The 288,358-nt window shown below is 42.6% G+C and overlaps 1 protein-coding gene and 1 pseudogene across 1 annotated transcript; both read right to left on the reverse strand.

The window, feature by feature from the left end:
- Positions 1 to 12,753: 12,753 nt before the first annotated feature.
- Positions 12,754 to 169,940, reverse strand: LOC144694896 (zinc finger matrin-type protein 4-like). Its single transcript, XM_078565630.1, has 7 exons — positions 169,765 to 169,940; positions 156,761 to 156,865; positions 134,717 to 134,806; positions 94,212 to 94,365; positions 75,641 to 75,853; positions 52,941 to 53,037; positions 12,754 to 13,666 (listed from the first exon to the last, which is right to left on the reverse strand). Exons 1-7 carry the CDS (start codon positions 169,849 to 169,851, stop codon positions 13,648 to 13,650), a joined length of 765 nt encoding a protein of 254 aa, XP_078421756.1. The 5' UTR covers positions 169,852 to 169,940; the 3' UTR covers positions 12,754 to 13,647.
- Positions 39,466 to 42,416, reverse strand: LOC144694716 (large ribosomal subunit protein uL16-like; annotated as a pseudogene).
- Positions 169,941 to 288,358: the final 118,418 nt, after the last annotated feature.

Below are 288,358 nucleotides of genomic sequence, written 5' to 3' on the forward strand. Positions count from 1 at the left end.
CCCTGGCACCTGGGAGTGTCTGAGGATGTAGGCGTCGTAGGAGCTGCCTGGGTACCTTGCACAAACTTTCAGAATCTGCATCCTGTGATCACACACTATCTGCACGTTCATGGAGTGGAAGCCCTTCCTGTTAACAAAGGCACCAGGCTCACCTACTGGCGCCTTGATGGTCACATGTGTGCAGTCTATAGCATCCTGGACATGGGGGAAGCCAGCAATGGCCGTGAAGCTTCTGGCTCGCTGTGCCTGACTTGCCTGGTTGCAGCGGAAGTGGATGAAGGTCAGTACACGTCTGAACAGAGCGTCTGTAACCTGCTTGACACAAGTGTGGACAGCTGATTGGGAGACACTGCAAAGATCACCCACCGAGCCCTAGAAGGAACCAGATGCAAAGAAGTGGAGGGCAACTGTGACCTTCAGAGCTGCTGGCATGGGGTGTCCACCCACACAATTAAGAAAGATCTCAGGGCGAATCATCTGACAGATGTAGTTGACTGTTTCCCTTGACAGTCGGGGCCTCCTTCAGCACTGCACCTCAGTCATATTGAGGTAGCTGCTTCGCCGCCTGTATATCCTGGCAGCAGGATAGTGGCGTCTTCTGCAGCCCCTTCCACCTTGGACTACCTCTTGGCCCTGCGCCCCTTGTGTCTGCGCCTGTCCTCCCAAAGGTGGCTCCCCTGGAGGCTGATTGTCCAATCCTGGCCTCCTCCTTATTCTATCCCTCCCTTCCTCCTCAGAGGAGCTGCCTCCAATGGAGATGTCAGAACCCATACCCAGGCTAAATGGAGGCCTCCGGAAAGCTGCAGGCCCAATAAAGATTCCTGTCTGCAGAGTGCTGAGCTGAAGTTTCAAAGTACAGAGAAAGCTGCTGGAATTTGTTCAGAACTGCTACAGATCACACAGGCAAGTTTAAAACACTTGCTGCAATAAATATTTCACATAAAACATTGACAACCCCACTGAGCCCACATATCCTGCCTGTGGATGAGTTTTGTTAAAAAGTCACTTACCTGCCTGCACGTTGCTCCCGTGCGCCAAGCTGAAGATCGCACGGGCGCCTCAAAATCAGCATCGATTACCGAGTTAAGGGCCTTAACAAGCCCTTTAATTAATGGCGGGTGTGACAACACCGTGCACCATCGCGATATTTATCTGGGTGGGCGCGCGGTGACGTCGGGATGCTTGCCCAATGTCAGCACGTGCCATTTTAAGCGCTGACGTGCGGGGCCCGCCACCTGCACGTCACCCAGAAAATTCTGCCCCTGGAGTATTTTGAAGGAGTAACATGCGCAGTGGATAAAGGGGAGCCTGTAGGTGTACTTGGATTTCCAGAAGGCATTTGATAAGGTGCCACATCAAAGGTTATTATGGAAAATAAAAGCGCATGGTGTAGGGGGTAACATATTAGCATGGATAGAAGATTTGTTGGCTGGCAGCAAGCAGAGAGTAGGCATAAATGGGTCTTTTTCGGATTGGCAGGATCATAGAATCACAGCATCACTGAATCACAGAGCAGAAGAGGCCCTTCGGCCCATCGAGTCTGCACCAACACGTGAGACCTACCTATCTAATCCCATTTACCAGCACTTGGCCCATAGCCTTGAATGTTATGACGTGCCAAGTGCTCATCCAGGTACTTTCTAAAGGATTTGAGGCAACCCACCTCCACCATCCTCCCAGGCAGCGCATTCCAGACCGTCACCACCCTTTGGGTAAAAAAGTTTTTCCTCACATCCCCCCTAAACCTCCTGCCCCTCATCTTGAACTTATGTCCCCTCGTGACTGACCTTTCAACTAAGGGGAACAGCTGCTCCCTATCCACCCTGTCCATGCCCCTCATAATCTTGTACACCTCGATTAGGTCGCCCCTCAGTCTTCTCTGCTCCAACAAAAACAACCCAAGTCTATCCAACCTCTCTTCATAAGTTAAATGTTTCATCCCAGGTAGCATCCTGGTGAATCTCCTCTGCACCCCCTCCAGTGCAATCACATCCTTCCTATAATGTGGCGACCAGAACTGCACACAGTACTCCAGCTGTGGCCTCACCAAGGTTCTATACAACTCCAACATGACCTCCCTACTTTTGTAATCTATGCCTCGATTGATAAAAGCAAGTGTCCCATATGCCTTTTTCACCACCTCACTAACATGCCCCTCCGCCTTTAGAGATCTATGGACACACACGCCAAGGTCCCTTTGTTCCTCAGAACTTCCTAGTGTCATGCCGTTCATTGAATACTTCCTTGTCAAATTACTCCTTCCAAACTGTATCATCTCACACTTTTCAGGGTTAAATTCCATGTGCCGCTTATCTGCCCATTTGACCATCCCGTCTATATCTCCCTGTAGCCCAAGACACTCAACCTCACTGTTAACCACCTGGCCAATCTTTGTGTCATCCACAAACTTACTAACCCTACCCCCCACATAGTCATCTATATCGTTTATATAAATGACGAATAATAGGGGACCCAGCACAGATCCCTGTGGTACGCCACTGGACACGGGCTTCCAGTCACTAAAGCAGTCTTCTGTTATTACCCTCTATCTCCTACAACTAAGCCAATTTTGAATCCACCTTATCAAATTACCCTGTATCCCATGTGCATTTGCCTTCTTTATAAGTCTCCCATGTGGGACCTTGTCAAAGGCTTTGCTGAAATCCATATAAACTACATCAACTACACTACCCTCATCTACACACCTGGTCACCTCCTCAAAAAATTCAATCAAGTTTGTTAGGCATGACCTCCCTCTGACAAAGCCATGCTGACTATCCCTGATCAAACCTTGCCTCTCTAAGTGGAGATAGATTCTCTCCTTCAGAATTTTCTCCAATAGTTTCCCTATCAATGACTTAGATGAGGGGAGTGAGGACATGGTAGCTAAACATGAAGATAATAGAAAGATAGATAGGAAAGTATGTTGTGAAGAGGACATGAGGAGGTTGCAAATGGATATAGATAGGTTGAGTGAGTGGGCAAAGATCTGGCAAGTGGAGTTTAATATGGGAAAATGTGAAGTTGTTCACTTTGGCAGGAAGAACAAAAAAGCAGAGTATTACTTAAGTGAAGAACAGCTGCATAATTCTGAGGTGTAGAGGGATCTAAGTGTTCTAGTACACGAGTCACAAAAAGTTAGTATGCAGGTACACCAAGTAATTAAGAAGGCTAGTGGAATGCTATCCTTATTACAAGAGGGATTGGACATAAAAGGATGTTTTGCTTCATTTATACAGGGCATTGGTGAGACCGCACCTCGAATACTGTGTAAAGTTTTGGTCTCCTTTTCAAGGATGTAAATGCTTTGGAGACGGTTCACAGAACATTGGAGAGACCAAACGCAGACTGGGTGACCACTTTGCAGAACACCTTTGGTCTGTCTGCAAGCATTACCCAGACCTCCCTGTTGCTTGCCATTTCAACACTCCATCCTGCTCTCATGCCCACATGTCCATCCTTGGCCTGCTGCATTGTTCCAGTGAAGCTCAACGCAAACTGGAGGAACAGCACCTCATCTTCCGACTAGGCACTTTACAGCCTTCCGGTCTGAATATTGAGTTCAACAATTTTAGATCATGAACTCTCTCCTCCATCCCCACCCCCTTTCCGATTCCCCCCAATTTTTTCCCAATAATTTATATAGATTTTTCTTTTCCCACCTATTTCCATTATTTTTAAATGTATTTCCACCCATTGTTTTATCTCTACCTTTTAGCCTATTTCGATCCCTTCCCTTCACCCCACCCCCACTAGGGCTATCTGTACCTTGCTTGTCCTGCTTTCTACCCTTAATTAGCACATTCCTTCAACACCTCTTTATCCTTTTGTCTGTGATATCTTTTGGTTATCTCCACCTATCACTGGCCCTCTATCCAGCTCTACTTGTCCCAAGCCCCTTAAACCAGCTTATATTTCATCTCTCTTCTATTTTTACTTAGTTCTGTTGAAGGGTCATTCGGACACGAAACGTTAACTGTGTTCCTCTCCGCAGATGCTGCCAGACCTGCTGAGTTTTTCCAGGTATTTTTGTTTTTGTTTTGGATTTCCAGCATCCGCAGTTTTTTGCTTTTTACTAGATTGATACCTGGAATGAATGGGTTGTCTTATGAGGAAAGGTTGGACGCACTGGGCTTGTTTCCACTGCAGTTGAGAAGAGTGAGGGGTGATTTGATTGAAGTATACAATATCCTGAATGGCCTTGGCAACGTAGACGTCAAAAGGATGTTTCCCATTGTGGGTGAGTCCAGAACTACGAGACACTGTTTTAAAATTAGGGGCCACCCTTTTAGGACAGAGATGAGGAGAAATTTTTTCTTTCAGAGGGTTGTGCGACTTTGGAACTCTGCCTCAGAAGGTGATGGAAGTGGGATCATTGAATATTTTTAAGGCACAGGTAGATAGATTCTTGTTAGACAAGGGAATCAAAGGCTCTTGGGGTTAGATGGCAATGTGGAAATTGAAACACAAGAAGATCAGCCATGATCATATTGAATGGCGGAGCACACTCGAGGGGCCACATGGTCTCCTCCTGTTCTTATTTATTATGTTCTTATTCACCTCATTCACTCTTGATCACTAACAGATTTATCATCAACAGACCTTTTTCCAGTGAAACAGATGGATCTTTCAGGATGAAAACTTGCTGAAGAATTCTGAGTTCATGAAGTTGAGAGATTTCTATTTTGGGTATTGAATTCTTTTTCCCAGTTTAGTTTCCTAGTACCCTTATCATGCACACCTGTCATACTTAGCTGTGAATTTATCTAAAACTGTTACCTGCCTTAATGCCAGCAATCAAACCCATTTGTACAGGGGTTGCTTCACAAATGGCAGATAGAAATAAAATGATGGCAATATATTTGACCATTCGTGAGGTCATGTCTGGAGTAGTTTTTCTGTTATAAAATGAAGAGAATAGGCATTTACACGTATATCGATGAATATGGCAAGAGTGAGAGGGGAACAACATGTGAGCTAGAGGCTTTTTTAGAGTTCAGTATCCATGTTATGGGCAGAGTTTGCACAAATTGTGTAAAATGTCACAATGACTAAGCAAGATGGTATAGCTTTTAGAAATCTTTAAAGTCAATCCTCCCTGCTGCTACCCTCAGCTACCACCACACTCCCAGCCACCCCTGGCCCCCCCAAAGCCCGGAAAGATCAAAGGCGTGAAAATAGTTCCATTGGGAGAAGAGTTTGGACAGGAAGCAGCTGCAAGTGAGAAGGTGTATGCTGGAATTAATTCATCCTCGATCCTGAGGGACTGCCTAGGAAGGAGAAGAGTATGTTGGAATGTAATCCCTGTTACTGTTCTGCTCTGTTCATTTCATTGTCACACTGAAAGGCACAGCTGTCATGATTGAGTAAATCTCACCAGTTTTAACCAGTAAGGTTGAATCTTTGTGGAATGTCCACTGTGTGTGATGTCTGCTTCAGCCTACTAGTGTACATAGATAATATAATGTGTGCATATATACACACACATGGTGGTTTTGTTTCAAACCAACACTTGAACAATTAATAATTATTCCAAATCCTAATAATTAATCCTAATAATGCAAGGAAAGATTAGGAAGGCTGATGGCCAGCGGCCACTCATAATGATGCTAGAATATTTTCTGTCATAATTAAAATGGGAGGTTAACTGTCAGCATGGCAAAATGTGGTGAACAGGAGATTGAAGATATTTGTGATAACATAATTCAAGCTTTAAGGAAATAACAAGCAGCATATTGACTGGAAATTGGGTACCTAGCGTTTATCTACTATAGATATAGGAAGATTATTTTACCTGGGCTAGAGCACAGAACCAGGGTTTTAACGAGTGATTCGGAAGAATGGACTTTAGATGGATCTTTTCCCACAGATGATTAGTCTTGGAGAATAAACTGCCAATTACATCATTTCAGGCCGCACTGAGTAACGCCTTTTAAAAAGATAATAGTTATTTTGTTAGCAATGAGCTTGAGAATTATGATCATAAGTAGAGAGACAATTTTTAAAATTCATTCATATGATGTGGGCGTTGTGGCAAAGCCTGCATTTATTGCCTATTCCTAACTGCTCTTGAGAAGGTGGAGGGGTGAACTACCTTCTTCAACCACTTCAGTCCATATAGTATACATAGACCCACAGGTTGAGTGTTCCAGTATTTTGATCCAGCAATAGTGAAGGAAAAATAATGTATTTATAAGTCAGGATGGTGTGTGACTTGGAGGGGAACTTGCAGGTTCTGGTGTTCCAATTAGTCTGCTGCCTTGCTTTTCAAGGTGGTAGAGGTTTGGGATTAGAAGGTGCTGTTGAAGGAGCCTTGGTGAATTTCTGCAGTGCATCTTATAGCTCTTGTAGAAAGCTCTGGGGAGAACAGTACATAAGGATATACCAATTCATGACTGCATGGTCACTGATAGCCTTTTATCATCTTTGCTTCTTTAGGTTCAGACGGAAGGACAAGAGTAACAATGTTGGATGAATGACATCATCTCCAAATGCCCTTCAAAAACACCTAACAGGCCCACCACCATCTTCTCAAGATAAGTAGAGAAGGACAACTAATCCAGACATGCCAGCGGTGCCCACACCCCGAGAACTGATAGGTTCTGAATTGCACGGACCACCATCTTCATTGCTGAAGTGTCTCCAGGAAGCTGCTTCCTCTTTCAAGCAAGAACTTCATTTGCCTTCAACAGCTCTTAATTATGTATAAAACCTGACTGCCAAATGTTTGAACATGGTCCCTATTCCAAATATTTAGTAACAGTCACACTTATGGACAGGATGAAGTTTGCTGTCTGTAAGGTTACTGCTGGTTCAACTGCAGCTTCAAACAGTTCTTTCTCCATCACAGGAAGACTTTCTTGGCTTACTCTATGTTATCAGTATTATTGTTTTGGAATAAAAACAGAAAATGCTTAAAATGTTTCACAGGTCAGACGACATCTGTGGGGAGAGAAAGTTAACATTTCGTTCTGTGACTTTTCATCGGTTTTGCTAACTTGTTTCAAAAATTATCTAAATTTCCCGACCTTCTTTCTGCTCACATCTTACTGCATTCTAAACTGATCACAGCATCCACTTTACTCAAAACTCGGGAACCCAACTATGTCTCTCCATCTTCCCTAACTTCTACAATTTTCAGGATCTTCTTTGACAGCACCTTGAAAATTCGCAACCTCTACCAACTAGAAGGACAAAGGCACCAGATGCATGGAAACACTGTCGCCTGCAAGTTATCACCCACAACCCCCTACTCCCCGAGCCTAAGTCATACACCATCTGGACTTAGAAATATATCCTCATTCCTTCATCATCAATATTAGTGTGGAAGTGCCGACACCACACAGACTGCCACAGTTTAAGGTGGCGGCTCACCACCACCTTCTCAAGAGCAATTGGGCATTAGCAATAAATGCTGACCTTGCCCGAAATGCACACATCCCAAAATGAAAAGGCTTTTAAACTTAACTAAAGTGCTGCTTACTGACTTGTCTTCTCCTTGACTTTTCAGTTCTAGTGGTTTCTATAGGCTATGACCCTTCATGTTGGTTTTTCAGGAACAAGAAAACTTCCAACTGTGCTCACTTTAAATATTGGCTCGGCTTTTGTTTACAGCAGATTCTCCGATCCTCAATGCATATATCTGATTCATCCATTCATGCAAATTACTATGTGGATTCTAGTACCTTCTAGTTTATGCAACTTGCTGCCACTTTTTGAAAACACAATAATGGCACACAAAATTTATTTGGTCAATGTTATGTTTTATTGCACACAGGAAATGCAGAGATTATCATGGAAATGAAATGCGCTTTATTTACAGTATTTTGTAGACTTTTGTCACAAACACAAGGGCAGAAACAGTACGGTTTCTCCCACAAGACACAAGGAACTAATCTGTGAGTGTAAAAAAAAAAGCAGCAACAAAGGTTTACATAAAGATGTATATGCCACAGAGGGCCGCCCTAGCACACTGACGATGACGTCATGCCATCACAACCTTAACACAGCCCGATGGACCTCTCATTATGAGTTACTGGCCTGAAGCATAAAAACATTCACTAAAGTAATTCAGAGTATGATAAGCATTCCACGTCTTGCTTCACTCTGACTAAACTAACTAAACAATTTTCACCAGTTTTAATGTTACAGGTTTGAATATTCTGAAGATTGTAATTGGATTACTTGATCTGCTGGCCTTGGGCGAGATGTGATGACTCTTCTAACTACTTTGTAGTGTCACTGTGGGCAGTTTCAGATCTGTTGTGCATTTCCAGCATGTTCTGTTTTCATTCATCTGCTTCTTTTTTTGCTGTCAAAAGTTGTTTCATTCACCGCCATTTCCATACCGTCTTCATTCTGGAAGTGCCAAGTACTTTGCTCAGCAGCCTGAATGGCTGCTACTCAAGTTGACAGAATGCAAGCCTTAAATGGCAGGACTGATTGCCCTCTTATCATTCCCCTTCCCCATTAGGGCACTGGTGCTTCGTCTATTTCGGGCCCCTTATTCCCACCTCCATTTAACCCCCCTCGCCTCATATCCTTTGGGTGTCCAGAATGGGGAACCACAGTCACAGTGGGATCAAACTGTATGCACTCTCTCTCTCACAGACATGCATACAATAATGTCCTTTAGAGAAGGAAATCTGCTGTCTTTACCTGGTCTGGCCGACATGTGACCCCAGACCCACAGCAATGCGGTTGACTCTTAAATGCCCTCTGAACAAGGGCAATTAGGGATGGGCAATAAATGCTGGCCTAGCCAGCGACGCTCACATCCCATGAATGAATAAAAAAAACACACAAACTCTCTCTCTCTCTTACACACTATCACACGCATGCATGCGCACTCTATCACACGCATGCTCTCTTTCTCCCACACACACATGCACGTACTTACTCTCACTCACACACACATGCACGCACTCTCACACATGCACACATACTCACACACACACGTACACACACACACATACTCTCACACACAGGCACTCTCTCTCACACACACGTACTCTCTCACACACACACGTACTCACACACACACGTACTCTCACACACGCACACATACACACTCTCACGCGCATGTACTCTCGCATACACACACATACTCTCTCTTGCACATGCACGCACTCTCACGCACGCACTCACACAGACGCACACACTCTCACACACCCATGCACTTTCTCTCTCTCACATACATGCACTCTCACAAATACACATGCACTCTCTCTCACACGCACATGCACTCTTTCTCTCTCACATGCACATGCACTCTCCCTCACATGCCCATGCACTCTCCCTCTCTCACAAGCCCATGCACTCTCCCTCTCTCACACGCACATGCACTCTCTCTCACTCACACGCACATGCTCTCTCTCTCACACATGCTCACTCACTGACGCTCACACACATTCGCGATCTCACTCACACAGGGGGTGCCAGGGCCAGGGCCACACTATCGTCGATGCACTAAGGAGAGCTGGGGAAATGAAGGGCCAGGGTTATTGATATCATTGATTGAGGGAGGTCTCAGAGGAGAGGTTGGGAAGCCAAGGGCCTTGTGGGGATAAATTAAACACAGAGGCACTAGGCTTACCATGTACTCCAGCAGCTTCCAGCCAGGTCTGATCTTGGAAGAGTGAAGAAAGCAGCACCCCAGAAAGCCCAAACAGAACAGTCCATGAGGTCAACAAGAAAGGGGGGACTGGGGAATCTGGCACCTCCTTCTTGGCCAATGACTACTGCTGTTCAGAACAAGAACAATCATTGACTGACCAGCCTGTCAATCGGGATAGTCTACACACTGGATTGGCTGCTTTGAACACTGACCATCCAGATTGACAATCTACTTGGCCAATGAGCCTGGGGTCCTCTGGAGCATGGGCCCAGTGATTAGCACCAGCGTGCCTCCCTCCCGGGCCCTGCTCCCCATAATGAACGGTCATGGCTGAGAAGGCACGAAGAAAAAATAATCTAAAAGAGATTTGTTTTTCTTCCATATTCTCTTGGTTAAATTCTGTTTTCTCAAAAAAGGACAAATGGCTGGATTGATAAAATGGCTGCAGGCAACCACATGATTGTATTTCTGGAAGTTTCTGAGCAGCTTCAAATGGACAAAGTCTAACTCATCAAGTTCCTGAAATGTAACACTCTTTGTGTAAACATTCCAGCCAAGCCAACACAAAGGGTTAGGAGACAAGGCGTCTGCACCAGCCAGCTCTGTACAAAAGCAGAGCTACTGGGACTCATCCCCAACATTGTGCTAATGGTTCTATAGTTAACTGATCAAAATACAATGGGTTTTAACAAGGAGGCCTCGTTAGCTGAATGTCTCGACCCGAAACCACCCTGTCACATGACTGAGACTTGAGCTGTTTGAATTGCTTTAATTATACAGCTTTTGGATTCCATCTTCAGTTGTGGTTTAACCTCAGAAGAGAAAACCAGACTCCAGGCTAGCAGCCTGCCTCTGACCTCCACCTCTCTCAAAGTTTGATCTCCAGAGAGACCCTATATTTCGCCTACAGAGTGAACCATTTCCCAGGATACAAGACTACTTTGCTGTACCTTCAACAGACTCAACCTGCAACTGAGTTCCTAGGTCCAAGACCAGCAATTTTGCCAGGCCAGGCAAAGCCACCGGAAAGAACCTTCACTGGACATTGATTTACTGAACTCTGGACTCACGTGAAACAATAATTCTTATTTTGTCATAAATAATAACAGAAAATGCTTGAAAACTCAGCAAGTCTGGCAGCATCTGCGGAGACAGAAACAAAGTTAATGCTTCGAGTCCATATGACTTCTTCAGAGTTAAAGAAAAGCAGAAATGTGATGGACTTTATACTGTTTAAGAGGGGATGGAGCAGGTGGAGCAAAACAGAAGGGAGCTCAAGAGAGTTTCGCAAAGATATTATGGACACAAGATAAAGGGAGTGTTAACGGCAGTGCTAAAGACTAAAGAAGGTGCTGATAGTGGCATAAAGATAAGATAGGAGAATGTGTTAATAACAGAACAAGGGTCAGGGCTCTGTAAAAGCACAACATAGAAACAAGTGACAGATGGCGTGTGTTGCAAACTCCCTTCCTGCATTTTGTGTGCGTAAAGTAAACTAACCCTCTAATTTTACCCTATTTCAAGTCTGCTGTGGGGTTATCAATAGAGGATTGGATCACTCCAAAACTGAAGGGTTAGGGTAAATATGCCACCACTTATGAAGGAGAAAATCAAAAATCAAAAACACCTTCCTGTTTATGGACAGGTGGTGAGAGGACAAATCAGGGCTGTTTTAACTTTAAATACTCTCCTGTCCATAACATTGCTCTCTTTGTAACTTTGTCTAATGTTCTAACAGTCCAGGCATTCTGTCAACAGGTGCAGCAATCATTTCAGAGTGTATTTTAATGTTATGTACACCAGAATTTCAATTAAACCTAGCTGAGAAACTTTATGCAGACTTGGTTCCTCATAATGATGTACCCTTCTGAGTTGTCAAAGAGCTTATCAGAGCTTAAAGCTATGCCTAGATAACTGAAACATTTGCTGTTAAAGAAAATTACATTCTGGATATATTTTGCATTAAGATGCTTCCTCATGGTGTTTGTCTCTATAAGTAATCAAAAACAAATCAGCAATAAAAATTAGCATTCTTGGTGTTGGATGACACAAGACTATTTACAATGTTGTCTCTTATCCTTTGAAAGATGAGTACAACCTAGCTTAAATAGTAAAACTTAACAGCATACCTGAAACAGGTTTCAGTATTCTTGTTACATTGCAAATTGACAAAGTCAAGTCATTGGTACGAAGCTGCTCTTTCAAGTCATTTCTAAGTTCTCTGCAAATGAGGGGGTTATTGGTGAGAAGACTTATTGTACTATGCTGGGGCACCAAATATTGAAGATCGCACATCACAACCTATCCAGAAAGGCCCTTCCACCACTCAAAAGGCATTTACCCATCAAGAAGTAGGTATGGAAATCTCTGCAGATAGAAATATGAAAACTTTGAGGTGTGGCATCACCACGCTAGAAAATATAAATTAGAGGCCAGATTTGTCAGCACATGCTCATATATCCAGGCTTCAGTACCTACCTTGATTGCATTGCAGCGAAGCAAGCAGTTTGAATACTGCCCATATTGGTGAGTGCGAACTTTGATCTGTCTCCTAGATGTGGGGTCCCAAATGAAATGGACTTCTACAGCCTCAACTCAGCTAAGAGTGGATGAGGGCCTCAGCATAAAACGATTTACAAATTGGCACCAAATTAAAAATCTTGGTCAGGGAGGGAAATTAGAAAAATTTGCCTAGCTTCAAATCAGGGCATTCTTCGGAGTTTAGAACGAAGGCTTTACCCATAGCAAATCTGATCTTAAATGTTCAGTCCTGACACTGGGTTACACAACTGGGAAAGACAGTCCATTCCTCACCAGCACCATACTTCGGCTCCTTAAGAACTGATTTGACCACCATTTAATGTCACACTTTGCATGTGACAAATGTATTCATTTACCCTCCCAATATCCTGTTCCTAAAAAGGTAGTTATATTCATCTGTATAACAGTAACAAGCTGTTTTGAAACAGATCATGGAAAATATTTGAATATAAAGTGCATTGCTTCCGCCCTCTGAGTGTCAAACAATTGGGAATTTTGAATTATTGGACTTGTGAAAACTGGGACCTGTGCCCACAATGCGCAAGCCAATTTCACTGAGGACTCATGCGTCCATCAGAGAGGGAGATCCTGTCAGATTGAGCTAGATTGCAACCCAGGCTATGGAGAAGAATAGAACAGTGTGCCAATCTCCAGTGAACCAGTTTCTTTGTTGCACTCTCAACTCAGTCAGAAGGTCACGGCCTCAAACCCCTCTCCACTCTCCAGAGACTTGAGCACAGAATCTAGGCTGCCATTTCAATGCAGTACTGAGGCAGTGCTACACTGTCAGAGGTGCATCTTTCAGATGAAACATGAAACCAAGATCCCATCTGCTCTCTCAGGTGGCTGTAAAAGATCTCATGGCAATTGTAAATAGCAGGGAAGGTTTACTGGAGTCGTTAGCAATATTTATCTCACTGCTGTTTGTGGGACCTTGCCGTACCCAATCTGTGTTTCCCCACATTACAAAATGAATACGCTTCAAAAATACTTAATTAATACTGAAGCACTTTGGGACATTCTGTTGTTGTGATATTTGCCATATAAATACAAATTCTTCAATGCAGCTCTTCAGAAATTTCAAAACTGTAAAAAGAATGTTTTGGGTATTTTCTTGCTGGAATACAGCCTCCTTTACCATCAACCTGGGATAATCTGGGCTACAAACTACTGTAGTAACTGTGTTTTAGGATCAGTCTGGGGAAAGTGTCCTTGAAGTGATTTGAGTTTCCCCTGCCACCAAAACAAAGTGCTCACTCTTGTGCCCAGCTGATAACCAGTGGAATTTGCTTTCGACAGGCAGATAAGAGTGACCGACATACCTGCAAATTACTTCTGTTTTGGAAAAAAGAAAAAAAAACTATTTAAAAAGTGTCCAATGCCTTTTGAGAAAGATATCCATCTCTGCATTGAATAGACGCTGATGCCCCGTAAGGAAAATAGAATTTCTTGAAGTTGAATTCAATTCACAATTTTGCTTTTGAAGGATCTCACAATTGGTTTTTCAGGCTGAAAGGCAAAAAAAAAAGTTAAAACAGCTAGAATATGTACTGTACACTATATAGAAAAGATAACCTCCAAACATTGCTACAAAATATAACATAAAACATATTTTTGCAATTCTTTGTACAATGGGATTACTGCCCATCAAGGCTAATTATATTTATACTACTTTCTACCTTTTAAAATTTTCAAGACTTAGTATAGAGATCGACTGAGCAACAACTTGTTCTCAGACCTTCTATTTATGCTGCCTGATAATTGAACAGCACTAGATGCACAGCAGCACCTTGAGATGACCTCTATGACTTTTTCCCAATAACTTTGCTTTTCCCTCATTCCCTATGAACAATTGTACAGAGTTCTGCTCGTCAGCTCATAGTGGGAAGGCAGCCAACAGTCTGGACAGTTTCAAATCTTTTAGAATGATCCATCGTATTACATTATACTAACCTTCACAGGCAGGATGTTTTCCCATATATATGACTGCCAAAATCACCTCTTCTTTACCTTTAAATTGCAGAGAAAGAGAGAGAGAGAGAGATTGTGTGTGTGTGTGTGTGTGTGTGTATGTGCGTGCGTGTGTGTGGATTGTCGAGTGGATTAAGACTGTTTATGTGCTGCCTTACCATTGTGGGGCGGAAGGTGGACAAGTGGTTGACGAGTTTGAAGGTGGAGTTAGTTCATTGCCATTTTTCTCAGTACAATACAGGCAAATCCCAGAGCTGTTACATGGTGCAGGGGATGCTCCTTGGAAACAGCAAGGTTGAGGGGGTATTCTTAGTGTAAAACTACTCCTACTGAAAGAATTGAGGACACGTTTATTATATGTCGTCCATTTGACAGGAAATATTTCAGATGGAGCAATTCTGAAAACAAGCACCGTAAGAAGCAGCTTGTATGAATTCTAGATGATGCATCTGGTGGTCAGCTGGAATGGCGGCTGGGGACACTGTGGACCATCCGCGAGCATCGTGGATAGTACGTTTAGAGAGGTGGTCACAGCGAAGCTGAAGGGACTTGAGGGAGGAAGGGAATGGGTGACCACCAGGCAGTCCAAGAAAAACAGGCAGATAGTTCAGGAGTTCCCTGGAAAATCGGTCTTCCATTTTGGAGGCTGATGAGGGCGCTGGTTCCTCCAGGGAGTGCAGACAGAGCCAAGCTTCTGGCACCACAAGGAGCCTGTTTGTACAGGAAGGGAGGAAGAGAGGAAGAGCAATAGTGATAGTCAATTCTATAGTCAGGGGAACAGATAGGTGCTACTGTGGCTGTCAATGTGACTCCAACATGGTGTGTTGCCTCCCTGGTGCCACTGAACAGCTGCAGGGCATCCTGAAGGGGGAGGGTGATAAGACAGAGGTCATGGTACATGTTGGTACCAATGACACTGGTAGAAAGGGGGATGAGGTCTTGCATCAAGGATTCAGGGAGTTAGGCAGTTAACTAAAAAGCAGGACCTCTCGGGTTGTAATCACTGGATTACTCCCAGTGCCACGTGCTAGCAAGCTCAGAAATAGGAGAATAGCACAGATGAATATGTGGCTTAAGAGTTGGTGCAGGAGGGAGGGTTTTAGATTCCTGGATCACTGGGACCGTTTCTGGGGAAGGTGGGGCCTGTACAAACGGGAGGTCTACATCTGAACCAGAGCAGGACTAACATCTTTGCGGGCGGGTTTGCTCATGCTGTTGGGAGGAGTGTAAACTAATTCAGTAGGGGGAGGGGACACAGAATGTAGCAGAATAGGGACACATCATAATACAGTAAAACATTCAAGTCAGAGGGAGTACAGCTGCATTAAGTTTCAAGGGAGTAAGGCAAGGCTAGATGGCCTCTACTTTAATGCCAGGAGTATGACAGGTAAAATGGTTGAGTTAAGGGTGAGGATTGACACGTGGAATTGTGATATAGTAGCCACCACAGAGATGTGGTTGAGGGAGGGGCAAGATTGGCAGCTCAACATTCCAGGATATAGAATCTTCAGGCGAGACAGGGGAGGGGGTAAAAGAGGAGGAGGCGTTGCATTATTAGTTAAGGAGTCAGTTACTGCAGTAAGGAGAGATGATATCTTGGAGGGGGCATCGAATGAAGCTTTGTGGGTAGAGCTTAGGAATAAAAAAGGGGCAGCCACATTGTTAGGTGTTTATTATAGATCCCCAGATAGTCAGCGGGAAATTGAGGAGCAAATATGTGAACAATTTGCGGAGGTATGTAAAAACAATAACAATAGGGTAATTACATTAGGTGATTTCAACTTTCTCAACATTAATTGGGATAGACATAGTGTTAAGGGCTTGGATGGAGTGGATTTCTTGATATGTGTACAGGACAACTTTTTAGATCAATATGCAGAGGGTCCAACAAGGGACGGTGCAGTGCTGGACCTAATTCTGGGGAATGAAGCTGGACAGGTGGCTGAGGTGGTGGTGGGGGAGCATTTTAGTGATAGCGACCACAACATGGTATAATTTAAGCTTGTTATGGACAAAGAAATAGACAAATTGCAAAAAAATGTTTTGGATTGGGGGAGAGCGGATTTTAGTAAAAATAAGGCAGGATCTGGCCAAGGTAGACTGGCAACAGCTACTTGTGCGGAAATCTACAGAAGAGAAGTGGGGGGCGTTCAAAAAGGAAATGGGGAGCGTACAGGCTCAACACGTTCCTTCTAGGGTGATAGGAAGGAGTAACAAGCCCAGAGAACCATGGATGACCAGAGATATTCAGGTTACGATGAGAAGGAAAAGAGAGGCTTTTAGCAGGTTCAAGGGGAGCAAATCAGCGGAGGCATTAGTGGAGTACAGAAAGTGCAGGGTGGAGCTTAAGAAAGCAATTAGGAGAGCAAAGAGGGGATATGAGAAAGCTCTGGCTGGTAAAAGTAGGAAAAATTCCAAGATATTCTGTAAGTATATCAATGGGAAGAGGATAATCAGGGAAAGAGTAGGGCCCATTAGGTACCAAGGGGGAAATCTATGGATGGAGCCAGAGGACATCGGTACAGTGTTGAACGAATACTTTACATCCGTCTTCACCCAAGAGAATGGGGATGAGGGTATGGAACTCGGGGAGAGAGACTGCGAAGTTCTTGAGCAAATTGATATAGGGAGTGACAAGGTATTGGAGGTGTTGGCAGGCTTAAAAGTGGACAAATCTCTAGGTCTGGATGATTTGTGTCCTAGTCTGCTGAGGAAGGAGATCGCAGGGGCTCTGACCCAAATTTTTAATTCCTCTCTGGCCACGGGGGAGGTGCCAGAGGACTGGAGAACAGGTAACGTGGTTCCGCTATTTAAGAAGGGTCGTAGAGATAAGCCGGGGAACTACAGACCAGTGAGTCTCAGGTCAGTGATAGGGAAACTATTGGAGAAAATTCTGAAGGAGGGAATCTATCTCCGCTTGGAGAGGCAAGGTTTGATCAGGGATAGTCAGCATTGCTTTATCAGAGGGAGGTCATGCCTAACAAATTTGATTGAATTTTTTGAGGAGGTGACCAGGTGTGTTGATGAGGGTAGTGTAGTTGATGTAGTTTATATGGATTTCAGCAAAGCCTTTGACAAGGTCCCACATGGGAGAATTATAAAGAAGGCAAATGCACATGGGATACAGGGTAATTTGATAAGGTGGATCCAAAATTGGCTTAGCTGTAGGAGACAGAGGGTGGTGACGGAAGACTGCTTTAGTGACTGGAAGCCAGTGGCGTACCACAGGGATCTGTGCTGGGTCCCCTATTATTCGTCATTTATATAAACGACATAGATGACTATGTGGGGGGGTAGGATTAGTAAGTTTGCGGATGACACAAAGATTGGACGGGTGGTTAACAGTGAGGTTGAATGTCTTGGGCTGCAGGGAGATATAGACGGGATAGTCAAATAGGCAGATAAGTGGCAGATGGAATTTAACCCTGAAAGGTGATACACTTTGGAAGGAGTAATGTGACAAAGAAGTATTCAACGAACGGCATGACACTAGGAAGTTCTGAGGAACAAAGGGGCCTTGGGATGTGTGTCCATAGATCTCTGAAGGCGGAGGGGCATGTTAGTGGGGTGGTGAAAAAGGCATATAGGACACTTGCCTTTATCAGTCGAGGCATAGATTACAAAAGTAGGGAGTTATAGAACCTTGGTGAGGCCACAGCTGGAGTACTGTGTGCAGTTCTGGTCGCCACATTATAGGAAGAATGTGAATGCACTAGAAGGGGTGCAGAGGAGATTCAACAGGATGTTGCCTGGGATGAAACATTTAAGTTATGAAGAGAGGTTGGATAGACTTGGGTTGTTTTCGTTGGAGCAGAGAAGACTGAGGGGCGACTTGATCGAGGTGTACAAGATTATGAGGGGCATGGACAGGGTGGATAGGGAGCAGCTGTTCCCCTTAGTTGAAGGGTCAGTCCCAAGGGGACAGAAGTTCAAGGTGAGGGGCAGGAGGTTTAGGGGGGATGTGATGAAAAACCTTTTTACCCAGAAGGTGGTGACGGTCTGAAATGCACTGCCTGGGAGGGTGGTGGAGGCGGGTTGCCTCAAATCCTTTAAAAAGTACCTGGATGAGCACTTGGCGCGTCACAACATTCAAGGCTATGGGCCAAGTGCTGGTAAATGGGGTTAGGTAGGTAGGTCAGGTGTTTCTTACGTGTCAATGCAGACTCGATGGGCCGAAGGGCGTCTTCTGCACTGTGTGATTCTGTGAGTTCAATTTTGGATGGGTGGCAGGAGGAATAGGAATAAGGAATCTCAGCCCCCCCATTGAACATACACAAAAAATGCCTGCAGAGATGCTCTGTGTTACTATACTGTCCAACATGAAAGCAGGACACCAAACAATATTTCATATTTAATTGGGTAAAAAATGAGATCTCACAGGCTGCAATAACTTTTAATACATGGCTTGATAAATATTTAATCTTTTTAATCAAATGATACCAGGTGAATTCCAGCAATTTGGAGATTATTATTAGTTCTAATTAAACAGGCAGCTGAGGGTTCAATGAAAACTGAAGTGTCACTTTTCTCTGCTCAAGTGTGTAATTACCATTGACGACCATGCATATGTATGGGATGTGAATGTGACGGAGGTCCCAAAGATAAAATGTAGCAGATTTTCATCGGTTTTAATAACAGCAATGATTTTTTTTAACAAATTTTGCTTTAAAATATAGAATTTCATATTGAAACCTTTTAGAATTTTGATTCTACCTCCAATAATCTGTTGGTTAAAATGCAAGTTACTAACTTCACTCTGAGTGAAGTCTTTCTCTCGCACTGGGCCTCTCATTCTCAATGTGAGAGGTATAAGCACACCATAGATTGACCAACCATCAGAAATCTACCCTGTTTCTGAAGGAACACATGGCATTGTAAATGAATCAAAAGGCCCTGCTCTTCACTCTGAGACCAGGTGGAGGGTGGAGGTAGGGTTCCGATATTGTGTGAGATATCCAGAAGAAAGTACAGAATGTCTGAGATTAGCTTTTTAACGTAGTCAACCCATTAGCAATTTACGACTGGGTTGGCCATCCAGTGCACACCTGTCAGAGTGATGAGGAGCCACGTGACACAACCTTAACTTCACTATTTAAAGGGGCCACTATGAGGATGGAATAATGGAGCTTAAAACAAGACAAGATGTGACAACTGACTTCAGACTGGAAATGGCTACATTGTGATTCACTGATGTCTCCCTTCATGTGCTGCTGGGGTCAATGACGAGCTGGGGAGAGTTACAGATCCTCAACAATGGGAGGTTGAAACCTGCTGCTAACATCCAGCAAGTGAAGCTGGAGGTGACCGAAGAGGTCAGCAGCAGGAGCATTGTACCATGCTCATGGATTCAGTGCAGGAAGCACTTTAATGATCTAACCAGGTCAGGAGAGGCGAGTACAGTTATCCCCTCATAAATGCCCTCTCAAACTACTCTCACATCATTCCTTCCATCTACTTACTTTGCAGTTGCACCTATTCCTCTCTCTCTCTCTATGCACTTGTTCACATTTCCATCCCCCACTATCGTTCACCAAATGAACTCCATTTATTGACTGAACACATGCCATTGCACTCACTCATAGGTCTGTTCTTTCTTTGTTGCAGGAGGGGAAAAGAGGAGGGGAAAAGAGGAGAGAGAGGGGGAAATCCAGAGGTTGGCCTCCACAGATTTTCCAACTCCCAAATGCAGGGGCGGTGACACTGGAGATAAATGATGTTTGGTTATTTACAGGAATGCATTGAGAGAGATGTGTGGAGCTGGAAGAGTGACCGTTGCGTGTGCTTCTAACATGGGTCAACGGGTGCAAACTAAATAAGTTTCGCACTAAATAGGGGGTCCCTTGCAACCCAGAGATCAAAGTGAGCAACATCCTTCTCCTCCATGTGGTCTTCCTCATCTTCCTCCTCCTCGGGTTCATCCGAAGAGGGTCGGCGCTCTTACCTTTGTTCTTCTTGCAGGCCCAAACCTTGCTCCTGTGCAATGTGCAAAGTGCAGCTCATGATAACCATTCTGGACACCTTGGCTGGTGCATATTGAAGGACACCTCCAGATCTGTCTAACACCTAAATCATATCTTAAGTATTCTGATGATGTGTTTGATCAGACATCTAGTGATCCGATGGCATTCACTGCAGCACTATTTGACTTCATTGATAAGCTCTCTGACGGGTGACATCCACCAAGTTTGAAATAGGTATCCCTTGTCACCTAACAGCTCCTCCCCAGGTCTACTTGCAGGTTAAAAGATGATTGGGAGCTTGAACTGCTACAGGAGGAAAGCACTGGGGCAGCTCCCTTGGAATCTTACACACACTGCATAAATAGCTTTTGTGGTTGCACACCAGCCGAGCATTAATAGAGTCGATGCCCTTGCTTTTGACTCATACTCCCTGGTTGACCTGGAGTGCACAGATTGCCAAGTTTGTGTAGCTGATGCTCTGCACCCGTTTGAAACGTAACTCCATGCAGCCGCACATTCAATCTGGCATCATTGCAGTCAAAGTTCACATATTGCTGGCTCTTGTGATCATGTCATCAATCACTTGTCTCATGCATTTGTCACTAATTAGTGGATATGTCTCTGGCAGAGCCCTGAAATGATTCAGAGGCTAAAAAAAGTTGAGGATGATAGTGACTTTGGCAACCATTGGTAACACATGTCCACCAGTCCAACAGGTCTTTTTCTTGGAGTCTGCAGATGCCTGGTACTGCCTGGCACAACAGCCTGAGCTTCCTGAAAGACTCCTGTTTGACTGTGCCAAGGAAACCCAGCCTTTGCCTGTACACTTTGTGCAGTAGGTAGTGCCTCTGGCAATCTGCTCTCTTCTCTGCAGCCCAGCTACCAGACTCATCAATAGCAAGCTAACGTTGCTGGTACTGGTCATATTGGTCCTCATCCAAAGCTCAAGGACAGGCAAAGTTCCCCCCTCCCACCCAGCGTGCTGTGATTCAGGAAACCCCTCAAGTGTAGGAGATAAACTTTCAGTTAAAGTACTGAGAACAAATCTTTTCCCACCAGCAGGTAACAAAGCAGCTGTGAATACTAAGCCATATTTCCATGAGAAGGATTATTCTCCTCAATTACCCCGTGCTTTCACTGGTGAGTTTCAGGAAGCCCGGGAAACCTGTGGATGCAGGGTTAAATTTCAAAGTGAGTTGAAATATTGCTCCAATTGAGCAATTAGCATCTGTTAACAGCCAACCATCTCTCCTGTAAGGGTTGCACACAGGCCACCAAACGTGCTTCAATTAAATACTGAAGTCAGTGAATTGGACTTCCCAACATATTTGGATTTTGTTGGTACTATCATCCTGCTCACACCCAAATCCACTTACTCATCTAGGTTAACAATCCCCCCAACGCCTTCATTATTATATTTAATCATTGAACCTGATTGAGAAAGTAGCTGCTCAGAAGCAAGGCCAGGTGAACAAGAAAATCTATTTCCTAATTCCCGTTCATTCTTCATTTTCTCGATTTTCCTTCCCTTCACCCTATGAGATAGTGAAACATCTTGGGGCAAGTCAGTTGTATTTTGTGCCGAAATTGCATGTCCATACTCTCCCAGTGTATACAGGCGTAATTACTTGAGATTGCTTATTCACTCATTCTTTTACATTTTGCGATACCACTTTCCTTTTCGAAAACCCTCAACGCCATTTAGATCCTGAATAAATTCATATCCCATTGACAGGATGCTCAAGATGCACTGACATTATGAGCAATGTAATTTCAATATTGCTCTGATCATTCTTATACTGACTAACATAATATAGCAGAGTCTTTATCACTAATGGGAGTTACTGATTGTCTAACTAATGTGATTTGATGATTACTGCATTCTTGCATCTCTTTTAATTAAATTATAAATTATGGTATCTCTTGGTTTTTTGAAGCTACTTAACTCGTTTGAGGTTGAAATGCTGATTATGCTATTGCTGCATTAATGACAGCTCTTTTCCAGACAGTAATACATTTTTGTTAACAGGGCTGTTTTATCAAAAGCCTTCATGTCATTACAGGAGCGACAAAACAGAAATCAAATGTGTGAGACTCTGAGGCTGCTGATTTGTGCAATTTTGCTCACGTATAAGGTACATGAAAAGTCAAGCCAATCGAGCTAGGAGTAGGATTATTATGCACACTTGAAATTACTAGCTCATGGATTCCCGAATGTCGATGAGTCAGCAATTTATAATTATTTTACTCACGAGGCAGACCAACAGAGCTCAATCAGAACACTGCTGCTTTGAGTTATGCAGTTGCTTTCAACTGCAGAACACGGATTTTGCTAAATTATTCAAAGTCCAGTTTCTGCTGTTAATGGTTCAGCCCACAGTTGATTTTGCGTTCTGGGCAGCAAGTTATTCATTCACAGTAATATTTATACCAGAGATTTTCCATTATTAACTGCCAAGAATAATCTGGTCTTAAGTTATAAAATTCATGGTTGTGCACGCAAAATAGCCCTCGGGATCTAAAGTCACACGGTTTCTCAATAATATCATGGCCAAAAAAACTATAATCAGTCCTGCCACCAACTACTGAAAGAATAGAAAAGTGTACAAAATTAAACAGTCAGAAAATTTACATTATAAAAGGAAATAAATAAATAAAATTTCAGTAAATTTAAGTTGATGACCATTGTTAGCTGTGGCTCAGTTGGTTGCATCCTCACCTCTGAGTCATAACACTGTGGGTTCAAGTCTACCACAGGGCACAAAAAACTAGACCTGTACTCTAGTGTAGTACTGAGGGAATGCTGCACTGCTGGAGGTGCTGTTTTTTTGCATGAGACGTCCAACCATCAGCTGCTTCATTAATGACCTTCCATCCATTATAAGGTCAGAATTGGGGATGTTCAAGGACAATTGCACAATGTTTAGTACTATTTGCGACTCCTCAGATACTGAAGCATGTCCAAATGCAGACAATATCCAGGCTTGGGCTGACAAGTAATATTCGTGCCACACAGGTGCCAGGCAATGACCATCTCCAACAAGGGAGAATCTAACCATCGCCCCTTGACGTTCAATGGCATTACCATAATTGAATCACCCACTAACAACATCCTGGGGGGTTACCAGGAACTGAACTGAACTGGACCAGCCATATAACTACTGTGGCTAGAAAAGCAGGTCAGGGGCTAGGAATCCTATGATGAGTAAATCACCTCCTGACTCCCCAAAGCCTGTCTACCACCTACAAGGCACAAGTCAGGAATGTGATGGAATACTCTCCACTTGCCTGGATGAGGCAAGCTTGCAGCTCCAACAACACTCAAGAAGCTTGACCCACCCAGGACAAAACAACCCAATTGATTGGCCTCCCATCCGCCACCTTAAACATTCACTCCCTCCATCAACGATGCTCAGTGACAGCAGTGTGTAGCATCACCAAAGCTCCTTCGCCAGCACTTCCAAACCCATGACCTCTACCATCCAGAAGGACAAGGGCAGCAGATAGTACCACCACCACCTGCAATTTCCCCTCCGAGCCACACACCATCCTGATTGGGGGCTATATTGACACAGCTGAATACCGGAGTACGTTGTGGGGGGTGAAGCCTGAATGCACGTAGAGATCCAGGGAAAATGAACATTGGAAAGAGAGGTTGAAAACCTGGAAGTGGATCCTTTTGGAAGACGTCCGAGGAGAAGTGTTGTTTGGGAGATAATTCCAAGGCGAGTTCTTCGAGTATGGAGATTGGAAACCCTTGTAAGAAAGACAGAGTTTCAGTGAGACCGGTTGGCTCACGGTGTAACAAGCGTCTGGTGGGTGGTGGGGGGAGAGTTGATGAGCAATCCATAGAAACTTGGTTTTGACCAAAGTTCACCTATTAGTTTACATGGACTGTATATTTACTGTGTATATTAGAGTATAAAATAGGTTTATAACCTGTGTTAACTTTATGAATTTGAGTATATCTGTAAAGGCATAGTTTAGGTGAAGGAGTAGAGTAATATAGTTCATCGTTTCTTGTTTAATAAATGTTTTATTCTTTTGTTAAAAGTTCATCCGCAGACTCAAGTGACTCTGTGTAGTAGCTGTCCTCCACTTTTCTAAACAAAAATAAAAGTTATAATCTATCAAACCAGGGTCCAATTGTCATATTGCTGTTTGTGGGCACTTGCTGCTTACAAATTGCTGCTGTGTTGCCTATATTACAACAGCAACAACATTTCAACTGTACCTCACTGGCTGCAAAACACTTTGGGATGTGTTGTGATCGTGAAAGGCGATATAGAAATGCAAGTCTTCCTTTTTCTCTGTTCCATAACTGTCTAAGGAAAATACATTAAAAACGCAAACTATGGGATATTGAAACAATGGCTGTCACAGACAGACACACCCAAAACCTCTTGGAGATACACAATGGGTGAAATATTTCAAGGCAAGGCTACCCAGCCACTAGAGAGAGATTGTAAGTGGCATAAATGGTGTCAAGAAAGTCTTCAGCAGATGGAACAGGCTGAAGGTTGATCTCTCCCTCTCTGTCTTTTGGAATAAGACTGTCGCTTGGTTCAAGAAGCCAACTCTACCAGAAACCTGCCAGCAAACCAAGATCTCATAATAATCGCAACATCTTCTACATCTGACCGCATCCAAGAAACCAGCTAACCTAAATCAGCCAGTGTTTAAAATCTACGCCTCAAGGACAATCAAAGGACACTTAACCGTATATTATTTTACTTTTTTTTTTATAGGGCCCTTATGTATGATAGGTGTGTGTGTGTGTGCACGCGTGTGTGTGCACGTGTGTGATGAGTGCAGAATGCTCGATGTCGCATTTTTATTCTTTTTCTCGGGTTTAGTGGTTAATAAGTTTGCTCTTTCTTTGACTCAAGAAAACCTTGTTTGATTGGCTCCTTATTTCTCACAGTATTGCTCACAGTTTAAATAGTTAAATACATTCTGAATTGGAAAAGGAATATTTGTGTGAAAAAGAAACTTCAATCTTTGTTGTGACCAACCGAGGAGGTTGAATAGAGGAGAGCCAGTTCACCCCTTCTCACCTGGTCATAACAGACTTAGCTATTAAATAATACAGGAACATCAGAACATAGGAAAAGGAATAGGCCATTTAGTCCCTTATGCCTGTGCTGCCATTCAACTAAGCTTGACTGTTGCTCTCTGGTTATATGATGCCATATGAAATGCAGAATCAGATTATTGCTTGTAAGGTAAATATCATCCCATATTTAGTTAACATGCGATATTGAAACGCTGGTGGCATTTTTATTATTTTATCACTTGTCATTTAAAAATCACAATGTCTGCCTATTTTCACCTTCATAACATTACCCCTGCCCCAGCTCATCTTTTGCTAAAACCCTCATTAAACACCTGGGTACCTTTCGACTTGCCTGTTCCCAATGCACTCCTGGCTGGCCTCCCACGTTCTATCCCCTAGAAACTTTCAGCCATCCAAAACTCTGCTGCCCTTGTCTTAACTTGTGCAAAGTGCTGTTCACCCATCATCCCTGCCCTCGCTGACTTACATTGGCTCCCAGTTAAGCAATGCATAGAATTTAAAATTCTCTTCCTTGTTTTCAAATCTATTTATGGCCTCACCCCTCACTATCTCAAACCCCTCAGAGGTATCTGTGAGCGTCTAATTCTAGCCTTCTGAGCATCCATAATATTAATCACTCCATTCTTGGGGACTGTGCCTTTAGCTGTCTTGGCCCTACGCTCAGAATCTCCTCCTTAAACCTTTCCAAGTCTGTACACCTCATGTCCTTTAAAATTCTCCTTTGAACCTACTTCTTTGAGCAAGCCCTTGGTCACCTGTCCTAATGTCACCTTATGTGATTCGGTGTCAGATTTTGTTTCCGAATGCTCCTGTGATGCTTTATTATATTAAAGGGGCTACATAAATGCAAATTGTTAAGGTGAGAATTATTGGACCACCTGGCAGTTTAAATGTGATTTTATTTTTAAGAGGTGTAAAGCAAAACAATTAAAACAAAATAGAAAAGGTTGCCAAAGAGGGCATCCAGTACCAGGTAGCATGCGAGTTGTCAGCCATGGACACAAGGCACCAGTCAAGGAGGAATGAAAGTATGCAGAAGAAGATAGTATTGCCTGGTCCAACTCAGATGGTCTGTCTTTTTCTGGTTCAGTGACAGCACATTCAGAGTGACTTTTGGCAACCACAGGGTATCTTTGATGTCAGTGCCGTGCCTGGCCCTGAAATTCATCAACTACACAAGGCCAGTTCGCAGATGTGAAAAGTGTTTCTTGAATGGAGAACCACTGAAATCTTGGGTTCCTATTGCAAGGGAAATACATTTTTGGGAAGTGTTTTCTTAATTTACAGTTCCGTCTCCCTTCCCTTAAGCAGTTTGAGACTTCCACGTCCAAAATTATTGAGGAAATTTTCCTTTCATCCTTTGCAAGTTCAACGGAACCATCAGACTGTCTCCAATGCCGCTGTCACAGTCAGAGGTTTATATCAAGTGGGCACCTTTTCACATTTTCAGGGAGCTTTTACACTCGGATGGGAAATCCAATCTCCATTAGTACATTGCACATTATCTAAATTAGTGTACTGGGCTTCGATTCTCCTCTTCCTGTAGAAACTAACAGCCCAGCAAATGTGCAGAACCAGTACCTTGTGTGTACAAAACTAGAACCAACTGCCCCTATTTCTTGACTTGCTTACATTGTGAAGTGCAGTCAATACAGGAAGACAGCAGGCATACCATCAGTTGTACCTCTGTACTTGACTTTCAAGTTCAGCCTGATCCTTTCCCTCCCTTCCTCAGATCCAGATCCAGTGCAGGCAACTTCTTATTTAAAAAAGCAAAGCATATTCCATTTAAACATATGGCAAACAGTTAAATCTACTCGGCTCACAGAGTATGCCACATAACTCTCTTCAAGTAATTCTCTGTCATTAGGCAACACAAAGCATTGCAGTCATCAGCATTCTCAGACTTGCTTTGGAAAATGCAATGCCATGGTGTCACAGAGAGAGATATCACTTTCTTTAAAGATCCCATCCCATTCTGTAAACATTCAGCATCATAGAAATTTTAGCACGGAGATCATTGTGGTAGATGTGCTAGCTCCAAAGTCTTAAGCATCTTTTAATACTATTCTTCAATTCACCTAATTCTCTTTTAATTATTAGGTTCATTCAATGCTTGATTGAAAGAAAAACTGCCCGCCCATGGCCTATTTCATACCATTGTCAGATAGGCTGTGAAATGGGATCTCACTTGTTGTGGGCAACAATTATATTTTCCTTATCAAAATATTTAAACTTCTTTGTGATTTGGATGAGCCCAATGCCATTTTTGTGTAGTACGGGCACAGTGAATATGAATGCTCCTCCTGGCCCCTCAAAAATCATAAGGCCCACTACCAGTGACTCATTGTCCCTTTCACCCCCTGAATTAACTTCAGGGCCTGACATGCAGCTTGACTCCACAGACCAGCTGCGGGATTCTTCGTTCCCTCTTCCCCCACCACCAAGACGACTTTAAATCCTCTGTCCCAAGCCCTCAAAATTTTGGAACTTTCTTAGCTCTCTCAAGCAGCATTTCCTCCTCCAGCCTTTTAAGGCCCAAGCCTAGTATGGGTTACTGAACTCGTCATTGGGTTTCTTTTCTCTTTCTGTCTTTTCCACGTTGCTGGTGTCCTGCACCCTGAGCTTTGGCACATCATTGGCTGATATGTGATGTTCTATTTACACAAAGTGAATATTATTTACGTTTCACGATTTAACACGCGTTAAAAGTCTGAAATGCGTTTTGATCCTGTAGCACACAATGTAACATACTCCGCCTGTATATATCCTTTGAAGTTTAAAAAATGCCTCAAGGACATAACAGGTCATGTCACTTGAATCTGACTCTGCTGTTTTTTGAAATTCATGAAAGACAAAAGTTGTACTGGAGCGCCAGTCTGCCTGAATAGTGTAGCATAAGTTCCGTCGCTGTGCACTTGGACAACTCCAGGTGGTGTTTGGCATGAATGTCCGCTCTTCAGGATTCTGTGGAAACTGGTAGAGATTTGTGCTTATACATAGTGGTATGAAGTCTCGCAGTGTTTTTTTCCCCCCCAATTGTGTTGGGTTTTGACAAGTTTTCTGGCCCTGCAATCTTTACAGTTAAACTTAATATGCATTGCTCCATTTCAGTCTGACAATGTTTTTCTTCCCAATGAGAACCACATGGAATTTATGAAAGGACTCTGTTCACACATCATTCTCAGAGGCCTGGCAATATTTTCTATGAATATGGTGTAAAGATGGCTGTAACTTTTCATTCGGTAGTTATGTGAAACTTCTCGAACAACTTATCACACACTCACTCTGGAGGTCACAAGGAATCGTGCCTAGTTGATGACCAGCTATTATTGCAATTATTATTTACACCTCCCATTATTCCATGGAAATGGACCATGCTTGCTATGAAATAGAATGTTAAAAGAAGCTAAGAACAAGACAAGGGTTGGCAGCTGTGTCAGCTGCCAGTAATACTGCTGCACTCAGTTTTCCATCCTGTTCAATCTATACAACACTGTTGGTCTGTCTTTAATTCCCAATGTATACTCAAATTATGTAAGGACTTGTTAATGACTTCAAGCTGACAGCTGGGGAAAATAAATATCCCTGTGGTACAATGCACTTCCTTACTAGTATGAGGCTAGACTTTGACAGAATTGATTTGCAACAGAGAACCATCTGATTGAACGAGTGGCAGATTCAAGAGGCTGAGAGGCTCTCATCTGTAGACACATGAACATGAAAAGTTGATGGGTAGGAAATACCAGTTGATCCACCATTCCAGTCCCCCACAGTTATGTTGCAACTAATCATCATGACCTTCAATGTTCCTCACAAACCAACAACTGTGTAACATCCAGGGGTTAAAAAAAAATGAGACTAATTCAGGGAAAAGCGAAGCTTTGGAAATTCCTCCTGGATCCCTGTGGAGGTGATGAAAATAAGTTTTGAAGGTCACAGTGGTCATGAGGATGATCACCTAACATTGAATACCTTTTGTGCACAACAATATCAGACGTATTCAGTAACTCAACCTGCAATCTTTGAACACCTACAATGACTCGGAACTCACTGCACTTATTGTTTACTTGTTTCAAAGGTCGATGACCTTCTGTGAATACAATAACCTCCTGACATCTCACCTAGTTTTATGCTAATGTATCTAGGATTTCCTTTTGTTCTCCCTAACCTATCGAATTTCAATAGTCTAACCATATGAACACAGTCTGATCCCTTCATTATTTTACACAGCTGAAGTCTTGAGCTCAAGTTTGTGGAGTGTAGAACTTGTGTAGCTGGTCAAGAGTGTGTTGGAATAGTCAAGGCTGGAGATCAGTCAGGTAGAGGTGAGGGTTCCAGCAGCAGATGAGCTGAGGCAGGGGAGGAGTTGGATAATGTTACAGAAGTGGAAATAGGTGATGGCATGGATAAGTATTAGGAAACTGACCTTGGGACCAAATATGACACCTTAGACAGTAATTTTTTTAAGATTCCAAGTACAAAAATGTAAACCATTTACTTCTTTCTCACGTGCCTTTTATTCACCCCAGTCCATCCTTCATTCTCTGTTCCTCATTCTCGCTCTTTTACTTTTATCACTTAAACTTTTACTTTCTCCTTAATTATTTTTAGTATATTTTACTTTTTTTTCTGAAAGTGACTTTAACCATTTTCCTTCGCTGTTCGTTCCTCTGGTTTTTGCACCCTGTTGATCATTTTGGAGGTAGAATCAATCTCAAAAATAAACTGACTCCTCATCGAATGCTCATATTTTAACTAACTACAGGCTAGTTCGCTTAACGCCAGAAATATACTGGAACCATTACTCAAGTAGATACATAGCTGAAAATATAATCAAGAATAATCAACATTGGATTTCAAAAGCTTTATCAACCGTATTGAATTCTTTGTAGAAGTAACAGAAAGAGCAGACAATGGTAATGCAGTGGATTTGACATTCATGGACTTTCAAACGGCTTTTGAGATAAGGTACTGAATAGTAAAGTCATGATTAAGCTCAAAGCATGTGAAGTCAGGGAACAAGTAGCAAAATGGATAACAAACTATCTACAAAGCAGGAAACAAAACAGACTGACAGGAGGTAGGAAGTGGTGTTCCACAGAGATTGGTGCTTGCACCACATAAATAATTTGGATTTGTGAATCCTAAGTACCATATCAAAAATTGTGGATGACACCAAATTGAAGGGTATGGTTCACACTGAGGAAGACTGTGACAAAATATAAGACAACGTTAACAAACTGGCAAATTAATTTTAATTTAGGTGTGTGTGAAGTGGTGCATTTCGTAGGAGAAATAAAAATGCCATCCATTCCTTGGAAAATAAGAGTCTCAACGGGGCTGAGGCACAAATAGATCTCTTGATTTAGATACAGAAATCATTAAAAGCAACAACACACATTAACACTTAATAGATACATATAAAGTACTGGGTTCATCTCTAATCAGAAACTCGACTTCTCTTTGACATACTAAGCTATGTTAAACTTGTGTAGGATCTTAGACGCACTTAAAATATTATGGATGTTCTGGTCTTCAAATCACAAAAAGGATATCAAAGTGCTCAAGAAAATGCAACGAAGACAAAATGAAGGATGAAACCAGAACTGAGAGGGTACAACAATCAGAAAAGACTGAGCAAGCTGGGGTTCTTTTCTTTTGAAGAGCAGATTGTAAGGTGATCTCACAGAGATCTTTAAAAATTATGAAAGGGTTCACTAGGCCAGAGATAGCGATGTTTTCACCTATGTGGAGTCCAAAGATACGGACTGTGAATGCAAGGCGGTCAACAATAAATTCAGTCAGGAATTCAGGAGAATCTCCTTTATGTAGAGAGTGGTGAGAATGTGGAACTTGCCACAAAATGAAGCAATTGAGGTAAATAACTTAAGTGCATTTAAGGAGAAGACAAATAAGGAAGAAAGGAATAGAAGGATAGGTCAATTGAGTGAGATGAAGTAAATTAAGTGGGAGGAGGTTCATGTAGAGGATAAACACTGGCATAGTCCTATTGTGGCAAATGGCTGGTTTTTGTGTTGTAAATTCTATGTAATTCTATGCAGCCTAATCTCTGGGTTGATAAATTAATCAAGTTTTGCTCTTATAATCTGGATCCCTCAATTCAGATTACTGCTTTTTCTGCTTGTTCTGCCGAAGGGCCATGAAGGCTCGAAACGTTAACTGATTTCTTCTCCGCCGATGCTGCCAGACCTGCTGAGTTTTTCCAGGTAATTCTGTTTTTGTTACTGCTTTTTTATTGGTCTTGGCTATCCATTATTCAGTATAATTTGTCAAAAAACAGATGGCATTTTGGAAACTGGTACAAAGCATACTGGAGTGCTCTTGTTTATATCACTTCAGTTTGTCCTACTGACAATGTCTTTCTCCTGTGGGAAAGTGCTTCTCTTGCTAACTTCACTGGAGCATATTGATGACAACAACTCAGTTTAATTTTATTAAACTGCACCTTATGAATGGCACAAATTGTGAAGGAAGGGGAATCTGAATTTGAGACCAATGATGATTAAAGTCAATGGCACAACCTCTGGGATCCTGGCATCTTCCCCAGAAAATAAAAGACGCTTATTAATTAAAAAGCCTTGAAGGAATACAGAAAAACAACTTTTAATGGCATACAAATTTAAAACAAAGTAAAGACACAGCTTCACTCAGTGAATTTGGAAGTATGCAGGTTTAGGGTTGCCAGTGCTTTTTCAGAAACTCAGCTTAGTACATCAATTCTGTCTTTTAATGTTAATAGAGTACTTTCCTTCTCACCGAGCCTTTGTATTTTAATTCAGTAAGCTGCTTCTGGCACTATGTGTGCTAGGAATGGCACCGGTTGGAGCCGAGGAGAATCTGACAGCAGAAACGTAGGGTGGAATTTTCCATGCCCATTGGTGTTGGGCTTCACAGCGGGCGTGAGCAGACAGGAAGGTCCAAAAATCGGTTTCACGCTGTCATGAAACCAGTTTGCGACTGTCCGCTCCGCCCACCAATGCCCGCCAGATGTCGGGAACTTCATTTTAATACATCTGCACATTATTATAAGCCCTGCTTGCCAGAATCATCCCTCCCACACTGGATCATCTGGGCACACCGATGTATTTCACAACAGCATTTATAATGCGTGCACCTGGAGAGCTGCACATCAAGGGGAACTTGGAGGAGAGTGCTCATTAACGTTGTGCAGTGCTCACAAGGGTCACCCGTTCGACTTCAAGGTTGAGGCACTGCACATTCCGGCAAGGGCACAGGCAACTGGCTTTTTCCCGACTGGCCAACAGTGCGGTGCTGGAGCAAGGGCTGCACTGTGGCTGGGGTGAGTTGTGGGGGCGAGGCAGCCAGGTCTCATGGTAGTGCACAAGCACAGGAGCAGCCACATTGGCCTGCTTGGAGTCAGGCCTCTAACTTATCTGCCCACTCAAGCAACACAGGGGCATGAAAGTGCCACCAAATGCCCCAGAGCTTTTCACCCCTTGGGCATAGACTGCAAACTAATAAGCTTTTTAGTGGACTGCAGAACAGTTGGATGACTGGGCAAGTTGTACAATCTCCTTGCGAAAGCTGGCCATGGAGCCGTCACTGATGGAGGCGCTCACAGCCCCTTGCAATATCATCATTCAAGTTTGGACCAGTATCCCTCATGGTTCAAGCTAACAGTGCAGCCTTGCAGTGCTTGTTAGGAGGATGTCTACGCCTGACCTGGGAGCACAGCATGCAGTCCAGTGGGTGACGCTGCCACCAATCGGTCAGGTGGGCTGCGGCGGAAGCGGGTGGGGCTGTGGGCAGCCATGCAGCACACTAAACTCTGGACAGCTCTAACGTGTGGCTTTCAAAGGGAGTGAGGACTTTGATGTCTGGCACTCTGCCTCCCCGTCTGGGACCTCATCCTTTTATTGTGCGCGATCTTGTTCTGCATTAAGACAGTCGGAGAGAGTGTGAGCAAGGTGCATGCCCGGCTAAATGAGAAGGATGCCAGGTGTGCATGCGTGTGCGCTGAGTGGAGCCATGGATGGAATGAGGTGGTGATCCCCACAGGGGATGAGGCCAGATGGAGATGTGAGGGCGTGTGAGAGAGAGTGAGTAGTGGTGCCTCTTGAGCTGGCAGTGAGTGAGATGCCACTGAATGTGTGATGGTCTTGTGAGTGTGTGAGTTTACAGTGATGAGATGGTTGACTTATCCTGGCAGCACGGATGAAATTGTTCATCCTCTTTCTGCACAGGGTGGCCAACCTCTCATGGGCAGCGTTGGCACTGACCACCACTGCCACTGCCCCCCAAGCCAGATTGGTGATGTTGCTGCCCCTCCTGTGGCCAGAGCAGGTGTAGAGGACATCATGGGCGGGCCTCCATGGCGTCCAAAAGGCACTCCAGGGACATGTCACTGAATCAGGGAGCTGCAGTCTTCTTGCCTTTCGGTGCTATGTCTTCAGTGCAGCAGCCCTGGGCTGGAAGCACTGGGAGGTGTACAAGCAGCTGCACTTTACATCTAGTGCCTGGCATGAGGAAGCAGCGAGGTGATGGCATGGCAGGTGAATTGGAGGCTGCCCACCAGCGAAATGGCATGCTTCCCAGGAATGCATGATTAATGGGGTGGGATTGGAATGATACGGCGCGAAAATCGCCATTGCCACCAATGGGTAAAACGTCCCGCCCACTACCGCACTTAGTGCAAATCTGGGACGATTCTACCCCTAGTTTACACGTTTATACTTTGACCGGTACAGACCTAGGCACAATTTCCTTCCATGTGACTGTTGGATAGTTATCCTGTAAGCATGTTCGACTGAATGTTACGAATGTTACACTTTGCACTCCAGCAAGCCACATTTCTCACACTGAACACTACACGTCCAGAACTACACTCTTCTAATCTCAAGTATCAGCAGGTGTGCAACACACAATCTGCGATAGATTACAACAAACCCGTGCATTGACTTTAAATTCATCCATGGGTTTAGATATAGATTAGAAAAGAAAAATACTGCAGATGCGGGAAATCTGAAACAAAACAAAAAAGTGCTGGAAATACTAAGCAGGTCAGTCAGTATCTGTACAGAAACAAACAGGTAATGTTTCAGATCAATGACCTTTCATCAGAATTGGACCTGAGGGAATGGAGTCCAGCCAGTTCAGAGGCAGACAAGTTAGAACAAGCGAGGGGAGCAGAGAAATTGAGACGGCTGATGTCACTCTGGCAGTTTACAGTGAAAAGATCAAGAGAGAGCAAAAGGACAGAGGGCGGGGTCCAGCTGGAGGGAGAATACTGGAGATGAGTCAAAGGGTCCACATGGGGTGTACCCCTGGGGTGGACGCAGAAGCGAAGCTGATGGAAGAAGAGCTTAACATCGTGCCGGGCTCCAAACTCATTGAGGTGATGGATGAAGCCGAGGCCTTTGCGAAGGACAGTTTGTTCAGGGTCAGAGAGGAGAAGGCTGGAAGGTATTGTGAATCTATGGCGGGGTGAGATTAGAAGAATGGATGGGGACAGAGGGAAGTGAAGGGGAAGAAAGATTTGGAGGGGCCTTGTACTCATGAGTCATTGCAGCTTGCAATCCTTCACATTGAAAAGAACAACAAATGTTTTCTGTTAAGGCATCAGATGAGATGAAGGATGAAATGATAATGCAGACCAGGACTTTGAGACAGAGTGAGGAGGTGCTGCTGAACAGAGAAGTTGAGTGTGCGCATACACCGGTGCTTGGCATTGAGTGTGTATCTCAGGATGTGGTAAGAACGGTGGTTTTGGAAACACTGAATGTCACTAAAACACTGAAATATTTATAATTGTGGATGGATTCAAAACACAGAGTGGAATTTTAGCAGGAATCCGCGTGGAGTAAGTTGGAGCTGGAGACAGTTGCTATGGAAGGAGATGTGGCTGTAAAATCGAGTTTTGGTGGATACCTGATCAAACATAAGAAGGGAAATAGAAAGCATGAAGGTGAACAAGGTCAGAGGGACAAGTGGAAATCCCATCGGAGAGAAGAGCAGGATTTCTTCAAGGTAGACAATCCTGGAAGAAAAGTTGCAGTGAATTACACACTGACACAAAAGCCAAACGCAGCAAATGGTGCAAATCTGAAACAAAAGCACAAAGTGCTGGAAATATTCAGCAGGTCAGACAGCATCTGTGTAGAGAGAAACAAAGTTCGTGTTTCAGGTCAATAACACGAAAGGGAACCTGCAGTACTCTCAACCTGACTGGCTCAGAATTATCTAGACATTCTTATTAATCGAGTGAGTGTCTCATATAGTTTGTTTGAGCCTCTACCTCATGCAGGCCCAAGCTCTGCCTCACAGAAAAGCACCAGAAATGCCAGGCAGTGTTTAAGGCAAACTATTGATGCAGGATATGTTCCTTTGATCCTGATCCTTGTGTTTGTAAAACGTTTGAGTTCTCAGATGCAAGAGCCAGGAAGATTGATCTATTGTATCTCATGGGTCTTGACTTTCTTTTTTTTGAAGTTTTGCACCAAATTTACTGTTTTATAATACGTAAACTACTTTGCTGCTTAGCAACCATACTAGATAAAGGGCATAGTGCTACAACTCAAATACATTTTAAATGTGTTTGCCTGTGCAGATGCAATAACATGTGGAGCCCACTGTATTATCCTATTAGTTCATGTGAAAATAGTGGTTAGCAAAGTACTTTCAAACAGAACTGTGCATCAACAGTTTTTTTATAACTGTAATTTATCATGCTTTCATTTTGCAAACTTGAATGGGTTTATGGGTATTTAAATGCAAAGGGAGCACCACTTTGTTCATTTTAATGAGGTGTAGACCTCCATTATGTCTTCAAGCTTATTTGCCTTGTGCTGTTTGCAACATAGGAGAGCAAATAATCGCACTAAACCTAAATTAAGAAGTGGGAGTAAATAAATGTGATGATTTATGATCAGTCTTGCTTGTATTGTTGCTCATTGTCCACATACAGGATGTTTGCAATGTCCAAGATACTCACACTCTTCAAGATGTGTAATGAAAATGACTGCAGCATAAACACAGTGCAAGACCAACAGTTAATGACTCCCTGATGTAATGATTCTTTCAACTCCTGTTTTCAACTAAAGATAACAAAATTGAAGTTATTGGGTGTTTGCTCTGTTTGAATGTTAGTGGCTTCACCCTGTTTGAATTTTAGGAACCTGGAGGTTAGGAAAGACTGTATTTGATACAATTTCTACATTGGTCAATAAATGCTAAATCCAAACAATAAGACCTGTTCGTACCAGCAACAGTGGATTTCAACTACTGGCTCCAAAGTACACATCTAGGCTACCTACAAAAGCTAAATCTTGGCCAATCCTACAACAGATGTTCTCCAATGATATTCAACTCAAATTCACGGGCTAACCATATTCACAGCCACTCACTTGACCTTGCCTTCTTTTGTGGCCACACTACTCCCTATTATGTCAATCACTAGGTAAGGCCATTTGTGAGTGTAACCTTGTATCATTCTCCACACACATCTCCCTTCCACCCCCCAACAGCACTTCCTTCTGCATTTGCTCCCGGAAAAACTCTCCTCCAAGTCACTTTTTCAAATTCCCAGCTGTCCAGGCTTTGGCAGTTCTGCGGTTACCAATGTGACCAACCATACAATCACCTTCATCTTCGATACCCTTGCCCCCCATTAAAACCGTTACTTTCTCTCTCTCTCTCTCTTTCCATCACACATTCACCTTGGTTGTTTCCCCTAGTATGACCCTCGTGTCCACTCCCTTAAGCTCCAAAAGGATGCACACTTGAACATTTATGATGGGCAACTGGTGGCTTAGCCATTCCTAATAGATCTTCCATATAATGATTTTCTCTGCTAAAACTGCTCAATGTTCCAGGATCATCCTTAAATGCAATGTTAATCCTAGGCTTCTGTGCTCCACTACAAACCACCTTTTAAAAAAATTCCCAGCTGCCTCCTCCACTGCTGCCTCCAGCAACAAGTGACAGAAGCTCACAGATTTCTTCATCACAAAGATTGAGACCATCCATTCAACTGCCTCTGCCACTTGGCTTCCTTTCCATAGCCCACCAGGCCAAACATCCCCTTAGGTTCCCTCAACTTGAACTTGCATCTTCCTCTATTTTCCCTCCTATTTCTGTGCCCTCTCCATGCTTAACTTGTCTATGAGACCTACCTCCTGCTCTCTTGACTCACTAAACTGTTAACCACCCAACTTTCCTACTGCCCTGATATTAGCTGATAATGTTTATGGTTCCCTTTCATCTGATACTGTCCCCTCCCTTTCAAAATTGTCATCATCACATCTCCTCCTCAAAAAACCCACCCTTGATTTCTCTGTCCTTGGAATTAGCTTCCAATTTTTCTTTTCTTTTCAAAGTCTTTGAATGAGTTTTCCAAATCTGTGCCCATCTTTTTCACAATTTATTGTTTGGGGCCTTCCACTCAGGTTTTTGCCTATGCCATAGCAGTGAAGTGGCCCTGAACCAAGTGACAAATCACATTTGTTGTGACTGTGGCCATCATAAACTATCCTTCCTCATTCTTTTTCAATGTCTGCAGCCTCTGACATGGTTGACCACGCCATCCTCTCTAACACCTCTTCTCCGCTGTCCAGCTGGGTGGGACTGCCCACCCATCTGCTTCCTTCTTAGGTATCCAGTTTCAGTCAAAGTATCACCTGGAAGATTTAAATCGTAGCTCTGCAGTTCCCTAAAGGGTCTATCCATCTCACCACCACCTCACTTGACCTCTCACATTCTCGCTGATTGCCAACATCCAGTATCCAGTACTGGATGAGCAGAAATTTCCTGCAAGTAAATATTAGCAAGACTGAAGCCATTGTTTTCAGTTCCCACCACAAGCTCCATTCCCTAGCCATCTCTCTCCCTGGCCACTGTCTAAGGCTGAACCAGATTATTCACGAACTTGGCATCTTACTCCACATTGAGGTGAGCTTCCGAATACATATCCTCTCCATCACCATGACCACCTCTTTCCATCTCTGTAGCATCGCCTGTCTCTCTCTGCCTTGTCTCATCTGCAAATGAAGCCCTAATCCATGTGTGACCTCTAAATTTTGCTCTTCCACTTCTCTCCTAGCCATCCTCCCATTTTCCACCCTACAAATTTGAGACTATCCAAAATACTGCTACCTGTAGCCTAACTTGCATCAAGTCCTGTTCATTCATCCCCATGCTTATTAAGCTACTCTGGCAACACCTCAATTTTAATGGTCTCATCTTTTTTTTCAAATGTTCCACGACCTCATCCCTCCCTTTCTCTGTAATCTTCTCCAGCCCAATACCTCTACAAGATCTCTGTTCTCCTCCAATTATGATCTCTTGTGCACCTCCAATTTTTATTGCCCCACCACTGGCAGCAGTATCTTCAGCTGCCTCTGCCCTAAATTCAGGAATACTCTCTCACCTCTCCATATCACTCTCCTCTTTTAAGATGCTCCTTAATGTTAAATGGATCCAAGCTAAATGATGAAGTATGAAACAAGACCCAGATGTTTTCCTTGTTGGTAGGTTTATTCACAGGATGCAGCATTATATATCTCTGCCTCCAAACTATCAAACCCAGTGTCCCAGCTGACTCTCTTTGTAAGACCTTTGAGAGCCTTATTTTGTAATGCATATCTCTGGTAGTAGATACCATCCTTAATGTCAACTAAGGTGGTTTACATATGGGACATAACACATGTGATCAAGTACTGGCACTCACCACCTATATCGAAACTGGTTTCCAGAAGTATTACTCCGAAATGTCTGCAGTGGGATTTGAACCATGACCTTCTGGCTCAGAGGCAGGACTGCGACACACTGAGCTGATGCTAACTAAGCCGGCCACACTTGGTATTCCGAGGCAGTCTCCCATCCAAGCACTAACCAGGCCCGAGCCAGCTTAGCTTCCAAGATCAGGCATTTTCAGGCTAGCACGGCCGTAGGCCTGACTCTCTTTGCACTCTTTTGAGTATACCAGTAAAATAAAGTAGACTGATTAACAAATCAACTGATTAAATAAATAGACAGCTCTTTAAAGGGGCATTGTAGTGAAAGACAAAACTTGAAAGGAAACTTATATAATTAAATTAAAATGTTGTTTCCGGGGCTGATGAAGCAGTCCAGCCGCTGAAGTGCCCACCAGTGGCGGAAGGCCCCAAGTATTCCATTGTGGACACCGTGTGCTCCCTCTCCAGCGACACTGGGCCGTGAACATAGCCACGGAAGAAAGGCAGACAGCTGGGCTGGACAACCCACTCACTCACCCGCTGACTGGACCTGTTAATAAACACCTTGGCCAGGCCAGGAGCAGGCTAACAAGGACGTCCTCCGCCCTGCCCACGCCCCTCCGCATTGGGTGCCCAAAGATCAGGAGCGCGGGGCTGAAACGCAACCAAAACTTGAGGAGCAGCCCCCTCAAATAATTGAAAAGGGGCTGCAATCTCTGGCAAACCACATACACCACGTGGAACCCGGGCTCCTTGAGGCCACAGAAAATGACTTTTTTTTATTGTCGCTAACATTCTCCTCTTCATTTTGAACTGCTCCGTGAATGAGTCACATTCACAGTGACGCCACACGCTAAGAGGGCCTCTCTCGGGGATGTGCTTCACCTCACAGCCATCAGGATCCAGGCGCTTCTCAGCCACCATGTCATCAAAATCCTTGGTGCTGAACTTGGTGAAGCTCCACTTCTTGGAGATGTGGAGACACGATGGGCTGAATGGCCGCCTTCTGCGTTGATTCTGTGAACTTGAACTTTGCCTTGTGGAGGGCCTCGGCCACGTCCTCCTTGCTCTGCATCTTGGTGCGCACGGACTATATGACCCTAGGGTTCAGGTGGGCAACAGTGCCTTGAGGCTTGCCAAAGTCTCAGCGCATACCAGTCTGCAGCCTATGAGCACTGGCACAGGACAACACTTTGTTGATCCGGATGACATGGAAAGGATGCAGGCGCATCCGGATGCGGAATCTATCCTTGCCACAGGTCTTGACCATGTACTTGTTGGCATAGATACGAGCAGCCTCCAGAGCTTCGGAGGAGAGCTGTTCGTATTTGTCAGACACCATGTGACCACATAGCGGGAACTCTCTCAGGTCAAAAATCCCAATCTTTGGATCAGGGACACCCCAACAGAAACGGGATTTGGGGTACGATTTATTCTTACAGTATCGGTGACAGTGGGCTGGTCAACCATCTTCCTGCCTTGGGGTTTTTTTTATTTTTAGATCCCAGTCGGGGCCTGAGGCCTAGCCCTGCAGGTTACCATCACTGAGTCCAGAAAGAGCAGGAATTTCCAAAAGTCTAACACTCTCTCAGACCTCCAGCCTGGATTTTGTGCTCAAATCTCTGGAGGAGGGTTTGAGCCCATGACCTGCTGATTCAGAGGCAAACATACTACCATTGAGTCATGGCTGGCTGTGCTCAAAAACAAACACCTGCACTTGTTAATCCTTAACCTCAACTATATAATTGACTTAACATTAACACTTAAAACTTGCTTCTTGGAGCAAATTCTGGTCACCTGTCCTAAAATCTGCTCATGTGGCTTGGTGCCAACTCTGTTTGTTAACACTGCTGTGAAATGGTTTAGGACATTTTACTATGTTTCTGTTGTTATACAAATGCAAGTTGTTAACATTAAACCACATCAACAGGCCAATAACAGGTAAATGGAGATCCAGCCTAATCTTTGCTGTACACGGTCGGAGCTTTGTTGCACGTCAGAATTAGCTTTCTACTCCCCTACACAAATATTAATTGAGAACAACATTTGGCCAACCTTTATTTTAAAGTAATTAATGAAAATACGGAATGAACAACTAAAAATAAAGAAGTGAATTTTCAAGAGTTTAATTTGTAGATAATCCTTACAGCTTTTTAAGGTTGATTTATGATCACCAGATTTAAAAATGCTTGGGGCCCTGGGCTCCACTCCTCTACGCCTTCACAACCTCTACCCCAATCCATTAAAACACAAACATTTACACACATCAGTAACAATACAGCAAATCATATTACAATATATATGGTTAAATGAGACCTAACCCATAGTTATATGCAGCTTTTCTACGGTTTACTGATGGCTCCACTGGGCATGAGCCCTGTTGGCCTTTCTGTTAATCCATTCCTGAAGTCAATGCTTGGAAATGCAGCATGTTTCCATCAAGCACTCCAGGATCAAGGATCACAGACAACCTCAACTTCTTTTATTTAATGTGACGGATTCCTGAATCCTAAATTGAATGGAAAGCATTTAGAGGAGAGGGTCAGGAGGAAATCCAGGTAAAATTAAGAACAGGGGCACAGATCATATAAATCAATCTGAGAACAAGCAGAACTTGCAGAACAAGCCAAGGAAAGGACAGTGCTCAGAGAGAAAGAAAACAAGGAAGTTGCTCACACCAGATTAATGGATTTTATACACTGCAATACACTACTGAGACCTACAACATGTAAAGTGTTGTACTAAACCCTACATCTGTCATATAAGCTGTATTGGCTGAAACTTTTTAAGTAGCTTCAAATGTTTTTTATTAAGGGATATGCAACTATGGACGACTAATAATTCAAAGTTGCACATTGCACAAGGAATTATCCAATCATTTGAGTAAACAGCGGAATGCAGCAAACTGTTAGAATATTTGAACTGTCAGATGATTTGAATTAAGAGGCAGCTTGAGGAGGGTCTTGTGGCACAGTGGGTAGCATCCCTGCCTCTGAGCCAGAAGATGTGGGTTCGAGTCCCATCCCAGCACTCGATGGCCAAGGAAAGTGTGCTCAAAACATGGTCAAACAGATTGACTATCAACCTGCAAATCCTTTCAACACACACCAGTGGCAGACAGTAACAGCAGGAGAGATTCCTGGTCAGCCATGTGATGGAAAGAAAGTTGGAGCCTCTACCATCACTATCCATAACTCCAGCCTATAACGTGCATGAAAAGAGCATGTTGCCACAGCAACTCTGAATCCCTGTGTGAACTGTAACACGCACAGGCTATATTTATCTCAGAAAGTGTAAGCCTTCTACAATAACAAAGGTTCATACTATACTAAATGTAATTTAAAATACTCTTCATAGTTCAGAACAATTGTTCTTGCCTTTACTAAAACAATTTTTGAATTCAAAATTTAGTTGAAGAAAAATTTTCAGAATGTTCAGAGTCCAAAAGCTATACCTGTAGATGAATTAGAGTTTGCATTCCCTCCAGTTACACTGGCACGGGACCACAAAGAAACATAGCGAGCTTTTAGACCCATTTCTTTCACAGCTTTAGCTCATTAAAGTTACCTTGTTCTTTAGTGGGTTAATCTTTAGCATATGAACTAAGCAGTGCAAATTATGAAGAACTCAGGGACATCATTTTTAACTCCAGTATCTATGGAGCTGCCCAGTACTCTCGCAGCCTCATTGCTTGAGCTTTATCAGGTCAGAGATTTGAAGATATAAGTAATATCTGACAGGTCTTCCAGTTACATCCACTGCTTAGACAATCACAACAATAGGGCAAATCGTATGTATCATTTAACAGTCACGGAATTTTCTTGTAATCAATTTCAAAATATTTCTTGAGAACCATGTGGCAGTTTTTTGCAACCAGTTATTAATGGGAGTTAATGGTCCTACAGTAATGATGTGAATAGAGTACACTGGCTATTGTCACTGAGAGAGATAAAGAATGATAACATCACAAAACCCAATAAACTCATGGTTTATTATATCATCTGAGATCTGTAACTGGATCACTGCCTGCAACTCATTTATGAGATGGTTTAATTGCAATAAATAATGGTCTTGAATTCCTCACTATTAGTTGTGCCACTCTTGCACAATAGCTAAGCTGGAGGGTTATACGATTTACCAGCAGGGAATTTACACACACAATTCCTGGTGTGACTTGAGTATATAAACTGTGCAAGTTTTGATCCTGCCCTCCCTGACCCACCACCCAGAAGTGTCTGTGCTACAACTGAGTAACTATGAAAAAGTGCTCCATAGCCAGAGTATTGTCTGACTAAAGATAATCAACGCCAACAAGTGTTTTTACCAACATTTTCCACTAACTTACTAAATGATATCTCTTGTCCACAGAACCAATCCAGTTTGGCACCAGCATGCCCATACCCCTCAATCATAAAGGTCCTCTACATCCACTGTAATACCAGTCTTTACAATCTGCCAAAATCCTCAACCTTACCTTTACCAACCTCCAGATTCAACTATTCCCATGCTCTCCCGGTCCATTTTCTGTCCTATAGAAACTCAGCCAAAACTCTGTTGCATACATCTGATTGTGACAGGGTAGATGTGGATAGGTCCTGGCTAGTGAGTCTGGAACCAGAGGACACAGTCTCAGAATAAGGAGCAGGCCATTTAAGATTGAGATGAAGAGGAATTTCTTCACTCAGAGGGTGGTAAATCTTTAGAATTCTCTGCCCCAGGGGGCTGTGGAAACTCAATCACTGAGCATGTTCAAGACAGAGGTCAATAGATTTCTGGACACTAATGACATCAAGGGAGATGGAGAAAGCGTGGCAAAGTTGCGTGGAGGTAGATAATTAGCTCTGATATAATTGAATGATGAAGCAGATTCGATGGGCCGAATGGCTTAATCCTGCTCCTATGTTTCTATCTTGCATGAAGTCTTGCTCACCCATCATCCCAGTGTTTGCTGACAGACACTGGATCCCAGTGCCCAACAAGGCAAATTTAAAGGTTTCATCCTTGTGTTAAGATATCTTAAGGTCCTTGCCCCTCCCCATCTCAATAGCCCTATCCAGCCCTACAAGAAACCTCTAAATCTGGCCTGTGTGCATCCTGAACTCCCCCACTTTTCAGAACCCAGACGAATTTTGTTCCATTAATCTAGGTGAGGGAAAATCATTGGCTCTGTTAAAGGTTTGTTATCATTTCCTGCTCTGTATTTTCCTCTGGTATCTACCTGGGAAATGTTTCATGTCCAGCAGTAAAGACTAAAATGTAGCTTGGTGGTCACCAGGAGGTGGGACTTGAGGCTCAGCTCTGAATCTGGTCCAATTTGGGTAAGCGTCTGGGGAGGGGGAAAAGAGTCAATAGCAATGGAGCAGAGTTTATCAAGGGCTCCAAAGCATTGGCTTCTTGCTTTTCAGTTGCAGAAAAGAAGCGGTGAAGAAATAGAGTTGGCTACATTCAACACACCTGTGCAAGCTGACCTTACACCAGTGGGTAATGTCACAGAGGGGCAGCATGTACATTGGGAACAACTGAAGGATATATTCTTGGGACTATCAGAATTGGGATTGAGAAAGGGAGCCATGGCTAGAGATCTGCTCGCTGCATTTGCATTGGTAGAAATGGAATTTCACAAAGGAGTTTTTATGAAGGTGGACAGCAAAGGATGTAATAGAGGAAGATGGATTGGCCAGCCATTTCAAATACTTTGCAGTGAGTGAGGTAGGCAAGAAGTGCCAATAATGTAGTCATAGCCATTTAGGATTTAGGCTTTTGGCCAGGGTTTTCCAAAGGTTGGAAACCAGACTTAAGTGATTGGAACTGCAATAATTTTAGGAAATTGGGCCTGAAGCTGAGTGACAACATATTGGAGAACTTGAAAGAGAAAAAGGAGATTAGAGATTCAGTGGTTTTTGGAGAGAATGAATGGGTCAATGGGTCAAGTGTTTTGAGGAAGGACGATGGTGGTTTTGAAGGGGAGTAGAACGTTGCCTGAACAAGGAGACAAAAGCCATGTTACAAAGTTCAGGGGGAAAAGTAGTCATGGAATGAGTAGAGAGAGGCTATGAAGAGAGAAGGTGGGCCCTTACAGAAAAGATAAGCTTGGAGAGGAGAAAGGGAAAAGGACAATAAACTGTAAAAAGAAATTGATTTTGGGACAGGAAGGAACAGAGATAGCTGTGCAGGTAGCCTTGATTCCTGAGATAAAGAAATCCATGAGCTGCTTGAACTTTGTAGAGGAGGTAACAGCAGGGAAGGCAGCTCTTACTGGAGAAAAGGAACATTTTGTTGTAATCATCTTAACATTGAGAGCGGAGGTTGGGAACTTCTTGGCCTGTTGGGAGTTGGAGCTTCTGCACATGCGCAGTCCATGAGTTTGCTGCATGTGCGCATACTGGCATTTTTAGGTTCTTTCAACCCAGTGCACCTGTGCAGGAAGGGAAAAACAGCATGAAAGCCTGGGTCAGGTGAGCATCGAGGAGAAGAGTCCCGGGCAAGGGAGAGGGGGAGGGGATAGGGAGAAGTCTCAAAGGGAGAGGGGACATGGAGGGTTCCAGAGACCGGACAGGGTCAGGAAGAGGTTTACAGTTCAGTTAAAAAGATAGCAGCAGGAAAAAAAAGGATCCAAACAGAAAACTGGTAGCGGACTTTGAGTGAAGAGGGCTCAAAGGAATTGGACCAGATTCACAGCTGAGCCTCAAGTCCCACATCCTGATGACCACCAAGCCATGTTTTAGTCTTTACTGCTGGACATGAAACATTTCCCGGGCAGATACCAGAGAGGAATATAGAGCAGGAAATTATCACAAAGCCCTGGTAATCGAAGAGGGCTCAGAAGAAACCCTGAAGATCCAAGAAGGCAGCTGGAGGTTGCTGACTCCATGCTGCGGGCTGTTGGGGAAAAGGTACCCCTTTGGAGCAGTAGTCTTCTGCTTGGCACAACAGAAGATCTGAAATTGTGATGGTGAGTTGATGTTTGAGTGTATACTTGGGAATCCACGGGAACAGAATCTCAGGAGGTGAGATTAGAACCCTGCAAGGTGGGCTGCTGTTGATGCAGCTTTCAATTAAGTGCTGTCGAGGTATAGTCACTGTTCTAATTTATTAACTGCGTTATTTCAACAAAGGCACGAGCTCGATAATTTTGAAAATGCTAAGCGCCAGTATGAAAATAACAGCAAGTACTTCCCAGCTTAATTTCAATAATGTCTTTGAAGGTTCAGATTTTTCTTAGCAGTCGACGTGTTGCTGCAGCCATGGAAGCTTTGGAGCTGTCAGTATCCTGATGTTTGCCCGTCAGACAGTTGTCTTTTTGTGACTGGTTCTGAAGTTTTTGCATTTACGAGCTGCAAGCTGCTTCTGTCCCACATCCAGATATGCATTTCACCGAAATCATCACAATTTAAAATGTCCTAATTAAGCATTGGCTTTTAACCATCTCCAAAATATACAATGAAATGCTGGGCAATGAGCTAAATAAAAATTCTTTTAATTGTAATAAATTATCCTGTCAGATGCTGGGTTAACCATGGTTCTGAAGTAAATTCTGTGACGGAAAACAGCCTCACAAAAATGGCTAATTTATTTTCCTGTGGGTCAAGTTGTATCCTTTATTTTTCCCCTGATCTGGTCAGATAAACTCTTTTATCTTTATGAGAAGGATAGGATGCAACAATCATGTTTGAAACAGATATCAAATTTGTCAGTGCATGCTACGGTCTGAAATATTGCATGTGTGACATAACCTATTAATATTTCTGCAGATGAGGGATTCTGAATCTCTCAAGCAGCTGAAATCCAGTGATTCGGTAATGCACGTCCCACACCAGGACTGAGAGGGATGAGGTTTTTTTGTTTTCAGTGGGGGCAATTAAAAAAAGAGTGATTGAATGGATTCTTTGGGGAAGGTGAATGGAATTATATTAGGCTCGCATTAATACTGAAGAGAGGGAAGAGGCACAAAACACAGAAGTAATGAGCTGAAGTATTAAACAGGCTGGCAGTTTGATTGACAGTATGATTGGCTTTCATAATGTTACAATCACAGTGGAAGTGACAGTGAATTAAATCGTCAATCACTCATTTGGTTTTTCAACACACCTGTGGAATTGTCATAAAAATGTCAGAACAATATCCTTAAAAAGCTCAACAAAAAATATTTAAAAAGTAACTTGTCTGCTTATCAATGTACAGCACAAGAGATTAGCTCATAGTTTTGCAACTTTCAAGCACTGCACATTATAATTTGTTCTTATTGACAGTTTTTAAAATTCATTTTCTTGTAGTGAATAAGAGCACTGACTCCCGCAAAAAAAAAAGGCGACTTTGCAAGATTAACAAAAGGAGGAGGAAAGACCATTCAGCTTGCATTCTGGTTTTGGCTGCTCTAACAGTCCAATTCCTCCTTCTCTGGATCAAATTTGATTCTGTTGAAACGATAATCTAGCAACGTCTCCTTCAACCGCATTCCCCTTCACTGCACCGGCTGACAGCTTATTGCTGACAAATGTGATGTAAAGTTACTTTGGACATTCTGCTGACAGATTTTTTTCTCACAAACAATGTCTGCAGCTCCACATAGTTTCCATCATGATTAAAGCTCTTGTGATATTGCGTGAGATGCACCAATGTCACTAGTTCCACCAAGCATGGGTCTGACATATGGATTTAAAACTGAGATGAGCATCTTGGAAAACTCACTAAAAACAATCAATTGGCTAGAGCCATCCCCTGCCTTCTATCAGCATGCTATAAATATGGTCATTTCCAATAGAATCACTTGCAATGGACAGTTGCTAATTAGCAACCTTTTCCATTACCTTGAAGACATTGAATCTTGTGGCTTCAAATACCCACATTGCAGAAGATTGTGATAAAATTATCAGATAGGTGGAAAAACTTGTTCTGTATTCACTGGGCCAGATAAAGGATAAAACTGATTCAAAATTGTGAAAAAGGTTGAAAAGATAAACAATGAAATATGACTTTCATTGGCCGATAAATCTGTAACAAACAGGCATGAATATAAGATTAGTTATAGAAGCATAAAGTTTGAAGAACATTTTTTACCTATAGGTGATGAGTCTATGAACTGTATTATCCAGAATGGATATAGAATCTGAGTCACAAGTTTGAGAGAGAATTATATAAATGTTTATTTTTAAATTAAGTGTATGGTGGGGTTAGGGGTCGGGGGGGGGCGGGGGGGGAAGAGAGAGAGAGAGAGAGAGAGCCAGGGAATGGGATGAGTAGAAATCTCCCATATGGAATTACATGTGTGGACAGGAAATTCCCCAGGTATGTATAAGAGGTGTTTTCAGTGCCCAAAGTGAACGATGGGCCAAATGGCCTCCTTCTGAGAGAGTTATACGATTTGCCATCTTCATCCCACCTCTGCCCTCTCAAGCAGATGTCCAGTTCTCAGATGTGGATGCAACAAGCGAGCCCACTGCTTGATCAGAAATGAAGGTGCAGAGTACCTAAGGTTAGTTTTCTTTGAGATATTTGTATTTATAAGTGGCTGTTAGGCACCTTCATCTCCTGTTAGTAAAAAAATTGAAATATATTTCCTTTGTCAAGTGAAAAATGAATGTTTGTGGATTTTCTCCACCACTGAAGATTGCATTTTGGTGTAGGCTTATGAGGTCTTTGCCAGGTTCACCAACGACAGGGTGCTTTACCTTTTTAAGTCTTCACTTACCCCTGCAGCCTTCAGGATTTTTAAACACTAGGCAGCACCCCTTGATTCCTGGTTTGTGATGTATCTATTTTAAAAAAAAATATTTCAGCCGTGGTTGTGCTTTAACACTATGGGTCTGAGCCCATGCTTTCCTAATTTTAAAAGTAAGATGTTGGCGTTCCAAAGTGCTGAGCTATTGAGTGTTAATATGCAGAATTACAGTGCTTGTCATCCACAGTGAATTAAAGCTACTGGAACTAATCATATGATTTGATTTGCTGACTTTCCAAATGCTTTGCACTGCCAGTGAAGGTGCCTGTATTTGAAACAAATAGCAGCCAGTTAGTTTTACCGTGCATCAGTATTTAATAGATGCCAGCTGCTCTCCCCCAGGGAGTATAGTGAACCAAGGGCACTGTTCTTGACTGTTATAATGATCCTTTCCCTTGCGTTCCTTTAGCAAAATAAATTTTGTCCAAAGCTTTGGACAAAAGAGTCGTCCAAGCAGTAGTAGAAAAGTTAGGGGAATTTATCAAGTTCTATTCAGAAAAGAGCTCTTTGCAGGGTTTTAAAGCTGCAGAGAGAGAGAGACAACAAGGCAATGAGATGTAGCAAGTGAGTTTCACAGGGTAGGATCTTGTAGCTAAAATTGTAAAAGTGAGGGGCATGAAGCATGAGACTAACTTAGAAAGTCTGAAGGGTACAGGCTAGAGAACGTTGATGAGGTAGAGATAGGCTTGGGCAAGGTCAGGGAGGGTTGTGTAAACCAGCATAAGGATCTTGGTTTGAGTGTGTTACCTTTGTAGCCAGTGGAATTCAGTTACGACATGGGTGCTCAGTGAGTGGCACCTCATGTGGGCCAGGATACTGAAGGCTAAGTGTTGGATAGCTTAGACTTTACACTGGCCTATGACACCCTTGAAAAAACATGATTTCACTGTTAATACATACACAATTTGAGCCTTTCCATTCGATTCCATGCTGTAACCCACTCCCTAAATCAGGTTTGTCCAACCTTCTCACGTTGGGGGCTACATTCCAATATTTTTCTCACTCAAGGAGCCAAAGAGCAAATTTCAGAAAGATAAGTTTGGCACAACATTAAACATGAATTCCAAAAAAAAAAGCTGACGCATGAAAAGCAACAATTTGCTGAGCAAAAAAATGTCAAAACAATAAATTGATCATTTTTTGAAAACAGTAATAAATAAAGATGACCATTGGAGTGTGAAAGAGTGAGAATGTGTGCTCACTCAATCACCATCGCCACTGTGAGAGTGGGTGAGAATGCGTGATGGTGCGTGGGGTTGAAGGTGAATGAGAATCCTGAGACTGGGAGTGAACCAGACACACGCTCTCCTCTCCCTCTCGCGCATGCGCGCCACCACACATTCGGCCCCTCACACCCACACACTCGGCCCTCTCTCACGCGCACACTTAACCACTCACTCACACTTATAATTAACATTATAAGAATGGTCAGTCCTCTATTTGGGTGGGTAATAACAGTCAACCTTTGGTCAGTCAGATACCTGGTTTGGATAAAAATGATGCCAGTAATCCATAAGGTTGGGTGTTCAATGCTCCAGTTTTGCTAAGCCCAAATTGCATCATGCTATAACACAATCTTAGTTGAAAATTCACCTATTGTATGGTTCTGGGACATTGTCTGTGTGTAAACCACGCACTTGCCCTCCCAGCCACACCCTCACCCAACCATCTACCCTTTCTCACTAAATCAGTGGGAGAGGGGGTGCAATGAAGAGGGTAAGAAGAGCGACTTGGAGTAAGGCCTGAGGCCTTGTGGCGCCCAAACGCGGGGGCATTCCAAGGAACATGGGAAAGCAGTGGGAGCCAGAGGAAATGTGAGCTGCGCTGTCGGGGGGTGGTGGGGGTGGGGGGAGGGGGTGTGCGGCGCAGAGGTAAGTGGGGAGAGCACATGGGGGGGGGAATGGGGGGGGGTGAAGGAAATTGGGGAGTGCCCGGCAGGGGAGGGAGTGAGGCCCTGTGTGCCCCACAGTTTCTCTCTCTCTCTATCTCCACATATTTGCAGCTGCTGTGGTTTGCTGCTCCATTAATCATCGGCTGTTTCTCTCCCATGTTTGCTGCTGATAAGCTCACTGTGCATCACTGGACAGACATTTTCCTGCATCTGGCGACTCAAAAAACTTTTCCCAGAAAATTGCTGGGGATGCGAGCTGGTGATGGCAAATCAAGGGCAACAGGCCATCTGCTACCTTAGTGAGTGAGAGGATCAACAATCTAAAGGGATTGAGGAAGAAAAGAGGAATGATGGAGAAGGATGGTGAATTACAGTAAAATCAGGAACAGGAGAAATTAAGTAAAAGCAAGAATGGTTGGATTAAGATGGGAGACAAAGAGACAGAAATGAAAAGTAAGAGGAAATTAAAAGTGGAAAATGTTTTAAATCTCCAAAAAGTATTTACTTCGTTCAAGAGTGATATTCAACAGTTCAATCTGCTCCCTTCCTGGACCAGAGAGGTTGATTGGCATTGTATGAACACTTGCTGTGCCACTAAAAGGGCATCCACGCTGTTAAGTACCAGCTCAAACATTCTGTGGAGAGTTTAACTCAAGTTTCATGTGCAAATGCAGCAAGTTTTTAAAGACAACATGGAGGTTGAGGGTGAGCTGGCATTTCTATGAGGCAAACGGAGAGCAGTTCAAATCATCTAGCAACTTTTGGAATCTGCAATGCAGGAGGTGGTGGCGTAGTGGTAATCTCACAAGAAATCCAGAGGCCCAGGCTCATGTTCAGGGAACAAGGCTTCAAATCCTGCCATGGCAGCTGGTGGAATTTAAATTTAGTTAATAAAATCTGGAATATAAACCTAATCTTAGTAATGGTGACCGTGACAACTATCTATCATCAATTATTGTAAAAAAGACCATCTGGTTCACTAATGTCCTTTGGGGAAGGAAATCTGCCATCCTTAACCGGTCTGGCCTACATGTAACCCCAGACCCACATCAATGTGGTTGACTCAAGTGTCCTCTGAAATGGTTGAGCAAGCCACTCAGTTCAAGGCCAATTTGAGGTGGGCAACAAATGCTGGCCTTGCCAGAGATGGCCACATCCAATGAAAAAATCATGGGGCAGCTCTTCCTCATGACAAGTCGCTGGCCAACTTATACAATCATCACAACGAGGGCCATTTAAACAGCAAAATCTGGGCCAAGTTTTGTTTCACAATGGTTTTGAAATAGTGAAAAAACACAGTGTAAAATGGAGTCATTTTTACTATGTTAAAAATAATTATGTTTTCAAAAGCCATAAAAATAGCCACATTCGTGTTTGCAAACTGCATTATCAAAACCCTATAATAAGCCCTGATGTTTTTCACTATGTTCAGATAGATGAAAGGGAACTTGAACACCTGGTTATGTGGGCAGGATAAAATAATATCTCTGATGTCAGCTGTATATTAGCTTCACCGAAATGCATAATACATAAACAACAATGATCTTTTACGAAAAAGCACAAACCCTTAATCTGCTACATGGTAAAGATGCAAATCGGATAAGAGACCCCCTTTGCAAAAAGGTTATGCTGAAGGTGAATAATGCTTTGTCAATTTTCATTTGGAATCAAGCAATTGGAAACGCAGAAAGGAGGTTCCCAGGGGAAACAAGAACAGTTCTCTCTGGGTGATCTTGTATTACCAATTATGCCCTATGTAATTGCTTTTTAAATTTTTAATAAAATGCTCGAAGTATGTGGGCTTCCATTAGTGCAGGCAGTACTCCTGCAATGACAAAACCAGCCTTATTTGCTTTCCTTATTTGTTCACAATCTCTATGGGCCTGAGTTAAACCAGAGGCAATGGTCCCACCTTGGCATGCAAAATGGAGCCATTGACGGAAATGAAAATCCTATTTTTTTGATGCAAATATATTCTTAATGTTGTAAGGACATGAGGCTATCATTCACGGCTTTCATTTCATAATTTATGGAGACAGTTCATTTATATTTCTGAAAATGGAGAACTTCATCTTGTTTGCATCAGCCCCAGGGTCAATGGTCAGCAAAGGGATAGCAGTATGGGTGCAGGCATTGGCAAACTGGAAATGTGGCGAGTTCATTACAGCAGAAGCACAACTCTTAGCAAACCTAGGATTCTCACTTGTTCAAATGTTATGTAGCCTGACTTCCACACGCACCAGGTAGGACGCAGAAATGCCAAAGCTGAGTGAGAGATTGAAAGTGACTATGTCAAGTACCTTAACCACATTGTTCCTGGGATTTAGCAAGTTGTACTATTGTCATGCGTGTCTCTTTTTCAATCAGAAGCCAAAGTCGGGTCCTAATTTAGGGCACTGCCAAGTTGCACAAGCCTAAGATAGAAGTGTAAAGTCAATTAAGGCTACTTACTTGGTCTGATGTTTGGATCCCTGTAGATGGGCATGGTACTGTTCTATGGAATTTAGGATCATATGACACAAACTGCAGGTGTAACTGCGCTTCAGTACTGCAAGAGAAGATGGACATTTTAAATTGCTGATAAACTGATGATCCTGGTTTCAGGACAGACCAACTTGCATTGCTTCTGCTGATATTGGACTATTTTTCACAACCTTGTGAAAAATATCTCAGCGTTTTATAAAATATCTCTGTGCACGCATTAAGCAACAGCAATAATTTTCTCCTCTGGCCTTCCTGGCATGGAACTTAGCCAAGTGGGAGCACGTATCAGGGATTTTCACAGCCCTCTCCCCCAAACCCATGGCACATCCATTCAAAATAAATCAATGGAACATCACATCTTGGTGTTGCACAGCTTCCCAATATGTGAACTCGGCTGGTCTCTTTCCACAAAGGGATTACCAGAAGAGGAGAATCTCACTTAATATTTACACATTCCTTTTTTAAAACTCATAAAGCTGAGCTTAAAAATTCATTGTTTGGAGGAAAAATGCACTTATGCTAACTTGGGCCCACATGTTCAATTTGTTTCTCAAAGCTGCAGCTTTCTTGGTATGATACTCCAATTAAAACAACAATAAAAACTTGGGCTTTTCACAGGAGTGCCCCCAAACAAAAATTCACATTAAACCACATAAGGTGGTTCAAAGCATGTAGGGTTTTCTCTTTGGGATGATGCCTCAGGCTACAGCTGGATGCACATGCTTGTATTCTATCTGTAAATGTAGGTTGACTTTGGAAGCTTATAGAAGTATAAGGGGGTTGGCAGCAGCCTGAAGATGCAAGCTGTTGGAGGAACCCGAAATAGGCTCTGGATTGACAAGGTTGGAAAATGTAATGGGAGAAAAGAAGCTGTGAGCTGGTAATGGAAAGATAATGAACAACAGTTAATCAGCACGTACAGTAATGGGGAAGCTGCTATTTAGGACAGTTTCATTTACTCTGAGGAGCACAACATGCATGCTAATTAATTGTTACGTGTGGCTTTTATCTCTTAAGAAATGCTGTTGGTTTTCTGATGGTCCACTGAAGCTGTAATTAATAAATGGGGGGAGGGGGGGGGGGGGGGGATGAAAATGATCCCAAATGTGCCATTGTCTCAAATTTACACTAGTCTACTCCCAAAGCTCCAACCATCCTTAAGTATAGCCTAAGTATTACAAAAAATATTTAACATTCAAAGCAACACAATGCCCTAGGACCCATTGTCTACCTGAGTCTGTAAACTACAGACAGTGCTGTGACTTTGGGAGACCCAAGACCCTATGTGTGCTACCTCTGACGTGGCTGCCTTCCTGGAGCTGGGATGCATTAGCAACAACTTGCATTTATATACCACCTTTAACATGGTAAAATATGACAAGACACTTTACAGGAACGTTATCAAACAGAACTAGATGCTGAGCCACATAGAGATATTAGGACAGGTGACCAAAAGCTTGGTCAAAAGGTAGGCCTTAAAGAGGAAATAAAGTTAGAAAGGTAGGGAAGGTTTAGGGACAGAATTCCAGTTCTTAGGAGCTCAGCAGCTGAAGGCACGACCACCAATGGAGAAGTGATTAAAACCGGGTATCATCAAGAGGCCAGAATTGGAGTTAGCACCACAGACTATAACAATAGCATAATAGCAGCTTCTTTCTTTATTGCAGCCTACACAAAGTAGCTGGCACTGTTAAATGTTTATAGAGCTTTATTTAGATGTGCTGCCTACATCTTTCTAGAAGCAAAAGATAGAGGTGGTCACGAAGTCATGTCATTTTCCTTTTATTCTAAAGAGGAAAGAAAAGTCATATAAAACGGAAAAAATGATTTCCAAACATTGTAAAAAGGGGCTATACAAAGGACCAAACAGTGGCAGTTGTTATACATCTTAATGAAAGGGAGGAAGCAGGAATCTATAAGCCAGTTACTTCAGTGTAAATAGGTGTTGAAAGTAGATCATGTGTGTTGGAATTGATGAACTCTTAGAAACACGTAGGGAAGAACTCTCCCCCCATTCGGGGGAAGTGCAGGAGCGGGCGCACTGCCATTTTATGTGGGTGGGCCAATTAAGGCCCGCCCAGCGTGATGTCCGCCAGGGAGAACTATGCGCTCCCTGTACGGGCGGGGCGGAGGGGGGGGAATTCCCTCAGCCCACAATGCGCTCTTTCGCGGATGCACGCAAAAGAGCGCACTTATCTCCCTGCGGCTAAGTGCTGTCTCAGGGAGCTCGGTGCCAAATTTAAAAACGGCGAAGGGGCAAAAATAAAATTTCCCTGACATGTCCCCTCATGTGACACTGTCACATGAGTTGGGACATGTCCTTCACTTTAAAGCTTACATTTATTAAAATTTTAAAAACCCTCATGAAACCTCATCCCGCCCGTGGATGGGGTTTCAGGCTTTTTCTGAAGCCCACCAGGCCTCCTGGCCTGCCCACCAACATTAGAGTTGGACAGGCAGGTCCATTAAGTATCTCAATTACTTTTTAAGTGGCCTCAATGGGCCATTGACAGGTCGGCGGGCACACAGCTGATGCGGCTGCGCCCCCACCGGCCTGAAAATTGAAACGATGCAGGGTGATCCAGTGTCAGCGATTGCACCCCCCCCGCTCACCGACCTAAAGATCCTGGCCATAGGGTAAATAGGAACAGTTAGCACGGGTTCATAAATAGATTACTTAAATGTTTTGATGAACGTGCTTAATACATAGATTGAGGGATGGGTGGATGTATATATGGCTTATTCAGCAGTTTGAGAAGGTATTGCAGATGAGACCAATTTTAAAAATAGACAGGTAGATAGAAGGCAGTGATTAAGACCAAATGAATGCCTTTGTGATTGCTGAGATGCATGTCGTACTGTGCTCTTGGACCTGTTTTAGTTTCCCATTTACAGAAAGGATTGGGATATAGATACCAACATAATATCAAATTATGCTGATGTTTGAAATAAAGAAGGAACCTGATTTATTTAAACATGTCATGGTTGCAGGGTGTCCCAAAAAGCTTCACAGCCAATGAGTTGCATTTGATAGGCAATGTTAGAAAGTTCCAGGGAAGGACACAGAAACACTTCAAAGATATTCTGAGCTATCCTTGAAGTGCAGTGGTATTGACCGTAATGACTGGGAGGAGCTTGCTATTAATCATTCAGAATGGTGACAAATTGCCCATCAAGCTTCAGTACATGTCGAGTCCCAACATCTTAACGATGTGGCAGAGCAGCAGCAGAGAAGGAAAGGAAAGGTAGAAAATCCTGCACTCTGGATCCCACTATCTCATGGGAAGTCCTCAAAGATACATATGTCTTTAACTCAAGATACCTAAGGAAGGATGTGCTTTCCATAGAGGGAGTGCAACAGAGGTTCACCAGGCTAATTCCTGGCTGGTGGGACTGTCCAAAAGGAGAGATTGAGGATACTGGGCCTGTATTCTCAAGAGTTGAGAAGAATGAGAGGTGATCTCATTGAAACTTAGAAAATTCTTAAGGGGCTAGACAGGGTATATGCAGAAAGAATATTTCCCCAGTGGATAGGGGATGAGGGGGGTGGTGCCCAAAGATCTGCGGGTTGAGAATTGGCCTGTTCAGTCATAAGACAACCCATGGTAGGAACATACAACCGTCAGTAGACATTATCCTTGAATTGAGGGGCAGCCGCCCCAACTGACTCTTACAAGCCAAGGAATCACAGCAGCCAAAATTACACACAGGTTTCTGCAAACAACATGGAGATAAACGATCAGACTATCTGTTTTAGTTTTGTTGGTTGAAGACTGAATGTTGGCCAGGAGATCTTTGCTTTCTTCTTCAAATCATGTCATGGGATCTTTGACATCTGCCGAAGAGGGGCTTGGTTTAACCTCTCATCTGAAAGACATCACCTCCAAGTCTCACTACTACTCTGAAATGTCACTTCTGGCTTTGAGGCAAGAAACCTATCATTGAGTCAAGAAACCTGATAACAGAACTGTGTGAAGGAATTGCAAGTTGGCCAAGTGGACAGTTACTGATTCCTGAAGAAGTCATATTCGATTTGAAACATTAACTCTGTTTCTCTCTCCACAGATGCTGCCAGAATTGCTGAGTATTTCCAGCACTTTCTGTTTTTATTACAGATTTCGATCACTCACGGTATTTTGCTTTTAGTTACTGGTAACTGTTGTTCAATGTTGAGAAATGTGAAGTACAGCATTTTGGAGAAAAAGCACACTGAAATTAAGTGTACGCTAAATGGTTAGATTTTTCAGAGTCGAGTGTGAGGGAGATCTAGGAACATAGACACATAGGAACAGGAGTAGGCCATTCAGCCCCTTGAGCCTGCTCCACCATTCAAATAGATCATGGCTGATCATCTACCTCAATGCCATTTCCCCACACTATCCCCATATCCCTTGATGTCATTAGTATTGAGAAATCTATCAATCTCTGTCTTGAGCATACTCGATGACTGAACTTCAACAGCCCTCCGGGGTAGAGGATTGCAAAGGTTCAATCATGACCCGGTGAGTGAAGAAATTCCTCATCTCAGTCCTAAATGGCTTGCCCCTCATTCTGAGACTGTGTCCCTACCACCTTCCCCATCCACTATCTACATCCTTTCTGCATATACCCTGTCTAGCCCCTTAAGAATTTTCTAAGTTTCAATGAGATCACCTCTCATTCTTCTCAACTCTTGAGAATACAGGCCCAGTATCCTCAATCTCTCCTTTTGGACAGTCCCACCAGCCAGGAATTAGCCTGGTGAACCTCTGTTGCACTCCCTCTACGGCAAGCACATCCTTCCTTAGGTATCTTGAGTTAAAGATCTTTGAAGGCGGAAGGATAGAGCTAACTAGGGACATTGAACGAGAAAGGGAGGTTGCTGAGTCTGTACAAGACATTGGATAGGCTACAGTTTCAGCCTTACTTTGAGTTCTGCGCACCCCATTTGGGCCACGGGAATAATTCAGTGAAGAATTTCACAATTGTGAGAAGTTTTGGGACAGTGATTGGTGAAGGATTGTATCCATCAGTCCCTAGGCTCAAGAGCAGGCAGAAGTTAATACTTTCACACAAATGCAGAGTGATTTACCTTCAGGTGATTTTAAAAGAGTCCAGTTAAGTCTTTTAAAGGGAAGAATATAAAAGGACACACTCCCAAGAATGAATAACAAAAAAAAAAAGACATAGGTTATGTTTCTATGCATTACAAGCAACCCCTTTTCGTTGACAAATTCGTAAACCTGTTTCATCGATTAGTTCTTGGTCTCGACAAGCAAGATGCAGTTAAATAGTTTTCTGTTGTTGTATCCTACGCTTGACGTTGAAAATTCTAAGTAGAGAAGAGCATATTTGTCACTACCCAATAACTACTTGTGAAAAGAGGTTAAAATGCTTCTGATTGAAAATTTCAAGGATTAACCAAAACAACTGATTGCTGTATATTGATTTACCATCTGCCTTTATTTTCTTACTTCTCCTCAACTGGGTTGAAAATGCTCAATTAAAGAGTATAATGGATATCCAGTTAAAAGAGTGTAAACTGCATGTAACCATATAGAAATCCAAATCCAAGAAGGCTAATTAAAAAAAATCTCAGTACAGTGGCTGTTATCAACAAGGCTTACTGTTCAATTTTCGAAGCTCTTTCATCTTTATTTTTAAATAATTTTCCTTTCCAAATGGCCCATGCCTTTTTCTGAAGAGAGAACAATTCTCCAACTTTCAAGAAAGCGTAGAACAGCAGTTATGTTACTGGAATATATGTGGAGGCCTGGATTAATGAACTGGAGAATGACTTCAAATCCCATCACCACAGCTGGGGTATTTAAATTCAGTTAAATAAATTTGGAATGAAAAGCTATTATCAGTAATGGTGACCATGAAGCGATCAGACTGCTGTAAAAACCATCTAATGTCCTTTAGGGAAGGGAATCTGTCGTCCTTGCCCAGTCTGGTCTATATGTGACTCCAGGCCAACAGCAATGGGCTCGACTCTTAACTCTGAAATAGCCTAGCAAGCCATTCAATTAAGGGCAATTAGAGATGGACAATAAATGCCAGTGACTCCTACATCCTGTTAATGAATAAAAAAGATGAAAGCTTTTTATGAATTTTGATGAAAACAATGGCCCAGGTCTTCCTCAAAGCGGCAATCATCGTCAGATTGCTGCTTCACTCGTACTTTTCTGCGCCCTAACTCTGCTCCGTATTTCTGGCCAGGTCTTCTGAGCCCGGCTTCTTCAGAAATATAGTGTTCAGTCCCATGAAGGGCTCCAGCTTAGTGCTGTTGCGTCAGGGGAAAGGCAAGCCATGGCCCCTTTTTACAGCACTAGCAGCCATAAGGTAAGCATAAAGGACCAGTGTGGTTGTCAGTGAACGGGCGAGTGGGTGGACGTCAGCGAGCGGGAGAGTGGGTGGACGTCTGCGAGCGGGAGAGTGGATGGACGTCAGTGAGCGGGCGAGTGGGTGGACGTCAGTGAGCGGGTGAGTTGGTGGACGTCAGTGAGCGGGCGAGTGGGTGGTTGTCAGCGAGCGGGCGAGTGGGTGGACGTCAGCGAGCGGGAGAGTGGGTGGACGTCTGCGAGCGGGAGAGTGGATGGACGTCAGTGAGCGGGCGAGTGGGTGGACGTCAGTGAGCGGGCTAGTGGGTGGACGTCTGTGAGCGGGAGTGTGGGTGGACGTCAGTGAGCGGGAGAGTGGGTGGACGTCAGTGAGCGGGCGAGTGGGTGGACGTCAGTGAGCGGGCGAGTGGGTGGACGTCTGTGAGCGGGCGAGTGGGTGGACGTCAGCGAGCGGGCGAGTGGGTAGATGTCAGCGAGAGGGCAAGTGGGTGGGTGGACGTCAGCGAGCGGGCGGACGTCAGCGAGAGGGCGAGTGGGTGGACGTCAGTGAGCGGGTGAGTGGGTGGACGTCAGTGAGTGGGCGGGTGGACGTCAGCGAGCGGGCGAGTGGGTGGGTGGACATCAGCGAGCGGACGAGTGGGTGGACGTCAGCGAGTGGGCGGACGTCAGCGAGTGGGCTAGTGGGTGGACGTCAGCAAGAGGGCGAGTGGGTGGACGTCAGTGAGCGGGCGAGTGGGTGGACGTCAGTGAGCGGGCGGGTGGACGTCAGCGAGCGGGCGAGTGGGTGGGTGGACATCAGCGAGCGGACGAGTGGGTGGACGTCAGCGAGTGGGCGAGTGGGTGGACGTCAGCGAGCGGGCGAGTGGGTGGACGTCAGCGAGAGGGCGAGTGGGTGGGTGGACGTCAGCGAGCGGGCGAGTGGGTGGACATCAGCGAGCGGGCGAGTGGGTGGACGTCAGCGAGAGGGCGAGTGGGTGGGTGGACGTCAGCGAGCGGGTGAGTGGGTGGACGTCAGCGAGCGGGTGGACGTCAGCGAGCGGGCGAGTGGGTGGACGTCAGCGAGAGGGCGAGTGGGTGGGTGGACGTCAGCGAGCGGGCGAGTGGGTGGACGTCAGCGAGAGGGCGAGTGGGTGGACGTCAGCGAGCGGGCGAGTGGGTGGGTGGACGTCAGCGAGCGGGCGAGTGGGTGGACGTCTGCGAGCAGGCGAGTGGGTGGACGTTAGCGAGCGGGCGAGTGGGTGGACGTCAGCGAGCGGGCGAGTGGGTGGACGTTAGCGAGCGGGCGAGTGGGTGGACGTCAGCGAGCGGGCGAGTGGGTGGGTGTTAGTGAGCGGGCGAATGAATAAATGAGTGAATGGGCAGGGTGGGTGGGTAGGTGAGCGGGATAAGTGGGTAGGGTGGGTGAGGGTAATGGGTTGGGTGGTAGGCAGGTGAGATGGCAGATGGGTGGAAGGTGGGTAGGGTGGCAGGTGAGTAAGATGACAGGTGAGTTAGTGACTTGGGTGACAGGTTGGTGATATGGGTAGATGGGTTGGGGGTAGTCAGGTCGGGAGCTAGTCAGGTCGGGTCGGGACTGGATGGGTAGTCGGGTCTGGTCGGAAGGGATAGTCAGGCAGTCAGTGGTGGTAGTCGGGGGATAGTCGGAGGGTTGGGGGATAGTCGGGGGGAAGGGGGGGTGGTTTAGCAGAGGTTGTTGGGGGGATGGGTCAGTGAGATTGGGGAGGTCAGTTCTATAGTTATCTAGGGGTTAGACTAGGTTTTTTCTGTCTAACATTTCCTTGGTAACTATCCAGATAAGTCAATAGGAACTGTTCAAAGTTTCCAACTCTAACTCGGAGTCAGAGACTTTCACAAAGGTTCCCGGAGTGCAGCGGAATTGTCTGTCAGAATTTCAAACCTCCCAGGCAATTTCCACAGAGATCAGTGCATCGGGACTTGTGTTGGGTACCATTGCAGATCTTGGGTCATAGGTCCAGTCTCCGATGATCCGGAGACTGGAAGATCTGAGCCCTTGACTTTTTCAGTGCTGCTCCAAGGCTCTTTCCTTCACCAGAGATAACAAGACTTTATTTATCTTTCTAAGTTACAGAATGGAATCTAACTTTGGGCACCAGTGGCTTTACACATAGAGCATCAGATTCCCGGGAATGACCACATGGCTGCACTATATATTGTAGAAATACATAGCATTTATTGCTAGATAGAAGTGACTTGATCCAACAGGTCTATACCGATGCTAATGCTCCACACGTTTCCTTCTACCTTAACTCATTGCACTCTACCAACATATCCATCTATTCCTTTCTCCCTCATGTACTGAAAGCTTTCCCTCAAATGGATCCATGATTAAGGGGTTCCTATCTGAACTTCAAACACATTACATCCTTGCAATGCCACTTATCACTTAAGAGCCTCAATGTTCTTTGCAGTTTGAATTTTTCTTCAACTATACAACTTTGGTTTTACCAGCACCCACGTATTTGAAGAATAAACCTAACATATTGACAGCAGGGTTTGAAGAATTCCTTGCCCAGCTAAAGACTATAATACAAACAACATACTGTGGATGCTGGAGATCTGAATTAAAAACAGAATGTGCTGGGGAGACTCAGCAGGTCTGGCAGCATCTGTGGAGAGAGGAACAGAGTTAACATTTCGAGCCCAATATGACTCTTCTCTACCCACAGATGCTGCCAGACCTGCTGGGTTTTTCCAGCAATTTCTGTTTTTATTAAAGGCCATTACACTTCATTCACAACTGTAGCAGGCTTGCACAATGCTGACAAGTCATCATAACCAGAGAGATATTTGGCCGACATGCGTATAGCATTCGCTTCCAGAAACTGAATTTCGCTGGCAATGATGGGTTGTAAAGATAGCCTATTGTTGGTGAACCCTTTTAAAACGCTGCTCTTTCAGAGAGCCAATATTGAAGCACCACCATGGGGGCTCTCTTTACAACATCTGACCTAAAACTGTGCAACAATTACTAACCACTAATTATGAAAGCACAATAGTTTCAATTAAGCAAATGCTTTTGCTCGTTTAAATGATTATATGTGGCTGTCCACATTACATCCTGCAGATTGTAATTTTAAAATATTCAGCAAAATATTATGGTAAAATCATCGGTTCAGTGTTTTCCTTCATGCGATTCATGACACGTGTCTACAGGAAGAGTGGTCAAAGGTTTACTCAAACAGGGGATTCAGAAATTGTGAGCACTGTATTTTTTTCTACAGTGAATAACAAATTCAATGGCCTTGATATTATATGAAAAAAAGTTATCACATTAATTTGCCATCACTACTTTTGATATTGTTTAAAGAAAATAGGTGCATTTCATTCGGGTATATGCATGTAGGAATGTTCTTGAAATTCCTCGCTTTAAATCACATATGAGAGGTTTTATCTGGATTTGTAATTCAAATCAGTGAAAGAACCAAGAGCTTTTCAGGACGATCTTTTCCAATTCTACACTGCAAGGCGTTTGACTGAAGCATAGCTTTACCCATCTTCATATGGGAGAATTATCAGACTTTAAATTTTACAAAGCCATCCGCCTATGTCTAACTGAGAGAAGTTTTTGAACCAGTATCAACAGCAAGTTACTTTGTTTGCAGCCAGTGCGCATCAGGGAATTGCAGCTGCATTATCCAAGGGTCTTGGATATCCATTGGTATTCAATGAAATATTTTGCTACCAGACTAAAATTAGAAAATCATAAAGCTGCTCCTCAGTGGTTTCTGTTTGTTCTGTTTAGTTGTTCAACATTTGTTAGCTAGGATAGAAATACATTGTCAAGAACTCTGTTATGATCTAGAGGTTCTATTCCATTGATATCCTGATGGCAAATGGTGGCTACATGCCCTATCACATCCTATTCACATTGTCATTGGAAAAACCTTCACATTGGCAGAGTTTATTAGAAAATGCTAAGGTGTCTCCCATAAGAATCCTTCCCCCTTCCTCCCCCACCCCCTCCCCTCGCCAAAATGTTTCCCCTTCTATTTTTCTTGTGAAAGCACTAATGATTCTTGGGTTTGGTTTCTCTTTCCACATTGGGGAAGCCGATCTCCTCAGCTTGTCACGGTAAGATGTCGAGGGGAGACACTGCTGTCAAACGTCTGAAGTGGCCATACTGTGAATGACATTCAGGGGCCAAAGCAGTTGAGTCCCAGCCCTTGACTGAAATCAATTAAGTGGATCTGTAGGCTAGCAGCTGCACTAACAAATGGACATACACAGACACACACACACAGACTACTGAAGATAGTTGTGTATTCATCTGCCTTTCAATTGCTGATGGACAGGCATGTCAACTCCAAGAGGAATGTCAAATAAAAATACATTTTCCACTTTGCTAGCATGATCTTGTCATCCCGATACAGACCTCTGTCTCCAGTCCCCTGGCTTACGTATCTCTTCTTCTCACACCACAAAAAATGATCTGCCTCTCTCTCTCCCTGAGAGGTGCTCACCCTCATGGGCCTCTCTTGCATTATAAAGAGGTGAATGCTATGGCCCTAGTCTTTTTTCTCAGGGATGTGCTGTTTCAGCATTATGTAATTCATTTTTGAAATGCATCTGGCGTTCTTTTCTTTTGCAGAAGAATTCTATGCAGGAAGTCCAGTTTAAATGGCTCAAAAGTAGCTCAGATGAATGACGGCTCATTCATCATCTTCTCAAAATGGTTTTGGAGCAGTTTAATTACTTGTAATTTTTTCCATTTTTTAAACAGTTTTGCAGCGTGCAATTTACGTTCATTGTTCTTGTTTGACTTCATATTAATTGTTCTATCTGGACCAGTGAGATTTCATTAAAATAACTTTGGGGAATAATGAACCCATTTGTTTTAGCAATCAATGAATGGGTGCCAACAGAATGTTCAACCACAGAGGTTTTATTACAACCAAACCCAATTATGTCATCCCTGACTCTGACAGTGAGACAGAAGAATTAGTATTGTTGCAACCAGGAATGGAAAGGTTGATTTAATTGTTCATCTCTTCAGTTCAAGAATGCTGACAGCAATTGTAATACTTACATTGCTGTCCTGGTGGAAATCAGCTCAAATCCAGTGACCGAGCTTAGGACTTTCCTAGTTTGTATGGTTCACTGATGCAGACAAGGCATTTATTGATCGAGCCATTGGGGGATTGAGGGTTGGACAGGATACTTGTTCTTGTGTTGTAAATGTAGCATCCTGCTAGAAAACACACACCATTATGACTTATAAACCAAGCAAAAAGGCATCTTAAGGCAAGGAGACCACAATAGTGCCAGCCTCATAAACAAAATGCAAAGAGCTACGTGTAATAGTGCTTTTTATTTTAGAGAGTTATGTGTTATGGTGTTGTCTATTTTAAAGAGTTACATGTTGTGGTGTTGTATATTTTGAAGAGCTGTGTTATGGTGCATTATACTTTCTTTCCATAACTGATACCTTGCAGTGATGATAAGCCAGGAAGCTGAGTGAGAGATTTACATGCCAATGTAAACTCATGCGGTTTACTGTGCCGAGCTGCATGTTAGTGTAAGCCCTGGCTAATATGGTAGCACACTCATCTCTGAGTCACAAGGTTGTGGAGACAAGCCCTACTTCGGGACTTGAAAACAAAGTCTCAAGGCTGGCACTCCATGGCAGCACCAAGACAGTGCTGCACTGTTGGAGATACTGTCTTTTCCATAAACTTAGAGCATTTTTCATGAAGGCTGGGTGTCCTTTCCTCATCGGTTGTTCTCAAATTTATGCTATAGCCAACGTTCTTGGCTTAGAAGCGAAGCAACATTTCCCAGCCCAGTGGAGAAAATCCTGCTTGACTGATGGTTATGGCATAGATGCACCTTGAGCATTGGGCACAAACTGGAAAGGCAATAATATTACAGTTTATAGTACTGCCAGCCTTCATGTGAATAACTACTCACAAAATAACAATGCTCTCATGCATAATTATCATTTGTAAACTAGCCTAATTCAAGGAAAACATATACTTGAAACTTGGTACGTGACCTAATCATGGATTACTGGTAATTGAACATTATGTCAATGGCTTATCACATCATCAAATATTTGTGTTCAGTTTGTTTGTCTGATTTGCTAACTGTGATAAGTTGACTTACCCTGAAGAATCATCTTGGATAATGAAGTTTTAACTATATTTCCTTATTTTGTGCTCAGCGGGAATATCCTAGTAGAAACAGCAGGATTGTTACTGTAGCTAAGCCAATGAAACTGATAACTAACTAGATCCTGCTAGCCGTGGGGAGGAGCAGAGACCAATGTTTTTCCAAATTAGTAGATAAGTGCAAGTAGATATTGAAATAACTATCAGCTGGTAGCACCTTCATCGCCGAGTCAGAAATCTGCGGATTCAAGTTCCACTTCAGCACAAAAATCTCGGCTTGCACCCCAATACAATATTGAGAGTGTGTGGTGCTGTCATTCAGCTTAGATGTTAACTGCAAGAGATCCCATGGCACTAGTTTGAAGAAGAGCAGGGGAGTTCTCCCTGGTGACTTGGAGAATATTCGTTCCTCAATCAGCATCATGAAAACAGATGACCTCGCCATTATCACATTGCTGCTTGTGAGAACTTGCTGCCTGCAGGTTAGCTGCAAATTAGCTGCTGCGTTTCCTCCATTATAATAGTGATTATGCTGTAGTTCATTGGCTCTAAAACAACTGGGGATGTCATGAAAGACGCTATACTTATGCAAGTCTTTATTTCATCTAGAATACAGTTTAAGGGAGACCTGAGAGTAAAGTCACCCTTAACAACCAGGATTTACAGATAAGCTGCTCTTTTTGGCTTCCTAATATTTTCTACCGCTGTCCTGAAGGCAGAAATCACTGCTGTAGTGTGATTCCAAGGAGCCATTCTTCAAACTAAGTCTAGATTGTGTGTGTGAGGAGGTTATAGAACTGTGAAGGCATCGTAAGCCAGCCTGTCCTCAACCAACGCCCAAATTCTTTTCAACAGGAATGCAGGAGCAGCGAGCAAGTCGTTTTGGAAATATACCTAGGAGTATCTACTCTGCACTATTCGGTATCATGCTATGTGTACTCATTGTATCATCAAGAAAGTTGCTCTTGTGGTCACTTGAACCCTGACAAATGGGTCTTTCCTTTAGTTCATGTTGTGTGAGCATCTTGTATATTGGTTCTGATGGCAAACATATTGCCCGATGACTGGCTAAGCCCCAGAACTTTGAAAACTAGCTGCAAACAATGTGCTGACAAACACATTGTGCATAATGTCAATTCTGGAAATTAATCATGAGGCAATTAGGCCGGGATTTCCCGGTCCTGCTCACGGCCAGAATCGGTGCAGGTGGGACCAAGAAATCTGGAGAACAGCCAAAAGTCTGTTGACTTTGGGGGGGAATTTCCAGTCCCGTCAGAAATCCCGCCCATGTAAATTGCAGAAAATATCTGACAAGTTTTATGGGATGTGAAGAATTTACTGAGGTGCAATGTGCATCAAGTTTTCAGATTACAAATGCTGGTTGTATGTAAATTCATTGAAACTTTGGCTTCCCTAATCTAGCCGAGGGAGAAATCTTCATGAATTCATAAGGGAGTGGGTGCAATCAACAAAATGAAGACACACTCCTTCTGATGGGATGGTGCAGTTTTAGAATTGGATTTCTCCACGAAAATGCAGCACAGTTAAAAGCACATCTTTCGTGAGTAAACTCTGTGAATGCACACATTGGCATTTTAAAATAAAGGTAAATGTATTCTTTCGAGGGGAAGGAAAGCCTACAAAAATAATTTTGTTTCATCCAAGTGTTCGTCCAATTTATGCAGTGAAACATATACTTACAAGAAGTTGGTTTGAGGGAGGGAAGAAAAGTTTGCTTCCTAGATACATAGACACCTGCCAGGTTGGATGACTCTCTCTAATAGGTCATTGTATGACATCATGGCAGGGCAGCAGTCCATTCATCTCGAAATGGCTTCATTGAAAGCAATATAGGCTCTTGTTTTGCACAAGCCTGCAAGCTGACCTGAAGACCCACAACCCTCAGATTTGAGGCTGAAGGCTGGATAAGGGACATCCCTAGTCAATACCATGGCCTAGGCAGCTCTAGGCAAGACTTGAAGTTGGTTCCGAATCATGGCTCCCTATATTATTTTTACTGGAATAAATCTCAGGCACATAGCCTGCCCCAGCTGGCCCCATGATGAGCAGCATGGCAGACTTAACAACTGGAGCCAAAATGCCAATCAGAAAGTTGAAGTTTTTTGGAAATATTAAATCCCATCATTGGGAAAGTACTTTGAAAAGCACTCCACATTGACTTTCTTCTTTGTTAAGTAAAGCCGTTAACAACTGCAAATAATGTGACTGATGTTGAGGGGAATAAATGGCTAGATAGAGTGAATCTATTTCCACTGCTTGGGAAGTTTAAGACTAGGGGGCACTATCTACCAATTGGAGCCAGAACCTCTTGGAGTGAAATGAGGAAACACTCATGCAAAGGGTGGTAGAATTTTGGAACTTTCTTCTGCAATTGTCAATTTATGCAAAATCGATTGTTGATTTCTAAATTTGAGATTAATAGATTTTTGTTAACCAAAAGAGATGGAACAAAAGCAGATGTATGGAGTTAGGTCACAGATCAGCCATGTCGGGTCTGGATTAAATGACATACTCCAGCTTCTAGATTTCTACTATAAATATTGTTTTCTTGCTAATTTTAAATCAACTCAATTTATGTGGTCATCTAGGTTGGAGGAGGTTACATGAAGGTAAGCAGCTAGGAAAGTGGGGAAGGATATCAAATAGACTTGACGACCTTTTCTTCTTCTCTACCACAGACATTTTTCTAAGAGGTAGAAAACACTGCATGCAAACACACTTTCAGTAGACCCTCCATTCATAAACCAAAGTGCCTCGAACTCCTTTAATGTATAACAGAAACTGGTAGATTTGTCAATTAGCAGAGAAAGAATCAATGTTAATCCCACTTTAAAAAAAGCCCTTCTGTTTAATTAAGTGAGCAATTTAATTCTTTTTTTCTCAACTGGAATGCAATTACTTTTCTCTGAAGGAGTGCATATTATAATTGTGTTATATTGTCACAACTATTATTCTGCTCTGTGTTTTCCAGTGCCAAACAGTGAGCCTTTTTGCTAAGTGAATCAACCTTGGTTCCCAGGCTCCTGTTGATTCTCAGCCTAAGATCCTGAGTCCGCCTGACCTCCTGATCCGACTGCTGTGATGATTCTGGCATATCTGACTCCAGCAAAAATTCTCTTGGTCAATGCTGGTTTTTTGCTCAGAATGATTTTTTTTTAAACTTATTCATTTACAAATAAATTCTACCATCTCTAACTTTTGGCAGGTTACGAGGAAGATATACGATTGGAGGTCAATGGAGGTTTAACTGTCATCAATGATGGGCTAATGGAGGCAAAAAAAAACCCTTGGGAGTTGTTTAAGGTCTACCAGGGCTTTCATAGATGGCTTGAACTACCCATTTTTATCTATCATATGATCAAAACATTTAGGTTGGGATTTTCCAGTCCTGCCTATGGCGGGAACCATCGCAGGCAGGAATGTAAAGTTTGGAGAGGCAGCCAAAAGTCCATCGACTTTCAGTGGGACCAGAAAATCCTGCCCTCAGATACAGTTAATCGTGTAAGATTCCACTGGTTGGATAATGGTTAACAAAGAAAGACAAACTTAGGACTAAGTGCTACAAATGTACAGAGGAGGTTAGAAAAATTATTCTCAGGTGAGGGTCATTAGAATATGGAATGCATTAACACAAGTGAAGCTGCTCGAATCATGAAATGCCAGAGAGGACTGGACAAAGAGCGGGGCAGTAGGATTCCAGTTAACAGCTCTGATGTGCAGCTCCCACTGCTAAAAATACACAGACCTCTCTTTCTGAGCTCAACGTTCTCAAGCTCTGTGAAATGCACCTTGCTGCTGATCCAAAGCAAGAGAGTTAAATTTGTTGTTAAGATAGGGACAGAAATAGGTCATTCAGCTCCTCGAGCCATTCGATGAAATCTTTTGCTGATCTCTATCCTAACTCCATTCACCTGCCTTAACTCCAAATTCCTTAATACCCTTCACTAGCAAAATTCGATTGATCACAGGTTTTTATTGGGCTCATGTCTGCTCCATTCTGTGGGACAGAGTTCCACATTCCACTACCCTTTGTGAGAAGTGTTTCCTAACCTCTGTCCTGAATAGCCTGTTGCTGATTTAAAGGTTATGATCTCTTGTCCTGGACTCCCCCATCAGCAAAAAAAAAATTTCTCTCTATCAACACTCAAGAAGCTTGACACCATCCAGGACAAAACAGCCCGCTTCATTGGCACCTCATCCACAAACATTCACTCCCTCCACTGCTGACGCACAGTGGCAGCAGTGTGTACCATCTACAAGATTTGCAGCAGAAACTCATCAAGGCTCCTTAGACAGCACCTTCCAAACCCACACCACTACCATCTAGAAGGACAAGGGCAGCAGACACATGGGAACACCACCACCACCTGGAAGTTCCCCTTCAAGCCACTCACTATCTTGACTTGAAAATATATCACCGTTCCTTCACTGTCATTGGGTCAAAATCCTGGAACTCCCTCCCTAATAGAGTGTGTGTGTGTGTGTACCTACAGCACATGCAGTGGTTCAAGAAGGCAGCTCACCATCACCATTTTAAGGGCATTTAGGGGTGGGCAACAAATACTGGCCTAGCCAGCAATGCCCACATCCTGTGAAAGAATTTAAAAAAAATATCCTTTCTAAGGGTTGGTGTTCAGAGCTGTACACAGAAATCCAGATGTGATCTAACCAGGGCTTTGCAATGCTGCCTTTTACATCCTAACCTGTTAGTTATAAAGGTTAACTTTCTATTAAGCTTTTCGATTATGTTTGTTCCTGACCACTAAACATAGACCCCTAAATCTCTTTGGACCTCCACTGTTCCTGGATCTACTTTCCTGGTCCAAAATTGATAACCTTCTGCTTATCTGCTTAAATTCCATCTGGCAGGGTTTTGCTCACACACTTCATTTATCCATGTCTCTTTGTAATTTTATGCTTGGATTAAGGTTCGCTGTCCAAAAAATGCATTCTAAAAATCATGATTTTCCTCAATGATACCACAAATGTTCTCCTATTAGCATTTTTTTTTATTTGTCAACTGCTAATCACTTGACATTCAAATGATTGGTTTCCCAGAGCCAAAATATAACCATGTGAATGACTCTGCATGATTTTTGTGCTTTTATTTATTTGTCACTCAGTAGTTGCTATTTGCAATGACTCTAACTAATAGTAGCTTGTCAGTATATCACGCTATAAATGGCTGTCACAAATACATTGTCAAACATGATTTGTTCCACAAATAAGGAAATAAAATCTCATTCTTGCATTGCTCATTGAATACTGAGCAGCAAGTGTAAATATTAAAAAGGATGGAATGTAAATTACCCAATAGCTTTCATCACCAATGCAAACCCATGGGACCTGGGCAAGCAACAGCAGTTGGGTGCTTGCTGCTAACTGCATTTCATTCTCTCTTGTCAGAGATGAGCAGGAGTAGTGGGCACGTGGTTTTTTTTTAGGATTGCAGGGTTCCTCGTGGTGCAGCATGCCATTGACCATTGCACATCACTATGCACAAGCCCCTTGTCAATTCTGCCCTATACTGGAACTCAGAGAGATTTTCACTCCCTCTACATCCAGCTGGTGTGTGTAAACAGAGGCAGAAAGCTATGCAGGTCTGTGCCTGAAATCCTAAAAGCAGTCTTGATGCCCTCATTCTGCAGCAGTCCACTGTGTCAGCTGCATTTGCTGATGACCTGGTTCAAGGCTTCAATGTGCAACACAAGCACTCGTGCACAACATGCATACAAGGAAAGCCAAACTGCCTCACAAAAGTACACTACAGCAGACCACTGGTGTACTGTAAGGCTTCCACTGTCTGGAACACTTTGGAGGAGCCCTATTGCACTCGGCAAAGTTGCCATCAAAATTCACAGTGACCCACTGTATGCTGTGCACCCTCGCCATTATGAAGGAACAGCCCTTGCCACAGGCTGTACAATGAGTAGCTGAGGAGCACGAGGAGGAGGAAGAAGAGAAGAGGAATGTAGGACACAACACAGTCAGCCCCTTCTGTCCATGAAAAACCTATCGGAGTATAATATCAGTAATTGTATTCACCAACAATCTCGTACTTGACCTTCCTTCTGTTATTGACCATCACAGCGGCTGTTTAGCCACAGTGCAGAGCCACCACAAAAATAAACCAAACTTATAAAACATAACATGCCATATTGTACGCAAATACAAATTGACCACACTTGTGCATTCCCTTAGTACCCGCTTTAGGTGTGCATTAGCCAATCCTGGTGCTCCTGTGCAAAGCTATCCCAGTGACTGCAATCTGCCTTCTGGAAGGCTGCTGACCTTCAGAGGAGACTGCAGATGGCCTTTCAGGATGCCCCGAGCAGCTCGGAACCTGGAAGGCCCACTTGCATCTCAGTATGAGCGACAGAAGCCTGGCTGTGTGACAGGCAAAAGCAAGGGCACTTGTAGAGCGGCGGGGTGGGAGGACAAATTATGCCTTCCCGAGATAGGACAGCAGGTTTGTGCTCCATGCTGGTATTGGAGGACAGGTTGCTGGACTGCCATGACACATTACAAATCAATTTGCATGCTGCAATCCACAACCTTGCATGACAGCAGTCTAAGCTTTTATTGCATTTAGACATTGGATAGCTGCTGCTTGTGTCTGAATGTAAGTTGTAACATTGGCCATCATATGCTGCATCAAGGCTGGGTCTAGAAGTGTGAGAACGGAGTTGGCCACCATTTCCATACTGGAAAGGATGGTCTCCAAGCTCTGTGCAAAACTCTGTGTCACGTTAGTGCTGAACTCCTCCATGCTCCTTGATATTGGCTGCTTTCCAGCAGGCTTCCCATTGTCCCAAGCCCTTCATTGTACATATCCATCACTGTTTTTCTGTAAACTGCTCCATCCATGTTCTCGTCCAAGTGTTCTGCAGAGGGACTTGTGTGTGACCTCACCCTGTGGTGAGCTGGCACCAGCAATATTCTTGCCCCCTGCCCTGGCTGCTGCCCACTTGTGCTCAGTGTCTCACCACTGAGCAGACCCCACCTCTGACCTATCCTCTCAGATATTCGCTGTGTCAGTATCTGAACTGGTGGCTGCCATTGTAAAACAGTTGATGGTGTTGTGCCTTCATCATCACTCACTTCTTGATGTTCCTCCATTGAAAAAGCAGACGAGTGGAGGGGGAAAATAAGAGGTGCATGTTTACACCATCTGTAGTTTGAAAACCAGAAGAGATTGTGTGATGAGAGGAAAGTGAGATGTGAGAAGAGGGATTAGCTCTGAGGGTACCATCATCTTCAATGGTTTCAGTCCTGCTGCTGGTCACAGCCTCAGCAATGGCCATCCTAATAATGGCCAGCAATGTCTCCTTAATGGGGTTAGGACGTGCAGGCATGCCTGTCTCCCTCTGGCTAATTGCTGCCATTTTCTGCAAAGCAGAGGGAAGTCTCTCAGTGAATGTTATGTAATGTGTTTTGCTGATGTAGCTGTCATGTTTGACTAGCGGGAAGTGTGCAAGCTGTCAGATGTGAATTTCAGACTTGCAGCAGTGCCAAGTCAGTTAAGGTTTGGTAAAGCTATGAATGTGAGCTATGGGTCCTGACTGATAAACATTGTTTGTAGATGAGTGTTTGGAATATTGTGAAGCGAACAATGGCTGAGACAAGTGGTACAGTTTGTAGGATGTGGCATTTGAAGGTGCATTTTCTGACCTTGACAACTCCTGTGAAATCATTGAACTTCTTGTAGCACTGCATCCAGGTCATCAACTCTTAACATCTGGCTCTGACCTCTGACCTCCAGAGCTATTTGCACCCACCATTTTTTGAGTGTGTGCCTGTAAGGCTCCCAGCCCCCTAGGTTTTGAAAGACACTATCCTACTTTCCATCTCCTCCACTAAGGCCTCGAATGAAGAATCTAAAATCCTTTGAACCTATTCTCTCCCATATTATGTCATTCTTTATTGTTTTCCTGCTCAGATACAGTTCCCGCATGACTACAACACCTGCTTCAATCCCAAATGCACCTCCCCTTTAAATGAACGTGAACAACATATATACAAATACAACTTATAGGACTTATTACTAAACGGAAACCTAAACCAGACACTGCCAGAAACAACTGGAAATTGTTAACAGCTTTTTCACCATACAATGTAAATGCTATGATGTCAAACAAAAGCAACTGTATTCAGTAAAATGCAGGCTCTGGCTTTAAGCAGTGCAGGTTAGCTTTAAGTGGTGCTAGGAATTTATGATTTTGGATGTTCTGCTGATGTGTGCAACCAATGAATCACATGTTTAACCCTGGCTGCATGTAGCAAACATGAGCAAGTTGCGTGGATTTGGCATGTTGTCTGTATTACATTGAACTGACACTGGTGAATCACGCTTCACGCACCTGTTTTTGGAGATATCCAAGTTAGCCGCTAATGCATTTCCCGTGACACATTGCAGTGATACGCATCATTTCCAGACTTTAGAAATTAGCAGCCATAAGATTCCGAGAGATAATATCCCATAACATAGAAACCTATTTTAAATTTAGTAGCCAGATATCAGAAATAAATAACATAAAACTTTATGAAGTGATAAATATCCTATTCATCACTGATCTCTGACAAACACCTTTCTAAATCCCTTCTGCAGAAAGGAATTTTACATCTCTGAATCATTCCGTCCCTATCTCTCCAGCAGCCTCTGATTTAGAACAAACCATAAAATGTAGATCATATTAACAGAGAAGTCAGTGTTGCGAAAAGAATCTAATGATACCAGGTAGACCTTTTTGCCAGTATACAGACTGAGCCTATTTAATTTTTGCATATAGCACCAGAAATACATGGGTTCAATAGCAGCTAGACAGTCGAGGCATTTTTAAAAATAAAACATCATTTTAAAATTTCAGCTTGACTTCACTGAACAAAGAGGTAAAATAATCTTGGTTTGTAAACCTTCAGGGCTTTATTACCACAGGGTAGAATAAACTTAATGTTCAAAAATACCAAGAGAGTAAACTAAAATATCAAACAAAAATGAAACACGTTATAAGTGAAGGTAATGAACCAAAACTGAATTAAAACAAAAGCAAAATAAATGTACCATGTAAAATTTAAAAAGGAAATTAAAGCTGCATCATTAACAATAAAAGCTAAGTAATAAATATTGTGGGCTAAAGTTAAACTAATTCATATAATATTTCTGCTCTTGTTAAAGGGAAACAGAAGTGATAAAATAAAAAAATATTTGAAAATACATTAAAGTAATTAATTCATAACTGAATGAAATAAGACTAAATTGCAATATTATAATAAAATTCAAATGGATCTGAAAAGGAAGTTTCTGATTATATCCCAATCTACCCGTATAACATGACACTAATGGTTATGATTGAACCTGTTCTTTCAATTCGAACCCTGATGTTGGATTATGACTAGCGTACTGATATACCAAAATTGGATCCTGTTCCACAGCGATGTGCTTTCTGTTGAAAATGAATAGCTGATAATAGATTTTACAATTTCTGCTGTATTGCAAAAAAGTACTCTCACTGGCACAGATTGGTTCATTCTTCTCTCAATGTGCTTTACAGAGCAACAGGAAAATGTGGACAGTGCAGGGAAAAGGGGGAAAAGAGGGAAGAAGGGGAACTGAAAGTTGAACAACAAGGAGGTGGCTCAGAAAGCTTTTGAAAGCAGGAATGACATGACCAGACACAGGGAGGGAATGCCAGAGAGAAATGGCTGAAAGAGTGGCTGCTGATTGGAGAATAGAGCAATGTTGAGGAATGGGATATGTGGGCAGGGACATAAGGCTGGAGGTAACTGCTGAGGTTGAACCAAACTCATGGAAGACTTTGAAATGCAAGATTTGTTCTTCCCTAATCTCAATAGTCAGGAGGGTAGGCAATTTACTGCCAAACATCTGTCAAAGGCATTCCCAAGTGGATACTAAAATGCTCATATAAGTAACCCGAGGGCAATTATCCCATTCATTTATTAATTTAATTATTTGTCCCTTTGACAAAATATCTTTGTTTCTGCTCAACACGGGGATACTGAGTCCAGTAACTGAATGATTAATATAACTGAGCTGCTGACTGGTTACTCTGTGATATCATGCATCGACGCTCTTAATATACTGCACCCACCCTGACCCACAGGGCTTAGCAACTGTGACTGGAGAGGCAAAATGCTATGAACTTAAACTCCAAATAAGTTTGTTTCAAAGGTTTACCTCGGAGTGCTTCAGGGTCTAGTGTCTGACCGAGTTGCTCTAATAAATCTGCTCGTGCTGCATTCTTCTTGTGTTTTTTACCATCGTAGTGTTGTTGGGCCATCATTGGATTATTAAACCAGGCATTGCAGAGCTGACAGAACCTGTCTGAATCTCTTCTCTGTCGCGAGGGGTTTGTTATTGGACTGGGCTTCGAGGAAATCTGCTTTGGTTCTGTGATGAGAAAAAAGAATAAAGGGATTAAATGGGGCGAGGAAGTCATCATGGTGTAAAGTATGATTGAATATTCAATACTTCCACTCTTCCATCACATAGACAGTGAATTAAACGGATTTCTTAACTCTTTTTAATTTAAAATTAATTCTTAATTTCTTAAAAGTATTAATTTTTAGTATCTGATAGGTCCATGATTTGTGAATACTATTGGTTTTTCTTGATATCATGGCAATTGCATTGCACGGTGAAAAACCTATTAACAGTGTCCAATTATTTCTGGTAGTGTCAGCCTCTGGTTAAGTTTCCATTTGGTAAAAAGTGCTATAAATTGTACTTTATATAAGTTGCTGACATATATTTAAATAGGTGTAGAGTGCCCTCAGTAGAGCGCATACCTCCACCATGCTGTGTTAACTCAATGTTGTTACAAAGATACAACTCTTTCCTGAGGGTTTTCCCTGCCTGGTTGATGCTCTGTAACTACAAAGCTGAAAAAAAAATCTTTTTATTCAGAGCTTCTATCTCACTGAGGCCAATCCACATGCAACAAACTGCTTTGAAAACTCGGCTCACGTTTTGACACCTGTGACAAATTGCCGCTGAGTCAATCCACAACATTCTAAAACAGTCAATCACATTCAAAATCAAAAAACCCACAACATTCTTAAAAAAATTTCAATTCACCCCATCTCCCAATGTTAACAGATCCTTTCAAAAAATCCAGGATCTGGATCTGCATCTGCAACAAGAGCTAATTTGCCCTTTCTTGGACCATTCACTGTGTAGCAATTTTTGTTGAAATCTGTCCATTAGTTTTGAGATATATAGTTTACAAACAGGCTAACAAATAGGGGCAAAAACATTAACCCCACCAAATAGGACCACACATGGGGCAGAATTTGGCCCTTGGTGGGTGGGTGGGCCCCACCGACTTGGCGGTGGGTGGGCCCCACCAACTCGGCGGTGGGCGGGCAGCCGACCCCCACCGCTGAAATGGGGCCCGCCGTCATTTTGAGTGGGCGGGCCAATTAAGACCCGCCAGCGGCCTGCCCGACGGGAAGCGTTATGTGCTTCCTGTGCCGGGGGGGGGAGGGAATCCCCAACTGTGAAAGTGCGTTCTTTCGCACATGTGCGCAAAAGAGCGCACTGCTCCCTGAGCCTAAGTGCTGTCTCAGGGAGATTAGTGATAGGTTAAAAAACTCTAAAAATAGAAAAATCAAAAACATTATTAACATGTCCCCCTCATGTGACAATGTCACACGAGATGGGACATGTTAATAAGGGGCACTGAAACTTTATTAAAGTTTTTGAACATGAAACCTCATCCCGCTGGTGGATGAGGTTTTATCTTTTTTCAGAAGCCCGCTGGGGCTCCTGGCCTGCCCACCAGCATTGAGGTCTTTCAATGAGCTTAATGATCCTGTCAATGGCCTCAATTGGCCATTGACAGGTCGGCGGGCGAACAGCTGATTTCGCTGTCTTCCCGCCTTCCTAAAAATTTAAATGGACTGGGATGACGTAGGGGGTTCCTCCTGACGTCATCCCGCGTCATTTTCCCGTCGGCGAGCGGGCCCCGCCCCCAAATCACCGACGGGAAAATTCTGGCCATGGAGATACTAAACAGATGCCAGATTTTACAAAGTCCATATTCACTGGCCTGAATTTTTCCCTCGTCGGGTGGGCTCAGTGGGAGATCACAGGGGTGGTCGGTGAGCCGACCGCCGACCGCGAAATGCCCTGCACCGCGATTTCACACAGGTGAGCCAATTAAGGCCCACCTTGCGTGGATCACAAGCGGTAGCACTGAGCGCTTTCTATGTGGGTGGGGGGAGGAGGAATAGTGGGCCTGGTGCGCAGTTCGTGCATGTGTGCGAAAGAGCGCTTCAATCTCCCTGAGACAAGGAGCTGCCTCAGGGAGATTGAAGCGCTTTTAAAAAATAAATAAATAAAAACATCGCGTGTCATATTACGTTCGTATAAGTTGGACGCACAGAATCACACAGTGCAGAAGAGGCCCTTCAGCCTATCAAGTCTGCACTGACACGTGAGAAGCATCTGACCGACCTACCTAATCCCATTTACCAGCACTTGGCCCGTAGCCTTGAATGTTATGACTTTTTAAAGGGTGTGAGGCAACCCGCCTCCACCACCCTCCCAGGCAGCGCATTCCAGACCGTCACCACCCTCTGGGTAAAAAAGTTTTTCCTCACATCCCCCCTAAACCTCCTGCCCCTCACCTTGAACTTATGTTCCCTCGTGACTGACCCTTCAACTAAGGGGAACACGCCCGCACGCCAAATGTAAAATTCTGGCCACTGAACATATGCCACTGTAAATAGGTGCACAATTATGGTTTTTGATTGGTAAAAGAATGACTATTACAAGAGAGCTGGGATGCACCTAAACAAAGCAGGAACAATGGGGTTTATAAAGAACAACTAGATAGATGGGAGGTTGGCAAAAGACAAATCAATACTGAATGAATGGAAAGTAGCTGACAGACAGGTGTGAACGCAATAATGCAAGGAGATCTTCAGGACCAGGCACTGGTCAAAGGAGGAGGGAAATCTTCAGTAAAGTGAATATCACCAATGTCGGAAGCATTAGGAATAGATGCCTGATCCGTAGATTTCTGTGACATAAACTAGAACGTGGTAGGAATGTGAGAAACATGGCTGACTCCAGGCAATGACAATGCATACCACGAGGTGTATGGAGCATTCAAGAAAGAAAGTTGGTCAACCCTCATCCATGAATGAAGAAATAAATTATTCCCAAGTACGAATAGACAAGGGATGATGGAATAATGTCAATAATCACTGAGGATGTACCTCTCATTTGGGAAAAGGTTAGCATGATAGCCCTTCAAAAAAAAACTGTGATTGAAACTACAGAAGAGCAATGTCATGATGTTAGACTATGGAAAAAAAAACAAAATGATCAAAATATTGAAGGATTTGAAGGGATAAGTAAGGAGAAACTGTTTCCAGTGTCAAAAGGGTTGACAATCAGAGGGCACAGATTCAAGTAATTGGCAAAAGAACCAGAGAGAGCATGAGAAAAAAAATAAGCAGCAAGTTATTATGATGTAGAATGCACTCTGAACGAGTGGTGGAAGCAGATTCAATAATAACTTTCAAAAGGGAATTGAGTAAACACTTGAAGGGGAAATATTTACTGGGCTTGCAGGAAATGCAAGGGAGCGTGACTAATTGTTTTGCTTTTTCATAAGCCAGCACAGGTAGGATGTGCTGAGCCTCCTTGGGTGCTGTTCTCACTCTATGATTCTACAAAGGAAAGATAGTGAGAATGGGTGTGGTTGAGTGGGTTAATAAAGAAGCCAAAGAGTTTTGAACAGGAATTGACCCCCCCCCCCACCCCACCACCGCCCTTAAACCAGCTTATATTTCACCTCTCTTCTATTTTTCCTTAGTTCTGTTGAAGAGTCATATGGACTCGAAACATTAACTGTATTCCTCTCCGCAGATGCTGTCAGACCTGCTGAGTTTTTCCAGGTATTTTTATTTTTGTTTTTGTTTTGTTAACTGTGCAACCGATTGGCTATGAGAATGTGCAAGTTGGAGATGTCAGCTTTGAGAAGATAGAGAGGCCACGTATGGGCTTTCTCTTCCTTCTTTCTTTAGTAAATTTGTGATGCACACCATCTCTAATATTGGTCGTTCAGATGATAAAATGCTGCATTTTTTCCCCAGCACAGATTGATGCAAGATAACGAATACATTGCCAAAGCCACTGTAGAATCCGACATTGTGAGGAATCTTTCACAAATGGAAACACATATATTAAATTAATTGTTCTCATTTGTTGTGGTGTCTCACCACTAGCTCTATTGTAACTATTGTTACCTAATATATTTATTTCAGAATTCAAACTTTACGTTTTAATTTCAATTTAAAAAAAAATGCCCCTTGATTTCATCAGGATGTGGATTGGAACCTTTTCCTTTTCTGGCAACCCGGTGTCTGTATTAGACATGGCTAGGTCAGATATTCTTCAGCACAACAGTGCAAAAGGATCTCATTTCACTTACCATTCCCCACGTCAGCTGTCTTTGAAAGGCTCTCAGTTACCTTGCTACCATTAATTTTCAATGTCACATTCACATTGCTATGATTGATACAGCATCATTAAAAGTTTTATGTTGGTGCAGCACCAAATTTAACTCTGCTGACAGCAGTAAGAAGCATTCAATGTTTTAGTGAGCAACTCCAATCTATCATCCAGATTTGATAATATAGGATTAGGCTTTTTTTTGTCATTGTAGCACTGTTAGAAATTAGTTGTCATTTCTTGAAGTGTATCTGTTAAAATTGTATTCTTTATGTGACATAACCACAAAGCATGATGGATAAGCTCAGCTGAATGTTAGCTAAAGTTTTGTACAAAGTAATATGAAATGTTGAGGAGCGACCTCAGATGGTCAATTCAATTCATGCAAAACTTTATTAGAAATGCTTTAAACTTTGGATAGCCTCTGGGAAACTGACGACCCTTTGTCCAGTACAAGACTGTAAATACACTATATCAGGCAAAGAGCTATAGAAACAGGCTCTGTGCATACTTTTAAGCTGTCATTGTTAGGTAAGTGACCACAAAAGGTGTGAGCTTTTGGTCTAAGAACTGTGAAAGACAAAAAAAAGCACCAGTGCCATAAAGTTAACAGTATCAAGGAAGTGTGAGACTGAAGCCCCTGCAAACAACAGGCATGAATCATATGGTCAAGAGGATCTTGAAATACTTGCAAACTCAAGTTATAACCGCAGCAGAACAATTACATTAATAATGACCAATCATTGGAGTTCTTTGAAGAAGTAACATGTGCTGTGGATAAAGGGGAATGAGTGGATGCACTGTCCTTAAATTTCTAGAAGACATTTGATTAGGTGCCACATCAAAAGTTATTGCAAAAAATAAAAGCTCATGGTATACAGGGTAACATATTGACATGGATAGGAGATTGGCTAGCTAACAGGAAACAGAGAGAAGGCATAAATGGATCATTTTCTGGTTGGTAGGATGTAACTAGTGATGCCACAGGGATCAGTGCTTGGGCCTTAACTTTTTACAATTTAAATAAATGACTTGGATGAAGGGACTGATGGTAAGGTTGCCACATTTGCTGATGATACAAAGCTAGGTAGGTAAGTAAGATGTGAAAGGGGCATAAGGAGGCTACAATGGGATATAAATAGGTTAAGTGAGTGGGCAAAGATCTGGCAAATGAAGTATAATGTGGGGAAATGTGAAATCATCCATTTTGGCAAGAAAAAAAAAGCATATTATCTAAATGGTGAGAGATTGCAGAGTTCTGAGATACAGAGGGATCTAGGTGTTCTAGTGCATGAATCGCAAAAGATTAGGATGCAGGTACAGCAAGTAATTAGGAAAGCTAATAGAATGTTATTGTTTATTGCGAGGGGAATTGATTACAAAGTACGGGGGTTATGCAGGGCATTGTGAGACCACATCTGGAGTATTGTGTACAGTATTGGTCTGCTTATTTAAGGAAGGGTGTAAATGCCTTGGAAGCAGTTCAGAGAAGGTTTACTAGACTAATAACTGAATTACGCGGGTTGTCTTAGAGGAAAGGTTAGACAGGCTAGGCTTGTATCTGCTGGGGTTTAGAAGAGTAAGAGGTGACTTGATTCAAACATATAAGATCCTGAGGGATCTTGACAAGGTTGATGTGAAGAGGATGTTTCCTCTTGTGGGAGAATCTAGTACTGCTAAAAAATAAGGGGTCACCCATTTAGGACAGAGATGAAGAGAAATCTTTTCTTCTCAGAGGGTCTTGAGACTTTGGAACGCTTTTCCTCAAAAGGCAGTGGAAGCACAGTCTTTGAATATTTTTAAGGCAGAGGTAGAAAGATTCTTGATGAGCAAAGGGGTGAAAGGTTATAAATGGTGGGTAGGAATGTGGAGTTCAGGTTATAATCAGATCAGCCATTATTTTATTGAATTGCAGAGCAGGCTCGAGGAGCCGAGTGGCCTACTGCTACTCCTAATTCGTTTGATCATATATGGTCAGAAAAGAAGTTCTACCTAATTTGGTACAGAGCCAAGCTGGGAAAAAGCATATAAAATAATGATTTGTAAGACACTAAGCATGCATCATCGAGAAGAAAGAAGGTTGACTTCAATCAAGAGACAACCATGGTAGTCAACTGGAGTTCGAGGACTGATGTTCCACAGTGAATGTGACTGCTTACAACTGCTTGTTGTTAAGGATCACATTTTTGTACTTAGTGTGATAAGCTTGATAAATTCCATGAAGCCTATGGAAAACACATTTGTACCTAGCATGGTCCGTAGCTGGTCTGAACTGGAAGTCCCTTTTAGATCAGCTCTCCTAACTTAGTCTGGAATTTTAATTGACCCAAGTCTTAACAATTAATTTAAAACGAACCGTAGGTCTCACAACACAATGGACCAGAATGATATTGTCATTACAGCATCCCTGTTGTCTCACTTAACTCCTGCCATAACTCAAAATCCCACGCTCAACAAACAATGCATATCTAGGTAATTAGGGCTACTACAAATCAAATAATGATTCCTGCACACAACTGGTCATCTGACTTGCGCATAATCACAAAGCACTACCAGTGCACACATCAAGCTGCATATGTGCATTCTCTTGAAATTCTGGGTGTGCACATGGGTGTATATTCATGCTGGTTGAATTTGTGAGCCTTCATAAGTTGGGAAGAGAAAAAAAGAATGTTTGACAAGGGTAATAAGGCAGGCATTAGAATCTGCAGGGTTGGGACTTCTGCCCCAGGACAAGCTGCTGGAGTGAGATTGGCAGGTGAGAGCCAATTAGTGAGGAACTGAGGCTTGACATAATCCGAACCTCTCCAGGGCATTGCTGTTGGAACAGGCATGGCATATGTTCATTGGTATGGTGAATACAGGCTGATTGGTTTCATTGGGCGAAACATTTCAAACTGAAACTGTGTTTATTGTCTGCCATCCAATAAACATTTCTTGTCAAACAGCACTAGCCCATGTTCTGCAGTTTAGCCATTTGGCATTTTCTTATCCATGTTCAGTAAATGTCATTTTATTTTTTGGATACGGAGGGTAAAACAGGAAATTAGCAATTCATTTATTTAAAACTTATGTGAGATGTAAAGATTGGAGACATTTTTCATCTGACATTTGTGCATAATTAACAGCAAGACAAATTAATTCTTTACTTTTTTGTAAACATCTGAAAGGGCGCTATTAAACCAAGTTCCTCTTTGTGTCATTGCATCAACTGTGGCATCAATGATTCACAGAGAGTTTGAATTGCATTTCCCAAGGCAAGTTTAAGAGTCAGGTAAATAATATACTGACTTTCCCAGCAGATATTTAAAATAGAGAGAAGTTGTGTGCTTATCCAGCTCAGCAGTCAACTGATAGCTATGGAATGGGGAGGGGGAATTGTAGATTGGCAAGAACCGTTTCCCATCAAATTAACTTGTATTCTTTACTGCCCTCTCTTGAGGCGGTGAGAAATAAAAGACGCATTTTCCAATAAGGGGGAATGTTAGTCACTTCTTTCTCACATTTTATGGTGGCCATTGAAATATAGGCGGCCAGGGTTAGAAAAGCATCCTCCCATCACCAGGGTCCTCTTCTGACTTCTGTCAGAATGTTTGTTAATCTAGTTTCTAGTGAGTTCAAATTAAACGAGCCCATAATTTGACACAAATTGGGAGCCTTCGGAATGATCTGCAATTTGGGTTAAGCCACATTAATTGGGTATTGTCGATTCACACTGCTTCCGAATAGAGTTGTATTTGACTGCAATGTGAGGGTGAAGTTATTATGGCAGAAGAATTCTCTATTCATATTTCTTGCATTGCAAGGAATATGAAAAAGAAATTGCATGCTTCAATGGAAAATAACAACTATAATTAGAAGAAGGTACTGAATGGCATTGATTGTTCTTTCCCTATTAAAGAGTACGTGACTGGAGAACTGTCATAATCATCATTCTCCAGATTGGAATACAGCATTGACATCAACCATCTACTATTGCTTTTCATAGCTATATGATCTCTTCTGAGAGAAATATTGGGAAAGCCAAGTTTGATAATCAGTTTGAATCTGCTCTTTATTGTTACCCATCACAATGTAATTGCTGCTTCCACTGGTTGTCTGTGAGCGGTGGCCAACCAACTTTCCAAAAAGGGCCATTTACAGATGGAAACAATGAGAAAGACAGGAACACAAGTAGGCCATTTAGCCCTTTGAGCATGTTCCGCCATTCAATGAGATGATGTGAGTACAAGAAGAGAGAGACCTAGGGGTGTTCTGTACTGATCTTTAAGATAGCACAACAGGTTAACAAAGCAGCTAAGAAAGCATATAGGATTTTGGGGTTTATAAAGACAGGCATAGAGTGCAAAAGCCATGAAGTTATGCTCAGTCTATAAAAAACATTACTTCGGCCCCAGATGGAGTACTCTGTCCAATCCTGGGAACCACGCTTTAGGAAGGATATGAAGGCTTGAGAGAGGGTATGAGGCACATTTATTGGAATGGTCCTGGGATGATAGATTACAGTTATATGGATAGACTGGAGGAGCTGGGGTTATTCTCTTTGGAGCAGAGAAAGCTGAAGAGTTTTAAAAGAGGTGCTTAAAATTGTGAAGAGTTTAGATAGAGCTAAGAAAGAGAGTTTCCAATGACCACAGTGCACAGATTTAAGGTGATTGGTAAAAGAGACAACATGAGGAAAAAACTTTATATGCAGTACGTGGTTAGGATTTGGAATTCACTGCCTTGTAGGGTGGGGAATGCATGTTCAATAGTAACCTTCAAAAGGGAATTGGAATAAATTCTTGAAAGAGAAACACTTGCAGGAATATGGGGGAAGGACGAGGAGGGGACAGGGGAGTGGGACTAACTGGTTTGCTCTTTGAAAGCTGAATGACCTCCTCCTGTGCTGTACTATTATATTCTATGCCTTAATGGCTGACCGGAGACCGGCCTCCACAAAGTTTTATTCACAGCTTACTCACAGGGAACCAGTCAACTGTTTGAGCAGGAAGGCTCATCAAATTTTAAAGCAAAAATCTAGGGTGTCATTAGGCAGCATCTTGATTTATCCTGGTTATAGCTTCTAACCATTCATGTGTGAACCAACAAGTGCTGGCAAATTATTTGATCTCGAGGTGGGCATGTCACTTCAGCCTCACCCTGTCCTGTCTTGGAGGCCAGTTTCCCCAGGGGTCACTGATAATGATCAGGAGCAGGACCTTGGCGGTTTTTTTTTAACCCCTTCTCCAACCCAGGGTTGCTCAAGTCACTTGTGCTGCAGCACTGCCACCTCAGAGGAGGTTGGCAAACATCATAAAGACCTGAAAACACTGGGATTTTGCATAATCTTGAGTTTGTTAGTGGTCTTTATGTAAAACACACACACTGATGACAATCACAAAGCAGTAATAATAATAGTAATGTAGCAGTTGCAAATATGCTGTCACTTGTTACTTCTCTGGGTGGCATAAATTATAATTCCCTTGGGGTTTCTGCTGCTGCCTCTGCAGATTTGCGGGAAGTGCTTTGGAACTGGGGTTGATACCCTACTTGTGGCAAAGTTACTGCAGCAGAAGATCTGAGGAAATTCAAGGCCTTAAGTAATGGGATAACCAATGCCTGGTAAGGAGTTAGTCATTCAATAAATCATTGAGAGGATCTGAACTGGGTTTTTAAATAGTGAACCTCAATGGCTGATGACTCTGTACAGAGCCCTGGCATAAATTTTATCTTTACAATTTGTCATTGTACACTCATTTAATACCAAACATATTATTTTCCAGCTTTTCTTGGTGGGTACGTTAAACTTAGTTGCCTACCTCATAAGAGCAGTGGAGGAAGAGGGCACTAAGAATGATGGAGGGCTGTTCAGGGTGACATTTATGACCAGCTGGAGTGATGTTCGCTGCAAGCCATTAAAATATGATCAGTTTTGTTTAGTTCTTTATAAAGAATGACATATGTCAAAATGGAAAGCATTTTAAACCAAAATGAGTGATGTCTTGCAGGTTGCTGATGAAGTGGGACTTCAAGACACATGGTATTTGCTGAGCGAGATGAAAAATTGTCAGGTTTCTCTTCAGAAGTGTATTTCTGTTAAATGCAGTATTCTGCAGCTTGGTCATTATTTATTGCTCATTCGATACAGAAGGTACAGAAGACAAAAACAAATCTGTATGAGAGAAATGTCATTAAGTGTTGCTGCAGAGCGCTTACGATAATGGCAAAATGGCAAATTTTTTTGTGAGAAAATGTTAAGCCTTTGTATCTGTTGATTTGTCATTCCTGACTTATGATCCCTACGTGTTCAAAATTAACTGCTTTGTTTCGAATGGGAAATCTGATTCCAGAAATTTAATGGAGGATGGCTTTTACGCATCGTCAGCTGGTTTCCAGTCTGATAGCCAGTTAGATTTGCAGGCTCTGTCTGTCTGTTGGGCAGGAAAGCAGCCGGGGACGGTAACGTCTGAATCTGAGATAACAGGAGAAGGGGGTTGCTGCTTGTGGGGGAGGGGGTGGGGGTGGGGGGAGGTGTCAGAGATTATGGAAGGAGTTGAATATGGTGAGTAGGGGGAGTACATCATGAAAAAATCAGAGGCTGAGGGGCGGGTAGTAGGAGACTGGGGTATGGAGTCACAAGTGGGATGGTGGGGTCGTCAGCGATTGCATTAAGGAGCTGGAGGAGGTGTCAGCTCAAAATTGCGTCTCTAAAGGAGATGAGCTTGCGGGGCCTAGAAGAAACAGTCCTGTTCACCTTGGCCCAAAAGCAGTGCTGCAAAGAGACTTACGTCATGGATCCAACATTCCTCTCCGCCTTTACCTACAAGGATTTCCAAGCCTAGGGAAACCCAGCCTCAATGTGTTAAAATAAAAGTACTACTAGAATGGAAACATGCAGTCTCCTTGGGAGACTTTGCAGAGCAACCCACTTCTTGAAAGCAGATTGGTCACCCATCCTCCCCACAATCTGCCTCCATTTAAACCGGAGGATGACTGGTCAGAAGCGGGTTGAGGTTCGGTTTAGGTTTTAACTAACTTCACTCTCCACAATTCTTCAATAATCCTTCCTAACAATTCAGACATTTCTTGAAAATAACAATTAACCCATTGTTTTCATTCATTGCATTTATGGTTAACATTTGGACATATATAGTGTTTGTTGAATTCTTCTGAAATCTATCCCATTGAATTGAAAATTAATATTCTGATCTATGTTTAATGTTCTGCCCTGAAGAGACTGTGCAAATGTAGAACGACAAAATGTTTGGTACAGTATTGTTGCAAGTCAAGTAATTGTTCACCTTCAGGCAACTAATCAGACTTAGATTACCTAATATATAGAGACTCCAGACAGGGCAAGGGCTGGTAATGGGAAATCAGTTTTAGAAAAAAACAAATATGATATCATACTAATTTCATTTTGTGATAAATAGTTAATTATTGATGTGAGCCAGTTTTACTTGCACATTGATAGAAAAATGCCAAGGGCGGGAATGATTCTTTTGATTCCCAAAATGAATTAAAGCAAGACATGGAAGGACACTTCCAGTAAGTCATCTTGGACTTTGCCTCTGGGTATGACACAGTTTCATTCTAGTGCAAAACCACACTTTAGAACTGCCAAGTGCTTCATTAGATCTTGGTTTTAACATCTGACCATTATGAACAGCTTAATTTCATCATATTCTCATAATGATGAAAATGAACAGCAGTGGAGCTCTGCACCTGTAACCACACAATGATGAGATATGCAGATCAGTATCTCTCAGTTCAAAGTAAGGCACAGTTAGCAGCATAATTTAGTCCTCTAGCGGTGCGTTACCATATAAAGCCTTGTTAAATATAAGCAAAGTTTGATTGAATGTACCTGTCATGGATTCTTCTGAAGAATCTAGAGGTTGCCACTAGGTCTAGCTCCTTCCTGGCTGATGCTTCCACAACCCCAAAGCCAAACCCACCTGCAGCTGAACCAATCCAAATGTGCCAATTCTAGTCAAAACATCAGTTCCTGCAGTATCTGCACAAATTTGTTAACCAGAGCCCTGCAAAGAAGCATCAGAGCTTTTCCCTTCTCTCAAAAACATCTTCATTTCATACAGTTATGGGGAGATGGTGGTGTAGTGGTAATGTTGCTGGGCTCGTAATCCAGAGGTTCAGGCTAATGGTCTGTGGGACATGGATTTAAATCCCACCACGGTAGTTGGTGGAATTTAAACTCAATTCATAAAATCTGGAATGTAAAGCTGGTCTCAGTAATGCTGACCATGACAACCATCATCAATTATTGTAAAAACCCATCTGGTTCACTAATGCCTTTTAGGGAAGGAACTCTGCCGTCCTTACCTGGTCTGTCCTACATGTGTCTCCAGACCCACAGCAATGTGACTGACCCTTAACTTCCCTCAGTTCAAGGGCAATCAGGGATGGGCGACAAATGCCAGCCTTGTCAGCGATGGCCACATTCCATGGAAGGATAAAAAAAAGCTGTCTCCTAATCCTAAGGAAATTAACGTACGTATTGAGCAGTCGAATGGAAGTTCTCAAGTCAATTAAGATTGGAACTCTCACATTGAATATTCTACCTTTGGTTTGAGCTCTGCACTCCCAGTGCTTTGTGCAAAAACCCAAGCAGTTTGTGAATATCATTGCTTTCAGCTGTTATCAGTCTTGACTGGTGGTGTGGCCACCATGTTGTAGGAAGGATCAACAATGATCAGGAAAGTCCCCCTAAACTGTCTGAACAATGATGCAAGAAAATATTTCTAAACTATAAAATAACACAGCCTTCATTGATTATAAATGGTGGGGTTCAAAGGTTGTGAGGTGATGATCTAATCTTGTTTATTAGATGGGTCCTAGCTAATGCTTCATTAACAAAACGGAGGCTGAGCTCTGGTCGCAAATCTTCTCATTTCAAGTCCTATCAACCCCTCCTTGTGGTGAAGCCTGTTAACCGCCATCTCAAAGTGGAGGGACAAAACAAATTCCATTGTGGCATGGAAGACGATATCTACAAGTGCTTTTGGCAGTTGTGCCACAATGGTAGTACAGTGTGAACTGCAGTGAAGGGTTAAAGCAGAGAAACATCCTCTATCAGCCATCCACTACAGCTGCCAAGCTACCTAGACATCTTGTATCTTCCTCGCCTCTGGTATCATTCAAAACTAGCCAAGAGAATGCGAGCAGCAGCACACATCCTTCCTCCACTGTAATCAAATTACATAGCGTGGGTTTAGCTGTACACTGTGCCTTACAAAAAAAAAATTGCAGCTTGGATACAAACAATGAGGAGTCGACCCAGTTTATAAACGGCGTGTTTGTCAAATTAAAGCATTAATATTTTCACATGCTTTTGAAAATTAGCTTCCTTCATGAATTTTTGTCTGAATTTGATTCTGAATCAGTACATGTCTCAAGAAAGGTTATCAATAGAACAAACTATCGAAGGTCATTTGAGGTAATTACTAAAGATGGATTCTTGAACTGTCTTCTTTCAGCAGACATTCCTATGTGTGTGCTTCCAGCACTAGTTACTGGATTGAAATGGGGAGCAGGAATCTATAATTTTCCCCACTAATCAAGGAGGTGCTGAGGTTAATTCTCATGCACCTCCTGCCATCCTGGTTTGAGGTCAACAACCTCGACACAGGCCAGGAGTTGGGACTAAAACCTTCTGGTCTGGTCTGCATGAGTTGGTCACATACAGACCTTCCCAAATAAACCATGGGAATACTGTGAAGATGTTTCTAATTGTGAAAGACTTTTCCAATGTGTTTTGCCTGCTTCACTGAGCAGATGAAATCTGTTGGTAATTACCTGTGTCGCTGTTTTCAGCATAAAATATGCTGGAATGTTATTAACCAAAACAAAACACATGTTTTAAATGACCTGAAGCATAGCTGCATTTTCATTAATGTTGCAGTACTCTCCTTTGCCTCTATTAAGCACCATTAGTCTCCAGAGTACTAAGAGAAATATCGTCAAGATTGCGTTGCTATGTTGAATAGCAGCAATATGCTGAGAGTTATGCAAAATTAATTTCTGCATTATATGTACTATCGCGAGCTGCTTTATGGGAGTTCAAATCATTTCTCAGTTAGCTATGCCCTCCACAATTCACTGAAAAGAGTACATGCTTTTCAAAGCAAATGGTTTTGCACATTGTTCAGGTACTGACTGCTTTTGATGCTACTTTTATACTGCCAAGGTCATTCCTCTCCTTTTCGTTTAGCAACTATACATGGTCCACTTTGACCATGGGTCTCCGAGTGGCAGAGACCTACCATTCCATTTGGATGAAGAGCACCCGAGGTGATATTTGATGGGAAAACTGAAATCACATTATTTGAACCAAATGACAAGGAGGCAGTTTTGTCACTGTTGAATGAAGCTGCCAAAAAACAAATTACTGAGGATGCTCAAAATCTGAGACAAAAGCAGGAAATGAACATCAACTGTTATCTCTCTCCACAGATGCTGCCTGTCATAGTATTGTTGAATGCTGATTGTAATATCTTGTCGTTTTTAAATTTTATTAATATTTAATTAATATTTTGAAGCAATTTTGGATTCCTAAAATAAAACTAGAAAGGAATTATGAGGCCAGTTTGTATCAAAAATAAAAGACAATAATTAGTCTCTCCCCTACCAAAAAAGTAGGTAACTTCACAATAGCTAGAACAATGTGTCTCTGCACAAAACTGCAGTCAAAATTCAATGAGCATTAATTAAGCAAGTTTGAAAAGTTCTCTTGTGGTAACGTTTGATCAGATGGCGTTTTCACTTAATACTATCCATCAGTCCACTTGACCCTAAATATCTCACCGTAGGTAGTGATCAGATTGTGTCACTGTTTCCAAATTTCTACTGAATCAAGTTATCATACCATTAGATAGGTATCCTGGAATCCATATTCAGATAAGGTGACAAAGTAACTTTAACCACAACACCAACTACAAACTGTGCTCGTTGTTTCTCAAAATTAATGGTGTCCGGTGGAAAAGAACCCAAACACTTTCGGATGAGCAACACCTGCCAACAAGCTATATGAAACTGGGCTCCAATGGGGACCGGTCTTATCTGGTCCCCTTTATAGGGGAGATGGTGGAGCAGTGGTACTGTCACTGGTCTAGTAATCCAGAGGCTGAGGCTAATTTTCTGGGGACAAGGGTTCAAATCCCACAATGGCAGCTGGTGGAACTTAAATTATTTTCGCCCATTTAACATGGAGATGAGGAGAACATTTTTCCTCTCAAGAGGGTTGTGAGTCTTTGGAATTGTCTTCATGAGAGCGCGGTGGAGGCAGGGTTATTGAATATTTTTAAGACCGTGATAGATAAATTCTTGACTAACAAGGGGGGTCAAAGGTTATGGGGGGGTAGGCGGGAATGTAGAGTTGAGGCCACAATCAGCTCAGCCATGATCTTATTAAATGGCGGAGCAGGCTCAAAGGGGCCAAATGGCCTATTCCTGCTCCTAATTCTTACATTCTTTTGTCTTATCCATTCAGGATATATATCTTGGAAAACACTGGTTCTCCATGATTTCATGTCTGTTATTTCTGACCAGGGCCAAGGAAGAGAAATCATGGGCCCTGGTGCTTCTCCTGTTTCGGGGCTCCTTATCCCCACCTCCATTTATCCCTCTCCCTCACATCCTTCGGATGCCCAGGATTAAGAGCCAGAGTCACAATGGGGTCAAACTGTTTTATGTAGGTTTAGCAAAACTTCTTGCCTCTATTTATAAAACCCATCAAAAGCTCAGTTTTCAGTATGATACACTTTACAACCATGGCTTTGTCAGACAATTACACACAACTTGGTCGTTCATATTATGCAACCAGCTCCACTTCTTTGAACCTGGCCCTATACAATATCTGGACAGTAACATCCAAAAGGTTTGAATCTCAGAAGCATGGCAGACAATCCCATGCACAAATGAGAATGTCTAGGATTAAAAGTGGCATATTTTATTGGCACATGACTCCGGGTTTCACCTTCAAGTTTAAAAATGGCAAAATCTTCCAGCAAATCAAAACTAACCACACTTAACAAATGCCCAGCACGTAGCATGAAACAGAGAGCAAAGTACTGCAGATGATGAAAACCTGAAATATAGACAGAAAAATGCTGCAAATACTCAGCAGGCCAGGCAGCATCTGTGGAGAGGGAAACAGAGTCAATGCCTCAAGTCCATAATTTGCACTAATTGCACAGATGCCACCAGACGTGCTGTGCATTTCCAACCTTTTCCATTTCTATTGGAGTGAGAATAACCCCTTTTCCCAGCCCTCCAAAAAGCAATCAGACTTTATGTGAGCCTCTCATTCCCCTTCAGCAAGGAACCCAGCAGCAGCTGCCATGACCTGGTTTGGCACAACATTAAACATGAATTTTAAAAAAACGTTCAAGTATGGAGAAAATCTGAAACTTGCAAGTAACAATCAATGCAATGAATTGATAATTTTACAACAATGAGTAATTAATAAAAATGACCATTACAAAATGCCAAGCAGCAGAGCTAACTAATAAAAGCCTCTGGTGCTGCACACTCCAAGAATGTGCGCCTACGTGTCCGGTTCACTTCTAGCCTCAGCAATTTCTCGCTCTCATGCGTGTTCATTCTCATTCTCTCACACACTCTCCCGCGTGCACGTGCACATGCACGCGCTCACTCTCTCACACTCACACAGGGGATACCAGGGCCAGGGCCACACCATCGTCGAGGCACTGAGGAGAGGTTGCACAGTGAAGGGCCAGGGTTACTGATACCATTGACTGAGGGAGGTCTCGGAGGAGAGGTTGGGAAGCCTAGAACCCTGTAGGGATAAAGTAAACAGAGGCACTAGGCTTACCATGTGCTCCAGCAAGGTCTGAACTTGGAAGGGTGAAGAAAGCAACACCTCAGAAGGGCCAAACAGAACAGTCCAAAGGTAAGCAAGCAAGGAGGGACTGGGGATCTGGCACCTCCTACTTGGTCAATGACTGCTGCTGTTCAGGACAAGAACAATCATTGGCTGACTCGCCTGTCAATCACTATGGTGTAAGTGCCAGATTGGCTGCTTTCGACACTGAACATACAGATTGATAGGCTACTCGGCCAATGAGCTGGGGTCCCCCCAGAGGCCAGGCCTCCGTGATGAGCACCAGTGCATCCTCCTCCCCCTGCCTCTGATAGCTATTGTCAATGGCAGAGCTGGCAGTCAGGAGCATGCATTCGTAAATCAGCATGGTAGTGTTTCACGCATGAGCATTCAGCTGGCTGAAAACCTGAAGTAATGCTCGCGGTCAGTTTCTGAAAGCCGCACTGCTCGTCGGGGTCTGAGCAAATGGTCAAGTTTTGACATCCATTAGCCACCAGACCAGACCAGAAGAAAGAACAGGCTCATCAGTGCTAAGATCTGCTCTGGTTATGAGCTAACCTGGAAGAAGTGATCTTAGAGTAGAAACAGCACCGGCTGCAGTGCCAAAGCAGCTATTGGCAAAGCCTGCCAGAAATGAAAATTAAGAATAATTGTTAAAATAGACTGACAATCCACAAAGCCTGGTTCCAAAGACCTGAGTAAGAAAAGCACACAAATCTTCTTGCCTGAAAACATCACCTCAGCATGGTTTTTAGTACCTGTACCAAAAGTCTTAACACCTTCGGAAATACAAATAATCGTGCTGTGTTTTATTGATCATATGAAAAAGCAATCTATCAGAAGGGCAAATACAAGTTAGCTAAAATAAGAACATTGAAATAAATCTCTTTTCATTATGACTTGTTGCATTGCTTGCCAAGGCCACAAGCCATCTCTGAGTCTGCGTGAGCACAAAGCTATTTCACTTGCACTCCTCTGCCAAGACTGGGTGAAAATAGCTACTAGAAAGTGTTCAAGAGTGACCTCTGGCAACTTGCCCTTCATTTCACTTTGCTGCTCTAGAGAAGTACCTGAATTCTGCTCGATTCTTCACTTGTGCGACATGGCTGAGATTGCAAATCGTTGCTCGTGGGAAAGATGATGTGAAATTTTTTCACATTCTTCAAAGTAATCCTGGCTGAGACTGAAAGTAACCTTGAGTTTCTCATTCTTTAACCAGCTTTTATTCATATTTATTCCCTAGATCCATTTTAAGGTTATTTCCTGTGTGCAATTTAAAAGGGTCCATCAAATCGCAAGGACCCTATCTCTTTCGCCAATTGCATTTTGTTTGAGTTGAAAGCACATGTCATCATATTGTGCTATAGGCTCAATGGTGTTTGGGGCTTTGATCCCCTTTCTTGCTTGATACTAGGTCAAAATACAATATGAAGGGCCCACCTGTTCCCAAAGGCGGCTCCTCTCCCAGCAATAGTCTTAGCCTTTTGGCATGAATTTTGCCTTGGTAATGTGACTGTGCCACCACTGCAGAGGTAAATGACATATTACAGAGTGTGCAGCATTTGTTCTTGTCCACATCTCCATCATCACTTCCCTGCACAAAGGAAAGAAGACAAATATGTTAGTTGTCCCAGTGCCTGTTAACCACCCTCTCCCCATCTTTCTACCCGGTTTCCGTTAAATAAAGAGACTGGGAACATAACGAGTGAAAAACACTTGATGCTGGTCAATTATTCAAGCTTGTCAATTATTTAAGCTTCTCAAATCCCAGGAGAAGATTGTTTCCACTCCCAGGCTTGAGGATTGGCGCTGAATGAAATTATTTCAATGTGGTTCAGTCCATAATTTTTAAAAGATAATATATCAAATGATGTTTCTGTCAGGGGAATAACAGCTCAGAAAGAGGCCGTGGAGCCCAGTGAACATACACGGCTATTGAATCTTCAGTTGGAGCTGTTTTCTAAAACCCCACTTCTCAGCTGTTATATTTTATATCCTTTTATAGTCCTTATTTTCAAATAAGTTTATTTTAAAATGTGTTAGTCTTAAGTGACAATCCTGAGTCTGTATCTCCTTGTTTTCCATTTGTTGGCCAGTGGAAGAAAATTTTTACAGCCGACCCTCTCAAAATCTTTCATAATTCTCAGAACCTTTGTTGCATCTCTAAAAGCCCTGCTTTTTTATTTCAGATTTTCTTCACATCAGTCGGAAGGGTATCAGGATGAATAGGGTAGAGAATGGAAATGTCATGAGAATGTAGCAACTTGTCTCTTGAGGATGGTGATGAAAAGCATTGACAGAGGAAAATGGAAATGAAGGACTGACGATTCATGGACTCCATATCACAAATCAGATTAGTTAGTCAGCAAAAATGTAGGATGGAAATTGGCAACTTAATTGAAGATGGAATATATGTTGTGTACAGAAGAGAAATATGTGGTGCAACCTCTTGTGCATGAAGTTGGTGTCAAAGGTGCAGAAAATTTGGATTTATTTTAAAGTGCCAGCCAGGACCAGCAGCTAGGGCGCCAAAGCATACACAGACAATCAGAGCCTTACATGAAAGCTAAAAACTTGCACTAAGGGCTCAGCTGTAAATTTGCAATTAAGAAACGGGGAAGGCCATTTCGCACCATCTGATGACCTCGAACCACATCCAGTCAGCCCCCGTAAACCTTTTGTATAGAACAAACATACATTCTTTGCTGTCTCCAAAAGGACAATACCCAGTCTCTGCACTGCAATTATCAAGTACACAATTATCAGCCCAGCGGGGCGGGTGGGGGGGGTGGGGGCGGCGTCATTGTGCTGTGGCCTTTGTCTAACTAATACCATTAAGTTGCAACTGATAGTAAAAAATATATAAACTCTGCTCATTTGAACCTCGGTGGAGAAGCGCCTGGAGTGCCCAGCGTTTGCTCCCTGCATGCGTAATAAAGGAACCACTTGAATATTGCATCTGGACTCTGAGTGTTGAAATTTTGTATCAGAGTACTCCTCAGATCTTTCAGTGTGTTCATGTGCTGTACCATGGTAAAACATAGGCTGTCGTCTGTGATTCATATATAAGCTCCCGAGGCAAGACACTTGCCCGCAGGAAAGGTGGAAAGCTTCTGTATCAAGTCCTGATACTCTTTTAAACCTTCCCATGCACTCAGGTTTTAGACTAATATTAAGATGAGGGACAAAATTTTCTCTTAGTTTTGTACCTCTCGAAGGGGAAAATAAAAGCTAGGCCAAAGAGATGTTATAAATTAGGGAGACTTAAGTTTCAGGTGATTTGAAGGTTAATTAAGTACTTACTGCAGTTGATGTCTGCAGTCCCACGCACTTACATTATAACAAAATCAGGTGTTGTTTTCCTCGGATAAAGACGGGCACTAGGAACAACGCCAATCCCCTTAAAGGAAGATTAAACCTATAAGCTTGAACATTATTTCATCATGAGTTCCTTACAAACTTGTGATTTCATTACAAATTAGATTTTAATATCTGTGACTTAGAGCTGTGCGCATGAAGTTGCTGAAAATGATCAGGCTTTTGAATAAAGCTCACAATGAGAGCATTTGTCTCCAGTGAGTCAATGCAACCACCTTTTGGTTAATAAAAAATTGCTTATCAGGTGTGCCTTTCAGAAACAGCAAGTCTTTCAGCAAGGCAAGCTGCGAAAATTCCCTGAATGAAACACTGAAGTTGTGCGAATGGAGATTGACTGACTGTTAGCTCAAGTAGCTCTTCAAATGAAGCGTGTAGTACATGCATGGCTGCAGGTCCAGGCTTCTGTTGGCTTAGGCAGGGAAGCTCATTGATGAACTATCTCCCATGGTCTGTGCAATTAGCAGGTCATTCAAACAACTTTTGAAATGAGTGTCAGTACAAGGAATTTCATGGCCTCTCACTTAAAGATATCTTACTGCTGCTAACTTGCTGAATATGAATCGAATTTGTCTGGTATACAAACTACTCTTAGTCCTTATGACTCTGGAATTGGTTAATCTGTCCAAAGCCAAACCTCAAAAGACAGCAGCCTGAATATTAAATTTATACAGAGGCCATAAGCTTGGAATTTAAAATCTGTGTAAGACGGACTGATGAAAGACAACTGTGCAACTGAGCATGCAAGAAACTCAAAATGTGAATGGAAAAGGTTTAACAAAAACCAGAATAATACTTGGTTGGTGTCACCAGAAAACGACTTGCAAGGAATGAAAGGTGCAGTAGTTAGCACTGCTGGCTCACAGCTCCAAGGACCAGGGTTCGATCCTGAGCTCAAGTGTTTGTCTGTTCGTGTGGAGTTTGCACGTGGTCTGTGTGAGTGTGAGAGTGTGTGCCCTGTGATGGACTGGTGTCCTGTCCTGGGTGTACCCTGCCTAGCGCCTATTGTCTGTCGGGATAGGCTCCGGCTCCACGCAACCCTGAATTGGATGAAGTGGTTCTGGAAAAGTGAGTGAGTGGAAGGTATTGGTTTGTTTGTCATTACTTTTAAGATGATGTACCCAAATGGAAAATATGAATTACACTTTAAAGCCAGGAGTGAGTGGCATTAAAGAATTAATTTTAAGATAAGAACACAGGTGTGCCAAGCTTCACATATATTTAAATCTTAACAAAGTCAACAAAGACTCAGTAGCTAACAAAAGGCCAGATGCAATACCAAGTGTTAAGAGGCTTCAAAGCGATTTAGACAGGTTGAGTGAGTAGACCAATACATGGCAGATGCAGTATAATGTGGATAAATATGAAGTTATCCACTCCAGTAGGAAAAACATAATGGCAGAGTATTATTTAAATAGTGATAGATTGAGAAATGCTGATGTACAAAGGGACCTGGGTGTCCTTGTACACCAATCACTGAAAGCAAGCATGCAGGTGTAGCAAGCAGTTAAGAAGGCTATTGGTATGTTGGCCTTCATTGCGACAGGAATTGAGTACAGGAGCAAGGATGTCTTACTCAGCTGTACAGGGCCTTGGTGACACCACACCTGGAGTAGTGTGTGCAGTTTTGGTCTCTTAACTTCAGAAAGGATATACCTGACATAGGGAGTGTAGTAAAGATTCACCAGACTTATTCCTGGGATGGCAGGATTGTCGTATAGGGAGAAATTGAGTCAACTAGGCCTGTATTCACTGGAGATTAGAAGAATGAGATGGGATCTCATATAAAATTTTGACAGGGCTGGACAGACTGGATGCAGCAATATGTTTCCTCTGGCTGGGGGTTCTAGAACAAGGGATCACCGTCTCAGGATACGAGGTAGGCCATTCAGGACTGAGATGAGGAGCAACTTCTTCACTCAGAGGGGCAGTGAACCTGTGGAATTCTCTACTACAGAAGGCTGTGGACGCCAACTCATTGAATATATTTAAGAAGGAAACAGATTTCTCGACACTAAAGGGGTCAAGGGGAAAAAGGAGTATGGCGTTGAGATAGAGAATAAGCCATGATCATATTTTATAGCGGAGCGGCTTGAAAGGCTGAATGACCTACTTCTGCTCCTATTTTCTATGTTTCTAAACTAGTGCTTAAACATCTCCTAAGCATAAGCATGACACTGAGGTGACCATTATGGAGCTGGCATGCACTGTCAGATTACCACATGCAGCAAACAACAAGGAAATGCACAAGACCTCAGCCTAAAGTTTTCCTCTCTGCACGAACACTCAGTACGTTGTCTGTCTCCTATTTTAACAGATGAGAGCAATGTTTAGTGAGTGCTAACACCACAAGCAATTCTCAATTTTTCCTGTTGGGGGTGGCAACCTCTGTAGCAGTGGGTGCACTCGGAGGGCCCGTGGACACGGAGCCCTTTCCAATCTTAGTGGCTGGGGCAGGTGGCGGAAAATCACAGCACAGAGTATTTCTCAACCCTTTTCCAGCTCACTCATTCACTTTTCCAGAACCACTTCATCCAATTCAGGGTCTCAGGCTCACAGGGAGTTGGAGCCTATCCCAACAGGCAATGGGCGCAAGACAGGGTACACCCATCCCCCACTTTGGACGGTGGAACTGGAGCACCCAGAGGAAACCCATGAAGACATGGGGAGAACGTGTAAACTCCACACAGACAGACACCCGAAGTCAGGTAAAGGAATGAAGGTTGTGGTATAAAACATATGGTTGGAGGGGATTCCTTAAGTAGAGAGCTAATGTCACTCAGCAGGGGCGGATACGATAGGGGGTGCCAGATTTTGAGATGGAGAGGACTTACTTGAATCACATAGATCAGGTTAGGTTTGTATGAGGTGCAATCAGAGAAGTAAGGGCTGGGATGTATTCTTGTTTGTGTGGGTAGCTCACTACTGAGCTGATCTAGGCAGTAAAGTCACTGCTTTCATCTCTGATCTATTCTAGGTTAGTTAGTTCTTGGTCAGTATATCAGTAAGTTTGCTGCAATTGTCCTTGGCAGCTTTGGGCTCTTGAGAGATTGAAAGGGCAAGTATTCCTGATCCTGATAGTTACGCTGTGACCCTTATTGTTAAGGTAGTGTTAGTCAAGGCCAGGATGTCCTTCACAGCTGAAAATAAATCTCCCAATGCTCAGCGTGTGGACTGAGAGATAAAGAATGGCCCCATGGTGGCCGGCACCAGTGAAACAGTACCCCAATATGGATTGGCGTCCTTGGGAGAGGAAATCTGCAGTTACTAATATCAAAAAAGGGACTGGGTGGGAGAATTTCATAGCACTTTTCATCAAGTGAGTCAATGGTCATTGAAGCTTTACAATACTGCAGCAAAGAAGAGCTTAAGACAAACAGAGAGAAAGAATGCCAGTGACACGAAACATTTGTTAAACACGCAAAAATTTCATTCGAGCTGCTTATCACACAGCAGGGGCAGCTGTAGTACTACCAAGCATATGGGATTGGTTATAAATCACTTATCTATAAAGGATGCAGCAGTGATGGAAATAAAAAAAACTGCGGAAATGAACAGCTTTTAGCACAGTAGGGCAGCATACAGTTGCAAAGAATTAACCATTACCTGTAGGACAATTATTCGCAATGACAACTAAATTCAAATATGGAGGTGGAGGAGAGATCAAATTGTGACATTCCCTCTTTTACTCTGGACAATGAGTAAACGTATAAGTTACCGTTTTACACAATGGAAACGTTTTGAGAGTGTTCCTCTTCAGGCCAAGGCTATTTAATAATGTGTAAATGTGTTCCATATGTTTTTTTTAACTACTTACTTTATATAAGTGGAATGCCGTCACCTTAATACAAAGGGACTTTGATTCCTCCACTGCTGTCCACACTTTCTTTGTTTTCTCTCCATGACAGTGCTGGCAAGAGGTGAGACATGTTTTTACAAGGGAATGAGCAGCATGATTTTCTTCACCACCATGATCCCCCATCTGTCCCCAAGGGTATTCCACCTCTGACAAAAATGCAGTGTTTGCACCGATGAAAGAGTACTATCATGTAGGGATGAATTCACGATGGAATTTAGAGTACCACCATAATTCTACCAGGGAAATGACAGATGTAAAACAGTGGAATGATTTCCTCTTGTGCTATCTGTAAGTTAGAATTGTTTATAAAGAGGTTTCATTATGTACAGGACATGGAGGAAACCTCTCCCCCATATTAGCCGGAACCTGTATCCAAACATAATCCCTTCTATCCATTGTTTCATTCTGGTTCACTGCTCCCACTGAACCAAAAGTCTAAGAGCTGAACTGTGCTTTTTTTTGTGTTATCAGGGAATGCTGGTGATCATTTGCTTCCAAGGAAAGGCTGCACCATGCCAGAGATGCTTTTACAGAAGTTTAAAAGCGAATCTTAGAACAGTTGAGGGATAGATTTTAGACAGAGGATTCAGGCCACATTGCACAGCCAACATGGAATATGTATGTTAAAAATTTGGGAATTTCCACAGATAATACCTAAGAGCAAGGTGAGACTTTATGCTACACGTGCTGTGTAGTATTAAGGAATAGTCCTTTCTTCTTTGAGCTGAGGTAGAGCATACCTGTTCTAAATAAATCTGGAAGACGACACTGTGTTGCCCCAGTGTCATCAAGAAAAACCAATCAGAATTGGCACCTCTTAGAAGGGAACAACTAATAAGGAACTGAGCTATTTAAATGAAAGGCAAGGACGACTCAAGCTTAAATAATGTTATTTCAATGTCTATGATACATTCCAGTTCCTGTGGTACCCACTGGATTTGATGCAGGTCAGCCATCATCTAACTGAAAGGCAGAACATACTCAAAGGGCTGAAAGGCCTACTCCCATTCCTATGATTAAATGGGAGGCATTCCCAAATGTACAGGATATTAAACAAACTGGTAGTAGCTGTAGACAATAATACAACTTGGTGGACCTAGCAGGAGAGTGTGTGTGTTAAGGCACATTAAGTGGGTGTAGCTGATGAGATGTAGCATGTGATTTCTCTGTAAACGGAGTGCAATATTTCCTTTTTTGTATCAGAAGGACCATATTGACCACAGTGATGGACCATTCAACCAACTCCTGCCATGCAGTACAGACCATATAGGGTGGTGCTGAGGTCCCCTGGTGGTGCAGTGGGCAACTGCTTTTCCTGATGCATTGCTGAGTTGCACAGATCATGTACAATCCTGGTCTCTTCCAAGTCGACTGATAGAAGTTGAGGTGCTATCAGTGATAAAACAGCTGGTGTCAATCCCTTCAAGCTCGGGAGAGTGAGAAAGTGAGGAATCGTCATTAACTCTAACTTCTCTGGCAAGTGGGCAGCACAGAATAAGACCATTTGGTCTGTCCTGCCTACAAGAGAGTTTTGGAAGTTATCCAATTATTTCAACAGCTTTCTTTCTCCATAGCTCAGCAAACATTTCACTGTCAATTATTTATCCAGTTTCCTTAAGGAAGTTGCTGTGCAGTTTGCTTCCACATGTTTTCAGGCAATTCCTATCATAATAACTTGAAGCGTAATTTATTTTCCCTCATATTGGCTCTGGGTTTTTCCAGTTACTTCAAATTTGCTCCCACTGCTTACCAATTCTTCTGCCACTGATGACAGTTTTTCATTATTTACTTTAACAAAACCCTTTGTGATTTTGAATACCTAGATTAAATCTCCCTTAACCTTTTTTATTTTAAGGCTAATAAGTCTAGATTTTCCAGTCTCTCCAAATAACTGAAATCCCTCATCCTTCGTGCCATTCTAGTAAATCTCTTCTGCACCCTGTTATAAGGCCTTGACATACTTCCTAAATAGTGGAATTCGACACAATACTCCAGCTGAGGCATTACCAGTGTTTGATACATGATTCAACTAGGCTGCAATGCTCCTCTTGCTCGGCAGACCCTTTGGCATTAACTGTGTCGGCTAACATGTGGACAATGAGGGAGGCGGCGGAGTAGTGGTCATCGTCACTGACTAGTAATCCCAGGGTAATGCTCTGAGGACCTGGGTTTGAAGCCCACCACGGCAGATGGTGAAATCTGAATTCAATAAAAAACCTGGAATTAAAGTCTGATGATGACCACGGGCAGGAATTTTCCCTCGTCAGGTGGACATGCGCCCGACCCGAGCGGGAGAAGCAACCGCGCGATATTTTGGTCAATTCAATTCAATTCATGCCCGCTGACAGTTAAGAGGCCTGTTAAGGCCCTGAATCAATTCATTGAATTGAGTTTTTCGCTGCCTGTCCAAACTTCCGGTTTAGCGGGCGGGCAAAAAGGCAAAACGGATTTTGCATTTTTTGCGAAACCTCGTCCACAGGTGGCGGTTTCGACCATTGATTGATTAAAAAAAATAAATAAAAAATTTTAAAACTCATTTTTAACATATCCTTGCTCAAATGACAGAGTCACATGAGGAGTCGTGTTTTCCTTAATTTTTAAAATCTTTATTTGAGAGGTTAAAAATCTTCAACTCCCTGAGGCAGCTCTGTGCCTTCAGGGAGCTTTCTGTGAGTACACATGCCCACATGCGCTGTCTTCTCCCCCCCCGCCACCCAGGCAGCGCTGAGCATTTCGGTGCATCATTCACGCTGGTTGGCCTTTAATTGGCCAGCCAGCGTGAAATCGAGGCTGGGGCCCAGCTGGGAGGCAGCGGTTGGTTTCATGGCTGCTCTCGGGCCCGCCCACAGTGCCTGCCCGACGAGGGGAAATCCTCCCCCATGAAACCATTGCTGACTGTTATAAAAACCCATCTGGTTCACTAATGTCCTTCAGGGAAGGAAATCTGCCATCCTTACCTGGTCTGGTCTACATGTGACTCCAGACCCACAGCAATGTGGTTGACTCTTAAATACCCTCTGAACAAGGGTAAACTAGGGGAGAGTAATCAACGCTAGCCTAGCCAGCGACGCCCACATCCCACGGATGAATCATTTAAAAATGGGTGAGATACCAGAGTAACGGTTTGATCTGAGAGGATAAGGAGCAATTTTTTCTCAGAGGGTTGTGTGACTTTGGAACTCTCTGCCTCAGAAGGCGGTGGAGACGGGGTCATTGAATATTTTTAAGGCAGAGGTAGATAGATTCGTGTTAGGCAAGAGAATGAAAAGTTATCGGGGGTAGATGGGAATGTGGAATTCGAAACACAAACAGATCAGCCATGATCTTGTCGAATGGCGGAGCAGACTCAAGGGGCTGAATGGCCTCCCTCTGTTCCTATTTCTAATGTTCCTATGTTTGCATCCACATTCCAAGCTAAATCAACGCTTTCAGAGGAAAACGATAAAATAAACATGAGCAATGTGAAAATAATAAAATTAATAATTGTATACCAAAGCGATGTCTGGTAAAGAAACATGAGAATGATAAGCTAAGCAGTCAGGGAACACACAGAAACTTATTAGAGTGCACTTAAAATGGAGTCAATATCAGGAAATCCCAATATAATTTGGCAGCAGGTAACATCTCCTGGATGAGAAGCGTGCAGAATACAATAAGCACTTTGGTCCACTGCAGTCTGCATAAATATTCAACTGACACATGCACAGAATCCCAATGCACAGTTAGCATATTTTCACCATATAAGCTATTCTGAGCACACTTACAGTCTGAATAAGACATTTCTTCAACCATATGTACTACCTATCCGCATCAAACTGAGTGCTCCTGTAGTTTTTATGAAGGAAACAGGACCGGCCAAGAACCCAGGAATGGTTGCAGAGGTCACAAAACAGCACTTAAATATGTCGTAATTCAAAAAAGCTGGCTTCACCCATCTCCACATTTGCTACATCTGTTAACATTTCCAGCTGTTAGGATCTTCGTTAAAAAGAAATGATCAGGAACGTGTTTACTGGATAATTTTGTTTCAGTCACGTGGAGAAGTTGCAAACAGCAGCTCCATCCATGGCCAACAGGTTGACAATGCCGTAGAATGGAGCATTTTCCTGATGGATTCTCCTCCTCCCCTTGATTCTCCTCTCCTGTCCCGAGGCAATGAATCATGCAGGGTTATAGCTCCATTGAGTGCTGGCAATGCTCCAACACTTTAGCTAAACTGACTGTATTAATGTATGAGCTTAGATATGGGTTTCACCTGGCATCCAAAATTCAATTTCTGCATTTGTAATTGAATACCAGTCAAGAATGAGAATCTGGGAAGGTTTTTTTCCCCCTTCTCCTTGGTCCAGGAAGATTGAGGTTAATTGGAGCAAGTCACTAAAGTTCCAGCACAGAGCAGAACGGAAACTGGGGCCTTTCGGGCCTCGATTGCTCATCGTAACACTATATGTTACCTTCACCCATGGATCAGAGCTTGATACTAAGACTTTCAGCCCAGGTCATAAATGCTTCTCTCATCTGATAAGTTTGTCCAATTGTGATGGGCTTCCAAAATTGCATCAATTGTTTATTATCGCCAAGAGCTTTCATCACTTTCATGTTGCAAGCAATATTGAAAGGTGACAAACAGAGACAAAATGCAAATTAAAAAATGATTCAGCTGCAATATTCAACTCTAAATATGATGAATATAGATCATTTGGAATTCATAAAGGTCACCCTTTTTTTTTGCCAGGTTTCATCTCCCTGCAAAGATGAAATTCAGATCTGGTGCTAGCATGATTTAAGTATCAAGCATGTAGTGGTGAAAGTAAAAAAGGATACCAGTTGATTTGCGTTACTCCCGCAACATTTTCATCCTCCTTTAGCTGTTTAACACTTCTTAAATTGTGCTTTTTTCTTCAGGTCATTAAAAAAAAATCCCATTGCATATTTAATAAGTACTTGCACACTACCAAGTTGTGGCGAGCAAGATATAATCTTTGCATGTTGGAAAAATAATGTTTGGGTGTAAGTATGCAGATCCTCCACTAGACCAGAATGGAATAGAGATGTAACTCTTAGTGGGTCCAAGCTTATAACCATTACGAGATCACCAGAGACTTTGATGCATGCCCATTGCTTAGTCAGAGAGTAACATACATGCCACAAAACCACCAAGGATTGGACACACGCTCTCTACTTGACTACATGGATCTTGGATATTTCCCCACAAGACCACTGGAGATTTGACCACAAGCCTACCTCTCAGAAACCAGTGACTTTAGCCTTCTATTGACCAGACAGTTGACACACCACTAATTGGAACTCACAATGAGGCAAAGGTGTATTCATGATTAGAATCCGAATGGGGTGGGGGAGGTCAAACACATACCCAACATTTAATTTGAACTCATTTCTTTTTGTTTCAGACTTTATCATCATGTGGATGTGTAAATTAAGAACGCATCAGTCTTGTGTGCAAAATTCCCTCTTACCACTTGCCAAGACTGATCAGCCAATAGTAAGTATGCTTTGAAACAGATCAGGACAGGAAATCCTAAAGTTCTCTTCATTGCCCGAAATGGGGCTGCTCCACCTCGTGGCCAAGAAGAGAAGTGGATAAAACTCACTCAGTAAAGATTCCTCATTTCAAATAACCTGTGATTTGGGCTCCAATGTCCATTGCGGCAAGTACAAACTGAATCATCAGAAAAATTAAAATCGGGATTTCTCTCCCATTTGTCACAACTAAACATCAGCTTAGCTTCATATCTTTTGAAGGGGCAAGGTGCATAGTTTCTGTCAGTATTATAATGCTGATGGGGGCCAAATTCCGCACATGAAAAGAAACCAGAATTCAATACCCAAAATAAGGGTCCTTTTTCAACCTGGCCAGAAAACATTAAGAAGAAATTACTGCAAATTGTTAATAAGCTTTTCATTCATTCTCAGGATGTGAACATCGCTGGCACGTCCAGTGTTTATCACCCATCACAGGAGCTAACCTGAGGTGGTGATACTGGGCCTTGCTCTTGAATTGTTGGCAGCAGTTTGATGCAACTTAGTGTGGCTCACCCAGACACTTCAGAGGGCAGTCAAAAGTCACCCAAGTCGATGCAGGGCTGAAGTTCCATATGGGCCAAACTGAGCGAGGAAGGCAGGTTTCCTTCCTTAAAAGGATATTAATGTACTAGTTGGACTTTTACATCAATCTCACAGCTTCATGCTTACTTGCACTGATACCATACTGTCTTAGGCTCAACTTAAATTCTCCAAGCAGCCACAGCAATATTTGTGCTCCCATAACTGGGATTATTATTCCATTGTAGGCCAATGGCATACCCATTATGCTACCATGTCCAATTAAAAATATAAATTGAAAAAATTCTAAAACAGGGCTATGAGAAATGGGAAACAGATTTTGTTTTGGACTCTTCTGGATTAAATCTGTGATATTACGCAATTAGAGAAACACTGAAGCAGATGTTTTGTACTTTTGTTTGTCTGAGATATTGTAACCCGCAGTTATTAAACTTCCTCGAATGCTCAGAACTTGGTTATTCTGCTCATGGAAAAGACTATTTATCACTGTGGTTAATGGCTGTTTTTTAATTAAGTATATGAACAGATGGGATGAGGTCACCCTAGAGTTTTCTGTTTCAGTGCTTTGTGTTATTGAAGACGTGAGGTTTTCTTTTCCTGTTTGTTTGTTTCATGGTTGACTGTTTCTTTTGATGGTGAAAGCAAGTTGGCATCTATTCCAAGCTGCAACGGAGTACAAATTTTTTTTTAAAAACACGACCCAGAAATAAATATGGATCTTCCAGCTGTGCTACATCTGGGAAGTACAGCTTGTCCAATCCGCTCCTGACCTCCTCAATCTACACCACTCAAGACAAGCATTATTCACATATATTTTAGAAACATCAGGGCAGATTTTTCTGCTGCAGTTCTGTCAGCTTTTTCCCCGCTGCAAGTGGAAGCAAATGTCTAATATGCCCACCCAGTTATGGGCAGATGCATTTCAGTAAGGTGCTAATTATAGGAACAAGTTGTGCAATGTTCCCATAATTTCCACCATAACCAGGCTAGATGCAAGGAATTTTTAAAAATTCAATCATGGGGTGTGGGCGTCACTGGCCAGGCCAGCATTTATTGCCCATCCCTAATTGCCCCTTGAGAAGGCAGTGGTGAGCTGTCTTCCTGAGCCACTGCAGTCCCTGTGGTGTAGGTACACCCACAGTGCTGTTAGGGAGGGAGTTCCAGGATTTTGATCCAGCAACAGTGAAGAAACGGTGATATATTTCCAAGTCAGGATGGTGAGTAGCTTGAAGAGGAACTTCCAGGTGGTGGCATCTGCTGCCCTTCCCCTTCTAGATGGTAGTGATCATGGGTTTGGAAGGTGCTGTCGTAGGAGCCTTGGTGGGTTCCTACAGTGCATCTTGCAGACGGTACACACTGCTGCCACTGTGCACTGGTCGGGGGGGAGTGGACATTTGTGGATGGGGTGCCAATCAAGCAGACTGCTTTGTCCTGGATGGTGTCGAGCTTCTTGAGTGTTGTTGGAGCTGCACCCATCCAGACAAGTGGAGATAGTCCATCACACTCCTGACTTGTGCCTTGTAGATGGTAGATGGGCTTTTGGGAGTCAGGAGGTGAGTTACCACAGGATTCCTTGCCTCTGGACTGCTCTTGCAGCCACAGTATTTATATGGCTAGTCCAGTTCAGTTTCTGGTCAATGGTAACCCCCAGGATGTTGACAATGGGGAATTCAGTAATGGTAATGCCATTGAATATCATGGGGCAATGGTTAGATTCTCTCCTGTTGTAGATGGTCATTGCCTGGCACTCGTGGCACAAATGTTCCTTGCCGCTTGTCAGCCCAAGCCTGGATATTGTCCAGGTTTTGTTGCATTTGGGCATAGACTACTTCAGTATCAGAGGAGTCGCAAATGGTGCTGAACATTGTGCAATCATCAGGGAACATCCCACTTCAGACCTTATGATGGAAGGAAGGTCATTGATGAAATAGCTGAAGATGGTTGGGCTTAACACACTAACCTGAGGAACTCCTGCAGTGATGACCTGGAACTGTGATGATTGACCTCCAACAACCACAACCATCTTCCTTTGTGCTAGCTATGACTCCAACCAGCAGAGAGTTTTCACAATGTAAATCCAAAGCCGACAGAGAATGGTCTGAGCCCTGGAGTATGAGGATTTTAACTTCTTGGCCTTCCCTCAGTGATTCGACCATGACTTCCGCGGTGATACCATTCACACTGGCTGGAGTCAAAACTTGTGGGGGCAATGGGGTCTCGGGCCACTGCTGGAGATCCATGCATTCAGTCCCCGTTAAGGTAAGGAAAGATTTGTTGGAGGGGTAGTGGTTATGGTTGGCTGCAATCAGGAGAGGTATCCTTGCAGGGCCAGAGTTCTGCAAAATCAATTTCAGACCCTAAGTTTAAATATTACATAATTCCTATGATTATTTGACCGGTACTTAATTACAGAACATAGCTGTGCTTTCTTGCTTCATGTATTAATTTTTATTTAGCAAGCTCGATATTTAAGCAGTTTTGTTTAAAAGTACTTGGTGTCACAGCCCATTAATTTGCCAGTGCATTATGCCACACAGTGCAAGATGTGTGGGTTCCACTTTCTGTCACAGTTTGAGTCTCAAGGCTGCCTACACAAGATGCCATATACAGGAGAGAGCTTGAGGAATGAGTCAGCCTAAAAGCTGCACCGCTCATCTCCAACGTGAGAAATACAGCATCCAGATTTCAGTTTCAGGAACTGTCGAAAGCAGTGGTTCAGTCAGTTTAGCAGAAACATCTTTCTTTTCCTCCTAATTCTTCATTTTCCTTCCTGGGAAGAAGATTGCCCACAAATAAACACTTATATGGCTTAACATGACAGACTAACATTTTCAGCTGATTAATAGTATCATGGTTTGTGTGGGCGACAGTTGTAAACCTACATTCTGAAAGCTGCAACACTTAAAAGTCCTTGGTAGCATTACCGCTAACTCCAGTCTGCTCAAAAGCCATGTTGTATGCAACACTAATGCTCATCTTTTGCATTCAAATGCACCGATGATCTACAGGAGTGTAGCAGCTTTTCCAACAGTTCCATCCTTATTATAGAATTGCTTACACATAGCTCTACTGTGCCAGCTCCCAATCTCCTGACCTACACAGGAAAGTGCTGCGTGCGAAATGAAGGTAATTTCAAATACGTTGCAATTTACCTAGAACACAACATATGCATATGCTGTTGATGTTATTCTCTGTGAACCTTTAGCTTCTCTGATGACTGCAGTCATCATGTTCACGGGACCCGGCCTACATATGCCAATGGGAGCTATATAGGCCAGTGGGAGAAAAACCCTTTAGTTGTAGATAGGCAAGAGCAGTCCAGTATCCATGGCTTTTGGCAACCCCTGCCTCTGACAGCAGTACCTTCACTGAAGGCTGAAAAGGCATCACCACAACAGAACCAATCTTTGCGGAATGTTTGGCTTCTGACTGGAGCTCTGTCAATCTGTAAACAGTCGGAATTTGCTGGTGTTCGAAATCACCAAAGATAAATGTTTTATAGGTTTTGCTTTATTTTTCACAATTTTCTACCCAAATTGTTGGTCTTACTTTCACTTTTTTTTTTAGGCATTATGCTCAAGTTGATACTTTCCTGACAACTTCAGATACCTCAGACTGAAGTCCTACAGCCTAACAGTGAAACATCCGATGGCAGGTTGGCGGCATGTCTGGTTCTCTCTTGGACGTGGCATGTCCCTGAGGCAAACTGACATCTTTACATACAAAAAGGATAAAAATGTTATTGCTCGCTTATGCTTGTGCAATAAGAGCTGATTTTCTAAGGGTTTAAACGGCCTGCTAGTCCAGTGGCTTCCAATACATTTGCATTATGCGCATAATAGCAACGTCAAACTGGGCCCGATGAAGCCAGCATACAGACCTTCCAAGAACCAGAAGAGATACAAAAGCACCTAAAATTGTAAAGCCAATTAAATACAACAATGATATGAAGAATTCCTGCTGAAAGTGGATAGAGGCCTTTCTCACTAGGTGATTGGCGGGCTGGGTTAGCATATCTCAGAGCCAGCATAGCACTTGGTGCATGCCGATATAGACTTTGCTGTCTTTGGATCAAGGAGGGGGAGAATCATCCAAAACCCCTGGTTTGAATTTGGCCTGTCACTGGTTGAATAGCTTGTCAATGCTCAACCAACACTTCAGAGCTGGTGAAAAATGCAAGTCTTCAAGAAACCCTGGTCAGCAAGAGTTTGTAGCCTTAAGCGAAACGAGAGGGAGAAACAAGTCACTATTTTCTTTTGTTCCAGTGCTGATTGTTTATTCATAATCTTGCTAGTGTAAACAAAGTAATTGATGCATTAATATAATGTTTACCTTTTGAGATTGATAATTATATATAATTTCAATTGAATCACCATTGATCATTATTATCCACCTGAATCATTCACTTCACTTTGTTACTTTGGAGAAAGGACCTTTTATTTTAAACAAAAAAAAGGCTGAACATTTTGCATAGAATTTATAACTTCCTACTGGCGTTCAAAAAGACTGCACTGTGGAGAGACAGGTCATCTGTCATGGTGACGGATTCTTCTTTTGTTATTTTGTGACACCTGTTGTGCCAAGCGAAATCTTCCCCAGTCTCAGCATTGCAGGCTGCTTGAAAACTTAAGCTGCACTTCCTGGGAAAATCAGTACAAACTTACTATTCTGGATTTTTGGTTTAGTGGAAAGGTACCTCTTCCAACGGAAGCAGGCCACAGCATTCTGAGCATAATTCCCTCATGGTCACGCCTACCAAAGCCAGAACTCCTGAGCACTCTACACGGACATGGAAATCTGGTTTCATGCCTATAAATCGCCTCTTGGGTTTCAGAAATGAATAAATCAGGAACCAACCATAACTACCCCAGTCTCAGCGACACACTAATATATCAGGAGCTGCTTCGCAGCAGTCTGATATTTCACCACAGGGAGAAAGAGGAAATCAGAGAGATTTAACCAGACTAATCTCCCACACCTCCTCCAGCATGTTATGATCTGTGTGCCTCCCCTCTTTGGCCAGAAATGATAGCTGGTGCATGAAAATTAAGAAGCTACCTTGTTGATCCAGATCTCAGTGAAACAACAAAATAAGGAGCTCAAGGGGATCACTTGGCAATTCTTAGGAGAGATGAGCCACATCTGTAGAACTTATCATTGCTTCTTCTGGAATTGAAATTTGGGACCACAGCAGCAGTTGTTAGAAGTCACTTGTTCACAGTAAATTAAAGCAAAAAGTGTCTGTCAAAACAAAAATTTCATGTGCCTTCCTTGCTTATTCATTCAGAGAAGTCTGTGTATTGGAGGTGGCTTGCAAACAGCTCCAAGGATGTGACAATGTGACCTAACGAATATTGGTCAGCAACGTCAGGTTTTCACTCCATTATCCAACTGGTTAAATTCCTGACTGCTTGATTTTTAGATACAAGTCAGACTTTGAGGCCTGTGTTTTTGTTTTGCTCTATTTGAAATCTGAAAATACGGCTCTAAAAGTTTAGAGATAAGGAAAGATGAGATGATGGGGAGATTACAGATTAAGTGTGAATTAAGACTTAATTACGTCAACCTGCAGTTTTTTAAAAAAAGCTTTCATAACTACATGCTCCACCTTTGCTGTAAACCATGAATGAAATCAGTTTAAATGCTATTGTGTCACAGTTATTCCTTTAATGCTGTTAGTTTTCAGCAGGAGAATAACTTGGGTTATTGTTGCCTCAAAAGAAGCACAGAGTGTAGGAACTGAACAATGGAAACCTTCTCGAGGAACAGAGGGAATTATTCTTTCCAGCTGATGCTACTTGACTTTGACAGAGCAATCAAATCTGTTTTTGTTTCATCTCAGAAGAGATGTTCTCGTTGATAGCTGTTAAATATTGAATGCTGACCTAGAATTGCCCTTATTAACAACTCATGCATTTCAATGCTACAGCCTTCTTCCGAGCAGTGAGGATATGATTGCAGTGGTATCATTTAGCTCAACATGTTGAGAATATATCAGGTGGAAGAGTGGCAGTTGCGTTGCGTTCATGGTGGCTTACAGATTTATTAATTTCTGAAACCCAAAGGCAATTTGTATGCACTAAAACAGATTTCCACTTTAGTGTAGAGTGCTCAAGAGTTCTGGTTGTGGTAGACTGTGGTATAATTCCCCATGTGGAAATTGTGTGCAGAATGCTGTGCCTTGCGTCAGTCGGAAGAGGTACCTTTCCGTGACATGTTAAACCAAGAATGCAATATAGTAAGTTTGTATTCATTTCCCAGGGTTAGGTTTTCAACCATCTGCAATGCTGCATTTCTTGGAAAGCAATACAAATTCTAGGTAATGTAACCTATGGTTTAATATCCTATCTTAAAATGCATCTCTTTAAATCCACTAACTCCTTCTGGGTATTATTACGACAACAGCATGTTATAATTAGTTCTTCAAGCATCATTTTGACAAGTCATATCAAATATGTACCATGTAAAAAAAACTACACACAATGATTTTTTTTTTAAGGAGTTGGGCATAATGAAACAATCTTTGATTTTTAGTGCTATACTGCTGAGGGGCATTTGTACCCCTCGTCAATAGGTGCACCCACATCCTTCCTTATTCTTAGTAACTAGAAGAGAAGAATGTTTCTTCATTGAGAAGTTTAAACTTGAACAAATAGATGGAATCAAAAGTAACTTGCAAAAAGGCTTTCACAAAATAATTGTTCAGAAAATCTGCACTCGATGTTATGACCACAGCAGATGTTAATTGCTGAGTAAACCAAATCCAAGAGGAAAACTTGGCTTACGGGCCATAACCCCTTTTTTTTTTGTGTGTTCTAAAAATGAGAAGAAATGAACTGATCTCAGCAGTAAAAGTCCAGTGGCACTTTTGGGATTTTAAAAACTAGAAGTAAAACTTTTATTAACAAGAAGAAAATAAAACTTAAGCACACAAGGTTACAGTTACACAATTAAAATTAGTCTTACAAAACATCCCCCCAAAAGACTCCCTACTTGGTCAGACCCACAAGTAAACATCTCCCAGGCAACACTCCCTTATAGATGTTTAACTATCAAAAATCCAGTCGTATTGCCCAAGGCAAACTGCTGTAGCTTTAATAAAGGCATACCACACGACCTCAAGCTCTCTTCCACTTTGCTGTGGAAATCCAAGACTTCAGAACAGGACTGCTTTTTTCAGCCCAAGGCTTTCCTGGCTTGACTGAATGGCTGATTCAAACTGCATCTTTCTCCGAGCCTCGAGCTGTTTCCAGGAGATCTTCCTCACACAGCCAACAGCCACACACCAACAGCCAACCCCCAAGCTCTCCACAGTAACTCTAAAATACCTTGCACCCCACCCTTTCATCTCAGGTTCCATTATTCTCATACCTCTTTGAAACTCAAATCTTTCCAAATATAAAATCTTTAATGTTTCTATTTTGCCTCTGCTTTCAGGTCAATAAAATGTAATATGCCCTCATCTATTTACCCATGGAGCTCCAGTAGGATGCAAAAATATTTCTCGTCACCTTTGACTTCCGTTTGATATTCAAATGAACTCTCAACTTATCTAAAAATGCCAATATTAGATTTATTTACTTGTACCTTAAACCCACCATAATACCTCATTACAAATGCACACCTAACTCCTCTATCCTTTTGTGTCTTAACGTCCCAGACAATCTGTCTCTCGTAACATTTCCCCAGCTTAATTAGACCATTGACACACACACCCCTTCGCACAATAACAATATTCCCCAAAAATATATTTTAAAAAATACCCATTCTCACAACGGGCAGTTTCAAATTACAGGGTTCATAAGTTATGGGTATCTTTTTAAATGTTGGTTTCCTGTGACATCTGGACAGCCCTATTTGCAAGGCCCACTTTATACAGTCAAACCTACCGGACCTTCTGGTGAGAAATTGTATGCAGTCTTTTCAATTAATTATGCACTCTTGCTGTAACATTGCAATGAATTTCTTATAGGTTTTCAGTACAAACATTATCTTCTTGCTCACTGCACCCTCCCCCCGCCCCCGCCCCCCCACACCCACCAATCGCCAGAGGTACAATGCTGGCAGAAGCCCGGTGACCAGAATTTGCTGCCCAATCCATGACACATTACCACCATTAGCCACGGCATTTAGAAGATATACACTTGCATGTTAAGTGACAAGATTTGTTGTTAAATTTTAAACATTTGTTTATAGGCCCCTTTCTGAAATATTCTGGTGACCCCAAAACCATCTAATTTTTTCCAAATATTCTTTCCAACAATCAGCAGCCTCTGGTTGAATGGGCTCACTTCAACAGCCTGAAAATTTCATGTGGCCTTTGACTGGAGTTCAATCTGGAATCAATTAAGTACTTACTGATGCAATATTATCCTGTTACTGTGGAAAGTCATGTTCAAGCACTCAACAACTTCTTCACACCTTTTGACTTCAAGATCACACCTAAAGGTGAACGATTAAGTGCCTCCACAACAAAATGGAAACTTCCAACTTGCTTGTATCTCTTTGGTGAAGATGTCATTTTGTAGAATGCTGAACTATTGTTCTTACCCTGTGGTAACCCATTTGCTGGCTGGGTCTTACTCCAACAAGTTAATAGGGTGAAACACATTGACAATGCGTTTTTACTTCATGGCAATTTGCCACCAAGTCATGTGGAAAGTAGCGTTCTTCTGGTAGTGCTGTAACCTCACAGTTACCAATTCAGAACATTTTTGACCTACAAAAGACAGTCTCAACTCCAAGAAATCAAAACATAATTTATGCATTTTGAATGGAACACTGTGATGTAACAAAGTAAAAGATTACAGCTTAGCTTCTCTGTTCCTAGATTTTGAACAAAATTTTCTTTGTTCCCTCATTTAGATCTAGGATTGCTCAGAACAAATTTGCACATCAAACAATGGAAGGTATTAATATGTAATGCTTTCTCAATATTAATGCCACACAAAAAATTCATGGATCTTTGCAAAACACCAAAGAAATAACTTTGTAGAAAATCTTTGTAGCATTCTGGTAAAATTGCTAAGATTAATTTTTTAATGAGAACATCTTTAAGCAGATAAAGGATTCGTGTTTTCTTGTGCAACAGACCTTCCAATTGAAGCTGTTCAACAGAATGAATAGACTAATGGATTAATGTCTTTGGACAGATATAATCACCAAACTCAGAAGAACCTTAAAAAAAGTATTGATAGCAGAAGGCTGTCTTCTTTATCACGATCCAAGCACGCAAAAGAATAAGAAAGCATCATATCTAATTGGAGTTCTGTCTTTTATCAAACTTTTTTTTTCATGAGGTAGAAGGTCATGCTGATAGGGTTTGAAGAAAGGTGAAAGGTAGTTTCTGTGAAGCATTGACACTGTATTGACTGGTTTGTTTCTGTGCTGTACATTCTGTAATATAATTAAATTAAAATCTGGCGATTATAGTTACTGAGGCGTACCTACATAGTTGAAAGACACCTTAGAAAACATTCTATATGACTCAATGGGTCATATTGATTGGTCACTAATGGTTATTTCTCCTTGGTGAAATTCAAGGTATTTGAAGTCATTGCTCGTCAAATGCTAAGAACTTATGTCTATGAACACACAAAGGAAATTCCAATATAACCAGACACAGAAATAGTATACAAAAACAGAAATTGCTGGAAAAACTCAGCAGGTCTAACAGCGTCTGTGGAGAGAAAGACAGAGTAAACGTTTCAAGTCCGTGTGACTCTTCTTCAGAGGAGCTCTGAAGAAGTCACAAGGACTCAAAACAGTAACTCTGTCTTTCTCTCCACAGATGCTGTTACGCCTGCTGAGTTTTTCCAGCATTTTCTGTTTTTGTTTCAGATTTCCAGCATCCGCAATATTTTGCTTTTACAGAAATAACATATGTGTGAAGTTTGTTAAGCTACAATGATGATGATCAAGGAATGAGGACAGCTTGTCACAAGCAGCCCCAGAGCTGAAGCCCAAGCATCTCAATATTGTCTCGTGCCAGAGCCAACTATATGCTACAGAGAAAAATGTCATATCGTACTCATGTCACAAAGGACAACCCAAATCCTGGAACCTCCGAGCAATATTTTATTATGCTCAGTTTGCATCATAAACTTGGACTCTAAAGTCATTTTTTTGAATCTAAGACAAGCAGCTAGTGTTTAAATATTTTGATCCACCTCAACCAGGGCCATGTCTATGGAGATCTAGACGGTAAATATCAAATTACTGAACAGTAATTTTAAATATATACTTCCTGATGGTATTAATTTGCGCTATTTTGGATTCTGCGAAATAATGTTAAGCGTTGCAGTGTCTGACTTCATTTTTAATGACACTTGTGAGTAGCGGTTAATTACACTACATTCATTGTACTTCTGCAGTAATTTATTTGGCTTGGTAACTATTGATCTAATTTGAACTGGGTTGTGTAAGTCAGATGAAAGGCAAGCTAATTTAGTCATCTTATAAATTTTAGACAACAACAGTAGATTGAAATCTGACTTCCCAATGTGTATATGCTAGAAAGGGGCTGAAAGAGCTAAGTCTTCCTTCTCAATCATTGGACTTTATAAAAACATGAGAAATTGGAGCAGGAAAAGGCTACAAGGCATCTCAGTTCGGCTCCACCATTCAAAATATGACTGAACTTCCATATCAATTCTCAAGGGCAATTCGGGATGAGCAATAAATGCTGGTCTAGTCAACAATGCTCACATCCCATGAATGAAAAAAATACAAAATCAATTTCTCTTTCCCACCCTATCACCATATCTTTGATTCCCTTGGTGCCCAAAAGTCTAGCAACTCAGTCTTAAATATCACCCACAGCTGTCCAGGGTGAGCAATTTCAGAGATTCACAGCCCTCTGAGTGAAGAAATCAATCCTAGTTGGGCAATCCCTTATCCTAAAACGCCAAGCCCCTAGTTCTCGGTTCTCCGGCCAAGGCAAACAGTGTCTCAGCATATACCCAGTCAAGCCCTCGAAGAGCTTTATGTGCTACAATGAGTTCATCTCTCATTCTTCTAAACTCCAGATAATATAGGCCCATTCCACACAATTTCTTCTCATATGACAGATGTCTCAACTCAGGAATCAATCTAGTCAACTGCTGTTGCACCCCCACTAAGACAAGTAAAACCTTCCTTTGACAAGAAGACTAAAACTGTACACAGTACTCTTGGTGTGGTTTCACCAAAGCCCTATACAATTGCAGCAAAACTTACTCTTATACCTCAACCCATTGCAACAATGTCTAGTATACAAGTTGCCTTCTTAATTGGTTGCTGTCTCTACACATTGTGATCCCCATGCAAACAAAGTAAAAGTGAATTTACTGAGCGATCCCAACAATAAAACCATGGATATGATTTTACTTTTTATAGTATTTACTCTAACAATGAAACCAAAAATCTACAGGCAAATTGTGGTCAATACAAACAAAAGCTTAAACATTAAATAGCAGATACAACAAAGGCATGGACTGATTTGGCAGTCCACTCAGCATATGTGGCAGTAACTTCAGCCACAAAGTCCTTCAAAGCTCTGAACTTTCTCCAGTAGTATTCCAACCCTTTTCTTCGAGGCTTTAGCCTCAAGCCCAGTCAACAGCAGCACCCAAACAACCCAAGTTCCAAAGGCATGGTCTTCACCAAAATGACTCAAGTGGGCAGAACCCTTTCAACTCCTCTCACGATGGTCTTGAGTTGTGAATCCACTAATACTATCTCCCAAATAACAGAAACAATTGCAGCAACTATATCTTGGCCTATTCCCAGCCCCTGGGTCCAGGCCTCCACCTTCTTCAGCCCACCTGTACTATACATTGAGATATGAGCTTGAATGACTCTGTGTCTTGTTACCTGGTATCAGCCAGTATCAATTTCCCCAGAAACCTCCAGTTTCTGCTTCCATTTCAGTTTTTGTTTTCCTGGAAACCTGAAGGTTCAGTTTCCCTTTCAGTTAGCTGAAGGTTCTGTTTCAGTTCCAGTTAGGGTCTGTCTCAAGCTTTGACACCATGTATTATCACAATTAACTTTGTGATTTGTATACAAGGACACCAAAGTCTCTCTGAATATCAACATTTACTAGTCTCTCAGCTTTTAAAAAATATTCTGCTCTCTCATTCTTCCTACGAAAATGCATAATTTCACACTTCCCTACATTACACTCCATCTGCCAATTTTTGCCCAATTACTTAACTAGTCCATAATCCTCAACAGCCTCTTTGCATCCTCCTTATAGTTTACTTTCCTACCTAGCTGTACATTGACAGAAAACTTGGATATATTACACTCAGTCCCTCATCTAAGTCTCTGATGTTGTTTGCAAAAACGTAAAAGGTCCAAACACTTGATCCTCATGACAGTCCGTTAGTGACATCCTGCCATCCTGAAAAATAACTTTTTTCCTATTGTTTTTTGTCTGTTAACCAATCCAAGGTAACATATTACCACTGCCCCCCTCCCCCCAACCCCACAATCCCTTAAGCCCTAATCTTATACCTCTCATGCTGGTCCTTAACAAATGCCTTTTGAAAAACCAAATATACAACATCCACTGGTTCCCCCTATTGGCCCTGTTAGTTACACTCTCAAAAATCTCTAATAGATTTGTCAAATATGATTTCATAAAACCATGTTGACTCTGGCTAATCATATCATCATTTTCCGAGCAATCTGTTGCCACGTCTTTAATAATAGATTCTCGCATTTTCCCTGCTTTGATGTCAAGCTAACTGGCTTGTGGTTCCACGTTTCCTGCCCGATTCCTTAATTGGATTATATTTGCTACCTTCCAATCTACAGGGACCTTTCTAGAATTGTTACGGCACAGTGGATGGTAAATGCTGAGCTGCTCAAATCCCAGAGGGAAACTTAAAACAACTGCCGCAACTATTTTACAGTTTGTAGTTATTTTGAGATGCGTGCCTTGAATTCAGTAGTAATAAGACCACCGAGTCTTATAGGTTTCTTACAAAACTAAATTAAACCTTTATGAATGAAAAATGATTTTAAGCACATACATAAGTTTACAAATTACTACTATGATAACTCCTTGCTCCCCTAGTTAATCTAACTACCAGTTACACCTCCATTAAGGCAACAGTAAAACACATAGATTTTAAAGACCCAGGCAAAGTAACACGATGCCCTGAACAGTTGAATTCCAAGTGAGTTTTCTTCACTTCAGTTCGTATAGACAGCAACTTGAGGCTTAGAGGCTGGAGGCTTTTCACACTTGTTAGATCTTAGAATTCCTTCCCTTGCACACAGCCTTCTCTCCTTTATACAGGCTTCTCCCTTTTTAATGTATATCCCACTGTACCAATATATCTTTTCAACTCTACTTTTCTAATAATAAAAATCTTCCATAGTACCAATTTTATCAGTAAGCTTTGGGAAAAATAAACACACTGACTTCTTCTGGCTAAGTGTTATATTTCACCACCTCTTTTGAAACTCAAATTACTCTAGTTTATCTAAAAATGCAAATTTTCCCTTTACACCTCACATTCTAAAACTTTAGCCATGTTTACCTATTTAACATTTCAAACCTAGCTTCTCTTCTAATACATCTAAGTCTTCAGACCAGCTGCCTTGAATTCAATTAAGTCCCACATACACAGACACACACTATTCCTAACTTACAATAAATTGCAATATCATGAAAATTTTTTAATTTTCCTGACAAGAATCTAGGGAATTCTGAAAGATCAAAATGATGTTAGATTTGGGATACAATTATTTTTTATATTGTACGTGATTTAGTATTCATCTATCAGACACCTTGGTGTTCCATTTTAATTACCAGCTTGGTTTTATCCCGATTATTTCTCATCCTCTTTGCATTTTCTGAGATAAAATAGCCTCAACTCCAGTAAGAAAACATGTAGTCGTGTTTATTGTCCAGGCTGTTCTTCAACATAGCAGTGGTATAGCTGCAAGTGTTGACATTTGAGTTCCCAACTGGTTCCTTTCTCCATTGCACTGGTTTGACTTGATAGTGGATGACTGATGACCCAACTGAAACCAAGGTAGAGAGGAAACATCCAAGTGTTGCTACCAGACATACTTGGGACTGCCAACTGGCCCTCCCAATCTTAGCCACCAAGAATCCCAGTTTCTATTCCTTAGTCTCCTGATTATTAACATTATAAAACTGTTTCTTTCTTCTCACACTGTCCCCATCTACTTCCAGGCCATTATTAAACCCCGCATTTCAAGAAAGACATTCATTGCCTCTTGACTCTATCCAACTGCCTCGCTTTTTATAACATTTTCTTTTCCAAAACCTGGAAGACCACAGCACTGCAGTTTTCCTGCTGCAATGCTCAGCCACCAAAAGGTAATCACACGTAAGAATACATTGAGTTGCCCTCTGCTTTCCAAAGTCTGTGCGCAATCACGAGTACATAGGTTTACAACATTGGAGGACAACCAGCTTCCAATTCCATGTCATTCCATTGGGTGGGCTCAGCCTTTCCATGTCCACACATGGTTCATAATATTACAAGTGACTGAAAACCATGCTAGCTTCATGGATTTAAAAAAAATAAACATGTCTGAGTTATTGCTTTTCCAAGCACATATTCTTTGTTTCATTAATTCCAGGATGTTTAAGAATCAGGGCTGAGAAGTGGTCACTTGACCCATCGAAGCTGATCTTTCTGAAACATTAACTCTCCCATCATGGTATCTATATTTGAAATGACTCCAAACTTCTTGCCTCTCGCCTAGTTTGGTAAATCATTTCACACATTTATCACATACTGCTTTATCATTAAGAGCACTTTCTTCCACCACGGTAACACTACCCTTCTCTACACGTATTCCTCTCTCTCTGGCACCAAAGCCCTCATTTCTGCCTCTATCACTGGGGGGGCTTGACTTCTCCAACACTAACCTAGCTGGCCAAGGAAAACCATTTTGCCTGAAGTATCTATTCTACTTTTATTATTCACTGATTTCTACTGATGTCCTTTGGTCTCATTTCCTGGCTTTATTTTGCAGAAATAACCTGGGTTTAATTTATGTGTAGCATTTAATATTTTACAGACTTCAAAGTGAAATATGTGAAAAAACATTTAGCATGTTGCTTTAATTTGCTTCATTTTTAATCAGCATTTTTGTTGCGATGGAGTTAGGTTACTCCAATATATCTCAGCACCATTATGTAATTAACGTGTCAAGGACTACTCTTAAACGCTCTTGCTGAGAGTAAAATATACTGTACAGTCAAACAATTCCAGCATATCCAAGGCTAGCAAGGAGTTCACTGCAGTTATAAAATATTTCATCTTGGTGCCTGTAAAATGATGGCTAGTAGGTTTTAAAACAACAGATTGGTTTGGATATATGGTTGATCATTGGTGCTTGAAATGAAGCAACCGATCTGCTGATCCACTGCTAAATTTCTGCTGACAAATCAGTCAGTCATGCTGGTCGTTAACCAACAGAGAACTCTGTTCAATAGTATAGGTTCTATCTGATGAACCACTGTCCTCGGTACAGAGGCAATTTAAAATTATAAATTGATTCCAGCACTGAAATGCAAAATGATATAAAATCGGCTCATTAAAGACAACACAATAGTATGATGACTGCAGTCAGAGCTATTAGAACGCTAAAAGATTCTGTCTCTATTTCGTGCCTGTTTAACCTCTTGTCGAAAATAATGGTTTGATAAAGTGAAATGCGCCAATGTTTGCAGCGATCGCTACGTTCGCCAGGCAAGAAGAGGCCTGGATTCAGTCAGTAAAATGGTGGCACCAGCTTCCAGATGAACAAGTAACCATGAAGCCCACGAATTCTTCTTTAGCCCATTCTGGAATGACATTACATTTCCACATATAAACTACTGCTGCAAGCTCCACGTCACAGGCTATGTGCTTGGGTGATACCGAATATGACGCAGAAAAGAAAAATTATGCTTTCCTGTTCTTCTTCGTCTGCTGTCTACATGAAAACAACCCAAGGCTCACAGGGCTTCGTCTTGGGGCAAATTTATCATATCCCAGGACAACCCTAATTTCTTTTGCTGAGCTATGGGGAAGGAGTAGGGAAGTGAGACTTGCTGGGTAGCCCTGCAGATGGGCTAAATGGCCCAGGGTAAATTGCTCCCATTCTGTCAGATTTTAGATAATAGGAACATAGAAGCAGGAATAGGCCATTTGGTCCTTTGAGCCTGCTCCGCCGTTCAAGATCATGGCTGTGATGCTGACATCCAACAGTTCTTGATTCCCCACTGGACAGTGGCCATGGAATAGATCTGCTCAAAAATTCAATTTTGCTGATCGGATAATGTCCTTTAACTATTCCTGGTCACTGCTGCCATGGATGCGAGGGACACAAGAATCTACTGGTGCCCAGCAGCAGAAAATTTCAACTTGAAAGTGCCCTCCACAGGAGGGCAATCCATTGCATATCGATCAATTATACTCCAGGACCCCACTTATTTGTTTTTTTCTACAAAAATTGGACTCTATTGCATTTGCCTTAGAGTCAACGAGACCCATTGTTGCAGCAGTCACATCCTTCCTTTACTCGCCCATCTCCTCTTGAGACAGGTTCACTGGGGCCTGCAAAAATTAACCTGATCCATGAACAAGTGCTGAACCTCAGCCAGTTGGCTGCAAGCCAAGTCATGCCAATTTTCTGCCAGGCTTGTGCCATGGTCAAAATTCCCACCATTTGTTTCCGCAGAATGAAGGGGCTGGGGAAATGAGGTGAGAGGAGAAGTTTCAATTGTCGGGTCCCTGTCTGCCATTGTTGTGCCCACCTGGTTCAATCTTCAGGTGTGGCCCCCCCCCCCGCATGCCTTTCCACAATGGGTGGGAGGTATTTTTTTTTTTTAAACACAAGAAGAAAGTGAAAGGGGATCCTATTTTAAAGTTTGGAGCCTGTGCATGTGTACTAGTCTCCAATGTACTGAGCATTAAGCAGCCTAACCACTCCTTAAAAGGGACCCCTGGAGGCCATTCAGGTAAAATTGTTTAAAAATATTTCACTATGTATTTTGTCGCGTAGCTGAGGTGCCCCCAATTTTTCAACTGCCAGCCGCCTATTTTTCACGAGAGTATTCTCTGCCTTGAGTTATTTTATTGGCACCACTCGAAATGTCAAAATAAAAGTTTGCTGCATTTAAGTGTGCATTAACCAATTTACTATTTAACTACCGATAAGAGATCTAGAAATCACCGTGTAGAATTTTATTACCCAAACAATTGATGTGTTTCTATCAATTCCTCAATTGTTAAAAAGGCATCAATCCACCTATTCATTCCAAGTCATGTTCACGACACCATTAAAATAGTTTACAGAAGAATTTAATATGAATACATTAGGCATCATACAATAATGTCACAGCCGGTCATTGCTTTGCTAATTCTTTCCAATTAAATTGTACGGCTTAAAAGTTGGCATGATTTAAAACCACAAAAGCCAACGTTTATTGTACACTTTCTTGATATTATTTTCTATTTTCCACTGGAGTATGAGTCATGACACGGTTCCCATGGGAAACATCAATAATCTGTCAAACCTAAAGGTGAAAAGAATTTGTAAATGTAATGTAGCTCAGTAGCTCAAGAAAAATAATATCCTGTGCGATCAATGCAAGAAATTTAAACAGATCTTTTCTTACTGAAGGAGTTTGTTCAGGTGGATGTGGAGAAACTGTAGCCACTTGTATGTGAGTCTAGAACAAGGGATCCAGAATGTGAGAGTCACGCCCAGATCAAAAACAGAATTTAGGAGGAATTTCTTTACTCAGCGGTGAGAATGTGGAACTTGCAGTCACATAGAACAATTGAAACAGATAGCACTGACACCTTTAAGGGAATGCCCGACGCATGCAGGGAGGAGAAAGGATTAGAAACATTTCAGGGCAGGGCGGGTGTAATTAGAGTGGAGAGGCTCATCAGCAGTATAAACACCGGCATAGACTAGTTATGCTGAATGGTCTGTTTCTGCGCTGTACATTCCGTGCAATGCAATACTGTTCTAGAATTTGTATACCAACCATTAGTTGAATAAAATTATTCAACATTTGGGGATGGTGTGTTGCAGTTCACTTGGGGAGTCCGAGTTGCTATGGCAACATGCACTTTTACATGCATGTTGTAGTCTGAAGCTATGGATAGTGATGGTAGAGGCTTTCTTTCTATCACATGGCTGACCAGGAATCTCTCCTGCTCTTAGTGTGTGTTGGAAGGATTTGCAGGCTGGTACCCATTTGATTGGCTGCAATACGAATGAACCTGTTCCAACCTTTACAAACTGGAATATATTCTGACAGGCTAATTTTCACCTCCATGAGGAGTTAAATGACGAGCTGAGTTTGAAAAACAGCCGACCCCAAACACTATGCCACCGCACAGCAGCTCTGGAAACATGGAGATCTTGTAGATGGTGGGGGTGAATATTTAAGATGGTGAATGGGATGTTGCTCAAACAGGCTTGCTTTGTTCTGGATGGTTTCAAGCTTCTTGCATGTTGTTGGAGGCTCCACTCATTCAGGCAAGTGGAGAGCATTCTAACACAGACCTGGCTTGTTCTCCCTGACGACAAGTTCACCAATTCAACTGTTCTCCTTGTGGGCCTTTGAGGTTGAGTGTATTGCAGGGACACAAATCTTGTCATTAAATGTGTCCCTGCATCATCTCACACTAACCCTCACATTTTTTTTTTCAAAAATATACTTTATTCATAAAATATCTGGAAGAACATTCCAAAACATTTCAAAATCACCATCACAAAAGTTCGATCAGATTCAACTTTTACACATGGATCACAAGGTGCATCAATACAATCAATGAATATTACAATAATTTCAATATGGTCAATGCAGACAATCAGACAATGGTATTGGAGTTAGCAACATACATCATGTTGCACTCTGAGGTGCTTCAATACAATTAGTATTCAATACATACATTCATTTTGAGCTGCACAGCCCAGGGGGCTCTCAACAGTTCCCAGCCCCTCAGTGCACTGTGGCAGAAAGGTCTTAGACACCGACCTTTCCCCATTGCGCCTTTGTGGCGGCTGCTTCAAGCTTTAGTGCGTCCCTCAGCATGTAGTCCTGGACTTTGTAATGTGCCAGTCTGCAACACTCAGTCGGGGACAACTCTTTGTGCTGGAAGACCAACAATGGGTGGGACAAGTTTTGGGCAGACCAAAGAGCGTCTTTCACCGAGTTGATGATCCTCCAGCTGCAGCTGATGTTTGTCTCGGTGTGTGTCCCTGGGAACAGCCCGTAGAGCACAGAGTCCTGTGTCACAAAACTGCTCGGGAAGAACCTCGACAGAAACCACTGCATCTCTCTCCAGACCTTCTTTGCAAAGTCACAATCCACAAGGAGGTGAACAATGGTCTCATCCCCACCACAGCCACCTCGAGGGCAACATGCAGAGGGGGTGAGACTCCTGGCGTGTTGGAAGGATCTGACGGGGAGGGCCTTTCTCACCACCAGCCAAGCTACATCTTAGTGCTTGTTAGAAAGCTAACTTTCTAAGTTAGTTGCTAACTAACCCTCACATTGTGCAGCAGGTTTAATTTGTTCTAACAGCTCGAATGCAGCAATTTCTTGAAACTCAGCAGGCGATTGATGGCGAGGTCCCATTTTTGTGCGGCTAACAGCAGAGTGGAACAAATCGTCAACTGTTTTGGCAACTCACGGTATATTGCTTCTTTCTCACCTGTTGCTGGGATCTTTACACAGCAATAACGCTGCTCATATTTCATTCACTGACACTTCCCCAGAAAATTCTGAGCCAATATAAAACTTGTCACGTATTTAGAGGGAGGAGTTAGCTGCTGCAGTCCTTATCCCCGAGGGAACCTTACTCCCAGAGGAACACTTTTCTGAATCTGGGGCTATTTTCAGAAGATCCCTTAAATTCAGACACTTTACTACAGGCTATTGCACTTGTTCCCTTTCAACATTAAACTATTCCTCGAAAGAATTCCATAAGTGGCACCAACCAAAATGCCCATGAGGCCAAATGCACTGCCCATAGGCAGAAGCATGTATTTGCTCCTGTTTGGAAATGTGCATTTTCTGGAGCTTCTCTCTCTCTACTGACAAGTCGCATAAGACTGAACCTGGCCCCAAAATACTGAGAATCATCTTAGCTAGGGAAATTGGTTTCCTCTTATAGGTTAAGAAAGCTGGCACTTCGCTGCATCATTGCAGTTTATGTCACCAGGGATGACAGGATTATGAGACATGAAATAAATCTCTGGGATGCAGAGAAATTATAAAAAGAAACATCAAAATTGCAACACAAAAGAATCACTGCTGAAAGAGGTAAGAAGCCATGCATTCCTTCAGCAAAATAACTATGAAGTCGCACTATACCCAATCATAGTGCACCTTTCCTGTCATCCATGCCAGCTACAGGGAATTATTTTCTATGGTTCTGCTGAGGGAATTTGGAATTAAAGATGCTGCAATTACAAACCTCAACTTGAATTCTTAAAATAAAAACACATTTCAGTCAGCGGTGATTAAATTGCAGTTGCTGTTTTTCACATTTTGGTTGTAGATGGATTAACAAATCCAGGAAAAGGATGTAGCGGTTGCATGAATGACAATGACCATTTTTTGGCGGTAGCTTTGCTGACAATGGTCAGAACACGCCACCTGTTTATTTTTAAATGTCCCATTATTATTTGCAGTTTGTGGTAGGTATGATTTAGAAAGAAATCGGGCAAGAAGATGCTGCTGGGCCGGTTCTTAGCACTTTTACAAGGATGGAGAACAATGTAACTGGACTGGGGCTGTGAAACATCCCTCTTTTTCTCACTTCTGAATAGGTACATCATGTCCTTTTATTCATTCCCTCTCTCTCTCTGTGTCTGTGTCTCTGACTCCATTCATTATCAAGAACGAGGTATGATGAGATATTTCCCTGGCAATAAACAGTTGTGATTGTGGATGATATGGATATATTTGTTTTGTTCGATTTGCCATGTTCAGCTCCATGTAGAGCAAAACCTGGTGAAACAGGCCTAATTATGTTGTCAACACTAATTCCAGCATGCTTTGTGGCCAACTATATACTTAGCTTTTTGTACAATCTGCCTGGCACTCCTCTCAAACTTGATAATAAGATGGCCAAATCTGTGGAAAAACTGGGCCTAGGGACCACAAGAAACTCAAAGAATAGTAATTGCACAGAAGGTCATTTGACATGGATGCTGGCTCTTTGGAAGAGGTAACTTACCTAGTCCCACTCCTCCACTTTTTCACCATAGCCCTGCCAATGTTTTTGCTTCAGGTAATTAACTAATTCCCTTTGGAAGGCTTCAATTTAATCTGCCTCCACCACACTCTCAGGCAGAGCATTCTAGACCCTAACCAAGCAAGTTTGCCATGTCACCGTTGCTTCTTTTGCCAAACACCTTTCATTGGTGTTCTCAGGTTCTCGACTCTTCCACCAATGGGAACAGTTTCTCCTTAATTACTCTGTCTAGACCCCTCATGATTTTGAAAACCTCTATCAAATCTTCTCAATCTTCCCTTCTCCAAAGAGAACAGTCCCAGCTTCTCAAGTCTGCCCATGTAGCTGAAGTTCCTCATCCTTGGCACCATTCTCGTGAATCTTTTCTGCATCCTCTCTAATGCCTTTACATCCTTCCTAAACTGTGTTGCCTAGAATTGGACAAAATTGAGGCCAAACCAAGGTTTTATACAGGTTCATCATAACTTTCTTGCTTTTGTATTCTCTACCTCTATTTAAAAAGCAAAGGAGCCCATATGCTTACTAACCGCTTTCATGCCTTGTCCTACCACTTTCAATGATTTGTACACATAAACACCCAGGTCCCTCTGTTCCCTGCGCCTGCTTTAGGGTTGTACCTTTAATTTTACATTGCCTCTCCTCACTCTTCCTACCAAAAATACTCACTTTACACTTCTCTGCATTCAATTTCATCTGTCATTTGTCCGCCCCTTCCACCAGCCTGATTTTATCCTCTTCTTCATTCACGATACTTCCAAGTTTTGTGTCATCCAAAATTTTGAAATTGTACCCTGTATACCTAAGTCCAGGTTATTAATATAAATCAAAAAAAGCAGTGATCCTAACAGTGACCCCTGGGAAACCGCACTATATTGTTAATGTCCTGTCAATTACATTGTTAATGTTAACAAAAACAGGTGATTGGTATTAATTGTCTTTGAGCACATATAAATAGGGGATAGCTGGGCCACTGGGTGGAATGGAAGGGGAGCTGTGAGACTGATCAAGTCAATAAACTCTCTCGATAAAGAAAAGCTCTGTCTTGGTTTAGGCTTCACCAATCGACTTGGATCCTGTTAACATATACCTCCCTCCAGTCTGAGAAACAACTGCATTATTCTCCATTTCCTGAAACTCAGCCAACTTTGTACCCATGCTACCAATGTCCCTTTTGTTCTATGGCTTCAACTTCACTGACAAAGTCATAAGGCACTTTATCAAATGCCTTTTGGAAGACCATGTACACCACATTAACCGCCATACACTCTTCAGGAGTCTCTATTACCTCATAAAAAAAAACTTAAGCAAGTTAGTTAAACATGATTTGCCCTCAACAATTCTGTGCTGGCTTTGCTTAATCCACATTTGACCAAGTAACGTGTTAATTTTGTCCTGAATTTTTGTTTCCAGAAGTTTTCCTGCCACCTCCTGGTTACACTGACTGGCACCTAGCTGCTGGGCTTATCCTTACATGTATTTCTGAATAAAAGTGTAACATTTACAATCCTCCAGTCCTCTGGCGCCACCCCTGTATCTAAGGAAAATTGGAAGATTCGCCCCCCCCCCCCCCCCCCACACACACACACACACACACACACATACACACACACACACACACACACACACACACCGACCACCAACCACCAACCACCAACTCCAGTCCTGGACTCCCCAACTAGCAGAAATAGTTTCACCCCATCAATGCTATCTTCTTTTTGTTCGTTCTTGGGATGTAAGCATTCCTGACATTTATTGCTTAATGTGACAAACCCATAAAGAAAAGAAAACTTAAACTTACCTTTGAAAATGGAGAGCAGGCCTTGGGATTTCTGCACATGCGCAATTTGTTCTTTTTTTAAATGATTCTCCAGTTTCTGTGCATGCGCCAGCCGGAAAAATGATCACATGGGTGCAGTTGGTTGATTTTCACACCTTCGGCCCGGGAACCACCCCTGCGCACATGCGCAGTTCACTGCTTTTGTTTTTCCAACTGAAAACTGTTGCGGGGGGCCTGCGCAGAAGAAGAGGAGTGGAAGAAAGCGGAATGAAGATCAAGTGACCTTCTACATCTCCACAGAGCAGCGCCATTCTGGAGCAGGTGCCCAGAGGAGCAAGGCGGGAGGGGAAGAGAGAGCAGGTCCTGAAAACAAAGGAGGAGGTCCCAAACCAGGGAGTGGGACAGAAAGAGGTCCCAAGAAAACAAGTCAAGTCAAGGGGCAAGGCCAGAAATCTGATACAGGTCCTGTTCAGTGGAATTGAAACTAAGAAGCAGAAGAAAAGACTCTGAATTGAAGAGGCAGAGCTGCGGGGAGAAAACTTGGTACGAGGTGGGTTTGAGAGAAGCCAGAAGATCCGAGGAGGCAGCCGAGGGTTGGTGACTCCTTGCTTCGGGCCTTTGGAGCAGTGGTGTTCTGCTTGGCACAGCCAAGTATCTCAAAGTGTCTGCGTGGAAGGTGAAGCCTGAAGGTGCGTAGAGATGCAGGGGACAGGGCATCAGAAAGAGAGGTTGAAACCCTGGAGGTGGATCCTTGCTGTAGACGTCCAAGTGAAAGCATCGTTTGGGAGAGAATTCCAAGGTGAGTTCTTCAAATGTGGAGATTGGAAGCCTCGTGAGAAAGACAGTTTCTCCCTATCTACTCTATCCAGACGCCTCACGATTTTGAAAACTTCTATCAAATCTCCTCTCAGCCTTCTCCTCTCCAAGGAAAACAGTCCCAGCTTTTCCAATCTTTCCTCATAACTGAAGTGTCTCATCCCTGGAACTATTCTCGTGAGATCAGTTGGCTTAGGGTGTGACAAGTGTCTGTGGGGTTGATGAGAAATCCATGGAGACATGGTTTTGGAGTGTGATGTGTCTGACCACTGTTCACCTATTAATTCACATGTACTGTATATTTACTGTGAAGAGCAACTAGATTTTGCAACTTGTGTTAACTTTACAAATTTGTAAAAATTTGTAAAGGTATAGTTGAGATGAAAGAGTAGTGCAATGTAATTCATCTTTTCTAGTTTTAAGATATGTTTTGTTCTTTTGTTAGAAGTGCACCAGTGGACTCCTGTGAATGTGTTCAGTAACTGCCCCTCCACGGTTTCTAAACAAAAATTAAAAGTTAAGATCTATCATGCTAGGCTCCACCCTGAGATCTGACTTGCCCAGTATTAACATCAGCCGGAATCGTAACACTAACCTTAACTGCCCTTGAGAATCACCCCTTAACCATATAGCCATGTAAATTCAAGGGAATTCCAGGAAAAGCCAAGTTTGTTTGATCTCTCCTTGGAGTCCAGGTACCAGCCAAGTAAACCTGGTAAATACCTGAAGTTCGACCTCTGGATCTGCATTGAGGGAGTATCACAGAATCGTTACAGTGCAGAAGGAGGCCATTCGGCCCCTCATGTCTGCACCGGCTCTCTGAGCATTTTAACTTAATGCCAATCTCCTACCTTTTCCCAGTAACCCTGCACATTGTTTAAATAGAAACAATCATCCAATGCCCTCTTGAATGCGTCAATCAAACCTGCCTCCACCACACTTCCAGGCAGTGCATTCCAAACCCTATCTTCTCACTGTGTGAAAAAGTTTATTCTCACCTCTCATTTGCTTCTTTTGCAAAGTACTTTAAAACTGTGCCCTCTGTTTCTCGATCCGTTTATGAACGGGAACAGTTTCTCCCTATCTACTCTGTCCAGAACCCTCATGATTTTGAAAACTTCTATCAAGTCTCCTCTCAGCCTTCTCCTCTCCAAGGAAAACAGTCCCAACTTCTCAATCTTTCCTCATAACTGAAGTGTCTCATCCATAGAACCATTCTCGTAAACCTCTTCCGCACTCTCTCCAATGCGTTCACATCCTTCCTATAGTGTGGCACCCAGAACTGTACACAGTTGAGGTCTAACCAGTGTCTTATATAAATTCACCAAAACCTCCCTGCTCTTATATACTATACCCCAATAATGAAGTCAAGAATACTGTACGCTTTAGAAGCAGCTCTCTCTACCTGTCCTGCCACCTTTAATGACTTATGTTCATATACACAAAGGTCTCTCTGCTCCTGCACATCCTTTAGAATAGTACCCTTAGTTTATACTGTCTCGCCATGTTCTTTGTACCAAAGTACCTCACACTTCTCTGCACTAAACTCCGCAATGTGTCAATGTCATTTTGAAGTTCTACACTGTTCTCCTCACAGTTTACAATTCTCCCAAGGTGTGTGTTGTCTGCAAACTTTGAAATTGTCCCCACACCAAGATCGAGATCATTTATATATATCAGGAAAAGCAAGGATCCCAATATAAACCCTTGGGGTACTCCACTACAAACATTCTTCCAGCCCGAAAAATACCCATTAACCATCACTCACTGTTTCCTATCCTTTAGCCAATTTTGTATCCATGTTGCTACTGTACCTTTTACTCCATGACCTATAACTTTCCTCACAAGTCTGTTGTGTGGCACTATATTGAACGCTTTTTGGAAGTCTACAGACACCACATCAATAGCCTTTCCCTCATCAACTGTCTCTGTTACGTCCTCAAAAAACTCCAGCAAATTAGTTAAACACGATTTTCCTTTAACAAATCCATGCTGACTCTTCTGAATCAAACCACATTTTTCCACGACTATTAATTCTATCCCAAATTGTTGTTTCTAGAAGCTTCCTTACCACCGAAGTTAAACTGACTGGTCTGTAATTGCAGGGCAGATCTTTACAACCTTTTTTGAACAAGGGCGTAATGTTTGCAATTCTCCAATCCTCCGGCACCTCCCCCGAATCCAGGGAACATTGAAAGATTATTGCCAATGCCTCTGCAATTGCCTCTCACTTACTTCAATATTCTTGGATGCATCTCATCCGGTCCCGGTGCCTTATAAACTTTAAGTACCGACAGCTTATCCAATGTCTTCTCCTTATCAATTTTAAACCATTCTAATGACTGAGTTTCCTCCTCTGTCACCATGGCCTGGGCAACATCTACTTTGTAGGTAAAGACAGATGCAAAGTGTTCATTTTACACCTTGGTCATGCCTCTTGCCTCTATGTGTAAATCCCCTTTATGGTCCCTAATCGGCCTGCTCCTTTTATTACCCTTTTACTATTGACATATTTATAGAATACTTTGGGATATCGTTTTTTGTTAGCTGTCAGTCATTTTTCATAATCCCTCTTTGCTTCTCGTATTTGCTTTTTCACATTCCTGCTGAACCTTCTGAATTCTGCTTGGTTCTCAATTGTATTTGCTACTTGACACCTGTCGTAAGCACACTTTTTCTTCGTTAACTTAATTTCTATCTCCTTTGTCATCCAGGGAGCTCTGGATTTATTTGCCCTACCCTTCCCTTTTGAGGGAATATATCTCGACTGTGCCCAAACCATCTCCTCTTTGAAGGTAGCCCATTGTTCAGCTACTGTTTCTCCCACCAATCTTTCGTTCCAGTCTGTCCAGCCCAGCCCTGTTCTTGTCCCATTGAAGTCCGCTCTCTGCCAGTTGATGATTCTTACTCTAGATTGACTAATATCCTTTTCCACCGTCATCCTAAACCTTTTGATACAATGATCACTGTCCCCTAAATGTTTCCCCACTGTCACTTGATTTACCTGACCCACCTCATTCCCAAGAATTAGGTCTATCAGTGCCTCCTTTCTTGTTGGACTGGACACATACTGCTGTAGGAAATTCTCCTGAACACAATCTAGGAACGCTTGTCCCTCACTGCCTCTTACACTACCACTATTCCAGTCTATATACGGGTAACTAAAGTCCCCCATTATAACTACTACACGATGTTTACTATAAAACCTGACTGATCATGTTGGTCTTCCAGTAGCTTGGAAGTTTTTGTTGTGTTTCTGGGAGAGTAATGTTCTGGAAATATGGCTTTACAGATCAAAGAATTGTGTTACTATTCACGGAATGTGGGCATTACTGACAAGGCCAGTATTTATTGCCCATCTCTACTTGCCCTTGAGGATGTGATGGTGAAAAGCCTTCGTGAACTGTTGCAGTCTGTGTGGTGTTTAAAAAAAAAACTGCTATTAGCCACAGCTAATTTTCAGATCTTTATCCTTAGGCTTAAACTTGAAAAAGAGAAATGCACCAAGATTTGCATTATTTCATGCTAGATTAGCTGAACATACTGTATCATTGTTTCTTTCTCCATCTGTTGTGACACATGTATCCCCAATAAGATGGAAAGCTCTCAAACCCAATGGAAGTCCAATTATTATTGGACTGACATTGTGAAATCAGTGCATATTGGTATGTCTGTGCCTATGCTCATGTATAATCTTGGACCAAGAGTACAACTGTGATGTTTAATAGCCAACTTCATCTTTGCTTTGAAAGGTTTAAGAAAGAAAATCCAGGCAATTATAGCTAATCATAGATGGCTGACTCAGTCCAAGAGCAGTTGTTGGGTGCTCGTCGGTTTCATGCTGCGGGTCAGTGACTGTTTTCTCTCTTTTTAAAGATTTTCTGACATACCTAACAAAGCGCGATGTCTAGTAAACATGCATTAGGTGCAAAAAGAAACCTAAAAATGGGCGGCGCAGTGGTCAGCGCTGTTGCCTCACAGATCCAGGGACCCCCCCATGTTCGATTCTGACCTCTGGTATCTGTCTGTGTGGAGTTTTCTCCCTGTATCTGCTCGGGTTTCCACTGAAAACGCCGTTATCCCCCCACCGTCCAAAGGCATGCTGGTTAGGTGGATTGGCTACGGTTAAATTTCCCCTTAGCGTGTGTGTGCGCGCATCTGAGTGTGTGCCCTGTGGTGGAATGGCATCCCGTCCATTGCCTGTCGGGATGGGCTCCCACTCCCTGCAACCCTGAATTGGATAAAGCGGTTTTGGAAAAGTGAGCGAGTGAAACCTAAAAGTGGCTACATTTTCTGTCTTGTGATCTAACATGATGTCAGATTCAAAGTCAAAAAAAACCAGGAATACCTTTTAATTTGCAAAATGCAAACAACATGAAAAATCCCCGAGGCAAAGAAATTGACTTTTAAAAATATTAGCTCATTTCTAAATCCAGGAATGCGCAGTGGAGGAATGATGAAATAATGATACATTTTCATTACTGGATGACATGGCCTAACGAATCTTTAAACTTTAATTTCAAAGTGAATGATTAAAAGCACACATTCCAAAAGACTGCACTGCAGCAGCATCTGGCACTTCTTGCAGGCTTCACTTAGCCCAGTGAGTGAGCGTATTGCACTGAGTGGAATCTTCCAAGCAGCTCTTTTCAGGGAAACGAGTTCACCTTAAACTCCCTCTGCCTACCAAAAATTCCCCTTTCCCAGAGATCATTTTTCAAATTTATGCCATTCACCTTTCACTGACTTGGCGACCATCTTTTCCCACACTTTGCCCAAAAGTTAAACGACTTACATTTTCCGACCTGAGTTTCTTTGCTGGACATCCTCCGTCAACTGGGTGAAGCATATAGTAAAGTCGAACCTTGCTGGCATGTTTCCGACTCTGGAGAAAACAAAGTGATAAATCTGTAGGCACTCTGAAATGAAACCTTTCAAAAATCATGTCCCACTCTGATGCCCCTGTTCTATTTGGCAGCCCTGGGATGGCAGGAGTTAGAATGGAGAACCATGTGAAGCATTCTGTTCGATCATGCATTTATCATTTTTACGAAACAGGCTGCTCCCCCCTCTCTCTTGCAAGCACTCGCTCACACTAGCAGGCATGGCAGTCAGCTGGCTACAGTTAGAACAATTGCATTTATTCAGCCGCAGAGGTGGTTTCGCTGAGGTCAGAACAAGAATGCCAGGTTAGCAAAATGTTACACTCAGAAAGCAGGCAACTCAAGAAATCAAAGGGTATAATTATATCACAAAACCTATTACCTTTGAAAAAATGCTCTCATGGTGATTGAACCCAAGCGCACACTTTAAAATGCTTGCTTTGTACTTTTGGGGCATATTCCTACATTCGAGGCACTGTTTATATGTAAATTGCTGTTGTTGCTCTAATTAAGCGTACACACTGTTCATCTGTTTTTTCCACAGGCCTATAGGGATTTTTACAGTCATAGATTGACTAAAAATCATACCCTTGATGACATTTGGAATTAAAAGGCAGCAATGTTGATAATGCTTTCTTTGTGGTCCCTGCACTTTTAACCTCTCCATGTCAGTTGACCCTGCTGATAACATCGGGCGTTTGATTCATTAACCAGCAGATGTAAGCAAAATGATGCGAATTAAAGCTGTTCGCAATGACTTGGCTTTTTAAAATTGGTTGTGTTATTGGCACTCTTTACATGCTGAAAACTCTCTGGCCGGTGATACTGCGATCTTCATTTAAATTTCTATAATTGAATTATTTGTTGTTGAAGTTCAGGCTGTGCAAAAATGCTCCTGTGCTGTTTTACTAAACTTGTTTCATTTAGGCCACTGGGTAATGCAAACACTCCCCCAAGCAGAAAAACGACTTTAAACTAACAGGAAGAGATTGGTCAACCACAGGCTTATCACTGTGCACGGTTTGTCGTAAATCAAAAGCTGCCTTCCTATTGAGTGGACTTTACCTTATTCGCAGGTGAGAAGCACCCGTGAAGAGTGAAACAGAGTTAACGGTTAAGTTAGAGGTGTAACAGGTTCGAAGAAAGTACAGAGACAGGAAAAGGTGGGGTGGGAGGGGGGAGAAGAGAGAGCACAAAGGGGAAGCTTGTGTAAGGGTGGAAGGCAGGAGAGATTAAATGACAAATGAGATGACGTTGCAAGGCAAAAGGTGGTGGTAATGGGACAAGTAAAGAATCAAAAGATGGGTTCGGGTTTGTAAATGGGAATAGCAGAAACATCAGCAACCCCAGGTGTCATTTGACAAAATGGGGGCAGAGATTATGATTTGAAATGATTTCAGAGCGGGAGATTGTACAGTGCCTAACCAAAAGGTGAGGTGCTGTTCCTCAAGCTTCATTGGGACAGTGTAAGAAGCAGAGAACAGAAAGTACGAGTGGGGTGCAGACTTAAAATGACAGACAACCACAAGCTTGTGGTCGCAATAGCGTATTAAACTGATGTGTTCCATAAAGTGGTCATCCAATCTGCATTTAATCTCCCCACTGCAGTGGAAACCACATTGTGAGCAGTGATTTTAAAAAAATTTCACTCAGTGAACGTGGGCGTCGCTGGCAAGAATTTATTCTTCGTTGCCATTGGGCAGGTGGTGCTGAAATGCCTTCGTGAACTGCTGCACTGTGCGAGGCGAAGGTACTTCCACAGGTCGCAAGTTCCTAGATTTTTACCCAATGACAATGGAGGGATATCAATATATTTCCAAGTCAGGATAGTGTGTGGCTTGGAGGGGATCTTGCAGCTGGTGGTGTTCCCATGTGCTTGCTGTGGCAGAAGTCATGGATTTGAAAGGTATTGTCAAAGAAGCCTTGGTAAGTTACTGCAGTACATTTTGTAGATGATACACACTTCTGTCACTGTGTGCCCACTGGTGAAGGAAGTGAATTTTTGAGCTGGTGGATGGGATGCCAAATCAAGAGGGCTGCTTTCTCCTGGGCGGTGTTGAACTTCTTGAGTGTTGTTGCAGCTGCATACCTCCAGGCAAGTAGAGTATTCCACCCCGACTTGTGCATTTGCTTTGGGGATTTACGAGGTGAGCTACTCACTGCTGTGAGTAACCAACTAACCAACCTCTGGCCTGCTCTTGTAGCCATAATATTTATGTGGTTAAATACTAAATTGAAAGCAGTACAAGTAAATTGCTGTTTCACTTGGAAGGAGTGTTTGGGGCCCTGGATCGCAGGAAGAGGTGGGGTAAAAGGGCAGGTGGTGTATCTCCTGCACTTGCATAGGAAGATGCTGTTGGAAGTGGAGGGGGTGCTGGCAATAATTGAGGAGTGGGCGAAGGTAGTGAACAGTCACTTTGAAATGCTGAAAGTGGCAGGGAAGGTGGGGTGGGGGTGTTTGGTAGTGGCTTCATGCTGGAGGCAGTTAAAATAGCAAAGGATGATCCACTGAATGTAGAGAGGTGAGGACAAGGGAAACCCTGAAATAAAAACAGAAAATGCTGGTAAAACTCAGCAGGTCTGGCAGCATCTGTGGAGAGGGAAACAGAGTTAACGTTCTGAGTCCATATGACTCTTCTTTAGAGCTGAAGAGAGGGGAACCCTATCATGGTTCTGGGAGACAGAGAGAAGGAGTGAGAGCAAAGTGGGGGAAACAGACAAGATGGAGGACCCTCTTAATCATGGTGCAGGGGAATTCTCAGTTGAGGAAAGGGGGAGACTTATAAAACTTACGTTTGCTGAAACATTGGAGGCTTTCAAAAAGACAATTTTTCATCTTTAGGGTGTTGAGGGTTAGCTTGGGTGAATCAGCATGCTGATGTGCAAGGTGATGAGTACTATTTCATTTTGAACTGAGAACCGAAATGTTAACATGTTAGACACTACAGTACACAAGCTTGTAACTGAAATGCAAAATAGCACTCAAAGCTATTTCTTTCATCCACCTCACATTACCACCTCCACCAATCCAAGAAAGTTACCTTTGCAGATGCGTCAACCTTGCTTATCAAATTCAAGATGAAAAAATTTACTGGAAAGCTTGTTGTGATAATCCTCTGATATTTCTAGAGCGTTTGCTGCATCTTAATATAAAGTAGCATTTCGTTTCAATTAAATCTTATCCCAGCTTTATCAATGCAAATCAGTTTTGCTTGAGCGATGCAGAAGGAAATGACATGAATGAAAAATGAAAGTAAATTGTGAACGTAACATTTTAAGTATTATTTCATCTTTCACAGCTTAAAACATTTGCACTTCTTGTGTTACAGAACAACGCAAGAGCATACTATAGGATTGTGACTGCTTCATCCTGAATGTCTCAGTAATAACATAACAAGGATAAACTGTGAGGTGTTCATCAAAATCTCAATTAGTGATGTCTTTATGCACTACAATTCACAATTGGAGATCCTGCATCATTTTTATAACTGGCCATGTTAAATCCATTGAGACTACAGTTAACTCGTTAGAATTTAGTGCTAGTCACAAAACATCTGTAAGAAGTATAAATTTATTAAAATCATTTTTTTAACCATTTGAGTACATAATTTGCTGTCAGATTAACTACAAGGCTAATGGCACTTTCCATTAATTAATCTCAAACGCCAAAACAACTTCAGGCAAAGGGTAGATATGTGAGTAAATGCTCAAATTGGAAAAGTATGCGAGGAGGTGCACTGCTCCGTCGTTGGAACATACAAACATACGAATTAGGAGCAGCAGTGGACCACTCGGCCCTCGAGCCTGCTCCACCATTCAATAAGATCATGGCTGATCTGATCATAACCTCAGCTCCACATTCCCACCCACCCCGTTAAACGTTCGCTTTGCGAAAACAGCTTTGTGGTCTTCGGCTCATCATGTAAATGCATTGAGTGGCATGAAGTTACTGTACTTATGCAGTAGATCTGAAATAAACGGGCCAAATAAATGGTCTTCATAGCCATTTTCACAATATCTGTCTAATACAGCCAGTCAATAAGTGTTGTAATTACTGTCGGGAGATTTAAAAAAAAAACTTACTCACTATTTGTTTTTTTCATTTAATCTAATCTTCCTTTTCCACTCTTCATTTCTTTTTCTGCATCTGATTTTAGATTGAATTCACCATTCTAAGTTATTTTTCCAAGTTTGGACCTTTTGCATGTTCACTTCAGAATCCTTCAATTTAATTGGTTAAAGAGTGTTAAAGTTAAAATTGCATGCCTTGTTCACACAGCTCCCAGATACCTCAGAGGGCACGCAGCTTCTCCATCTCACACTTCCAACAACTATCAACTTGTTAAACACACAAGGACAAGTAAAATAATGGCAGGCATCGATCTGGAGAAGCTAAGTTGCCATTTAATGCCAAGTCAGTTCTGTCCCTGGACCATTTACAATTTTCCCTTTTTCGAATTCTCCCCACTCACAGAAAAACCACCAAGGCTGTGAAGTTTCTCCCCAATCCACAAGAGTTGCTGACGAAAGCTTGCAACCTAAATTTCAAACTTGGCATGTTTAATTCCATTGCGTAAACCACTGTTTTGTGTAGAGTAATTATTTTTGTAGCCTCAGTCCCGTTGATTTATTTATTCTTTTTTTAAAAAAAAGGAGCTGATCCGTCAGCTTTACATACTCCTGTGGATAGTTAACTCGAGGTGAGAAAACTATCTTACCTCAGGACTGACAATTCAGCTTCAGGCCCCTTTCACAACCTTGGGACATCCCTTAGCGTTTTACAGTCAATGAAGTACATCTGAACGGTAGTCACTGTTGTAATATAGGCAAATGTGGCTGCCAACTTCCCCACAGGAAAGTTTTCATTTGGAAGAGGATTCATTGCTAACTTTGGTGTTTGTTTCAAATAATTATGGCAAAAAAACAATTTTACAACTATAGTGCAAGATGGGCCTTCAATCAATGTGAAAAACAGTGTCATATGTCTGTGGATTCCAAGTCATCATCTTGACTTGGAAATATATCGCTGTTCCTTTACTGTCACTGGGTCAAAATCCTGGGACTCGGTCCCTAACAGCACTGTGGGTGTACCTACGTCACACGGCCTGCAGTGATTCAAGAAGGCAGCTCACCTTCTCAAGGGCAATTAGGGACAGGCAAAAATACTGGCCTAGCCAGCGATGCCCACATCCCATGAATGATTTTTTAAAATGCCAGCTACCCCCACTTAATGAACATTCACTTGAGTACTATACTTACATGGATCAGGTAAAATTGTATAATTCAAGTGAAAAGAAAGCTAATATTAGTGTCAGACTATTTTTAAACATTGGGATATTGAAAATAATAAATAGCATAACCTTTTTTGTTCATTTTACAGCAAAATCTTTATTATCCAGCATGCGTGGGGAATGGGTGGTGACAGTTAATCAAAAATGCCATTTAACAGAGAGTTCCATTTACCAACTGAATACAGTGCAATACTTGTAGCATGAACTAATAGACAAGTACTCAGGAAGGAAAGAACAATATTCTTTTTATTTCTAATCTTCAACAGTACATTAAAACAGCAATCAGAGTATAAAATAACACAGTATAATTGTTTCCGGTTGGTAAAGTGATGATTCGTACTAGGGGAATATCAGAAATTCCGGTTGGTCGAGAATTCCGCTTTGCAAAGTGCCGGCTAACACAAAGATTTACTGTATCTTTATTTTTGGAGATACGGGTACTGTTCGCAAGGCCAGCATTAATCGCCTATGCCCAGGTGATCCGTAAGGTACTCCCTCAGTGCATGTGATGAAAGTTCTCCCCACTGTGCTAATGTAACGTAGAGGGTTATTGGATTTTGATCCGGTGATGATGATGGAACAGTGGCAAATGTCTAAAACAGGATGAAGTGTGACTTGGAGGGGAGCTCAGAGTTGGTGAGATCTCATGCGCTTGCTGCCTTTGTCCTTCGAGGTGGTGGGGGTTACAGGTTTGGGAGTGGCTGTTGCTTGTCATGGCCTGCTTGTGTGTTATTTAGGATCCATGTGTAAGGAAGAAAAGTAATTGTGAACGCGCTAGAAGCCTATAAAATCTACAAGGTAGATTTTTCCTGTAATATTCATTCGAAATAAAACTCCCAGTTGCTGCAGCATGAGTCACATACGGTGGAAAAACACTGTAGGATGAGTCAGCCGTGCATGTACAATTCCACACACTTCGAGGGAAACAGACTTGCTCACCGTTATTCTGGAAGACGATTGCAAATTGATGACAGGGTCTTCAGCCTGAGTGACTTGATTGTTATATACTGCTATTTTTCTGTGGAAGCAGAACAGTTTTTGATGTTCAAAGTCACAAAAGTACCAGCATGATTTGAAAGTCTGGATGACATACTGACTTCTGAGCAAATAAAGCCAAGAGAAACAAGGCCTGTTCCAGGAAGCAATTTCACATCTCTTGTGATTTATGTTCTAGTTTAACCTCCATCCTCATGCAAAGCAAGTTCTTAGCAGAGCATCTGGGAGCTTTGTAGATTTGAATAATCAATGTGTTTGCTCAAGAGAAGACTGAGCCCAAACTTTTTCTCAATCTTAGAACTCCTTTGCCACTAGATGGAATATGATGCAAAGCCAGCAGCGCAACTCTGATCCAGTAAAGTTATCACTCTCAAACTGCTATCTGCAGTATCACTTTTAAAATACTGCATGGTGTACCAAATGAACCAAACTGTAGTGATATTGTACGAATATTATTGTAATGCTGTAGAGTTTTTCTTGAATTTTTGGGACTATGACACATGTTCCCCTGTATAATAGAAACACAATGTACCCGGCCTTGGCCTGGAACATGCAGTAAAATAGAATCCAGTTCAAAATCACATGGGGCTCAGGCACTTGGAATTAAATCAAGTGAATTGGTCGCTTCAACAATCTGTGATACACTGGGGGGTCTTTGTGCCATGTCCAATATCGAAGCAGCCTGCAGCTTGTGCATTTTCCATTACACCAATGAAAATGGGCAGCCAATCTGTAATTGGCCATTTGGGGTGACCAGTGGAGGCCTATTTCATCCCTAGTGGGTCATCATACCTACAACTGATAATAGCTCCCCTGAAATAAAACCATCCCTTTTAATGACTGCGAGATCATAAAATTGACAATGATCAACTCAGCCAATGAAAGTTGAGTTTTTGAATTAATTAAGCTGTCCCTCGCAACATTAATAAGCCAGTTTGTAAAATGGAGTTAAATGGGGACGAGTAAGGTGAGATACTCTTCTGAGTTATGTTCCAAAAACTAAAATGTGAAGAAATTTTAATACATATACGTGAACAATTCATCATGTGTTTTCATGTGTTGAAGTAATGTACTCCTTCAAGACATTCAGTATATATGTCATTGTCTGCATGACGCAGAACAAGATGTTTATTTTCATTCCACTGAGACACATAACATTTCTTCAATTATTAGACTTCCTGACAAAAACTAAAACTAATTATAACATATGCCAATCAAAGCTTATTACAGCAAACTCACGGGGAGCTGGCAGAGTGCTTCCTTTTGAATGACTGAGATAGTCTACATTACACTGGAGCATCTGTCACAACCAGGAAATTATTTAAAATGGCATTTTTCTACAACATTTGAAATAGTTTAAGTATGTTTGATGTAGTTTTCGAATAGTTAAAGGTAATATTAGTGAGAAGAGTGACTGATCAATAAATGTCTTTATTTTTAAATTATTAATGTTTGATTGAATTTTACATCAGAGTTGAGAAATATTCTTTTGCAGCCTTCACAAACTGCACATTAACATTGACATTTCCAAAGTACTAAAAATATATTGAGGAGGGAATAAACTGAATGTTCTGACAGATGCAAAATGACAATGGCAATTTAAGGAGTGTTGCAGAGATTTATGGAGGTTTATTTAAAATGGAATGAGGTTGCTCCCTGTATTGTTTTTTTTTTCTTCACCAAGGGGGCCTAATGATTGAGTAACCATCAAATTGTTGTTGACTTGCTTCATTGCACCAAAAAGAGGACATTGCCAGAAGGAGAGGTTGAGCTAAGTTTCCTCTGTATTCAGAGGAATCCTCCCATTGCACTTACAGCACTGTTTGTCCTTCATTTTGTATTCATCAGCAACCGATTGCCTGCATCAAGAACACTCATGTCTGATCTAGTGCTGAATAACTGCAGGATACAGCTCTCCACTGTACTGCCAAGGTGTACAATGACCATAGTCTCCAAAAGGAATCCTGAATGCATTAGCGTCATAGTGACATTTCCAAAGTCGCCTTCCTTCATGCTATTTTGCTTTATTGTTTTGTGCTGTAAATTCATTCCTTTTGAAACGAGGTTAAGATTGCCAGGTTGATTTCTTTTGCACTACTTCACACAGGCAGAAAAGCATATCTCAATTCTTTTGTCCAAATAGATGGGTGAGAAACCAAAGTTAGTTTTAAAAAAAATGAGAGAAGTAACAAGGGTATACATTAAGAGTCTATTTCCCACAAATATGCATTTGGGCATCATTGAGATGGTTAGATTTTAGTGCTGACCTGTCACTGTTGTTAGATTTCAATGCTGACCTGTGACTGTTGTGAAGTTCGTCTGCTCTGAAGGGCTATCCCATCTATTTTAGAAAACACAACCTGTTTTTCTCTACCTACCTAGCAGAGAATATTTTACAAGATATCGATAGATTAAGTAAATGGGCAAAACAGTGGCAAATGGATTTCAAAATACGTGAGGTCATCCACTCTGAACCAAAAAAAAAAATGATCGGCTGAATTTTGAGGGTAGTACTGCTCGCTTCCTCCCCCCAAACCCCATAGGTTGTTCAGAAAAGGGCCACCCCTCAACAATAACGCAGGTTGAGAATCGGACTTCCGCCCCTCAGTGGAGAGGAATCCTGCCCTCGAGAACTGCTGGCCAATCTGACTGGCCAGTAACTCTTGCAGGCCAGCAGCATCAGAACTCAGTCATGGGCACTGCTGGGATTGCAAGCAGGCCCATGAAGATCAAGGATGGACACTGGACCCAGTGCTGCATTGACCCAGTTAAGTCCTGGGCTTTTCGGACAGGGAGCGATCGGGCACCCAAGGGAGGGGGTTGGGTGCTGGATTTTAGCGGCTAGGCAGGGAGGCACAAAAGTGGGGGGGGGGGGGGGGGGGGGGGGAGAGGAAAGAGCGATATCTTGGCGAGGTGCCCCAATGCGCACAGGGCACCCCAAAAGGATGTACCCCAACCTCCCCTTTCCTTCTCACCTTTTCACCAAATTCGTTAAAAATGGCCATTCCACTTTCGTCTGCCTCCCACTGCCCAGCGTATTGTGAGCGGAGGTGGACTGAGGACCTTATGTGGACAATAATTGACCACTTAAGGGCCTCAACAGGCCTAAGGGCAGGCAGGCTTGTGGGTGGCTTACCCACACCTCATATTATTAAGACCAAGTCAAGGGTGTGCAGGAAGGCAGTGGGCTAGTTATCAAACATATTTTACATGCGCACCCCCTGCCCCCCGAGCCAAAAACACATTGAGGGGGTGGGGGAGTGGGGGTGGGTGTGTGGGGTGGCCGTAAAATCCAGCCCGATATATCAGGGCACTTGCCAAATGTCAAAAAAGCTGGAAGCATTGCAGGTCCAAAGAGATTTGGGAGTTCAGCTACATAGATCATGAAAATGTCATGAACAAGGTATAGAAAATAATCAACAAGGCTAACTGAATACTGGACTTTAAAACTAAAGGAATAAAATGCAAGGGGGTAGAAGTCAAACTTCAGTTGTACAAAGCTCTGGTTGGAGCAGACCTGGAGTACTATGAATAGTTCTGGGTACCACAGTTTGGCACGAAGAAAGGATAGACTAGCCTTGGAGGGAGTGCAGGACAGATTTGCCAGAATGATTCTTGGACTTCAAGGGTTAAGTTGAGGATTTCATAAACCAGGGATCTATTCCTTGGAATTTAGAAGCTTAAGGTGCGATTTGATTGAAATTTTCAAGGTTTTAAGGCGAAAAGATAAGGCTGCTAGAGAGAAATTGTTACTAGTGGCTGGGAAGTCTGGGACTGGGGAGAATATTCTAAAACTTAGAGCCAGACTTTTCAGGAATGAAATTAGGAAATGCTTCAACACACAAAGGGGTTGTATAAGTTTAGAACTCGCTTAAGCAAGTGAGAATTGATGCTGGATCAATTAATAATTTTAAATCTTGAGATTGATGGATTTTCGTTATCCACAGATATGGGGCAAATACAAATTCAGTGTATGGTTATCTCACAGATATGGCTAGGTCACAGAGTGTAGCAAATAAAGCAGACGAGCTGAAAGCACAGATAGAAACGTGGCAGCATGACATCGTGGCTATGACAGAAACAAGGCTTAAAAAAAAGGACAGGAATGGCAGCTCAGACGACATGGGAGGGGGGAGGGTTGCAATTTTGGATAGAGAAGCAATTACAGCTGTGAGGAGGGATGATATGCGAAATTGAAGCCATATGGATTGAGTTTAGGAACAAAAAGGGGGCAGTCACACTACTGGAAGTGTATTATTGACCCCAAACAGTCAGAGGAAGATGGAAGAGCAAAGATGGAAGCAAATCTCCAAGAAGTGCAAAAACAGTACGGCAGTCATAGTCAGGGATTTTAACTACCCCAATATTAACTGCGATAGTTTGTGTAAAAAGAATAGACGGAACAGAATTCTTAAGGTGAATTCAAGAGAACTTTTTTGGCCAGTATGTAGCAAGTCCAACGAGGGCATGGTTCTAGGCTTAGTTTTAGGAAATATAGCTGGCCAGATGGAAGGAGTGACAGTGGGAGAGCATTTTGGTGGTAGTGATCATAATTCAGTTAGTTTTAACATAACTCTGGACAAGGATAAAGATAAAACAGGAGTTAAAGATCTAGCTTGGAGCAAGGCCAATTTTACTGAGCTGAGGAGTGATTTAGCAAAAGTGGACTGGAAACAGTGACTTGAAGGTAAATCAATGTCGGCGCAGTGGGAGTGCTCAAAGGGATTCAGAGTAAACATGTTCCCACAAAGAAAAAGGGTGGGGCAGCCAAATCTAGAGCCCACTGGACATCTAGTAGCTTACAGCACGAGGGAAGCAGAAAAGGAAAGCTAATGTCGGACACCAGGAACGCAATGCCACAGAAAGCTGAAAGGGATAGAGAAAGAGGAGGGGTGAAATCAAAAAGGAAGTTAGGAAAGCAATGCGAGGGCATGAAAAAATATTGGCAAGTAAAATCAAGGAGAACTCAAAAATGTTTGATCAATACATTAAGAGTAAGAGGATAACTAAGGAAAGAGTGGGGCCCATAAAAGACCAAAGAGGTAACCTGCGTGTGAAACTCTTTCGAGTTATCAACAGTCACAGATTGCAACTCTTTCGAGTACAATCACAGTTCTTGGTTTCCGGGAGTGGGACATGAACACACAACCCTCTGATTCAAAGGCAAGGGTGCTATGAACTGAGCCACAGCTGACACCTCTTAACCTGCGTGTGAAGGCGGAGGATGTGGGTATGGTTCTTAATTAATACTTTGCGTCTGACTTCACAAAAGAGGGGGGCCAATGCAGACATTGTAGATAAGGAGGAGGAGTGTGAAGTATTGGATGTGATAAACCTAGGGAGAGAGGGAGTATTAAGGGAATTAGCATCCTTGAAAGCGGATAAATTACCAGGGCCGGATTAAGGAGATAGGTAGAAAGATTAGCGGGGAGATGAGGACACTGTTTCTCACCCAGAGGGTTGTGGGGGACCGGAACTCACTGCCTGAAAGGGTAGTAGAGGCAGAAACCCTCAACTCACTTAAAAGTTGTTAGGATTTGCACCTCGAGTGCCGTAACGTGCAGGGCTACAGGCCAAATGCTGCAAAGTGGGGTTAGGCCGGGCGGCTTGTTGTTTTGGCTGGTGCAGACATGGTGGGCCAAGTGGCCCCTTTTCTGTGCTGTGAACTATCTATGATTCTATAAACCATGATGTCATTGAATGACGGTAGGACAAGTTCGAGGGGCTAAATGGCCTCTTCATGACTTTATGGAAGTATTGCTAAAATTCACTCTTGGAAGAGGGAAACTCACTGGGTGGTTTTAATTTTTTTTCTCCCTGTTGTGGACTCCCAGTTGCTTCCAGCCACACAAAGTGGGCTCTCTTTGCACAGTGGACTGGCTTGTAGTCAAAAAATGCAAAAGTGACACAGGGTGACTGGACCTCCATTCTTGTGGGTTCATGCTCGGTTCCACACACATCTCCTACGCTACTCAATGAGTAAGGGTTAGTCAATTTTAAGTCAGATGGAGAAATGCGTTCAGCTGAACAGGACAGACTGAGCACTAGTCACTGTTTGGTTGTCAGCTGCCACTGCAAGATGACAGCCCACTGACAGAAAATTAGGTAGAAGAAGTAAACCATTCATTCACTCACAGCTTTCCTGCCACAGCTACTGTTTAAGTCAATGCTTTCATCATTTAATATTTTATAACAAAAATTACATTAAGTCATCAGATTATTCTGAGAAAGCAGATCGAGTGAGGAGCGTCAGATTCCTGCAGCTCTTGTATACTACAGACTATACGTGCCAGATGGTGCAAAAGAGGGGCCTAGTAACGTGCCACACATTTAAAAAGCACTAAGTGGGCAACCAAAGGTTACTCCCTGTTCACACCCTCGTTAATTGGGGGAAAAGCACAATTCTGCATGTGAGCTCCAATGCAGCCTCGGAGCGCTCCTCACCCGCCTATTGCCATCAGTGAAACCATGGCAGGAATTTAGGGAGGAGATCCAAACGGGGACAGACTTCCACCTGGCCCCCCGGTATCCAGCCACACGCCGATTCGTCTTCCCGTGTTGGTGCTCAATAAGTGTGAGCTCCTGTTGGGCTTTCCATTGTCAAGAGGGAGTTGGCTGGTGCAAGGGAGTGAGCTTCCTGCCACATTACAGCAGCAGCAAATCCGGCAAAGCACCTTAAAGAGAAAGATACCCCAGGCATCACCTCCACTGGCAGGCGAGTTAAGGAGCAGAGATCATCAACCCCAGTTGGGGTGGCAACGTGGGGAGGTCGGCCTCACCCACCTGGTCTTCCCTGTTTTGGAGCAGGATTGCAGAGGGAAATCTCCTCCAAATATCAGCTTCCTCAAATTGGATGTAAGCATATGGACAATGGTGGATAGGAAGGGACGCCCTTGTCAATGTAGCCCACATAATTCTGATATCTTGTGTATCACAACATTTACAATCGCTAGCGCCCAAAGAGCCATGTGACCCCCTGAAAGAAGCAAAAGCTTGGGATAGGGTCTTTTCTTTACCGTCAGAAATAGTACACAGCTAACAGCTTAGTTTATGAAAAAAAAAATTAAAAGTTGAACTTAATGGGATCTTTCTGAAGCTACTCTGCAGTATGCACGCACACAAAAGCTGGATGAGCGTGCGCGCACACAATACTGGATGAGCGTACGCCATTGCAAGATTAGCTCAGTAACAGCTTGATGCAAAATCTGCAGTCTAATTAGCGCATCTGGCAGCCCAAATATTGGGATGCAATCTTTAGAAATACAGTATTTTTCTTGTTCAGGTTTATTCAGGGAAAAACTGGGAAATTAGAAATATGCCTTGTAGATATTTGTAGTCAGCTTCATGCAGAATTTCATAATGATTTGTGTGTAAGAATTCCAACCTAGAGCATAAAAAAAATAAGGATGACACTCCAGTGCAGTACTGAGGAAGTGCTGCACTGTCAGATATGCCGCCTCTCAGATGAAACATCAAAACCAAGACAACGTCTGGTCTCTCATGTAGACATAAAAGATCCCATGGCCCTATTTCAGAAAAAAAACAATGGAAAATAACAAAACCATCACAAAAGCAACAAATTGCGGATGTTGGAAATCTAGAATAAAAACAGGAAATGCTGGAAATATTCAGCAAGTCTGGCAGCATCTGTGAAGGGAGAAACAGAGTTAACGTTTCAGGTCAATGACCTTTCTTCGGTGCTCTCAGGTGATCAACTCACTCTCTGCAGGCCTTTAATACCTGGTCTAATGGGCCATCCTCCCTGGATAGGCTCAGAGCTCTGCTGGATATTTGATGAGAGAAAGACAGAAAGAAATGTATTGATGTCCTAGGGAGCCATTATCAGCTGTGAACAGATAACCCAATTGTCATCTTCAGTGCAGCATAGTGAAAGAAATTTCCGAAGCCCACTTCAAGCCAGAAAACTGCAGACGGTATTTGATTTCATATACCATCAGACTGCGTTTGTTTCAATCAAACAAGAGCAGGGGAGCTCTCCGAATGAGTGATAAATATTAATCTGCACAATCAACATCACGAAAACAGATTACCCAGACTTTTATCTCTCTGCTGCTTGTGGGACTCTGCTGCGTGTAGATTGGCTGTCGCGCTTCTGTACAATTGTGACTGCAGCTGAAAAGTACTTTGTTTGCTGCGAAATGCTCAGGGAGGCCCCAAGGTCGTGAAAAGCATTATTTGAATGCAAGTTTGTTCTTTATCTATCTTTACAATTCAGAAAGAAAGCGCCTGTCTAGGTAGATTAATTAGCATCTGGCACAGATGTAAAAAAATTGTGCAAATTAAGGCAGTGGGGATTTGAAATAATTCTGCTGCTATAAAAAAAAATCACAATTTTTCTAAAGAACTGTTCTGTTCCAATTATTTTTATTTCTTATTGTTCAGTTACGAGGAACAATGCAGTGAACTAGTTAAAAAGCATCAAGAGACAAGTAAATGGGCTGTTGAATAGAGATAGCATATTCCAAAAGCCCAAGGAGGTTATTAGGTGGTGTTGATCTCTGGAAGAGAGTTAGGTTTAATAGCCTTATCTTTTCCTAAAAGGTCTGATGTTCTAAATCAGAAAGGAATGGGAATGGAAACTGTTCATTCAATTCCAAATATAGTATAAAATATTAAGGCAAAAAGTCTGTATTTCCAATGGCAGCATAACCATTGGAGTCAAAAATGGTGCAAGCTGGGTTTGGCATTTACTGAACCTGACTGACAAGGCGAGATCAAATCCATTGGTCTCAGGATTCTCCAGTTTCTTACTGGCTTTGGGTTTTTCTCTATTTTCTACAGCCGATGTTACAAGCAGGGATTTGGGATCTGATTTTACTGTAGCTTAAAGGAGTGAACTTTCCATTACATGAGAATATTTTGGCTCGAATTCCTATGCATTGCAGTTATTCTGTATTGAACCTTAACATAACATTGTTCTGTTATGTTTTGCTCTATGTTCACATGTTCCTTTCCTTGGTTAAGATTGCTTTTTATTCTTTCCTTCAGCATACACCATTGCCAGGTGGAAGGGGGTTTGAAACTGCTCACTTTTGACACAACTGCCTCTGTGAAGAGTTGAACTGGAATATTAACAATGACATGCACAAAAATATCACTCCAGCCGTGAAAGAAACAGTAAAAATGAGGTGGAACTTGCTGTGTGTGGATTCAAAGAGTTAGGATGTTTCCTGCTCGTGACACACCAGGTTGAGTCCTGTGAGCTCAAGGCGTTGTGTGACATTAATAACCCAGCATACTAATTTACAAATGACATATTAGAATCATGGAATTACGAGGAAGCCATTTGACCCATCGCATCACTATCAGCTTTTTGGTTGAGCCATTCAATTAATGTCAGTCCCCTGATCTTTACCTATAGCCCTGTAAATCTTTTCCCATTGAGTATTCATCCAATTCTCATTTGATTGTTCATGCTGAATCCACTTCCACCACCCTCTCAGGCAGTACGTTCTAGATCTGAACAACCTGCGGTGTAAAATTTCTCATGTTGCGTCAGGTTATTTTGCTAATTACCTTAAATCTGTGTGTCCACACTTCCTCCAATACTTTTACTGCTGGAAACAATTGCTCCTTATTTATTCTATCAAAACCTTTCATGATTTTGAACACCTCTATCTAACCTCCTCTTAGCCTCTCTGGTCTTTCCACATAACTTAAGTCCCTCATCTCTTGACAAGCCAGCAAGTCTCTCCTGCACCTCTCCAAGACATTCGCCTGAAAGTGAGGGCCAGAATGGGGCACAACTTTCCACCTGAGTTCTGAACTCTGTTCCTATCCTCCTTATTGTTTATAGCATTTCCAAGTTTCATATCATTAGCAAATTTTGATATTATGCCAAGCCCTGGTCATTGATACATTATCTAAAAGAGCAGTGGTCCTACTGCTGACCCCTTGGTAACACCACTGTATACTTCTCCCAGTCTGAAAACCAACCATTCGTGACTACTCTCTACTTTCTATCGCTGAGCCCATTGACTGTTCACACATGATGCCTTTAATTGCATGGACTTCAATTTTACTAACAGGTATATGTAGCACTTTAACAAACACCTTTTAAAGTCAATATAAAACATCAATCTCAATACCCTCATCAACTCTCTTCAAAGAACTTAATCAAGTTGGTCAAACACAATTTGGAATCATAGAAAGTTTACAGCACAGAAAAGTGGCCACTTGGCCCAGCGTTTCCGCACCAGTCGAAAAATGAGCCACTCAGTCCAATCCCACTTTCCAGCATTTGGTCCAAAGCCCTGCAGCTTACAGCACTTCAGGTGCACATCCAGACACCTTTTAAATGAGTTCAGCGTTTCTGCCTCTACTATCCTTTTGGGCAGTGAGCTCTAGACCCCCATAACCCAATTGGTGAAAAATTGTTTCTTCATCCCCTCTAATCTTCCTACCAATCACTTTAAATCTATGCCCCCTAGTCACTGACCCCTCTGCTGAAGTAAATAGGCCCTTCCCATCCACTCTATTCAGACCCCTCACAATTTTGTATACATCTCAATTAAATATCCTCTCAACTTCCTCTGTTCCAAGGAGAACAACCCCAGCCTATCCAATCTTTCCTCATAGCTGCAATTTTCTAGGCCTGGCAACACCCTCGTAAATCTCCTCTGTACCGTCTCTGGTGCAATCACATCCTTTCTGTAATGAGGTGACCAGAACTACACATACCACTCAAGTCGTGACCTAACTAATGTTTTACATAGTTCCAGCATAACCTCCCTGCTCTTGTATCCTGTCCCTCAGCTAATAAATGAAAGGATTCCATATGCCTTCTTAACCACATTGTCAACCTTGTCCTACCTTCAGAGATCTGTAGACATTCACTCCAAGGTCCCTCACTTCCTCTACACCCTTCAGTATCCTCCCATTTGTTGTGTATTCCTTTGCCTTGTCTGACCTCCCCATATACATGACCTCACAGCTCTCTGGGTTCAATTCCACTTGCCATTTTTTGCCCACCTGACCAGCCTAGATTTGCCTTTAACAAATCCATGCCAAATATTGCTTATTTGCCCATACTTTTCTAAATGCCAATTCATTTTGTCCTGAATTCTCATTCTCTCTCTCTCTCTCCCCCTCCTCCATGTAGCATCCTTGGTTCTTTGTGGGTTGCTGATCATGGCTACCCAAACATCTCTCTCTCCCTCTATCTCTCTCTCTCCACGATGCCATGATATCACAATGGGGCAAATAGAAGAGGCAGATCCCAAGAACTACCTCAGCTGGTGTGGGGACTGAAGCCACGCTGGTGCTATTCGCACTACGCTCTAACCATCTGAGCTAACTGGTCCCTTGTTCGGGATTATTATTTTAAAAAATTTCCCTTAAGCTGACTGGCTTGCATAAATTGCTGAGTTTATTCCTCACCCCTTTTTAAACAAGGCTTTAATATTTGCAATCTTCTCACACCACCACCATATCCGAAGAGGATTGGAAGATTGCGGCCTGAGCCTCAGCAAGTTCAACTCATACCTTCCTCAGTAAACTCAGATTCATTCCACCTGGACTAGGTGGCTTTGCCAACCTTCCAAGTCCCTCCTCTTCATCTATGTTTATTCTTTCCAATATCATTGTTGCTTCCTCTCTTACCACTATGTTTGCAGCATCCTCTCCAGTGAAGATGAATGCAAATACTCATGCTTCCTGCTTCCACAAGAAAATTTCTTAATCAGCACCTCCCTTCCTCTTACTACTCTTATTATTTGCATGTTTTTAAGACTTCTGGGTTCTCCTTTGTGGCTGCTGCTAATCTATGCTCATACTCTTTCTTTGCCCCCTCTATTTTAGATCTCTTCAAAGTGCTGGCATTTGGTTGAGGCGGAGGACAGCACAAGAAAATTTGTTACACTGCACTTTAGAAAAACGATTATTAGTTGTATAAGTCCACCTAAAATTTGAAGAAGGGCGCAACTACAATGTTTTTATTGCCATTTTAAGTCATGTTTTTCCCTACCTTCCACTACTGTTGCTCTTCTGCTGGCTCTCTCATGATGAAATTCTCTTCTATACTCCCATTATGTCAACCACTGGCAACTGGGACAGTGCCTACTTTGGATAATTTACTGTGGTTACAAAGCCTTGGAGATTCTACTTGTTGCAGATCACAATTGAAAGATTTAGGCCAATTTGTACTGCAGTACACAGCTGGAATCTGATTCTACTCATGGCTTGAAATAGGTCAACTAGTCTTTTGCCTTGAGTTCAAAGAGCAGCAGGAAAAGATAACAGGTTTATTGGCTGAGGCACTGGTATATTGGTATCAAACAAGTTTGTAATGCCCAGAACTTATTGCAACGACCTTTCATAGTTATTGCTGCTAGCTGGCCACAAGACAGAAGACTGTTTCCATGTATCCTGCAATTCTATAAAATAATGGTTAAATGTTTTATATTTCTCTTTTGCATTCCTAATTTAAAAACACAATAGTATATTTACAATGTTAGGTGCACTACATAGACATAATTCAACCAAGTGTTTATGCTGATACTAGAATTTATGAACATCAGCAGAATCAAGGGAGTAAATTGCAGCCCTAAACTCACTGCCTGCAGATAATTATATGCTGAACAGTCCTTTTTTCTTTTAAATAATATTTGCTTTCTACTTTCTTCACTGTTATGTGACAGGCATGATAAGCACACCATAATGTGATGTGGTGTTTGGGATAGTGAGAAAGTACGCCAACATAAAGTGGGATTTGAAGCTTTTTCCGCACAGGAACCATTCAGTATTTGGTAAACAAAATATAGAACAGAACATTTTCATCTGTGTCAGAACATAAAATAAATCACTGCTTGATAAATAACTATCTGGTATAACTACCACCACTTCTGCAGCTTCAATGGGTTCCATGAAGTCTGCAAAAAGCCATAAAATTGCTCAACATCCACTGAAATCAATGTAAATGCAACAAAGTTCACTAAATATTTTCATGAGATCACCCTGACCACACATATTCAGCCAGCCCATATTAAAAAAAAAATCGCAAACCCAGTTTGAGGCAGTTTCAGGCGAAATAACAATTGGTGGGTTTCACGTGCCCTCGCATGTACTGTTTACAACCAACTTTGAGGTCAATTCATTTGCACAGCTTCAGGTGAAGATTTGGGCAGTTGCAAAAAGCGTACCGGAAATGGGGCCAAAGAGAAGGGGATAAAAAATGAGGCCCAAATACGGAGATAAGGATAGACAAGCCTTTGGAAAGACCCTGTGAAAGCCTTTGGCAGGCAAAAAAAGAAGAGAAAGACATCCTTACAGGAAAGCGATGAAGCAATACAGCACCTGGCCGTTTGGTTGCTGCTGATGTGAAGGTGGTGCTGGTCGACATGGTTGACGTTGCCAATCCATAGCCACTCCTATAGGTCAGCGTTGCCACTAAAGCATGACATTGTGTAAGGAACCATACAATATTGTGGTCCTTCGTCAATTCACACCCCATCCAGTTTCTGCCCCCAACTTCCACTGCCAAAAGAAGCCTCTGCACTTACTAGTTGGTTACTAAGTGAGGTCTGGCCACCTCTGTTTACAGATTTGAGGATGGGAATCCTGGTGGGTTGGTACACATCACCTCTTTGCAGCCTGACCTGCAGGTTACAATCTCTTACAAACCTGTTGAATAGGGAGACTCCTACTGCGAAACCCATTGGTGCCAGTAATAGCTCTGACAGTACCAATAGAGTTGGCAGAAAGGCTTATGAATCTAAGTGCCAGGCTGAGTCAACATGGTTTTTTAAAAAGGAAAATCATGTTTAGCCAATTTATTGAAGTTCTTTGAAGGGGGTCACATGTGCTGTGGATAATGGGCAACCGGTGGATGTACCGTACTTAGATTTCCAGAAGGAAATTGATAAAGTGCCACATCAAAGGTTCTTGCAGAAAATAAAAGCTCCAGTACGCTTTAGTGGGTAACATACTGGCTTGGATAGAAGATTGGCCAGCTAACAGGAAGCAGAGTTAGCATAAATGGGTCTTTTTCTGGTTGGTAGGATTTGATGAGTGGTTTGCCACAGGGATCAGTGTGGGGCCTCAACTTTTTATAATTTATATAAATGACTTGGATGAAGAGACCAAAGGAATAGTTGCTAAATTTACTGATGACACAAAGATAGATAGGAAAGTAAATTATGGAGTACGTAAGGAGGCTACAAAGTGTCACAGATAGGTTAAGTGAATGGGCAAAGATCTGGCAAATGGAGTGTAATGTGGGCAAATGCGAAATTGTTCATTTTGGCAGGACGAATAAAAAAAGCTTATTATCTAAATGGTGAGAGATTGAGGGGCTCTGAGATTCAGAGGGATCTGGGTGTCCTAGCGCATGAATCACAAAAACTTAGTATGCAGGTATAGCAGGTAATTAATAAAGCCAGTAGAATGTCATCATTTATTGTGAGGGGAATTGATTACAAAAGTAGGGGGGGTTACACTTCAGTTGTGCATGGCACTGTTGAGACCACAGCCAGAGTATTGTGTACTGTACTGGTCTCCTAATCTAAAGAAAGATGTAAATGCATTTGAAGCAGTTCAGAGAAGGTTTACTAGACGAATGCTCCAGTAACAGGCAGGTTGTTTTATAAGGAAAGGCCGGACGGGTTAAGCGTGTATCCACTGGAATTTAGAAGAGTAAGAGGCGACTTGATTGAAACACATAAGGTCCTGAAGGGTCTTGACAGGGTGAATGTGGACAGGATGTTTCCTCTTGTGGAAGAATCTAGAACTAGGGGTCATTGTTTAAAAATAAGGGGTCACTTATTTAAGACAGAGATGAGGAGAATTTTTTTTTCTCTCAGAAGGTTGAATGCTTTTGGAACTCTCTTCCTCAAAAGGCGGTGGAAGCAGGGTCTTTGAATATTTTTAAGGCAGATCTTGATAGATTCTTTATTAACAAGGGAGTGAAGGTTATCAGGGATAGGTAGGAATGTGGGGTTGAGCTGACAGACATTCAGATCAGCCATGATCTTATTGAATGACGGAGCAGGCGCGAGGGGCCAAGTGGCCTACTCCTGCTCCTAATTTATATGTTCGTGTAAAAGAGCAAAGAATAGTCAGAAAGTGTTATGCAATTGTATTGCAAGTGTCTTTAAGTTTAAATTTAGTTGCCTTCAAATGCACGTAAATAGTACACATTTTAGCAGGAAAATGAGATTTTGCAAGTAGTCCAAAGCAGTGAGCTTACCAAAACCACTGAGACTTGCAAGTAGATGGGTGTCAAAGGACCTCACATAAGCAGCTCATGCCTGTTTAGTTGCCAGCATGAGCTGACTAAGGAAAAGGAGTGGTTATTGGATGATTACATCAACAGATGTGTGCAAGTTAACAGGAAAATTCAGGAAGGCAAGATGAGAATTGTCTTACCTACACACTGGTGGTTGCAAACAGGGCACGATGGCTTCTTTGATCAACTCTGCATTGTAAGAGCTCATGAGCAAACTTTTATAACATTAGGAGCTTTTGAGGTACCGTGTGTCATGTAGGGGACAATAAAAATGTACTCTTGGTCTTTAGGAGGAATGACAAAATCTGAAAGTACTCATTATCTTCAACTTCCCCTAAAACTTCTTGACTAAATATAATTTGTTGAAAAAAGAAAATAGTAGTGAAATGAAATGTATATTTTCAAGTAAATAGCTGAAATCTTACCTCATAATGTGCCACTCTCTGAGACTCCGAGATCAGCTGGGCACTGCATACCTTACAGTAGGTGTCAGTAAATAAACTCTGATCAACAGTTCCAGCAGACTTCATCTAATGGAACAAAATGAATGAGACAAATCACATTAGACAGAGTAAAAATCAAAGGAAGCTGTAACTTCTCAATCGGTATTTACACTTTTCACTGGTTCAACTATGCTCAGCGCTCCCGTGAATTAGCCTTGCTTTTTCTTCCTTCAGTGTTGCATCTACACTGCTCTACATATCCTTCCTCTTCATTGCATTCTAACACTGTTCAAATCAAGACTTCTTACAGCATCTCCTATTCTAAGGAGATAATTACGACTCTTTTAAAAAAAAGCGTAAAATGGGCAATATCAGATCAGTCATCTGTTATACATCTCTCGATTTTCATTTGAAATTAAAATTTGGAGACATGAGGGCAGCTGATCTAATACAGTCCAAAGGGAAAATTACCCACTAAGTCATTATTCCAACACTATGAGACACCCTTGCTTTCCTCTTTCAGTCTTCAGTCTTTTAAAGCTCATCATTCCTTCCTGACAATTTCCTCCTGCTCCTTCTCACCCTTGGTAGTGCCCTGCATTCTCAGCCCACCCCACCCAGGTTTGTTTTGATTACTTTATATCAATGTATTGATGTCATCTGCAATTTGCACTTGCAACTATGTCAACTTTGGCTCAATGGTAGCATTCTCGTCTCTGAAATAGAAGGTTGTGAATTAAAGACCCACTACAGAGACTTAAGAATGTAAGAAACAGGAGTGGAAGTAGGCCATATGGCTCTTCAAGCATGCTCCGCCATTCAATACCATCAAGGCTGATCTTCTGCCATATCCTTCGATTCCCTGAGAGACTTGAGAACATAATCTAAGTTGACACTTCAGTAGAGCATTGAAGGGTACAACAGTGACTACACGTCAAAAGTAATTAATTGGCTGTAAAGCTTTGAGGTATATTGGAGGTGCTATATGAATACAAAGATCTTCCTTTCTATTTTTCAATATACAACTAAAAGGGTTTCCCAGAACAGGAGAGTGGGACAAATTGGATAACTCTTTCAAAGATCCGGCATCGACATGATGGGCCGAATAGCCCCCTTCTGTGTTGGATAATTTTATAATTCTATTGCATACCTTTCAGAGGTTGAATTAGATATTTTGTAACAAATTATATGAAACAATTTAGGAGTCATTCTTTCGGTCAAAAGTTATTTTGGTATAAAATGTTATTAACGTATAGCAACACATATACTTGTCCGATGTTTTTACCTATTGACAAACATACTATCTTGCTAAAACCTACTTACATGGGTTATCATGGCATTAATTTAAAATATGCTGTGACTTTTGCTAAAATTACATTCCGTGAAATTGTTGAGCTAAACTGGTCCAAACCTTCCTCCCCCCCGCCAATCTGCATATATATATATATATAATCTGTCGGGTGCTAACATTTAAACTTAAATTTACATAACTTATTTACACGACTTATGCAATGAGTTTGCTGAGCTTTATGCAACTTTAACAGAACAAATATTTGCATTTATATAATTGATTTAATGTAAACATCCCAACTTTAAGGAGGCAGGAGGAGCTTTGAGCTGCATGAGGAAGGTGAACAAGACATCCAAAGAGGAAGCCTGTGAGGAAGCCTTTGAAGGTTAGAAAAGAGGTGGCATGATGGAGTGAGTTCAGAGGAGCTTTCAACAGTGGAGCACAGGTGGTGGCTGGTGGGTGAGGGAGTGGGGCAAGAAGGGGCAATGGGATTGAATAATGCATTTTTTTTCCATTTGTATGATTGGGGAAACAGTTATAGCTTGATAAGGGTCAACAGGTTAACAATCCATTCAACAGCTTCAACTGATGCAGTGCAAACGGTTGTGTTGCCACCAGGGATCAATCTCTGAGGGCAGAAGTTCAGTATGTGGATGATGGTCTGACTTGGGTGATCACAGTCACAATTTGACCGGTTCTTCATCTTCCACTTGTGGAAGGAGCGGCCACATCTCCCCTGGCCCATCCTTAAACGGTTGTGGGTTCCCTAGGTTTTCTGTGGAAGGTCGAAGACTGGGACCTCACCACTCAGGGCCATTACCAGTTTGTGGTCGGTGATGTTTGCAGTCAACCAGGTGGAGTGCCATCGACAGGTGGGGCTGTCACCATTTTGTAGGGTGTGGCATGTATTCCAGATGTGTGCGTGTTTTTTTTTGAGGTCCTGTCATGTCAAATGATGCAAATAACAGCCAATGAAGATTAGCAATGACCAATTTAATCAGGGAGAAGGACTAAGTACGGGATGAAATGTGGGCAGTTGTTTCAGAAAAGTTGAAGCTTATCTAGGGTGCAGCACAGAGACAACACGGCAGTAAGAATGCTGGCAATTCTAGTCTAGAGCTGACAAATCTGTGAAAAACGTTTTCCGTGAGAATTAGGTCAGTTTTGGGTAATGTTGCAAAAATAAAAATCATGACCTTGGTGAAGGATTATTGAGGTTTGACATTCAGCTCTAGGTCCAAGAGGAGGCTGAGGTTGTGCATCATCCTCTTCAGCATTTGCATGGGTACACTCAACAGTTTTTGCTGTGAATCAAGTAGCATGTCCTCTGTACCGCTGATATTAACTTGGTAGCAAATTTGACCCCAAAAACAATAGAACTTTACAGCCACGTGTCCCTTCATACTTGCTTTCTGAAAGAGATAACCTACTGATCCCATTCACCCATACTCCACTTGTTTGTTTTTGGAATTCTGGCTCTTGATAGGTCTTAAAAAAAAGTTTAAATCCTACTTTAATTTCTCTACTCATACAACCCATTACTGGTTTCCCCTTTACTTGTAGGAATGTGCCTAATTTGCATCCTACTCATCACCTGTAAGTTTCCCATAACTTGATGCTGGCTAACAAGTCCAATGTCATCATGTCACGGAAGTTGAGGATGGTGGTAGAGAGTTAGACTGGTCTCGGCAACACATGCATGGAAGTTGATCACGTGCCTATGCATCATGTTGCCAAGGGTATCATGTAGACAAGTTCAACTGAGTACACATTCAAAAACAGCACGACTCATAATGCAGGGATCTGAAGAAATTAATGAGCTGCAAGATCGACCTAAAACACTGAGACTTGCCAAAAACCATGGAGACTTAAACTGAACTGCTTTATACTTCAGTGCATGCCAGTGAAATTGGATTTCCAGGTCACTGCAATTCACAAGGTTCCATTTTTCATGCATTTTACCAGGCTTTACATTGCTTTTAACTTAATTTCAGCTGTTTAAAATAATTTAACTTTGTTTTGCAATACTGTTTTTGCTGCTGTAAATTAAGAGCCATGTTGTACATTCACAACCTTTTTAAGCATGCCGAAATGGAAACATACCATCTGAATCTGAGAACAAGAAAATGCATTTGTACACAATGCACCTGATGTGCTTTTCTTTAATTATACAGCTGGATTAAACAATTAAGAATCACAGCTTTTTCTTTCATGCATTTTCTCTCCAATCACCATTTTGCTGGCTCAAGCTGTGATATGTTTTCACAGGCACGATCTGCCATCTGCTGCCTACTTCAAATGATTGTTTTTCATGTGAGAGTCTAGACATGTGGTGCAGCAGGGTTTTCAACAATGGCTGAACTTGGATGCTCTTTTCATCCATCTATTCCTGGACTTACAGCAATGGCTGCAAGTTACTAATCAGGAGCACAAATCCTGTGGTATACAAATGCTGTTTTATGTTGTATTTCATGAGATCAGATAACTCAGCAGGTTGATCATGGACCTTCCTATCTGTGGTGCTCATTTGTGTCATCTGTTGCTCAGTGAATAACACTCTCACCTCTGAATCACAAGGTCACGGGTTCAAATCTATTCCAAACTTGAGCACAAAAATCTAGGCTGGCATTGTAATGCAGTACTGATGGGGTGCTGCACTGTTGGATGTCACGAATTTCAGAGGTTGCCCTGTCTGCCTCTCAGCTGGATGTAAAAGATTCCATGACACTTTTTCGAAAAAGAGCGGGTAAGTTACCTATGGTGTCTTTGATGTCTTGGACGAATTTTATCCCTCAATCAACTATTAATCCAGATAAATAGATTATCTAGTCCATTATCTCTTTTTGTGGGAGCTTGCTGTGTGCAAATTAGCTGCCATATTTCTTACATTACAGGAATGTAGTAATGACCACACTCCAAATTACATCATTGGCTGTTTGGAACTTCCTGAGGCTGTGAAAGGCACTATATAAATGCTTTTTTTCAGTACATAGTGGATGGACTTATAAGTCACTGTCGGACCAATGAGGAAAATTTATATTTTCGAAAGAGGAAGCTGAAGGTAGTTTAATTAGAAGAAACAGTATTTACTGTGGATCAGCTACTGCCATTACACTATTCCCGAAGAGACCTGTAGAATTGAAATACTCTTGGCATCAATTATTATGTTTAATGGCCTCCTTGCACACCAACTGGGTTTGCACTTAGTCCAAAGCTTATTGGTTTATATTTTTAAGTTTCCCAGAAAAATCACACTTGTGACTGATATGTAGGATCTTGCTGTCTGCAAATCGACCAATAGTGACTGCATTTTCAATGTAATTAATTGGCTATGAATGACTTTGAAACATCCCAAGGATGAAATAAGGTGCTATTTAAATGAAAGTGCTCTCGATCTGAAGCCAAGCTTCTCACAAAGCTGCAACTTGTCTCAGCCATTGGCATTCTTACGCCACATCAAAAGATTGTGTCTTCAATCATTGCTCTAGGATTTGAGCACATAATCCAGATTGGCACTCCAATGCAGTGCTTGACAAGTGGCACATTGTGAGAGCTGATGAGTTAACACCCATCTGCCTGCTCGAGTGATTCAGCTGATTGTTAAAAATTCTACGGCAGATGACTCAATGGTAGAATGACCATTTTATTTTGTCTGCCATGCAGTTCAGGTTTAAGGTTAGTTCCACAAAGGGGTAGCAAACCTTTATCTGAACTGGTATGACCTTAAGCTGGCACCTATTAGTGTTTGTGTATACTTTGAATTTTCAAGCTTCCCAATTATGACCCCATTTCTGATTCATCTCAATATGCATTAGTGCAAAACAGAATTTAAAAAACCTTGCCTGAATGAGTGTAGCTCCAACAATACTCAAGAAACTTGACACTATCCAAGACAAAGCTGCCCACTTGATCAGTCCCCCATCCACAACCTCCAAAATTCACTCCCTCCACCACCGGTACATGGTGGCTGCAGTGGTTCAACAAGGTGTCTCACCACCACCTTCTCACGGACAATTAGGGATGAACAATAAATGCTGGCTGTGTCAGTGATGCCCATAAGCCATGAACAAATAATTAAAAGAAAAAGTGGAATTAATGCCGAATTAATGCAGTTACAGAATAAATGGCCAGCCACTCTGAGCGAAATGGATTGAGAGAGTACCAGGAATCATCCCGAGTATTTTGTGAGCTTAGCTCAGGAGCATGCTGCTCCCCTTAGTGTCTAACACATTAAAAAAGACCATTGTGGTGACAGTCCATTATATTTACTGGACAGTGCATGTGCATGGCCAGCATGTGAGAGCAGAATTGGGCTCAACTGTGCCCAACATAAAATATCCAACTGACACAATATCTTGTCTGGCACCTGATGCTTTAGTGAGTTATTACGGGGCTGCTGGAGCTCAGGGACTAGTATCCCAACAAGAGCCAATCTATCTGAAAAAGGGAGAAAATAAATATATATGAGAAACCTAAAATGTAGCACTTCCACAGCAGGCAAATAGTCCCTTCTCAACATCATCAACTAAAACATTTGGCTGCTGGCCCTGTGCTATAAATATATACTCAATCACCAAAAATTAGATTCCATAAAATCTTAGAAAGATAGCACTGGAAACTATTTGGCCGCTGGAATCTGTTCCACCATTCATTAAAATCATGGTTGATCTTCCACTTCAACTCTACCTTCCACCACTCCCAATATCTCGACAGTCCCTCCTTCCACATAACTCAAGTCTTTTATTCTTGGTGCCGTTCTGGTAAATCTCCTCCTCAAACTCTAAGATCTTAACATCCTTCAAGTGCATTACCTAGAAAGGGCCACAATACTCCAGCTGAGGCCTAACTATAAATTTAATCAAGGTTTAGCATAAATTCCTTCATTTTCTACTTCATGCCTCTACTTGTAAAGCCATGGATCCGGTATACAATTTTTAAAAATTTTTTAAAAAGAGCCTTCTCGACTTGACTTGCCACTTTGAAAATTCTGTATCCATGCACCCTCAGGTATCTCTGTTCTTGCACCCCCTTTAAAATTGTGTTATTTAGCTTATATTGCCTTTGCTCATTCTTCCTACCAACATGAATCACTTCACACCTCTCTGCATTAAATTTAGATAACATTTCTGAATTTTGTGTCATCTGCCCTGTATACCAAAGTCCAAATTATCAATACATATCAAAAAGACTATTAGTCCCATCACACAACCCCTGTGGACCAGCACTGCACATTTCCCTCCAATCCAAAGAATCAACTCTTCCAATTTGTTCGCAATGTTTTGTTAATTTTTCAGAACGCTTTGGTTTGACAAAGGGTGAATTTGTACTTTAGCATCTTGCGAGGTTTTTGTCTGGAGATTAGTTTACCTGATCACCTGCAAAGTTAATACACCACAGGTGGAATTTGACAATCCCTCCCACCAACGGAGTTCTGAATGGCTTGCCACATTTGAAAGCCCCGCCCCCCACCATGACGGGGCTGTGAAATTCCATCCCATGTGGTTTCGCACTATAGGCTGGAAGATTCCTGGTTCACTGTCCAGTCTGTATGCAGCTAGCTGATCTCCGCTGAGGTGACATCTGAAATGCCACACATGGCTCCCGTGCCTGCAGTCGTGAGGGTTAAAAATCAACTCCCGAATACTATCTCCCGACTCTGACTGGAACGTGTCCGCATGCGGGTGGCAGATGAGGACTATCTACGTCCTGTGTGATGTCTTGAAGGTGCCGCCTTATCAGATGAGACATTAAACCAAAGTCCCATTTGGTCTTCAGTTGGACATAAAGGATCCCAGGCACCATTTCAAAGAAGAGCAGGGGAGTGCCCTGGCCAATATTTATCCCTCAATAAAAAGCATAAAAACAGATTATCTGGCTACTGTCACATTTCTGATTCTGGGAGCTTGGTGTCCTCAAATTGGCTGTCCCATTTCCTATGTTACAACAGTGGCTACATTTCAAAAATACTTCATTGGCTGGAACGTATTTTGGGCAAGGTGCTATGTAATTACGAATCTTTCTTTTCTACGTCTTCAGTGAAGGTATAGCCTGCTGAAGATCATTACTTCAATCAAACATGGAGGGTAACATGAGGAGCTGTATCTCAGCACTCTTCCAACCAAGAAGGAATCAACACGTTCAGGAGGAAATTGGAGATGCAGAGTTGTTGGGGAACATAGGAGTAGGCCATTCAGCCCATTGAGCCTGCTCCATCATTCAATTAGATAATGGTTAATCATCTACCTCAACAGCACTTCCCTGCACTATCCCCATATCCTTTATGTCACTAGTAACCAGAAATCTATCAATTTGTGTCTTGAACATGCTCAGTGCAATGATTGAGCTTCCATAGCCCTCAGGGTAGAGAATTCCAAACTCCCCTCGGTCCTAAATGGCCGTGTCCCCTGGTTCTAAACCCACCAGCCAGGGGGGTCATCCTATCCACATCTACCCTGTCATGCCCTGTAAGAAGTGGGCAGGGGGAGAACAATATCTAAATAATTGACTGCTGCCACCCTTGACCGATCAAATTTGAACACACTGTGCATCAGAAAGCACTGCAGTCTTTTCAACTTGTTTTCTTTGCTCAGGGTTTTAGAACTTATCCAAGTCAACTGAAAATTTCCTTTGTTGCTGTACAGAGATTTCGTACTGCAATTTCCAAGCCAAATGCTATGCAAAATTTTAAAATTTTAAGCACTGCTGTTTTTCTGTTTGGTAGCAAGGTCCCTGTTTAAAACCAATTGATCTGTAAAAGCCTACAGAAGTGTACAGTTTTGTTGTGGACATAGAATAGTAGCTATTTAGGATGTGCAGTGATCTGAAGCAAAGCGATCTGGAGCAAAGTGCTCAACCAATTCAAATTTTTTTTTCAAACACCTTGGGGCACCATTACCTGCAGGCCTTAGCCTTGAAAGTTTTTTGAAGTACCATATGTATATGCTGGATAAAGTGAGAATTATGCAGGAAATTTGCACTGTAGCCTGCATAACAGACCAATAACACAACCCGATCCAGAGCTGATAGAATCCTATTGCACAGAAGGATGCCATCAATATATTTTGCCCATGTCACCTCTTGGAAATATTTCTCCAATTAGTCCCACTCCCCTGTTCTCTCCCCATAGCCCTACGATTCTCCCCCCTCCACCCCCCCCACCCCACTTCATGGGCCATATGGGCAATTCCATTTTGAAAATTACTATAGAAGCTGCTTCCACCACCCTTTCAGGCATTGAGTTCCAGATCATAAAAAAAAATCCTGTCTTAAAAAAATTAATGCTGCTTTTTTTCTGCCAATTATCTTAAGTCTGGCTACTGATCTTCCTGCCACTGGAAATGAGTTTCTCCTTATTTACTCTATCAAAACCCCAGGTAATTTTGAACATTTTGATTAAATACGTTTTTTTTCCTCCCAAACAGAACCCCATGGTGAATGCTGTACATTTGCATTAATGTCCCTTTCATACTTTTTTTTCTGGTTTTATAATTTGATGACTGAGTTTAAGGCATGGCGCCTTGTAAGCTATTTGAAAAGATCTTGGCCTAAGTTTCCCCTCAGGGGCTTCATTCATTTTTGGATGGTCCTGGCGTGAAGCAGAGGTTGTAACGGGATCAATTTAATTGGGATTCAGGAGGAAAGGTCATCTTTTACAGACACCTCTTTCTCATCTGCTCCAGCTGCTGACAGATCTCCCGAAGGAACCATGCAATTTCACTCACTTTTAAATAGTGGACCTCGTGTTCCAGGTGCTCAGCAGCACAGCATTTTCCACCCTGGTATTGCTGGACCCCCTCTTCTGAGTGAAGAGGCTACTGGGAGTCACATAGGCATACTGACCCCCCACCCCCAACCCCAACCCCAAAACCAGGTAAACGAATCAAGGCAATACAAAATTCTTGTAGACAGCAGAGGTCCCATCCTTGAGACACTTCCAGCCAAAAGAGGGAAATCCAAGTCATCACATTAGTGACTGTCGACACTATTTATCGACATGATACAAATTTACTCAAGACGCTGCCCATCCTTAGGTACAGTTCCACTGTTTCTGGTGCTTTGTTAAGCCTAGATAGTGAGCATCTTGATGCTCTGTTTGACCCCAAACTGACCAACTGACCTTCAAAAGCTATGTCCACATGCTTTGATTTTCGCAAAACTGACAATCTCCACATTAAAATCCTTAAAGCGTAAAAACACTAAAGCGTTCAAGTTTTGTTTCCCCCTCTCTCTCTCCAAATGCCACCTTCATCTGTATTCCAACCTGTGCAATATCCAAGTTCTAACTTCACCAAAACTTCTGCAGCCAATGTTTGCCAATTTCCCGTCACCTATAAACCTTGTTTCCTTTGGCCATCTTCCTGCTCTTGTTCTTCAAAATAAATGTTATCACTAAATAATTCTCCTTCATTGCCATGCATCATCGTAACTCCACAATCCCCTCAGCCCCAAGGCCCAGGCTGTGACCAGCCTGCCACTTCTAGCTTTCTGTCTGAGTTTACGCCACTGTATTCCTTACTTGTTGGTAGAACTAGGTTCAATCCTCTAGAACTGTGGCCAACTTGTGTTGCCAAAATTGCAAAATTCACATCCAAGTTCAATCCTGTTCTTAACCTGTGTCTATACACACAATTTCCAACAAGAAGGCAAGTTAGTAGCCAGGACCACCTCATTACCCCAGCTAATCGTACCAACTCAGTTGCTAGCCTGGATGAGGGAAGCTAACTTGCATACAACTAAAAACAAACTTGAGATCTTCCAGTCTTGATGGCTTAATGCTCTGCTGGGTTGAGCCTTCGCATTGTGAAACACTAGTGTATGAATGCATAATGATTCTGGGTACAGAATTTTTAAAAATTCTTTCACAGATGTGAGTGTCACTGGCCAGCATTTATTGCCCAGCCCTGATTGGGTTAATATTTCTCTGAAAATAGCAATGAAAGGAATGCATGTGAATGCATTAAGTATTCACACACAACTATCCCATGGCCTAATTTCAAGGCCACAGAGAAAGTGTGCACTAAATATAGTGATATTGTGCAGCACCATTCTACCAAAGAGGTTAACACAACAGGCTGGCAGTAGAGTTTCTTAGTCAAGTTACAAAACACAAATTTGCTTTCAAATTACTCCCAAACTTGATCATGCTATATGAATTGAATTGAAATTCATGGTTTTGCCATGTCTGTCAACCAATGGTATCACCATGTATATTATAGCCATTTTCAGCCTGATGTGCAGTGCCAGGCTCAACAGCTTCACACATTAGTGCTGAGGCTGCAGAATGTGATCGACCCCCAGGGTTCCCGAACTGGTCTTAGAAGGTGCCGGTTGAGATTCATGGGAACCAAGAGACAAATGGATGACAAGACAATCTCTTTAATATTCATCACCCATAAATTTCCAGAATTGTATTGGGTGGTGCGGGGGTTGGGGGGGGAGGGGGAGTCCTCGCACAGGTTGCAACACTTGATTCATTGCTGGAAATGCCTTGGCAAAACAACTTAAAAATTGATCAAAATAAAATAACGCAGTGAAAGCTTGCTAATGCTTATCCAATTGGTATTCATTTGAAAGTGATATTTTCTCAGGAACTATTCATTGTCTGTACATCTAAACGCTGTGCAATGGAATGAGAGAGAATATTTCACCCAGTATATTTCAGAATACACTAACCAGCCAAAGTATGCCACAGTTCAATACTAATTCATTTCCCCCCATCCCCCCAAACCTGAGGAATTGGACACTTCAAGTCTGAAAATGTATATGAGAAAGTAACAGTTTTCTAATGCCAATCTCAAGTTTCAAAACCCTGTTGGTTTTAAGTGGAAGGGACCAGCAGAAACTAATGGGTTCCAGAATTTTTGAGGTCCTTGATAAGAGCAAGTTTGAACAGCATTCATTTAAACATAATGAGGAAATAGCATGCAATAAATTTGTTTGGGAAGGTAACAACAAATGCTGATATCCTCAGAAGATAAAACCATTTGATGTTCTCCATTCTACACTGTTTTTGAAGAACAGCAATTGTATGGGTATAAAATGTATCCTCTTAATCATTTATCTAGAATGGTCAGAATCCTGTTCTGTCCCCATGCTTTCGCATTCATATTTTTAATAGTCTACGTACTGCAAGTCCACTGATTTTTGTTTTATTCTGACCTCTTTTTTTCAGCTGTTTTTCTCACTCTGTTTAGGCCACAAACTTTGTACCATTTCCAATGGATCAACCAAGTGACTAGTTCTGAGGCTTCTGCAATGCTGCTTCCTAATTAAGTGGTATGGGGCACTGTAGAATATCTGCTCTGCATTTAGTTTCTTCTGGATGGTACTTAATGCCTTACCTGCACCAAGCACCTCCACCTGATAACCCAACCAAGACTGAAAACAGGTTTGTATTGTCATACTGCTCTGTAGCTTCACACACCAGTATAAACTGACTTCTACTGCAAAGAAACCTGAGTCTTCAAATCCACAAAAGTCCTCAGAAGCTCGTTATCCCTCTACAAACACAATTTCCTCATGCCCCAGGATCACACGCCTGATACTATCCAATGCTATCGGCTTAGAGAGAAAGAGTGTTCTCGTTTTTCCCCATGAATAACAAATTCACTCTTCAAACTAAGATATAACCAGGGGCTATAATAAATATTTCTGGTTGATTCTGAAGGGAGGCCATTTGTGTTTGGGCCAATTCAAAGCAGCTATTAAATATTAACTTAATTTTAATACTATATGAAGCAAGTATGATAAATATATCAGCACATTCTTTCAGTATACAATAGCAAGTGATATATTTTATCCCGTTCCTGACCTGTGTAGTTTCAAAGATATTTATGACCAATCACTAGGTTCTCATTACTCAATATTTTTTCATTTGTCCTCTTTTTCTATGCCACATTTCTTATTATTGCCAAAATTCTTTTGAACAGCAAGTTTTTTTTTGTGTTTTAGAAGATCATAAATTTTAAATGTGTGGTAGCATATGGTACAGCCAACTAGTGCTGATTGACTGCTTCTGTAATAACTTAATGTCCTGGCAGCTCTCTCTCGTGTCACTTTACAGAATCTGAATAGTCATTTTGTTTAAAATCACGAGCCATGCCACTGTTTTGGAAATTTGGGTATCGACACTGGAGACATATAACATTTCATTCTCTCTTCATTGCAGCAAAGCTGGTTTGGATTTGACACTGTAAGCTCCTGTTTGTCACATTAAATCGTAGCACAAATCCTGCAATGCTTAATTTGTGCCATTCAAAATTCTACCAAAAATATGTCGCAGTGTTCTGTTCGTGAATCACTAACATTAGGGACATTTTAGCAAAGGTGAACATTTCATGCTATGAACCATCCAAAGCCTGAAAGACTATCTTTTGCACTAAAGTCCATGGAGTACACAATGCTTTTCTCTGCCACCTCAAAATCCATGGCAACAATCTGCATGTATGAAAACAGGACACAATGAGCAAAACAGTACACAACATATGGGGATTATAGTGCAACCCAGTGCTGGCTCATTTTTCACCTTTTAGAATGCAGAAAAAAAAACTTCAGCAAAAAGGACAACTTTTGTTGTTAAAAAAAAAAGTGTGACAAGTTTTATCATCTCAAACCTTTTTGGTTGTGACAGCTGTAAGAGAAATACAAGAAAGTTACAATGCTTGATATTTAGAAGGAAAATCCCACTTCACAATACCTGCACTTCCAAGCTAGCCTCTCGGTAATATCCAGAAGGAACCACACAGAGATTATGCTGTAGTTTGACAGAGACACTGTAAGCCATTCGAGGTAAACATTCGCAACTGAGATGACAGAAGAGAATAAAATCATCACCGTATCTTTTTTTCGCTCTCTCCGTAACTGTAAGATTTGATGCTCAGTGGCTGTACTGGATACAATGGGAGCTCCCGCCTTAGACCTGCCCCCCCTCTGCCTCCTGCCGCTGCCCCATTGGCTACTAGCCCTATAATCTCTCAATCTCATTGGATGAAACCGCTGTCAATTATTCCCGCCTGCCATCCTAGCAACCAGACTGCTCAGCTGGAGCTGGCTTATGCTTGATTGCTCCAAGAGATGGGGAGAAGAGGTTTTCATTCTTGTTAATGTTGATTAATGTTTACCTCATATGCAATTGGAACACCATTTGTTCATCGTACCTCATGTAAGTTTTTTTTTAAGGAAAGAAGAAGGATGTATCTTTTACTTAGTACGGAGTCCAGGAAAATAAATAGGGAGATAATGTCTTCTCAAATTTAGAAGTTTCACCGCATTGGCTGTATTGTACTTTTCAGAGTTTGTCCTTTGCAACTGATGTCTGCAAGTTTCTTAAAACCACCACCACCTCCCCCCCGCCCTCAACGCCAGAGGAATCATTGTGCATCTTGATCCCAAATTTAAATTCGACTGCAGATTGCATCTATTCGTGTTTTTTTTAATCAACATTATCATCAGGCTTAAAACGTTATATTGGGCTGTAGCTTTCAACCACATTAGGAGATATTTTGGATGTTGCATTCCAAACATTATTGCTGAGACCTGTGCAGGGAAACCTCAATGGAAGTGAAAGAAATAGGACATCACAGTTAAAAAAATAGAATTGACCTACAAATCAGCCCTACCTAGTATTCTAGAACTCTGAAGAAAGCCAAAGTATTTTCAGTCTAACAATGAATTTTGAACATAATTTGAGCACATTTATAAAGATGAATCACAGATATATAGTTTCTAACATTTATTCTTTCATGGGATGTGGGCATCACTGTCAAGGCCAGCATTTGTTGCCGATGCCTAAGTGCCCTAGAACTGAGTGTTTTGCCACACCATTTGAGTGCAGTTAAGGGGTCAACCACATTGCTGTGGGTCTGGAGTCACATGTAGGCCAGACTGAGTTAGGGTGGCAGATTTCCTTCCCGAAAGGAGGGAATGAGTGAACCAGGTGGGTGTTTACAACAATTGACAATGGTTTCACTCACTTTGCGATTTCAGGTTATTAATTCAATTTAAATTCCACCAGTTGCCCTGGTGGGATTTGAACTCTTGTGCCCAGGACATTAACCTGGGCCTTTATATTATTAGTCCAGTGACATTACCAATGTGCCATAAACCTCCTCCTCATAACATAGAAAACATATTTGGAAGTGAATTTTAACTGGGAGTAGGTCTCAGGGGCAGGTGAAGAATGGGGTGAATGTGGTTTAAGGCTGGCTGCTTTTCACTCTTAGGCCATATTTGCTGGCTGGCTGCCCTCGTGCCCTGCCTCCCCCATCCAAAAAGGCTAAGGGGCAGCTGGCAGATCTCAGACAGGTCAAGATCACGGGGTCCAAAGACCACTTGCTGGCACCAGGGTAAATCCAGGGGGTAGGAGGCAGCAGAGGCTCACTGTCCATTTATAGGGTCTATAGGTGGACCCCTGTCCTTCCTAGGCACACAAAGAAAAGTTTTTGACTTAATATGGAGTGCCTCCTCCTCTTCTTGTGGTGGTCGTCCCACTCAGTGAGCCATTAAATGCCGTCGGATTAAAGTTCCATCGTAGGATCTGATATGCATGCATTATTAAGATTCATAGCTAAGCCAGCAGCTGACTTTAAAAAGAGAGCACAGTTAAGACTCAGCACAGATATTCAAACTATATTCTCATTTTGTTTACAATGAATGCGGCAAGCTAAAATTCTTCCACAAACACTAAACTATAAATGCTAAAATACCATCTCTTTCAAGCTACAGGGTCTATTGGATGTTAAGTAAACACACAGGTGAGTTAATTCCTAGGTTAACTACTGTTCTGACGAGAGACCCAACCCCCTGGCTTTTCAGTGAAAGGGCCAATCAAGAGCCTGCAGATATTGTGGCTCTGGTATTTTTCTGCACCTTGCCTTTTGTATTAGAGGTGTCAGCTGTGGCTCAGTTCATGGCACCCTCGCCTTTGAACCAGAGGGTTGTGGGTTCATGTCCCACTCCTGGAAAACCAAGAACTGTGTTTGTACTCGAAAGAGTTGCAATCTGTGACTGTTGATAACTCGAAAGAGTTTGCCTTTTGTATTACCTGCTCTGCTGAGTTAGTTGATATGGCCATTAGATTTGTTTCATCATCCTAGAGCAAGAGAACTGAAAACTAAGCTGCTTCAGACTACTTCCCATTACTGGATTGTGTATGAGTGTGTGTGACTGAATGAAGTGAAATCTGGTTTTGGCCCTGGAGTAGCCTCCTCGCCAGACCATCTGGGTAAGATACTGGATGACTCTGAGTTTCCATGGAACCTTCCATGGACTGAGATGACCCGAGGTGTATTGAACCAATCATTTTTTGAAGTGTAAAGAAGCAGCTTTAGGGAACTGAAAATATAGTGACAGTAAGAGAAAAAACATAAACTTGTTAACCCAGAAATAAAAACTGATAATGCTTCAAATTAACATCAAGCTTGTCATCATCTGTGGGAGATAAAGAGGTTAAAATTTATCCGAGTCTTTTACCAGAAAAGTTATCTTATGTTTTTTCTTAGAAGCTCTGACTGAATTCCTCTCTATGCCCAGCTTTATCTGTTTTTACTGGCCACGCAGCATGTACTTTGCTTATATATATAAATGCTGGTGTATATGTTCAAGACAATTGATGTTTATCCTGTGTTGTCTTTTTTGCAGCTGGCATAGCTAAGCCAATTAACACCATATGTGCTCTGCTCTGTCCGAGTTTAGTATTGTTGGCAGCTCAGTGTGCAAAAATGGGTGTTCCTTGTCCATAGCAGGATGTTTGATTAAATAAAACCAGACGGGCAGCAGTAAGGGCGAAAGTGAAGCTGCAAGATAAGTGGAGTGGTGTAAGAGAACAGAAGATAAATTTGAAGAAAAATGGAAAGCAGAAGCAAGTGTTGATAGAAGATAAGAGTCTTTAGAGAGGAGGCTCATCTGAAATAGTTTCATTGCTGGCGTAACCACAAGACTATAACTTTCCATCCCTCCACATTTGATGTCATGCTGCAATTGCTCTGACAGTCATTGTGCAACATAAAATCCCCTTAAGCTAAAGCATATGAATATACAGAGCTGGGGAAAAAAAAATACTTCAGCCTTCCAGCATCTGGGAAATATCATGTCCCACCACACCTCTCGTATCACTTGATCAAAATGTTCTCCAGGTACTTGACCAACTCTCTTGAATTTCCTGGTATAATCATGACACACTGCCTCCCTGGGTAACCATTCTGTTCATTCCTCATTCTCTGTGTAAAGTTGTTAAACTGTTCTCCCTCCTCTCAGCTTGAAGATATGACCCATTAATGTTGACAGTTTTAAACGTGCGGATGTTTATCTTGGCTGTACTCTTTCTGGGTATGATGATCCCTGGCACCTCACCTCTCCAGCACAAAAAAACCTTGACTTCAGCAGCATTTCCTCAGAACTCAAGTACCTCCAAGCCAACCCAACAAGCACTTGAACTGCCCCTGGCTGCACACTCTCCAAAGCTCAGATTTTTTTTTCCCCTAATATGATAATTAAAGCTGTAGAAGCATGGTGCGTGCTGCTGAATAAGCAACCTGTACAAACTCAGCACCACTTGGAGATTTGTGCTGTAATCCTTTGGTTGCACAACCCAGGATCCCATTTGCTCTCTTTATTGCTGTCACACACTGTGCTGATGGCTTCAGCAGTCTATCTGCCAGCACCCATTAATCCCCTCTCTTGTTTAGTGGCCTGGAGAATAACACCATTTAGCTTGCATTGCTGTGTGCAGGATGTTGAAGAAAATCAGTAATTCTGACATGATACTGTATTCCTTTAGGTCTCAAGTTAATATTTCATTACCCTTTCTGAGGTACCATTAGAAATTGATAACTGCTCATCTTGAAGCAGGGATTCCTCATCAAATGTAGACACTTCGAACAGCAATTAATCATTTTTTATGGGGGAGAAGTTGTTATAGTATTTCGTAAGCAGCAGCAGATAGATTATCAATTCCTGATAGTACAGTTGGTTGAGGGAGAGACTGTTAATGCACATTTGAAGCCAGAATTGCTATAACAAACTCAATTGCCACAGGTCAATAGTTACATCACTATCTAACCTACTGGTCACAATGAATCATTCCAGCAATGGGAGTATCAAGCTGATTTAGTCACTCGGGCATATCTCATGCTTCAATCAGCATTTGGTACAGTTTTCTCAGCATTAAACATCACGTTTGTAAAAAACAAACTCTCGCTTGTAGTTTGAAATCCACTCCAACAACTGCCTCGCAACGGAGTGTAGAATCTGATCAGGACAGGATTGGTGAAAAGAAAAATAATTGCTCAGGTTTTACAATCACTGTAAGCTAAGCATTTTTATTTTAAAATGAAATTTAAAAGATTTCACGTGTTCTGGAGCATATAGCATGCAAGACACAAATGATTGTCTGTTCTAATTCAATTTCAGGAACCTGACATTTCAAAAGGACATTTATGCTGGCCTCGTGAGCTTAATGATGATGATCATCAGAATACCTCTGTGGAATTGCAGCATTGTAAATCCATTATGCTCCTAGTATAAGCCTACTGAGCTGAGGCTGGATGCTCTATTTTGTTTGAAATTTGTAAGTTATTTCCCACTGCTTCCTTCCCAAAAAACATACTTAAATTGCAAATTTAATAATAAGTCCAAAATATCGCCATTACACATGTAATTCTTAAATAAATGATGCCTCGTTCACGTTAATGAAAATCAGAACACAAAGAGCTTGTAACCCCCCACTTTGTTGGTCCCAACCTTCGCCACCTGTCTCAGCAAAAGTCTCAAAACACTTCAGTAAATTTACTGCAGCTGGTGTTGAATTTGGGGATTGACACAGGCTTTCTGGCCAACAACAGTGACTTTGGCTCTGTGAATCAAGAGAGGGATGTAGTAATGACATGGTAATTGCATTGAAATTAAATCTGGGGTTGTTGAACGGTCTGTTCTGCAGCTGATAGTGATAAGTTGTTTTGGAAAAGCAATGCCATTACCAGTTTTTAAAAAAAAATCACTGAGTCTTGGTCGGAAAGAGTGCAAAGAGTGGAACAAAATAATTGTACAAATGCACAGTAAATCCTCTTTCACAAAGTAATTGAAGACTATAATAAAAGGCCGAGATTATCACTAATCTCCATCAGGTAGGTGTCTGCAAACCTCTGTACAAATACTGAGGTTCATAAACTTGCTGCCATAGGAGGCTTTGAACCTTCTTATTCCTCTGTCATTTGCCCCAAAAATTAAATTTGACAGGAACCTTCAAGGGGAAAGGACTTGACTGGGCTCTCTCGAAAGGACTGAAAGCTAAGATATGTTAAATGTCGTGACATTGTGAACTTCATGAAACTACTGCCTTAGAGACTTTACAACCTCAAAGGTGCATTGTGGGTTCAGCCCAGTCACAAGCTCCATGCGTACAGCAATATTGTTTGGGGGGGGGGGGGGTGGGGGGTGGTGGAGAGGGGTTGGGGAGTGAAGGGGAAGCACAGTGCCAGGGGTACATGTCTGCATTCTTGTACGGAGATCTGCTTCAGCCTTAACAGCCAAGTAGCATTGCTGAAGAGGAACTGTTGTGAAAGAAAGCTATTAGAGTCGGGTGAGAAATAAACATCTGAGTATTGTCGCAATTGTTAGTATACTCTGCAATCAATTAATTGCAGTTGAGGACTGCAGTAGAATTTCGGGATTAATCTGTAACAATATATGCAAATGAGGAGATCACAAAGCTTTGGTGTATTCGAGGATGCCTAGCGGTGAAGCTTGATTTTTGTCTATTTCTCCAATCCCACTTTAAAATGCAAGTCGTTGGAATCTAAGATGACGTGATTTACCCAGGCCAGACACACGACTTAAGCAAGCTGAAGCTTTTGGGTTACACTTCCAAATTACCAGAGCAATTGAGTTCCTTCCATATTTGGTTTGGTTATCAAAAAGGAAACAATCGAGGAAGCACAAAGAAAACATTTTGTATCGGCAAAGCCAGGTTATGATCTGGGGGAATGCTGTGTCACAGTTTCAGTTGTGAAATTTTAGCAGGTGGCATACACCTGAAGTTATTCATGTGTATAGGAGGAAGGGTTGAAAAATGGTGGTGGGGGGGAGCAGTAGAAAGTAATGTTCTTCTTTCCCCATTCTCCCTTCTCTATTTTCCCTAACCTTTCTGTTTTTTATTATTCATTCATGGGATGTGGGTGTCGTTGTCTAGGCCAGCATTGATTGCCCACCCCTAACTGCCCTTGAGAAGGTGGTGTTGAGCTGATGTGTGTGCGTCAGTCCCATGTCTTTTCAACCTCCGTTATTTTCATATTATTCTGCCCTTTTCATGACTATGCATGACTTGACCGATCACCTTCCATATCATCTATCAGTTTTCTGTTAAAACAGCTGGCAGGCTCATTCAATCCATTCACGCCCTCCCTGTGACTAGCATATCAGTTGATTCTCTCCCATCCCCATTTCTTCCAGCCTTACTAAAATGCCAGCTTATTTTTCAGTATTCAGTTCTGATGAAGGCTACAAATCTGAAATGTCAATCTTACAGCCAGTACTGTGTACTTCTTGCATTTTCTGTTTTTACTTCTCGCCACGATGTATCAAAGCTTTTCCATTGCAAGTAACAGAGCAATCATTATAATCTGTGCTGTGTGACTTCCTTTGAAGACAAGATAATTGCTTTCATCTTACTTACAATGCTTAGTGAAACTGTAAAAATTTCATTTGAATGCCATTACCCATAGAACCAATGTTATTGCTTCCAGCTTACAGATGGCAGTAATTCACTCCTTATTGGCTGGACAGAGCAATGTCAATCACTGATTTGAGTTCACTTAAGCTTCCATTCCATCTCTGTGCAATTTATTAAAGTGCTTCCAACAAAGATAGTGAATTGGTTGGAAGGAAACAGCCTATTCTCGCTATTCGTTTCAATATTTCTCTCTCTCTCTCACACACAGAATGAAAGCAGTAGGATGATTTGTTTTGGACTGTTTATTTGGAAGGCCACAAATATTAAATGAAAAATAAAAAATAGGCATTTTTCATTTTATACAGTTTGCGAAGGAAAACTTAATTTGTCAAGTTGCAGCATAGTTTAGAAAGAAGAAAGACATGCGTTATATCATATAAAAACAGAAAATGCTAGAAATACTTAGGTCTGGCAGCATCTGTGGAGAGAGAAACAGAGTTAACGTTTCAAGTCTGTATGACTCTTCAGAGCATTATACAATGCCTTTCAGCCATTCAAATACTTGTGATGTGTAGTCGTTGTATTGTAGGAAATATAGCAGCCAATTTGCACACAGCAAGCTCTCACAAACAGCAATGTAATAATGACCAGATAACCTGTTTTTGAGGATAATTGTTAACCAGGGATAACTCTCCTGTTCTACTCACTGCTCCCAATGCGGTCTCCTCTACATTGGGGAGACCAAACGCAGACTGGGTGACTGCTTTGCGGAACACCTTTGGTCTGTCTGCAGGCATGACCCAGACCTCCCTGTCGCTTGCCATTTCAACACACCACCCTGCTCTCATGTCCACATGCCCATCCTTGGCCTGCTGCATTGTTCCAGTGAAGCTCAACGCAAACTGGAGGAACAGCACCTCATCTTCCGACTAGGCACTTTCCAGTCTTCCGGACTGAATATTGAGTTCAACAATTTCAGATCATGAACTCTCTCCTCCATCCCCTCCCCCCTTTCCAATCCCCCTTTTTCCAATAATTTATAATTTTTTTACAACTATATTTTTTTCTTTTCCCTCCTATTTTTAAATTTATTTCGATCTATTGTTTCATCTCCACCTTTTAGCCCATTTCGATCCCTTCCTTCCCTCCACCCCACCCGCACTAGGACCATCTGCCACTAGTTTGCTTCCCTTAATGTCCCCATTAGCACATCCTTTAGATAATATCACCACTGTCAACACCCCTTTGTCCTTTTGTCTATGACATCTTTGGTAGTCTCTTCTTGGCCTCCACCTATCACTGGCCCCCTATCAAGCTCTCCTGTCCCACCCCCTTCTACCAGCTTATATTTCATCTCCTTTCTATATGTCTTAGTTCTGATGAAGGGTCATACGGACTCGAAAGGTCAACTGTATCCCTCTCCGCAGATGCTGTCAGACCTGCTGAGTTTTTCCAGGTATTTTTGTTTTTGTTCTATAACTCTCCTATTTGCTGTAGGGTGGCCGAATTGTACTGTTAGTGATAGAGTTGAACTGCAGACAGTTCTTTGGTGAAAGCATTAAATTTCTTTACAATGTACTCAGCAGCAACTACACATGTGCTTTCAACTCCAACTCTATCTCTGCACTGATTGTTGAGCTAGCCCGTGCAACTCTCCTATTGGTTACTACAGATCATGTGATCTCTCCTAACAAGTATTATTCTTCAAGGTACATTACACTAAATAAAACCATAATTACTACATTCCTCCCCCTTTAACTCTGCTATACACATATGTATAAGTACATATTTTTCAAGACAACACAATATGTACGCTGGGTAAGGAATTTACAAGTTCAGCCTTTCAGGTGGCTGCTCCACAACTTCAGATTGTTTGTCAGGAACCTCCTTTTCCGGAGTTGCCTGAACATCAGGTGTTCCAGTGGGCACTTGGAGTTCTATATCCTCAACTCTGACAGGAACATTAGACATGTCAGTCCTGGGTTGACCATCCTCAACAGGAAATGCAAACATGGTCACTGGTGGAACCAAATCTTGGTGATTTGTCTCTCTCTTCCTTAAACAGTCCACTTGTTTATGGATGATCCGGCCTTCCACCTCCACGTGGTAAGATAGAGGTCCAGTTACCGCACTTATTTCACCCGGTAACCGCTTTGGTCCTTACCCAAAGTTTTTCACGGATACCGGCTCTCCCACGGTAAATTTCCTCTCATGACTATGCCAATCGTGTCTAGTTTTCTGGCTTCCCTGATTCCTTTCCACCTTCCCCTCTAAATTTGGCATTATTAAGCTCAATCTCATTCTGAAATGGCGTTTCAACAATAACTCTGCAGGTGTGACACCTTTGTTGTGTGAGGGGCAGTCCTGTAATGAAAAAGAGAGTGTGCTAGCTTGGTTGCCAAGGAATTGCCAATTCGCTTTTCCATGCTTGCCTTGAATGTTTGAACCGCCCTTTCAGTCTGTTTGAGGAAGGGTGATACGGTGCAGTTTTTACATGAGTCGAGGCTGATAAACCTTTGAAACTCAGCACTCATAAATGACATGCCGTTATCGGAAACGACTACTTCTGGTAGTCCATGAACTTCAAAACTCTGACGTAGTTTCTCAATTGTAGTGCCCGACATTGGTGACTTCACTTCATATACGTCCAACCATTTTGAATGGGCATTAACCATGAGCAGAAACATTGACTGCATTGGATCTTTCCTGGGAACAATGTGTAATCACACCCAGTGTCTGGGTGTAATGGAGCTGTCACTGGCAACTTTTGCGGTTGCTTACATTGCACACAGTGCTTTACTAAACTCTCCATTTCACCATCCATCCCAAGCCACCATAGATAGCTGTGTGCTATAGTCTTCATTTGGGAAATTCCTGGATGGGCACTGTGTAGTTGAATTAAAAGTGGTTCCTTTTCTTTTGGAGGAACTATCACTTCTGCACCCAACAATAGGATGCCATCCTGGCTGGTTATTTCATGTCTTCTGTTGAAGTGCCGTTTCACTTCATCAGCTACGGGCTCCTGTGACCAACCATGTAGTGCTTGCTCTCGTACTTGAGATAGGACTCTGTCCCGACTTGTCTGGACTCTGATCTGTCGAGCACATACCGGCGAGGAATCTAAGAAATTTAACAGTAAAACAAGTTCCTGTGGAACTGGACGTGCTTATCATTTTCTTGTAAAGGCAAATGACTAAGGGCATTGGCGTTTGCAATTTGATTGCCAGGCCTATGTATAAAAGTGTATTTGTCTGCTGCCAGAATCAAGGCCCATCGTTGCATTCTTGCTGAGGCTATGGGTGGTATAGCCTTTTCCTCACTAAATAAACCTAACTGCGTTTTGTGGTCTGAAACAATTGTAAAATGGCAGCCGTGTACGTACTGGTGAGATTTCTTGACACCAAAAATGATGGACAGGCCTTTTTCTTCTGTGAGTATCCCTTTTCTGCAGTGGTGAGTGATCTTGAAACATAACCTATTGGCTGTTCCGTGCTGTTGTCCATCCGATGGGATAGTACTGCTCCCGCTCCGTAGGGAGATGCATCACATGTCAGCACCAATTATTTCGTCTGGTCATATTGTACTAATAGATTAGACGAGTGCAACAATTGCTTCACCTTTATGAAAGCTTTTTTCTGGGGCACTTTCCAAGGCCAACATTGGCTCTATTTGAGTAGAGAATGCAGGGGGGCCAGCACTGTAGACATATTGAGTAAAAACCACCTGTAATAGTTGATCATTCCTATGAATGATTTGAGCTCTGAGGTGTTCTTCGGTGCAGGTGCCTCTCTTATGGCTCTCACTTTCCCCTCAAACGGCCCTGTGAATCTACCCGGTGACTCAAATAGATTACCTCGCTCACTTGGAACATGCACTTTTTTTTTTTTAGACACACTCTAGCTTGCAAGGAACATTTTAAGACTTCTAAGTTTGCCAAATGCTCTTTTTCAGTGAACCCTGTCACCAATACATCGTCTAAATAGACATCAACCTGGGGCGGTTCCTGCAGTAAGCTTTCCATTGTTTTCTGAAAGATGGCACAGGCTGAGGAGACACTGGCAGGCAATTGTGTATATTGGGACAACCCTTTTTGAGTATTAATTACGACAAATTCCCTGGAGGCATTATCCAATTCTAGTTGTTGATAAGTATGACTCATGTCAAGCTCTGTGTATGTTGTCCCTCCTGCCAGTTTAGCATACAGGTCTTTAATTTTTGGAATGGGGTGCCTGTCCAGCTTCACCATTTTGTTAACCATCAGTTTGTAGTCCCCACAAATTCGGACACTTTGGTCAGGTTTAAGGATGGGGACTATGGGTGCTGCCCATTCTGAGAACTGAACAGCTTGTATTAACGCTCAGTTTCTCTAGCCTGTTCAGCTCAATGTCAACCTTTTCTCGCAGGGCATACGGCACTGGTCTCACCTTTATGAAGCAAGGGATTGCTTCAGGATCCACATAAATCTTGGCCTGCAGGCCCTGGATTTTCCCCAGTTTGTCCTTGAAGATAGTGGCGTACTTTCTAAGTAGCTCTGGGAGCCCAGTAGTTCGCAACTGGAAAATTTCAGACCATTCTAAGTTAATCTCCTTTAATCAATTTTGCTCCTGGAGGCTTGGCCCTTCACTTGCTGCCACCATCATGGGTAGCGTTGCCAATTGGCTTCCATAATGGACAGTTACTCTGCCTATGCCATTGACTTGAATGTCTTCACCCATATAAGTGTTTACTTTGACAGCTGTTTGTTCTAAGCGTCATTGATGTTCACCATAATTCAAATATCTGGAAGTATGTTCCCCAATTACTGTAGTGGAAGCTCCTCTATCTACTTCCATTTTAACAGGTTTTCCCTTTACTTTCACTGTGACAAATATTGGTTCTGTCTTTCCAACTTTCAGATTAAACAATGAGTAAATGTCAGAATTTGTTGTTTCAGGCTCTTCTGCATTGTAGATTTCACTGAACTTCTTCTTTTGTTTACAAGCCTGCTCGAATCTTTCCTTGCACTGCCTCATCATATGCCCATTTCTGTGACAATAGTAGCATTCAATTTTTTTAAACTGCCAATTGCTAAAGACTGCCTGTTTCCACCTCTATTAAAATTATTCTTTGATTTTGCTGCTAAGTTATTTTTCTTTATTCTTTGCCTAGCAGGTGCTGTTTCCCACTTCTCAGCAGTCTCACTTTTTCACGCCACTTTTGGCTGAGGTTCCCTGCCTGATGTGGAGGAAGGCGCCATTTTGCGCACCCTGTTTGCTTCTGAATCTCTTACTGCGCTTTCCATGGCCAGTGCTATCTCTAACACGTTCTTGAAATCCAGATTCACTTCAGACAATAATCTTTTCTCAATAGTGCCTTCTTTCACCCCACACACTAAACGATCTCTGAGCATGTCGTTCAGAGTTGTACTGAACTCAATGTTCCATTAGCTGATTCAAATTTGCCATGTAGCATGCAATTGTCTCACCTGGGGCTCTGTTTCACAAATTAAACCTGAACCTCTGCACCGTGACTGAGGGCTTGGATTGAAAATTATCCTTCACGAGGTCCACCAATTCATTGAAATTCCTTGAATCTGGGGCACTGGGTGCTGTGAAACTTGGAATCAAACCGTAGGTTTTGCTCCCACTCAAGAGGATTGCTCGCCTCTTCTCTTCCACCGTAATCTCATTCGCTTGAAAAAAGAACGTGAGGCATTCAATGTATTGAGACCAATCAATTGTGACTGGATCAAAAGGATGAATTCTTCCAAATTATGGCATTTTGAGAGAGGATAACTTGTTCAATTCTAACAGAGCTTACCACTTACAATCACAAGGTACAGTGCTGATTTCTTTTCAACTTGATTTTTTCTGTTTCAAACTGTTTTATCCTCGTCGCCATTTTGTTGGCCAAGTTATACTATTAATGATAGAGTTGAACTGCAGACACTACTTGGGTGGAAACATTAAGTTTGCTTACAATATATTCAGCAGCAACTACACACGTGCTTTCAACTCCAACTCTACCTCTAAACTGACTGCTGAGGTAGCCTGTGCTGCTACTCCTATTGGTTACTACAGATCATGTGATCTCTCCTAACATGTATAATTTTTAAAGGTACCTTACACACTAAATAAAACCACAATTAAATATTTTAGGAAACATAGCAGCCAATTTGCACCCAGCAATCTCTCTCAAACAGCGATGTGATAATGACCAGATAATCTGTTTTTGAGGATAATTTTCAACCAGGGATAACTCTCCTGTTCCTCTTTAAAATAGTGCCATGAATCTTTTATATCTCATGCAAAAGATGGCACCTCTGGCAACGTACTTCAGTACTGCACTGAAGTGTAGGCTTAGATTCTTGTGCTCAAGTTTCTGGAGTGGAATTTGAGCCCACAATCTTCTGACTCAGAACTGGGTGAGCTACCCAGTGATCTGTAGCTGACACAGATTAGTACAGTGCCAATTTGTGAGCAACAGCTGATCTGCTCCTCGGCCTCCTGCTCACACGTTGCACAAGAGTTGATTGGAAGTGAATCACCAACTAATTTATTTTCACTCCAAGAAAAGAAAGAACTTGCCTATAGCTCACTCCTTCATAGCTTAACAATGTAGCAAAGCGCTTCACAATTACATTATTACTCCTGAAAATAATCGCCTTTGTTATGTTGGCCAACGTGACAGTTAACGCACAGCAGGCCCCACAAACAGGAACGTGATAAATCCCCAATTAAGGTGTTTTGGGTAGTGCTGTTATTGGAGACCAAAAAATTTCTCAGCCCTTCTTTGACTAATACCATTAGTCATATCTTATATCCACTCTGAAGAGGCAGGTGGGGCTATACCCTAACATTTCATTCAAAGGATGGCACCCACAGCTAGCCCTCACTGTTCCACTAAAATGTCAGCTTAGATAATGTGCTGAAGGACTGCACTGGAACTGGGACCAACAGCCTCCTGACTCAGAGCCTATTTAATGAGGATGCCGCTCATTGAGGGCACAGCCATGACAAGCTGACTGGCCCCTTTCTGAGCTATAAGATTCGATGAATTTATTTCCTTTGCAAGTAAATGGCAGGCAACAGAAATGATTTTATGCCACTGGTCTGCAGTTTGCTCAGATTGAAGATCCTACCAATGTGCTAAGTTCCATTGCAGCCTAGGCTTAGTACAGAGCTCAATGTTTTCGACTTTGCACTTTTGAGTGATGGCAGCAGTCTTGAGGAATTGAGTATTGGACAATTGGGAGTGATCACAAGCTGTAATCTCAGCACGCAAAGCTCAGAACCATTCACAGTATACCAAAGTGCCGCTCTGGGAGTTTATTATTGTTTTCTAAAGTCACGTTTATAATGCTGAATCAATGGAAATTATTCTCTTCAGCTGCTGCTTTTTGATGCTGGGCATGTTCTGTAGTGAACAGCCAATATACTCATCTCATTGTTATTTAATAGCACTCCCCCTTAAGGAATATGAGGCAATCACTGCAAATTCATTGATAACTTGAATAATTTTAATAAGTCGATATTATAATTTGGCCAACCACAATGAAAATGAAACTACACGGATAGGAAATATATGAGCATGGAATCTGCTGTTGGTGTTCTGTGGGCAGACATTTCTCCATCTAATTTGTTCGTGTTGAAATGGCTAGTATCTATTTTACAACAAGGAACAGAGAAATATCGTGAAAATATTAAGTAATTTTCCTTTGGTATCATCAACTGTATGGTAGAATTAATACTGTGGGTTGTGCTACTGTTCACAACTGTTGCTGTGTATCAGATTCATAAGGGAAGGATTTTCTTGATAATATACGCTGTGTTCAAAGTGCTGCGCATTCCTATGGAATTGTTCTCTCCTTTTTGCCTTTATGAACAGCAATGCAAAAAAATGATCAATTATGATTAAAATTGCCTCTGCTGACAAGGCTATAATAGGCAGCATAAATTTCACGGAAGATTTTTGTCTTGTCTGCCTGTTTCTATAACATAAAAAAATAGGGAACATCCTGTTACATGTCCTTACAAGAACCTATGGTGGTGCAAGTTGCAAACTTGCCTCAGTGTCATTTCAGATACTAAGAAATCATGCTATCAGTTTGTCTGATGTGGTTTTCCAGAATTGTCTGATTCTTCAATTATTGCCTCCAATAATACGCTGAACAAAAAAAGTACTTCCCTTAGATTTTCTTTCCTCATTTAAAAAGCATCATACAAGAATGACCCAATGGATAAATACATTGAGAGGTATGGCGCAGAGTGAGACAAACCACGAAAGAAAAGACATTCAATCAGTGATCCATGTTGAGTAAGCTGATCTCAGGTGACATGTCATTGGCATTCTAAAGTTAGCCCCAGACGAGGGAGAGGGAAAATCAGCCAAGGCTCAGAGTCCGAATCATTATTGTATGATGCCTATTGGAAAGCGTAATTACTTGGAAAGATTCAGACTCAGACTGTTGCTTCTCATATCTCCCCTGCACTCATGGAACTTAAAAGCTGACAATCACTGACTTGGCCAACTGGTGAAAAATGGATCTTTCGAAGGGGAGGGTAGCGGGAGTGTGGGGGAGGGTGACTCATCGTTGTGCCATTGTTGGAACTGATCACAACATGAGGTTCCACCTTATTTAAAAAAAAAGATAAAATTGACCATTGTTGGGGGAACAGGGGTAAGAAAAGCTTCTGATACGGGGACATCACAGTCAATGTAAGCTCAGCAAAACCTGGCAGTGTGGCAGCTGAGTTTGTGAAGGAGACCTTGCCTGTAAATCCATTGTGAGGGAAGCAGTGCTACATCGTGTTTCAAACTATAAAATTCCTGTATTACATCTACTTCGGAAGAAATATTTTCAGCTCGGCTGATGTATTGCAAACAAAGTGAACTTGTACCAGCGGCACCCTCAAGAAAAATAAATTGTTTCTGTAACTTGGGACGCGTCATCAGGTCACCGAGCTTGAAGCCCCAGTATCTTTTGAACTCAAACTAACCAATTTATGGATTCTTTGAAGAACAATAATTATTTTATTTTGTTTGTAGATTCCAATCAGACAGGTTTCAAAGTATTTGGGTTTACAGGCATAATGGTTAACTTTAATCATAGAATAGCATCATGGAATATCAACCTAGTATCAACTGGGATTCAAACAATATAAGGGGTACTGAGGGGGAAAAGTTCATGCAGTGTGCCCAGGAAAATTTTTTCAACCAATTAGTGACAAACCCAATGAGAGGAGATGCAATACTAGACCTAGTCTTGGGGAATGAAGAAGGGCAAGTGGGTGAAGTGACTGTTGGCGACCATATCGGGGACAGTGATCACAATTCAGTCAGATTTAGCATTAACATGGAAAAGGACAGAGATAAAGCCCGAGTAAAAGTCTTGAACTGGGGGAAGGCAAATTTTGCAGAAATGAGAAGGGACTTGGCTGAGGAGGACTGGACAGCATTGCTGGAGGATAAAACAATGGAAAACCAGTGAGAGCACTAAAAAGCAAGATTCTAATTGTACAAAGTAGACATGTCCCCTACAAAAATAAGAGTGGTACTGCCAAATCTAGACCTCCCTGGTTGTCTAGAGGAATACAGGGGAAGATGAAACAGAAAAAGAAAGCGTACAATAGGCACAAAGAACTAAGCACTGCAGATAGCCTAGACGAATATAGGAAGTGCAGGGACGAAGTAAAGAAGGAAATAAGGAAATCAAAGAGAGGGCATGAAAAAAGATTAGCAAGTAAAGTTAAAGATAACCCAAAGATGTTTTACCAATACATTAATGCTAAAAGGTTAGTTAAGGGAAAAGTGGGACCTATCAGAGATGAAGATGGAAACTTGTGTGTAGATGCAGAGGCTGTGAGAAGGATTTTGAATGAATATTTTGTCTTCGTGTTTACAAAGGAAAGGGAGGATGTAGATATAGTAGTCCAGGAGGAACACTGCGAGATATTGGACGGGATAGTCATAAAGAGAGAGGAAGTACTCGATGGGTTGAAATCCTTGAAAGTTGATAAGTCGCCAGGGCCAGATGGATTGTTTCCGAGGCTGCTGAAGGAAGTCTGGGAGGGGATAGCAGATGTGCTGAGGATGATTTTCCAATCTTCACTAGATACAGGGGAGGTACCGGAGGACTGGAGAAATGCAAACGTAGTTCCATTGTTTAAAAAGGGATCAAAGGAAATGCCAAACAATTATAGGCCAGTTAGTCTTACATCAGTGATGAGCAAATTAGTAGAATCAATCCTGAGAGATAGGATTTACTGTCATGTGGAATGGCATGGACTAGACAGGGATGGTCAGCATGGATTTGTTAAAGGAAGGTCTTGCCTCACAAATTTCATTGAATTCTTTGAGGAAGTGACAAGAAGGGTTGATGAAGGTAGTGCAATGGATTTTAGCAAGGCATTTGACAAGGTCCCACACGGCAGATTGGTCAGGAAAGTAAAAGCCCATGGGATTCAGGGTAATGTGGCAAACTGGATAAAAGGTTGGCTTTGTAACAGGAAACAAAGGGTAATAGTCGATGGATGCCCTTGCGAATGGAAAGTTGTCTCAAGTGGTGTTCCACAGGGCTCGGTGTTGGGACCCTTGCTGTTTGTGTTATATATTAACAATTTGGACGTGAACATGGGGGGCAGGTTCGGGAAATTTGCAGATGACACAAAGAAGGCCTTCCTAAAGTATGGTGCCCAGAATTAGATACAATATTCCAGATGAGGCCTAACCAGTGATTTATAAAGATTGATTGAAGGTTGCCTTTGTACTTTATGCCCCCATTTATAAAGCCAAAGATCCCATATACCCTATTTTAACAGCCTTCTGAAATTGTTCTGCCACTTTCAAAGACTTGCGTATGTACACTCTCAGGCTCTGTGTTCCTGCATGCCCTTCCAAATTGTTCCATTTAGCTTATGTTGCCTATTCTTATTCCTCCTACCAAAATGAATCACTTCACACTTCTCTGCATTTTAATTTCACCTGCCATTTTGTTCTGTCACAGTCCCCTTAATAGCCGTGTGAGCTTGTGCACGGATGTGTCAGAACAGAATTTAGTGTTCCAATTACAGGGCTGGATGAACAAGATAGGCCAATGAAATAAGGAGAGAGAAGTGAGGATAAAATATATGCGGTGAAGGAAATGCAGTATTTTAAAATATTAAGCACAACTGATCATGGTCAACAAAACGTAATGGACTGTAAATTAAACTGCTTGTAATACTTGCATTAAGCCTTATTAAATTGCCCGATTAATTTGTGGCCATGTATGTTATTTACTCTGTAATTCATCCATTTCAGGTTTCCATTACCATTTGATGAATTATGATTCCACACAAGTGGAATTTTATACTGCCTAGTTTTAAATGAGATTTCTACGCCCAAAGTAGTGGTGACACTTCTCTGCAGGTGATGAGTTTTCCAGAGGCTGTGAAAAAGAAAATACCTGTCGGCATATATAATGATAAATTTTGATCTTTGTTGTGGAAAAAGATCATTTGTTTTTTTTTTGCCCACACTGACATTTCCCCATCTTTCTTTAGCATCTCTGATGGCTCTGATCTTTCCAGTCCTTTGATGGTTGACCAGTTACAAACATGGAGAATAACTGAGCAGTCCATCATTCAGGAAAATACATTTGGTGAGTCATTTCTATCTATGTGTATTTATCGAGTGTATCAAATCTCTCTCTTTTTCCCCCAGTTCCTTGTTTCCCAGGGCCACGGACTAAAGGCAACAGGCCAATTCTCCAAGCAGTCAGTTTCGAGGGGAACATGAGAACATCACAGGGCCGGTTTTTTAATACTTAAAATCCCATGGAATTTTACAGCACAGAAACAGGCCATTCAGTGTTTATGCTCCATGCATACTGCCTCTCATCTTACCACATCTCACTCGATCAGCATATTCTTTTATTCCTTTCTCCCTCATGTATTGTCCAACTTCCCTTCAAATGTGCCAGTGATATTCGCTCGACCAGTGCATGTGGTAGTGTGTTCCACATTCACACCACTCTCTTACGGAAGATCCTGTTGAATTCCTTATTGGATTTATTAGTGAATATCTTATATTTATGGCCTCTAGTTTTGGACCACTCCAAAATTGGAAAAATCTTCTACATCCACCCTATAGATTCCCTCAAAATTTTAAGGAGCTCTATAAGGTCACCTTTCAGTCTTCTCTTTTCGAGAGAAAAGAGTCCGAGCCTGTTCAGTCTTTAGTTATAACCTCTCAGTTCTGGTATCAGCCTTATAAATAGTTTGCACTCTGTCCTAGGCTTCGATATCCTTTCTGTAATAAGGAGACCACAATTATGCACAGCATTTAATGTGTGGTCGAGCCAAGCTTCTATATAAATTTGACACAAATTCTCTGCTATTGAATTTTATTCCACTGGAAATGAATCCCAGTGCTTTGTTTGTGCTTCTTATGGCTTTGTCACTCTGTAATGATTTTTTTTCTCAGCAAGGTAAGGAATGTTGCAGCTAGAGAATTGAAAACCTTTCATTCCAGGCCCCTAGCACTCTCGGGTTAGGCTTATTGCAAAGTGGAACTCCATCCACCCTGCTACAACAATGTGTTTTAGCTCCAACATCTAAATGGTGCCTCTTACTGTGCAATTGTGGTGTTTTCTATTTCCCACACCAGTATCCTGATTGCCATTTGCCTAATTCGTGGCGGTTCTGTTGTCCCCATTCAGAATTGTATCTAAACAGCGAAAGAGGGAAGGCAGTTCTTTCTGATTGAGACTGTCTCATTGAGATGGCCTTGCATGTCTCCCAGAATTATCCTCAGGCTGGTGAAGTTAAACCACACTTATTGCAACAGAAGCTGCATTGCTGGTTCCCTGTACCTAGAAGATCAAAATGGTTAATTTTTTGACTTGGCTCACACCACATCCTTTTGGTATGAAAAATCTCATGTAGAATTTTGAACAATACACACAGAGAAATAGAGGGTTCATATCCAAGTGCTAGCTTGTTCATTTTGAAAAAGAATAACATCTATCTTAAAATGATGATGGGAATGCAAAGGAAGCCAGAGTCAGAATAACAGAGGATCTGCGTTGGTGATATGGGGCAGGATGAAGCTGCAAATGCAAAGAGACTCAAGGCCATGGAGGGATTTATATAGGAGAATGAGGATTTTAAACTCAATGTGATGAGTGAGTGGGAAGTCAATGGAGGAAGAGGAAGTCAATGTTCACAAAAAACAGGACAAATCCAACCCGGCCAATTACCGCCCCATCAGCCTATTCTTGATCATTGCAAAATGCTGGAAAGTGTCATTGGTAGTGCTACTAAGTGACACTTACTCAACAATAACCTGTTCATTGATGCTCAGTTTGGGGTCTGCCAGACCACTCAGCTCCTGACCTCATTACAGCCTTGGTTCAAACATGGACAAAAGGCTGAATTCAAGAGGTGAGGTGAAAGTGACTACCCTTGACATCAAGGCAGAATTTGAATGAACATTGCACCAAGGAGCCCTAGCAAAACTGGGGAATCAGGTGGAAAACTCTTCACTAGTTGGAGTCATACATAGCACAAAGGAAGATGGATGTGGTTGTTGAAGGTCAATCATCTCAGTCCCAGGATATCACTGCAGGAGCTCCTCAGGGTGGTGTCCTCGGCCCAACAATCTTCAGTTGCTTCATCAATGGCCTTCCTTCCATCATAAGGTCAGAAGTGGGGATGTTCGCTGATGATTGCACAATGTTCAGCACCATTTGTGACTCCTCAGATACTGTAGTAGTCCATGTTCATATGCAGCAAGACTTAGACAACATTCAGGCTTGGGCTGACAAGGGGCAAGTAACATTTGTGCCACACAAGTGCCAGGCAATGACCATCTCCAACAAGGGAGAATCTAATCATCTCCCCTTGACATTCAATGGCATTATCATCGCTGAATGCCTCACTATCATACTAAACATACATATGAATTAGGAGCAGGAGTAGACCATTTGGCCCCACTATACCATTCAATAAGATCATGGTTGATCTGATTGTGGCCTCAACTCCACTAATTTTACCTAATTCAGCCTTAAAAATATTCAATGACCCTGCCTCCATCACTGAGTTCCACAGACTCATGACATGCTAAGAGAAAAAAATTCTCATCTCTTTCTAAATGGGAGACCCCTTATTTTTAAACTGTGTCCACTAGTTCTGGTCTCTCCAAAAAGGGGAACATCCTTTCAGTATCCACCCCGTCAAGTCCCCTCAGGATCTTATATATTTCGATAAGATCACCTCTCATTCTTCTAAACTCCAATGGATACAGGTCCAGCCTGCCCATCCTTTCCTCATAAGATAACACCCCCATTCCAGGAATCAGTCGAGTGAACCTTCTCTGAACTGCTTCTAATGCAATTATGTCCTTTCTTAAATAAGAAGACCAAAACTGTGCCCAGTACTCTCTAGATGTGGTCTCACCAATACTCTCTACAACTGTAGCAAAACATTAATATTCCATTCCCCTTGCAATAAACGGCAACATTCTATTGGCCTTTCTAATCACTTTCTGTGACTGTTTTTGTGATTCATGTTCCAGGATACAGAGATCCCTCTGTACCTCACAGTTCTGCAATCTCTCCCCATTTAAATAACATGCTTCTTTTTTATTCTTCCTGCCAAAGTGGACAAGTTCACATTTTCCCACATTATACGTCACCTGCAAAGTTTTTGCTCACTCACTTAAGCTATCTATATCCTTTTGTGGACTCCTTATGGCCTCCTCACAACTTACTTTCCTACCTATCTTTGTGCCATCAGCAGATTTAGCAACCATACATTTGGTCCCATCTTCCAAGTCATTAATACAGATTGTAAATAGTTGAGGCCCCAGCACTGATGCCTGTGGCACTCCACTCTTTACACCTTGCCGACCAAAAAATGATCCATTTATTCCACACTCTGCTTCCTGTTAGCTAACAAATCCGCTATCCATGCCAATATGTTACCCCCTACACCATGAGCTCTTATTTTGCGGAGTAACCTTTGATGTGGCACCTTGTCAAATGCCTTCTGGAAATCTAAGTACAGCACATCCACAGGTTCCCCTTTATCCATGTTGCTTGTTACTTCCTCAAAGAACTCCAATAGATTAGTCATACACAATTTCCCTTTCACAAAACGATGTTGACTCTGCCTAATTGCATCATGATTTTTTTAAAGTGCCCCTCTATAACCCCATTAATAATAGATTCCCGCATTTTCCCCATGACAGATGTGATGTTAACTGGCCTGTAGGTTCCTGCTTTCTGACTTCCTCCTTTGTTGAATAGTCACATTCACTATTTTCCAATCTGATGGGACCTTTCCAGAATCTAGGGAAGTTTGGAAAATTAAAACCAATGCATCTACTATCTCAGCAGCTATTTTTTTTAAGCCTGAGGATGAAGTCCATCAGGACCTGGGGACTTGTCAGCTTTTAGTTCTAATAATTCTCTCAGTACTCTTTCCCTGGTGATTGTAATTCTTTTAAGTTCCTCCCTCCTTTTCACCTCTTGATGAACACTTATTTCTGGGATGTTATTTGTGTTCTTTATTGTGATGATGGATAAAACATATCTGTTTAATTCGTTTACCATTTCCCTATTGTCCATTATTAATTCCCCAGACTTGTTCTGTAGAGGACCAATGTTCATTTCACTTACCTTTTCTTTTTTAATTACCTGTAGAAAGTCTTCCTATCTGTTTTTATATTTTAGCTAGCTTTCTCTCATACTCCAATTTCTCCCTCCACATTATCTTTTAGCCATTTTTGCTGTCTTTTATATTCTGTCCAATCTTCTAACCTGCCAGTAATCTTTGCAGAATTGTACATTTTTTCTTTCAACTTGATACTATCTTTGGCTTCCTTAGTTAGCCACAGATGGTGTGTCCTTCTTCTAGAGTCTTTCATTCTCACTGGAATGTTTGTTTGCTGAGTGTTCCAAAATATCTCCTTAAATACCTGCCACTGCATCTCTACTGACTTGTTCCTAAATCTAATTTTCCAGTTCACTTTACCCAGTTCTGTCTTCAAACCTTCATTATTGCCCTCATTTAGGTTATAAGCACTAGTCTTCGATCCACCCTTCACTCCCTTGAACTGAATGCGAAATTCAATCATGTGGTGCCTTTACTATGAGGTCATTAATTAATCCTGCCTTATTGCACATTACCAGATTTAGAATCGCTTGCTCTCTAGTTGGCTCCAGCATGCACTGCTCTAAGAAGTTGACCTAAAAGCACTCTGTGAACTCATCTTCCAGGCTATCTTTGCTAATCTGATTCATCCTATCTATATGTAGATTAAAATCGCCCACATTTAGTGCTATACCTTTCTCACAAGCCCCCATTATATCTTACTGTATACCTCATCGTACATTGTGGTTGCTGTTAGGGGGCTTATACTCCCATAAGACTTCTTACCTTTACTATTTTTTTATCTCTACCTAAACTGATTGTACATTTGATCTTTGGAACTAAGGACATCTCTCTCAATTGTGCTAATGTCATCCTTAACTAGCAGAGCCTCTTACCAACATCCTGGGGGTTACCATTGACCAGAAACAGAAATGGACCAGCCATATACTGTGGTTCCAAGAGAAGGTCAGAGGCTGGGATTTCTGCAGAGAGTAACTCACCTCCTGACTCCCCAAAACGTGTCCACCATCTACAAGGCACAAGTCAGGAGTGTGACGGAATACTCTCCACTTGCCTGGATGAGTGCAGCTCCCACAACACTCAAGAAGCTTGACACCATCCAGGACAAAGCAACCCACTTGATTGGTACCTTCAACATTCACTCCCTCTATCACCGACACACAGTGGCAGCAGTGTGTACCATCTACAAGTTGCACTGCAGCAACTCACCCAAGGCTCCTTTGACAGCACCTCCCAAACCTGAAGGACATGGGCAGCAGATGCATGGGCATACCACCACCTGCAAGTTCCCCTCCAAGCCACATGCTATATTGCTGTTCTTTCACTGTCATTGAGTCAAAATCCTGGAACTCCCTCCCTAACAGCACTGTGAGTGTACCTACACCACATGGCCTGCAGTGGTTCAAAAAGGCAGCTCACCACCATCTTCTCAAGGGCAATTAGGGATGGGCAATAAATACTAGCCTAGCCAGCAATGGCCAAATGAAAAAAAATCACAAATATGTGGTATCAGAGGAATGTGACTGAGTATGGCACAGATGGCAGGTGGTGGGGTTTTGGATGAATTGGAGTATTGTGGAGCTAGGAAGGCTGGCAAGGAGAGCCTGAGAGATTTGTAGACTGGAAGGTTCATGGATTACAGTGACTCTCACACTTTACCATTCTTACTTTAACATGCCTACAACCACCAGGGATCTCTAGACAGTGATCAGGAGTCATGACTGAGTTTTTCTTTGAGTCCACGCTGTAATTAAGGTTTTATTGTTTATAGGGGAGAAAAAAAAGGCATAAGTGCTTACTTGGGGAGTCCTAACAGGTCTAAAGCAGGTCTTTAACTCCTTGGTGCTCCTGGGAGTTTGTGGGAAACTGAACCATAGCGATCTGGAAGCCCAGCTTAGGACCTTGGTTTGAACGGAATTGGTTGATTTCTACCTATGGATATTATACAAGCCACAATGGGCTTTACCACCATCATTCAAGAGGAGAAACACAGCCAAGGTTCTTGATGCCCGTAGACATGTCAGAATGTTAGATGAGGGTGCCTGGTATTCATAAACTCAAAGCCCCATTTCGAGCGGGGGTGGGGCGATAAAAACATTTGACAAGTACCAAAAAAAAACAGACTTTCTTTGCATGCAATTTTTCCTGTGAATCTTTACTGATGTTTCTGGATATGTCTGAAGAGAAAAAGTGCCAAGAAAAGTGTGGAAGGAACAAAACTGCTGCAGTGACACCTTGCTTAAATAGTGAGACTGTGTGAGTGGTGCACTTTCTTCTGTATGTCGTCTTACAGTGGAATTATTTTTCTAGGCTGTCATTGGAAGCCAATGAGAGTTGAGAAGATTTAAAAAAAAACTTTGCAGAGACAGGAAGATATATCCTCAAAGCTGTTAAATATGTCACAAATATTTAATCAGCTTGTTCAAGCATTTGAATAATGCATGCATCCAGCACCTTCATTTGAGAAAGGAAAGATGAAATCGTTACATACGAAATGGTCAAAAGTCAACAGCAGCTCAGTGCTAAATTTAAGTGAAAGTTTTACTATTTTTAATTCCCCATTTCAAATTCCCTCTGAGATATAGGGGTTTCTGTGAAACATGCAAAAATGGCACACAGTAAACAACCAACTGGTGCATCATGCCTGCACCACATCTCCCCCCACCATCCCGCCTTCTACCTCCGCAGCCATGTAATAGAAATCTTGGGCCAGATTTTTGCTGAGTCTCTCTGAATCTATGGGCCCTTAGAAATGGCAGGAAGGACCCAGATGAAGAAATTCTGCTCCCTTTTCCAATGTTTGCTGGTAGGGGGAAGGGGTGGGGTGTGTAGCACAGAGGAGGGCAACCCAAACCCAAACCCATTTCAACATAGTGCTGAGTTCAAACAGACCACATTTTTTACATTGCAATCGTCTTAACCCATAGTATAGGCATCACTAATTGTTGGATTAGATGTAAACATGCTTGAAGGGCAGATAAGGTTTGCTTAATTGCCATGATCTTAAGTTTTTAAAATGCAGGCTGAAGCTGTCAGTAAAAGTTTTTTTAAAAAACCCTCTGCTGGACTGCTTTGACTGACAGGCTGTCTGGTGTAGATCAGAAAAAAAACATTATCGTCTGGTCATGAAGTTTCAATAAATTTTCCCCAGAGGCTATTATGTCATTATGAATGCTTGGCTGAGTTTTTAAAAGCTACAATTATCTCAGCAGTGGTTCTGATCACAGTTTGTTTGACAGTTTAATGAGGATACCAAATGATTACTTGTCTTTGATGTGGGGTTTGAATAGAAATTTGTTTTTACAAGAGATTAATCACTTGAGATTTAAAGGCTTTGTTTGGATTTCTTGAATGGGAGTTTTTTTTTTCATGATCAAGTGTGTAGGAATGAAAGTTGAATTAGATTGTTCGAATTTATTTTAATCCCCACATGACTTCTAAGGTCTGGCCCTGGTAGATACTGGGTAAGTGGGGATGGAGGTGGCATGGGTTATGAGGGGGCATGGTGGGTGGAGAGCATGAGTTGGCAGAGAGATGCATAGGAGTAAGAGGGGCTATGGAGGTGGATGGGGGACATGACTTGGCATGGAGATGTCATAGGGGTTGAGGGGATGAGAGGGGTGAGGGCTAGAGGGGCTAACAGCTTCCAAAACAACTCAGAGTACAGAGGCTGGTCTTCTAACCATCCCACCTCAGCGCTCGCCCTCCCTCATAGTTGCCTAGGATCTGCTTCCAGGATCGGAGAGCCTGACTCGATCCCGCCTCTGCCTCCCCATTGGATGTAATGGGGATCTTTAAACCGAGGTGGGTCCACTGAGTCGGGAAATTTCCTGACTTAAGCTACCCACATCAGTAGCAAAAGTCCAGCCCCTTATTTTTAATAATAAGAAGTATAACTTTATTTATGCAGTGCCTTAATGTTGAAAAATGTCATGGACCATTCAAGTAAAAAAAACTCATTATAAAAAGTCACCATTCAAATATTTTTGTTGAGGAAGAGAAGGAACAGACCATATTTTTGAAAGTTATTAAAAATGACCAAACTTTGTAGCAACAATCAAATCAATTCAGAATAATTTTTTTTGAAAAGCAGGGATTGTATAAGTGAACAAGGCAATGTAAATTTGCATTGCTTGCCATGATTTCTCTATTTTATTTGTCCATTTCCTTTTACAAATATTGTATACTTGCCAGAAAATTTGAATAATGCGATCTATGCCGCATTTCCTGACTGTTAAATATATACTTGTAGTATCTGAATAAAACATGGCAAAAACTCCTTTCTTTGGTAACAATGTTAGAGATGGCATCTGCAACTTCATTCAGATAAATAATCCAATTTCATTTTAGTTTGAAATGTCATCAAGCTGTGGAAAAAGGGATGGTGATTTTTAAAAAGAATTTTAATGACAGATTTCAGTTTTGCTTTGCTCACCTTTACTCTTGCACTGGAGTTATGATTGGTGATGGCTGTGGCAGAGCATATTGGCATTGCAGGAAAATGCATAAGCACAAATTACCCCATATAAACAGCAGTGTGCAAATGAGGGTTATAACATTACTTTTTTATCCAGCACCGGAAAAAGCTGTTAATGATTGACCACTATCAGCACGGTGAGACAAAATGTTTGATGTGACACAGCAGGTACTGCAACACAGTGGTGGTATGTGAGTTCCTGTAATTCTCCATCTGGTTCGGACTCGGCGGTGTGATTAGAGCATAATGCTAAGATGTTGCAAGGTAGTTTCACCTAAGGGAAGATGGATAATGAAAGAAGGTCACCCTTGTACATTTCTTAGCAAGTGGTTATAAAGTATCTTTGGCAAAGGGCCTGCAATGCACCTGGTGTATGGTTTGAGGCCTCATTAAAGAGGGGGAAAGAATCACTAAATAACTTACAGCAAAATTGGGAGAAAAATTTGTGACCAGGATTATAGCTAGGCCTTTACCTACACAGGATGATCAAATTTCTGCTCTGTTCATAACAGGAATGATTGCATATAACTGAATTATTTTACCAACCTTGAATAAATCAAATGATTAATTCCTCATGTCATGAATAACAACACTGAGAAAAGCATTTTAATCATGTTGGGTACAATGTTGCAACTATGCGATACAAGTAACTCGTGTGCTGAATTTGTTGTCTTTGCAGCACTTGACATTACTTTGGCCATAATTTTAACGAAGGACTTAGCCCGTTTATTTTAAACTGGTTCATGACATCCTTAAGGTAGCAGGCAGGGGAACCCTCATACATACATACATGTTTGTTGCTCATATTGAACAGTGTGAGTTCAACCTATTTGTACTTTGAATACCATGAAATATCAATTGGCCATAAAATGCCTCAAATTAACTGTAGCTTACTCCTCCACAAATTTGCAGCAGAGATGTCATATTGTACTAGAACAACTTGGTGGTCATCATTTGCACTGACATCATTGTCAGCACTGAAATGAACCAAAACTAAATAAGACCTCCTGTGAAGTTCAGATCATATATCATAAAAGATAGGTATCCTTGTGTGATTATCTAACTGCTGGAATAGCAAAATAGCTCAAAACCATTGGATTCGCTCTTGAGGTTTCTGACTTTGTGAACATCCTGATTATTACCTTGTGCATATGTCTACTCTTCTCTCTGTAAACAAGTACGTTCAAAATAATGAGCACAACTGATCGAATTAAATTTTATAGGGGTTAGTAGCCTTTCATTCACATCGTGCTGCATCGGAAACAAAGTGTTTAGCTCTGTAAATTCATTTTTCTAAATTGCAGTCAACAGAAAATAATTGGTATTAACTAATCTGTATAGGGATTTCCACGAGTTTGAAATCATATGCAGCTTCATCAAAAAGCTGTTGCCACAATCAAATAAAATTTTCTTTCCCCTTGGCACCAACGTTGAATATCCAAGTAAGCATACCAAATGTCATTAAAATACTAAACAAAAATAGAAACCTGGAAAAACTCAGCAGGTCTGGCAACATCGGCGGAGAAGAGTGCAGTTGACGTTTCGAGTCCTCATGACCCTTCAACAGAACTAAGTAAAATTAGGAAAGGGGTGAAATATAAGCTGGTTTAAGGAGGTGGGGGGCAGTGGGGGGGGGGGGGAGGTTTGTTGGGACAAGCAGCCAGTGATAGGTGGAAATAACCAAAAGCTGTCACAGACAAAGGAACAAAGAGGTGTTGAAGGTGGTGATATTATCTAAAGGAATGTGCTAATTAAGAGTATAAGACAGGACAGATAAGGTACAGATAGCTCTAGTGGGGGCGTGGGAATACTAAAAGGTAGGAATAAAAAATGGTGGAAATACATTTAAAAATAATGGAAATAGGTTGGAAAAGAAAAATCTATATAAATTATTGGAAAAATCAAAAAGGGGGAAGAAATGGGAAGGGGGTGGGGATGGAGGAGAGAGTTCAAGATCTAAAATTGTTGAACTTAATATTCAGTCCGGAAGGCTGTAAAGTGCCTAGTCGGAAGATGAGGTGCTGTTCCTCCAGTTTGCGTTGAGCTTCACTGGAACAATGCAGCAAGCCAAGGACAGACATGTGGGCAAGGGAACAGGGTGGAGTGTTGAAATGGCAAGCGACAGGGAGGTCTGGGTCATGCTTGCGGACAGACCGAAGGTGTTCTGCAAAGCGGTCACCCAGTCTGCGTTTGGTCTCTCCAATGTAGAGGAAACCGCATTGGGAGCAACAAATGCAGTAGACTAAGTTGAGGGAAGTGCATGTGAAATGCTGCTTTAGTAAAATACTCCTTGTCATACCTGACAATAAGTCATTCAGCCATTTTCAGAATTTTGTTTTGGACTAGCAAGTAGATCTGATAATATCATTGGGTCTCTGGGTCACATCCATTGCAAAGCTAATATGAATTGGTTTATTTTTTTACACAGCCACACATACAGGTGGCAAAGGTATAATTACCAACTGGGGAATGACAAGATATTGAAAGTAATCCCACCCCTGACTTTAGGAGGCATTTAATATATTCCCTTTTCTGTTCCTCATATATATCCTTGTCATTGTTTTCTTTCCTTTGTGTAGCTCAGCAGATTATTTCTTAGACTTATTATGGGTCATTAACAGTTTATACTGTGATGCCTACTGTTCCAGTAATTTGATATTTATTGATTTGAATCAAGCCTTACATGTAGATTAAATAATGCCTTTTATGTTGATACAGAAATAATCTTGAATTCAATTTCATCTAAATTAATCAGATTTCCACTCATTGATTCTTCTGAGCAAAGCACCATGCTGGAGTGATAGGCTGGATGTAAGTTATTCACTGATACTGTGCCAGTGCCTCTCTCAACCAGCTACTAATAATTGCCTATCATATCTGCACTGTAGCTTGGTGTGCAGGGTATGCGATATTTTCCCGTTTCTACACAGGTGTGTTGTTTCATGATGTTGCCCCAGCCAATTTCGCCACATCACTCAGTCTCATTCTTGCTTTCCTGCTTTCTGATCTACTTCCATGAACCTTTAAGCTAATAATAACCCCAACAACTTCTCTTCTGACTTCTGAATCACATGCTCCCAGTATATAATCTTCCCATCATTATCTGTCTTATTGCTTCTGTCTTTTCTTCAGCTTGCTGAAGGACACTCTTGTGTTATTAGCCAGCTCATTTTCAGTACGGCATAATAACTCTTGCTTCACTCAAGGTCCAATCTCCCCACTCTTCTCTTCACATACAATTTTGATTTCTTTGCCACCAGCTTCATTGTATAGTTATGTAGAGGTGTGTACAACCCTTCTTACCCTTCCTGACCTCATTTACCACCTTCAGTATTTCAGCATCAGACTGCCCAAGCTAACAATTTCATTTACTTGTCACATTTCGATATTCTTTATTCCAGCGATTTTTCTTTCTTTAGAATTCCCTTTCTTTGTGACTACTGTTGTGAAGTTGGTAAAATCATTATTGTTTGAAAGAGAGAGTTATAATTGTGATTTTATCAACACAAGTAATTATTTGCAAAAATAGATGAATTTTTTTGGCAATTTTAACTTTCAGCGGCACCACTACATAATTATCATATATTCTTTGTGATTACCTGATGAACATGTGGGCCTGGATTGTCATTAACTGCATAGATGTTGAAAATGCCTGTGGATTTATGAAATAAGTTGCTTCCAAATTCCCAATTGCATGGTAACCTTGTTGTTAAAAGATGGCAGTAGTGAGCTAGGTCAGGATTGGAACACAATACAATTCTGATTTAATTTTAGAAGCGTAAGGTGGAACAATCTTCATCTTTCAATGCTATCTGGAAGGTTTGGGAGCCAGTTTCCCCTGCCCCAAAGAAATGCACCGTCGGAAAATATTGTGTGACTGGAGCTAAGTTGATCCTAAAATATTATTCAGCTGCAGCAGAATTCCTGAGAGCAGAGGTGAGGTTAAAACATGGGCTTACTAACATTTCAGGGACAAAGATGGTGGCTACTCCCTTTGGCAAAGAAAGAAAAGGTTGTGGTGGTTAATCAGCTTGTTTGCGATAGCCATGATTATAGATCAAGCACCAGAAACTTAATTAAAAGAAAAAATCTTTTGCCACCAAAAAGACTCAAAAAGGAACTGTATCATGCTGTCTTACATTGTGAGAATTAACAGCCTGGCACTATGTTCATTCCTAACATTTATGATCAATTCAATTTACAACACTCGTTTGCATTCTGAGGTTTACAGTATCACATCACAGCTAAAATTAGCTCAGAGTCTTTGCATTGAACATGCTGCAGAATGGCTTGACTCATGTAGGTACGATTGAGGTTCAGAGAGGTAGATATATTTGACAGAACCTCTTGTTGATTTGATATGTTTGCACAAGCCACAGATTGACCTGCCTATGCCAATTGCAGCTATGAAGCTTAAGAATTTTCAATTAGAGAGGATGCCTGCCATTTATGCCAGTGAAAACACAATTTTGAAATGAATTTATCTTTGTAGTTTAGGATTACTGCTGTAACAGTAAGAAAGGCCATATTGCATTAATATAATCAGAGCAAACTGGTACAGGGCATAAATAAGTGAATGAATATTCCTTGAAAAAGGTCAGGATTTAGCCTGAGCTATGTAAATATCCACAAGCTAAATGTCACAAGGAAATCTATGCAGTTTCATTCATAAATGCCTATGGGGTATATTGTGTAATCTTCCACCAAGTTTTTAAAGTAATGGCTCAGATTTTCCTGTCAAAATAATGTTGGGGCTAATGACGCTCACTGTTAATGGTGTGCCAATGGTACAACAACTTCAGGCAAGGGACAGATGTGCACTGAAATATCTAAATGTTGGCATTGCTCCGCTATGAGCTTTGCAGAAACGTCGGCCAGAATTTTCCAACCCAGTTGGCATCGGGTGTCACAGCAGGAGTTGGTGGTGGTGGGGGGAAATAATATGGCGAGAAAGCCAATAATCAGTTTGATGCCAGTGTGGAAGCGCAGTTGGATCATCCTGCGGTGTCCACCATGACGGAACGCGAATCCCTTTGGAGGCTGGAGTGAACCCGATTTGCACCCTGGTGATGGGATGCAAAGTAAGACCCGGCTGGAATCGCCCCTCTCCCCGCCCACCACCACCACCACCCCACCCCACGCCAGATTTACCGTTAGGCCAGCAGGAAAACACATTGGCCCAGAACAAGTCTGGACTAGTGTGACGTGCAGTAGTCGGGAATTACCGTTAGGGCCTTGCTCAGATTGCGGACATCCAAGGAGCAGAAGATGCTGGAGCCCCACAGCTACCGGACCCTGGGAGAACACACGCATCGCACGCTGGGTGGATTCCCATGGACATGGCTCCGTCGCAAAGCAGCTCTCGAAAGGTGGGAGGTCTCCGTTGATGTCTTGGGTCTGCTTTGGAACATCATGGTCTTGGTCATGGGTTGCTACAGATGATCGGCAAGGTGGGGGAGAGGAAGGTCTAGGCTTGACTAGGAGAGGAAGGTGTACTGGGAGTTGTGAGAGCTTGTGACGGGGAGAAACGGAAGTGTCAGGGTGCAAGGGCGAGGTTGAGGGGGAAGAAGGGGTTGGGGGTGTCAGAGGGATGAGGTTGGGAGGGGGGAGAACGGAGTACGGGAGGAGGAGGGTGTAACAGGGAGAATGCAGCAAGTGGAGGTAGGCCTAAGGGGGGAGGAAGTTTGGAGGGGTGAAGAATTTAGTGGGGGGAAGGAATCCATGGGGAAGAAGGTGTCAGTGGAGAGGAAAGAGTTCTGAGTGGGGGAATGAGTCCAGGGGAGGAAGGAGTTCGGAGTGGGGGAATGAGTCCAGGGAGAGGAAGGAGTTTGGAGCAGGTAGGAGTCCAGGGGGAGGAAGGTGTCCGAGAGGAGGAAGGAGTAAAGATGGAGGCGGGAGTAAAGAGGGGATGTTTAGGTGAATGTGCTAGAGACGGGTCTGTGGTGTCAATGACTGCCTGCTGGGGAGCGAACTGAAAGTGTGTGTGGTAGGAGCAAATGGTTAGTATGACAGGGCAGAGGGAGCTGGAAGGGTGAGGGTGCAATGGTAGAGGGTGGTTGGTGGGGACTCAGAGGCAGACACAGACTCTGGAGGTGGGAAGGAGGATGCTGGGGAGGTCAATGTGGATGGGTTTGGGATTCTCAGGAAGGGAGGGAATGTGCATGTTCACCTGGACATCCTGGAAAGAAAAGGGTTGGGGTTGGTAGGTGACAGCGGGGCGGTGGAAGGTGATGCCGGGGGTCAACAGTGATGGGAGAAAGGACATGGGTGACTGGGGGAGTGGAAAGGTAAAAGGAGCTGGTCAGAAACTTAATGGCTATCATGGCTGTTGAAATCAAAAGTGAACAGAGCCCTGTGTTAGATGGGCACAGTGCTGTATGGGAGTGCAATCAGTGGGTGGGTGGAGATGCAGATCAGCTCAGATGGACAACGTAAAGACAACCCCAGCAGGCAGCATTGAAAATGCTTAGGGAAGCGAGATGAGTGTGGATGGAAGCTCTGCATGCGTGAGAGAGTTCTCGCACGAGGCTCCAAAAGACCCTGCCCCACACACACACCTCTCTCCAGAATCAGTTGTGGCTTGGCTGCGTGCAGCTGAACTGCTGCTGGTGGTGGGGTGGTGGGGGGTGGGATGCAGTGGGAGGACTCATGAAGCCGGTAAATGAGCTGAAAGACAACATTACACATTATTCAGTGAAGGTGAATATATTTACACATGAACCATATGAATTGGGAGCAGGAGTCGGCCACTTGGCCCCTCGAGCTTGCTCTGCCATTCAAAAGATCATGGCTGATCTGGTTTTAACCTCAGCCTTACATACCTGCTTACCCCTGATATCCTTTCACCCCCTTCAGATTATAACGTGACAAAATGTTTTCACCTGTGCAACCACTTGTAATCAGAATTTCTTAACTTTTAGAGGCCTACCATTTCTTCTAGGTGCTGCCTGACATCCACAGCAGGGTTGGAGACAGCTTGTGCAATGGTTGGCCCTGTTGCCTCTGATGACTTCGGCGTGCATCCTTTGGAGAGCCAAAGGCTTGAGGGCCCCAGCTTGCTTTGGTTGTCCTCCTGTGGGCCAGCTGCTCTCTCTGCGGTGACAGTGGATGAGGTTGAGGGTGTCACAGGCAAAAGAGGGAGCGGACAGCCCCTGACATTCCTGAATGGATGACCCAGGGCTGCCCGTCTGCCTCCTCCCTTTGGGTGCCCAAGGGCCCTGGCCTGACTCCTTGAGGGGGAGGAGCACGTGGAGGGACGTCAAGGTGCCCCATTTCACTCTTGCGTTGCCACTGCAGGAGTTCACCCTTGGCTACCGTGATGGAGTGCAGGTCTGCACACATCTCTGCGTTCTGTTGGACCAGGGTCTCCATAACATCCACCATCCTTCCCACGGAGACCCCCATGCACTCACATGTGGGCACCACTTCATCAGAGAGCAGGTGGATGCACTTCTCCGACTTGCGTGCCACTCTGTTGAGGGCTTGCAACAGCTCTGCGTGGTGTTCCCCTGCCTTCTACTGATTCTCCACAATGAGTTGGAAGGCCAAATCCAGAGGCTTATCATCTGACACAGACCTCAAAGATGACTCTTCCCCAGCAGTCCTCCAAGTGCCGGGGAGCTCGGCTGAACCTGCCTCCTCCTGCAGACATGTGTCCATGCAGTCAGCACCAAATTGTGAACCCGAGCCTGCTCTAGATCTAGGTCCAGCTGAGCTGTGTGTCTTTGCGCTGGTGGAGGGTGTGGGTAAGCGATGTGATGGGTCTTCCAGGATGCTTATTCCCAGCTCTTCAACAGAGGAGGTGTCCTCTTGGTTGGAGGCAAGGACCTGGATTGAGCTGAGGGAATGGCTGGCTGAGTCTGTCGTTTGCTTGGCGGGAATTAGTCTGGTGAACCTCCGCTGCACACCATCTCTGGCAAGTATATCCTTCCTTAGGTAAGGGGACCAAACTGTACACAGTTGTTTGCCCTATTCACTCAGACCCCAGATGCCCAATTTCTCTTGTTGCAAAGTTACCCGCTTGCACTTTCAGCAACTTGCCATATAAGGATATTAAAAACCAAAATGTACAAGGGCAAGTTGAATGAATGGCAGGTGCTGTTAGATGCCCTGCTGGGGCATTTTTTTTGCCTCATTTATTTTCTTCCTCCTTTTGATCTCTTAATCTTGCACAATGCCCAAAACACTATTCGTGAATAATAGCTCATAAGCCCCTGATAATGTTGACAACAAGGACCATCCCTCAGAGCCCCACTTTAGCAGTGATTCTTGCTTGACCCCTTTTCCTACCTGTGGAGAGGTGTTTGACATTCCACTATCCACCCTCCACATGTAGATTCTTGAATTCTGTGGTCACAAGGCTGGGAATCTTGCACTTGAGCTTCCATGCACTCTGTGGGACACACACACACTGTGCCAATAAGTCAGGTCAATGCAATATCTTTTAAAAATGCACTTTGGAGGTGCTGATAAGAGGCCAATACAACAGCAATTAACTTGCTAATGCCTCAATGTTTTTCTCTCTATCCCATTCTTGTGCGATTGCATCAATGAAACATTCTCCCTTCCATTAAACGTTTGAACTCTCACCTTCCTTCCTGCCCATAATTGATCTTGACTGGTCTTTTACATGGGTAGGATAACAATTCTCTGTATCCCAGGCTATGGGCAATCTGCTTTTAATCTGCTGTGAACAAGAATGGCCAAGGGTGAACAGCTGAAAACTAACTTAAGGAACTCCAGAGTGCAGGGAATCTAATCCATTAGCATGTGCTCTGCCACAGGGATAGACGCTAGTATTATTCAGCAAGATAAACAGATAGAATCATACGGCATAGAAGAAGACCATTCGGGCCATTGTCCCTGTGGCAGCTCTCTAAATAAACCATCCAATTACTCTCACTTCCCTGCTCTGTCCTATAGTTCTGAAAAGTCTTCCTTTTCAAGTATATATCCAATTTCCTTTTGAAAGTTACGGATGAATCTGTTTCCATCGCCATTTCAGGCAGTGCATTCCAGATTGTTACAGATCACTGTAAACACATTGCTCCTCCTCACCCCCATTTGGATCTTTTGACCATTATTCTCTTTATTCTCAGGTTACTGATCCTCCTGAAAGTAGAAATAGCTTCTCCTGACTAACTCTATCAAAACCTTCATAATTTTAAACACCTCAGTTAAATCTCCCCTTAACTTTCTCTGCTCTGAGGAGTACAATCCTAGCTTCTCTCAACTCTCCACGTATGCAACCCCCCTCATCCCTTGTAACATTCCACACAACTGAAGACCATGACATTGCATTGCTTGTTTGATCCTTGGTTATGAGCTACTTTCCATGAAATAAATATTGTAGTTTATGTGGATGCTGACGTGACAGAGGGAGAGAATTAATTTGGAGTGATATTTGATTCCACAACCCCCAATGTTATAAATCATTTTTTGTTATATTAAATTAGACCAGATTTATATTAAAACGTGACACAGTGACATTTCCCAATAATTAATTGCCTGCTTTCCCAAGGAATATATTAGATATTTTCTTTTTAAGAAATTAGACGCTGTTTTTCAGTTTACAGTCTTAGCTTTTTCTCATGCAGTTGATTACATTTTCCATCGTTCTGCCTTTCGCTGGAGGAAAATAAATTGTCAACTGAATTAGAATTTGGAGAACAATTTTACAAGGAACTTTTATATAATAGAGCTGTGCAAACAAATAGCTTAAATGCTCACATTTATATTTAAAAGAGAAAAACAAGTCAAAGAACCAAAACATTAATTAGGTCACTGCTGATTTAGACATTTGTGTAATTCAAAATGCTCCTGAAAAACTGAGATGAAAAGCATTAGGCTGAAAATGAGGTCTCAAAAGCAACCTTTTTTTTTTGAACTTAGAAAGAAAAATAAGCTATTATTTGGGGCCTGGGCAGAAAAAAAAGAACTATGAACTGGAATCTCTGGCTGGGAAGAAGTGCGGTGACTCATCGTAAAATTCAGCACCAGCAAGGATCTGTTTTTTTTAATTACACCTACAATCCTGTTTCCCACTGAGCTGGGCAGAACTGGTCAGCCTGTGAACATCATACACCTGTCCGGAAACATCAAGCATACAAACGCGGTCTCAATGGGTATCTGCCGCAGCAAACTTCTCCCCAGTTGTCTTCCTTCTGAAAGCTGACACGTATGATCAGTTCATGTATGGTTCGGTTATGTGGAGGCATTGGAGAAGCTGGGGTAATCCTCCTTAGAGCAGATAATGTTAATAGTAGATTTGGTGGAGGCTGTTCAAAAACCATGAATGCTTTTGATGGAGTGTTGAGATGAAACTGTCTCCAGTGGCAGAAGGGTCGAGAACCAGAGGCAACAGGAGGAAAATAGTTTTTACGCAATGAGCACTGCCTGAGAGGGTGGTGGACGCAGATTCAACAGTAGCTTTCAAAGGGGAATTTGCCAAATGTCGCAAGGAGAAAAAAAAAATTGCAGAACAATGAGGACAGAGCTGGGAAGTGGGACCAATTTCACAGCTCTTTCAAAGAGGCAGCACAGGCCTAATAAGCCAAATGTGATGTGATGTGTCATTCTCCGATCCTATGAAATTGTTTATACATGTTAAGTGTCTAATCACATCTTTGAAGTACTTCACACAATGAACTTTCCATGGGGCAATTGACCATTATTTTCTACTGAACATCAGTGACTACACTTCATAAAGTACATAATTGGCTGTGAAGCACTTTGGGAGGTCCTGAGGTCATGACAGGCGCTATAGAAAGGCAAATCTTTCTTTCTTTCTTGTATCGCTGAGCTGAGAAATCAGTTCTTAGCTTTCCACTTTCACCATTCCCGTACAGTACGCTGAAAATGAGCTGTGCACAACAGTCTGTGGGCCAAAACAACTGCTGAGACACAACGAAAGCCAGTGAGGATCAGAAATGTTATGTGCTAAATGAAGAAAAAAAACCTCAAATGGCTTATTACTTAACAGTAATATATAAAGATGAAAATAGTGCAACGAATCCCTCCAAAAATAAAGACTGAATATGTATTGGGAGTAATCAATGCTTTAACTGAAGTTCTAAGGTTGCAATTAAATTGAAGGGTTCAGCTGATTTTTTGTTCAATCTTCATTAAAGAAGGATTTATAAGGCTGTAATTCAGCCTTGGCACTTAGGTTTATGATTATCAGGAAAAAAAATCCAGGATTGATTTCAGCCTTAAATCGCCTTGCTAGGATCTGGTTATTTTATTTTATATAATGTGCGCCAGCTTTGTTTTCAACGTACATTTTGAATATAATTTCTTTATTATCACAAGCATCTGACACAATTATCACTGGTGGCTCATGTGCATTTTCAGGTAACCCTTCAAAGAAGCGGTATGAAATTTGCCTTTCAGAAGGGATTTCCTTGATGTCTGCTGGTCACTTGCTGTGACAAATGTGACAACTGCTTGTGCTAGCAAAAATCAAGCAATCACGGTGATACTATAACTATGATCCTTGAATGTTTCTTGAGGTGTGTACCACTCAGCCAATATATGTACCCTGTCAATGACAATGTTTTAGCTGAGGAATGTATAGATCTCATGGTAAATGGCTTAACAAAAATAGAGAAAATCCAAATTTACTGATGAAGCCTCACGCATGCTTGAAGGTTTTCAGCATCATTTGGAAGAATGCTCCTTAATGCCCACAAAGATCATCAGTAGCTCCGAGTCAAACACCCACCACTGAACAAATATGTTTTTGACTAATATCAAAGCTGAACTGAAGACAGTATGATATAAGATGTCAGTCGTGGCTCAGTGGTCACACTCTCAAAACTAGCCTTACTCTACAGCAAGAGATCCTAACACTCACTGCCTCACTCAGGGAATGCTGCACTGTTAAAGGGGCCATCTTTTCGCTCAGATGTTAAACTGTTCTTGTCTGCTCTCTCAGACGGATGGAAAAGATCATATGTCGCTGTTGGAAAAGAGGAGGAAGGTTTTCCTGGTAAACAATTATCCCTCAAACAACATCACCAGAACTCATTATCTGCTCATTTATCTCATTGCTGTTTGTTGAACTTGGCGGTGCACAAATTTCCTTATGTCATCGTGTCCCTCGATTCGAGGATGATGTCTACACAGGGTCATGAATTTCTGCCCTGGGTCTTCAGGTGACTGAACAGACCTATTCTGGACCTTTTCTCTCCTCCTCTGCCACCACTCTGCCTCATCATTCAGATATTTGGACTCAAAGCGTGATGCAGCTTGGTGGACAAGTTGTTGCCATTTTAAATGATTGGTGGCATGCCCCTCCCAGTCATTCATGTCAATCCTGCTGCGCATCCAAGAGAGCTTCAGAGTGTCTTTGAAGCGTTTTCTTTGTCTTCCCTGGACATTTGAGAGTTGAGAAAACAGGACCTTGCAGGCAAGACGCTTCTTTGCCATCCAGACACAATTTGCAGCCCATTGTAGTTGATTTTGCAGAAATTTTGCCTGAATGCTTGCAGAGCTGGCTTCAAGAAGGACACTAAACTTTTGTTCGATGTTCCTCCCTTTGAACCCAGAGGAGGCATTACTGATGGAATTTTTCTCACGCTTTCCTGGTCCTTTGTACAGCCCAGTCTCACTGCAGTACAAGAGTGTGGTGATGCCATCTGCTCTTGTACAGTTGGACTTTTGTTGATTTGTGAGGGTCTTTGTTATCAAACCCTCGTTGTCGTAGTTTGTAGAAGGCTGAGCTGGTGCAGCCGATCGCTGTTGGATCTGCTTGTCAATTGTGGCCCTTGAGAGAGGTGGCTGCCAAGGTATGGGAAGTGCTCAACATATCCCAGAGTCTCTCTTTCAACATATATGGGAGGTGGAATTTTTGGCTGACCAGGTGTGGGTTGATGTATGATATATGTTTGGCAACATTCAAGGACACACTGAGTCTCTTGTGTGCAGAATTGAAGAGCTTGAGTGGGCAATAACACTGCAGTCACCCACAAACTGTAGATCGTAAATGTCTGTGGTAGTCAGTTTGGTTTTGGCATGGAGGCAACTGAGGTTAAAGACTTTTCCATTTAGGCAGTATTTAATACTTATACCAGAAGGTAATTGATCTTTGATGAGGTGAATAGCCACCATCAGGTAGATTGTAAATAGTATGGGGGCTATCTCACAGCCTTGCTTGACACTGGTCTGGATTTTGAAGGCATCTTTTTCAGATATGTCTTTGAAGACAGTTGTGGTCATTATCATCATGAAGCAGTTATATGATTGTGATGAAGTTTCTGGGACATCCAAATCTTTGGAGCACAACCCACAGACCCTTGCAATTTACTGAGTCAAATGCTTTGGTCAGGTCAATTAATGCAATGCAGAGTTCCTGGTTCTCAACATTTTTCTTTGATTTTTTTGGCAACAAAGAATATACCAAAGGTTCCTTTGTAAGATCTAAAGCCAAACTGTGTCTCTGGGACTATTGCATCAGTAACAAGAAACAGGCAGTTCAGGAAAATGCCTGTCAGGATGGATTCCATGGATTCTACCACAGGGCACTGAGGGAATAGCCTGGAGAGCATCAGCTAGCACTGTGGATTTATTGTTGAGGAGTTGTTAAAAATGTTCTCTCCATTATTGACAGATGGCATTTTCAAGATTAAGATGAGAAATAGCACCCTGTGTGCAAACAGGGTTTTATCCATTTGACCTTGGCCTGTCAGTGGCCCAGACGACTTCCAAAAAGCTTTGCATAACATGCTTGTCAGCATACGGTGGATCTTTTGGGCTTTCTCTTTCCACCACATGTCCGTTATCTTCTGGATTTATCTTCAGCCTTGAGTTGTTGGAGTGCTGCCTTTTTGACTTACGATCTTAGGTTGTTCTGGCAGGCAATGAAGGCTGCTCATTTTTGTTCCAGGAGGTCACATATTTTATTGTTGTCATCAAACCAGTCCTGGTGATGACAATGCTCCAACCTAATGGTTTGGGTACAGGAGTCTAGTACAGCTGACTTCATTTGATCCCAATGTTCTGAAATTGAGCTGGGTGTGTGAAGATTTTCTAGATTGGTCGTGATCTGCACTTGATCTTTGGTCTGGCTGCTTTAGGGATGAGATATTGATCGTCTTCCTTTTGGACTTTTGGGCCTTGCAATATCTGGGTGCTAGGTGAATGTTCATCAGCGATCAAATAACTTGACGACCTGCCCAGCAGGCATCAGCCCCCATGCAGTTCGAGTGATATGGATATCACTTAAATCTTTGGCTCAAACAATGACATAATTGGGAGGTCTCAGTGTTTTGTGCTAGCATGCCTCCATGTGGGTTTGTATTTGCCTTTCTGGTGGGAGAAGTTGTTTGTTACCACAAGGCCATGCTGAACACACTTTATCAGCAGGTCAGAGGCTAGGAATCCCATGATGAGTAACTCATCTCCTCAGTCCCCAAAGCCTGTTCACCATCTACAAGGAACAAGTCACGAATGTGATGGAAGACTCCCCACTTGCCTGGATTAGTGCAGCTCCCACAATGCTCAAGAAGCTTGACAGCATCCAGGACAAAGCAGCCGCTTGATTGGCACCACAAACACATTCACTCTCTCCACCAACCGACACACAGTAGCAGTAGTGTGTACCATCTACAAGATGCACTGCAGGAACTCACCAAGGCTCCTTCGACAGCACCTTCCGTATCCACGACCACTACTATCTAGAAGGACAAGGGCAGCAGATAGATGGGAACACCACCACCTGGAAGCTCTTCTCCAAGTCACTCACCATCCTGACTTGGAAATATATCGCCATTCTTTCACTGTCGCTGGGTCAAATCCTGGAACTCCTTTCCTAACAGCACTGTGGGTGTACCTACGCCACCTAGGCTGCAGCAGTTCAAGAGGGCAGCTCACCCCGACCTTCTCAAGGGCAACTAAATGGGCAATAAATGCTGGCCCAGCAAGCGAAGCCCACATCCCGTCAATGGATAAAAAGAAAAGAGAGGACACCATTTGCATTGGCTTTTCCCATCTCCTTTTTCCCGATAGTTCCTCTCCAAACTGTTCCTCTCTGTCCTCTCAGGTGGATGGAAAAGATCTCAGGGCACCAATGGATATGAGGAGGAAGGTTTTCCTGGTCAACGCACCCCTCAACCAACATGGCTACAACTGATTATATGCCTATTTATCTCATCAGTGTTTGTGGAACATGGCTGTGCATAAATTGGCTAACATTTCCTCACATTATCACAGTGACTACACTTCCAAAGTACATTTTTTTCTTTATTTCTTCCTTTTATTTCCTTCTTGGTTTTCTCCTTCCTCCCCTCACTCCCTCCCCTTCTTCCTTGATTATAATTCATAAGAAGAAATGTAATTTCCCAGAATTGAAGATCCCTTTAACCCCTCAAAACTGATTACATTCTGATGGAATGTAAATTGAGCTACTGATTTGCTTTTTGCCCATTTTACATGACCACCCAAGTCAATTTTCACCCCCCTCAGTTGCATAAACTTAGAGTTGTTAGGCATTTCTTAACTCAGAATGATCAGAATGATCCATCATATGAGCTGTCACAGTTCCATCACTCCTGATAGTGAATGCTTTGGGGACCTTGTCTGCACGTCAACCTCTTCTGACAAGAGACACAATAGATCCAGCCCCTTTTCCATCAAATCCACTCCAAAGGAAGTCCGAGTAAGTATGGAAGTGACTCCTATTGCTGCGTACTTTGGCAAAGACTTTAGTGACTGCAGGAACTTCCACATATACAGCATGCAGCACCCATCATCCTCGCCTGTAGCAGCAGCACTTCGACAGAAGAGCTGCTGAGGGGATGCAAGAAAACTGATGGCTTTGGAGGGGAAAAAATGGAAGGAAGAATTGGATAGCAAGGAAGGAGAGTGCAATGAGTGGGGCAGGGAATGAAAGGCAGCAAGTGGTCTGGGAAAAGCTAGAAGCAATACTTTTAAGCTAAAGGGCCAGGAGAGTTCTTGCATTAACTGAGAGGGAGTGGAGAGAGAGAGAGAGGGGTGCCAGTTCAGACTGAGAGGGGGAAGAACATGCTAGGGGATGGGTATCATGGAGGTTAAGTTTCAGGACATGTAATCCTAAGGCCTTGACTAATGATCCGAAGATATGAGTTCAAATTCCACCACGGCTGCCGGGTAATTTAAATTCAATTAAATAAATCTGGAATTAAAAAGCTACTTTTGGCAATGAAACCATGAAACTGCTGGATTGTCATAAAAAAGCCATCTGGCTCACTAATGTCCTTTAGGGAAGGAAATCTGTTCTTCCCCAGCCTGTCTTAAATGTGACTCCAGACCCACAGCAATATGATTGACTCGTAAATGCCCTTTGCAATGGCCTAGCATACAAGTCAGTTGTATTCAAGGGCAGGTGTTGCGAAGGATGGGTCTGGCCACGCTGCCACGGAACGCTCCAAGTAGTTGGACCGTGCCGTACCACCTGTCCCTCGTGGAAAAATTTATGCAGAGAAACACCTTTGACCACAAGTCCATCAGGCAGTGGTCAGCACTAACGTCTTAGAGGCCCTGAGGGAAAAGGAGAGGGTGGACCCTGTGGGATGGTTCCCCGAGCAGACTGTCAAAGTCATTTGGCCGAATGCCTCATCGCCAGAACTTTCCAACAAGCACCAAGACATGGCTTGGCTGGTGGTGAGAAAGGCCCTCCCCGTCAGATCCTTCCTACACGCCAGGAGTCTCACCCCCTCTGCATGTTGCCCTCGAGGTGGCTGTGGTGGGGAAGAGACCGTTGTTCACCTCCTTGTGGATTGTGCCTTTGCAAAGAAGGTCTGGAGAGAGATGCAGTAGTTGCTGTCGAGGTTCATCCCGAGCAGTTCTGTGACACAGGACTCTGTGCTCTACGGGCGGTTCCCAGGGACACACACCGAGACAAACATCAACTGCAGCTGGAGGATCATCAACTTGGTGAAAGACGCGCTTTGGTCTGCCCGAAACTTGTTGGTCTTCCAGCACAAAGAGTTGTCCCCGACCGAGTGTTGCGGACTGGCACAATCCAAAGTCCAGGACTACGTGCTGAGGGATGCACTAAAGCTTGGGGCAGCTGCCGCAAAGGCACAAGGGGGAAGGGTCGCTGTCTAAGACCTTTCTGCCACAGTGCACCGAGGGGCTGGGAACTGTTTAAACCCCCTCGGGCTGTACAGCTCAAAATGAAAGGCTGTAAATGATTGTAATATTGTTTGTACTGATGCACCTGGTGATACATTTTGTAAAAGTTGAACCGGATTATACCCTTGTAATGGTGTTTTTGAAATGGTTTGGAATGTGGTTGAAGATATTTTATGAATAAAGTATATTTTTGCAAAAAAAAAGCAATGAGGGATGGGCAATAAATGTTGGTCTAGCCAGCGATGCCCACATCCCATGAATGAATGAATAAAAAAAAAATCAAGAAGGTGGATCACCATTGTTGCCTCAAAGGCAATTAGGGATTGACAATAAATGCTGGTGCTGACCATGAAGCCTACAAATCATGAACTAATAACACAAAAACTTGCGTTGGGGAGGTGGAGAAAGAATGCCAACTTGAACAGCAGGGTGGGCTACAAGTATCAACTTGAACTGTGTTGGAAGGGTGAAAAGTGCCTGTTTGAATTGAGAGATGACAACCACTATAAACTGTGAGGAGGGAGTGTCTCTGTGTTAGAGTGCGAAATTGAATGGGGTGTGATGCCTCTGAGAACTGTCTTCAGAGGGGAGGATTTTATTTTATTCTTTTCAGAGGGGCAGATTTTATGGGCTGTGGGCGTTGCTAGCAGGGCCAGAATTTGATGCCCACCCTTAATTTCCCTTTAACTGAGTGGTTTGTTCAGCCATCTCAGAGTTAACCACATTGCTATGGGTCTGGAGTCATGTCTGACCAACCAGGTTCCTAAAGGACATTAGTGAACCAGTTGGGTTTTTACAACAATTGAGGAGTTTCATGGTCACCATTACTGATACCATATTTGAATTCCAGATTATGTTAATTAAATTTAAATTCCACCATCTGCCATGGTGGGATTTGAACTCATGTACTCAGAGCATTAGCCTGGACCTCTGGTTTACAAAGCCAGTGACATTACCACTACACCATCATCTCCCCTATTACCATAGTGAATTGGATTTAATGTACGAAAGTAACAATTATGGTGACTTTTGGGGAACTAATTATCTAGTTTGTCTACTGAATATCCAAATGCTAATTTTTTTTTTTAAGCATAAAAGCGCTTAACCAAGATCCATCATGGTAAAGTAGAAGTTCAAACTTGTCCAGCTGACTATGCCTTAGATGTCTGCTGCACTATTTTTATGTCAAGCATGACAATTGAATTGAAGGGAATGAGAAGCAGATTTTGGACAGATTGAGATTAGATGAGGGTGAGCATCAATCCTACTCCAATAGGATCAAATTCAATTAAATTTAAGACCGGTGACCAAGATCTAGAATTCATTATACTCTGCCTGAAGGCAGGCCCTTTGCTCATTGTCTGTTGGTGCTTCAACCTGAGATGTTCTTCCTCGGTAGTTTTTGTCATTGCCTTCCATGCTCAGGGACAGTGTGAGGAGGCAGGTCCCAAGTCAGCCACATCTGGAACAGGAACTGAACCCGCACTGTTGGCATCATTATGAGCCATACGCTAGCCATCTAGCCAACTGAGTGAACTGGCCCCCAAGGCTAGTGAATGAAGTTTGAAATAGGAGGACGATCTGAGCAATTTCCCCTCCCCCTCTCTGCTCATGGCGGGAATGATGCTGGTAAGTGGGTTGAGGTAGGGAGGCAGGTGGTGTCACATAACTGAAGTGCCCCCTTTTGCACCCCTTCTCCCCTCAGGCCATAGTAACCTGTCTCCAATCAGGTACGAGCTGGCCACCCACCCCAGGCAGACAGGGGTCAGTTTTACAATCAGGAGTTGTGATTTTGCCCTCGGCTGGAATGCATTTTCAACTGCCTAAATTGGTCAGCTACACCATGGCAGGAGTCATTAAAGAGGCTAAAATAAGTGCTTAACTTTTCTATGGATTTCCTGTAGGTCAGGAGGGGCAGGAGTGTTTCACCAGGCCAGTACTGGCAGTCCAGAGGATTCGCCGCCTCTAGCACTATCTTCATTCCTTTGGCTCCCCAGCGTTGTTCATCACCCAACATGATTTCTGCCCCCATCTAAAGCCGCCTCTGCCAGTTTTGAGTGGGAAACGAAGTGACAGATTATTCAGAAGAGCCCTGGGAGTTAAAATGAACCTGAACCTCCTATCCCAAATATGCCCTGAGTTAAAATAAAACTCCTAACGTCAAAATGAGCATCTGTTTTCTTTTCACAAGATTGTTTTTGAACTTGGCTTCACCTTGCACTAAACATTCACGGGCAACATGAAACCTCACTTTATATATACTTTCAAATTGCCAACCTAACAGGGCTTCTGCAGAGAATGAGAAAGGCAATTCACGCTCTTTTAATAGGAACATTGGGTTAAAAAGAATAACTACAGATACTCTGCCTTTACAATTTAATGGAAAACTGCTATTTTACAGGAACAGTTTAGACTAGGATTTGTGCCTACTAGGGCAAGTGTCTTGAGCAGCATTATAACTATTGATTCATTGCATACAGGCAAGTATACCATGCAATTCCAGTACAAGTGGCATTACACATTGGTTTTTATAAATTCAATAGATTTTGTACACCTTCCTGTGTTGCCAAACAATGTAAGGAGAGCTGACACTTTGCAACAGGTAGATACCTAAGTTCTGATGAAAATGCCCCACCCTCATTTTAGTTTTCCTGGTTGATTGTATGACATTTGCTTTCACAAGACCACTGAAGAATATAACTAATGCGTTGTTATGAGCAGGTTTAAAAAATTGCAAACAGGCAAATTTCCGCATCAGTTTTCATACCACTACGTGTCTGGTATCTTGACCTTGCCAAGAACATGGAAGTTATCAAGCATTGGCAAGAAGAATGTTAAGATCCATGACCCTGAGCTGGCCCTGCTCATCGCCTGCTTTTTAATTCAGCTGTAGTAATGGTGGTAGATTTTAGAAATAGTCTGTTGATTGTGAAAGAAAGAACAAAAGAAAGACAACACCTTTCACGAAATCAGGAATTAGTCATTATTGTAACGTGGGAAATTTGGCAGCCAGTTTGCACACAGCAAGCTTCTACAACAATCGGCAATGTGATAATGACAGTGATGTTGATTAAGTGACATAGGCCAGAGACATAAGGAACACCGCCACCCATCTTCACATCCCTTGGACCACGGTGCAGTACGTTGCTGAAAAACACAGGTAAAGGGAACAGTGGGCTGCATTAAGATAATGCTTTTCCATTAAAGAGACATTTTTTTAGGTTACATTACCTTGCTATGTTCTTTGCTGCCTGCATGATGTGCTTTGGGATGTAAATTACAGCTCCTGGGAGCAGGCAGGGAAAGCAGAGAGCTCTTGTACAGTTATATACTCAATGGATCATTTTGCAAGGGGTGCAAACTGGGACTATGTCCTTTGTGAACCCTGAAGCAGCATTTTGGAACAAGCCTGTAGACCTTGTGAACTGCAGTCAGTGGAACAAAAGGTGGCAGCTAAAAGCAAAATACTGCGGATACTGGAAATCTGAAGTAAAAACAGAAAATGCAGGAAAGACTCAGCAGGTCCGACAACATATGCGGAGAAAGAAACAGTTAACGTTTCAAGTCTGTCTGACCCTTCTTCAGAGCAGTGGTAGGTATCAGATAAAGCTTTTTGAACTTCTTGATATAACATGCATGTGGAAGGGAATCTCAGGGCCAAGAAGGCACCAAATAATGACAGGCAATATAATGATTAACATCTGGACTTATCATCATTCATCATTGTCTCGTACTTTTGAATTCAAACACTAGTTGATATCTGTGCAAGCCTTCTGCATAATTTTTGACGAGGAGGAAGTCTCACTAGTGGGAGGTCTTACCAGATCTTTAAAAATCAGCCTTAGAAGGCCGCAAATCTTCTCAGACCCGAGGTTCAGTTTCCAGAATGCTAGAACTTGGAGTGAGGCAAGACTTAGGTGCACGAGACTATAACCTTTCTGCGTCTTTTGCGGCCCAGATGTTGCCAATTGAAAATACTGGCTTTACATACCCCACAATTGTGTGTGTTAGTTAATGAGACTGCAAACTGTGATAGATCAGGCTAACTTTTTGTCAGCCAAATAAGATGTCAAAAAAATCGGAATGACCTCATGTCGAACATTCTAAGCTGACTGTATATCTTGGCATGCAACCACTGTAATCCATAAGCACTCATCTTTCATTTAAGACGCTGAAGTCCAATTTTGTGTTATTGCTTTAAAAGCCTAATGCAAGGTTTGAACTAGGAGGCTGTATGAATTAAAATTTCAGGCCAAAATTAAACACTCCAAGGCTGTTTTTGAATCTTCACTGAATTTGATGGACTCTGTTGCATATATGTTTCTATTTGCCTGAAGGTCTGATTTTCTGTTGACGTAATCCTCAAGTAGGGAAATAAGTGTGAATTTGTTCTAAGAAAGTGCTTCTGCAGCTGGTTGTTATGTTCCAGTGAGAAACTCATTGTTTGATGCCGCTGTGATGTTGGAATTAAGAGTCATATACTTGACCCATTTTGCGATAATCATTTGTAATGCCAGCATCAGTAGCTTAACACATAGCCTTATTTGAGATGTGATCCTTGCCACCTTATTCAAAGTATAGATTGAGGCAGAAGTTGCCAAAAACTGCACGTCATATCCCATCAAAGGCCACATTTGAAGCAATGTAACAGACATGTTATGACAGGGGAATTATCACAAATGAAAGGGTAATTGACTCCATATTGTGGTGATATTTTTTTCCGTTTCCAATTTTCTCCCCCTCTTCTCATTTTCCTGCAGCTATAGTCCAATCCTTGGGTGAAAAGACAAAAAGACCATTTGATCCCAGGCTTCCGGCAATACTACCCCTGACCCAATTGAAGGGATTTTTTTTTTGCCAGCGATAACTCTTGCTCCAATTTTTCCAGTGTTGGTGGGTGGAGAAGGAGTTAAGTGGTCAGCACCTCCCCTGAGAGAGTTCAAGCCCTGGTTCAGATGCTTTGAGTGAAGCCTGGAGATCTGGCCCTGAATGCTGTGTTAATATCCAGTAGGAATACACAAATCCAATCATTGTTGAGATTCTGTAAAGATGGTTAATGGACACTAAAGGACCATTTACATTGTGGCCTATCCGACTGTCAATCAGCCTTGAAAATTATTTGCTACTTCACACTATTCTCCAACGGAAGATACGAAAATCAAGCAAACCTCTGCTGATGTTATAGTGCTTTGGGCCATATGTAATAAGGCACTATGCAAATGCAATTCCTTTCTTTATAAATAAAACCTGAAGGAATTGGCTCGTGCCAGTGTCTAAAAATGTGTAAACTAGCTGTGCAGCTGAGGGCCAGAATCTACATTTCTACCATTCACTGTGGAGGATAATTCTGCAAAAAATTTAAAATACCGCAGATTCTGTGAATCTGAAATTAAAAGAGAAAATACTGGAAACACTCAGCATCGATACAGAGAAGGTAGGGTTAATGTTTCAGGTCTAGGTCAGTATAAGAGGAACAGTAGAAGAGGCCAAGGATAGAGAGATCAGAATGGAATGGAGAATTAAAGTGGCAAATGATGGGAAGCTCAGCACATGAATCAGAGATGTGATCACTCAATGTGCATTTGAGCTCCCCTTCCCTAACCACCTTCCCCCTCCCACACATCCACTCAGAGGAGAACACGTTGTGAGAAGTGAAAAAGAGTACTAGATTGGAAGGAGCATGTGTAAATCATTGTCTTACTAAGAAGGGATATTCAGGGCCCTGGACAGTGGTATGGGAGGAGGGAAGAGGTCGGGTGTTTTATCTCCTGCTCTGGTATGGGAAGGTGCTGGAGGAAGGAAAGCAGATATTAGGGGTAAAGGAAGAGTGGACTAAGGTGACACAAAATAAAGAATTGAGGTGGAGCGGCCCTGTAAAGTGGATTATGTTGAAAGCGCTAACAACATGGCTGCCATGAGTGTTATTGAGGAGAACATTTTGTTACACATCACTGAGCTTTAATTACCACAAAGAAATATTGGATTACAGTTGGTGAATTACAGTCAATGTCCATTCTTTGAGTCCAACTGATGGACATAAACCTAGCTTCAATCTTGTTGCTTTTGACATTGGCCGGGATTTTCTGGCCCCGTTGTGGGTGGGACCCACCAAGGGTGAGGTGGTGCCCCAGCCAGAAGTCCATTGACTTGTGGCAGGACCGGAAGATCCCAGCGGCGGGCAGGTGCGGAAAATCCCGCCGATTGAGTTGGATTTGAATTTATGGAGAGTCGTCATCTCAGTTATTGTAGCATGACAATGGCAACAAAACCTACAGGCCTTGTAAGCTAGAGTCGTGATTGAAACTCTATCATGGAGCTCTGGAAAGGATGGTACAGGACAGGGTTAGAAGTTTTTCAAGCCATTATTGAGGGAGATGAAGATGCAGAGTGGGAGAGGCATAAATACAAGATTAAAAAGTCTCTCCTTAAATGGCGTGGGGGTGAAATTGGCTGATCCCCAAATTGTAGCATGTGATTAACCTGTACCCATTTCTTATGCTACATGCAATGCCTCAAATTGATGCTGCCTGTTGCTTTAAATGACTGGCCTGAGTTTCATGCTTGGTTTGTGCCAATTCGGTGGGTTCAATTAGCGGCCAGCCAGCATGAAACGTGGGCTGAGAAAGCCTCAGCGCTGCTGAGGTGGGGGCAGAAGAGGGCGGGCGCCAACATAAGTGAGGGTGCAGGTGGGCGCTTCCAGTGAGTTCCCTGAAGGCAGACAGCTGCTGCAGAGCAGCCTCAGGCAGCTGCAGACCTGTACAGATTAAATGACAAGAAGAAGATGCACCAAACTGTGTCTATGCAGCACATGCAAGTACCTGACAGCAGAACTCAAAAAACATCTGTCCCCAGATATCTTTTCGATTATATTTTACCGCGGACATTTCATCCCATCCTTAGATGAGGTTTCGCTAGAAACAAGCTGTCCACCTGACTGTTTTGCCCGTGCGACCAGCGCAAAATCGCATGGGCAACATAAAATCATGGACAATAGGGTTTTTAGTGGCCTTAATTGGCCCTTAAATTGTCAGTGGGCACGAGTCACTGTTGTTTTAAACACGCATGGACTTCTGCCAACCTCAATATTGCTTGCATGCGCCATGACATCGGGACGCACACCCAATGTCGTTTCGCGCAATTTCACCTGCGTTCAGATCAGGCGCACACCCACCCGATCAATGTAAAATTCTGGCTACTGATCCATGAAGCCAGAGCTAAACATGTTGTTCATTGGCTACGTGCATCAGCAAGGGGCCTGACATCACAAGTGGAGGTGGTGGGGTAGTGGACTGGTAATCTAGGAACCCAGGGTAATGCTCTGGGGATCCAGGTTCAAACCCCACCATGGCAGATGGTGGAATTTGATTTTAATAAAATATCTGGAATTAAAAGTCTAATGAAACCATTGTCATAAAAAACCCATCTGGGTTCACTCATGTCCTCTACAAAGGAAGTGGAGTGCTTTGACACCTGCTGACCACTCTCTGTAGACTATTCAAACTTCAGCCAAGCATAAGAAAACTCTAAATATACATTTGCACCAGCACCTTTTATGAAGGTGGAATCAGAATTGTGTGTGTGCATCTCAGACCCTGTTTTCAAGCATTAGGTTTCTGCATAGCACCAAAATATGGGCACTACAGGCTGGCCCCAACTTTGGCCAAGTTTTTAGTCAGCTCTCTTGGTATCTCCTTTATTTCTTCATTTTTGTCTGATTGCAGCTATGTGAAGCACCTTGGGATTTCTTCTTATGTTAAATATTTGCTCTATAAACGTGAATTGTTTAAGAATTATTTCCACCACTATCTCATTGTGGTGCTGGAAATGATTCAGCAATGATATCTCTTACCTCAATGAGCTCTCAAGAAAAGGCCAAAAGCATTGAACATTCATGAAGCACACAACGAGAACAAATTGTGCTCACAAATCATGGCACTCTCCTTGTGAGGTGTGCAATGGAGAGAGCAGCCCTCATTACAGCCAGCATGTGCAGCATGCACCAGCCCATCCATCAGCAACCACAATAGCTTGAATTCCACCTGCAGTACACATTTCACCACAAGACTCCATTGGAGGCTCGTCTGTTTCTCCTCATGTCATAATCATTTCTCTTCATAATGAGAAAAAAACTTTCTTATCACGGATGACTGGTAGCAAGGGAGTTGGTTTCCTGGAAACGGACTCAAATAAATAGATGAATTAAATAAAAGGTACTTGTAGTTTTCCACGTTGATTTTGCAGACAGAGAAACCCATACAAGTACAAAAATATATTGCTTTATTCCCCATCAGTCAAACACAGCTATTCTATAAACTTTCACTCATTATCCATTGTTAATTCTTCATTGTGCATAATATTTAACTTCCACTCAGGTTTTTAAGCTGACAGTGATTTTTTTTTTGAATGATTAGTCTTAGAAATTCCAAAGCAATGACAGGACACTGGTGGTTTTTCCCACCTTACTGGCTTGTGATGAAAGCATTCGATTTTGAGTTTGATACAGTTTTGGGGAATTTCCAGCATTAGCGAAGCAAATCTCAAGTTCCCAAAGGTCTCCAGCCTTGCCTCACTGCTATTACACCTCCATCCCATTTATCACTCGACAAATCACAGGAGCTAGGGGCCACTGTTTAAAAATAAGGCGTCGTCCATTTAACACAGAGATGAGGTGAACTTTGTTCACTCAGAGGGTGGTGAGACTTTGGAACTCTCTTCCTGAAAAGGCAGTGGAAGCAGAGTCTTTGAATATTTTTAAGGCAGAGGTGGATAGATTCTTGGTAAGCAAGGGGGTGATAGGTTATCTGGGGTAGGTGGGATGCAGATTTGAGGTTACTATCAGATCAGCCATGATCTTATTAAATAGCGGAGCGGCTCGAGGGGCTGAATGGCCTACTCCTGCCTCATTGTTCATATGAACCCAATAACATTATCACATATAAACTGCACAGAGTGCCCTTGTTGTCCATCTGCACCTCAACATTCACCAGTATAGAAAGGGGGAGGATCCTGAAACTGAAGACAAGGGGCCATTGACCTCAAAAGTTAATTCTCTTTCTCCCTCCACTAATGCTGCCAGACCTACTGAGTATTTCCAGCATTCTCTTTTTTTATTTCAGATTTCCAGCAACCAAATTATTCTGCTTTTGTAATTCCACAAAACAATTAATAATAAAAAAAAGAAAATGCTGGAAAAACTCAGCCGGTCTGACAGCATCTGTGGAGAGAGAAACAAAGTTAACGCCTCGAGTCCTTATTACTCTTCCTACATGTATCCCTTCTTCCTTAACCGAGGTTTGCCACCCACTGTAGTTGACAGGGCCCTCAACCAAGTCTGATCCAACTCTCATGCCTCTGCCCTCACCCCTTCCCCTCCCTCCCAGAACCATGATAGGGTCCCCCTTGTCCTCACTTTTCACCCCACCAGCCTCCGCAATCAAACGATCGACCATCCTATGCCATTTCCGCCAACTCCAGCATGATGCCACCACCAAACACATCTTCCCTTCACCACCCCCTCCCCCCACCCCCTGTCAGCATTCCATAGGGACCATTCCTTCCGGGATGCATTGGTCCACTCTCCATCACCCCCAACACCTCATCCCCTTCCCAAGGCACCTTCCCATGCAATCGCAGAAGATGCAACACCTGCCTCTTTACCTCCTCCCTCCTCATCATCCAAGGGCCCAAATTCTCCTTTCAGGTGAAGCAGGGCTTCACTTGCACCTCCTTCAATTTGGCTTACTGCATTTGCTGCTTCCAATGCGATCTCCTCTACATTGGGGAGACCAAATGCAGACTGGGTGACTGCTTTGCGGAACACCTTCACAAAGTGTGCAAGCATAACCTAGACCTCCCTGTCGCTTGCCATTTCAACACCCCATCCTGCCCTCATGCCCACATGTCCATCCTTGGCCTGCTGCAAATTTCCAGTGAAGCTCAACGCAAACTGGAGGAACAGCACCTTATCTTCCGATTAGGCACCCTGCAGCCTTCCGAACTTAACGTTGAGTTCCACAATTTCAGACAATGAACCCTCTCCTCCATATTCACCCTTTTTTTCCCCCCCTTTAAAAAAAAAAATTTTTATATTTTATTTTTAATTTATTTTTATATTTTTTTATCCCTTTTTTAAATCCCTTTTTAAATCCTTTTTCCACAACCACCTCCCCCCAACAGGGCCATCTGTCACTTGTTTAATCTGTTCTTTCACTGAGAGCTGACACCTGTTGTGCCATTAACGCATTCTGCTTCCTCACCTTTATACCACTATCAGCACCATCAGCACCTTCCTTAGTCTTCACCACTACCATGAACACCCCCTTTGTCTTGTGTCCATGACATCTTTGTCAATCTCTCCTCAGCCCCCACCTATTGCTGACCTTCTATTCTGCTTAACCTGCCCCCTCTCCCCCAACTCCAACAGCCATCTCATTTCTACCTCTGTTTAGCTCTGAAAAAGAGTCATATGGGCCCAAAACATTAACTCTGGGAGGAATTTTCTATGCCTGCTGGCAGTGGGCTTGATAGGTGGCGTGAGCGGACAATATGGCGTGATTGGCTTCACGGCAATGGGAAGGCAGATTGCGATTGTCTGCTCAGTCCGCCAACCGCAGGTCATATTTCCTGCCGTCGGTTGTCGCGAACTTCATTGTAATGCATCAGCATATCATTATCAGGCCATCCCGCCAGGCTCTTGCACCCCCATTGGTTCGTCCATCGTTGGACCATCAACAGAAAAGCACGCCGACGTGTTTCACAGCAGCACAGAGGCGACGTGCACTTGACGGCCTGCACTTTGGGTGAACTGGAGGTAAGTGTACAGCAATGTTCTGCAGAGCTCTCCAGGGTTGCCTGTTGCTTTGCAGGCTTCAGGGTCGCTAGGGGGCCGGGGTTAAGTCCTGCCCTGCCCGACAGGTTGCCGGGGTGGGTGGGAACCAGAGGGCAAGTGCGGCCCTGCTGCTGAGGCAACTTTTGAGGGTGAGGAGGAGCACTGTTATGGGACTTCAGGGAGGGTATCTCCAGATTCCTCTCCAGAGGTATCTTTGGGACTTGATTGGAGGTACTGGGTCATGGACTCTGTTGGCTGTTTGGCAGATGTGCCTGCGAAAGCAAGGAGAGATAATTGGTGCATGGCAGTGGCCTGTGAAAGAGGACACATCACTCATGGCATGGTTGACTGATGGATGTTGCACTGCTGGATCCTCACTTGGTAGAGCAGCGCTGACCTCACCGTCAGCACAGGACTAGTCCAGATCCTTGCTGGCCAGCGGGATGGCTCTGTTTTCAAAGTCCATGAGGACCTTGACTTTGGGCATTCCGCCACTGGTCTGTGACCTCTCCCTGTTGTTATGTGCCAGCTTGCCCTGCATGAATAGAGATGGAGAAAGTGTAAGCAGGACGCCTACCAGGCCGGATGACATGTATGCCTGGCCTGTGTGCGTGTTGGGTGGTCCCATGGATGGGATGAGGACAATGATGGTGAGTGTGAGAGAGTGAATGGTGATGTTCCTTGAACCGACAGTGAGTGCGGGCCCTGTGAATGTGTGATGGGTTTGTGAGTGTGTAGGTTGAGTGATGAGATGAATGGAGGAGATCATTCATCCTCTCGCGGCACTGGGTGGCTGTCCTCTTTTGTAGGGCATTGGCACTGACCATCACTGCCACCGCATCCCAAGCCTGGTTAGTGCTGTTGCTGCCCATTCTGTGGCCTCCACGGCATCCAAAAGTCACTTGAGAGATGCGTCACTGAACCTGGGGGCTGCAGTCTTGTTCAGTTTCAGAACCATGCCTCCTGTGCAGCAGTGGTGGCTGGAAGCACTGAGACGTTTGCTTGCAGCTGGACTTTAAACATGGTACCCGGTGCGATGCAGCAGCGGGGTGATGGTGGGTGGGCAAATGAGAGTCTGCCCGCCATGGAAATGGTGTGTTTCCCCTGAGTGCATAAATAATAAGGCGGGTTCGGGACGATACGACGTGAAAACCCACCATTGCGGCCAGCGGATAAAATGTCGTTTTACCCGCCCGCTACTGCACTTGGTACACATTTGGGGGAATTCCGCCCTCTGCTTCATTGCTGTCAGACCTGCTGAGTTTTTCCAGCATTTTCTTTTTTTTATTTCAAATTTCCAGCCTCCGCAGTATTTCGCTTTTAAACAATTAATGATTGCCTTTGGGAGCCATTACAATGTGCATCCTGAACATGGATTCCCATCTCAGTTTACCGTTCAAGGTCTTCTCTATGGCATCCCTGCCTTACAATCAAACTTGCATGTTGACATTGACAATGCTTCAAAAGTACTTCATTAGTTATAAAGCATTTTTGAAGTCCTGAGTTTCCTTCCTTCTTTTGCTTGTGTGTTCTTATTTTTTACATCCAGAGGGCATGCCTGTTTAATTTGCATTGGACAATTATTTTTCAATGGAACATGACATGATCACCATCTAAAGGAATGAAGTCTCCATCTTTCTTTCTTCACATCAATTCTTAGAATCATCCACAAGTTTTTCCCTGTAGCTGTCAGTAGAAAGTAAGGAAGATTTTGCATATTTATTGGTTTTTCGGCTTGAAGTTGTTTATCAAGTTTCTTGAAGCTCTTCAGAGCAACCTCACTGTGATTCAATGCAATGTTCAGTGTGAAAATCTGATCTGGAGGTCAACAGCCAGTACATAATGAGAATAAATAGGAGGAATCAACCAGAACACAATATCTAGGAAAAAGTCGACTTTCTTTACTACAGGAAAAGACAGGACCCATGTGCCCTTTATCAGCTTATGCATTTGAAATTGCAAGAAAATATTAGCATCATGTTATTAATTGTGTAACGCTGAAAGTCAATAGTCTTTTAACCCAGTCAGACCAGATAACCTTTTGAAACACTGGTGTTCATTAAAACCCTCTACTGAGGCAAATTTTGGAGAAAATAATAATCATGTTTTACTTTGAACCAGGAAGTTTCATTTTGCATGGCAGCAAAAAGTAAATGCTGAATGTCTGACAATGGCTCACAATGTGTGCATTAAATATCACTGATGGAAGGCAGCAGCTTCCGCAGCTGAATGCTCAGTTCTTGTGGCAGGATTTAGCAGTAGGAACTGGAGCAGAGAGCCCTTTTTGTCAGGTTCCCACCCACCCTACTTTTCCTCCTCAATTATGATGGTTGGTGGAAGTGCTTGCCCTTTTTTTGAGCAGGCGCACTTGAATGTGGAGATTATGTCAGTTTGGCTCAGCAGTAGCACTCTTGCTGAAGTGGATTTTAATCCTAGCCCCTTTTTGGGACTGTTCTGGATCAGGCATGATCACTCTGACTTAAGGTTCAGAAAGAGAGACCTCACAGACACTTGAATGGATCTGAAGAACTGACCTAATTCTCCCCTAAGGAAAGGAACCAGCAGTGACTATTAATACTCTCCAGAAAGCCTTTTAAACGAGTTTTAGCCAGATTTTAATTACCTGGATATCATAAGGGTCCAGGTAATGTACCTCCCCACTGAAGAGTGTACAGAGACATTTGAGACATATATTTTCTAAATTATATAAAAATTTATTAAAGAACCAAATATGCAACTCACATTTGATGTGGAAAGTTAATCGCAACATTAGTAGTTCTAGGAAAAGAAAATATAATCTTGTTTCTAATGGAGAATCCAAGTTTTAAGTCTAAATAATGTTACAATAAGATATTTAAGATATACGTCAATATTTTTAGCAGTATTTATTTAAAATTCCCAAATAGAAAGCTACAGAGGTTAGTGAGATACCTCTATCCCAATTAAGGGGAGAACTATTGTCGATACACTACAGTAGCAGCCCCTTTACTGTTTATCTAAAAATCAAAGACCCTGTTTCTAAGCTTCATAACTCATCTTTTTTATGTTTGGACATGTTACCCCCATTTATTTCCCAAATAAGGCCGTATGATTGTCAATTTCTAGTTAAAATACAAATAATTTAATTCATAATAAAAGACTGACCCAGCAGGAAGCTGTGAGCACACATGCTTGTCAACATCCTTAGAGCTAACAGAATGCTGAGAGGTGAAAATGGTGGTGACTTCCTAGCCACGCAACTGCGTCTTAAGATTAGAACTCAATTTTCCGGATTCAGTTGATAGGTGATTTGGGGGTATCCGTATAAAAAAATGTTAGATTCTGATAACTTACCCAATGATTATTTACAACGTCTGTATTATCAATGCTTTACATGAGGTGAAGTATCCATGATTTTCAAGAGCCAGTTCTTATTTTCAGAAATTGCCTTGTGTTGGGGGATATGAGCTAGGGGATGAGAACATTATGCCACAGGATGTTGGTGACCTTGAGCACACAAGTATGCCCAGGCATATTTATGAACTTCTTTTACTCTTTCAGGCAGATGAACCCCACCTTAAATTTTCAATCCCTGCTTCATAAGAAAGTCACTCTTTCAATCTTTATAACTCCTTATCATAACTGGATTCCTTCACGTTGCCTCTAAACCAGAACATCATGGGTTCAATCCAGGTTGACAGTTCAGAGTGGCAATGAGTAGGTGCACGAGCATCATCCTTTGGATGAGAAGTTAAACCACAGACCCACCTGCCTGTTCAAGCTGGAACAGAGAAAACATCTTAGGCAGGCAGCCTAAAATGTATGACTGAGAGTCTTGCTTCCTGTGAGTGGGTTGGTTCCTGCCACTGGCCCCCTCTTCATTAAAACTAGAAGTGGGCGTTTTCGAGGAGGGTTGGTTTTGAGTTTAACATTTAAAAAATTTTAACTTCCCACCCGATTCAAACCCACCATTTTTTGGGGGGATTAAAATTGCAGCCAGTGAATCAGCAGGATTCTCAATTCTCCTGCACACCTCGCAGATGTTCTTTCACAAGGAAACATGAACATTTGCCAAAATGAGAGCTGGCAAATCAGTGACATTCATAACACCTGGAGCAAAATCAAATGTTAAAATTATACTGGCTCAGGAGCGTGCAGTATGGTCAAGCCCACTGGACTTTTATGAACTTAAAATATAATTTTAACACATATTTACTTTCATCCTGCATGTTTTGGCAGCGCACACCAGCTCCAGCCAAGACTCCAGGGAGCTGAGCATCTTTTTCCACGACTTCACTATCACTGCTTTTAATCGAACCATCCCTCATCATGAGTTGTTGAAGATGGCAGGGGAGGTTGAGAAAGTGGCGAAGAAGGTCTCTGGGATCTGGGACTTTATGAATAGAGGCATTGAATACAAAAGCAGGAAGGTCATGATAAACCTGTTCAGTCTCAGTTGGAGTATTGTGTCCAATTCTGGGCGCCACACTGCAGCGAGTATGTTGATGGCTTTAGAAAGGGTGCAGAACAGATTCACCAGAATGGTTCCAGACATGAGGGTCCTTACTTGGATAGATCAAAGAAGACGCAGTTGAGAGAGTGTTCAATAAAGGTGTTTGAAATCACGAAGGGTTAGATAGAATAGCTAGAGAGAAACTGTTCCCATTGGCAGAAGAGTCAAGAACCAGGGGATGTCGGTTTAAGGTGATTGGCAATAAAAAAACCAACGGTGGCATGAGGAGAATCTTTTTTTATGCAGCAAGTGGTAAGGACCTGGAATATACTGCCTGAGAGTGTGGTGGAGGAAGGTTCAATTGAGGCCTTCAAAAGGGAATTGAATAAGTGCCCGAAGAGCACCTGCAACCCCACAGGAAAGAGCAGGTATGAGTGGAACTAGCTGTGTTGCTCTTGCGGAGACAAACTATATGACCTCCTTCTATGCTATATGCATTCTATGACACTATGATTTTTAAAAATCTTGCTCAATGCTAGGCCTCCATATAATACCTCCCTTGATGCCTGGCTGCAATCAGGAACTCGCAGAATACAATATTATAGTATAAAACAGAGACATTCCTGAAGTGCTGTTTCGCGGACCACTAATATGCTGCATCACTATGCCCTTCTGCCTTACTTAAAACTTTCTGAGATATTACAGTCCTTGCAGAGACATAATTTGTATGTATTGACATTCTTGACCCACCTCGACTTAATTTTCAAAGCAGTAACTACTTACCAGGTTGTGCTGGTGCACAGTTTTTATTGTATTTCTTGGCCAGTAATTACAGCTGTTAACTTCCTTGTATGTACAATGTCCTTGAAAGGAAAACAAATCTTTAGTGGTTCATTTTCTGTGCTGCACAGTTTGTAACATTCAATATTGCCGAATAGATGGGAGAGGCTGATTACCCTGACTTAGTTCATCCATCCAGAGAAACCCGGCAGTTCGCTCCCTCCACCCACCCCCCACCACAGAAAACTCTGCAAATGCCAAGATTTCCCTGAGGTTGCTGACAAAATAGGGACAAATTCTGTCTTTGGCATGCAGTAATCATGACTACATACTGGTGCATCATTACAACGTACAGTTTAAAAAGCCACAGAAACAAAGACCTTGAAATTCCAACCAACTTAATAAGTTGCTATAAGATACATGTTTGGTGGTATCAGCCATGGGTTAGTTGAGAGCACTTTTGCCTCTGAGTCAGGAGGTTACGGCTTCAAATCCCACTCCAGGACTTGAGTACAAAGATTAAGGCTGATGGAGTGTTGCACTATTGGAAGTGCTCTTTTGGTTGAGATATTAACCGAGTTCAGCACTTCAGGAATGTTTCTGTTTTATAATAAAATATTGCATTCTTTGAGTTCCTGATTGCAGCCAGGCACCAAGGGGGGTATTATATGGAAGCCTAGCATTGAGCAAGTTTTTTAAAAATCATAATGTCGTAGAATGCACATAGCACGGAAGGAGGTCATATAGTTTATCTCCGCAAGAGCAACACAGATAGTTCCACTCATCCCCGCTCTTTCCTGTGGGGCTGCAGGTGCTTATTTAATTCGCTTTTGAAGACCTCAATTGAACCTTCCTCCATCTGCCCTTTCAGGTGGATGTAAAAGATCCCATGGCACCTTTTCAAAGAGGAGTAAGGCAGTTATCCTTGGTCTCCTGATCAATAGTGATTCCCTCAAACATCACAAAAATGGATTATCTGGCCGTTATCACATTTCTCTTTGTGGGCCCTTGCTATGTGAAAATTGGCCACTGTGTTTCTTACATTACGATAGTGACTACACTTCAAAGGTACTTCACTGGCTATAAAGCTCTTTGGGACACCTTGTGGTCATGAAAGCTGCTGTATAAATGCAAGTATTTTCTCTTTGGAATCAGTGACATTACCTAGTTAACATGCTATAAAAGTACAACTTATAAATGCAGGGCCTGTATTTTCAGTTTGGGCACTTTTTCGTGTTACGATACTCTACCAGTGCTTCATTTCCCTGTTATTAATACAGTTGTTCTAAATATTCTATGCAGTCATGCCAATACAAAAATATGCAAATTTTTTGACGTTTGCAATTTCACAGTCCTCCAACCATTCCAAATGATTGGACTTTGTCTGGAGGTAAAATTGAGTACACACCATGAAACCATGATGCATCAGTTGATTTTAATAGTGTAAAAACTGATTGACAGATTGGTCTGAAGAGGTTGATCAGGCGTCCAAGGGAAATGCTTTTTAAATTACGGCTAACACATCTCTGATGGGCATAACAGCTAATGTTAGAAAAGTGTATATAAAAATTAGTTAATTGTTTCTGCATCAGGTCTCGTGCTGTGAACATTGTTCAAAGTTTAAGAAGGAAAGAATAAAAGGAAACGCACAGCAGTAAGTTCCAAATGTGCAGGCATAGGGTGATGACAAGGTCAAGCTCGTTTGCTTTGTACCTCATGCCCCATGGTCAAATGACCAGCTGACACACAAATTCAAAGAGCATGATTGAAAAATGGCCACTGGCTGAGGTTTAAGAGCGCTGTCAGTGTTGGTGAAACTGTTTCAGAATGAGACAGCAACTTGAGAAGAGGGGCAGGAAAATAAAACCGAGATCTGTAAATGGGTTACATATCGGACAATAGGCAGGTGACAGTGAGCAACAAAGCAGATCTTGAATTGCCAGTGTTTCAATAGTTGAATCATGAATAGTACAGCACAGAAGGAGACCATTTGGCTCATCAAGTCTGCTCTGGCTCTTTTGAATAGCAACCCTGTTCGTGGCGTTCACCCACCCTTTCTGCCTATCCATGCATTTTTTTTCTCTTATGAGCAACTCCATCTTGAAGGCTACTTTTGAATCTGTGCCCACCACCCTATCAGGCAGTGCATTCCAATTCCTTAGCATGTGCGGTGCATATGAATTTTTCCTCATGTCACTTCTGGTTCTTTTACCAATCACCTTAAATCTGTGCCCTTCAGCCATTGGAAACAGTTTCTGTTTATTTACGCAATCTGAACTCTTCATGATTTTAAACACCTCAATCAAATCTCCTTTGAGCTTACCCTGCTCCAAGGAGATTCAGCTTCTCCAATCTATCCTTGTAATTGTACTCCTTCATCATTGGATCCATTATTGTAAATCCCTTCTGTATTCTCTTCAAAGCCTCCTGCCCCTCCTAAAATGTGGAGCCCTGAAATGGACACAGGACTCCTGCTGGGGCTGGGCTAATATTTTATATAGGGTTGACATAACTTCCTGGCTTTTGTACTCTGCCTCTATTTATAAAGCACAGAATCCTATATGCTTTATTAACTGCTTTGTTAACATATTCTGCCAACTTCAAAGATTTATGCACAAACAGCTTTGGTCTCTGACTTCTTATGCCCTCTTTAAAACTATCCCATTTAGCATGTATTGCCTCTTCTCATTTTTCCTAACAAAATGCACCACCTCACATTTTTATCCATTGAATTTCATCTGTCATGTATCCCCCCTGCTCCACCCCATTCCACCAACCTGTCCATGTCCTGTTGTTATCTTCTTATTACTCTGACATTCAAATAACTCTTCTGAGATAACATGATAAATTATCAAAGCTCCTCAATTTGGTGACTGCTTTGTATCTGCAACCTATTTTTGAAATGATTCTGTCCAACATGTGCAATATGAGTCTTGAAACTGGTTGGATATAGTTATGGTTGGAATTTCTGGCAAAAATGCCAGGAGATGTGATGTTGGCAGGTTCCACATTAGATGCATTCAGAACATCATGAGCATCAAATGGGAGGACAAAGTGTCCAAATATTAAGGTACTTCAAAGGGCAGAAATGTCTGGAATTGAAGCACTCGTCATCAGAGCCCAGCTCAGCTGGAGTGACCATGTAACATGTATGACAGCAAAATCCCTAAAGCAATCATGTATTTACAACTTAAATTTGGACACCACTTGCAAGGTAGGCCAAGAATGAAGTTCAAGGACTCCTTGAAAATGAACCTCAGGAAATGTGGCATGCTCACCATGAACTGGGAGAAAAATGCACAAAAACGAACTACCTGGGGAACAATTTCAAGTAGTGGTGTTTCTCCCTTCGAAATGCAAAGAATACAGGCAGCTAACGACAAAAGGTAAGGTGGAAAGACCAAGCAGTCCCAACAAAATCAGACAATTCATCCTTGCCCACACTGCAAAAAGCCATGCAGGTCAATAACTGGGCTCCACAAGCATGGTTGAATACACAACAGATGACTCTGTAGAAATGACCATTTTCGATAATGAAGGGAAACTGACGACCATGCAAACAAAATGAAGATTGCTCATGTGTGGCATTGGAAAATAGCAAATGTAGGCAAAGGTGACATTGGATCTGATGGATGCGTGACTAGTTCTTTCGTAACAAATTTCATTTTTGGGGCCAGAATGCAGGAAAGCGCATGTGGCATATATTATAAGGCAGTAGTCCAATTGAATAATTTACTTGGCATCATTAATGTCCTGAATATAGCTCCAGGGGTTTGATGTTCATCATTTGAAATTCAAAGACTGGATTATTGTTTTAATTTCCAAGAGGTATCTGACATTATTGATACATAATGTGTATTGGAGAGAGAATGTTTCATTGTACGAAGTTCTTTTGCCAATGAAAATACAGTATTTGTGCAGCTTATTATTTTCCAAATGGCATAATTTCTGTCCCCTTTGTTGTGCCACGCGATTTGATTCCGGGATAACAAGTCTTACAATTCAAAGTTGTACAAAATATGTTGTGCAGCATTATGTGGGAAGTCACCATTCAACACATAATTTCTCACACACAATCTAATAGCAGGAATGGACCTAGAGGTGAGTTTATTTGAGAGGTAGTCAATTGGAATGAGAGATCTTGGTGGTGCAGTTGGTAGTGCTCCCTGCCTCTGAGTCAGAAACTCCAGTTTTGAGCCCCACCCCAGGACTTGATGACCAAGGAAAATGCGTTCATAAACGCAACGAAACAAGTTGGGTATCAACCCGCAAATCCTCCCAACACACACCAATGGCAGACGATAAGAGTGGGCGAGATTCCTGGTCAGCTGTGTGAGGGAACAAAAGCTGGAGCTTCTGCCATCAGTATCCCTAGCTTGAGACTGCAGCAGGCATTAAACGTGCATGTTGCCACAGCAACCCGGATGCCCTGAGCAATTTGTAACACACCATCACCACCACTTGGAATGACGGTGCATTTATGGATCCTTCCTGCCCAGTTAGCCCCAGTGTTACTTTCATGCACAGATGTGTTTTCTGACAATCTTCAGCATGCATTTTCATAGTATAATTTTCCAGCTCACTGCATTCACCTTTGTTCCTTTCATGGTCTTACAACAGCTCTGTAATTATTATTAGTAAACAGTAGATGGCCTCAAGGAGTGCTACAAAATGCTGTTGTTTGTTACAAACACTCTTAATAAGTTTAAGCTGCTTAATAAATAACAGAGCACAGATGAACAGTGATTGTCAGGCTCAGGAGCATGAAGCTGATCCAAACAAATCACATATCTCTGGTTACAAAGTATGAGTGACTGAAGTCTAGATTCAGGCCCCATCCAATATCTGTAACCTATTCCAGTCCTACAACCCTCTGAGATCTCTATGCTTTGCCAATTCTGTCCTCTCGCGCGCCCCAATTTTAAGCATGTCACCATTAGCCTTCGGTCATGAAATTTCCTCCTTAAACCTCTCTGCCTCTTTACCTTCCTCTCCTCCTTAAAGAAGTTGCTTAAATCTGATGTCTTTGACCAAACTTTTGATCATCAATCCACATATCTCTTCATGTGGCTCAGTGGCACTAACCTCTGTCACTCCATCAGTCACCTCTGTTGATTGATTATATACATGTAATTTGTATTATGTTAGTATCTTCCACTTTGCTGGAGAAGTAATCCTGTTCTTATTGGGAGGCTTTGCTGTGGTTCTGGTTATGAGCTCTGCCTGCTATGGTCCATATAAACTCTTTCTAAATTGACTCTGTTTGCTCTAAGATTGTCTATTTGCTGTAACTCCCACCATAAGTCCTGCTCTAGCCTTCAACTTAATCAACAGGTAGCATGATATCAGTACTTTTCTATTTAAAATAACTGTTACAATTAGTGTTGTCTTTGGAGTGATGTTTCCTGAAAGTTGGGTTGTTCCATTATTGAGGCTGCAATTGACATTGAGCTATGGTTTCACTTCCAGAGTCCTACAATCCCTGAGCTATAAAATACTAAGGAGACCCAATTGCACACAATTAGGCTGCCAATGTCTGCCGTTTCCCAAGCAACTATACCTACAGGCTCATGCACAGTTTGCTGGCAACACCAGAGGAGAATTGCCTAGAATTCATTGAGGAGGCAACTAAAAAGCTGTGCCATCTGCTGTGAATAGAGTCATGAATAGACTCCACCAAATGACGAGAGTGGCAGTAGTGGCCACGGTCACCACCAATCAATGGTGCCTTCAACTATCATATTTCACACTCTTTCTAGGCCACCACAGGAAATGTTGGAATGAAAGCCAATCTGCAATAGCTGAGGAAGACCACATGGCCATTCAAACTCACCTGTCCAAAAAAAACCCCTCAGCTCCTATGTTATGAACACCTAGTTCATGTTTTATGGTAATATTTTAGAGGTTATTTTTAATTCTGGGAAGATTAAAGTTTAACTGTAGAACATGGGCTGAATGCAGCTAAAGCAGCTTGAAGACTATGGCACTTAAAAGGTTGGGGCCACATTGACTTAAGGAGTTAGCAAGTACTAAAACAGCAGGTGGGTTTACTTAGCTGGAGAATTGGAGACGAGGTGTCTGCACTGCTTGCAAAGAAATGCAGCCCAGCGAGTTGTTTTGCTTTGGAAGTTATAGCTACAATTAAGTTGAAAGCATTCAGTGATCCCTGGAAGACTACTTCATCGTGGAGTAGCTTTGAGGGAATTCAGAGGTTTGATCTTCAAAAGTGTAAAGTTTGGAGTCTCTCGTGAGGGAGACTCAATGGGATTGGTTGACTCACAGTGTTTATTGATGTTTGGGTGGGTTGCTGAGAAATCCTTGGGATCTGTCTTGGTCGCATTTGCCATTTATTGTACAGTGTGGTGTGTTCACCCACAGTTTGCCTGTTAATTCACATATGACTCATATTTAACCCTGAATGTTAGAGTGTTAGATATATATTGTAAATTGTTTTGTCTTTTTGGCCTTTGTATAGTAAAGCTTATTTTTATTTGTTCAAACACGTAGAATTTTGCAGCTTTATTCTCTTAGCAAGTGTCTTGAATCTCAAACTTTGTCTACTTTAAACAAAACATTGTTGGTTCCTAACCAGACCTTACCAAAAACTTGGGGGTCTGGTCTAGGATCATAACACCTACATCACTGCATTCATAACTCCCAAGACATTTGGCTCTATTAAGGTGCACAGAAGTTGATTTCTAGCATTGTTTGCTACCCCATGTGATGAAACAATGGGCAGAATCATCCCAGATTTGCACTAAGTGTGGTAGCGGGCGACTTCTCATGCCATATCGTCCTAATTAATTAATGCATTAATTATGCTTTCCTGGGAAACATGTCATTTCCATGGCAGATGGGCTCTGATTCGCCCGCCACGCTGTCATCTTGCCACTTCATCATGCTGGGGCGCCACATTTAAAGTACAGTCGCACAAACACCCCTCAGTGCTTCTAGCCCAGGACTGCTGCTAAACAGGCATGGCCCTGAAAGGCAAGAAGACTGCAGCCCTCAAGTTTAATGATGCATCCCTCAAGCGCCTTTGAGACACTGTGGAGGCCTGCCGTGAGGTCCTCTACCCCCGCCCTGGCTGCAAGAGGGGCAGCAACTCCGGCTTGTTAGGCAATGGCAGTAGTGATCAGTGCCAATGCTGCACAGAACAGGTTGACTATCTGATGCAGATGGAGGACGAACGATCTCATCCGTGCCACCAGAGTAACTATCTCATCACTCTAAACTCACACATTCAAGCCCGTCACACATTTACTGGCATCTCACTTACTGCCAGCTCAAGAGACATCACCACTTACTCTTTCACACAAACCCTCACATCTCCATCTAGCTTCATCTGCTCTGGAGACTGCCTCCTCAGCCCTCACCAGCTTGAGGCCACTTACACAGATCAGCTTGTGCCCCCACACAAACCCTGGGATACCCCCTTCCTCAGTACAGCCCTCACCCTACAGCATCTTCCCTTGCCTGAGGCCACTTCTCCCCCTGCCCCAAGCAAGCCACCCTCACCTTATGGTTGGTCTGGTAGGTGGAGACCTGCCCATGAGCCCCCCTAAAATTGCTGTGGTGCTGTCTGCGGAGCCTGGCACCGATGAATGTGAGTGCTGCCCGAAGCAAGATGGGGAACAAACCTCAAAGTTCTGAGCAGAGTGCAGCTCACCAGGTGCACGTCACTCATGGGCAGTTGTGAAACATGCCTGTGTGTGGCCTGATCCAGCATTGGGGTATGAGTCTGGCGGGCTAGCCTTATAATGATATGCAGATGTATTATAATGAGGTTCCCAACATCCGATGGCGAGTGACACGACCTGCCATCAATGGGCTGAGCAGCCAATTGCAAACTGGTTTCACGACATCGCGAAACCAATTTTTGGCCTTCTCACCATATTATCTGCTCGTCCTGCTGTGCACACCCGACGCCAGCAGGCACGGACGATTCCGCCCAACCATTTGTATCTATTTGGTGCCATTGACTCAAAATGTCCCAAGGTGCTTCATCAGAGCATTTTCAATCTAAATTTGACATCAAGCCGCATAAGGAGATATTAAGGCAAATGACAAAATGCTTGGCCAAACTGGAGGAAGGTTTTAAGGAGTGTCTTACAGGAGCAAGAAGAGGTAGAGATTGGAGAAGTTAGTGAATTCTAGAGCTTAGAACCTTGGTAGCTGAAGCCATGGCTACCAATGGTCAATCAATTAAAATCAGGGGTGCTTAAGAGGTCAGACTTGGAGGAGCCCAAATATCTCAGAGGGCTGAGGAGCTGGAGGAGGTTACAAAGATAGGGAGGGGTGAGCCATGGAGGGGTTTGGGGAAAAAAAAGGTGAAAAGTTTAAAATTGAGGCATTTCTTAACTGGGAACCAATACTGACCAGAGAGCACAGGGGTGATGGGTAAATAGACATGATGCAAGTAAGGATGTGGACAGCAGAGTTTTGACTGACCTCAAGTTTGCAGACAGTAGAATGTGGGAAGCTGACTAGGGGTGCACTAGATTAGTCAAGTCTAGGAGTAAGAAAGGTATGGGTGTGGATGAGGGTTTCAGCAGCAGATGACATGTGATGTAGGGACGAGGGCGATGTTTCTGGCATCAGTCTTAAAGCTGCCTTACACCACTTTGAACCTTAGATATCTATACAGGGTTCCATCTTATTTACCTTCTTTTGAAGCTTGAAGAGCACCACTGACATTAAGCAGACACTCAATGCAGTGGGTATTACAGGCAGGAGGCTACATCTTACCACCCTGTGACAGTCTACACCATTGCAATGAATGCTTCCTCCAAACATTAACTGTTTTTTGTGTTAATGCACTCCATTTTATTCTCCCTTCATCTCCCCAGGGTTGACTTTTACGAGGGTATAGATCCTTGGCCAGTGATGGCCCTCTGGTACCTTGCCAATGCAACCATTTCATTTGAGAGGGCAGGGAGGCCTGGAGGGGATAGGGAAGATCACATCTGATCCCGATCCTGCTCTCATTGGGCACACACAAAAGAGCAGTTGATGGCGAGACTTCCTCTTTTATGTTCCTTGGCGCCATGCAGTTACTAAGTTGAAGAACAATTTAGTTACAAATATGAAAGCTAATAAAATGTTATTTAGGAGAATTAGTGAGTCGGTGTATTACAGTTTTTGTGATACATGTGTTTCAGATTAATCTATTTTCCAAAATAAATGCATTTTCCCCACGGCAGCCAGACGTGAAACAAGCAGCAGTAATGTGATTGTTTGAAAAATGTTAATCTGACGCAAGTGCAATATTTATGGACTTTACAAAACCAAAACTGTGATAGATTCTTCTACGATCCGGACATAAAATTGGGCGCAGTGCCACAATCCTGGTTGGTATATTTTTATTCTATATGGAATCACATCTCAGCTTGTAATGTGCCATCTGCAAAAAGTTTACAGTGATTTTTTTAAACATATATGTCCATACAGTGCCCAAATCTTTGCATAAAAAATAACGTTACTACTTTCGTCAGTCCAAAAAAAACACACTGTAAATTATAGTGCACTTAAAAAAGATACCAAAATTCCATATGCAAAGAACTTATTTGCTTACTCGTAGAATATCTTGGCAGTGCCAAAGAAAATATAGTCCTGTGTATGGCCCAATCTCTTACAAAATCATAATTCTGTTCCAGAGAAGACATAAGAGACAAGTAATCTGCCCTAAAATTGCTCAAACCTAAAATGCCCATTTAAATTTTTTTTCGTTGTTTCAGGGAAATCCACTGACGAGTTCCAGTTTTGCACATTGAATCAAGAAGTTGTTTTTGTGAGATATGTAGTACCTATTGAAGGACACACGTGTGCAATGTATTTTGTGGTAATGTCTTATTTCATTTTAATTCAACCTGCATGCCTTAAAAATACCTCTTGCGATGCAGCATCTCGCATTTCACCCCAAGGCATGGCTGATTTTCCATCATATGTTATCTGGAATATGCAGCTCTGGGAGTTTAATGTCTTCAATTTGCTCCTTGAACATATTAAAGTGATTGCGTTAAGTTCCTCTCTGAATAGATTCCGGTTTGTGGTAAACTCACCTGGTCCAGACATCTAGGCTTCTAGGGATGAGCAGCAAATATGGCCTTCTACTATCACTCACATCCTTCCAACAAATAAAAAGTTGTTTAATTCAAATGACCTGATAATTTAACTTTTTCAAAACATCAAGAGGTTAAATTGGGCTGAGCAGTGCACATATTTTAGACACTCCGTAACCACCTAAGAGTTTGGCATCTGTGTGCACACTTCCAACGCAGGACAGCATCTTGGTTGAAAGGCTGCCAGTGTTTGTAAGCTGTGCGTTTTGGGTGTGAGGGCTGCAGCAGTACTAGGTGTGTGAAGCTGAGGTGAAGCACAGAAATGGAAATGTTCAGTACTGATTGATAGAAGTTGTTGGTTGATAGGTGTAGTGAACCTAACAGTTGATGAGGCTAATGGTGTGCAGTCGTTAGGATAGTCCATTTGAAGGCTGGACTCACTTGACACTTTATGTTAGATCATTAAACTTCTTCCCGCATTGCATCTGTGTTGTTAGAATTATATATACTCCTGGGATTGACCTAGACCACTATCTCCTCCCACCACTTTCTGAGTGTACATCAGGAGAGCCTTCTGTTCCCCTGCAGATTAGACTATGTTTCTCCTTCTCTCCACTTCTTGCATCAAGGCCTCCAATGCACCATCAAGAAGCCTTAGTACATGCTATCTCGCATATTGAGCCAAGCAGAGGAAATTTTCCCAAATCTATTCACTTCTTGACACTACTTCCAGACACTACTTCCAACAGCCACAATGCACCCCACCTTTAAGAGCTGCCTTTAAGTGGCACTAACCACTAACAATATCTGGCTCCCTGCTAATGTGTGCAACAATCAACAGTGCAACTCTTTCGAGTACAATCACAGTTCTTGGTTTCCGGGAGTGGGACATGAACCCACAACCCTCTGATTCAAAGGCGAGGGTGCTATGAACTGAGCCACAGCTGACACCTCCAATCAACAGTGCAAGTAGCACTGGCTGCATGCAGCAATCATTGAAATCAGTAGCCAGCACAGATTTACTGTGGCATCAGCAATATAGTGAATGGGCATGGGTTTAACTGCAGTGGATGATCCCATGCCTGTTTTGAGGAGTTATTCTATCTAATCCCCCAAATTGTTGTGTTTTATTTCCACTGTATAATTCAAATTATTCAATTAAAATTAGGTTGAATTATTGTGAATATGCTCTGATACTGACAGGAGTTTAATGGAAACTGGGTAACAATTTTGCTAAAATTAAATTTAATATCATGGCAATGATTAGATTTTTGGGAGAGGAATACCCCAATGAAAAAGCGGTGTGATGAATATTGGAATGAAATGACTGTAGGGCAGCAAAGTAAATGGCAACCATGCAAACTACACTTTACTACTTAAACATTAAATGTCTACCAAATATTAATGTACCTTCCCAAGATGGCTTTCACACGTTTAAGGGACTTATGCTTTCCCTGTGTCTGCAGTGTGGTCATCCCGAGAGCTGCACATCTACCCATCCATCAGCAGCCACCATAGCCTGAGTTCTGCCTGCATTGCATAATTCACCACAGCATTCCATTGTAAACCCATCTGTTTCTTTTCACATCACAGTCATTTCGTTTAAAAAAAGTAATCTTTCTCATCATGGATCACTGGTCATCAGCTGCCGGTTTCCTCGAAGCAGACTCAAAAAAAAAAATAGACGAATAAAGTAGCAACATACTTTTTCCATTGCCCCACTGGCTTCACAAATGAAATTATCCCCTGAATGTCTTTGGTTGATGAACTGTGCGGTATAAAAATTTGCTGCCTCATTTCCGAGCAATCAGTTATAACTGTTCCCTCTTCATGTGTATGTGTGTGTGTGTGAACTCTCGTGGAATCATCTCAAAGCCTTTGTTCTGTTGCACCTTTAAGTTAGCTTAGTGCCTTGTTGTGCTCACTGGATATTTCTGTTCCTGTGTAACATATACAACATATGTTTTTCGTTTGAGGCATATATATGTGCAGTCTATACTATTTTCGAGAATGTAAAATGTTATGCCACTTTACTGTTCCATATGTAGTATCACGCTGAAAACTGATTATTAACAAGTAAATTGCACACTCCTGCATCAATGCAGAACTGAAAAAGCAGGGAGTGTTATAATGGCAGCCACCATATTGCAGTATAATTGTATGGATTCAGCAAGCGGTTAGCTGAATCAAAAAAAACAAGCTCGTATATTTCGAGTGAAGCAGAGTTGCCAACATCAAAGAAATCATTCCAGGTAATTTGAATACAGTGTCTTACAGCTGAGGGCAATTTATTTTTCACAGCATGTTGACCTTAATGCAGTCTTCATAGAAATGTGAATAGCAGATATAGAAATGATGGGGTCAATTTTCAACTTATGAAATGAAAGTGAACATTGGGTGGTTTCAATAACAGAAAACAGGTGTTTGATCTGAAATGCCAGTTTAGTGTCTGGACAGCAAGTTGACCATCCATTCCAAGGTCTTCAACAACCTTTATTATGAAGGAAACAACCAAACAAAAACCATCACCTGACTTTTAATACTTAACCCTGTTTAATGTTACACACATGTCTGAAAATTAGAAAACATGGATCATTATACCATATGCCTTGTGGCAAAATCGGCTAGGATGAAATGCGTGATTAGATTCTTGTGCCCTGCTGTTCTGTGAAATTCTTCAGTTTTAGTTCAAATGTAATTCAGAAGGATGGTTGGCACGTTGTAAAGGCTGAGAGGGGAACATGTTGAAATAACCCCTGCTGGTGTTTGGTACATGACTACATAAAGCAGGTATGCAACAGGACTAATCAGTCAGGAAACAAATCTTAAAAATCTGTAATGAAATAAGCACAAAGGCTTTGTGTTTTCTATTTAATTATTTTTGTAAAGCATGCAGTCAATGCATTTCTTTAACACTGTAGGATCCATCTAATTGTGAGCTGCAACATTTGCAAAAAGTTTCCGAAGAAAACGAGAAGAGAACTGTCTCCTCGGTAATCATATATAAGCTGACCTACGACGAATTCATCACTGCCAACCAGCAGATGGCACTCTAGACAATATGCCACCGACTAAAATACTATTCCTCTGGGGGAATCCTTTCATCAAATAACCACGTAAAATAAAGTTCAGCTGAGTTGTGGAACAATGGATCCTATCGAAGAGGAGTCTCATTGATTGAAGTTGCTCTGCTTAGCTCTTCACAATCCCTGGCTTATTTCCCTCCCTGTGCTGGTCTTTTTCTTACATTAAAGCGAAGGATTGGACCAAGGCTATAAGACAAAACAAAAGTCAAACTGGGTTTTACAATCACTTGTAAGTAAAAGGAAAGGTTGGGGAGGTGAGGGAAAGATAAAAGCACAGTGTGGTGTTCCTAAAACAGGAATGGCCTTGCAAGAGATATTGCACTGATCTTAACACTGTTCTGATCTCGGTAGAGACCAGTAACTAATTTTTTAAACAAGGAAGAAATACAAAATCCCAGTTATTTACTAAAAGTATGAAGCCACAAGATCCCACGGTTTAAAACAGAAAATCTTTGACTATACAAGAATCAACTAAGCAAACACTAGATACTATCTATCCTATACTCTAACATCCGGAATTAACATAAGTTAAACATGAATTAACAGACACGTTGTAGTTGAATATAAATGATAAATTGCACAGTAAATGGCAGATACAACTAAGACAGATTTTATGAATTTGCTCAGCAGGCTACTCAGATTTTGGGGATCACACTCAGTCACAAAATCCTCCAAACTCTGTCTTCCTCACAAAGAATGTCAGCTCCTTTTCTTCTAGGAGCTAGCCTAATCCGCAGCTGACAGCAGCACACACCAAATCTTACTTCCATGGGCACGGTCTTCATCACAAATGGCACATGCCTGCAGAACCTGCTCAACTCGGCCTGGATGGGGTAGACCCACCAATGTTATCTTCCAGTAATAGAAACAGCTGCAGCAACTTATTCTCAGCTTCTGGATCTGGACACTGCCTTCTTCAATCATCTTCAGCTTGCTTGTACCACGCCAGTGACTCATCAACTTCTACTGCTCAGCTGTGTCCTTTTATATCTTTTAAACAGGTTCAGTTTGCTAGAAGTTTTGGTTTCCAAACCTCAGTTTATTTTTGTTTATTTAGAAACTAGGAGCGGAGGTTTCCTTTCTTTGTTTACCTACTCTGTTTCTCTTTCTGTTCCTCCTTCAGTTCAGTTTCTGCTTTAGTTCTGGTCTGCCTCAAAACAAACAAATTAAACTTCAAAACACAGATTCCCTCACAACACAATGGAACGTAGAAGGGCGAATATGCTGGATGTTAATTTAGATCTTAGAAAGACCAAAGAAGGAAATGGAACCGAGCAACTAAGACTTAGTTTATCTGGTCTCAAGGGGGACAATAGGCAGCAAGACTCTGCCACCAGCCTTGGCCTATTGTAGTCTCTTTTGTGAGAGTAAAGTGAGTGCCATCATAATGAAAGGGGGAGCGAGAACTTGGAGGTTAGAGATGATAGGAGCCAATCAGACAACAAACTCTTTTTGCAACTTGGTGGATTAAGTCATCGGGATGTAAATTACATTGTTTAATACCTGCAAAAAGAGTGCAAAAGAATTTCAGTACCAATAAGGTAATCATATAGGACTTGTCAACATTCCCACGAACTATAAACATTAACCTAACTTTTGACCACATTTTTGGTCACCTGCCTGAATGTCATCTTCTTTAGCTTGTTGTCTGATTACACGCTCATGAACATTGGGATGTTTTACTATGTTGAGGGCACTGTATTTTGTAAGTATGCCAAGATGAATAATATGAGCAAAAACAGATGCCAAGCCACACGAGGACGGAAATCTAGGGGAGATGACTAGGGAAAGGTGTTCGAAGATCTGTTAGTGTGCATGTTTTAGTTTAAAGATTTGCCAGGTGAATTTGGCAAATGGAAAAGAATATCTGTTGCAGTGAAAAAAGGAGCTGCTGATTCCCACTGAGTGTGTTTCGTAATACCAACAAAGACCCGTTTCATCCCCACCATTTTGACATTTCTGAAGCCAAGCTGATGGATTGCAATATCAGTGATTGATAATAACAGTACAGTAAGGAGTAGCTACTAGTGAGATATTTATATTAAAAAATATAGACTGAGTACTTGGGTTGAAGACTCCTTACAGTCTGCAAGGGGCTTAATAAACTGGAAATCCTTCAGCCGATTGACTGAGGCTATTGAAAGCTACTTGGAGTTGTCATATGTGGTTGCTCTTACTGGTGTAACAATCCTCATGCATTTCAATTTTCCATTCCTATGACACACACGTTGTGTGGAAACCTGTCCAAACTGATAAGTTATGCATCAGTGCATGAAGCTGATTCGAAATACAGCTTCATTTTGAAGAAAAGGCAATGTTGACTGATTTCCCCACCCTTGAGGCAGTTTGTTATCTGTACAATTGAAACTGATGATGGTATGCTTGGCCTATACATCGAACTTGTTAGTACAGCTTGTGCTTGGTGAAGCAAAGCGATTCTTATCATACCTGTCTCTGACTTATGTCAAGAACACCTAAACATGTCTTTTAGCGCTACAGATAAGGTATATTGAAGTTTATCGTATTAAAAATTGCCATTATATATTTTAAACAATCCGTCTGCATTGTGAGGACCATTTCTGGCTTGCTCCCTCATTGGAGGAGATTTATCATCTGCAAACCTTTATAAAGAAAATGATGAGTAGATTCTCTATTCTATGATTCTTTTTCTGCACCCCTCCTCTCATGCAGAGGATGAGTTGTCCTGGGGCACATTTAAAATGACACTGACAGCCCTCTTGTATCCTGCCCGGGTAACAATTTCCATGGGGAGGCATCATAGCCTAACAACTTCTGTTATCCACACATAAATGTTTCCTGAATAGGTGACTGGAAAATGATCAGAATCAGACTCTGGCTAATTCTTTCCTCTGTCTGGGAATATTGAGGCCCATTGTAAAATTCCCATTGACATCCTAATTAGGAATGGATAGGTTAGGAATTCAATTCCATGTCTCAGTACTGTACCACTATGACAGTGCATTTACCGCTGGATATATGAGACACTCTGTTGCCTTTTCAAAATAATGGAAGCTTTTGGTGAATTTTTATGACTGTCGAAAGGTATTATTTCTCTTTTTGCCATGTTTGGCACACACCATCTGCATCAAATACTTGTGAGTTGCATGAAAAGCGGAGCTCCCATTACACTGCCCCAACAAGACAATTTTTTGTGTTTGCATGAAGGGTTGTTGATGCTTGGAGAAAGGAAGATTTTTATTTGTCACACATCCTGCATCAGCAGCAAGTGATTCTAGGTCAGATACAGCACAGGTTAGATGTTTGACAAAGCTGCAATTCTATTGATAATATGCCTAGATTCCAATCTCGCGCAGGAGCATCCTGTAACCACAGAATGATGTTTGTGTTCTTATACCAGGTACCCTTAAGGTTTGGGGCATTGCTTCCCTTTTCACCTTGAATTTTAAAAAAAAATAGATTGGTCTTCAGCTAATTAGAATGTGTTGATGTTTACAATTGTTTGGTAGCAAAATCTTGAGGTGGAATCGTCACTCCTTCTTTAGCTGGAGTAAAACACATTGCAGGTGGGTGAAATTCCTCTTGGTTGAAAGCACAAGACAGGCAATAATGAATCAGTAGCTCATTTTGGTTCCTGTCCAACTTTCTTCTCCATTGACTTGCTAATGTAAAAATATCGACATAGTTCTGGTCAATGTCAGTATCCGCGTCTATTCAGGGCTGGAAGGCAAACATTACACTTGTTTCCTTCTTCTGAGTATGATCTATTTTGTGAGGAAGCATTACAATTCATAAATGCTGTGTACCTCAGCCTGAATCACTTTATTTGAATTGGAAAGCTCTTCATTTGAAAGCAACAACAGCAACTTGCATTTACATGGAGCCTTTGCTGTAGTAAAAACATCCCAAGGTACTTTGCAGGGAAGTTAGTAACTAAAATTTGACACTGAGCTACATCAGGAGATATTAGGACAGGCGACCAGAAGTTTGGTCAAAGAGGGCAGGTTTTAAGGAGCGTCTCAATGGAAGAGGGAGAGCTAAAGAGGCGGAGAGGTTTAAGGAGGGAATTCAAGAGCTTAGGGGAGGGATTTTCTGGCCCCATCAACTGCAGGGATGTGGCAGGCGGGAGCAAAAAATTCAGAGTGAGGCCAAAAGCCAGTTTTCCACTGGCTGGAAAATGAGTGGCAACTTTCCCCTCCTGACTCCCATGGCGGGTCGAGTTTCCCACTGCTCCAAGTCAGGAACCACATTTGCATGCCCTCACACCTTGTACTCAATAAAAACCCAGCTTGCCAGAATCATGTTCGCACTCCAAATCTAATTGGCCCACCAGTGGATCATTGGGCCATTCTGATTCATGACCGGATTTAACTGATGTGCACCTGTCGAACTACGCTTCATTCATGACTTCAAGGTTTCTACGTGCAGCATTCACCTATGTTTCACTGCACTCTCTCGTGCCTGCTCCGACACTGTGCCAAAGCTGCTCAGGCAAGACCAGAGGGAAGGGAAGTGGGGGGAAGGCACATACTTGACTGGGTCCAGGGCGGGGGTGGGAGGGTGACTGGAGGGAGGTGAGGGAAGGGGTAGAAGGCACACGCTTGACTGCTGGGGGGAGTAACTGGACAGAGATGAGGGAAGAGGTGGACAGAGACACATTACCTGGAGATGCGGGAACTGGAGCCCCAAAGGGAAGGAATGGACAGAGACACATGACAGGAACGGGGAGAGGGTACAGTGACTGGAGCCTGGGAGGGAAAGGGTGGACAGACACATGACTGGGAGGATGGTGACTGGAGCACAAGAGGAAAGGGGTGGACAGAGACACATGACTGGTTGGGAGTGGAGGGGGTGCAAGGCAAGGAAGAGGGGCGGGGGGGGTGGGGGGGGATAATTCTAAAGTGGTCCAACCACTGGGGGAGGTGATGGTGTCGAGTATTATCACTGGACTTGTAATGCAGCGACCCAGGGTAATGCTCTGGGGATACGGGTTCCAATCCTGCCATGGCAGATGGTGGGGTTTGAATTCAATAAAAATCTGGAATTAAAAAGTCTAATGATGACCATGAAACCATTGTTGATTGTTGTAAAAACCCATCTGGTCCACTAATGGCCCTTTATCAAAGGAAATCTGCTGTCCTTACCTGGCCTGGCCTATATGCCACAGCTGGCCCACAGCAATGAGGTTGACTCTTAAATGTCCTCTGAATGGATGGGCAATAAATGCTGGTCTAGACAGTGACACCCAGATCCCATGAATAAAAAAAAAATTGGGGGCTGGGGTGGTAGATGGCACATTTGCAGTCACATTTGCATCTGAAGCCTGTAAATGGGGAACTGGTAAGTAACATGGTAAGTTCGATGGTCTCGTAGTGGGGAATCTCGATAGGTCACTGTACATCGGGCCTCAAGATGGGGAGGGGCGAGGTCAATGTGGGGCATGGGAACATCCACAAAAAACAGTTGGGTGGGAGGACAGGGATATCCACAAGAATAACGATGGGCTCCAAGATTAAAGGGGGAGGACGGAGAGTGGTCGGAGGGAGGGAAACTTGCACATGATGTTCTTCCAGGGCAATAGGGGGGACTTGGTTGGTGACAGGGGTGGGGTGGAGGGTGGTGTTGGAAGCTGGTCTCATAATTGAAGTGGAGCAGCGCCATCTCGACAGCTGATGCAATGACACAGTTGAAAAATAACCTTGGAAAAAGAACGCTAGGGGAGAGATCTGAGAGCTTGTGGGAGGTGTCAACTACTGCACTTTTGGGCCAATTGAAGAGGCACCCTAATAATTTCCTCTTCAGGACATGGAGAGCAAGGCTTAGCTGAGACATGTTAGGAAGACCCGAAATACTAATTGAAGGATTTGGGTACCTTCGCTCATGGTGCGCATTCTTGTGAGAATCCATTAGGGCTTGGCTATCCAAATATAGATTGGGTATAAAGGACTGTGTGTCCCTCTCAAAGGAACGTGCGAAGGTCAGAAGGATCCAACTATAAAGGACCATGGCTACAGTACATATGCTAAATGCTCCAAACAACCTGACACATTGCACATGGTAAGTTCAGACTTTACACTGCTCAATGACTGCAGTCGTTACATTATTGCAAGGCTGGGCTCCTGTCTACTCCAAATGAGGCAGCCTAACAGTACCCTGACTGACGCTGACAGCGCCTGGCTGCACTCATCCAGACCCAATCCCCTGTGTGAATGTGCTGCCTTGCCTGGGGTATGGGGGGCTGCGGTGAGTGGAGAAGCTCAGCTACCAGTGATCCTTAAGGCTGTGTTACAGCTGCAAGGGGGGGAATCTGGGGATGGAATGCCTGGAATGAGGGCAGCCCAAGGGCTTCACAATGGCTCCCTAGCTTGGCGACGGAAGATGATCATTGCGGGGTAAGGCTCAATCATGTCTCTGATTAATTTTTCCACAGACACAAGGAGGAGTGCAGAATGCAGGCAGCAGACAATGCTGCCTTCTTCATGGCTTTCATGCAACTGAGGAGGAAAAGGAGAGTCCCTCACTCTGAGGAACATGGGCCAATGGGGCCCCATGAAGCTGGGGAGGAGAGACCAATCCCACGGAGACATTTGACATGACCCAGGGTGTACCAAAGATACCTCTCATACTTGCAAATGAGCGAGAGACAGTGCCAACGATGCCTCGTTATTCAAGGGATTTGGTGTCTCACATTTGATACATTCTTCGAGAGGATCTGACGCTGCAGTGGCTGGGAGGCCATCCACTGCCGGTGGTTTTAAAGGTGATCGCCACACAACTTTTTTTGCGAGTGGCTCATTCCAAGAGTCCACTGGATGCTCTGCAGAATATCACAATCCTCCACTCATAAATGCATGAGAGGTCACCGATGCGCAATTCAGTAAGGCACACAATTATGTCCAGTTATCCCTGGCTGAAGCCAGCCAAGCCTCCACAGCAGTGGGATTTACAGTGATCTCCAGCTTCCCACAGGTGCAGGGTGCCATTGACTGCAACCATGTGGCTTTAAGAGCTCCCTGGCAGCAGCCACAAAGATTCATCAATAGAAAAGGCTTCCACTCTCTGCTGATCTGTGATCACTGAAAACAGATTATGTAGATCTGTGTGAGGTATCCTAGGAACTTGCATGATTCTTATACCTTAGTCACTTGCAGGTGTCACAGATTTTCGAGGGCCCTCAGCGCATTCAGGGTTGGTTCATCAGTCATAAAGGCTACCCCCAAAAAAACGTGGCTAATGATGCCTGTTCAGCAATCACAGAATGCTTCAGAGGAGAGGTACAATGCAACTCATTCTGCAACACGCTGCTTGATTGAGCACACCATTGGCATGTTGAAGATGCGTTTCAGTTTCTGGACCAGTCGGGCGGCACTTTCCAGTACTCTCCCCACAGGGTGTCCTGTATCATTGTGGTTTGCTGCGCTCTACACAACCTGACACTCCAAAGGGGAATGAGTTGCCACATGAAGAAATAGAGAACCAACACTTCTCCTCTGATGAGGAGGACACTGAAAGGGATAACCTTGAAGAGGGCGAGGATGTTGATGCCCCGCAGGAAGAGGCCATAGCATGGGCCATACATGGCAGACCTGCTTGTGAGACCCTTAAAGCAACAAGGTTCCAGAGCAATGAAGACGACTAGCTCACATGAACCCATTTCACCTGTCCCTTCAATGCAAGCTTGACATTGACACCTTCTTTGCTGCCCTCAACAGCTCAATGAAGTATATCAATCTCAGAAAGTATAGTCACAACCTAGCTTGACGACAGTCTCATTGCTGGAAAGCTAGGCGGCCTATGGATTGTGTGGCTGCCCTGTAATGGGATAAGAAATCCACCAGAGCACAATGTGAAGCAATTAGACATGGTGCAGTCCTTTCAACATTTCTCTAGGAACAGCACGGCAAACATCAGTGCACTCATGGCAGTATGACTGGAGTGTTGCAAGATGCCTCAAGGAGGATAATTATTAATCTCACTTGACCGTCTGAGGAATCATCTGAATCCAGACTCCGACATCTCTCCAAAGGCCATCTCTCATGCAAGAATAATGTTCTGGCCTCATCCTCATACTGAGTCAACAGCATGAGATTGTTCTTTAGTGATCTGTCACTGTCAATCAAGGATGCAAGCCTGTGAGTTGGGTTACCTTTGTGCGCACAGAGAGAGCTTGAGCAGCACCATCATCTGATCATTGACAAACACTCATGACCCAGCCCATGTCTGGAGTTTCCCATGTTGACGTCCAGCGTTGGCTTGGCTTCTGGGTGTGAGGTGGCCCAGTCAATCTTGACAATGCATTTAAGCATTACTTATTAATTTCGCTGATAATAAAGACCACACAACAGATGTACTGGAGCTTCAATCTCATCCTATTAGAGGCTTCCACATTTTCATTCTAGCAGATTAAGATATACATGAGGGAGCCTAGGACACTGATGGCACTGTCACGATCAGACAGCCATGTCGATTGCTCTTCTGAGAACTAGCACAGTGATTATGTCAAGCCACGTTAACCAGACCTTCAGGTACAAACCAATATCCTCACATGTAATACGCTGGCATCATGGGGCTGGGCACACAACTATAACATCACATAGTCGTGGTTGTGTGATAGACATTTCAGGAGTCACCAAGTGCTAACTAGGTCCATGAGTCTGCATCATACAGGTGGAGAGAGGGAACTATTATAGGGATAATGTTTAGCTGTAAACGTGGTCACAACGTAACACTCGAGGCTGCCATGAAAGGCTAAGGTCCCCAACTATTACTTAAATTGTAACCCATGCCCAAACCTGACAGACATTACATGGAAGCCATTGAAAAGTGCACCTGTTTGGAATGACCCCAATGTGGGTTGCCATTAAAACCAATAAGATCCACAGAGTGCAGCAGCATCAGGAAAATAAACAAAACTGCAAAATCTATACTAATGATGTCATCCTTTGACGCAAGTCTAACCTATGAATTGTCCAATCACCATGTTGATAAAGCAAAAAGCTTTATTTCCCTCTCCACAGATGCCAGACTTGCTGAGTTTTACTAGCATTTTCTGTTTGTATTTTATGTTGATAAAGCAACTGGCTTTGTTCATGTCACTTCTGTGGATATAAAGGTGACTTACTGAATGAGTTTGAGCAAGACACCATAGACCTGAGGGATATGATGGGAGATAACTGAGGAAGAGGGGGACCATCTGAGGCATCTGTTGCACTTGGATGACCTTGAAGCATTGCATCACATGGAAGAGCTGAGACTTTGAGGCAGAAAAGCAAAGTTTATTTGCACATGTGCAAAGTATTTACAGTGAACAAACACCTGTGCCACCATTGTGCTCTCAGAACTTCTTAATTTTCCTAACCCTACTGATATTTCTAGGTGCATCCCTGACATCTGCAGCAGAGGTGGAGGCAGCCTGCTAACTGCTATACCCTGTTGTCTGAGATGACCTTGGTGGGCGTCCTCTGGAGGGCCCTGACCCGCTTAGGGTCTCCTTGTGTGGACAGGTACACCCTCCTTGGCCAGAGTAGCTGGAGTTGCTGGGGTCACAAACAATGGGGGTTTGGGGCAGTTGGACATCTTTGGTGGATTCCGCTGGGGTGACTGGCTGACACTCCTCCTCCCTGTGGGTGCCCATGGAGCCCCTCCCTGTGCCCTTGAGGAAAAGGGGCTCCTGGAGGGAGGTCGAGGTGCCCTTTGCCCTCTCGCCTAGACTGATGGGTCCCAATCATGGTTACAGCGATGATGTACAGGTCTCAGTGCACATATGGCGGAGAGTGCTGGGCCAGTGTCTCCATGGTAGTTATCATCCTTTTAATGGTGCCCTCGATGAGCTCGCATGTTGGAACCACGACATCTGACAGAACGTGGGCAGACTCCTCCATCCCTTCTTCTAATCTGCTGCCTGCCATTCCCCTGCCTGTCTTTGGAACTCCAACATTTTCTCTGAGGGCTGATTCCAGAGGCTCGTCATCGACTCAGACTCAGCAGGGGCCTAGTCTTCAACAGTCCTCCCGAGTATCAGAGACCTTGGCTGTCACTGCCTCTGCCTGCCCTGGACATGGTTCTGTGTTGTGTCCACCAGATGGTGACCCTGAGCTTGCTGTAGAACTAGGACCCACCAAAGTGTGTGTCTCTGTGCAGGTGGAAGGTGCAGGTGAACGCAGTGATGGGTCTTCCTCGGATGCTTCATCAGCGTCCTTATCTGAGCTGCTCCTGGGGGCTGGGGCAGATGGGCTGGCTGGCGGTTACCCATTGGCTTTTCTTACTGGTGGATGTATTAGAGAGAAGAGATAATTCATGATCGGCTAGAGAGTCACCTCCATTAAAAAGCACTCACAGCATCAGCGGGTGGGTGAAGACTGCTGTATGAAGACTCACTGGCTTGTTGGGAGATGCCAATCTCGCCTTTCTTCACTAGCCAGGCTGCCACCTGCTCATCAAATGTGGTGAGTGGCCTGAACTCTGGCATCCCCCCCCTCTGGCTTCAGGGATCTCTCCCTGTTATTGTGGGTGATCTTGTCCTGCATAAAGACAGATGGAAAGATTGTGAGCAGGACGGATGCAAGAGCTGATGATAAGCACGCATGCCATCTGTGTGCTCTGAGTGGTCCTATATAAGGACTGGAGGCACAAACTGTGCAGTATATCATGAAAGTTCAAGATGTTCAAGTGTGTGCGAGAGACTCAGTGATGATGTCCCTTGTGCTGGCCGTGTGTGAGATCGCTGTGGACTGTAACCCTGCGAATGCTTGATGGCCTTATGAGAGTGTGAGTTGAGAGTGAGGAGAAAGTTGACTTACTCCAGTGGAGTGGATGAGATCATTCATCCTTTTTTGGCACTGGAGGGTGGTCCTCTTCTGAGGCCCGCAGGCGCTGACCCCACTGGTGACCTCCTCCCAAGCCTGCGTGGTGAGGTTGGTAGACCTCCGGCTTCCATCATGGGGTTACAGGATCTCCTGCCTGTCCTGGACTGCCTGGAGGAGTCTCTCCAGCCGCTTGGGGGCAGATGGTTTGGTCCTTCTTGTGACATTCTGGTGTTTGCCACAACAAGTCCTGGGCTGCAGAGAGTGAATGTGTGTGAGGGTGCTGTTTAAATAGGGTGGCCGGACCTCCAAACTGATGAGGTAATGGCGGGGCAGACGAGTACCAGCCCCCCTCCCCACCGCCACAAGATTTAACAAGGTGCTCGTTTATGCATAAATAATGAGCTGAAAAGTGGATGATTCGTTGCAACAACCCGCCCCTCCGTCCAGTGGGAATCACGCCGACTTTCCCGCCCACCACCACACTTAGTCTGCAAAACGGAAAATTCCACCCAGGGACCCTGCCAGCTGAAGGCACGTTTACCAATGGTGGAGTGCTAAATATTGGGAATGCACAAGAGTGCGATCATTCTCCATTTCAGGACAAAAACCCTACATTTCAGGCTGATTAATGGATTACCTGGGGCTGAGTCACAGTTGAGTTTATTGCATGTGGCTGAGTCTGTTGGTGTGTCTGAATCCATTATCTGTAATTACACACCTCATTTATGTGTCAGAGATACGATATCATGAATGCAAAACACATGGAGAATAATCAGCTCAAACTACATGAACAAAAAGAGATTGCCAAGGACTCCTCACTTCAATTGCTGCCTTATATCTTACTGAAATCCATTTTGTTAAACCTATCTTCTGTGCAATGTGTAGATTTATTTCTGAGCTTGTTTGTGTTGTCAACTACCATTTCAACAGTGGAATGCTCAGACAAACAAAGTTTTTTGAATTATATAGATAACAGGGTTAGGAAATGAACTGTGTTATCAGACCTGATAAGCCTGGAAATTAGTATGAGGCATATAGATGCAGAAACGTAGGTTAAACTGTTCAGAAAAATAAATAAGGTACATAGCTGTATCGGGCGTTCAGAGGTTCATACCACACAGAGATTTCTAGGTTATAGTATCATATGGTGATGGTTTCTTCATTCTGGTAAAGATTACACAGGAGAAAACATTGTCTAATTGACAAAGGGATACTTCCCCTGCCATGGCATGAACATTCTCACCTGCCCTATTATAACCAGTGGACTGCTTCAACCTTTGATATAACACTTAGGATCAGTAAGTTTTGAAGAATTACTTAACTTTCGATTGGGGAATAGGAGATAATGTTATTGAATTAACACAAATCACATCAGAAACCTAAAACTGCAAACTGAGATGAATTACTTGTGAGTTGTGACCTTAACGGGGGAAAAAAATTCTCATAACATTTGGATCATGCAGCTTCATGTTACTCATTCGCTGTTTAGACAGTTCACGATTTCAGAAAGGACAAAAGGCTCTAATGTGCAGCCTAAACTTGTATTTGCCACCAGTCTAACTGGACCATGTATGAAAAATTTTGAAAAGTTGCCTTATCCACTGCAAGTCACACATTCTTTGTCCCTGACAACCATGTTAAAGTTACCACGATGCTGGAGGCAGCAATTCAACTCTCTTTATTTGTGGATTTATAAGAACATAAAATTTTAATAGGATGAAGGAAAAGCTATTTTACATAGAATTACATAAAATTTGAACTGCAGGAACATCTCCATGCCAATGTTTGTGCTCCACACCAGCCTCCTTCCACCTTACTTCATCTCACCCTATCAATATATCGTTCTACTTCTTTCTTATTTTATCTAGCTTCCCTTTAAATGAATTTATGTTATGCACCTTCACCATTGCGACTTCCACATTATCACCACTATATTTGGTCCAATAAGTTGTCACATCAAAGGTTATTATGGAAAATAAAAATGCATGATGTAGGGGGTAACATATTAGCATGGATAGAAGATTGGCTGGCTGGCAGAAAACAGAGTATGCATAAATGGGTCTTTTTCGTATTGGCAGGATGTGATGAGTGGAGTCCCACAGGGGTCTGTGCTGGGGCCCTAAACTTTTTACATTACATCAATGACTTAGATGAGGGGAGTGAAGACATGGTAGTTAAATTTGCAGATGACACAAAGATAGGTAGGAAAGTATGTTGCGAAGAGGACGTGAGGTGGTTGCAGATAGATATAGATAGGTTGAGTGAATGGTCAAAGATTTGACAAATGGAGTTTAATGTAGGCAAATGTAAAGTTGTTCACTTTGGCAGGAAGAACAAAAAAACACAATATCACTTAAATGGAGAATGGCTGCATAATTCTGAGGTGCAGAGGGATCTAAGTGTTTGAGTACACGAGTCACAAAAAGTTAGTATGCAGGTACAGCAAGTAATTAAGAAGGCTAATGGAATGCTTTCCTTTATTATGAGAGGGATTGAACAAAAAAGTAAGGATGTTATGCTTCAGTTATACAGGGCATTGGTGAGACTGCACCTCGAATACTGTCTGCAGTTTTGGTCTCCTTATTTAAGGAAGGATGTAAATGCATTGGAGCCGGTTCAAAGGAGGTTTACTAGATTGATACTTGGAATGAATGGGTTGTCTAATGAGGAAAGGTTGGACAGACTAGGCTTGTTTCCACCAGAGTTTAGAAGAGTGAGGGGTGATTTGATTGAAGTATACAAGATCCTGAATGGCCTTGACAAGGTGGATGTCGAAAGGCTGTTTCCTCTTGTTGGTGAGTCCAGAACTAGGGGTCACTGTTTTAAAATTAGGGGTCACCCTTTTAGGACAGAGATGAGGAGAAATTTTTTTTCTCAGAGGGTTGTGTGACTTTGGAACTCTGCCTCAGGAGGCAGCGGAGGCGGGGCCAATGAATATTTTAAGGCAGAGGAAGATAGATTCTTGCTAGGCAAGGGAATCAAAGGTTATTGGGGTTAGATGGGAGTATAGAAATTGAAACAGAAGAAGAACAGCCATTATCTTATTGAATGGCGGAGCAGGCTCCAGGGGCCGAATGGTCTACTCTTGTTTCCATTTCTTATCTTCTTAAGCCTCTCATTTCTTTGACAGGCAAACAATATCACAAAAGATACACATAAAATGGCTACAGCGACAACTTGTAGGTCAGGCTTCAGGTTGTTAAGTTCAGAGTCATTCTGAATTCTTAATTCAGGCATCATGTTACATGGTCGGCATGGACAGTAGATTTCATGGTTCAAATCGATAACTGTGCAGCCAATGCATAATGAGATTTAATATTCCTAGTACAACAACCAGAAAATAATATGGTTAATACAAATTATTGACAATAAGTTTGTTATATATTCCAAATATGAATATTTACCCTCTGATCTCCAATGGTGCTGTTCATGAGGTCGGATGTCACAGATGAAATCTTTATTTGGCTTGTGCCTTTAAGGCCACTGCTCAGTACTCCCCTTGGAAAAGTGTACGAGTCCCGAAAACAATTTAAGGCTAATTGGGATTGAAAATGTCAACTTCGCTTAGTTGATAGCATCATCACCTCTAACTCAGGAAAGCTGAGCTCAAGTTCCACTTCAGGACTTTAGCACAAGAATCAAGGCTGACACTGCAGTACAGTACTGAGAGCGCGCTGCATTGTCAGAGGTGCTGTCTTCAGATGACATATCCAACAGAAGCTGCATCAGCCTTCCCAGGCAAATGATCTCATGACACGACTTCGAAGAAGAGCAAGGAAGACATCCCCAATGTCCTGGCCAATATTTATTTTTCAGTCAACATCACAAAAACAAATTATCTGGCCATTATTTCATTGCTGTTTGTGGGAGCTTGCTGTGTGAAAATTGGTTGCTGCGGACCTACATTACAACAGTGACCAAACTTCAAATGTACATCATTGGCTGTAAAGTGCTTTCGGACATCCTGTGGTCATGAAAGGTGCTATACAAATGAAACTATTTCTTTCAACTACAGCTGAGGGGTTGAGAAATGGTATAAGTAATATTGGGCTGAAATTAGCATATTGTGCAGGTTTTCCAGAGTGTAGCTATGGACAAGCCAGTTGACTGCTTCAGATCATCAGCCACAGAGCTATAATCTTGTATTGTTTAACAATGTATCATTGGGCCATGCCAGGGAACCCCATTAATGTTCTAAATTGTTGTGGCAGAGGCAGGACAAGAAGATCCAAAGGAAGATTCTGCTCCTAGTGCAACTGAATGGAACTAAATCTCTTTCACCTTCCGGGCATTAAAATCCAATTGTGCCATTTACATCATACCTTCTGTTTAAAAAAAAAAGCTCTCATTTTAATAGATTTTAAAGGTGTTCCTGGTTTTCTGAGTAAAAATCACAGTTTCCAACAGATAGTCTGTTTCTAATAGCAAGCTTGAGTGGGAGCGTTCCCACTTAATAAACGGAACTCAAAAACTCCTGTCTGGTGATGGAGCAATAGGGTTTCAATGATTAATCCCTTCTCAGATTTGGGCTATATGTCTTTTTTATTCATGGGGCTGATAGACCAATGTGGTTTGGTAATTTACTTTTTCGGGGTTGATATTTGTGAGTCAGAGTTGTCGTTTTGAGTATATGTTGCTCCAAGCAGCTGCATTTTGTGGATGTCGTGATAAACCTACCCCATATAAATGACTTACTCTGCATTCCTTGTCGTTAGCATGCTTTCCTGAATCTCTAAATCGGGGATAACATTATGGTTGCTGTTGGTACTGCAAACTCTGTAAGAAACATAAGAAGGTGTTCCCCAGTGCTGTCACCGAGCGGCTAAACAGGGAGAAGCCGAACATGGGATGGTTCTGAGAAGATCACAAAATGAATCTTAATTTTTTTGAAAAAAGAAGCAAGCAAAATCTTAGAAACATGCATAGTTTTTTTCACATAAATTGAAGATTCCTTGAACAGAAGAGCGTTATTACAATTGAAGAGTCATATGGACTTGAAACGTTAACTGTATTCCTCTCCGCAGATGCTTTCAGACCTGCTGAGTTTTTCCAGGTATTTTTATTTTTGTTTTTGTTTTGGATGTTCAGAATCCGCAGTTTTTTGCTTTTATCTTAGCGTTATTACAGATTCAGTTCTGAATCTTTAATTCAGTCATCATTTTACTTAGACACTGTAGACAGGGAGTGTATGCCATGGCTCAAATTGACAACTAGGGTGCTCTGTGTAGCTGATGTAGGATGAGGAGCATGGAATATTTTGCCACAAGCTATAGTTCATTGTCATGACTCACTGGGGATAGTGAGTTGTAATATCAAGCCCCACTGTTCCCCAAGCCACGACCAAAGTGAGAAGTTGTTCAAACCACCAGATTGCCCCAATTCTACCTGTTTAATTTAGATTAACAGAATACAAGCACCAGGTTTCTGAACTTAAAAAGTAAGTAACTGTTCATTAGACAAATTGTCTTTGTTTTGGATGTTCAGAATCCGCAGTTTTTTGCTTTTATCTTAGCGTTATTACAGATTCAGTTCTGAATCTTTAATTCAGTCATCATTTTACTTAGACACTGTAGACAGGGAGTGTATGCCATGGCTCAAATTGACAACTAGGGTGCTCTGTGTAGCTGATGTAGGATGAGGAGCATGGAATATTTTGCCACAAGCTATAGTTCATTGTCATGACTCACTGGGGATAGTGAGTTGTAATATCAAGCCCCACTGTTCCCCAAGCCACGACCAAAGTGAGAAGTTGTTCAAACCACCAGATTGCCCCAATTCTACCTGTTTAATTTAGATTAACAGAATACAAGCACCAGGTTTCTGAACTTAAAAAGTAAGTAACTGTTCATTAGACAAATTGTCTTTAACTAGTGGCAAAAGAAAGACATATGAACTGCTCACTTCTGACACTATAACTTAAACTCTATCCTCTTCTTAAATCCCTATACACGCACACACACACACACACAAACACACACAGACACAAACACAGGACACATAAGACATACAAAACATGGATTTTAAGGGTGGGATGAAACAGTCCAATCGCACCAATCCAGAAGACAGGATTCGATGGGTTAATTTTGATCGATGTCTTCCAAACCCCTTTCAGTTCTTGTTGATGACACAAGGTTGTCTCCCAGTATTTTCAGTCTTTAGTTCACTGGTTGAAAACTTGCTTTTTAATGCCTCTAACAATGGTTTTCCCCTTTTCCTTTTTACGGGGGTTTCCTCAGAGAGAGAGCAGGTAATAGAGATATGAGGAAGAGATTTTAGATGTTTTCTCTTTGCAGGCCAGGAGCTTTCTGCTGCATTGCTACCACACAAAACCCTGGTCACCTGGTCAGGAACCAATTAAAATGCTGTTGTCAGGCAGCTCCCTTGGTCCAGGGCTCCTTTCTGGCACCATCCTGTCTTTCATGGAACACTGTTCCAGGGCTGCAACATTGTATATATCCCTCATTCTGTTCCAGTGGACATGTCTTTCAAACTGCAGCCATTGTAATTTTAATTCACAGTCCAACAGAAAATAAAAAGATATGTTCTTTACAACAGTCCAGCAGAAATACAAATAAATTTTCCTTCAAATTTATTAAGAGAAGAGCAGATAAACATTTTGAAGCAGAGGATGACAAAAGGCTTTGGGGAGGGACAGGGGCAATGATTAGTTTTTGTGCAGACACAGTAGGTCAAATGCCCTCCTCCTATGCCATAAACAGAAAAGAAAACAACAATTTATACTGCCTGAGAAGAGAATGCTGATTCGTTGGCAAGTGGGTTCTGATTGATAGAGGAGCTGCCATGGAGAATGCAGGAGAGAACAGTTAAGTGTTAACTGCTAAGTGTTAACTGCCAAGCTTTTGTTTCAAATTCCGGCTGACTCTGATTGGCCAAGGCATTGCCATGGGGATTGAACTAAGGAATGGCTGTCACCTCAAGCTTTTGTTTAGTTGGAAAAGATGTAATGCGTGGACATGTTCCTTCTGTCTGCAGAGGACAGAGTTCTGTGTGTGAATATATGTGGATTCTAGCATGCATAAGTGAGCCACACTGCAAGCCTGACTGACAATCTTAAATTGGCATTCAGTGTAATTCTTAGCACAATCAGGATTGTTTAGCAAAAGTTGTCCAATTGCGGAATCATATCTAATGTTGGACAATGTTTTGAGTTTTGCAAGCTTGGGCTGGTTTGGTATGGTCAGTACTTTGCCTGTTGCAAACAGCCAAAGGGACATGCTATTTGATACAATCTGCCAGCTGTTAGTTTCTCTTTGGATGCTTTGGATGCTTTAAGAGAATCTTTCATGTATGTGCCAAACGTTTGTGGAAATTGGTACTCTGGTTGGAAAAAGCTCCAAGAAACCATGTAATTCCAAAATGTAACCTAAAACTCATTTTAATTAGCCAATAAACAAGATTGTTTTATCTTGATTGTAGTCAAATGCTTTTTGAGTCACTTGGACATAATTATCCTTTTTTGAAGTTGGTGGACTTGAATGAACCCCCATTTATTTCTCTGAATTCTTATCAACCTGATCCACTGTTGACTATTTTGGAAGCAGAACCCTGTTAAGATGCAATGAGAAGATTTCTGTACTATTGTTGTCATGGCTAGATAAACAAGAGTATTTGAGTCAAAGTTTAGCTTTAGATCAGCAAAATTGTTGAGTTTTTTGTCACGGTAAAAAGAGTGTCACCAAATTGAATGCCAAAGTTATTTACTTTTCCTATGAGATCCTCTAGCTCAGCTTGCCTCTTTTCTGATTTTATGCTGACAAGTTAATTTTCCTACAAAATTCAATGATGCCTAAGTCAAGCCCTTGCTTATTATTCATCTTGATGTGGGGTGAGCTTGGGAACTGGGATGAGTAGGAACGTTGACAACCAAAAATCTACTGTTTATGTCTTCTCTCCTTGAGTGATAGAAATGGTTCACATTTTGATTGCTTGACCATTGTGCAAGATCCATTTTATTATTCAAAATGTAAATATAGACTTCAAAGTGAAGACAGTAACATAAAAATTGCAGTTATATGGGGAGAGTGTGTGGCTCCTTGTTCTGATGAGCATTTTCTTGTCACTCAGATGTGAAATTTTTCTGAAAAAGATAATGGCAGCTGTCTCAGTCCAGGGTTTCTTCCCTGTGCTCTGTGCAACCTTCAGACCAAAGTGGTGGTCTGGCCTCACACTCATAGAAACATTACTGATGCCTGCACCTCACCGGTGCTTGTCATTGCTGCCAGAATGTAGTGGACAGGCGCCACAGAGTTCTCTCATTCTCTTGGTGTGCTCTCAGCACCTTTAAGGTGGGGCTGGCCGACATCTCTTCAGCATCTGCGACCACTGATGCTGTGCTCCAGCTCCTGAAGGGCTCAGGTGCTGAAGGCAGACAAAGGATCAGGTGCTTCTAAAGTTTCATGGCTGCATCTCCATGATATGACCCTGATCACAGAGCGCAAGCAATCTGCCATCAGCCAGACAGGAGTCAGACATTCTCAGAGGCTAGTGAGGATCTATGGAGTGTCCTCACTGCATGTCATCATCATCCCCCTGTAATTGAGTGACTATTAGGCCCTCCATTCCATCTCCATGACAGGAGCATTATCACAGAGGGTATTCGCACTGCCACAAGCCAGACTGGAGTCAAACATTCACAGATGCAATGTGGGGACCTATGGGGTCACCTCACTGCATGTCGTCATATTCCTCCACAAATCTAGCAGCTATGGGGGCCTCTTGAGTGCGCCTGTCTTGTCTAGCCAGTGTGAGGGCCTCATCCCCATCATCATTGCCTCCGAGGACCTCCTCACCCTCATCAACATTGACGTCCTCCTCATCGGAGAAGACTTACAGCTTCTCCATCTCCTCCTCAGCCAGTTCGTCTCCCCATTGCAGCGCCAGGTTGTAAAGGGCGTAGCAGATGACAGCAATGCGCGACACCCTCTGCAGACTATACTGCAGGGCTCCACCAGACTGGTCCAGGCACCAGAACCTCATCTTGAGCATCCCAGTGGTCTGCTCCGCCAAGTTGCAAGCTGCAACATGAGCCTCATTATACTGTTGCTCTGCTGCAGTCTGAGGCCGCAGCTTGGGTGTCATCAGCCACAGCCTCTGCGGGTAGCCCTTGTCCCCGAGGAGCCTTCCCTGCAGCTTCTGTGGACCCTGGAAGACTCTAGGGATCTGTGACTGACTGAGGATGTAGGTGTTGTGCACACTCCCTGGAAATCGTGCGCACACCTGCAGGATGCGTTTCTGGTGGTTATACACCAGCTGCACATTCAGTGAATGGAACCCCTTGCCTTAATGTAGTTCACCATGTGTTTCAATGGAGATCTGAGTGCCACATAAATGTAGTCGATCGCAACCTCCATCTGTGGGAAGCCCGAGATCTGGGCGAATCCAATTGCTCTTGCATCCTGGCTGTCCTGGTCCCGGGTGAAATGCACTGTGTTGTGTGCCCTCGCAAAGATGGCATCCGTGACCTCAAGGATGTATTTGTAGGTGGAGGCTTGTGAGATCCCAGAGGTCACCTGTGGAGCCCTGAAAGGAGCCACTGGCATAGAAATTGAGCGCTGTGGTCACCTTCACAGCCACTGGCAGTGGGTGCCCTCCATGTCCATGTGGCGCTAAATCCTGCAGCAGGTGGCAGATGTGACCAACCAGTCCTCTAGACATGCGCAGTCTTCGGCAACACTGGTTCTTGGTCATCTGCAGGAATGAAAGGCGGTGTCTACAGACCTTGGGTGACACCAGGCGCCAGCCTGTGATGGTTCGGGTTCTTGGGCAGTGTGTGCAGAAGCCCCAGCTGCCCCTTCTTCATGAGGTTGCTGCTCCTGCCTCTGCGCAGCCAGGAGCCTCAGTCGCTCTCTCCTCCATCCTCTTCATGTTCTGTAGGCCATCAGGCATACAGCTAGTTCACCAGGGTCCATGATCCTGATGTATTCCTCCTGCAGGATGAAAGAGAGAGGGAGACACCTGGTTAGCATGGGTGTACTAAGAACCTGTCCTGGTTAAGTGTGATGGCCCCTTAATGCTTCTTGGAGAGTGCTGGCCACCATTTGGATGGTCAGAGATTAGAGCGCTGCATGGCTGTCCTGTTAGCTTGAACCATGGGGGAGACTGGTCCAAATCGGGATGCTGACATTTCAAGGGGCTGTGAGCACCTCCAGCAGTGACTGCTCCATGGTCAGCTTGAGCAAACAGATTGTACAACGTGTTCAGCCTATCTGCTCTGCAGTCTGTGCCGGGCCGGGAGGAAGCTCTGGGGCACTTGTTGGCACTTTGAAGCCTCTATGTTGCTTGAGTGGGCAGATGAGCTAGGAGCCTGACCCCAATCATATCAATGTGGCTGTGCCTGAACTGTCTCAGTTGCAGAGGAATGGTCACTTTATACAGGCTTCCCTAATGCATGGCCACTTCCCTCACCCACCATGCCCCCAACCCCGAATGCTTGTGCACTATATTCAACGTTAGGGCTGCCCTTGCCACCCCCCCCCACCGTCACCAGTTGCCTCAACGGCGGGGCTGCCCTTAACCCCGACACTCCTGAGGCTTGAAATTCCCTCTCTGAACTTCTCCTTCTCCCTGTCTTCTTCCTTAAAACCTACCTCTTTGACCAGACAGGGTCGCCACGTGACCCTGGCGAGCGCTGCACAACTTTAACGTGTACTCACCTCCGCGTTCCCCTCGATGTGCAGGCTGCCAAGTGCATGCCTTTTATGTGCTGTTGTGAAACACGTCCAGCGGGCTGGCCTGATAATGATATGCTGGTGTATGACAACGAGGTTCCCGACATCCGCTGGCGGGAAACAAGGCCTGCCATTGGCGGCTGAGTGGACGATCGTGAACTGGTTTACCGCCATCGTAAAACCGATCGCGCCATATTGTCCGCTCGCTCCACTGATCACACCCGATGCCAGCGGGCACGAAAAATTCCGCCCAATGCCTTTACTCCCAAACAGCTGGTTGCTCTTTAGAGAGGATGCTAGGACTAGCCATCAAAATGTCATGCAGCCACATTCGTGAGTGCTAGCGGGCATTTTAAGTGTCAATCAGCCCATTAATAAGTCTGTGGCCATTCTCAAGGTCACTTCAACTCCATTACCAAGATGGCATTTTGTGCTAAACGCAGGCTAAACCAGCATTTCAGCTCAAGACCCTAACTTCACAGAATCACAGAATTCAGTGCTGAAGGAGGTCATTTGGCCCACCGTGTCTACACCAGCTCTCCAAATGACCATTTCACCTGGTGCCATTCTCCTGCCTTCTCCCCGTAACCTTGCAGATTGTTTCTCTTCAAATAATCGTCTAATTCCCTCTCAAATGCCTCGATTGAATCTGCCTCCATCACAGTCTCAGGCGGTGCAGTCTAGACTTAACCATTCACTGTCGGAAAGTGTTTTTTCTCATGTTGCTTTTGCTTCTTTTGCCAATTACTTTAAACATGTGCCCTCTCGCTCTCGATCCTTTCACAAGTGGGAATAATTTCCCCTGTCCAAGCTCCTCATGATTTTGGATATTTCCATCAAGTCTCCTCTCAGCTTTCTTTCTCCAAGCCCAAGAGTCCGAACTTCTCCAATCTATCTTCATAACTGAAGTTCCTCATCCCTGGAACCATTCTCGTAAACCTCTTCTGTACTTTTTCCAGTGTGTTCACATCCCTCCTAAAATACGACACCCAGAACTGTATGCAATACTCCAGCTGAGGCCTAACTAGTGTCCTAATCAAGTTCAGCATAACCTCCTTGCTCTTGTACTCTATGCCCCTATTAATGAAGCCTAGGATACTGTATGCTTTATTAATCGCTCTCCCATCCTGTCCTGCCACCTTTAATGATTTATGCACATGTACAGGTCCCTTTGCTCTTGCACCTCCTTTAGAGTAGTACCCTTTATTTCATACTGTCTCTCCATGTTCTTCCTACCAAAATGTATCACCTCACATTTCTCCACATTGAACTTCATCTGGCTCCTATATGCCCATTTCACCAACTTGTTTATGCCCTTCTGAAGTTCTACACTGTCCTCCTCACAGCTTACAATGCTTCCAAGTCTCGTATTGTCTGCAAATTTTGAAACTGTTCCCTGTGTACTAAGGTGTAGATCATTAATATATACCAGGAAAAACACAGGTCCCAATGCCGACCTCTGGGGAACTCCACTGCAAACCTTCTTCCAGCCTGAAAAATATCTATTAACCATTGCTCTCTGTTTCCTGTCACTCAGCCAATTTTATATCCATGTTGCTGCTGTTCCTTTTATTTCATGAGCTGTAACTTTTCTCACAAACCTTTTGTGCGGTACTGTATCAAATGCCTTTTGGAAGTCCGTGTACACCACATCAACAGCATTGTCCTCGTCAACCCTCTCTGTTACCTCTTCAAAAATTGACAGCAAGTTAGTTAAACAGGACTTTCCCTTAAGAAATCCATGTTGGCTCTCCTTAATTAACCCACATTTGTCTATGTGACTATTAATTCTGTCCTGAAATATAGCTTCTAGAGGCTTCCCTACTACTGAAGTTAAACTGACTGGTCTGTAATTGCTGGGCTTATCCCAAGGGCTTAATGTTTGCAATTCTCCATTCCTCTGGAACTACCCAAGTCGAAGGAAGACTGAAAAGTTAACTTGTCTACCTCCGAGAATCTTTAGCGCCTGAACATGCAGTTGAAAGTCGCCCCCACCCCACCCAGTCTCTATAATGAGCTTAATTGTAAATACTTTTGCTTAGTTTAAAACAATTTCCTGACATTGCACTTGCCACCTTTTGCAATAGACAGGTGAGCATGACGGGCAGTCCCTGTGGTCTCCAATACAGTAAAATCCCAATGAGTTAAACCTCAGGGAAAACGCCCACAAATTTGTGTTAAGCGGAGCTTCGTGACAGCTCAGGAGGCCCCATTCCCATGTGAATGCGCTTCTCTGTAACCCGATTTGCCGACAAACGCAGTCTATGTCAAAAACAATACAAATGAAAACACAAGAATGCAGTTAATATGTAAAATTTGTTGACCCCTACAATGGCCTGACCTTGGAAAAGGTCAGAGCTTTGTGTTGAAAAATTTTGGGAGTTAGCTCGGAAGAACTCCGTAATCTTTTTCTGCCAAGCATGCTGTCTTCAGGCATGCGCGATACAGTCCACACTCCCCTGATACCTTCGTTCCCCATCCTCCCAACTTCGTCCCCACCCCTAGTACACCTTCCTCTCCCAGTCACACCTAAACCCTCCTCTCCCACCCTCCCCCAGTACACCTTCCTCCCCCACTCACACCTAGACTTCCCTTTCCCTTCTACCTCGCCGATCATTGGTAGCAGCCCATGGCCTAGACCATGATGTTCCGAAGCAGGCCCAAAGCATCAACAGAGACCTCTCACCTTCCGAGAGCTGCTTCATGGCGGAGCCATGTCCATGAGGGTCTACCCAGCATGTGATGCACGTGTACTCCCTGGGTCCCGTAGCTATGGGGCTCCAGCATCTTCTTCTCCTCGGATATCGATGATCTGAGCAAGGCCCAAAAGGTGAGTCCCGAGTTCTGCACGCCTTGCTTGTCCAGACGTGCTCTGGGCCAGCGTGTTTTCCCGCTGGCGTAATGGTAAATCGGGCGTGGGGGGACAATTCTGGCCGGGCTATACTTTGCATCCCATTACCGGGATGCAAATCGGGTTCACGCCAGCCTCCAGCGGGATTGGCGTTCCGCCAGGGCGGACACCATTGGACGATCCTGCTATGCTTTTACGCTGGCATGAAACCGATTTCTGCCCCTCACGCTGAATTGTCCTTCTTCCGCTCGCCATGATGCCCGCCACCAATGGGACCAGACGGTTCCTCCCAAAGAGTCTCAATGAACTCCAGCAAACAGAACTCATGACTGAAACTGCAGCATCATCTGCCAGCAACAACTGGTTTATTTCTCCCGAAAAATGCAGGAAGTGGAGGATATTTACATAATACAGTTATCTGCACAAAATCAATCCTCACTTGCAGCGACTGACAGGAAAATTACCCAATCACCTCCATTCTCGTGGGGAATTGTAGTCTCCCTTTCTGTAGCCAGTTAAGACCATCCACACTAACTCCACATGAAACCCTTACAGCTAGGAAAAAATAGAAAGTGTAAAGCACTTTATCATCTCTCTTAGCACACTAAATAGAGTTTTACAAGCACAGTGAGCTACTTTGATATGCCTTTACTGTTGTCATGTTGGTCCCACAAATAGCAATGAAATGAATGACTGCCAAATCTTTGTTGGCACCTTGGGAAGGAATATTGGCCAGCACACCAAGGAATGATTTGTTCTTTTTTTTTTGGAGTAGAGTCTTTGAACATCCTGCTGGAACATCTCCATGGGTAATTTACTTTGAAATCTCATCCCAAATAGGAGTCTCTTGTGATGCACTAATTCGCAGTACTGCACTGAATAGTTAACCTAGTTTTATGTGTTGAAGTCCTGCAGTGAAAGCTTGTACTCACAACTTGCAGTGAGGCAAAGGGCCATGAATTGGGCCAAACTGGCTTGTAGTAACCAAGCCTGCCTTTTGCATGTGAAAGCCTCATTGAACTTCCTCGACTGTCTTGTGGGGAAAACATTTATCCACTGACAGAAGTTCTCCTGGTTCAAATCAGGTCAGTGGTGATTTAATTTCTTTCAGGTAGGACAGGAATTGGATGCTGCAATTGGTTTCAGCACTCTCGCCTTAGAATCATCTTAAAACAACAACAACAACAACTTGTATTTCTATAGCACCTTTCATGTAATAAAACCTTCCAAGGCACTTCACAGGTGCATCATGAAGCAAAGTTTAACGCCAGGCCACATCAAGAAACATTAGGGCAAATGGCCCAAAAGTCTGGTCAAAGAGGTAGGTTTTAAGGAGGAAGACAGGGAGAAGGAGAAGTTTAGGGAGGGAATTTCAGAACATAGGGTGCAAACAGCTCAAGGTGTAGCCACCAGCGATGGAATGATTCAATTTAGGATGCTCAAGAAGCCAGAATTAGATGAGCGCAGATATCTTGGAGGCTTATGGTGCTGGAGGAGATAACAGAGACTGGGAGGAGTGAGACTATGGAGGGATTTGAAAAAAAGGAGAATATTAAAATTGAGATACTGGCCAGTGTAGGCAGCAAGCACAGGTGGGTAAATGGGACCTGGTGCAACTAAGACTATGGGCAGCAGAGTTTTGGAGAACCTCAAGTTTATATGGAGTATTATGTGGGAGGCCAGCCAGGAGTGTGCTGGAACATTCAAGTCTTGAATAATGAAGGAATGGTTGAGGGCTTCAGCAGCATCTGAGCTGAGGCAGGGTTGGCGTTAGGTGAATATTCCGGAGGTGAAATTATGCAGCCTTAATTATGGCGAGGATATTTGGTCAGAAGGTCATCTTGGGGTCAGATATGACAGCAAAGTTGCGAAAAGTCTGGCAGAGCCTAGAAGGAGTCCGTTTGGACCTTTCATCCCTGTGCTGGCTCTTTGAAAGAGTTGTCTAATTTTCAAAGAATCACAGAATCACACAGTGCAGAAGAGGCCCTTCAGCCCATCGAGTCTGCACCAACACGTGAGAAACATCTGACCTACCTACCTAATCCCATTTACCAGCACTTGACCCATAGCCTTGAATGTTATGGCATGCCAAGTGCTCATCCAGGTACTTTTTAAAGGATGTTAGGCAACCCGCCTCTACCACCCTCCCAGGCAGTGCATTCCAGACCGTCACCACCCTCTGGGTAAAAAAGTTTTTCCTCACATCCACACTAAACCTCCTGCCCCTCACCTTGAACTTATGTCCCCTCGTGACTGACCCTTCAACTAAGGGGAACAGCTGCTCCCTATCCACCCTGCCCATGCCCCTCATAATCCTGTACACCGTGATCAGGTCGCCCCTCAGTCTTCTCTGCTCCAACAAAAACAACCCAAGTCTATCCAACCTCTCTTCATAACATAAATGTTTCATCCCAGGCAACATCCTGGTGAATCTCCTCTGCACCCCCTCCAGTGCAACCACATCCTTCCTATAATGTGGCGACCAGAACTGCACACAGTACTCCAGCTGTGGCCTCACTAAGGTTCTATACAACTCCAACATGACCTCTCTACTTTTGTAATCTATGCCTTGATTGATAAAGGCAAGTGTCCCATATGCCTTTTTCACCACCCCACTAACATGCCCCTCCGCTTTCAGAGATCTATGGATACACACACACCAAGGTCCCTTTGTTCCTCAGAACTTCCTATTGTCATGCTGTTCATTGAATACTTCCTTGTCAAATTACTCCTTTCAAAGTGTATCACCTCACACTTTTCAGGGTTAAATTCCATCTGCCACTTATCTGCCCATTTGACCATCCCGTCTATATCTTCCTGTAGCCCAAGACACTCAACCTCACTGTTAACCACCCGGCCAATCTTTGTGTCATCCGCAAACTTTCTAATCCTAGCCCCAAATAGTCATCTATATCGTTTATATAAATGACAAATAATAGGGGACCAAGCACAGATCCCTGTGATATGCTACTGGACACGGGCTTCCAGGTCACTAAAGCAGCCTTCTGTCATCACCCTCTGTCTCCTACAATTAAGCCAATTTTGAATCTACCTTATCAAATTACCCTGTATCCCATGTGCATCTGCCTTCTTTATAAGTCTCCCATGTGGGACCTTGACAAAAACTTTGCTGAAATCCATTTAGACTACATTTTGTCCCACGTTCTGGCTTTTCCCCACAAACACAGCAAATTAGTTTTCTTCAAGTACATGTCTAATTTAATTGCTTTTTACTGGTGAGAAATGGAAGTGACCAAGTTTTGCTCCTTAAAGATCAGATGTGCATGCAGGCAGCTGTAGGAAAAAGGCATTAGCTGATGGAGACAAGCAGTAGATAATGGAGAAAGGCAATAGCTGATGCACAAACATGCCTGAATATCTGAATTATATTGAGAGACAGCAGTCACATATCAACTTTGCCCCTGATATGAAATTTTGAGCTGAGTAAATCTCCGTTTTAATAACAATATTCCACATTCAAACTTGGAAATAAAATAACAATTGGCAGAAATTCACAATGCCCAGTAACCTGGTAGGATAAGGAAAATTGTGTAAATGATGCTCTGCATTTTACATCAAGTTAACAAAATCTGATGGGTTTTATTCTTTCTAGTTGGTTAGTTATGACTCTAATGGATGTCAGTATCGCCAGAGGTGTCAGAGGCTTGCTGGAGCTTGACAATATTTTATTATCTTTGTTTTAAATACTAATTATGTCATTTGGCGGAGCCACTGAACAATAAATCAAATTATGGATTAAACCATAAAACATCTCTTACCACTGTCTGCATCTGGTGGTTGACTGTAATTTAGTAAGTTATAACAGCAGGCACAGTTTTGAATTATTTATGTTTGTGTTTTCCTTTTTTCTTTCCTTGTCCTCATCGTCAGCCTCATCCCTACCATGGAGCATATCATCCCACGGAACACAGGCGAGACACCTGCTCCCAGGCCTGCATTAGATCCTGGCACTGGGCATCAGAATGTGACCATCAGCAACCTCCAGTTGCACTCTTATGGGTAACCAATAATTGACCCATTCAACCATTCAGCCACTCAGCCAATGTGCACACTCTGGCAGTTGCTTCGAACTTGCCTGAAATGGTGTTACCAAGGTAGTAACAGCCTCCAAATGGGAGTGCTGGGCAGCCAAAGCACCTGCTTGTCACAGGAGATAGGCTCCTATTAGTACGCATATTAGGGTGCAAATGCCTACTTAGGACTCCAAATCATCCTTTTAAGTTGGAACTCCTCAGAGTGGGCAGTTTCTCTGGCGATAGAGCTGAAGAGACCCTGGAAAGGAGTATGAGTCACTGAAAAGTAATAGGGCTGTTGCTGCTGCCCCATACTTGCCAAAGGCCAGACCTCCTGATACTGCACTGGCATAAATCCATTGAGGTACATCAGGAAGCCACAGCTTAAATGTGACCCAGCCCTCAAAATGACAACAGCCCCTTGGCCGCTCCAATGGTAACCTACCTGAAAGATGAACTTGACCCCTTGCACTTTTCCCTCTGTCCATGTGGAGGCAGTTTTGGTGCTCCATTCCTGTGAATATGTGACTGAGGTCATGGGAAACCTTACCTGTAAATGTGCATCCTGTTGCTTGAGGAACAGTACAGTCTATTGGAAGGAGACTTTGGAGATAGCCAAGTTCCTCACAGGGGTCAAAGCGTTGATGTCAGAACTGTCCACATATGTCAACGCACAATGAAGGTGCCTCATCAAAATTTCTTTATCAGGTAGTCACATCATATTACTTAGAAAGCCCCAAAGGTTCACATGTTGATTCATTTCCTCAAAAGTCTGTCCCATTGACACTCTCACCATATCTATATATATTCAGATTTATCCGAGATGAACACATATTCTTAACATTTGCCCCCACAATTTCCCGCTTGCAGATACATTTGCACCTGTAAGCTTTCCCTCAAAATGGTTGCTTTTGAATTTGAATTTTTTCACTCAACACCCTATTGATCTCGGTGCTCTTGGCGGGCTACCCACTGGTAAGGCTGGCCTGGTCTACAGGCGTTCTTTTAATATTTTAAAATTGTGTTTAATACTTTGCTCCATGTTAAAAATCACACTGGGTCAACGATAATCAGGAGATGAATTGCACCATGTGCAGAGGAGATATCTGTTGGGCTACACCATGTCCAGGCATCAGGAGAGAAAGACGAGTTGAAAATAATGGGACAGAAGCCTCTGAAACAGTGTCTGTGAAATACATTAAAAAGATATTCAGCAGTGCACGTTACTGGCAGAAAGTGAAAAATCCTGAAAAAAAAAAATTTAGTAAATCAGCTGGATTAAATAGTCAGAAGAGTGCAGTCAAACCGAAATGAGATTATAAATAACTTACTGCCTGCAGATAAATCAAGTGTAACAAATATGCAGTGTGTTACGTAAGCTTACCTCGTTGGAGAGTGGGAGGTCGGGGACTCAAAGTCCCAACAGAATTCAAAGTTTTCGTACATGCGCACAGCAGCAGTGGGCTGCACATGCACAGTTCTGCATTTTTTTAATGCTCTTTGGGTCCAGTGCACCTGTGCATGAAGGAAAGTGGCACGAAAACCTGGGTTGTGGCATCGGGAGCCATTGCTGGCAAATGCCCCAGACAGGACATAGTGAGAGGAGAAAGGGGGAGGGGAAAGGGAGAGGTGCTGAAGGGAGAGGAGACAGAGAGAGATCCCAGATGAAGGACCCCAGACAGGGGACAGGGACAGGAAGAGGTCCCAGTTCAGTTAAAAAGTAGGAAATGGCCTGCAGGTAGCAGACTTTAAGTGAAGAGAGCTCAGGAGAAACCCTGGTAATCGAAGAGGGCTCAGGAGAAACCCTGGTCATGGAAGTGGGCTTGGGAGAAGCCCTGAAGCCCTGGAAAGGCAGCAGAAATTTGGTGACTCTGTGCTGTGAGCCGTTGGGGCAATGGTACCCCTTTGGAGCAGTAGTGTCCTGCTCAGTATGGCTGAAGAGCTGAAGTTTTGCTTGTGAGTTGGTGCTTGAGCACATACTCGGGAATCCAGCGGAATGGAATCTCGGGAGACCAGATTGAAACACTGCGAGGTGGACTAGCGTTGATGCCATCCGAGTTGGAGCTCCCAGGTTAGATCTTTGAAGGTGAAGACAGGAATCTTTGGTGAGGGAGACAGAGTTTCAGGAGATTGGTCAACCCACAGGGCAGAATTTTACGGCCCCGTTTTGGCAGGGACGGGGCCGTAAAATGTGGCGAACCATTATAATCCCCATTGACTTCAACGGGAAAGTAAAATCCCGCTGTCGTAAAATTCTGCCCACAGTGTTTACTGACGTCTGGGTGGGTTGTTGAGTAATGTGTGGACTCTGTCTTGGTCACATTTGCTATTTAGTGTGCAGTGTGGTGTGTTCAACCACAGTTGTTAATTCACCTCATATTAACCCTGAATGTTAGAGCATAAGATAGATATTGTAAACTGTTTTACCTTTATGACCTTGTGTAATTAAGTTTACTTTCATTTGTTCAAAACCCGTGGAATCTTGTGGCTATATTCACTGAGCAAGTGTCTTAAATCTCAAACTTTGTCTGATTTAAACAAAATGTTATTGGACCCTAATTGGATCTTACCAAAGTTTGGGGGACTAACGAGGAAAATAAGCTGGCAACAATTGCTAAGGAAAAGTCTACTGCAGGATGTGAATATGGAGGTTGGGAAAAAAGCTTCAGAGCATGAATCCAAGGGACAATGCTGAGTTTTGTGAATGCGTTTAGAAAGGAGGGAGTTAGCTCTCAACCTTTAAAGCTTCCAGAAGCCAACAGATTTGACAATTTAGGGAACTATGAAGAGTGAAGATATACCCAATATACTGCTAAAGCCAATCTGTTATTTCCAAAAGAACTTTGGCTTTTGTAAAAAAAAAATATTTTATATGTGCCCATTTATGCTTGGGCTCAACATTACAATCAAAGCACAGAACTAAAATCCAAAAGGATCCTCCTGCTTGTTCTTATGAAATTGAGAAACCCAATAGAAAATTCAGGGCCACCATTGGACTATTCCTTCACTGTCTCTGTGTATCAGGCACAGAAAATCTTATTATTCTGATTGGTGCCTCCTAAGGATGCCAACAATATCAAGTGGGAGAGGAGAGAAAATAAATCAGAATGTTGTAATTAGCCAACTCTGTGTTCAACAACTCATGCACTATCAGTTGTTTCACAAGAAGGATAATTGTGCTGATGAAGTACGCCACCAAATGCTGATCTACAACTGCTCTAAAAACCCATTATTTGCAGTTCTGTAATTGCCTTAAATTCAGGAATGAATGTGATTATCCTCATTCTCCTGGGGTTGATGCTGAATACTTGTTTAGAGCCAGTTCATGTGTTGGGAGGTTTTGAGTTACCTGTGAATTGCATGCAGCGGGCTTTGATTTGCAGATTAAATGAACAGTGATTCACATAAGACAAAGTAGTGGCCTTATGTAACATCCTCGCCTCTTGAGCGGGTCTGCCATCAGATGAGTTTGACTCTGAAATGCAATAACAATAACTGATGCCCCCAGTTTAGAATTTGATAAGTTACTGTCGTTACAGCAACAAGTAACAGTAGAACTAGCAATAGTTGAAATAAAAATTGACTTAGTGATGCAGAAATAATTATCTTTGACTGCACTATTTTTCAAAATGGTACACTGGGATATCGTCAATCAACTGTCGTCCACCACATCCCTGATTATTTGCAGTTAAACATTATTCTCAGCAGAAAACACGCTAGCAAAATTACATGGTGAGAAACTGCAATTGCAGTGATAATGTTACCTCAACTGTTGGATTATACCCATCGTAATTCGAATCTATACTTCTCTCGAATTGAATTCTGTCTTTTGAATAATATTGACCCTTTTTCATTGCAAACAAGTCAATTGATAGGACTTTATATAACTGTTAACCTCAGCTGATGTGGGAAGCAGAGTCCTTTGGTAAGAGTGTTTGTATATTTCGTTTATAAAATGCACTTAAGCTTTGAAAATCTCTTTGCTGATTTGCCTCAGGTTGGTGCAGTGCTTTGGAGCAGCAGCACACTGCACTATGTGAAGTGGTGAAGGTTGAGTTTAATAACCTGTCCTGCACTCCACTGAACTGTTTTCACATGGTGGGGTAGAAACATAACTTACCCATTGATATGCTTGAGCGATCCAAAAAGGGCATGCTCCAGGAATAGATTGCCCACTTGTCCTCCTATTCATGGTTGTCCCATCATCTGAGGAGACCTGAAAGGGAGAGAATAATGGAGGCAAAATTAGAAAATAGCTCCTCTTAACAAAAGATTGCCTTCACTTGATTCTTTTTTGCAGTCTCTTATAGTTCAGTTCTGGCTAAGTGGGGAAGGAGAGAACAGTGTGAAATCTCTGTAAGTAGAGATAAATAGTTTTGGCTGCTGTCAAAAAATTTCTCAAAGTGTCAAAGACTGCAGTGATAGGAATTGAATGTTCCATGATTGAGAACTCACTTCCCAGGCTCCTCTCCGCTTTTTGCAAGTGAGGTTTGAAGCAATTGACCCCAATTGTTCTGAGCCATCAGGACAATTTGCAAAATTCACATAACGATCTGAAAAGTGATTGAAAAGAAAATGGAGTGGTGGGGGGTGGGGGGTGGTTGGTGAGGGGTCGGTGGAGGGGGTTGGCAGGGGATCTGGGAGGTGTGGGCAGGAACCAAACAGCTGCATCTCTTAACACCTGCTGCCAGGATAAGCTCTCAGTATGTGGTCAATGTCTGGAGCCACACGTTTCCCAAGTGGGCAGATGCATTTTTCCCCCGAGGTCATTAATGATTTTCACGTGTGGGTAACCCCTGCCCTCCGACCTCCCCAACCGCACCCCCATCCCGGCCCCCAACTAGCAACAGTGAAAGCTTAACAAAATGTTCCCCTGTCACATGAGTATAGGCTCATTCATGAAACATTTTTAAGATGTGGATCTTCACATTTCCTCATGTATCTACCCTTTAGTTTCTTGGGCAACATAAAACAAAGAAATCAAATATGAAAAAAATGTGCACAGCTGTTTTACTTAGAGCTGCTTGAAATAGCTCAGTCTGTTCAATAAGCAACTTCCTGCAGCTGGAGAAAGGAATAATCTAAATTATAAATTAGTAATCTCAAAAGATAGACTACACTAAATTGTAGGGGCATACGTCTTGCAGCTCTCCCTCAGTTTGCAGGTTATATTCCTTTTTGCTGATAACTCTCTTCCTGTGTTTAATAATCACCTTCATTTCACAATAACTAACGTGGTAAAGGAAATAGATGAGTTACTCTTTGGTTGCAGAATCGGCCTGTTACATATTGGGTTTCAACTTGTTCTGGAAAGCTGATCTCAGATAGTGATGTACAGATACAAAAATCCTTTCCTGTTTGTTTTTTTAACTCTTTATTGTCAGCTAGATGATATCAACAAAGCTCCACATGAAAATCTCGGGAAGTTAGAAGGTGACCTCTTAACAAGGGTACAAAAGCATTCCAGTAATAGCTGCAGATCAGGAGTTGGAAGGGAGAGAGGAACTTGGTGAAATTACAATCATTAGGGAAGCAGTACTAAGCAAACTGATAGAGCTGTGGGTTGACAAGTCTCTGGATGCTGATGGACTTCATCGTAGGGTTTTGAAAGAGGTGGCTAATGTGTTGCAGATGCATTGGTGTTAATTTTCCAAAATTCGCCAGATTCTGGAAAGGTTCCATCAGACTGGAAAGTAGCAAACATAACCCCTCTATTCAAGAGGGGAGGAAAGCAGAAAACAGGAAACAACAGGCTGGTTAGCTTGATGTCTGTCGTGGGGAAGGCGTTAGAATCGATCATTAAAGAGGTTATAGCTGGGCACTTAGATAAACTCAAGGCAATCAGGAAGATTCAGCATGGTTTTGAGAAAGGAAAATCATGTTTAACCAATTTATTAGCATTCTCTGAAGGAGTAACATGCACTTTGGATAAAGGGGAGCCTGTGAACATACTGTACTTGGATTTCCAGAAGGCATTTGATAAGGTGCACATCAAAGGTTATTGCGGAAAATAAAAGCTCATGGTGTAGGGGGTAACATATTAGCGTAGATAGAAGATTGGCTGGCTGGCAGAAAACAGAGAGTATGCATAAATGGATCTTTGTCTGATTGGCAGGATGTGATGAGTGGAGTCCCGCAGGGGTCTGTGCTGGGGCCTCAGCTTTTTACAATTTATATCAGTGACTTAGATGACGAGAGCGGAGGCATGGTAGCTAAATTTGCAGATGACACAAAGATAGGTAGGACAGTATGTTGTGAAGAAGACATAAGGAGTTTGCAGACGGACAGAGGTTGAGTGAGTGGGAAAAAAATCTGGCAAATGGAGTATAATGTGGGAAAATGTGAAGTTATTCACTTTGGCAGGTAGAATAAAAAAGTGGAGTATTACATAAACGGAGAACAACTGCAGAATTCTGGGATGCAGAGGGATCTAGGTATTCTCGTGCATGAGTCACAAAAAGCTAGTATGCAGGTACAGCAAGTAATCAAGAAGGCTAATGGAATGCTATGCTTTATTACAAGAGGAATTGAACATAAAAGTAAGGATGTTATGCTTCAGTTATACAGGACACTAGTGAGACCACATCTTGAATACTGTGTGCCGTTGTGGTCTCCTTATTTAAGGAAGGATGTAAATGAGTTGCAGGCGGTTCAGAGGAGGTTGACTAGATTGATACCTGGAATGATAGGTTGTCTTATGAGAATAGATTGGAGAGGCTGGGCTTGTTCTACTGGAGTTTCGAAGAGTGAGGGGTGGCTTGATTAAAGTAGATAAGATACTGAATGGCCTTGACAAAGTGGACTTGGAAACAATGTTTCCTCTTGTGGGTGAGTCCAGAACTAGGGGCCACTGTTTTAAAATTAGGGGTTGCCCTTTTAGGACAGAGGTGAGGAGAATTTCTTTTCTCTTGGAGGGTTGTGTGACTTTGGAACTCTGCCTCAGAAGGCAGTGGAAGTGGGGTCATTGAATATTTTTAAGGCAGAGGTAGATAGATTCTTGTTAGGCAAGGAAATCAAACATTATCGGGGGTAGATGAGAATGTGGAATGTGAAGCACAAACAGATCAGCTGTGATCTTGTTGAATGGCAGATCAGGCTCATGGGGCTGAATGGCCTATTTCTGCTCCTATTTCTTATGTTTGTATGTTATGTTCGTACGTCCCTCATGACGTCAACGTGCCCAATCAACAAGGTGGACGACTTCACTTTCCTGTGTGCCCGTCCCCCGCCCTACCCCAAACGTTCCTCCACTCTCCATCCATCCTCAGAAAAAAAGATTCGGGAATAGAGGCGGCAGATTGTCACGCATGCATCCAGCGCAATTTATCTTTGCCATCCCACTTCCATTCTGTCCCACTTCGGGAAGGGAAAATACTGCCCTCAATCTCCTGGCTTAGAGCTATGAACATCACCATCGAGCTCGGCTGATACTCATATCTGGGATTACTTTTGTTGTCTGAAATGCCTTTCCCACACGACTTTCTGATTCTGGTCAATTGAAGGAGGTGGAGAGTGGAAGGAGGGAGGGAGGGAGCAAACAAGGATAACAAGGCAAACCTCCAAAATAGTCAATGGCCTGTCTCTTCGGGTGCCTGCTTGTCATAGATGGGGTTGAAGCATTGAGGGACGTAAACTCGGGAAGAAAATAATTGTGATAAAAAGACCAAAGCTTTTTAAAAAATATCTCTGCTCATTTTCCACAAGCATTCAGCTTGTAGGCAAGGGCCCAAAAAGAAACTGGAATGAACATGGTGAGGTATCAGACAGATTTTGCTCGTGCAGAACATTCTCTTGCTATATGGTTGACATGACTTGTTTGAACAATCCAGCCTGCAATCTTGGCATTTAACCAGCCCACAAGCTATTTAATGTTTCATGCTCCATACAACTGGGTGTTATCGCTCAATTGAATGTCAAAGCATAAAGCGTCACAAAAAATGTAGAATTCAGTAGCAGTTAAACCATACAAACTATTTAGTGTTTTTAGATAATCTTTGTGTAATTACATTTCATTCGTGTTGGAACAGACAAAACAAGCTAACTCTCCATCATCTGTTGTTATCGGTACCTATCATACTGAGCAGAATTTGGAATGATGTTGCAAGTTTGCGTGCATAGCTCAAATAATTTAAGTACTTGTCACCCAATTAACGTACTGCAAGACTCGACTATTTAACAAAGAACCATCAAGTAATTTAGTCAGAACCATCTCAGGACATTGTGCTAAATAATTCTGAAGACAAAGGGATATGATCAGAAAGATTGAGGCACATTGCAACATAAGGTAGCTGCGTTTAAATTTAGGAGTGAGTCAGCATGAAAATTAGCTGAATTCTTCGAGCAACTTGTAAAAAGTCTCACCGTGAAGCATAGTCCTGAGGGATTGCTGCATTGTCGAAGGCGCCATCAATCATTCAGATGAGAGGTTAAACTGAGAAATCATCTATCTTGTCCACATGGGTCAGGGGATACTAAAGGTCTCAAACAAAAGTCAGATGCTCTCCAAGTGTCCTGGCCACCATTTTTATTCTGAACCAACATGGCTGACAAGAGATTAGCTGATCATTGATCTCACTGTTGGCACTGGGATCCATAACAGCAACTATTGTATGTTAGAACAATACATTATATGTAAGGTGTTTTGAGATGTTTCTGTGAAATTTAGCATGATGCAATATAAAAGCTAGCCTTACAAATAAATGTGATTTGATAGGACTGGTAAGGTTTTATCAAACCAAATTTTCCCCCAGATTACTGGCAAGGCCTCAGATGGAGTGCTGTGTCCAGTTCTAGGCACCGCACTTTTTGAAGGATGTCAAGACCTTGGAGAGGGTGCAGCTGACTTATAATAGGGGTGTGAGTCTTCAGCTGTGCAGAGGGACTAAAGGATCTGGATTGTTATTGTTGGAGCATAGAATCTTAAGAGGTGATTTAATCAAAGGATTCAAAATTATGAAGGACTTTGATAGAGTGAATAAGGAGAAACAGTTTTCACTAGCATGCGGATTGCTAACCAGAGGACACAGATTTAAAATAATTGGCAAAAGAAGAAGATGAGGGGAATTTTCTTCAATGCAGTGGGTTACCATGATCTGGAATTCACAAGCTGAAAGGTTGATGGACTCAGATTCAATCGTCATTTTCAAAAGGCATTTGATGTATGGAAGAAAAGAAAAGGTTTGCAGAGCTGAGGGGAAAGAAGGTAGTGGGATAATTGGATAGCCCTTTCAAGAAAATAATGTTCTAAATGGTCTCCGACTGTGCTATAAGATTCTATGATTTTATGACTGGTTAATGCTTGAAGTTTATGTTGTAAATCTTGTCAGAAAGGATTTACAAGAAAAACAAAAGGAGAAACTGCAAATAAGCATGTAAGACATAATTATTAATAAAAATAATATCCTAGGGGCCTGCAATTTTTCTGGCTGTTCCTACAAGACATATCTGCAGGCAAAAATATTTTGTTTCACCAAATATTTCAGATAATGGAAGATATCATCACAGTAAATCCCAAACTGGAATTGGAATGAAAATATAGCTAGGTAAAACAGCCATAAAATTCTGATTTGAAATTCCATCTCTGTTGGGCCTTTTAGCTTCTTCGTATTGTGTGATGTAAGTTATTAAAAATGTTGGTTTTATTACTGCTGCCTTCTGTGAGAAATAACAGCTGTGTCAGCATTTTTGGAGGTTAACAGATAAAATAATAATATTTAAACAAAACATACCTATGAGGGGAACTGGGTACACTCGGTTTTAAACGTGACCTTTTACCTCTGGTACTTGGATTTCTATTCTGACATGAAACAGACCAGACCTTGGATGAACTTGTCGTCTCACTTTGGATCACAAGACTGGTTTGGATAAAATGAACCTTTTAGTCCTTTTCACCTCATCCTCCCATCAGAGAATCCAGCTCTGTGTTAAATGTCTCCAAAATCGCTTCCTGAAAGGAATAGGGAACATCCCAAAGCTTCTTAAAGTCAATGGAGTTCTCTTGAAATGTAGTCACTGTTGTAAGGGAAGAAGCATGTGCAGCAGCCAATTTGTGCACAGCGAGCTCCCACAAACTGCAATGGGATAATGAACAGGAAATAAATCTGGGTACTTTTTAAGGTGTTGGCTGAAGGGAAAATATTGGCCAGTACACCAGACAGAACTTCCCAGCTCTTCTTTGAAATACTGCCATGGGATCGCTTACATCCACCTGAAAAGGCAGACGGGGTCTCAGTTTAACATCTCTTTGGAAAGGTTGCACCTTTAACAGTTCAGTATTCCCTCATTATAGCATGAAATGTTGGCCTAAAGCTTGTGCTTAAGCCTCTGCAGTGGGATGTGAACCCATTTTTTTTTTTTGTTCTTTCACAGGATGTGGGCGTCGCTTGCTAGACCAGCATTTATTGCCCATCTCTAATTGACCTTGAGAAGGTGGTGGTGAGCTGCCTTCTTGAATTGCTGCAGTCCATGCACTCACAGTGCTGTTAAGGAGGGAGTTCCAAAATTTTGACCCAGCAGCAGTGCAGGAGCGGTGATATGTTTCCAAATCAGAATGGTGTATGACTTGGAGGGGAACTTGCAGATGGTGGTTTTCCCATTCATATGCTGCCCTTGCCCTTCTAGGTGGTAGAGGTCACGGGTTTGGAAGGTGCTGTCAAAGGAGCCTTGGTGAGTTGCTGCAGTACATCTTGTAGATGGTACATACAGCTGCCACTGTGCGTTGGTGGTGGAGGGAATGAATGTTTGTGGATGTGGTGCCAATCAAGTGGGCTGCTTTGTCGTGTATGGTGTCAAGCTTCTTGAGTGTTGTTGGAGCTGCACTCATCCAGGCAAGTGGAGAGCATTCCATCACACTCCTGACTTGAGCCTTGTGGATGGTGGACAGGCTTTGGGGAGTCAGGAGGTGAGTTACTCATCACAGGATTCCTAGCCTCTGACCTGCTCTTGTAGCCACATTATTTAAATGGCTAGTCCAGTTCAGTTTCTGGTCAATGGTAACCCCCAGGATGTTGATAGTGGGGGAATTCAGTGATGGTAATGCCATTGAACGTCAAGGGAGATGGTTGAATTCTCTCTTGTTGGAGATGGTCATTGCCTGGCACTTCTGTGGCACAAATGTTACTTGCCACTTGTCAGCCCAAACCAGGATATTGTCTAAGTCTTGTTGCATTTGGACATGGGCTGCTTCAGTGTCTGAGGAGTCATGAATGATGCTGAACATTGTACAATCATCAGCGAACATCCCCACTTCTGACCTTATGATGGAAGGAAGGCCATCGATGAAGCAGCTGAAGATAGTTGGGCCTAGGGCACTGCCCTGAGGAACTCTTGCAGTGATGCCCTGGGACTGAGAAGATTGACCTCCAACAACCACAACCATCTTCCTTTGTGCTAGGTATGACTCCAACCAATGGAGAGTTTTCCGCCTGATTCCAATTGTCTCCAGTTTTAATAGGGCTCCTTGATGCCGTACTCAGTAAAATGCTCCCTTGATATCAAGGGCAGCCACTCTCACCTCTCGCGTTCAGCTTTTTTATCCATGTTTGAACTAAGGCTGAACTAAGGACCTGAGTGACCCTGGTGGAACCCAAACTGAGTGTCATTGAGCAGGTTATTAGTGAGTAAGTGTGCTTGATTGCATTGTCAACAACCCCTTCCATCACTTTGCTGATGATTGAGAGTAGACTGATAGGGAGGTAACTGTCTGGGTTGGATTTGTCCTACTTTTTGTTGACAGGACATACCTGGGCAGTTTTCTACATTGCTGCATAGATGCCAGTGTTGTAGCTGTACTGGAACAGCTTGGCTAAGGGTGTAGCACAAGCTTTTAGTACTATAGCTGGAATGTTGTCAGGCCCATATCCTTTGCACTCGTGGAGTGAATCGAATGGGCTGAAGACTGGCATAGTTGATGCTGGGAACCTCAGGAGAAGGCCGAGATGGTTCAACACTTCTGGCTGAAGATGGCTGCAAATGCTTAAGCCTTATCTTTTGCACTGATGTGCTGAACACCCCCATCATTGAGGATGGGGATATTTGTGGAGTCTCCTCCTTCAGTGAGTTGTTTAATTTTCCACCACCATTCACGACTGGATGTGGCAGGACTGCAGAGGTTAGATCTGTTCCATTGGTTGTTGGATCGCTTAGGTCTATCGCATGCTGTTTTCGCTGTTTGGCATGCAAGTAGTCCTGTGTTGTAGCTTCAATAGGTTGACTCCTCTTTTTTAGGTATGCCTGGTGCTGCTCCTGGCATGTCCTCCTGCAATCTTCATTATGCAGGGTTGATCCCCTGGTTCGATTGTAATTGTAGAATGGGGGATATGTCAGGCATGAGGTTACAGCTTGTGGTTGTATACAATTCTGATGGCACACAGTGGCTCATGGATGTCCAGTTTTGAGTTGCTAGATCTGTTTGAAATCCATCTCATTTAGCATGATGGAGGGTATCCTGAATGTGAAGCTGGGACTTGGTCTCCACAAGGACTGTGCAGTGGTCGCTCCTACCAATAGTGTCATGGACAGATGAACCGGCGACAGGTAGATTGGTAAGGATGAGGTCAAGTAGGTTTTTCCCTCTTGTTGGTTCCCTCACTACCTGCTGCAGACCCAGTCTAACAGTCATGTCCTTTAGGACTCGGCCAGCTCGGTCCATAGTTATGCTACCAAGCCATTCTTTGTCATGGACATTCAAGTCCCCCACCCAGAGTACAACCTGTGCCCTTGCCACCATCAGTGCTTCCTCCAAGTGGTGTTCAACACAGAGGAGTACTGATTCATCAGCTGAAGGGTGGGATGTTAAGTAGTAATCAGCAGGAGGTTTCTTTGCCCATGTTTGACCTGATGCCATTAGACGTCATGGGATCCAGAGTCGATGTTAAGCACTCCCAGGGCAACTCCCTCCCGACTGTATACCACTATGCCTGTGATAGGGACAGGACATACCCAGGGATGGTGATGGGGGTGTCTGGGACATTGCGTGTCTGGTAAAATCCCGTGAGTGTGACTATGTCAGGCTCTTGCTTGACCAGTCTGTGGGACAGCTCTCCTACTTTTGGCACAAGCCCCCAGATATTAATAAAGAGGACTTTGCAGGGTCGACAGGTTTGGGTGTGTCATTGTCATTTCTGTTGCCTAGGTTGATGAAATCTTCTGATTCAGAAATAATCTTCTGATTCCGAGATAAGCATGTCACTTTCTGTAATATAACTGCAACCTTTCTGTATCAGATACTTACTGACCTTGCTGTGTATTTCCAGCAACGTTTCTTTCCAGCTCCAGTGATAATGAAGTGGATTTGAAATGCAGTTATGTTGGCCAACATGGTAGCTAATTGTACACAACAAGGTCCCAGAAATGGAAAATGAGATTATTGACCTGTTCATATTTTTTAAGTGGTGCTGGCTGAGGGAAAAATATTGGCCTGAGCACCAGGAGAAACTTCTCTCTTCTTCAAATAGTGTCACCGGATCTTTTATGTCCATCCAAATGGGGAATGCAGCTTTGTTTTAACATCTTACCTTTAAGCCCTAGAAGGTGGCTTGAATACGTCACTCTGTCACTTGGAGTGGGAACATAAGAACATAAAAAATAAGAACAGGAGTAGGCTACAGTGTCCTCCACTCCACTTTCCTTCCAAATCCCCATAGCCATATCACTCAATTCCCTTCGTGTTCAAAAATCTATCAATCCTGATCTTGAATATATTCAATGACTAAGCATCCACAGACCACTGGGGTAGAGAATTGCAAAGATTTTCGACCCTCTGAGTGAAGTAATTTTTCCTCTTCTCAGTTCTAAATGGTTGACCCCTTATCCTGAGACTATTGACCTCAAGTTCTAGACTCCAGCCAGTGGAAACAACCTCTCAGCATCCACCCTGTCAAGCTTTCTAAGAATTTAATTTTAATTTAATGTGATTTTTCAATTCAATCACATCTCATTCTTCTAAGCACCAGAGAATAGAGGTCCATCCTCATTCTCATTGTTCAACTCTCTCATCCAAGGAATCAATCTAGTGAACCTTTGCAAGCTGTCAACTGTGCTAAACCGATGGTTACTTGATAACAATCATGAACTCTTTCTTTGACAAACATTCTTTCTTTTAACCCAGTAATGTTGTCTGCTACAATGCACATTTTTGATCTGGTGGGCCTGTTGCTGCTGTCTGTCTGTCATTGTTAATGTCACTGTTTGCACAGTGTCAATGGATCAGACATGGTTCCAATGTGGAGCCAGACTTTCAGCTGCTCAGTTGCTCTTTGACACAATGTTGGAATAATAAAATGAATAATAGATTCGGGCTTTGAAAATGCTGTAGCACTTCAAAAGGCAATGTCTCATCATTTAATTATTAAGTCGTGGTAATGACTGCAATCAATCTCAGTATTGGGTTGCTTCAGGCAGGATGAAGCAATGCCATAATAATTGCTCAATTGTGTTCAGACATCCATTGCGGATCAGTTGAGCCATAATTTTTAGCCTGTGACATTTCTAGAACCTAGAAATCTTCAGGTGTTGCTGTGAAGAAAGTTAATGACTACATGTACATGGAATTAGCTAAGGGACAGAAAGCAGATAGCACTGGTGAGTAGTTGATTTTCAGACTGGCAGAAAGTGTGCAATGAAGTTCCCCAAGGGTAGGTATTAGGACCACTGCTCTTTTGGATATATATTAATGACCTGGACACGGGTATACAAGACATCATTTCAAAGTTTGCAAATGGCACAAACTCGGAAAAGTAGTAAATAGTGAGGCAATATATTTTAAAATCTCTTTGTTAAATTATTGAAATTATAAAATTTCACCTTATGTACCAAGCTCATATTGCTGGTTTGAACTTTCAGTCCCAGGATGACTCTAGAAATGTAACATGCTGTTTGTTTATTTGAACTTATGCAGATTTTGCTAATGATGCTGAATTTGATTTTCTTCAGGGCATTTTGATTATCTCAGATTGGCATGACCTCCATATCAATATTCAGGTAAGAGATCGTACATATGTCCCATCACATCACGGCATCTCAAGCCTGCCAGCTTTAATTAGCAACCCGCAGTCCATCTATTCTAATTAGCAACTCTAAACCACCTACCCCAACAAGCAACATTCACCAGCCACTGATTAACCCAGCCCACCATTAGCAACCAAACCCCTAGCCTCTAACAGGCAAGCTAGCTCACCTCCTCTTGATAAATGTGCCAACAGAACTTTCTTTACATAAGATAAGAGGCAGTCACTCCCTGAATCAAATAACTGTGAGTAATGATGAAAAAGTGGCAGTGTTTAATATTTAATGCAACTTGCACGTTCCACCCAGTGTTTGCCTTCAGGGTTTTAAAGGAAACATTTGTGGTGCCAAACTGTTTCTCATGGAACAACAATGCAAATATTTTCTCCCAAAATTATAAAATGGGAAACAGACTGGAGAACCAGAAACTTTGTAGATGACTATCACAATCATTAAAGATATTCAATTATTTTTAAACTTATAAGCGGGTATATAATATGCTTACATTGCTTAGAATTAAAACAGGTAATTTTTGCTATATGATATGAAGTACTCAGCAAATTCTGAGTAGCCAATAGTCATTGTTCAGTATACGTTGTTTTAATGCAAACCTTAAGTACGCTTTCAACATGCAAAATTATAATATAGTTATAATGCTTTATTGCTGATTTAGTCGAAATAATATATTTCAGGACATTACTATTCGGATTGACACATTTATATTGTCCTTTATTTGGCAAAGTTACATCATTACAGAGTTTTGCCACTTATCTAAGCTTGCGACTTGGATATGCATAAGATCAGACATGTGCGCACTAAAGGCAGTGGAAATTAGGATCTCTCTTCCATAAAATGCAATTTATGCTCAGCAGTGGTTAATTTTAAATCTGAAACTGATAGATTTTTATTATCTGAAGGTGTTAAGGGTGTTGTGGCAGAATAGCCATGGCAAAATGGCAGAACAGGCTCGAGGGGTTAAATGGCCTCCTCCCGTCCCTATGTTCCTGTTCACTATTTTGCTGCTTGGCCAATAACATCACCGTAAAGATAGTTATCAACCATTTCTGTAGCATCATGTTGCACATTAACATTTGTGACTTTGCAATTGATTCACGGTAAATGGGCAGAATTTTCTGCATTTAACCTTTGATTTTTAATTTAAGAATACTGCTCAGAATCTCTCTGGGGCTTTAAGCTGCTGTGCTGCTAAAGGAGTTGAGCTGCACCATCTCCTTGTGTATTCCCAGCCAAGTTAAGCCTAGTCATTCATTGTACTGGGTAATTTAATACTGGCTTGCACGTGGACAAAGTAGGGTGGGGTGAGGTGGGGTGAGGAGGTGTGGGGGTAGCAGCCAGTTTAAATGATCAGTGATCACATCCAGTTTGCATCAAAAGTGATCCTACTGGACATGATTGCCAAGGTCTGCAGGCCAAATCTATCTTATGATTGTACCATTCAGAACCTTGCATTAAATCATTAGCAAACAGTTTGTGCAGCAATTAGACAACGACTCACTGTTTCTGAGAACACATCTGTGTCATAAGTATAGATGATCCCTGAAACACTACTTTCGTACAGAGAATATAAATGTTTCATTGGAACGTGAGGAACAAGGTTAAGGATGGTAACAATTATCTTGTCTAAATGTATGGCTTCAGACAGCTTTACAGCCATTACTTACGATCCTCAAGAGAAAATGTCAGATTCTCAGTAATGAGTTACCGTTCCTGGCAGGCACTGTCACGCTGTGTCATCACTCCCACCCAAATGACCGTGTAGAAATGGAATTCTAGCCACCTGGACCAGTGGCACCAAAGCCATTGATTTGTTGCTCAGGTCCAAGAAGACAAAAT

This window comes from Cetorhinus maximus, chromosome 20 (assembly GCF_964194155.1).
Source record: "Cetorhinus maximus chromosome 20, sCetMax3.hap1.1, whole genome shotgun sequence".
Taxonomy (NCBI): domain Eukaryota; kingdom Metazoa; phylum Chordata; class Chondrichthyes; order Lamniformes; family Cetorhinidae; genus Cetorhinus; species Cetorhinus maximus.

Excerpts from the sequence above, each read along its gene's own strand:
- LOC144694896 (XM_078565630.1), bottom strand. The coding sequence starts at position 169,851 with ATGGCTTACAGTGTCTCTGTCAAACTACAGCATAATCTCTGTGTGGTT. Across the intron at positions 134,807-156,760 it reads AGAGAGTGGCACATTATGAG|AGTCGGAAACATGCCAGCAA; the intron begins GTAAGATTTCAG and ends TGTTTTCTCCAG. Across the intron at positions 53,038-75,640 it reads AGACCCTGAAGCACTCCGAG|TACTGAAGCGCAGTTACACC; the intron begins GTAAACCTTTGA and ends CTTCTCTTGCAG.